Raw genomic sequence first — 253720 nt, forward strand, 5'->3', positions numbered from 1 at the left:
CAGCCACTATCAGCACTCTCCAACCCCACAAACTGAACCCTCCACACTCCATCCTCTAGCATGTTTTTTTGGCTATATTCAGCTTGAGAGTGCCCCCGTTCAGCACTGAACGCTCTAACATTGCTCTGTGGCAGCGGTCAAAACCAGATGTGCAACTGAGCAAAGAGGACATGGTGCAGGCAGGTGGTCCTTGTAGAGAGAAGAAGATGAGGGCTGATTCATGATCTGGAAGGGAGTGGAGTTGAGCAGGGAGAGAAATCTGGATGTAGAAAATGGTAATGAAAAGGTGATGTGGAACAGTGCTCTGTCCTCCCACACAGGCAGCCCAGTTCGCCATCTCCCAGTTGGCGTTACATGCAGAGGCAGCAAACCAAACCAGAAGTAGCTAATGAATGGGTCTGAGTAGGTTGCACTTGCTAATTCTGGTATAATTCAGATCATGAGGAATATGGCTATGCATATTTATTTTAAAAGGTACTACATGACCTATATCCCAGATATCATGTGCATATGAAACTATGTGTTAGTCTGGCTTGCAGTTCATGAGATCTGTTTTTTTTTAGCTGGAGTGACAAAAGCTAGAGTCCACAAGGACCACATTTTAGAATAAGAAATGTTTTTGTTGCTGTTCTCATAACAGCTAATATAAATCTCCTGAGCAGTGCTATAGTTAAATCTCTTATCTTTTAAAAATACATCATCCTATATCTAGAAGTCAGTGCTAAACACACCACCAGGGATGGCTTTTCTGATAGATCTACTTCTTGTGTATCCATATCCAGCTAAACCAAGAGCAAAGTTACTGTCCACAAAAACTAACTTTGTTCAGAGACCTTTCCAAGGTCACTGTTAAACATAATAATTGCAGAGTTGTTCTGCCCTATAGTGAACTGCTTTTATGCCAGCAGTTAATTTGTTGTGTGTGGGAGTTGTGAATTAAAGCTTGAGTACAGTGAAATTTGATTGCTGAGAAGGCTTTCCAGAAACATCTGAATCCACAGCTGAAATCAGTATCTTATATTATTTTACTCAGTATGTGTAGTAATAGAAACATACATAATATGTGTAAATTTGTTGATGACAAGCACACATATTATCTGTGTATGAAAGGCAGAAGAGCAAAGACACTGCCAGCAATTTCCTTGTATGATACTGATGCACTTGGGTGTTTTCCAAGTGTTGCTCCTCATAGACTGGGAATATACTGCATAGAAACCTGCAAATCTTCCTGGCCCGTGCTGTGAGACATACAGCCTGCAGATGCTCTTTGTAGTGAGCTGCCAGGAAACTTGAAATGTAAGGACCTGTAAGTTACCTGTAGTATGTTTTATGTTTTGTTTATGAGCTGGGATGAGTTAAAGAGCAGCCAGGAGTTAAATTCCTGATGGTATGCAAAACAGGAGAATATTCCACCATCATGAAAGCACTGTTTTCAAAAAGCAGATCTCAGTCTCTGTAATATTTACCTCTGAATCTCTTCTGTTGAATATCCCTGAGGAAAACAGAGGTAGGATACAGAAACACAATGGTGGAAATGGAAGTAAATAGAGCACCCCGGGCACACAAGTGAAAGGGCACCAGAGATACACATGCTGAAAACATCATCCAGCAGAAGACAAATGGAAAAACATATCAAAGACTTAGATTGGAAAGAAACTAGTATTTATTGAGTTGAACACTTTTCTTGTTACAGTTACATTATCACCATTGAGATGAAACAGCACTCAGTTCTGGAAAGGCTGTTTTAACTCTGCCTTCAGGTCACAGCTCCTAAAAGAAGCAGGGCAAGATTTGGATCCAGTTAGACCTTGTGTGAACAAGTTTGTCAATAGTGATGGATGATTACAGCACTTAATTCTGAAATAAGGGCAAGTGTGATTCTTGTCTTGGGAGGAAAAGAACAGAAAACCACGAAGTGACATAGATGGAGACAAAATCAAGGAATGCTACTCCTCCTAACTGCTGATTCAACCCTCTGTTGTGGCTGACATAAAACATTCACTAAAGAAAGGTTTAATAGTTACTAAAGAACAGGAGTTGGAGTAAGGATTTCTGGGATCTATTCTCATTTGGCTGATACCAGATATATAACTCTATATGATTCTTTACTTCCTTCTTTGGCAAGCTCTTTCCTTCCTTTTATAGACCACTAGGAGCCAAGTAACTGTTGTTGCACAGAGCTGAAGAAGCCTCATTGACTACCTAAGTAAGTAGTGATTTTTTGGTCTTAAAGATTCTCTCAGTGCATTGGACAGGAGTCTTCCATTCATCATTAGTTTCAAAATAAAGTTTCTCAAATTATTTTACCGCATGGAAATCAACAGGAGAAGCCCTGAACTGGCCTTCTGGCAGCATGAAGCCTGCCATCATGAGGAAATCTCAGGGAGCCTGGCAGTATATGTGGATGATGGAGGTGGAACAAGAGATGGTGACTTTTTATGGCAGACTCCATGATTGCTTGCTTAGGTTTGTCTATCTGTGGCTTCTCTAGACCCTGACAACTCAATGCGCTCTGATTTACCTCTCCTCCATACCCCTTGTAGATTGACATTTCCAAAGAGATCCTGCTAGCAACCATGTATCCATTTTGAAACACTTCCCTTCTGCAGGTCCCAACCTTGTTTGTTCAGACAGTTGTGCCTGCCATCAGGAGTGAGGAGTGGAACTTCACATGGAAGGACATCTGCCATGGGTACCGATTTGCCTTTTATTTTTACCTAAGTGACTGTCAATGAGGCCTCAGCATGTGAACTTGCACCTGGTATGTTTTACAGCACAGGACCACCTATCATTTTACTCATATTTATAGTGTTAATGCGAGAGGCACACCAGGGCTGGGATCCCCGTTCTACTAGGTTCTGTACAATAAAGGAGAAAGGAAAAATCTGCCACAAGAGTTTACAGCACAGGTAAGAAAACAGAGGAGCACATAAACAGAGTAACTAGAATGCGCTTCTGTAATCACGTTTAAGTGGAAGAGATTCTTGAGAAGGGCAGATTAAATAGTAAAAAAAATAAAAGGAGAAAGGAGATAGAGGAGTAATAGAAGGTAAGAGGAAAAAGAATAAGGACATGAATACTAAATGGGGTAAGCATTTAAAAAATCTTTTCTGAATGTGGGCCTTATCTGCCTTTTCCTCTTCCATTTTCCTTGGGATTTTGGCATGGGAAGATACACCTCTGTTTGTTTCAGGGATCTGTAATTATGATACAGCATTGTGCCTTGAGCCAGCAGCGCACCCACTGCATTCCCATGCTGCACTTCAGAAGTGGAGTCACTGTTCACAGGAATGCTACAAATATATCATTGCTGTTAAGCAGATTCTTGATTTCTAAGGGTAAAATATTTTGCCAAAAAAGAAAATAATCCACACAGAGTATCTAGAAAATCTGTATGAACAAGTAGTGTCATTTTGTGCATTCTGTGAGTAGATTTCTACCAAAATAAAAACTGCAACACTAAATTAAGCAAAAACCAAATTCTGCAGGAATCTGTGCTTAATCTATAAGCATTTATGCCAGGGTCTGGCTGAAAGCATTTCAGTGGTTCCGTGGGCTTGCAGAAATCTTTTACCTGTTGCAATGGCAAAGCAAATTTACATTAAAAAAAATCACACATCTTATATGTAATAACTCATGAAGTCTCTGCAATCCCTTCAGTGTTCTCACCTTTCTTTTGACTTTGCACGGTTTCAGTGTTTGTATTAGAACAGCATGGTCTTTATTAATAAAAATGCTTCATAGCTGTGAAATGCAGGAATGGTAATAATGGCTTTGTGTAACTACAGAAGTGTTCTCTTGTGTATTTATTTTTTCTGAGTCTCAGATTTGGAGACAGTGAACCAGCTGACTTACACTGGAATGCAGGCATCAGAATATCCTCAAGACAAAACAAAAGTCACAGAGCAGTTGCACTACTTCAGGTGAGACACGAACAAGGTTTTCATTCCATTGATTCAAGAAGCAGTGGAAAATGTTTAATGTGCTTTGGGAGGAGATACCCACTTGTAGAAGTCATCATGACAGCTAGCCCCAACCAAAGACATTATTTTATGGTGTAAGGGAAAGTTTATGGTTTCATAAGGGAATTCCTATGGAAGATTTTTCAAGGGGGAGAATTCTGTGGCTATAGTTCAATAAATCTTCAAAAAAAGGGTTTAAATATTTATTCTGTTGCTTCATTTTTGGAGGGATGAGTATGAAACTGAGTGAAGTCACTACTTAGGAATGGAAATCCAAATTAAAAGTAGCTGCCAGAGCAGTGGGTATTTTTACTGCTTGTGAGGAACCACTAGAGTTCTAGTTTCCCTAGCAATGGTGAAAGTTGACCTCATAACCTTTTCATAAGCAAAAAAAAAAAAAATACATTGTAATATTGTCCCCAGCAATTTTAGCAGGGAATCCATCTGATAATTCACTTGCTCTGTCCTTGGAAAGGCATCACTAGAATTAAGATGATTATGGCCAGCTGCCCCATGACTGGGAAATCTGGGAACCAATTACAGACTTCATAAGTGTGAGTGCTGTTAACAGCATGGCTGTGGCTGTGGGACAGACAGGGGTCCTACATCCCTGGGACCTACCTTCCTTTTGTGAAACACAGAGGCTGCAATGGAAGGCAGATAGCGCAGCGTCCATTTTTGGGAAAGCCACTGCTCCGGGCACCTCTCCCTCCTCCTGCGGTGCTCCAGGAAGTGATTGTGGATGTGCTTGAGTAGGAGTGCCCACTGTTTTGTAAAGGAGAAGTGGATACATCAACTTATTTCTTATGTGTCTTAACTGCGCTACTGGAAGCTGAATTGCATCGAATCATGGTAGAATCTGATCCCTACGAAGCTTAATTCACTCTAGAGGCTGTTCCCTACAAGTTTTCCTCTAAAGAATAGCTATTTTTCCACTTGTTTCACAGCAAACCCTTGACACATACCTGCTGCATCAGGAGGCACCCGCAGCAGGCTGGAAGATTTCTGCACGAACCAGCAACCACGCTGCACAGCGCAACGCAACGCCGGAACAGGCAGGCGGCCCCCGCCCGCGGCAGAGCTGCCTCCGCCACCGAGGCTCTCCGTCCCTCCCTCGGTGCCTGGCGGGGCGGGTGGCTCCGCTGCCGCAGCTCCCGACCCCGCGGCGGGCGTGGCGAGGCGGCCGCCCGCCCCTCGCGCCGTGCCCCGAGCCTGGCTGACGGCGGGTGGTGTTGTGTCTCATCGGCGGCAGCCATGAAGTCGCTGTGTCTTGTCACCGTGGGAGTCTTAGCTCTGACGCTGCTCATCGCCAGCGTCTCCTTGTTGGTGGCGCATGTCTTCCAGACGGTGGTGGACCTGCAGGTGAAGCAGGTGAGAGCTCGGCCGCAATCCTTCCCTATGGGTTTGTTTCTTCTCGAAATAACCCTGGAAGCAGAGGGAGGGAGGACGGGGATGGCGGAGTTGCCCCGTGCAGTCCCTTCGTGCACCAGCGCGATCGGGTAAGGGCCATGCACCCCACGGCGAGGAAACGCCTGGCCCTGCACGGCCGGGGCGGGGCTCGGGCTGGGCTGCAAGAAAATCAGACGATATGAATTAAATTCAGCGCTCTGAGACAACCTTACAGGCTGTGAGGCATCTGCTGTGATTTGGGGAAGGGTGGTGGGCTGCTGAAAGACAGCGACACAGGACGGGGCAGCAGGGAACACCTGAAGTATCCCTTCTTCCTCCTCCTTTGCTATCTGGACATCATACGCTTCTGGCAGCTTTCACTCTGCTGTTTCATTTATTGTAGCCTCTGGAGCGCTAGGGCTGCATGCTGCTGTCTGGAGACCCCTGTCCTGGTGTCCTCACGAGTGCAGAGCCCTCGTTCATGGTCCTCCTCAGCTTTTGTTCCTGCCTTATTGTCATGTTGGTTGTAAATCCAAATGCTAGCCGTTTGGATTTCTGTCATGGTTAACTGCATTAGTATTAGAAACTCCCCTACTTAACATGAGAAGCACTACTCAGTAGCTATTTCCCTTAAAGAATCTGTGAAGCATGTAAATTAACTAATCTTACTAGTCTGAAGAATGTAATGGCCTGTGTTAACTCAGAGAAACCAAGAGCGCCACAACATGATGTAACCAGTGCTATTGTCTGGTTGGTGACAGAAGTCTTCTGTCCTAACCCACGTGCTGTGCTTTTCCTCAAGGCACCAACAATGGATATTTTCTCACTGAGAAGCTATAATGTCTGAAATTAGTTTGATTTAATGAGTGCAGTTTTAAGTTGGTAGGCAGCTTAAAACAAGTTATGATACTTCCAGGTGTGTCTGTAAAGTCTGGGGGATAGCCAACAGAAGGCCACCATTAGTGTTGTGGGCTGTCAGCGTGTCAGCTGCTCTTCAGGAGCTTCTTCTGCAGCATTTGCTGGCAGTTAAGTGGAGCGTAGCATGGGTTGTCCTGAAGTCATTCCACTGTCAGCTCACAGAAATCTGAAAGGCAGAAGTGAACAGATGTGAATGTTGATGTATGCAAAGTTGTGTGCCAACCAAGCCACACATTACAGTTCTGTGAATGTTTACAGTCCCATCTCCCAAATTGCAGGTGTTGGAAGGAGCCTGTCATCCTCTGCATCACAGCAGAAGTTGTAGTTTCAAATATTTCATGTACTTACCACAAGAGCAGAGAAGTGGAAAAAAAACAAACAAAAAACAAACAACAAACATTCGGTGGGATAGCGTAGGACTGTCAGGAATTAGGTGTGATCCTCCTTATGCGTATTATCTCTTAGCTATACACTCCTTACCCTTAATGGTTGATTATATAAGAGTAAGTTGGTAGTCACTCACCAGAGCTTTGGGTATTGCAGGAAACACTTCCTAGAGCTCATTCTTTTCCTGCTTAGTGCCCTGCAGCTCATGCCAGTGCATCTGGGTTGCACAGGATCAAGCATCCTGCTCCTTGCACAAGCCAGACACCCTCCTGGCCTTCTGCAGGAGCCACACACACAAACTGTGGAAGAACAGCTTTCAGCTCCAAAGCAGTGTGCTCCTGGTCGCTCTCCTTATTCTGCTGCTTTCCACATGTTTTTTTATCCCACGTTTTTGTCGTATGTGTGTGGCCTAGCAAGTTGCTGTCTCTTGTGTAACCATGCCTACAGCTTAGAAAATCTTGTATAAATACACAGATCTCATTTTGCCTTTGAAACATGGCAAGACAAGAGCTTTCTGAGTTCTCTTATTGCTCTGAAGTCCAGGGCAGCAAACGTGTAATTCATCTCAGTGCTCATGTGTTTCATGTTGGCCCCTCTTACCCTCCACACCCACCTACCTTTGGAAGACTCACAGAAGGAGAAGGAGGTTGTCTTTCCCACAGGTTGTCCATGCTCCATTCAGGGCTTTCCAGCAGTCCTGCAACAGCACTGACTCGCAGTGAAGTGAGCCTGAATGAAAGACTGCCTTTTGGATCATCTGAAGTACCTGTGCATAGAAACCCACAATCTCTGAAGCACTGATAATAGGTTGGCTTGCAGTAGGGAATTTGTGTGGCACATCCTTTCCAGCCAAAGACAGTTACGCAAAGTCTGCTCCTGGAGACAGTAGGGATACAGGAAAGACAAGGGAAGCAGTGGGACATCAGACTTCATATTCCCTGGAAAGTCAGCAGGCAGTTGTTTACTGATGAGGACAGTGGGAACATCTTTCTCAGAAAGCATTCAAATTTATTCTCTCACTTATCAGCCTTAGTGGTTTTTCATGAACTAGAGTGCTGTGCCAGATCAGATGTCCATCTTGTCTAGTACTTGTGAGTTGTTGGGGTAGCACCTGAAACTCGTCAAATAATGGGAAAAAAACCTGTAATGAAAGAGAATAAAATAGCTTCCCACAAGGAGAAAGACCTGCTTAGCTGCAGTGTTTGCCTTATGCTATATATTTGTTGCACGATTACGGATTTTACTGCCTTAACTGTGCAGTTTATGAACGTAACAGCCCTTGAGCTAGGCACCTAATGCAAAACTTGGGCGATCAGTCCTTGTGTCTTTACCTGAAGTGTTCTGTTTACGCCACATATCTTATGTTGATACTTTTAGAAAATGCTTAGTCTTATAACCTCTTGAAATTTCAATGGGCTTTTGTTTCCACTTGTCTCTAGAGCTGGATTATTAGAGTGTCTAAGGCCTGGGGGTTCAGGGAAGATATTTTATCCCCTGACATATATTATGTATTGATTACTTTAAGCTTTTGTTTAATGTGAAATACTGTCAGCACTGCTTAGTATGGAATTGAGTTGCTCCTTTTGAACAGGCAGTTCTAAAAACTCAGGGTCAGAGAAATCTGCTTGTTTTGATCTGAATATTTATCCTACTTCTTCTCTTTAAAAGTTGTGATTAAATTTGGTCACAGATGGATATATTGTCCTGGAATTAGAACATTTTGCAGTTCCAGGAAAAAAAAATCGAATTTTCTGTATAAGTTTGGAAAAGCTTGTCACTGTTTCCTATCCCAACTATCACCAACAGTAAAAATTACATTTGGGAAGAGAAGCTCATTTTGTATTTCCTCTGTAATATGTGACCAAGACAAAGAAACACCAGCAAATGGACTGTCATGTAAATGGGTAAAGCCAGTGTGATAGTTGTTTTTGTGGTTTGAAATGAACGTGGACTGCACTGGGAAACAAGAAGCTGTGCTGCATGGCTAAGTGAGGATGCAAGATCATATTGTACACTGGTTTTAGGTGGTGGTCTTGCAGAAGGTGCACCTTATGTCTCTGTGAGACAGCATCTCTGAGTCTCAGGCCTCCCTGGGCTACTGCCTGCAGGACGTGTCTGACCTGAGTGTTCTGAATGCTTTGTACCTCTTCTTGCATGTATCAAGTGGGAAAAACTGAGTCTCTGGCAGTACGGCAACAATAACTAAGGTGAGGCTGTATCTTTTACATGTCTTTAGGTTAAAGAGCAGTCCTGTAATCCAGTAGTTCACAGCCTGCCTATCCTAGTAGTGACCACAACCTCTGTCAGAAAAACAACCCCACGCATGTAACATCAGAACCTACTCTGCTGTGAATCAGTCAGCAGAACTAAACTCAGCTGGGGGGCATGGACATATATTTTGATCAAATAATACGTATTTATAATTTTTCTCTTAGATCTAGGCTATGTAATGTCGTGTGGCAAATCAAAGTATTCCTGGTAACATTTGGTGAAAAACAGAAGAGCACGATGTATTTTATTATTTGTGAATTTCATGGGTGCATATCTAAGCCCTGCTCAGAAGTTTGTGTGTCTGGATTTGCACTGCTGCTGTCACTGTGCAGAGCTAAAATTAGTTCAATTTCTGTGGGAGATCCAAGCAGTGTTACGCAGATCCAACAAATAAATTGTGGTCTGACAGTGTTTCACTGCCCTTTTGCTCTGTAGTCCATCTCTCAGGGGATCACTTAAGATTCAAAATCTCAGGAACATGAAACTGGAATTAATATGATTGGATTGTGCTTTTCAAAAAGTTGAATGTTTAGACTGAGTAATCTCTCGTTTTAGTTGCCTCATGTGAGACCAATTTGAGTGGTAAATAGGTGCTCTGATAATGCTTACTAGTTCTTGGGGAATAGTATAGATTCGCAGAGTTAAGGTCAAGACAGGCAAGAGCTAGTCTGATACAAATATCAGTGCCACGCTAATGCTCAGTTGTATTTCATGTACATGGGAAATGTGAGCTGCTTATGACATAGAAAGGGGGCCGACATCAGTAGGGTACTACACCGCTGCCTCTCCAATAACTGACTGTGCATATGAGAAAAGCTATAGCGATCGTCTCTAGATTCCTTAAATACGATGCTGTGTCATTCCCAGCCCTTTCTGGCAATGTCATGGAAACAGTTTGCCTGATTTAATGAGATTTTCTATTCCTGATCCTACAAACCAACTTCAGGAGGGCTCTGACTGAATACAGGCTTAAGCCACGTTGGCATAGATTGCAAAACAACAGGATCAAAAGCATTGGATTGTATAGGTAACAGTGTGTATGAGGTGCTGATAGTTCTGAAGAAATGCACTAAGCACCTGAAACACAACTCACATTTTTTGTGATGTTCGCAGAACAGGTGGTTTGAAAGTCTCAGAGAAAAGCAGTCTGCATCTGCAGAATGCTACCAGCTGCATGGGCTTTCTTTGCTGTTCAGGAATACTGTTGCCATTCCAAGCTCTCACCAATATGTGGGGTTTTTTTAAACAGTCTTCTCTTTATCTAATCATACAGAATTAAAAGCCAAGAAAACAGCTCTTTTAGTGGGAAAACCAAGAATGAATCCTGAGGCAACTGTGGCTGATAAAAGTTAAGACCCCATAGATGGTAGCCATGAAATGGCAGCTGTCCAGTCTGCCCTGCTTTTGAGTTTGCACTTAACAATATTTGACTTGTTTTCTCAGAAGAATAAAAAGAGCAAGTGTTGATGACTTCCATTTAATTGCAAATTATTTCCCTTCCTTCTTTTGCCTACTGGTGATAAGCTTTTCAAATCTAAGAGTTTTGTTTGTACGTTTTCCTGAAATTTTCTCTCAACAAGAGGTGTTTTTCTTTACTGCAACTTTGGCAGGAGCAATGACACACTTTTTAACACACTGGAAAATCCCCTGTGTTTTTGTGGTGGTGTTGGTAATGATTTTATAGTTGTGGCGAATTTTATGTAAAATGGAATAGTAATAAAACAAAGGGTTGAGATCTATGTTATATATTCTTAATGCAACTGCATACAGCTACAACTGTGCCATTCCTTATGACATGTGAGGTATAGGATTTACTGATTCGTTATTTAAGGGCTCTGTAATAAAATAATTATTTGCAGCTCTTATTTTGTAGGCCCATGTTTTGCTGAATGCAAAATACACTAGTAGTCTGGAGGTGCATGTGTTCTCATTGCTGTAACTAAAGGCAGAGGGTAAAGAGCCTTTGCCCTGTTCAGTGATCTCAGAAAGCCGTGTTTCTCAGTCTGCTTAAATTAAAGACATTTCTGTCATTTGCAGCTTTTTCTCCCTTGCCACTGAGAAACAAAGTCCAATTGCTTTGGAGACAGAACCTCAGCTGTACTGGAATCTAACATTCTTAGGCAAAGAAATCATAAACACAAGGAAGCTGAGCTTTTCTGGCCTTTTTCCTCCAGAGATATCTCTTTTATGACTTATTAGCCTCACACTATTGAGTTCCACTTCTTTTATCTGTAACGCTTGTTTTGTGGTGTTTTGCACCAAGTTAGGTTTTTGTTCATGCGGGGAGTGCAAGAGATCATTGTGTAGTAGCTGATAAGTCTTCATTCTGAAAAAAGTCAAGCAGAACTGTCTGTAAGAAGAAGCAAATCAATAATTCCAACCAAGTATGCCCCTAGACTGCAAGTATAGTAGTATATGTCTGATTTGGTGATATGCTTCAAAGTAGAGCACAGTATATTTGTAGATTTGGAATCTCCAATCATATCGTCTGTCTTCTTTTTCTGAGGGCATAGAGTTCCTCTCTTTTCCACGACTCGTTCAGCATCTACCACTAATGGTTTATTTGTCTTTCTCTTGTTTCAGGGAACAGTATTAAAAAATGGCACAGAAACCTTTGAAGCTTGGGAAGATCCTCCTCCACCAGTCTACATGCAGTTTTACTTTTTTAATGTGACAAATCCGCTAGAAGTGCTTCAAGGTGCTACTCCTCTTGTAGAGGAAAAAGGCCCATATACCTACCGGTAGGAACATTCCTCTGTGTTTGTATTTCGCTAAACCTGTTGTGTGTAAGGAGGCAAAAAAGTGAGATCCAGAATGTTTGGGATCCCATTCTAGGAAGAAACCTATCTGTTAATGCGTACTTGAAAATCTTCCCTACAGAGAATAGATTCATTAATCACTGCCTAGTAGTGTTGGTACACGTAGGCTGACAAGTCAACAACCTGCAAGCAGTTTCAGATTCAGCCAGTGTCTTCTCAGATTTTGTGCAAGGTTTTGCCTTTGTGCTGCTGTTCCTCAGCTGCTGAATGCAGAGGAAGCTCTCTGCATCATGGCCTACTGTACTGTGAGAGAAAGACACTAATTGGTTGAGATGTATGCCAAGAGGAGAGTTGCGTAAAGATGTGATTCATGTGTTCATCCAGAACTTAGTTTCTAGCAGGAATTGCATAATTCTTATCAGTAAAAATGTGGGCAAAAAACCAATTACAGAGTGGAACTACAGGGTTTTCCCTCATCCAGCCCTCACCTACTTAGATTCAAACACCTCTACAATTTTTACAGACAGCAGGATTCAGTAAGGCCATTCAGTGTTGGAGCTTATCCATCTCCTTCTGTGTGGTATGGCTCCACACTGAGCAATCTGACTCTTCTGGCCGTGGAGAAATTTCAGTCTGCTTTACAATTTTCCCTTAGAGCTTCATATCGCTCCTGTGCACACAGCAGTGTAAACCAGGAGCAGTCCTGTGTCAGACATTATGGCCTTTGAACTTAGGGAGGTATGAGAACCAAGGCAAAAATGTAGATTTTATGTCATCAATCTCATTGTCACACGTTCATCCAGGCATTTTTCTCTCAGACTGCCTAATTCTCTGCAGTATGTCTTCCCCTTCTATTTATCTCCTCCCACAATTCAGCTTTGCTTTACTTCCTCCCTTTTCCCATCTCCTCCTTTTCATTACTGTGTTTGTTTAGTGTTGGCAAAGTAGTTGTGCTACTTTGGCGCATTACTTCTGTTGGATAAACTGGTAGAGCTGGAGAAAAAAACTAGAGAGCTACTGGCTTGTGGTTTGTTGGGAGAGCTTTCCCATGCCAGCACACAGCACAGGCTGGCTGCGTGGAAGCAGGTCGGGGCAGGTGATCCCTGCCTCGTTCATTGCTGTGCAAGAGAGGGAGGCTGCACATTACAGCTTCTTGTTTCTTTGGTTTGGCCAGTTTTGACATGTCTAAATAGAATTCAACTGCACTGTGCTCCATCTGATGGAAGCACAAAAGGAAACGGGAACATTAAAAACTGGAGTGCTCTTTCTCAGCAGATTCTTTCTTTAATCTTTGCTAAACTCCTGCTGTTAACTGAACCAGACTGTTGCCAGTGGGTGGGGAAGGAAGAGGCATGTGGGAGGAGAAGTAGGGAGGGATGTTGCAGACATACTGCATGCTAAAGCCAGAGAGAAAATGCTAGGTTTATTGCACAGGCCCAGCGTAGCAGAGTAATCAAAAGCCGTTTAGGTTTAGCATGTGGCAGAACATCTAAAATGCTTTAAAATGAAATGCATGGCTGCGTTTTATAAAATTGGGTAGTAGGGAGAAAGGCTGGAAGTGAACCACCCCCAGCAGGCAGGGTCATATGAGTGGCAGAGAGGAAGTGAAATGACTAAATGGTCTCATCCTGCATAGTTAAGTTTGAAGTAATTCATGGTTTTGACACACACAGGCTGTAAATGCAGTTAGTGCAGAAATAGATTCTCCTAACAAAAATGTAGTCATGCTTGTCTTTTTACATCCTGTAAGCTGGATTTGCAACAAATAAGGGAATTCATTATAAGTGGAAGCTGCTTATCTGCCCAAGCTTGCCAAGTCCCAAAAATCAGCTGGATATTTTCTGCTCATGCGCACATTAACAGATTGTTGTCTTTTAACATCTGTGGTCCTCCTACCTGTGTCTCTAGTCAGGGAGTATTATTTTCCTCTGTGTACCTTTTAGAGCTGAAGAGGCTTCTCAGGTTAACTCTGGCCTGGTTTCGGTGAGACATTTCTCAGCTGTCCATTCTTACCCCTTCAGTTCAAGCCTTAGGCTATAGAGTAGGTTAATGTAGAAGAGGCTCTTGCCGAGTCAAACTGGAAGTGTACTCAGACCAAAATGTTCATAGGTGGTTGGGATGCTGAAAATTCATAGAGGACAATGTTTTTGTAAGAATGGTGGGAGATGGTTGACTTTTGTAGGTGTTTCCACTTTGATTTAAATTAGAAAGACTAATAAAAGAAGCCTGTCACTAAGCTGCATTAAAGATCTAGTGCAGCCAGGAGCAGAGTTAGGATCTGCAATGAATGAAAAACATAATAACCAAGTCTTGCAGAAAAATTCACCTTTGCATCTTTGGACTTAAAAATCTGCAAACTCTTATGTGAATGTATATTCATGAAGTACAATCCATTTCAACTCAGACATATGCCAGAAGGATAATGCCATGAGTAGACAACCTGCCATTTCTGCTTTCTGATTTTCTGAAGGTAGATATGTATCTGATTTTGAACCTAAGCCAGCCAGTTCTATAGAATTGTGTTTCTTGTTTGCAAAATGCTATTGTTCATGGACTAAATTATGGTTATGACATGTACTCCCAGGTAATTAAGACCTGACTTCCTTACTAGATTATCAGGTAGCATTTGATGTTTCTTCCAATTAGACTTGTTTGTCAGCCATCTTAAGTTTTACGTTGCTTTTCTGAGTGATTAGACAGCACCAGAAGCACCTCAGTGACTATGAGGAGTTCAGAGCAAAAATTCAGTTTGAATTTCTGTTACATCCAGGATGGCTACCTCAGAATTAAAGGAAAAGAGCTAAAATGAGTGCAGAGTACATGGATCCTAGCAGAAGGATTCTGGTAGGTTCTTAGATCAATGAGATGAAGCCTGTAAGTTGTTCTGCCTAACAGTTAATTTTGTCTTCAGCATAAAGGAAAAAGTCTCAATTCCAATCTGTGTCAAAGGCAGTCCTATATGTAGTGCCTCTGATTCCTGTGCCATTCAAAAATATTCCTTTTCATTGAAGTTTTTTCAAGACAAAAATAACACAATTAGTGTGTGGGGTGGCATTTTTGGAAGCCCTGTATGTGGATTAATTCAGCTCCTGTTGTCGCAGAAGGGAGTTGTGCTGCTGACAGCAGTAGCAAAAACAAAGCAAATCCTAATGAACTGAGAATCCTAGAATCACTAAGGTTGGAAAAGACCACTGAGATCATCCCGTCCACCCTTCATATGCCTACAGCAGTACAATAGCCACAAGTTGAATGCAGTTAATATTATTTGTACATATTTAACTTGCTTACAGTGCAAACTCTTGTTTTTCAGAGAATACAGGCCAAGAGTGCATGTTCAGTTTTTGGACAATGGCACCAAAGTGTCTGCTCTGAATCCAAAGACATATGTATTTGAACCTCAGAAGTCAGTTGGAGACCCTGAAGTGGATCTGATTAGAACAATTAATGTTCCTGCAGTGGTGAGTTCTCCATTTTTGCGTGGAAGTCAGTGTAACCTGTGTTATTCGTAGCTGCTTGTTGCTCCATACTGGCTCACCCTTTGTGGTAGGTAAAGGTGACTGAAGAACTACAGAAGCAGCTTATTCAAGACAGATACTGCATTTGTTTTAGGTTTGGACTGTTGTGGTTTTTTTTATTGTATTTCTTCCTCACCAAATACCTCTGTAGCATCAATTTTTCACTCCTTGTCTGAGAGTTGATACTTCGGAGATGAGTATAAATCAGACTTGTCAGGTTTTCATGACTAAAACAAAATTAGGGAGTTAGTGAATTCAAATACATAGAATTCCTCTGACATTTGAATGTTTTTTTTTTGTTTGTTTGTTTGTTTGTTTGTTTAATCAAAATTTCAAAAATTGCCTCACAAACTGGAAAAAAAATTATACAAGAGGGATTTTGGACGCCAGTGAATGAAAAGGTACTACCAGGTACAATTAAGACAGGCACTCACACTCTGTATTAGGTGAGACTACAGAGGCAGACTGCTGTTTGGGTCTCACACAGGGACAGACAGCTCAAGAACAAGCAGATACATACAACCAGTTATACCTTGCAAGGAAAAGTAGGCAGTACAGAAATACTTGTTGGTTGTGTAACTAAGCCTTATGCTAGTTTGTACCCTGTAATTGAAGTCAGTTATTCACTCATTTTTTTCTAGCATTTCTAAAGATGTCTGGCTTGATTTTATGGATGAATACATAAATGTACTGCATGTAGTATTCGATAGAATGCAGCTTACTGAAAGTTGCCAACAGTACAGTCTGTATTTACAGTTCTTCACAGGCATTTGAATGTTAATTAGTATTCTCTTGTTCAAAATTTTGACATAGATATACTGTAACAAGTAGTTCTAGAACTACAGTTTGGTTCAGCCAAGGAGTATACTTTCCTTTTCGTTGTTGTTTTTTTTGTTGAGATACACATTGTTAAATCTCTTTTCAGCTTCAAAAGACGGAAATATTGGTGTCTCTGTTTTGGAGATTGTCTAGCTTTTCCGCCTTTGTTTTTCAAAATGTAAACCATAACCAGGCTGAAATCCAAAGCACATCTCCAGTGGTAATAAGGCTGTGAAATTCAGTCTGTTTAGAAAGTGGTTTTGCCAGTTCCACTTAACATCCATTCTGAACACAACAGAAGGGGATGGCACAGAACCGGACTGGGTGTGTGCCTGTGTCTGACTGAAGCTTAATCTGCAGGAGCACTTCCCTGTCAAGAATAGCTGAAGAACCTGTTAGCCTGCACATTACTTGCCACAGGTGGAAATAATGAAACTGAAAATACAATCGAAACGTGTGCAATGCTGAAATGTGTTTGTTTGCAGCTGTTATTATTTATCCAACAATAAATCTGACCATTTATCCCCAATTCTAATCCCCTGGTAGACTGCAATGGAGTGGACCAGGGCAACCTCTCTTCAGTTTGCCACGGAGATGCTATTGCTCATATACCAAGAATCTCTGTTTACAGTTCGCACAGTGCATGAATTACTGTGGGGCTACAAAGACAAACTCCTGTCAACCATTCATGTTTTGCATCCTGAAGTCGATCCAGTGTTTGGCTTCTTTAATAAGGTAATTACTGTACAAGATTTCACAATGCTTTAAATTGGGAGTGATGTCTTTGCTACAGTGTTGGGACTGTTTTTGTCAGCCAGGTTGTTCCTGAAGTGAGGCCAGAGAGACAGAGGCTGCAGAGGCAGATGATTCCTCTTCAGTTTGCATGTATCTAGGCTCTGAGCTGTGGCCCAGCTTCAAGTGTTTTATCTCTTCCCTTTGTCAAGTATGCATAAGTTTTCCAAGAGTGGATATAAACAACTCCACTGTTGTCTGTGCTCGCTTTACTAACATGGTCTTATTGGCACTAGCTGTGAAAGAAAGAAAATTTCCTGAAAAATTTCCTTAGTAGTAGTTACTTGAGACTGTGTTATTTCTGAGCTATAGCCATTACTGGCTTCCTTGGTGTCTCTGACTGCATGTCAGCTTGGGCTTGTTTCTCAGAGATTATCTGCAGTTCTCAGGTTATTTTCTATGAGTTTATTTTGCTAAGGGCTGCATTTTCAGTGGCAGAGGGAAGGAAGAGCTAACGTAATGTTAGATCCTCTTCATCTAGAAGGAGTGACAATTTAGCAAGTCACTGCCATTTCATTTTATATACAAGGTGAAGTTTGATGATTTGTACTCACTTCAAGAGGGTCTTACCACTCTCAGGGTTGATTTGAAGTGATGGCAGCTCAGACTCCTGTCACTCTGTAGTTACTGACCAAGTGTTAACAAGGTGAGTAGAATAATAAAAACTCACCTGTGTGTTTGCAGATGAATGGAACTGATGATGGAGAATATGTTTTCCTGAGTGGAGAAATGAACTACCTTAACTTCTCAAGAATTGTGGAATGGAAAGGAAAGGAGTAAGTTTTTCAGTGTGATCAGGCCTCTGTTAATATTTGCCACTTTTCATACTTCTGATGAACAAAAATGTTTATGTTCTTTACGAAAAAAAGGGTTATTTTATTCTGATGATGATGGTACTTCTTAGCAGCTCTAGCTTCAGATCGTGCCTCTAGTATTTTAGTATAAGTTATTTAACTATGAAAAGACAGCCCTGCCCTTAGGAAGCAGACTGCTGTGAGCTCTTACCTCTAAAACCCTTCACGCACTGTAGCAGAGGTGGCCCACTCTCCACACCCTCTTCTGTGACAGCCCTGCATGGGGGGCTCAAGTACCAAGACAACAGGCTGTGCCACGGACTTCCTGCATCTCCATTGCCTCTGTTTCTAGACAGCACCCTTCCTTACTGTTCTGTGCACAGAGCCATAGCTGGGACAGCTGATGCCTGAGTATCTGATACTTATTCAGAGGACAGCAAATATTACAGAGAAGCCAATGAACTACCTAAAGCACCCCTCTCCCATTAATTGCCAACAGTTACATTTATGGGAGAAACTCTTGCAGATAAATTCTTAATTGTTTGGCACCAGTTTAAGATAAGATAAATGCAATTTAAACTCATTTTAATCCTCTTTTTGTTAGAGGAAATAGCACTATGTGGGTCCGATTCTCCTTTGCTCAGAGCATAAACTGGTCTGACCACCAATCAGAGGTCTTTTAACCCTTATTCTCTTTGCTTCATTTTCTTCAGGTCATTGAACTGGTGGACAACAAAGACTTGTAACATGATCAATGGAACAGATGGGACGTCTTTTCATCCACTGATTAGCAAAGATGAGAAAATTTATATATTTTCTTCTGATTTCTGTAGGTAAGAAGAGGGAAATTTCATCACTCAGACCTTGCAGCAGAGCATTTGTGTCCATTCCTGTTGAGGTTTCATATTAAGCTGATGTTTTTCCTTCCATCATTTTATTTAGCGGTATTAGCGTTCAGTATTTGTTTGTGCTATGAAAGGCAAGAGAATTAAACCACAAACACTCCAATATGCATCAAGTTAAAGATGTGTTATTTCTAAAGAAAGATGAAGTGAAAATTAAAAAGATGTTTGGAAAGTGGTTGGAATGCCTGGCAGGACCTGTAATGAGAGGAACGTGATGAACCGTGAGGAACCCTATGAGGGTTTAAATAAATATTGCCTGAAGCTTCTTTCCTTAGAAAATCTTGCTATGTCTCTGCTTTTTAGAGAACACAGGTTGCCTTCTTCAGAGATGCATGGCTTGAAACAGTGCTACTTAAAATGCAAAAATATGCAGGAAAGCATGGTGTTTCCTTCCTGACATTCCACCTGCAGGTCTCTTCCCTTCCAAGTTTTCCTGCCTGTGGAGAACAAAAATGATTGGAAATTCTCTGTCTAAATCGATAAAGATGAGTGCTATGATAAATTCAGGACTTCTCAAATTTGTGCCTGCCTTCTGTCCTTGCCCATCTGTGTTCCCCCTCAATAACATATACTAGCACTTCTTTGCACAACATACAATAGCAACATAGGGACCTGAATAAACCCCCAAAATGCTGAAGGCAAGCATTTGTGTCCATGGAACATCACAGTTTGATTGTCCATTTTGTGCAGCAGCAGAGCAGATCACAGACCTATTACGTTTAATGCTGAAGATTGTTGGAATGGGCTTAGGCTAAACTTCTGGCTTACTGTAAACTTAAATGGAAGCACAGGCATCAACAGAGACATTGGCAGCATGTGCTCAAGACTAACAAATCTTGATCTGGCTTTTCTTCCTTGCAGGTCTCTTTACCTGGTGTATGACAGCTCAGGAAGCGTGGCAGGTGTTCCAACCTACCGCTTTGTGCCCTCCCCCATGGTGTTTGCCAACACCACCGTTAACCCAGACAACGCTGGATTCTGTCTACCACCAGGAAACTGCCCTGGCGCCGGTGTCCTCAATGTCAGCATCTGCAAGCAAGGTATATTTCCAGGCAGTGGGAATAGATTGGAGGGACATTCGTGGGAGTGTATTTCTCCTTTCTGTCTGAAATATATGAGGACAGTTTGGTGAGGCCTGTAGAAATATACACTCAGCGAAGTGGTTGTTCGGTTGATGTTAAACTATTCACTGTAGTGAAGATGTGATCTGAGCGGATGTTCCTGTGAGGTATCATAAGTTCCAGCAATGATTTAAATCAGAGGAATAAAAAATGCCAGTATCCACACTGAACAGCATGGGCATTTATAGTCTTCTCTTATGCAGGTAGCTGTCATTTCTGCCTATGTGAATGTAAAAAATGCAGGATACAAGCATACAGCCTGGAGAAATGAAGCTGTGCTGAAGCTGAACAAGGAAAATTTGGATTGTTCAGAGGACAGTGAGTCAGAGTGTTAACTCTGTAGCCCCACAGTGGACTTATCTTTTACTGTGAATGCACAGTGCAAAGAGTTTTGAAGTCCTTAAAGGGTTCTCCAAATCTTTTATTTTTTAAATTGTGATTTTCTGTGTTTTTATGTTCCAGGTGCTCCCATATTTCTGTCGGCTCCACATTTTTACCAAGCAGAACAAAAGTTTATAAGTGACATAGAGGGCATGCACCCAAAAAAGGAATATCACGAGACATTTGTGGATATCAATCCTGTAAGTACAGCCTTTGTTAGTGTGTTATGCGGGTTATGAAGGTAGATAAGAGAGAGAGCAAAAGCATGACCTGCCTAGTCTACAGACAGAGAGTAGCATGACTCATCAAGCTGTTATGTTTAGCATGAGCAGGAAGAAATTGTAGTTTCTTTCCAAGTCTCAAGGTCTAGGGCATGTGTTTCTTGGCATCTGGTTTGCTGCCAGGATCTTCCCGTTAGCCAGCTCCTACTTTCCCCTTTTGAAGTGTGACTGTAAAATGAGCTGTGTGCCTCCTCCTTCCCACCCACCACCACAGACTAAATTTGGTTGCTTGAACAGGGAAAATACTTCTGCGCCTCCAATTGAAACATACGTTTATGGTGTCAATACTGTAAGAAATGTTTTGTACTCATCATCTCTGGGGTTGTACATTCCTATTCACTGAAGTCTTCCAAAGGAAAGCTTTCTCTTGTGGCTGAGGTTCTATCCACAGTTTTCAGAGACTAGAACAAGCAGCATTAGTTGTAGGCTTTTTCCAAAACTACATCTAGATCTGAAAGACGAGGGATTCCTCTGTAGCTTAAGTGTGGTTTTGCACAGCATGATGGTACACTGATTTCTGTTGTGTCTTCTTGACATCTGTGTAATTCAGAGTCAGTCTGAAATCTGGGCATATAAATTCAAGAGTGTCTTCCTTTGGTGAATGGAAATAAATAATTACTCCAAGGGAGTCTTGTACTACCCTAGCAAAGACATACCAGTGTCACTATTAGATTGTGTTCTCCTAATTCCTGTTAGTTCACATTTTATCATTATTATTATTGTTGTTGTTATTATTAAGAATAATTCTTAATTTTATTCCTCAGCTGACAGGGCTTGTCCTGCAAGCAGCCAAGCGGATGCAGATAAATGTTCATGTCAGAAAATTACCTGAATTCTTGTAAGTGTTCTCTGCTGCTGGGTGGATATCTCAGATCTGATTTGATACTTGAATTTGTCTGCAGTATCCAGATGGAATATTGGTTGGAGACAGAATGTTTCAGAGAGAAATCCAGTCAAATCTTATTGCAAATGGCAGTATCCTCCTCACTCAGCCCAGGAGCCTATTGGAGTTCTTTCTGCAGAGTAAAGACACTACTCAAGAAAAGCAAGTTGCTGGAGACAGGTTACACACAGTCCTTATGGTGAAGTCAGTCATGTCACGCTGACCCTCCCAAGTGAGGGTATGCCCCAGCAAAGTGAGGCTAAAACTTGCAGCTTCGCAGTGAGTAGTGCCGTCTTACTCTTCACTGCTTTTATGAGGCAAAAATACTGCAATTGCTGTCATTTCTCAGTAGTGGGAAGACATGAAAAGACATGAGAAGACATGACCCCTTCAAAACAGAAGATCAAGTGGTGATCTCAAAACACCACTCATAAGGGAGGGCTTGTTTGATCAGGTAAAGACCTTGCCCGTGACTACATTGGTATGATAAAGGATAGAAATCTGTATTGACATAGGCAGTTAGTACAATGTAAGTATACATGTGAGTATACATGTGAGCCGGGTAGCTTGTCTTCTTTGTTCCATCTGGATCCTGCAGGGTTTTCTGGTTGTCTTAGTTTGAGGGTGTTGTCCACAAACTGCAGCTAAAGTTATGTAAAAATACCAGTCCTTTCACCTTGCGTCTTTCTGATATGTTGATTTTATTGTTGCTTATGTGATACGGTAGCTATTCTTGCTCTTCAGCTTCTGAGCTGATGTTTATTGGCATGTTTTTGCTATGTATTATAATGAAAAGAGAAGTGTTTTAATCAGCCCAGTCCTCTTAGGATGCTTGATGTTTTTTCAGACTGACACTATCTTATTTTCTGGTGCCCAGGAGCTGTTAACATTAACACATTTTAGAAGTAAGCTGTTACTTCATGCGTGCCAGACTTTTTTTGTTCTTTGTGAATGTTGTGTGACAGACAGTAGTTTCTGTGTTCTACAGATATGAGTAACCTTCAACCTCAGTTTAACTTACTGTTCCTGCTGACTGAGCATATCTGTCATTCAGTTAGTTATCAACAGGCCTCCTACAGATCCCTTGTTTTCTCTCCTCACCGTATCCCAAAATGGAAATTATTTAGCATCTTGGAGATTAACATTGTTCAGGTCCAGTAGGAAAGTGAGAACCAACATTAGAAAGGAACAGCCCAGTCTTTCTTCAGGGATGGTCTCCTCATTCATTGCTTTGTCATAATCTGTCTCCAGAACCCTCAAGTTGCAAAAACAAAAGCATGATTTCTTACCGGTTTTGTTTTTGTTTTTTTAACACAGTGAAACTGGCAACATCCGAACACTAATTTTCCCAGTGATGTATATAAATGAGGTAAATAATTTCATTAGTTCTTTGCTGTACTGTGGTATATTTATGCTTGCAAAACTGCTGTCTTCAACCTAACCATGAAAAAATATATCTTTTTTCCTGTTTTATGTAGTGATGAGTAGGAAGTTGTGTTTCCTATTAACATCATTCTGGTGTTTGTTGACCACTGCATTAAGTTTAGTTCTGGAAAGTCTTTGTTGGGTAGTCTTTTTAATTGTGAAGATATTGGCCATAAGAAAGAGGGCTTCTCAGGTGAAGAGGTGGAATGTTTGCAGAATCACATCTTTGTTTCTGAGGACTTTGGCAAATGCAGTAGTAGTACAAACTGATGTAGCTGGATCATTGAATTCACTGGATTCAGGGAACACTGGAAAGGAGTACTTTTGATGATAAATGTCATTACTCCAGGCCTAAACAGAGCATTCAAAGTCACTACTTTCTTTAGAAATGCAGACCAGATTTTCCTCTGGCCACAGAATAAAAGCTGGGGGTTCTCAGAGGGAGGGTACATTAAGCAAGGAAGCAGAGGTTCAGAGGTGTTGGGTGTGTTGTTACCCCTCACAAAAATAAAATGGCCTAATATGATAAAGAACAGAAATAATTTTTTTTTCTCTCTTCATTTCTGTCTACTCCAGAGTGTTCTGATTGATGAAGCATCTGCCAACAAACTCAAGCACGTCCTGCTGGAAGCCAGTGTTGTAACTGGAATCCCTTTTGTAATCATGGCAATAGGAATTGTTTTTGGGATTATTTTTATTGTGCTTGTGTGCAGGTCCCGGGGAGTAAGTGAAGAGGTAAGTAACACTTGAATTTGACCTCGTTTACTGTATTTTTGTCTGTGTTTGGTTTTCTTCCAAGTTGATTTTACTTCTTCGTTGTCTTTCTGTACACAAACATTTTAACATGCTGTTTTTGTTTAAAATAACCTTTCTAGGGAAGGGATGTTTTAATAGACTCAGAGTAAATGCATCAAAACAAAGGAATGCAGCTAATATAAGAGACAATTGTGGTAAGACAGGTAGTATTTTCTGTGCCTAATTTCCTTGCTGACAGTAGTATAAAAAATAAAATCAGCCTGTCTAGAGGACCCTGAGGGGTAAGATGCAAAAAGCCCACCATATTTGATGAACAGATTTAGTCACAGGCAGTCTGACAGTGTTCTCAGTAGAAACAATTGCCTTATGCCTGTTTATCATTTTTCAGAATCATAGTGCAAATTTATAACTAAAGAATGGATGAATTTTACGAACAACAGCATGCAAATAGTTCTGTGTGGATAATGCTAGTTTGTACACCTATTTACGAAAAGTTCTGTTACAAAATGTCATGCCAGTATTGAGGCTGTTAGCAATGCTGAAAGCCAATATTTCACCCTAGGGCAAGGCAGAAGGATCCAGGTGAGAGAAACTAGGGATTCTTTGGTTAAAGGAGCAGACTGGGTTCTCTAGTAGGCTGCTTTCTCCCTGTAGCTGCTGTGATCTTAGCGTGGTCTTGCTTGTATGATGCTGCCTAAGCACCTCCTTGAAGCCGTGTAGGAAAGCACCCAGAACCCCCAGAGCACACAGCCACGCTGTGTGTACACTTGTAGCCCGTGGGACCCAGTGCTGGCTGGGGATGTGGTGGTGGTGGCAGCAGCTTGGTGGAGAGGTCTGCAGCCTCCCATCGTCAAGCAGTGGCTTCCAGGAGCTGATCTCTGGTTCTTCTGCTTCAGTCTCGTGTGTCTCTGGGTACCCAGGAAGCATTGCAAAAGCAGGTGCTCTCAGGACCATTGTCAGGTTCTTTTTCGTGAGAGCCTGGGCCTTTTTCATTTGGGCTTTTGAGCCTGCTGTATCACAGGCACACTCAGGTAGAAAATCAAAACCATCCCATTGCCTGAGCCCCCCTGTCCCAAGCACTCCTGTCCTCCCTACACGTATGGCTTCATACCATCCCTCTTGGCTGTTCCTGAACATCACCGCACAGTGAATAAAACAACAGAGGGACACCTACTTTTCATATTTTCTTTGTGTTGCTTTTGTTGCTTTTCCTGCAAGCATAAACATGATTCTGCCAATTGGAGCTGTCTTTGTGATGCAGGGTGACTACGGTCTCCCATCACACGGAAGGTACTGCAGGGAGCCTGAGCAACCTCAGCTCTCCAGGCTGAATGCTCGCGTCACCTGGAGAAGGCAGCACCCTGTGAGGAGTGCTTCCTGGCCCTTTTCCTCCTCCACTGACCCCAGTCCTCTTCTGCCTCTGCACAGGCACAGAGTAGGGGAATCTGGGACATCTCTTTGCATCGTCCCAGTGCCAGTAGCTGCCAAAGCTGCCATCCACCCTCCAGCACCTCCTCTGCACAGTGCGTGTTCCTTTACGCAAATCTGCACTTAGAAGTAGGAGCCAAGAGCTTTTTCCTTTCCTCTTTGGAGATTGAAGAAATCCAGCCTCCCCACCATGGGAGCTCTCTAATGTGCCTCATTTAATTTTCCTGTGTTGCAATTTTTTCTTTCAGAGCACTGAAGAAGAAAGGTCCCCGCTCATCAGGACATAGTAGTAGATCTTCTTAAACACATGAGCTTGGAGAATTAATTTTTAGAGCTTACCTAATACCAACTACCACTACCCAGTGTTGTCCACTGTGGAGAAACAATCGTGTCAAGTGTAATGTTGAAAGATGGAAGAGAATCCGCACTGTCATCAAGGGAGGAGACTTTTCTTACCAGCTAAGTTACAACTACAAAACTACATTTTAAAACTGCTCGAGATCCTGCTGTTTTCAGCCCCACACTCTTGTACCTGCACTGACACTCGGAGACGATCACAACCACGTTATCAGTGAAAATAAAACGGCCTGATTCATTACAGAAACGACGGGCAACATTTGCAAATGGCCTTAGGAGCGTGGGCTGCAAAGAACCTTGGTAGAGATGCAGCAGGTTCCTGTGTCACTCAGAAACACCTGTCAGTTTCATGTCGCCTCAGTATTGTCTTTTCTGTAAAGTATTGCGCGCTGCTTACTCCCAGTTTGCACTGACTGTTTGTTATTAAAGTCATTGGTCCTTTCACAGAACTGATCTGTGCAACTAATCCTGATCCTGAGTGAAATTGGTTCAGTGTGTGTGTTAGCAGGCAGAAGGAAGCCAATGATCGGAAGAGCTTTTCCATTCAGATCTTGGAACTGTTCTGTCTGCATGGGATTCCACTGCCTGTAGGGGATATCCTTAACGTTCGTGTTTTTTTTCCCTTCAGCTTAAAAGAGAAAACCACAACAATGCATCCTGATGGTGGGATGAGGGGGGAGGTTCTTTTTTTTGGGGGGGGGGTTGGTTGTTTGCTTTCGGGTTTTTTTGCTTGTTTGTTTGCCTTGCCGGTGCCTTGTTCAAGTTTTGTTCCAGCTGGGATGGCTGACGATGCTTGCCAGTACTTATGCACATTACTAAGCGCACTCACTGCCGGCGGAGGCCGCACACGGTGGAAGCCTTCGGTGACGCTCCAAGCCCGTCCCCCCCCCCCGAGCACTCCCCCCCCGAGCTTTCCGCTCGGTAACCAAGCGAGATGGCGAACCGCTCCGAGCGGGGCAGCCGCCGCTGCCCGTCTCACGGCAGCCCGCAGTAGCAGGCCCGGGCCGCCTGGCGGCGCGGGCGGCCGGCACCACCCGGAAGCACTCTGGAGGGGAAGGCGGAAGCACCGCCCGTTTGTTCCCGGCGGTAAGGTCTGCGGGCACGCCTGCCGCCGCTGCGGCCCCCTCATGGCCTTCAACTTCGGGGCGGCGGCGGGCGCCGGGGCCTCCAACCCCAGCGGTGAGTGCGGGGACTCCGGGTGGGAATGGAGGGGTCCAGCGGCCGCTGAGGGAGAGGCGGCGGAGGAGAAGACGCGAAGGGCCGCCGGAGCCGCGGCTGGAGCGAGCCCCGCGGGCGTGCTGCTGGGCGTCCCTAGGCTTCCTGTGCTCTGCAGCTCCGGAACGCCATCCCAGTAGTAACGTGGGGAGAAGGGGATTAAAGCTTGCTTTTAGTTGCTTACTAATTCGTGCTTGGTGCCGGTTAATGCCCTACTCTTGTTAACTATGTCTTCCTCGTCTCTGGTGCCGGAACAGTATGTCAGCTGTTACTTCTGAACCTACCTTTCTCCCAGAACTAACGCTGCCTTGCTCTCTTTCTGCTTCATGCTTGTCAGGATTTGGTGGGCTTGAAACCACAAACTCCACCGCCAGTGGGTTTAATTTTGGGGGTTTCGGATTAGCTGCTAATCCCGCAGTGAATTTTAATATTGGGAATTTCGGTGTTTCTACTACCTCAACTCCACCATTCAATTTTGGTAACAGTCTGGCAAGTGCAGGTAGATATTGCATAAATACTTGTTCTGAAATAAATGTTAATAGCAGGAGTCCAAGAATTGCATTCCTGGCTCGGAATCTGTGCTGAACTTCTTTCATATCCAGTGAAGACTAGAGGCAAAAGCTCTGGAAGGTGGGACAAGTTGGATTAGCAATTGTAAGGTGGTTTTTTTTTTTGCCTGTTAAATTCTCCAGAAATAGCTGTTAAGGAAAAATGACCGCATGCCTGATTAGATGCTGAACTGGAGATGAATTGTGGTACCCTGCTAGTCTTACTCAGTCTAAAATTGAGCCTTGATCACACAGCAAAACAAAAACATTGGTTCTGCCTTTAGCTCTGGGGCATCAGAACTATTGCAGAGCTGGTCCCTAATGCCTCTTTTCCTCACATGAGATTCTTGGACTGCTGCAGTCATGGTTTTCATCCTCCCCATGTCTCCTCATCGGCCTTCTGTTGGTTACCATGAACGTGCTGCACTTCAGTTGTTTCTGTGGAGAAACAAGTTTTATACGATCAGCATAAAAAATGAACAGCTCTCACTGTTAGCTCTGTTCCAAAAACTGTTCTGCCTCTTAATATGGTGCAAGTCCCAACAAAGTGATTCTCTGGAAGGGTTTTATCCAGCACAATGCGTGCAGACTGCTTGTTGAGAAAACCCTTTCTGGCTCCATGTGGGCTCATCAATTCTGAGTGACTAGCTGATAAATTTCAGTTAAGTCTTTTTCATTTCATAAAATAAATTTCTCAACCATATGGATTTCTCATGCTTTTTCCCATATAGATTTATCCCTTGGTTCTCATTGCCGCTGCTCGTATAGGAGTTATCCACAGCATTGTTGCTCTCTGTGTTAAAACACTCTTGTTTTGTGAGCTCGAGGAGTCAGGTTTGGTTTTTAATTTGGTATGAGTGCTACTGGACTGTATTTCTTGAGCTGAATTATAGCTAACGCGAGAGAACTTGGATACATTATTTTGCACTTTCAGATCCTTCTTTAAGAAAGGTAAATGGTAAATAGCTGTGCATATGAATCTGTGTAAAAATTGTGTCATCTGACAGTGTTTCTGCTAGGGTTACTCGCTCGCTGATAGGACTGAAGGCTGAAAGTTTCAGGGAGCAGCTCTTATATTCAGTTGTGCTTGCTGAATTAAAATAAAATGTGGCTGCACTCAGCTTTTGATTTAAGCTCCTTATTTTGTATGCATATACAAGATGGTGAGTGCAGTAGGTCTAAACGTTTTTTTTTTTTTCTATTGATGTGAATGAGCACTGGCAGCATTGCTTTACTTTGATGTGTTGTATGTACTATCTATCTAGACTGTCTATCTCCATTTGAATGTATGGAAAATTTGCCAGAAGCATGGAAGATGTGTTACCCTAGGGCTATTCAGATGTCTACATGGTACACATTGAGTCAGCTGGTGCATTAGCACCACTGCAGCATCTGCAAAGAGATGGTATGGTCAGAAGGACAAATGCAAAGATTTTGGGAGGCATGGTAGAGGTTGGGCCTGTGCTTGGGTTTCCCCCTGCTAGCCAGCAGCTGGTTTTCCTGAAAACACCTGGGGAGCTGATAACTTTAGCATTTTCTTCTCTGGATAAGAGTTGAATCTCAAAGTGAGGGTTGCTGGAGAGGTTTTCAGGTGATGGGGAAAGTAGCCATGGGGAAAAAAGACTTTGGAGAATTTTACTTGTGTGTAGAAGGAAGTCATTGCTCTGACAGCATTCTTGTGCATGGTGATTGTATGCATCCTGGCCTCAGACTTGACTTGGTTCTCTTCTTGCTCTTAAGACTTTATAAATGTCAAAACAGCTCATAAAACATGATTGCTTATTAAATGCTTAGCAACAATACTAATTTTTAGGAATACTTCCAACCAATCTAAGAAATACTATTGCAAGTTGTGTCTGCCACAAGTAACAGGGCATTTGTTACTGCTGCTTTTCTGTTTGCATTCTTGACTCACCATGGATGTATTGGCTTTCTGGTTTGTGTTTTCTCCCGTTTCCTTGGACAGTGAACTCGGTCCCTATGCTCAGTGTCAATCACATGCTTGTAAAGTAACACATAACACATCCGTCCACATCTCATAACACCCATCGAAGCACGCGGTTACTTGTCATGTTGTGCACACCTGCCACTCCCAGCACACAGCCTGCCTTACCTGCATACTTTGTTCATTAGGTGCATTTGGAGGATTTGGGACAACCACTACCACTGCAGCGCCAGCATTTAGTTTTTCTGCTCCCACCAATACAGGCACCAGCGGTAAGAGCACAAATTTGAAAGCATTTACTTTACAGTGGAGTGTTGCATTAGTGCTTCATAGTCAGTGTTTTGCAGCTCACGTGTACTTCCAGCCTGTTCTCAGTAATTCTTTGTTTGTTTTCCCAGGACTCTTTGGTGCTACCCAGAACAAAGGCTTTGGATTTGGTACTAGTTTTGGGACAGGAACTGGTACTGGCTTGGGTACTGGGTTGGGAACTGGTTTAGGCTTTGGAGGCTTTGGTACCCAGCAGCAGCAGACCTGTAAGTATGGCCTTCTCTGCATTTATGCTTTGGTTACCAAGGAAAGGTTAAGAGAGCAACTGGAGCTTGAGTGGTGAGACTGAGGTGTATCATGAAAGGAGCCTGTTATGCTTGAGCTTAGGCTGCATGAAGGCTTCTCAGCAATTTGTCTTTTGAAATACCTATGTTTGCAGCCCTTGCCCTTTTCTTAAATGAGCTCAGGCAAGTTTCTGGTGACAGTATTTGCAACATAGAGTTAGTGGTGGTTAGAGTGTGTTCAGAAACAATATCAGCAGTCATTGCCTTATTAGAAGGGGGAAAGAAACTGTTCAATTTAAAGAAATCTAAGTTGGATAATGAATGATTGTAGGCTCTGAACACACTGAATTTATAACAGTGAATCTTCCTTCTGCATTAAGATATTCAAGGTACCAGATCATGTGGTGATTGAGTGTGTGTCTGATTTAAATATGAAGGAGTAGGTGTCTTAACTCAATCCACAGGAACTTCTCATACTGATGAAGATTGGATGTAAAAAGACCCATTCATAAAGCATTGACACTGATTTACTTTTTTTGTGTTTATTTTGATTCTCAAAATGTGAAAAGAACTGATGCCAGTGATACACAGACAGTATGTGTTAGCAAGCAAGCCCATCTTTGTTGGTAAAGGTGTTCATTTGTTTCTCGGTCCAATGCAGCATTAGGAGGTGGTTTGTTCAGCCAGCCTGCTCAGACACCCGCCCAGTCAAACCAGCTTATCAATACTGCCAGTGCTCTCTCAGCTCCAACACTCTTGGGAGATGAGAGAGATGCCATCTTGGCAAAATGGAACCAGCTGCAGGCCTTCTGGGGAACGGGAAAGGGCTACTTCAGCAATAACATCGCTCCAGTGGAGTTCACGCAGGAAAACCCGTTTTGCAGATTTAAGGTATGAATTATTCACCTGCCTACAAACGGTTCTGAAGTGGTTCTTCTATTTGCTGAGTCTGTGTCTAAATATCTCACGAGTATTAAATTAATTTTAATTCTACAGAGAATAATATGATAGAGCATTTTTCCAGATAACTTTTGCATTTCTGATGTGCTTATTAATATAAAGAAGTCTGAAGGTGTACAGATGCTAAAAGTCCAGATATCACTGAGATTCTAGATAGGAAGTGCATGTGTGGCTCGTGAAACATTCAGTGGTTATGAAACTTACCTCTTCTATGATAGCATTTAGATCAGTGTGTGTGGATCAGATCTCCAGAAATTAATTTTAGCATGCATTTCTTTAGGTTGCAGTATTACAGAAAGTACTTAAGACAATCGTTGTACCCAAAGGAAACTTTCAGTATCTGGAGCAGGAACTTCAGGGTCTTTTTTTGTTTTGTTTTGTTTTTTTGTTTGCCTTCTTCATTAAAACCAGCTAAGAGCCTGTTCTGTGCGCACTTAAATGTATCAGCTTTGTATATCAGCCTTAAATATATCAGCCTGTAGATCTTGATCCTCTACAAATCTTGTGCCTGCTGACTTTCTTGCTAAGCTTTGAACTTGTGGATTTGGGTCAGGCCAGGCATGGTGGTACTCTGTTTTCCCAAGCTGAATCCCTTGAAGTACAAACTTTCTAACCTGAATGCAGCTTAATGTTTAAGATCAGTTTTGGTATTCATACTATCACATCTTAATAAAATCTTTGTGTCAACTCAGTGTATGCATAACAACCATTTGGTTTCTCATGTGTTACCTTTTTAGCTGTTATCTTGAGCATTTTGATGGTGCATGTGAAAGCCTGCTTTCTTGGAAGTTGTCAACTGAAGCAGCTTTAAAGCTTTATGGATTTTCAAAGAACAGCGAAGTATAAATTATGTGATACAAAACTGGTAATCTTGGAGTTCTGTTTTCTAAAATTAAGTTCTCGTTTCAGATTAGACATGGGGTGCCACATTTACTCCTGTTCTTGTGATGTGAGAATTGGCAATGCCGTAGTGAACTCCAGTGCCTTATGCAAAATGCTGAGAAATCAGCTGTCTGCTGGCCATAACAGATGCCTACAGAAATGTAGTTAAGTTGTTAGCATAGGCATTGGAGCAAAGTATCATAAGCTCCTTTGGCTTATCACCTCTGTAAGTATCAGGCATCTAACAGGAATGAAGTGTTGCCAGAAGGGTTCTGTAGGTGCTGAGGAATCAATCTGTGCACAACTCCTGTTTTAGAACAAATGAGAACCATATAGGACCTAACCATGAAAAGTGTGCTTTCAAAGTATGAAATAAAGATCATCATTTGATCAACCGTGACAAAGTAAAACGCAAACAAAAAAGAAAAACAAAAAAAACCTGTGCCAGCCTGAAAATATTTAATTTTGTTGAGAAATCATGAAAGGGGATCTTCATTTTTTTTTAAATGAACTATTGAAGGAGTCATGTGTATGTGGTAGTAGTACTAGTTTGCATAGTAAAACTTGGTACTACTGAATACTTGACCTTGGCATATAATGGGCTTTATTCTTCATTGTGTTGTTGAGTCTTTTCCCACAGTGTGGGCTTCATTCAGAACTATGGAAACAAAGGAGATGCTTTTTATTATTATTACATGATAGTTTTGTTTGAGTATGTTCTCCTGAGGTAGCAGAAGGAATAGATGGCTTACATCAGGAACAAATATAGCTCCAGTAATGTGGAGGTCTCTTAAACAAGACATTTTGTCCCTATTGTTCTGAATCATTCCTTAGCTGTCGCTGTTGTGCTCCCTGACACAATGGCCCAGTTAAAGGTGTCTGGTTCTGCAAGGCTCACCCATGTGGGAAATAACCCTCTGCTGACAGAAACCAGGCTTTGGCATGCATCCCCCACTTGTTTCTCTCTTCAGCTGGACTTGCACAAGGGGAAAGACACAAGTCTTAGCACACGCAGTGATGAAGCTGTAAAAAGCACCCTTTGTCCAGCGTGTCACCACCAATAGGTTGACGCAATGGTTTTAAGGCGAGATGAGATTATAATGTCTACTCTGTTTTCATTTATAATGAGTTATCAGCTAGGTATTCTGTACAAATGATGAGGAGTTAATTTTGGAGCCAGCAGGGTTTGTTTTTTTTAATGTGGAAACTGTGACACTGCTTAGCACAGATAGGAGAAAGGATTTTTGTATTGGACTGTGATGTTGGATTAAAACATCTAACCTTACTACAGCTTTATCACAGCAAGGATAAAGATAGCATTAAATTTTATTAGCAAGTGAGCAAACCCCTGACAATTAATAACATGAAGAAAAGTGGCTATCCTAAATTCTTGCCTGATAACCTTACATGATGCATGCATTATCTAATAGGAGTATATCATGCTTACGTTCTGACTTACAGTGCCTGGAAAAATGGGTCAACAAGATCAGAAATGTTAAGAAATCCATGAAGATTTGTGGTTGGCTTATCTTTCAGTTAGGTTATGTCAGTAACTATTTTTTATTTAGACAGCTGGAAATGTAATGTAAAGCTTTTCTGGAATCCTCTAGTGAATTTTCTGTGAAGTTGTCATCTCCCAGTCCATAGTTCTGGCTTACTGAAGGTGAGGAATGGATGCTTAGAAACTTTTTTCTTGAAAATTATGGTTTTTGTTTTTTTCTTTTTTGAAAGATACTCTACTGGTGGCCTTGCGAGGATACTTACATAAGGAGATTGACATTATGTTTTTGCACCTCTAAATATGTTGTGACTTGCACATGGAACCAGTTGAGGGGTTTATCTCGGTTTAGTCCCTCCCCTTCATGCCACATCGATGTGTTTTCCTGAGTAATGTATCCCTGTTTTTTCTTTTGCTCAATTGCAGGCTGTGGGTTACAGTTTAATGCCCAACAACAAAGATGAAGATGGCCTGGTGGTTTTGGTCTTCAACAGAAAAGAAGTAGATATTCGAAGCCAGCAGCAGCAGCTCGTAGAATCACTACACAAAATTCTGGGAGGAAACCAGACACTTACGGTCAACGTAGAAGGTGTTAAAACGATGCCAGATGACCAGTATGTGAACTTTGCAGAGTTCGGCTTTTTCTTCTGGGTTGCACATTGAAAAAAAAGGGTGGCACCTAATCTGCTTACCAAGTGGTCTTTCACTCTTGCTTACCGAGAGTGTCTTCCTCTCTGACTGATTTTTAGATCTGTTTAACTCTGTCTCATTTCTCCTTGTGTTCCTTAAGGCATTAAGACCATTTATCTTTCCTGTGTATGCTGCTTGTTTTTACTGGAGTGCACAGCTGAGAACCCTCAGCTCAGTTCAGGAAATAGGTTTTTTCAGATGATGCTGACATTTCTGCTTGTTACTTTGCTACCGTTTCTTGTTTTTTAAAAGACCAGAGCTTTTGCATTGTTCTGAATGCAGTACTAGTATCACTGTGCAGTATGGCTGTTAAAACTGGGGGTACCATTACTTTTGTAGGCTATTTACAGTGCATGTACTTTCTGCTGTGCTGTTTTAAACCCTAGATTTACTGGTACTAAAGGAAGTTAACCATCAGGTGGGAAAAGCAGTAACTTCAGTTCAAGTGTGTTCTCTGTTGAGTTAGCCTCTGTATGCTGTTTCTTTGTCTCACGGTATGTGTTTGTCTTGCTCAGGACAGAAGTGATCATTTATGTCGTTGAGCGTTCACCCAATGGTACTTCACGGAGAGTTCCAGCAACCACCCTCTACGCCCACTTCGAACAAGCCAACATGAAGTCATCCTTGCAGCAGCTGGGGGTCAGCTTCTCCATGGCCCGAACAGAGCTCTCCCCAGCCCAAGTCAAACAGCTCCTTCAGAACCCCCCTGCTGGTACGTAGTCTGTGTTTGCAGAAACAATAAGGAATTTTTCTTATTGAAGGATGGACTCTCTGCTTAGATCAACTGTTGATTGTTCCTTCCCTGCCCTTTAAGGCCAGCAGGAGTGTGCCTTTTGACACATAACCTAAGACCAAGATTGTAAGAGCTACCCTTGTTTAATTAACCTTAGTTTGCACAGCCGTCATTAAGCATACTTCACAGGGTTTGTGTATTTCCTGGTATTTTTTCCTGCTTAACAGCTGTAAGATACATTATCTGTTCAGATCTGTCCCTAATATCTTTTTTTTTTTTGTTTGTTTATTTTAAGGTGTTGATCCTATTATATGGGAACAAGCCAAAGTTGATAATCCTGATCCTGACAAGTAAGTCTAATAGTCTATCTGACTGCTGCATGGTACCTGGAAAGAGAGAAAAGCAGAATATTGTGTAGTAGTCTTATCAGGTAACTGATAAGAAATTCTTTGAAGGACAACTTTGTCCAGCGCTGATATAATTTGAAGAAATGAAGTTAACTAGAAATGCCTGCACTAATCCCTTTACCCATTTAGTGCTTAAGAGGAATCAGGATGAAGATTGATTGATTGCTTGTTTTTATTATTTTTTTAATCTTAATTTGTCAAAAGCCAAGATCACTTGTAATTATTAAATCTTTCTCACAACACATTTTTATATTAAATATATATATAAATATTCTTGTAGGCTTATTCCTGTGCCCATGGTGGGTTTCAAAGAACTGTTGAGAAGATTGAAGGTCCAAGATCAGATGACCAAACAGCATCAGACGCGCTTAGATGTAAGTTTTCTCACATCTACCATGATTACTTGCTACTGCTGAAGGACGTTATAAAATGAGCATCCCTCAGGTATGCTAAAAACCAAAGGTAGAACCACATGCATTGGACTGTGATGACTTTTTTTTTTTCCCCCTCATTATTCCATAATATATTACTTAATTATATCTTTTGGCCAAAAGCACATTTGAGGTTTTGGTTTTTCAGGCTTAAGTTTACAGTGTTGTTTTAGGCTAAATCAAACTTGGATTTTTCAAAATGGTTGAATTAAGTTGCACTGACTCAGACTCTTAATTTGGATGCCCATATTTTTCATGCTTTCTGGAAATCCCACTTGTATATGAAAACAAACAGCAACCAAAATGGTAACAGCCCAACAAAAAGATTATTGAAAGCATCTTTTGCAGGGACCATCTGTGGCTGGACTAAGCACTATTTTCAACCGCCTGGTTTCAAGTTAGGATTAATGTGCTCTGCTATCAGAAATTCTTACAATTTCAAAATAACATACTTATGTCATCTGCAGATAATATCAGAAGATATCAGTGAGCTGCAGAAAAACCAGACTACAACTATGGCAAAAATTGCACAGTACAAAAGGAAACTGATGGCTCTTTCTCACAGAACGTTACAGGTAATGTGGGTATTAAGTAACTGGTTGTCAGGATGAGTCAGGTGCCAGAAAGCAAACCAAGAGGGGATGGGACTGCACAGCCAATATTGAAAAGGAAATTCCGACCCTGTAAATTGAATTAACATGCAGAGTTGTTGGGGAAAACTTACTCAAAAGCTGTGGGACTGCTGTGAAGTTGTAAAGCAGCAGAAGGGATGACAGAATAAATCTGACGAGCAAGTTGCCAGAGGAAGAACAGAAAGAGACAAGGTTGGGCTGGTAGGGAAAGAGATAAGCAAAGTCTTCTCTAATGAATCTCAAAGGCTTCTTTTGCAGGTGTTAATAAAACAAGAGATTCAGAGGAAAAGTGGCTATGCCATTCAAGCAGATGAAGAACAGCTTCGTGTACAGTTAGATATAATTCAGTGTGAACTTAACGCGCCTACACAGTTCAGGGTGAGTAGTTGAAAAATTTTTCCCCAGAACTTTACCACTAACCCTGTTCTTTTCCTCCAAAAATGAAGTTTTCCAAACTGTGCACGTGCATTTACTGTGGAAAGCTTATAGAAGAGAGGTCCAGCAGTATTATTGAAACATTGTGTTTTCTGCTGCATGACTGATAGGTATTTAAGTACTTTTTAATTATTTAATAATATTGTTGCTTCCTCTTTGCATGCCTTCCACACACACACACACAAAAAAAAAGAAAAATGAGTTACAACTGGAATAAGCAGTAACAGTTCTTGCCCTGGTGCCTCACAGTGATGCATGCTGGAGCTCTGACAGATATAAGGGACCTTTAAAGATCCCTTCCACCTCTTAAGGATTTTGTGATTCTATGTAAATGAGTAGTCTTTAAGTCTGTCTCTTTTCACAGGGAAGACTGAATGAGCTCATGTCCCAAATCAGGATGCAAAACCACTTTGGAGCAGTGAGGGCTGAAGAGCGTTACTACATAGATGCAGACCTCTTAAGGGAAATAAAGCAAGTATGTATTACCCAGTTGACTGCTGAGATGCTATGAATTTTATAATTTAAGCTGGCTGGGCACTAATCCAAGAGATATATTTAGAATCATGGCTTTTGTTTGTTGATAAAGTCCTTTTTTACTGTTTTCAATGACAGTGCCTCAAGGTTGTATAAAGCTAAAATTAAGCTGTTATTCCTGAAAGTGTTTTTTTCTTTACAAAATAATTGTGCTGCATTTTTCAGTGTGCCAATGTGCTAGATTTGACTGCTTTGAGAAATCTGACTTAAAATTAAACAATACTCACACTGGTTTTTAAACTACCTGCAGCATCTGAAGCAGCAGCAAGAAGGCCTGAGTCACCTAATTAGCATTATAAAGGATGACTTGGAGGACATCAAACTGATAGAACATGAGTTGAATGAGAGCATCCCTATGAGAGGAGGTTTCTTCAGTTGATGTGTGGGATGCTGCTGGGCTCACATGGAATGTTATTCGAGTTTATGGTTCACCTTCCAAGGCCAAAACTGGCAAGGTAAAATAAAATGTGTGTCTTTCAGGAGCGATGGTGTATTGGCTGTTTTTTTTTTTTTTTTTTTAGAATTTGCAAAGCCTCTTCTAAGCTTTTGAATTTGACCTTTGGAAGGTTTATATTTTGTAAAGCTGTATATGCTTTAAAAAAAAAGAAGGAAAACTGAATCTGTTCAGATACTGTTTTACTATAAAACGATATGTACTATTGTACTTTTTTTTTTTCTTTAATTGCAGTAGAATTGTCTAAGAAATGCAGTGCTGAGGGAATTGTTCTATTTGTGACCTGGTTTGTGGAAGCTTAGCTGATTCCACATTATTGTCTAAACAGTTGAATAACATTACATAAGGAGCTAATCTAAGTCTTTACAGAAATGTCTGAACTTTGTTGGTCTCTGTAATACTTGTAGTTTTCTGGAGGCATTTCCAGACTCTGCCCTCCTTCGGACTGTTTACATATGTGAATTTTACAGTACTTTCTGCCCCTCAGCTAAGAACAAAGTGTCTAGATGTTGTCTTTTTTTTTAATTTTGAATTTCTGAAGAATAATAAATTCAGTCTGACTTTGTAATAACTGTGCATGATGTTGGCTCCTTTCCAGCTACGTCAGTAATGCTGTGAAGCTTTCCAGCAAGTCCAAGTGAATGCAGTGCCTAGAAGTGAAATGCATGTAACAAGCTATTCAGTTTGATGCCACAGCACTCTTTAGCAGCTTCAGTCTCCAGACTAAAATAGAGTCACACCCCTTAGATCCTACCTCATACCAAGTACTGCAGAGTGGTACTAGAGGCACTGGAGTAAACTTTTCCATCCTCAAGTTGCCTCAAGTCACAGAAAATAACTGAAACAAAAATATATAATTCCCTGAAGGAAGAGGTTGTACAGCATAAAGCGCTTACATATTTAGAACTCACCTTAGAGACAGAATTTTGTTCATTAGCCCAAGAAGTAGATTACAAAAACCATAGCACTCCTACTAGAATGATTCTGCTGCAAGTATGAGAGAAAGTCTTTGTGTTTTCTTTGTCCCTTATTTAAAAATTTAAATGTTTTTAAAGCACAATGCAACTGCAGCTTAAAAAGCAGTGGGGGAACAAGTGACCTCAAAGCATACAACAGCATTGTTTTAGCTGGGCAGTAGTTAGTATCAGAAGAGTACCCTCAGCAGATTTAAGAGCCGTAAGGGAGAGACTGTTTTGCACGTGAGGTGATGGTAGCTTATTTTTTCTAATTGTTGCTCCACTGCATGTTTTTAGTAGCTATATCTTACTGAAGTGAAGGAACAATGGAAGAAATAGATGTTGTCACGGAAATAGCACTGCTGCTAGCAGAACTGAAAAACTACAGAAGGCAAGATGAACAGCCCAGAACAACACAACACATCTGGAAAAATGTTTATTATTAAGGAAGATGTGCTCTAGCAATTGCTACTTAGTAAAACTGTGCCTCCAAGAAATACCCTTACTTTAATTTGACTCAACTTGAATAGACTTGTAAAATTTCATGACATGCACTAATGACAGAAGTTAACTTGCATTTCCCTTTGAGCAGGGTCTTTTTATTTATAATGCAGCTCCTTTCAAGATGTAGTAGTAATGGAAGTGCAGCTTATCTATTTTACCATTACCTTCCCAAAATGGATCACAGCTGCTGGCTGCACAGGCCCTGTCTTCAAAGAAGAGCACCAGGGACTGCTTTCCCTCTCCCTGTTTTGTGGCTGCGGGCGTGCTCTGCAGTTAGGTAGGACGCAGTCCTTCTGGCTTGGCAGACAAGGCATTGGATGTGATGATCCACCGCGGGTTGTCACTACTGGGACTGTTTGACGAGGCGGAAGGCTTCCAGGAACTCGTTGAAGTCAATGTTTCCATCCTTATTGAAATCAATGCTGCGAACTAAGTCATTGATGCCATCGTCTGTGAGTTCAATGTTCATGTGGGAGCTGAACAGCTTCCAGGTTTGGTGGAACTCCTCAAATGAGATGAGACCTGTGAGGCAAGAAGGCAAAGCTACCTCAGCACAAGGCTGCCAGCACCTGCTCAGATTCACTGCCTGCTACCCTAGAGGAAGGAAGTGACTTTCAGATGCTGCAACTAAAGTTCCTAGCATGGATAACAATGGATAAAGTACAAAATAAAAGTGGCAGAGACATAAAACAGTGCATGTGAACAAGAGGAAGATTTATCTGTTCTCCTTTCTTAAGTGATATGGTAGAGACAACTGCTCGTGAGCAAATGATAACTCAGAATCCAAAGACTCTGCATTACTATCATTGCTCTCATAACTCTTTTTTTCTGTTGAACTCCTTCAGAAAAAAAAAATCTTAATTCCCTGCCTCAGCTGCACTATTCCTTTGAAATGCCTCGTTTGTAGAAACATGCACCAACATTACAGAAGCTATTGAGGCAGCAACCCTGATGTAGGAAGGAAGAAGATATGTGCCCTACACCATTAAATTAAAATGCCTTAGTAGATACTAAAGGAAGACCAAAGGTAGAATGGAATGGAGTGCAGTACACCTCACCTGAATGATCTCTGTCTATGATCCTGAATATGGTCTCCAGGTTGGATCTGTTTCGATAGATAACTTCCAGCAAGCTCGACTGGATGTGCTGAAAGACAACATGTTGTCATGCTCCTTCTACCATTTTCAACAGCTCTGTACTTCTGCTCTGAGCACTTCCTGCAAATCTTCCCATAATTAAAAATGTTTATGGCTCTTGGGAGTTAGTTAGCTAGAAATGCAGTTTGTATTGTGGATACATTACGGAATGAGTTTGCGATGCCTCAGCCCCCTGTGCAAGTCTGAATTAAAGCACACCAGCAACCTGTCACTTCCAAATGGACTGCTTTCCCAGGCCAGCAGAGTCGAAAGGAACTCAAGCTACAACCATTGCAGTTATTTTTGCTGGGTGCAATCAGGAAAGCTGTGAATCACCGAATGGAATATAGTTTTCCCATTCAGAAGCCTGTATCCAAAACTAGCTCTAGGCTTTTATCTCATTTGTATCACCCATTTCTGCAGTGGAACAAGCACCTCTAGAATACTTCATGCAAGCGCTTTGTTGATTTCATTATGCTTTTGGATTATGCAGGAACCACCTACTCTCCTCCTAGCCTTTCCTGCCATACTTGGCCCCACGCACTGAGATCCTGTGAGCTGCTCTGCTTTGACAGAAGAGGGGGAGCTCTTACCTCTTGGCTCCGCTGCTCCACGGCCAAATCATCAAGCCAAGACCTGTACTCCAGCATGCCATCTGCTGTGCTGCGCACCAGCTGTGGTCTCAGCATCCGCCACGGCAATCCCAGGCGCAACACTGACTCCACCGCTGTCGCCCAGTTGCTCAGCGTGATCCTTCCTGTAAGGAAAAGGGAAAGTCATAGAGACTGCTGAGACCAGTGGCTGAAAACACATGAAGAGTATCACCCCCAGGTGCTATAGGGCCAGGCTAGAAGCCATCCCCATAAGATCCGTTATGCCAAGCTGCAGAACAGTTGACATCAAAGAAAACTCTCAAGGTGCCCTGCTAGCTAGTAGGTTGATAAAGCAGTAACACAGCAAAAGCATTTAATGCTCTCCCTGCCACCAAAGCAAAAAACTTACAACAGCATGCATACCCAGCCTACTGTGCTGCTGACAGCAACAGCTCCATTTCTCCATGGCACCTGTGAGCTCTTCAGTACACATACAGGCCTTACACAGCTGTACAGACATCTGCCTACAGCAGCCACTGCACAGTAGAAGTGTTTTCTGCTCCCTCTAGCCTCAGCTAGTTTTTGACTACTGCAACAAATAAGGGCTGTTAAGCTGCAAACCTCTGAACACTGTGAAATGTGAATACTTCATTACAAATCTGTGGCCTGCATCCAGTGCTTCCTGCAGCTGCTGGCCTGCACAACTACATGAGTAGTTACTCAGTGATCCAGAAACACAGAAAAGCTCCCGGTTTAGTAGCTGCTCTAACAGTTAAACTGGACTTCCATGAACAGTTTCACAGTCAGGGAAGGAAGACTGTTCTGCTGACTGCTGTGTCCCTTTCCCCCAAGGCACATAAAGACAGATCCCCCTCAGCTCCGCTGACTCCTGGCTGGTGCAAAAGCAGCCTGAAGATTATGAACTCACAGGTCTATTTCTAAGACTCTAACAGACATAGCTGGCACAGAAGACATCCCTTAATTTCTTCTTCCCAGAGATTTTAGACTCCAGGATTGTAGAGACTCTAGAGACCACTCATACAAGTGACACATGACAGATTTGTTCCAGGTCATTTTTTCCAATGCTTTCTCAGTACTCCTGTTCCAAAGTGTTCTCCTTGTACCAAGTTTGGAACTGCTACACATAAGGCTCATCACCTCTTGCTTCTCTTCCAGCACCTCCTCATTATAAGGCATTAAAACAGAAGAGAGACTGAATAACAGCACACAGGACCAACACTGGCAAAGTCTTGCAAAGCCTTCTACCTATGACAGTTGCTGACAGCTGTTAAGTGAGGAGTCTCCCAACCAGACATGCACTCAACTTATCCTCTTCCACTCCATCCCACCAGAGAATTAACTCAGTGTCTTGTGGCTCAGGTTTACCTGTATTATCTTTATCATACACCTTGAACGCACTGATGAGGGCAGAGGTGTGAGCAAACAGCTTTTCCCGCAGGGCTCGAAAGGCTGACTCCTCTACTCTGCTGATTCTGAAGGATGCAGAAAAGAAAAGCATCTTAAGGAGGTGCTGTGAAGTGCAAGGGAAGCTGCACATCCCAGTCCTCTGGCCTATCCATGGACTGCCTACACCCTCACACAATGGCACTCCACAGCTACTGCTTCTCTGCAGTGCCCATGACAAGGCACTGAATACCTAGAGCAATATTTCCCACAGCTGAGGCTGTGAATCCCTGCCAAAGCAAAGAAACCATTGCCCTTGCCTATATAAACTGTCAGCAGCTAGTTCAGGTCTAGGGAAAAACAACCTATCCTAGCAACCTTTCCACAGTTGGTGTTCACCTGTTTTTGTTTACATATTTTTGTTTCAGTTGTTCTACCCTGACAGTTACATATGCTTTTAACAGATGTGCAACTTTGTAAAGTAACAAAGGGGAAAGGAACTTCAGGAAGGGTCAAAAGTTAAAACGTGACATTGAGAAGAAAAGCTGGAAAATCAGCAGCCAATAACAAAAAGAGCTGTTTTGACCTTGTAATGCTCCCTCGATTGCTTTCTCCTTGTCCATTGTGAACTTCCCTCAGTAATTTCAGTGCAAAGCCCTCCCTCAGAGCTATGATGAGCACGAAGCTATGAAAGTTCAGCTTTGGAGCCAAACTTTCTCAAAGCTCCCAAAGTTTTCCCTTTGGGAATTTTGAGTTGGTGAATTCTTATCAGCAAAAGCCTTGCCTTTGGGTCATGGTGAGGGTGTGGGCCGTCTTGTTCGCTTGGTACTGAACAAAATGGGGGACCAGGTCTGGCCCCAGCTTCACATAGGCTCCCCTGTTGCTGCCAATCTCATAATAGTTTGAGGCTGAAAATATGGTCAGTACCTAAAGAAAGGTATTTACAGTCAGAACGTACATGCAATATTAAACATATGTAAGTATGAAAACAATGCAGTGATCCCACCTGAAGTCAGCAGATGATGAAAGAAACATATTTCACGTGGAAAGGAAAGAGCGAGGCAAGAGTTCTTCAGGGGTGGTACCAGCCTTGCATCAACCTGACCACATGCTGGGCTTCTGTGGTTTCTCTGCACTCTGCCAGCAAATTTCCACCTTACAGTGCAGTGTGCAGAGCGCCTCAGCTGAGGCCACTGAAGTCACCCGAGATTTCTGAGAGCAAAACTTTGGGGCAGCAGCTTATTAACACCTCTTGCATATTTAATCTTCAGAAACAGTTGCTTTAAGTGCAGGCAATTGCACAAATGAATTCAAGTCATTTCTCACAACACAGGAATGTGCTTTTCCTTTGTAACAGTTCCCCCCACAGAGAAGCTGTCTCAGACTGCCCCAACCTCAGTACTCAGCTGAGAGCATATTTCAGTAACACCTGATATGGCTGCTCAATAATTTCATATATACTTAAAAAAAAAAACAACAGACACTGGAAGAAATAGAGAACAGAGACAAGCCTCCTCAAACACTACAGCAGGAGGATTGCTCCACCACATCCTCACCAACCTTCCTGTTGTGACAGAACTCATAGCCCTCTTGCTTGCACTCATGGGAGCGGATGAGGAACTGCAGGTTGTACTTCTCAAGGATCTTCCTCGTCACATCAGGCCCAAAGTAGCAGCCACCACCTCGCACTGTATTTTCTCTGCAGCCCTCCTGAGGCATGGGGTCACTCCAGAGAATGTCTAAAATCTGAAACAGAATAGTTCACTGAATGATGTGTACCCATTGAGATTTACTTAGCAAATAAAGCACCATCTCTGCACCCCTGCTGGGACCACTGCTGCTACCGTAGCGCAGAGATGTTTCCTGAATCACAGCTGAACTTCCATATTGCTCTGCGGGACTGTCACAGCCCTGACCCACCAGAGAAGTAACACTGCTGTTAGCCCAGAACTACAACTACACCCAAAGCACCTGAGGAAGAGTGGTGTCCATGAATCAGGCCTGATACAAGCTTTTTCCCTTTGCTTATGCTGGATTTTAGAGACTCTTTTCTGTCTTCCTGCATCCCAGAACATGTCCCAGGGCAAGTACACCCAGCAGATCCCTGGACCAAGAGAGGGCTTAGTACTAAACTCCTTTGCACACCAGTCTGGATGTTCAGCAGCCTCCACTACTGTAAGTGCTGACTCAGTAGCCACTATGCGGATTAAAGTTTAATCTCTTTAACCCTGACCTCAATATACAGCTTTACGCTGATAAGGTGTGTGATGCCAGGATATCATATGCAATGTGTGGTGAGGAAGATGGTTTCACAGCACATAGAAGAGTCTCCCAAACAGACTGGTCCAACAGGAAGAGGAAATCAAGTTCCCAGGCACTGAGAGCAACCTCCTCACAGTACAGCTCGGATAAAACCAGACGATCAGTCTGCTCTTAGTACACAAGATCACAACTCCCTTGTCACAGCAAACAACACACTCACTCAGTAGCTACAGCGCTGACCTCAAATATCCTGTGCGCACATTGCAAATGACATAAACACTGGGCTCTACAGCCAGTCTTGCTTATTATTTATCTCCTCTGCAGTGAATCACAAAATCCTGTCACCCCACTCTATGCTCGAACAGTTTTACACAACAAGGGAGTGCTGTGCTGAGGACAAATGCTGGAACAGGCACAGAGCCTGGAGTGCAGAAAGCCAAAAACACAGTGAAGAGCCTGATGTGCAAGGCTAGGAGAAAGGCAATGGCAAAACAGCAGGTAGCACCACTCACAGCCTGCATTCTTCTACAGGAGTCACGTACAGCTCTTCACTTGCTAGTGATTCACGCCAAAGGACGGGCTGGACATAGCACACCATGTCCCCAGGGAGCAGACAACAGAGCAGTTGGTCAAAAAACAGCAGAAAATCGATTAGCTCCTCTGATGGCACTTCAGCACTGACTTGCTCCTTAGCTCCACTTTGCAGATCAGCAAAAATCTTTTTGCAGAGAGATCTGAGCTCTGACCCACACATTTTCTAGCAATATTCCTCAAAGGAACAGTGAACAAAGCTGTGGAAGGCACCAAAAGCAGAGCCCTGCTTATACCGCTTACCTGCTTCCACTCCTCTTGGCGAGTCCAGCACGGCCCATTCAGGTCTGTTAAGGAGACCAAACTGGAGCAAGTGAGCTCCTCTTCCTCTGAATCACTGATGTCCACCAACTTGCGGCACCACTCGATTTGCTCTTGTACTGTTTGCCGGACCCACCTGGAGAACTCCAGCCTGTTGGCCATGCTGGGAGCCTGGGCTGGTCGAGGCTGTGAGGGTAAGCCAGGTATTGTCTCACTCCCTGCTGGATCAGGCTCTGCTTGGCTCTCTCCATTTATCTCCTTTATTTCCACATTTCTGTTTGACTCTTTTCTCTTCTTCCCTCTCAATACAGAAATGAACTGAAAGAGGCAGGAGAGAAAGCATAGAGTCAAATGGCTTGGAAAGCTGGATCTCTAGCTCTAACATCTTCTACTGTCAATCTGTTGAGTGACCCAGGCCACTAAGCCTCAGGTGACTTTACTGCTGTGAAATGGTGATTCATTGTAGGTTACTAGTGCCACTTGTACAGCTGGGGCCACGAACACAACCTGAATACAGATTCATCTCTTCTTCACTGAATTCATGCTGCTCAGACGTTTTACAAAAGATAGATTGCATAGAGTTAATCTGCACTTGGAACAAAGCCGCAGAATTAGGGGAAGACTAATGACTAATGCAAGTGCTTGTCATATTTAGAGAAGGGAAGTAGTATTTTCTCAACTAGCATGTTTGGCACAGATAAATGACTTCTCACAATCCCTCTAGAAATACAGTGTTCAGAAAAAGGAAACAAAAAAGGCTAAAACTATGGAATGACAAGATCCTGTCACTGCTGTTATTACTGTCAACATCAGCACATCCATGTAACTATGTAATTGTCTGTTCACCTGACTACAATACTCTCAGCTTCCACAAGTCAATAACATTTCTTCCCTTTACGTCTTCTGCACACACTGTATTAAACAAAATCAGTGCCTTCTGAGACTGTATCCAAACACACTTTTTGACTACAAAAACTGTCCTTTACATTTCTCTTGTCAGCAGCCAAGCTGGTATGCAGGTGTAAGCTCTCCAACCACAAATCAGCAACACAGATTTCTCTTGCAACATCCAGGAAATAAAACCTACTTTGTTCCTTTGAATTTTCTCAAGCATGTCCAGATCAGTAGTATCAGAGACACCCCCGTGTATAACAAGGACTTTCTGATCAATCAGAGTGGCCAGAGGTAGCCAGCAGAATACATTCTGAATCATCTTTAAGATTTTCTTCCCATGTGTCTAGGAGGACAGGACAGAAAGAAAAAGATGAAGCATCAGGCCTTCAAAGTCCACATCTCACATGCTGCAGACAACATTACCACATGCCTACCTTGTATTTCTGCATTACTTCCTTGGTGAAACCATACCTAGGAACAGGAGAACAGAAGCTGAGTAAGATTTTGCAGTGACAATTTGAAGTTTCAGCCCACAAGGAACCCATCAGCCTACAAGGAACCCATACCGTAAGTTGACCATGTGGTCTTCATGGTTCCCACGATTGAGATGAACCTCTTTTGGATATATCAAGAGAAAGGTGAAAAGGATGATGAGGATCTCAAGGGACTGTTTGCCCCTATCTACAAAGTCCCCATTGAACACATAGGACTTGGAAGGAGAAGGAAGGCCATTCTGTAAAAGTAAGGAGAGGTACTATGTTACAAGAGAGGTTTCTCCATGACCTTCATATGTCTTCCCACCAGCTGCACACCCTCTCACTCCTATCCCAAGTTACCATAAAGAATAGATCCTAACTTATTTTTTATCTTCTAGTCTCCCAGTGGCAAATGCACTGAAAAGTGAAAACAGAGAGTCAGAAGGCAGTGCCATTGGTATTAGGACTTTAAAAAATAAATATAATAATAATAAAATACCTTCACTGGCCCTTCCCAAATGTATGCGTATATCCCAATAGTTCCTAGAGATTTAAAATCAGTGAAGAAATAAGCTTTCGCTTTGTAAAGCCATTTAAACTGACCTGGAGAACTACACTGTAAGGGCCCAATTTGCAAATGTTTCTCTGCATGACCCATGTGATATCTCTCAACATGTCTGGCCGGTCTCTTCCTCACCAAAGGTGCTTACCTTATAAAATATGAGGAACAAGTCATCCAGCTGGCCATGCAAGTCCCCTAACAGGCACAAAAAGACAAGTCACAGTGTGTTTAATTTATAGGGAGTTATTGGTATATTTTTCAGTTAAAGTATTTCCTCTATAAATTAATGGCCAGTAAAATACTCTAGGAAGTTCAAGGTTTGGCATGAGGTTCAAGGTTACTGTTGCAATCCAAGCTGAAACCAAGCCATAGCAGAGGCTTGCTGCTTAAAAGGTTCATGCAAGTCTAGGCTGCAGATCAAATACAGCATGGTAGGGTAAACCCAGATAGGTCAGAGAAAGCTCCAGCTGCCCCTCAACACAGTACACATTTTACATGCAGACTGCATTTATGTTCTATCGTCATATAGTACCAATTCATATGTTTTCCATCCCTTCCACCTAAGCATTCTCCCCCAAAGACTGTGCAGTGCTTTCCCACTCAGACGTACCACACACGGTGACCTCCTCACTATAGCAGGTGGAGACGTGACTGATGTTTGGCAACTGCTTGAGGTGCTTCCTGGTCTCATGTAGAAGGTTTAAGACATAGCGAGCGTGGAGCTGCTACTAGGAGAAAGCGAAGGAATTAAAGCAGGAAATCAGAGACTTCCAAGCAGCAATGCAGCTGTCTGCAAAGGCCCAGAGGGCCCTCTGCAATAGCCTGGATGGGAGACTCACACAACCTCCACTGTGATGACAGTCACAGCTTGCAAACAAGACAACACAAGTACCAGGCAAAAGCAGCTCCACCTTGGCCTCAGGAAAGGTGGCAACAACACCCAAAAGCCCTCACACCCTGTCATCAATGCTAGGCAGCACCATCCCCTGCAGCAGCAGAAATTCCAGACCAGTATCACAGGTAAGAAGCTACTATCTTCTACATTTTTCTTTGCTTTCATTACGTCAAGCCAGTTTTTGAACTGCCATGTGATCTGCACAAGTATGTTTGCTCGAGGCCACTGAAAAAGCAGTTAACAGGCTCTAGAGACTTTGTGTTAGAAGTCCTGCTATGTTTGGGTAAGGGATGCTTTGAAACATTTTGCTGTTCAGCACGTTGTCTGATGGATGGAAGCAGAGCACTGCAATAATACAAGGATTTATGTAGTTCAGATTGATGAATTGATACTGGACTTTTTTTTTCTCCATTTCAAGTATATTTTTTCCCATGAATCAAATATGCACAGCAAAATCAATTTTTATAAATTCTTTCCACCTGGGCCATCCTATACATTTTTACAAATAAAAGCACTGCAACCAAAAGAATGAGAAAATGTTCCAATGTGGACTACTGTGGGGTTTCTTAAAAATGAAGCTGAAGTTTAATACTGGCACATACCTACAAAGATTTTGCAGTTTGTTAGAACTACGTTTTCTGACAGGAAAAAAAGTTGCTCTGTAAAATACCTACCAGATCATTTCTACCCCTTGGCTTAACCACCTGCCAGCTGCTCATGTTCAAATGAGTCTAGCTGCTGGGAAGTCCAGACACAAATCAGCTGTCCACACCTCTGTATGTAAAAGGGGAAGTGTGGTTCCTTTCTGCATCCTTACTTGTTTTTGTTGGAAAGCTTCCAGCAAGGCAGTTGCATGGTCAGGAAGGAGTGGAAAAGAGAGGTGGGGTCCAGTGTAGGAGTCTGGCACCTGCAGGGATTCGTAGTCGCAGTACTTCTCCAGTTCTGCCTCTTTGAAGCTTTCTCCACTTATGAACATGCGACTGATAAAATCCCCTGGATGGCAGATTGGTTGGTTTGATTGTTTATTTAAAAAGATAGAGAAGAGAAAAAGTTAATTTGGCTCAATCCACCGTCCTTGTATTTCGATAAAGACAAGCTGTTGCTCAGGCTAGAGCAGCAGCAGGAGCTAGCTCCTGGTCTGACACAACTACAGATTTTGTGGTGAGAAAGAGGCTACAGGGTCGAGATTCAGTCAGTGTGCTGTGCATCAAACCATGCTGGCAGCTACACCAGTTTCTACAAAAACGTGGGTACTGGTTGCCATGGTTCAGTGAAGTGTTATTTTCAATGACAAGCACAACAGTATAACGCGGAACTGTTTCATATGTGACACTGCTTTTCTAAGCCTACACCCACTCACATGCTCAGTATTGTCCCAAATTTATATAAATATATATTCTTTTTCATTGCCATAAGATGTCACATCCCGTATCAAGCACCAGGGCATTATTGTGCTATTTTGCAAAGACACTGAAAAAATACGCTCCTTCCTTGACAGGGCTTTGCTTTTAAATATATTGTGTGGCTATTAGAAAACAGGGTGCCAACGTGAAAGGAAGGAATGAGCTCTTTGGCAGGTTATGGTCAGCAATGTAAATAGCTAATTCTGACATGTCACCATTAGATTTCAGACCTAAGTTCATTAGCAAGTTCCTAGCACTAGGAAATAATATGTAATGCTCGCTGCAGATTCAGAAATAGACTGTATTGGTTGCAGCACCACTTCTTTCCCCAGACAATAAGTGAGAGACTGAATGTAAGTAATGTAGATACTCTGGAGCACAGTTCCCTAGATACAGATTCTCTGTACCTTCAGAAATGGATTCTGCAAAGTGCTGGCAACCAGGGACCACTTATAAAAGGCAGATTTCTAATACTGTTCTTAGAAAACGTACTGAGGTTTTATTCCCCCTTCCAGCTCTTAATGAGTAGGAATTGCTCTACATCCCTTGCACAGCTCTGACAGCCTCCATGTAATTCACTCTATGCAGTTTCCTGATGCCTTGCCCTCCCCTCGCTACTCTGAAGGGCCAGCACTGGACAACAAATACAGGGTGCAACCCTCTGAGCTGCTGGTTCCCCATCTCCAAAAGGCACATACAAGCTTACTTTCTTTACTGCTGCTTGGTGTGAAGTTGTCCATGAGGTAACTGAAGAAGTTGTGAAGCTGCAAGAAGAAAGAAAGCCCATCATCATTCACTCTGGAATATCCCCAGCACTCACTGGAAATTCTGCAGAGTGGCAAGTTAACATTATCTCCTTTCTACAAATATCATCCTTGCCCTTCTCATGTTGTCTGGCACGTACGACAAATCAAGCTATACCTATTCTGTATTGTTTTTCTTGTAATGAAGTGGAAGTAGTGAAGGGTGAAGGGAACGGCTGAAGGGAAAGCTACATGGAAGAACACCCCTAAGCCCTCTCTCTGCTTGGCAGAAAGGCCAAGAATATTAAGCAAAGTTAAACCAAAGCAATGCAATGAAGATTGCCTTTCGCATTCAGGCTCAGAAAATGGCTTATGATTTTAAATTCTCTTTAGGTCTTTGATTCAAACCCCATTTCTTAGGGTTATATCACGTAACCAGACAGGAAGTCTTTAGGTAAAAAAGAGGCAGAAAGCTCAGCCCTGAAGCACTTGCAGGGCTACCAGCCAGCAGCCAGAAACAAGAGGCACAGCCAGCATCTTCTTCGCTGAGAATTCAGAGAGGGGGCCCTGCCTACTGTAATGTCTAATAACAGCAGGTCAGGAATGTTCTCTAAGAGGGAAGAGAGAATAAGCTCCATAGGAGACAGAGTTCACTAAATAAAAACAAAAAACAAACAAATAAAACTCCATACCCGTAAATAACAACCCCCTCTAAATTTAATACAAAGTTGTGAAATGCTCGACACGTGGATATTACTCTGCTTCCCTAATACATGAAGTTCTTTCCTCCCTAGACTGCTCCATTCACCTCTAGCTGCTTTTACAGCAGCAGTCCCTGCAGATCCTCAGAAAAATGTTTTTCTCTCTCCATCCATGGGTTACGATATCCTACATGTTGCATACTTACACAGGAAGAAGCTGCTTGTTTCTGCCTTAAAATAGTTGGCCATTGGCTCATTCTCATGGCGAGAGGACTTTCCCCACGTACTCCTTTCCTTAGCACCTTACCTTAATCTGATCCTGCTCACAGGCGTACTCAATGGATTGAAAGATTCTCCAAGTGCACCGTCGGCGCATTTCCAGGCGAGCGACGTAGCGCCGGTACCATCTTTGGATCAGAACAGCTGCCTTGAAAGCTACAGAACAAAGTCAGAACCAACCCGCTGAGCTTCAGTGGCTGGACCAGCTGAGATAACCCTGCTATGCTCCTTTCCTGATCCTCACAACTGAAGAGGGACCTGTCTTTTCCAGGAGCAAGTTTTCAGAAAAGGCGTTCTGATGCCTAAACATTAAGCACAACAGAATACCCACATCTTTTCACTCTGTTTCAAAAGGTGATCTCACCTCACCCAACCAGATACCTCTGAAGTGCTCCTAACTATTGCTGTCAGCTCTTCACCACCGATGTTAACAATCTATTGTTGCCAGCACATCTAAATACATTCTTCAGTGTTAATAGATAGATGAATAGACAATCCCTTTCCAGAAACTTAAAACTACAGGTTTTATCTTCCTTCAAGACAAATAAATACCTCAGCTTCTGCAGTTCTGGTCAAACTTCAAAATGATCTGTGTTCATGTATTGTTATCTTGGAGTAAAATAAAGAGAAAGGAGAAAACCAGCTCTTCATCTGCTTAATGACACAGAAGGAACGAAAGGTCAGGGGTTTCCAAGTGGTTTCATGGTTCAGTCCACAGCCAGCAGTGGCACCAGGCTCTTCCCTCCAAATGATGGCTTCAACTTGGTGTTTAAAACATAATTTCTCTGCATTTCTCCAATTCCAGCAGTTTTCTTTAAGAGATCATTTCAGATGGGGTGTGTGTTTTAAAGCAAAGCACATTAGTACAATTTCCCATTCACTTCTCCAAGTTCTGCAGTATTACATTACGTATCTGTAGGAACACTTATATCCACCTTAGCTGGTCTTGTCTCTATTTGGACTGCCTAGTTACTTTACATCACTACTTGACATCTCTTTTTATCAGGCTCTGTGTCCCTTTTTGTTCACATCTAGGACCCTGCATTTAAAGTATTTCCTGTTAGGAAAAGAGCTTCTTTGTATCAGCTTCAGCTAGGGACAACTGCTCTGCCTAGAGGCTGGCCCCAGAATCAAATGAGGTCTACAGTTAGCACTGTTGCAGAAGCTTGTATTCTCTTGGCATGTGGTCTGTGAACACTGCTGTGTTCACCAGAACAGGAAGAGCAATGGGGTGCACTGAGTGGAAAACCTTGATTGAAACCGCTCAGCCTTGCCCCAAAGGCTGCTAAGTTCTGGCAAGAGACAGAGGCAATACAGTCAGTTAATTATCTTGTATTAATTGTGCAAACCTTCTGTGTACTTCAGTATGAAACACTGCTTGACCTTTACCTGACGGCTTGTATGTCAAATACAAGAATCCTTCTAATTTATGCTACTGTAAAACCACAAGGAGATGCAAAGAGAAGAGCTGTTTCTGTTGAGCAGATGAGGAACCGAGTCACTGTGTAGGCATGGACAAGGAAGTAAGATTTGGTTAGCCTAAATTCAAAAATAACTCATGTCAGTCTTTACCTGGGCTGAAAAAGTGCCTTCAGATCTGCAGGGCTCTGAGCAAATGAAAAAAAAAAGGCTTTTTTTTTTTCCCCTGCAGCTTGCTCCAATGCTACCTTTTCAAGCTTCCATTAGAATGGCCTCCACGCTAGCCTTACTCTCTCTACAGCAATTTGGCTAGCATGCAGCCAGAACCATAGTCACAATCACTCTAAAATAACTAACTTCTAAATATGTTGCATTCCTCTAACATGGGATACAACATCCAAGTACTGCAGCAACAGTCAGACGTACTTCATGTGAATCCCAAGCAGAAAATGGTAGTTATCATTCCACACGTATAACAGAAAACGAGATCCTTTGAAATGTTAAAACCTATTTTATGAGGATCCAAGCAGTAAACTGAATCATATTTCATCTTTAAGCTGAAAAGCATGCCAAAGAGGCAGCACTCGAACTCAACTATGCCTGTTCAAGCTAGCACTATAGTTCACAAATCAGCTGTCAACAAATGCTGTCTTCTTTCTCTGAAACCATACAGAACCAAAGCAATTGTGTCCCAGAATCATCTTGCCAAGTCTCCTGCATGGCAAGTGCCAGTAGAGTATGATTTCTTTAGGAGACACTGCAGAAATACAGGCAGATAGTTAGAGCTAATATTTCTGCTTTATCTGTCCTGCACCCCTAACATCTTTAAACAGAAGATCTGCCAGAAGCAGAAGCAGCAGCATGCTGTCATCTATCACCCTGACAGCTCATGAGGTTACAACACACGCACATTAGCCAGAAACTCTTAAGTTTGTTTGATGTCAGTTCCAGCAGAACTGCTTTTTGCTGCTTCCCTTTCAGTCAGATTTGGGTTCACTATCCAAACAGCTGGTATTTTCTCAAACCTAGTGTGGGTCTTTGCACAAAATTCCTCATCATAGGACACATCTGAAAGACAGAAACTCCCCTCAGAACTACTAAGAAAAATGAGTAATCTGGAAAAGAAGCACATCCACCACAACCTCCCAGCAGCATGTGCAAGAGCAGAGAGGAAAAGGTTACATTTCAAAGAATCACTCACCATTTTCAGACTTCTGTAGAGAGTACTTGTAGTTGGCATTTACAGAACTACCGGATCCCATGCTTTCCAACCGGTACTCTTAGAATGCCACAGACTGGCTCAGTATCACCAAAGCCACACAAGAGGTGCAGGAAAGCATCTGATCAGAATCCAAACTGCTGCAGCATGTCCCACAGTGCTGAGTCTATAATTAAATATATTAACACTTATTAAGATCCACAAGCCGATGTCCTGTCTTGAGCCCACGTACCTTTTCTGCTAACAGGTGTTTCCAGCTACTCTGTTGTCTTTTAGACCATCTGACATGAGGATTCCTGTCTTAAATTTCAATCCTGTTTCAAATTTCAATTCAGCTGTATGAATAGGAGTAATTCCAGGACCTTTCATATACTACGTATCTAGTTACTGTAATTGTTCAGTAGATACATAAATCAAGCATTTGCGGATTCATACAATACTCCACATGTTTAATTTTAGGCTCCTGAACTCTTAGCAACGTGGCTATCTTTGACGTGAACCTCCATTTCAGATGCTACCAAAAAATAAGCAAGATTGAGCTCTGAGAACAGACATCAGCTCCAGATCCTAATGCTACCTCTTCCCTCTCTCACACACAGCTACAGCACCTGGATAAGGCAAAGAGTGCTAAAATCCTCCATGGTTGCATACTGGAGGCATTCGTACAGTGCATGGAAAAGAAGTTAGGCTTTTTGATACTGATCTGGAAGCATCAAGGTAATTAAGTTGATTTGGCAACACTTCAGTATCTGCAAATATTCATGTGTAAATCTGTCTGTGAAGGATAACTCTCATTATGAGGGATGAACACACATGGTATTTAAATCTATTTGCAGTTCCACAGCATGAGGGGAGATAAGTCTGAAATAACAATTAGCTATCATAAGGAAATAATCAGCTTTGTTAAATAAACACTGCTTTTCTTCACCTCATGGATCTGCCTGAGTGTGGGGGTGCATGCTGCCATCAACTGCTCAGATCCTGGCCAGCATCAAAGAACAGAATCACCTTAATCAATGCTAGGTCTGGTGCTAACAGGAGACCACATCTCAAAGGCTTCTGAAAGAAAGGTCAGAGCAGTACGACTGCAGAGGCCCTTCTTCTCAATAGAGGAGAGAAAATCCTTCCTCCTTTTCTCATTCCCGCAGCCCTTTTGCCTACGTCATTCTCTTTTTATCTAGCCCACATCTTTCCTCTCAAAATAGCTACAGATCGGCAGAAACACTAATTGAAGGAACATATCCGGTGTTGTGTAAGGTACATGGTGCACTCTGCTCAGGGAGATGATCCATACCGAACTAGATGTCAGCACACAAAGTTTCTAGATGGATAAAATGCTGAAGTTCTCTGTCCTGCCCAGAATGCTGAACTGCACAATGGCATCTTCATGCTGTACAGATGATGCAACAGGAGAATACTTTACAGTGTTCCTCACAAAATACCACTCACTCTGCTTTTACTCTAACACCGTTACTTATTATCAGTGCCACAAATGGCCTGAAATCACTGCAAATTATGCCCAAAACCAGATTTTCAAGCTCAGAATTTCTATGTGTAGACTTAGAATTCCAATATGGGAATTCAAACAAAAATGTCTTCCCAAAGAGACACGTGAAAATTTCAACAATTATGAGCTATCCAGAGAAGCAACAATGTGAATGATTCATTCTAGAAACAGGTATCTCCAACATCTCCACTCACTGCATTCTGGTATATGTGACAGAGCAGTCTGAAACAGCACAGCACGGCTCCCTTTCAGATGAAATGACACCAGAGGACACACTCTGGCTGCTAAATGGGAGCAATTAGTTCACAGGAACCGATTCAGGCCAGTTCCAAGTAAAAGCCCTGAAACACAGATAGTGTGGCCAACTGTTCTTCTGCAGTGCATGTCAACACAACCCGTGTGTCCAGCTGCATCTCAGGAACCTGACACTACCAGCCTCAAAGGAAGAATGGATGCTTTAAAGATAACTTTAAAAATACCAGCATGAGAAAAATTGCTTTTTCAGCATCTAGAACACTGATTGTGAGATCAATTTTTAAAGAAAAGAACATGCTTTAAATAAGTATTCAAGTACAGCAATAGGCACCTACAGTGTGTTTAGGGGTACTGCCTATCTGTTTTGATCAAATATGACCTTGGATTTGAGATCACTTTTGGAGATGCAAAATAAAATTCTTCCTCATTTTCCCCCTTCCCAGCAAAAGAAGATGACCAACTCAACCATTTTCTATTTGCACAGCCCGACTTTAAGAATGAGTTCCCAACAGAGGGATGATAAAGAATTAGAAGGACCTACAGAGTTCTCCTACCTACTTCTCTTATTTATTTAAAAGGTCTCTCTCAAGCAATTCCTGGAGCCAACAACTTTTTTACTTCATTGCTTCCGATTCTTCTGAGTGCCCCAACCTGAGCAAAGGGGCAATAAATCAGAGAACCTAAAGTTTCAAGGGTGGGAGGAGCGAGGAAGAAATGGAGCCACCCCAAATGCTCAGCACCTCTGATCCTTTCTCATCCACCCCACGGTGAAATACATGCCTCTCCTAACTAAAAACCCATTTCAAAGAAAAGGCAGCCTGTAAAATGCAGTCTGAAAAACCCAGTGACGGTAGCATTGCTTCAAATATAAACTCAATGTAAATCTGAGATAAAACGATGCATGTTTGAAACAACTGGCTCTCTTCTCCTCTTGTCTCATTCTTCCCATTGTTCCCCTCCTGCAGAGATACTGAGATTTTCTCTGTTGCACTCAGAAGTTCTGAAACAAGCTTTCTGCATTTCTTTTGAGAAGCTGCAATACATTCTGATGCTTTCAGCTTGTGATTCTCCCCAGGGATGCAGTGCTGCATTGAGCATCCTCTAGCAAATGTATGCTAAGTAAAGCAGGTGACGAACCCTCATGTATGCACTTATTCCAGGACACTACTAAAATGCCACCAAAAAAAAGCATGGACTGAAGGAGCTGCACGTTGACATAGACAACTAATGGAACAGCAAAGCTCAGTGCCTCAGCAGAAGATCAGATGTGAAGAGGTGAGGCACATTCCCTGTTCACCAGAGTTAACACTGGAAAGGCAAAAGAAAAATCTAGCAGCCATACTCCACATCCATTTCCCAAGCCATGAGATATTATATTTGATTTTGCAACACAGGCTGCTGACTTGCTTAATACTACCCTATGATACAATAACACATAAAAGCTAATGAAGGAAAACTTGCATAAGTCCATACATCTCATTTAAAGAAAGAAACTACAAAAACAAAGAACCCCACAAACAAACAAAACATGCAAACAAATTATGGTCCAAAACAGCAGCAACAAAAGCCTAAATAAATTTCTGGATTTATTGCAAATATTAATTTAATCACCTCAAAGCCAAAGTGAGCAGTGTCATTTTGAATCAAATTCTATGTACTGTAACATCACTGGGTTTGTCCAGATCACAAATGCATGCAGAATTTGGGTCTCCACCCTCATGAATCAAAAGCTTCCTGGTAAGGAGCAACAGGCTGCTCCAGCACGTGGAACTAATGTCAAAGCAGCACACTTACTAAGATAACACATTTTCCATATCACATGTACAACTGAGTCCCTGCTAGTACATTTTACAGACATTTGGACAACTGAGGGAAGAGATTAACAGAATCTGGAAGGCAATGAGAAGATAAAGTGCACTCACTGAGAGTTTATTAGGAAGAAAACAGTGAAAGAGAGATGTGAGAGTGGAACAAAATTTAAGTTCCACTAGCAGAAAAACAACAACATGACACTTAAAGTCACCAACAAAGTAAATAAAGTCAAATGATTTTCACAAGAATAAAAACATTCACTAGCATGAGAGAAAGTGATGATCCCTCCTTTCTCTCCTAGATTAAATACTCACGTCCCACGTGTACATCTTGGAACTGCTCGTAGCTGGAAACAAAATGGTGAAACTTGGTTTATTTTATACATGCACTGAACTCTGCACCTGCACAGTTACAGCAGTGACAAAAAAGGAGAACTGAGAAAAGTCCCAACTATAGATTTATGCACCTTGACATTTCAGAAAAGGACATTTCACCTCAAACTACGGGTGCCAAGTGACTACTTCTGAACACAGAACACTGTTACAGAGTAAAGAAAAATACAACTTACCTTGCCACCAATTGCTAGCTTAAGGACTTAGTAAAATACACACAAAAGAAGCTTGCTCTCCAGTTTTTTTTCCTTCTGCTTATATAATCACCATTCAATAACAAAGTGATCAATAATCTCTGACTTTCTCAACTGCAGACTCAGAAACTCCTCGGAGATCTAAATAATGAAGTAAGATGTGCCCTTACGTATGCAGCAGAAACTGTCATTGCCTTCAAGAGCTGCAGAATAAAACACATGTGCTGTACTGCAGGGAGTGCAGATCCTTCGATTTATTTACTGCACAGTAGTTCTGAGCAGCCTTAAGAACCTTCTCCCATGTGATGCTTAAGAAAGGTTACAGGTCTGAAACGGATTAGGATTAACTGGGGAGGATTAGGAATGAGAAAGACGGTAGGTTGGCTTCTCTCATCTTAAAGAATGAGCACTTACACACTTTCAAGATGCCTTTTGTTCAATGCAAATTTCTCAAAGAAAAAGAAATAAACATTTCACCTGTTCTCCACACTGAGATGAAAAGACTTTGGGGCTTTATAACCAAGGAGTCTGGGCTGCAGAAACAAAAAAACAGAGGAAGCAAGGGTACTGTAACCTCTTAGTTTTCATTAATTAAATATCAATTCTGTCACAAAGCTGGGCTTGAGAAAGCAGAAAAGCTTTTACTTCCCATTCTCTAAAAACAGCACACAAAGCAGATGAAACGTCAGACAAGGATGAGCAGTGAGCATTTCAATAACTATAAATGATACTTTTTTTTCTTAAATAACAAACCAATCAGATCTCACAAAGAATCCAAACCCTCCAGAAATAACCAGTGCTACATTTAATGCTTTCTTACATAGCCACCAGCTTAAAACAAACAAACAAACAACAAACTATTAAATAAAAACCTGTCTCTGCATTTTTCAGATTTCACTTCTTACAAAGAGGATCCACAAACATTTCATAGGTTAAATCATCTGGTTTGTAAACTTAATGTTTCTCTTTTCACCATATAATTAAACTAGTTATATATATCTTTCTGATTGGAGGATATCAATAAATAGTATCAGTAAAACTTCATTTCATTGGCAATCAGGATGCCTGGACACCTACGAAGTGATAAAATACAATGCAAAGCTTCCAGAAAATATTTTAAACAAACAAAGGGAACATAAATAGAGCTGCATTTCTTCAAATCTAGCCTCCTGCTTAACACTCAACTTCTTTTTTCCAGTAATGTTCAGGCTCACCCACAGAGCGTAACCTGAACAACCAATAGACACGAACAGGAGTGGACAACTTTTGCTGAAAATTCATGGATCCCAAATATTTATATACTGTTGTATACTGTTGTATATACTTATGATCTGTTTGTACACATTTAAACAAATGCATCAGTTTCGTTTTATAAATCACTGAGAATCCCAGCACACCATTACCAGAAGATAATCAGCCTAACACCGCTGAGGTCAAGAAGACTATGCAAAATTATACCTGTGAGGATCATTTCGTCTTTGCTTGTGGGTGGCAGTTACATAACAAAAACCTGCCAGAAAAAGGAGTCAGGGACTGCTCTGTAAATTGAAGCACTGTCATCCCGGTATCTCAGAGGTATTCTGACCTCCGCTGTCTCCTGAAGGAAGATGTAAATATCTGCTTTTCAGCTTTTATCAGTTCTGGTATACAACTGCTAATATCACTGCACTAACTGGGTCAAGGCAAAGCTGGCATGCATTTATCCAGGCAGAAGTAGAGGATGCAGGTAAGTAGGTTATGACACTCTGCCAGACTCAGCACAAGGAGATAAAGGGACCACATCTTCAGTATGCTCTCTCAAGAACAGTTTGCATAACTGGAGCACAATCACTGCAAATGATAGTGCACATATACAGGAGTGAATCTGACCTAATACTATGACTGATCAGAATGTCTTCTAGGTAAAATTCTTGCAGGCAGCCACCAGAATTTTGTCCAGTACCTCAAAGCCTTATGCAGGTATCCACTGCTCTCAACTCCCTAAATCCTTCTGTATTTCCAGGATGTTTGCAGGAACTGCCTGAATACAGAGTATGGAGTCACAGCACCAGACTGAAATAACCTGTCTGCACCAGAAGAAGTGTGTCAAAGTTGCTATTGAAGACCCCTTCTCTTAAACTCACTTTATATTCCATCACAAGCTTCTCTCATCTATTAGGGGGCAAAAGTCTTTATCAGCACATTTCTGTAAACACCCCAGAATTCTGATGAGTAAATGCACAGCAACCTATGGCTATGCATACGGCTACTCCTTCTAACCCCATTTCCTTACCTTACAGCAAGAAATGTGCTTCTTATACAGACTGAATGTCTCTGACTACAGTCCAACACCTAATCTACTACTAGGGCACAAGTACTCTTCAAATCACTCAGGAGCCTCCAAATGAATACACACCTCTCACACACCTTTCATAGGCCCAGGAAAAACAGCTGAAAAGAAAAGATCGTGCCTGCAGTGGTATTCATACTGTGGACAGTCACATTCCTTTGCACTGAATGCAGTAATCTGTGTGCTGAGCAAGGTCTACAGGGCACATTAGGACAGGATGGCCGAAGTGAGGTATCTGAACAAAGGGTGAGACAGTCTCAGGACCTGCAGCAACCCTGTTCGTCTGCCAGCTTCCCCAGCACTCACGCCAGCTCACTGTGGACACAGCACTTGATGCTGCAGGGCTAATGACCACAGGCCCCATACAAGTCAGATACAGATGACAACATCAACAGTAATACCACAGGTTTTCACAAATCAAGCAATCAGCTGCATATTTTTATTTCACTACATTCAGACCTACATCCCAAATGAAAAATATCTTTTTAGTGCATGAGTACATTCAATTGTGCAACTCTTTCCAAAAAGAAAAATAGCAAATAATAGCTATCAATATCAAAATAAAATCTATATTCCATTATCGTTAATAAACTGTTAACATCTGCAACACAGAACTAACAAGTCTTTACTGTGTCAATGGTTCATCCAATTAGTAATCCAAAACAAGTGTACTGCTTTTGGGAGTGTTTTTAAAAGCATGTGCCAGTCTTGGAAAGCTTCAACTTTTCTCCCATTTAGTCTGTTGAAATAGAAAGATAAGTATAAGAGCACAGGTTTGTATACATTTAAGCAAGAAACAAACTCTTCAGAATCCCCTAAAGAAAGGAACTAGTCTTGCTAAAATCTAACATCCAATATAACAGCTATGAATATAACACCAATGAAAAACAATTTGAGTTGGAATGCAGCACACTACGGTCCTGCCAAGTCCACACAACCAGAGTTTCTTGGAAGAAATAAATGCAATTTATTATCTTCCTATGAACACAGGAAAGCTACCACATGAGGCACTGTGCAAGTTGAAGCACTTTTTCTGCAGGCTAACAGGACAAAAATCTCGATGGATGCTGATGTTCACTTAGTTATGAGAGGCTGCCACAAATTAAGCTTGAACTTTGCTTGTGCTAAGTGCTGAACATCCCCTGCTCAGGTTCAGCTCACCACCTGCAGGGCTTCCTGTCAGTTAGCCACCTGAAGATACACCAAACTTATCACATAGTGGAATCGTAAAAATAATACCTGAAGCATTAATTTAGCAAACAGGTATCAGTAGGTCACAACAGCAGCCACCCCTTCCTCTCTACTTTGTTAAAAATACTTTTCCTATAACAATCTCAAAGTGTTTTGTGAAGAAAGTCAACACTTAACTCTTATCTCTAAATCAACTAGGGAAGGTATTTAACCAAGGTCAGTAAGCAAACCAAGGAAATCAGGAATTCAGACCAGGTCACTCGAGTGCCATTGCAGTGCACTGTCCCTGAACAACTCTTCAGCTGGAATTTTTATTTAAGTACATGTAGCTAGACATACCAGCATGTTATTTACTCCTCTTCACTTCATGGTTCTGATCCATGTCTGGTACTTCTCCGGAAATGCAGCACTCATTACTGTAGTATACACTGTGTTACTGGTAGGCAAAGAAAAAAAAGAAAGAGTCAAAATCATTCTACAGACAAGAAGATTCATTATAAAACTATCAAAGCAGAAGAACAAATTTTAGTGGAAACAAACATTGTGCGTATGTACACAGAAGCACTAGGAAAGGTGAGAAAGACTTTGAAGAAGACATTGCCAAGCTCTAATGCAAGTGATGGATCTAGAGGAAATATTGAGCTCCATGTAGAAGTAAAAGGATAACCTGCAAAGGTGCCATCTGTGGAACAATGCAGAACCATAATTTTAAATGGGATCAAATCTATTTTTAAAGAAGTACATAAAAGCTATGTTGGCATTTACTAAAGTTTTTTACACCTCAAGCAGAGCTACACCAGAATGCCAAAGAGAGACATTTTGAGTGTTACCACAAATCTCAACTTCCCAACAGTCAAAGGCATGAATGACTTGGCCAGAACTGTAGAAAGTAATGCTGATCAATGATCTAAACAGTCATATTTTTCTCTGCTACAAAACAACTTTCAGTTACTAGACTAAGCCAAACAAAGTGCCATTTCATAGCCAGAGAGGGAGAGACCAAAGAGGAAGAGTTCTGTGGAAGCAAAGACACAGTGCCACATGCACAAGCAGAAATCTAAGCCACAAGACACTCAAACAGTGGTGCATGAAAATTCCAAGGAAGTTTTTGGCCTGATGCATGGCAGAAGGTACTGACTGATATCTCTGAATCTAATACTTACTTATTTAAGACTGGCTTCACTGATAGTACCTGTACAGAAAGTTGGAAGTGTTGTCATTTTGGTAAATTAAAAGACTGCTTAGAAACAGCAAAGGATGAAGTTGTGAAACCATACAACAGAAAGTCAAGAATTATTCTTACTGTTCAGCTCTGTCTTCAGACCATTGTACTTTTTTTTTTTATGTTTTGTATTTCAGAGTTTTTAAGTTCTCAAAACTAAAGTGTTAATGCTCTAGTGTAACACTTTAGCCTCCCTCCTGCCCTCTGTAATGTTTATAATTGTGCTTGAACAACAAAATTGCAGATATGATGGTGATGGGATTCATCTCTGACCCTTTCAACTCACAGTGGCAGACAATTATGAAATGACTACTCGTGGAGTTCAGAAATATTTTAACATAAAACCTACCAGCCTTGAATTCTCCAAAGATGGCTGAGCAGCACATCGTTTTCAACCACCCCTTCCTTGAATGGCTTTTAAATTAGTGACAACAAAGTAACTGCACTTCTGCTTTGAAAGAATTCCAAGTGAAAGTCTACATGCCATAGAGAATTTAAAAGAAATACCTGAAAGAGTGTATCAAAATTGATGTTCTGCTGTCCAGTAGCATTGAGAGCTTTCATGGCTGGAGTTCTGTGGGATAAATAGTGCAATATGATTAAATACAATGTATTGTTTCAAAGAACTATAGAGAACTGGATAGAGAAGAATTTCCTCCCTGAATGCCTTAAATTTAAAATGTCTATTTCGGCCTAAAATAATCCAGAATTCTGTGTGACTGAAGGCAGTCTCATATTGCTGAAGTCACTATGTTACTACAAAATGTTTACAGATCAGGGAATCTGCCAGCAGCTTTTAGTATATGACACATCCTAAGGACTGTATCGTGTTGATAAGTCTCTTAATAGCGCTATCAAATCCTCTAATTATTACTAATCTTTGCTTTATACAGAGATTTTTGATACACAGTACAGCCTTGAGACTTCTCACCTTGTAGCTATTCGGTGCTACATGGACTTTCCTCTAGCATACATCATTATCACTTTAGCTTACCTGTCCTCGTTTGAGTGGCATTACAGAAACAGAACTAACTGCCTGCTCAGCAAGCTCACAGTTGCTCAGAGAAGAAAACACTTAAGTTTCTGAGCTTTTTAAAAATGAAAGTGATATCTCACTACAGAGATCCAAATTAATTTTACCTTCGGTCATCACAAGGAGGGGGGGTAGTCCAATGGTCATAGTTTGTCTCCACACGAAACCATCTGTTATATAACACACAAATACAAAAGTAAACAAAAGATGCATCAGCAGGTAATTAATAAAAGCCAAGGATCAATATTTCCGTATGTCCAAAGGGAAAAAAAAAAACAGACACCTTTTCCCTGTGTCTCTTGCAAATTCAAGTATACATAGCAGCCTTTACCATCAACTAATGAACACACACACACACACACACACACACAAAGAGTGGTCAGTGAACTGATAGTGGAAAAACCACTACTGACAAGAACAAAAGTAGATCTTTAAATGTATAATTAGAAAAAAGATTACAGACACGCAGCCTGAAGCATTCATTTTGGAATATACTAAGCCAACAGGCCATTTGGCTGTACCAAAGTCAATATTTATTATCTGATAGCAGTCATTAAGTGCCATTTTTTCACAGCAGATCAACTATTACAGATCTTCCCATATTAAGCTGTTGATTTCACAAAACTCTCACAGAAACAACTATCTTTGAGCCTTCAACCCTTCTATCACACTGATGAAAACTAACTTGGAAGTGCTGAACTTTAGCACACAATACTTTTCAGACAGACATCCAGGACAAGCCCTCAGATCTTGTCTCCTTTAGAATCCACAAAGAAGCTTTTGCCAAGTTTGATGCCATGACTGTCCCAACCTGACATTGCGTTGTCATTCCTTCTCAAGAAGGGATTACACTTGTTTTCAGGGGCTCCCAAACTTTCCCTGCTCAGCTGCGAGCGCTAATAAGAGATGAACCCGAATCCACAGCATTATTCTCATCTCTCACTTAAGGGGGGGTATGAAAAAGTAAAAAACAAAACATTTCTTCTACTTACGCTCCATCTAAAGGATCAAGAGGCCAGAGGTCTGCTGGCCCTCTTCTATTTCTTGTTATGACCATGCCTTCTTTGGATGATACACCTCCTACAATATAGTAAACTTCAGCAATGATGGGAATGTCAGCTAGTCTGAGAACAGCTGACTGAAAGTCCTCTGCTCTGCTCAGGGTCTGATGCAAAAAGGAGATCACAATGAAACAAAAGTCACAAAAAGTCAAGCACAAAAGCAAGTACTGGGACATCTTAAAAAGTGCAACAGTCCCAGCCCTTTTGCTAAATGTAATGGACTATAAAGTGCTATTTGAAAATATTTCTTTGAAAAGAGCTTTCCAAACTGACATACAAAAATGAAAAGAGTACAATTCACAACTGACATCATTCTTTCCATCTTTGCAAATACACAAAGGAAAAAGTAAATATACATACATAAATACATGTACACATATGTAAAGTGATGAAAAGTGAAAAAAAGTTCAAAACCAAAACTGCTCTCTGTCATTCTCAGCCATTAATTATTTCTGACAGCAATACTGCAGTCTCAAGTCATAGTCTCAACTTGCATCTTAAACTCAAATATGAAAAATAAGATCTGCAACAGACACCCCAGTTGTGCACGGAGTACACTTACAAAACATGACTCATATTTGCTATAATACATATAGCAATATATATTATGCTATAACAATTCCCTATAAATCTCAGAAGCAGCAGATCTGTTTTACTGTATCAGTAAGCTAACACAATATTCATAAAACATGCTTTATATAATACCAGAGTAATTCCTCCCCCTCAACAGTGAGCTCTAATCTGGGGTAATATCTATTTGTTCTTTTGAAATATATTTACTTAGCATTTATAGTATTATCCATGAAAACAGAAGACAAAAAAATCAAGTTTACTTGGAGTTTTAAAGTTGAGACAACATCACAGTGAAAACTGAGACTAAACCATAGCTGCACTTACATCTCGGATAAGCCAGCTGACAGGGTAATTTCGATTCAGAAATGCAGCTATTGCATTTTCCCACCAGCTACCACCCTCTGAGGAAAATAAAGAGAGAAGAAGAAAGGAAAAATAAGGAAAAAGGAAAAAAATGATTACACGTGCATGCTAGTTATGCTCAGTAAAATGTATCCTCCTGTCCTCCTTTCTGTTTATGCCCCACCCCTAGCTCTACAATCTTTTCCTCTTCTACATTTGAAACCCTTTTAAGCTATAGAGCAATGGAACTCCTCTCACCACAACTGAAAGTTTTCCATCAGTATTCCCAATTCCAGGCAGAAAACTACAGTGATTTGGGGATTGGTGTCAGCAATTTCAGATACAAGAATCTGGCAAAGGGCTACAGACAGCAAGCTGCTGAAGAAAGCCACAGTAAACAGCATGCGGACCTTCTGCTCTGTGCTTAACTTAAAAGCTCAAGCAAATTGCTGTAGGAAACATTGTAATTGAGAACCAGAGGACCTAACACCTGCCTTAAATGGAAGTGAAAAATTGTGCAGAAAAAAATACACACAAAAATGTGAGGGTTTTTTTTAAAAAAAAAAAAAAAAAACAACAGAAATTGCACAATATTGCTAAGAACTTGTCACTTTCAATCAAAAAGTTCTCCATTTTTCATAAGTTTTTTTTTTTTTCTCCTTGCTGAATGCCAAGCAAGGAAAAGTAAAACATTACTGTAACAGGGAGCAGCACTTTGTAGTACATGTGGCCGAAGAGACTGCAGGTCTGTTCCTATGATTTGACAGTCTGTATCTGTCAGCTCAAATATTTGCAAAAATCATCTCATTTTCGTCTTACTGAACCCTTACAATAATAAGAATTACACAGAAATCTTGAAAGAGCTACTACATATTGATCACATGCTGCTTGAGAAAGTTCAGAGAATGGGAAAAAAAAAATAGGTCAACTTAAAAAACCAGAAGAAACCAGCAGAAATAATGCACGTCACTTGAGAGACCTTCACCCTTTTCAGCCATAGATCACAAATTCATTTCCCTAAATTTTATTTCAGTTGCATGGTGACAGAAAAGCAAGATGCCACATGCAGGGGTTCAGCACAAGTTGAGTGAATTACAGTTGTCTGTAGTTAAAAAGCAACATACACACAGGCATGTGTGACAGACAGACATCAGCACATCTGATCCTGACAGACAAGATGGGTCCATCTCACACAAAAGGTTGCCGTACTCCATTCCTGTATCATTAGCAGAAGAACTTTATAGTTTTGGCCATTGTCTAAACCATCTCACTGTGGTAGCAGGTGATCCTTACACTGAAAGCTAAAGCACACTGCTAAGATAAAGCAGGGAGAATAGGACTGCACTGATTTTGTCCCCAGGTTCCTCCCATCTTTGGTATGCAAATCTTTCTAAATCAACCCTTTTGCAAAGACTTAAATTTAAGAGTATATTTCCAAGGTGACTTCGGTAGAAATTAAGAGCAGTTCGCATCTCTCAATATCAGCCCAGGATATTTCAGTTTTTTAAAAAATTAAATAACTATATTAGCATCAGAAGCAGGCTCTTAAAAATAGGAACGTAAGCTATTAAGTAATCTAGAGTACACAACAAGGCAACATTAACAAAGAAAACAGAAATCAAAAGGTGCATGTGTTCCCTATCAGAATCCCTACCCATAGTGACAACCAATATTTACATAGGGCTTTCAGCTTCATACTCCTCTTCCCAGCCCTTTCTTTCAAGCTGCCTTAAGGGGACAGAAAAAAATGGAAAACACAGGAAGGAACAAAGAATTAGGAAAGCAGCAGTTTATTTACTATACATGGCTATCTTTTTCTCTTAACATCTACTCTGCTGCCTCAAACTGTGTTTCACTGTCTTTTCCAAGGTTCTCTGTCTCCTTTGATGCTTTTCATGCTCACTGTGCTGATAAACAACTGCCTCTCTCCCTTCACAGCTGTCAAAAACCAGCAGCATGTGTGCATTTACCCCCTAAGAGACAGAAGTCATTCAGTTTTATTTCCCTCTTGAAAACCCTCATAGAGCTCTTACTTCTGGAAAAATGCATAAGAAAAGCTGGAGAAGGCGACAATCAACTGAAATAGCATACCTGAAGTCAAGTGTGGAAGACAGACTTTATTGTTTTTTTCTTACCTCGTTCATCACCCGAGATTGTGAACTTGTGAGGACTTTGCCCAGTCCATAAACCTACGTAGCCAAGAAACGTAGTGCCTCGATATGCTATCTGGAACCAGAAGATACAGAGTATTTTAGCGTTCTGAAACAGAGCACTTTTTGAAATATAAGCAACATTCTGAAATAGTACAGTGTACTTTTTTCTGTGCCTTTCATGTATCATTTTGAAAAGCTCTTTAAAAACCTTTGCCCTGTAGGAAACGTTGCAAAGGAAGCTATAAAAAGACTCCAAGGATCAAAATATACTGCATTTAATTTGTTAATGACCACCGACTGCTACAAAAGTACCACTCAAGTTGGCCAAGTAAGAAAGAATTCTGTTTCCAAAAAGTATGAATGAATATAAGAAAATCAGACTATCAAGGACTGCATATCAAGGACTATCAAGGATACTGATGCACATGCATCAGTCAAGAAAATAAAGAAGGCCTTCAATAACGACCTTAGAATCTCTCCCTGCCAAAACTGATCTATTCCCTATCTTCTCTAGGATAGATTTTCTTTTTCAGGATCTTGGCATTTTCCTCTTCCTACATCTCCTTCCAAATAATCATCTTAAAACACAAGATTATGCTGTTTTATTCGTCCCAACTTGTCATCTCTAATTAGATGTCCAGAAAGACAAAGCAAACAAACAAACTAGCACTCATCCCACATTCCTAGAGAGGGACTGTGGTGTTCTGTGTTAACTCAGTGAACTTGGGTCTGGAACCTTATTAGTAAATACCACAGTCTGTGCAGCTGCACAACAGCACACTGCTGCTTCACAAAATACCACACGGTCACATCAACCACAGCTCGTACCTTCCCGCCTTTTATAAATTGCACATCAATTGTAATCTTGCTTAGAATGTCCACAAAATCATAGTCTAGGTTCCGTCCGTGATAAATGTTTCCTTTATCATCCTGAGCGATAATGCTTGTGCAAAACCTTAAAGAAAAGAAGGATTTTAAAAAAGGTATGACAACAATTTCAACACTCTGGTCTAGCTGAACTCACTCAGACTTTCAGGAGTGAGTTATGGTAGCTGAGTGTGGTATCCACAAAGTAAAGACCTCTCCCAAAAAGTCTAACGTAGAGAATGGTACAACATTTAGCTTATGACTCAGAAAGCCAAAATCCCTACTTGTTCAGGTCAGGCATTATGTCACCAGGCAGCCTGATCTGGCAGGGAGCAAGCAGCCCACTGGACGGGCACCGATGTCCCCTCCAACCAAAGCTGTGCCATGGTTCTGTGATCCTCGTGGATCCCTCTGAGCTCAGGAGTTTCCACGATTCTATGACTGAATTAACAGGGAATTCAAAACTCCTTTTCTCAGCAGTTTGATCCCGGTCTACGCTTATTCTTGAGTGCTGTCAGAGGTGAGAAATATAAGACCTCGTGGGCCTCATCAGCACTCAGAACGATGCCCATCCGCTGAAGCACTGAGAGCTAACGCTGAAGAGGCAGCCTGACCGGGTGTGCGGCTCAGCAAGCATCCCGCAGGAAACGGCACCACGACGCAGTGCGATTGATCCGCGCCGGCCCCGTCTGCCCTCCCACACGTGCTCCTACACCGAACCAAAGCGAACCCGCGCAGCCCCTGCGGGCCCTATCAGTATCCGCCGCTTACGCCGTGGATTCGTAGGCGAAGTTGAGCAGCAGTCCGTCGCCCAGACTGATCCCCAGCGCCTCGCACAGCCCTCGAATCTCCCCCGCGTAGGGCTGCGGCATGAAGGACCCCAGCTCCGCCGCTATGGGACGAACGACTTCGTGGAACCATTTCGGTACAGCTTCACTGCAAAACACGCTTCGAGGCGTTAGCGAGCCGAGAGCGAGACAAGGTCTGCCCGCACCGAAATGTCACGGGCGGTGTGTCCGCCATTCGCCCGGCACTCACTCGATAATCCGGGCGACCGCAGCGCGCAGGAAGGCGGGCTCGAAGTGCCACAGCACCGGCAGCCACCGCTCCTCGGCCGGGCTGTCCAGGCTCACGTTACACTGCAGCGGGGCCGCCGCGGGCCGGGCCGCCTCCCCGCACAGCGCCGCCGCCAGCAGCACCCACAACAGCGGGAACCCCCGCGCCGCTGCCCGCCACATCGCTCTCGTCGCGGCTGCCGGAGGGCACGGCTGCCCGGGCCGGGACGCGAGCGACAGCGGCCGCCTCACGCCCCTGAGGGGCGGCTCTGGGGGAAGGGCCAGGAGATGGCGCAGCGGTTACCTCCCACAGGGGAAAGGCCCTCACAGCCCCTTCGTGCTTGCTGCCATCCCTGCGGGCACGTCAGGGCAGCGTATAAAGAGCTGGCAGAGGGAGCGTGAGGAGATGGCATCCCTGAGGCACTCTTGAGTTTAACTGGGGGAAAGGAGGCTCTTGAGAAACCAGACAGCTCCTAGAGGCTGAGGGCTCCAGATTAACTGAAATAAAACACCTGCTGGGAAGAAAGAGATGCTTCTTCCTGCCTCAAAACCAAAATACTTCTAAATCAACACCCACAGATCGAGCTCAGTTATTCAGCAAACAGATAGAAGAGGTTTTCCCACAACTATATTTCATCCAGTGTTCTACCCCCAGCCGCAAGCCCCTGCCACCAGATGCAAGAAGTTCCTTCCTCCTTATGTCTCTACCAGCAGCCTGAAGCTGCCATTAGTTTCTACACTCTGGTAAGCAATGTAGGACAATGAAAACAGGGAAATAAACCACCAACACAACCCAGAAAAATTTCAACTTATAAACTGGGTATTTAATGTAAACACCTATGCCAAGGGAATTCTGGTATGGGATACGAACAATTTGGCTTCCTAAAAGGAGAAAAAAAAACCCAACCAGCTGCTTCTCCAATGCTGTGCACGACACTCATTTCTCTTCCCTAAGTGGTAGCAGAGCTCCACAAAAGGTAAAGTAATTCAGTCATTATGGAAATGGGTGGGTGATAGAACAGCCAGTAGCACTCCCAACCAAAGTTAAGGCTGAAGTAGGAGTTCAACCTTTATGTCAAGTTATTCTCATACACACTTCAAAAAAAAAACCAAACAAACAGGAGCAACTCCCACCTTATAGAGGAAAAAAAAAGATACCTTACCTCGCTTCCATGGGATATTTTTGTTTATATGTAAAAGCCTTCTCCTTCTATATAAACTCCATTCTTTCTTTTCCTCCTACATATAGTAAAGTTGTCAGTTCTTCCCCTCCAATTGGTTTTATTATAAGCAAATGGTTAAAAAAATTGGAAATGGCTTACTAAGTCTACGAAATCACTCCCATAGGTCAGGCATACACATTACACACACACACTTCAAGAGGTGAGCTGGAATATTCATTTTCCTTCCAATTACCTCTTCATTTATTTATCAAGTAAAATATTTTTTATAACAAGTCATGTTTGAATTCATACTTACACAAAACAGATGTAAATAAACCACATTCAATAAAAAGGTAAAGCATTCTAGGAAAGTTGATTAAAAATGAAAATCCTATGAGGATTAAGGTCTCTTCAGTCTCCCATAAATGCTGCCAAGTTGGATATTGCATCCAGTTTCTAATTCAGAATAGAGCAGAGAGGAATCAAAATAAATCTGTAAGGCAATTCAGTTCCTTTTTGTTTTTTCCTACTTCTTTGAGAGAGGAGAAAACAAGCATTTCTAGAGCTGTTTCTTCAAGGACAGTAACTATTCCTCTTCTTTACTGTCTTATTTCAGCAGCTGTCTCTTCTTCCTCAGAAGTGCATCTCTAAGAGCCAGCTGGAATATGAAACAAGAGAGGAATATTCAGGTACTTCAAACTCTCACATGTAACTATTAAGTAAGGAGACAACAGTAGTATTACCATGACAATCCTCTTCAGTACACCCACCACATGTATCCCATTGATACAGACATTTGTAGATAAGAAGTAAAAATTACAGAACAGTTAAAACTGTGCGTAGAGTATTTGTTAAATGAACCAGATTTTCTAAGAAAAAGGTACAGCTAACAGCCTGCATCATCTGTGCTGTAATACACATCTAAAGTGGCTTCTTATATTACAGGTGAGGTGGAACAGCAAGATGAAATATGAACCTGAATTAGCTGACTCAGGTGCAGTAACACCATAACTGTAACAGCATTGAGGAAGCAGCGGATCACAGACAAGCAAGTTAGTCACACTCAGCTCTTTCTTACTGCAGTTTCATGACTATTGATACCCAAACTCAAAAGCCACTGTTTTGTCTCTGAAGGTAGACAACATGAATTTGGTGCAAGGAGCTTGAAAGTAGTAAGATACCAGAATGCAAATGATTTTTTTTCATAGATACCTACATAAAACTACATAAAATAGGAGTACAACAATATTTTTAGCTGTAAAGTTAAGAACATCAGGTTGCACTTAGAATTAAGCATATCTTTCTGCATAAGTTTCACTAAGCTACTTTTAATAAGGGAGCAAATTATTAAGGAAAAATCATTTACTGGTGTTTTTCTGAGGTTGAACAATTTCTCAGTTAAAACTGGGATCATTAAGTGTCAAGCTAACACAGTGGCAGAAATGCTGTGGTTGCTTAATTAAACTTCATATTTCAGGAGTGAGTTGAGTTAAAAAAAATCCATCAACGCATGTCATTTAACATCCTATGTAATTAGGAAAAGGACAGTAACAAATTTGTTCCACTGATTAATTCAGTACGAAGAGACCAGAAGAAACTTCAGTCCAGCTGAAAGGTAAGTAGTATTAACAGACATTTTTTGAAAGATTATTTATGAAGCAGCTTTTCAAGGGTAGGAAGGAAGAGTGCCATGAGCAACAAAATCTCTGAAGTGATACATTAGGTATGTTTTAGTTGGTAAGGAGATTTGGAATGTTCTTTCAGTTCAGAGCTATTTCATTCTACCACTACGCAGGGCAGCAGAATACAAATCTTAAAACTACATCACTCCAACCCTCTTTTAACTGGAACTTACAAATCACAGCCAACTAGTGACATAGTTTAACTTCAAAGTAAGTATGAAAGAACCCTCCTTTCACTGTTCAGCTGTTGCAATGAAACTCAAAACATTAAATCAGGAACAAAGACTGAAACCATTCAAGATGGCTTTTTAGGAACAGTGAGCCAAGTTTTAAAGTCACTGTAATCTCAAAAAAGTTATTAAAGGCACTACACTACAATGGAGATTGTTGTAAACACATGGATTCCCACTTTTTATGTACATATTTAATATTACCTGCTTCTCCCTGAAAGAACGCTTATTTTTGGTCCGGACATTGTGGCTATATCTCATCATCATGAAGTTCTTCTGCTTTTTCTTTTCCTTATTGGTAGAGCTGGCAAATGGATTCAATCTTTTTTTCTTCTTCACAAATTCTTTTCTATCAGTTTTTCCAGCCTAGAATGGACAATGCAATATAGCAATGCTCATTTGTTTTTCCCTACAGTTAACATCAGCTGCTAGGTTTTAGGGCACCAATTACAAATCTGAATTCAATGTGACTGTGTACCTTATGTGTTCCTCCATACTGGAGGCAGTAAATAAGTGATAATCAGAGGTATCACCATTTTCATCTCCACCTGACACCAGCAAGAGACTCCCTCTCTTACAGCCAAGGTGCAAAAAAATAATTAATCAGAACACAGATGGCAGCTGGCACCTGTACTCCACTTCCTTATTTCAGAAGAGATAAAACCCACAACCCTTTAAGAAGTTTAAAAAGAGGATATGAAATCGCCATGTTCCTCACCATTGCGGTTGCCAGTCTCGTCTCCTTGTCCGACTTCGGCTTCTTGTGGAGATGTTCAATATCTCTGAGTGAAAGCAACTCTCCTCTACAGACACAAAAATCCAACAAAACATTATTATACACAAAGCATCTTCTGACCAGAAAAACCAAATGCTCTCCTAAACTTTGGTTTCTCGCTCACCTCTTACATTACTGTCCTTGTATAGTCATTCACAAAAGCACTTCTCTCAGGCTAAACCTCATCGCTGAGTCAACCCCTACAAAATGCTTTCACTACTGCATTTCAAGACCAGCCTGAACCACAAGATTTAAGAAACTGGAAATATAAAATTGTGTTACGGTTTTATGATTTTTGTTATATTATTGATATTCCACATCATAACATCATGTAGTGTATTGGGAGTTAAAGAGTTAATGCTCTAGCAGCATGGATAGTCAATAGTTCTGGGTGTACCTGTCTCAGAAGAAGAACTACATTCCCCAGAGGACTGTGCAATGCTTTGTATTTTTATGTGTTTCTGCTCAGAGGGAAAGATAAAAACTGTCTGCAGTCACAAGACACTCTCTTTCCTTTGGGATGGACTCAGCAGTGGGTGCTCGCTGCCGTCCACCTTCAGCGTTAGTGTAAGGCCTTCGGTTTATCGGACACTCTCTCTTGCTCATTTTATTTATTAGCTTCAATTCCAATTATAGCGTATTATATTGTGTTATTTTGCTTTTTGATATCTATTTAGTAAATTAGCTTTCCTCCTCAGATCATTGCTGCTGTTTTGTTTCTAGGCCCATCTCCCTTTTCCCTTTCCCTGGGTGTGGGTCTGCAGGTCCCCTGCACCACTTGTCACGGAACCAGGCCGAACCTGCCCATAAACTGTTGACATTTTTGGCGCCTGTACAGGGACAAGACCAGCTACCTTAGCCAAGCAGAGACAAAACAGATTTGCTCTCAGAGTATATGTTAGCAAGCTTATCTGTTTTGCAGGGGCTGTACTGCAAAACATACCCTGAAGTCTAGGCATACTGCTAATTGTTCTAGGATATTTATAAACTTTTTTGGGTGCTGCCAGCTCAGTTTTAGTTAATAAATAAATAAATAAATAAATAAAGATAAAAAATAAAAGCTTTCTCTTTCTAAACTGCTCTTAAAGGGACTGCATTTCATCGTTTTTTCCCTTGTAATGCTCAGAAAGTACTGGGACTTAATTACATTTGCCAGCCTGATCCATGGAGCTTGGTCTCTATATGATAAACTAAAAACACTGACGGAAATACCTTCCTGGCTTTTGTATACGATGTGGCATTCAGTTCCAAAGGGAGCAACTCCAGATGGAGTTGCTAACTCTATGGAACTTGTGATTTTTAAACAGACTCCTGGCCTCTCCTTTGAATTCATTATGCATTTTTTGAATGCTCATCCAGTGCTCATAATGACTGTGGTGTCAGTCTCCCTGAACGTACTCTTCATCATTTTACTCAGTATCTGTATTTATTATATTTTGAGAAAGCCTTCCCCAGAGCCAGAGAATACTGACTGGCAGGGAGTTTGGAGGGACTTAGAGACTTTAGAGAAATGGGCATCACCGGTGTCACGGAACTTTTCTCCTGAACACCTGCAAGATCCTGTGAACTTAAGCAGATATTTGAGTCAGGGATGTTGCGGCTCAAACAGATCTGAGGAGGCCCAAATTATTTGGGGTCTGGCTTATGCTTACCAGGCCTTATTCAATACTATCCCAGAGAGGCATAGAGTTTCTGAAATAGAGCGAGAGAGTCTCTGAGCCGAAAGGGACAGTCTCCTGATCCAGAAAGAGAGTCTTTTAGCTGACAAAAAGAGTCTCCAGTCCAACATGGATGCTCTCCAGTCTGAACGATATGCCCTCCAATCCAAACTCAATAGCCCTCAGTCTCAACAAGATGCCCTCCAGTCTGAGCGAGGCTCCCTCAACACTGACCAAGATGCCTATCAATTTACATTACTCCATTTCCAAAATGAACTAATCCATGTTCAGGCTCAACAAGTCAGGCTCCAAAGTGAACTAAATTTCATCATAGCTGAGCGAGATGGACCTCGAGCTGAGCTAGAGAGAATGATCATTAAAACCAACCAATCTGATCAATCGTTGTTTCTCTCTATATATATTTATAAAGCACCAATTGTCACAGAACCGGGCCGAACCTGCCTGTAAAACATTGATAAGTTGCAATTTCTGCTAGAAAAATGACATGCCCATTGGTCTGAACAAGCAAACTAGTCCCACAGCTTCTATTGACCCTTCTGGCTTTTTCTCTCACAGAGATAATTAAAGGGATCCTGGACTGTAGGCTTTGAGGCTGCGTGGCTGTTTGCCTCCTGTCACCAACTATGAATGATCATGTTCTGTATCTGCAGGCAATTAGAAGTTACATCACTAGACTGTGAGTTAAAGAAAGTACTTGTCAGCATTTCATATCCCACCTGCTCTCTTCTTCATCATCATCTATTTCAATATTTTTCCTCTTTGCAGCTTTGCCTGGTGCAGAATTGATTTCTCTGGAGAGCTGGGCAAGACGTATTTTGTGGAAATCTTCTTGAGTTAGCAGCCTGCTTGTACTGACTGCTGCAGCCTTAGCTTTTCGTTCCTCTATGGGCATGCTTTTGATCTTCTCTGCCTTTTAAAATAAGAACAGAAGTATCATCATTCTGACCTTTGCAAGCACATGCTATGCTATAATCTATGACTCCTGCCTCCCAAATATCTATTTAAGAATAACCTTGCTTGAAAGTGGTCCAAACAGTTGTTAAGACTCTTAGAAGTTTTGTATACTATGTGTGGTGTTAAAAGAAAGGAGAATCCTGAATTTCTTAATATTTCAAAGCAAATAGAAGCACCCACCATATAAACATCATAGCCTTGCAATGGAACAGAATTCTCCAACATTACCCCCGCATCCTGACAAACACTTCAGCACAGGTGCAAAAGCATACTTCACCTCACTTTCTGGTCAAATTACTCTGCATAGTTAGTTAAAAGCAGTCACATGAAGGTATAGAGCAAGAGAACCTGGACTGCTATTAAGAAGTCCAATTTCTATTTAGTGTAGAAGGCACTTGGAACTCACTACTTCTTGCTGCTCCTCATCCGAAGAGTGGTGCACATCAATCCATTCTCCATCTTCACTGTCATCCTCCCCACTCATACTAGCACTTTCCCATCCATCTGCTCAAGAGAAGAAATGCACCAAGCTGCTAGTATACACGAAGTTCAACTGTTTGAGTTTCAGACAACTTAAGAGTGCAGTCCCAACCTCTCACTGCCCTTCCCTACCTATCTGCTAACTACGTGCTTGGGGATGCTGACCAAGCAGGTGAACTGCAGGATCTCAGCATCCCAGCATCACAACCACACGTCATGAAGACTGAAGATGCTTCATATATCTGGTCATTTTAAAATAAATCCACAGTCAAACAGACCAGTAGCTCCAATGCTTTCCCACTGACAAGTTCAGCAGCCAAATTACACCTGGCTTGCAGTATTAAAGCCTCATATTGCACAACTTTGGCAGTGAGTTATTCAAAGCTGAGATGTCTTCCTACAGCTCTGATCTCCTAGTGCACCTACAGCTATGGACTCTTAATTTTATAGCAATAACCACATATGACAGTGTAAGATCTCTGAACACATACACACCCCAAGAACTAACTTTGTAAAGCACCTGTTCTATCTTGTATTAAGGAGACTGCAGCTCACAACATGGTATGTTCATAACAACAAAATATAAAACATGCAACAGTGGTAATCTCATTCATTCAGAAAAGCTGACTACAGAAGATATCTAGGGAGTTTGCAAGAAGTTAGCATTGCAGCAAATTGTACTGCAACCCTATGCTTTGTAAAGGGTAACTCTCATTATGAGAAAGGCTCTCAAAACACAAAAACTAAAACTGTACTTTGGAAAGTCTCTGAAGAAGTGCCCTAGTTTGCGAATGTTAGTCATATTGCACCGCCCGCTCTTCTGTCTCTTAGTGTACATCATATGAAGAAATGCAGTGACCATCAGATCTTTCTGGATAAAGAGTATTTAACTCACAGGCAGTATGGTTGCGTCTTAATAGACAGATATGCAAGTCACTGAGCACAGGACAGCAGTATATTAAATGCACAAACAACAAATTGTAAGTCCAAATAAAACCTTAGTGATGAAGATGCACAAAGTGGAAATAATAATGAAAAAAGCTTACCTTCTTGGTTTCCTCCTTTCTCCTCTTGATTCTCAACCTCCAGAACTTCTGCTCCTGGAATATAGTCCTTGGCATCCAGTTCTCCATATTCATGAATTCTGGCTTCCACCGAGGCCTCAGTAGGTTTACCCTATAAGAAAAAAAACAAAACATGCTAAGCAGGCTGCTATTTTAATTTCCAGAAATCCATTAAGAATAGGTAGGGTGGTTATAGAAAAAATTCTGCATAATGAAACAAGAAGTATCTTCAACTACTACAGAATTGAACTAACTCTAGGAAGACAGGTTTCTTTATCACTTCTGTCCATGAGTTTGGTAAATTTGTACTAAGGCAGCCTTGAAACAAGAGAAAGCTATGTCAAAATGCAGCAAAGGAACAGGCATGGAGAGAAAATACACAGTCCCATCATGTTCTCAAGAGGCTATGAGGCTAATTACCATCATCATTTTTGAGCTTATGTGTACAGTGAATGTACTATACAGAAAACAACCATTACCCGGTATTTCTTCTGCAGCATCTCTGGATTCAGGGAACGGAAAAGGTGTATCAAAGTTCTTGCAGACATCATCACATCTACCCAGAAAAAAAGGATCAGGATTAAGTACAAAATAACAGCATTCAGAGCAAACTAAATGCTCACACTCATGATTATTATTTGCAGTCTGCTCATGCAATTTCTTCAGGTACAGCTCCATAATGATTTCTCCAATTCTCTTAAAGACAAGTGTTCACTAGAGCTTCTCTACTTTTGTTAATTATTTCCTATGCCATAACTACCCGTGACTGTTTTTGTCTATGTATACGTGCAGAATTGCAATAGAGATATTGAAAACAATACTTTTCAGTCCACATTAAAAAAATAACTTACAGCACTGTTATGAAAACTTGAACTGAGGACCAGACAATACAGCAAAAGAGAAAGATTAAGGATACAGATGTCCTAATCCATTTAATACACTCACTTTTATTTTTATGAGTCTTGTAGTGAGAAAGGTCATGGAGCAGATCTTCAGTCATGGCTAATGGACATCTTGCAGTGATTTCTTTTATCGCATTGATCCTAAAAATTCAAAGTGAAATATTTTCCTGAATAACACAGTTGGGAGAAACTTCCACTGGCCCAGAAATTGTCTGAAGTATCTCAAACTTGACACATCTTACACAACATGAACTATAACAGAGAGGAACATCACAGGATGCACTCTACCATAGCTCTCCAAAACCTTCCATATGCACTCTGCTTTTTCTGCTTAGTCTGATCACAGACCTCAGGATTCTGCAAGTAAAGTCTGGATCCAAGCACATTCACAAAAAGCTGTCAGTCACCAGGGAGTTTATGTGAAAATGAAAAAACAGTTCTGCTATCAACCACAGACAAAGGACAGTGATAAAGAGAGCCTGTATTCTAATACAAGTTTCCTTTTAAATTACATTCATGTATACACTAAATTCACTGCCGGACTAAAACCACAGTGAGATGAAAAAATAGTTCGAATAATATTCTAAACATGCCTGTATGCAGTAGCCTTGACACAAAGTTGAGCTTTCTTCTATATTTACTCATTCTACCAGGCCTTCTACAAAAGTTTATTATTAGATACAGTCTTAACTTGTTTTTATTCAAGTATGAAGTTGGTTTTTAAAAGCAGAGATGAATGACAGCAATAGGTTGCAGATTGTGTACTTTTTTCCTCATCCACATGCATATAGATGTTTACAGTTGCAATGAGGTTCTGTACTCACCCTACAGTCATGACCTCCCCAGAATTCTTGTCAGTGACAAAGTTGTTGGCAATGGTCATCAAAACTGACTGGATGATCTAAAAATTAAAAAAAGAAAGTAAATATATTTCCTACTCATTTAGTGTAATTGTGAAAATCATTACATTGTACTAACAGACAACAGAGCCCTTTTCACAGAAAGGTAGAACTCAGGACTCGTCACTACAGCTTGCAACTAACTTTTGGACAAATTCTGCAGAAATGAAGAATTCAAGCATGGGGATTGTTACCTTTTGTGCAAACCAATGCCTTAGAACTTGCAGAAATACTCAGGGAGCAAAAAAATTCCTGTATGCTTTTCACAAAAAATAATCTGACTGGATTCCTTGTTCCCCATCCCCAGCAAGCAGACTCAGCAGTTAGTATTGCCATGCTGGCCCCACGCTCATTTTCAGCATCACCAGTAGTAGGTGGAGTACTGACCTCGGGGGGTACTAGCTGGTGTGAAGCATGTGCAGCAAACAGAAGAATCTTTGTCACTTCTGTGAGAAAAGAGAAAAAAAAATGTCTAAGTGTATCAACATAACTTACTCCTGTCAGTGAATCTGGTCATTGACACCACTACCTCCATGAGATCCTTGAGCACTCAAAGTCATTTCAGGCTGAAGTTATTTGGAACATCTTGTAGGAGTATTTTCTCTGTCCCAGCTAGTATTAGGAAAACATACTGCTCTTAATCCCAGCAGCAGTACAGACCTTAAGAGCCAGGTACACTAAGTTACGTGTTGCTATTGTAGATCAAAATGACAGGAAAACAAAGCAGCAAGAAGTGCATACAGCTTTGCCGAGGATCTGAAAGAAATTAGGAACTCTGTGGATTCACTTGATCCCATTGCTAGAAATCCTCAAACACTCAAGCCAGAAAAAAATCAAGGCCATTTCTTGTTTGGAATAATCAGAGCCTTCTGTCTCCTTCCTCCATCTCCAGACTACCCTTATTTCCTTACTCCTACTAAGTTACTACTACCTACTCACAGCACTGCTTTTAAGAACCGTGTGACATGATGGGCCAGGATCACTATCTACTAGTAGCTGCTTACCTCTCTGATGGGGTTGCAGAAATCTCTGAATGAAGGGGTAGAAATTAAAAAGAAAAAGCTGCAAGGAAGATAAAATTTTAACAAGTTAGTTGTTTTTGTTTTAGCTTAAGCTCATTTTATAACCTGGTACGCTGTAAAATCAACAATTCTAAATGACTGTCCTTCAAATGCCTCAGATTCTAATTGCATGATACATTCTTTAGTCTCATGTGTGAAACGTGGAGGTGAGGAAGGGATTTCAGTTAAGGTAGATTGCTGCATGTTCCCTCCCCCAAGCTTCAGGAACACAATCTTTTATCCCAAAGCAGGCTGTCCCTAAATGCAATTTAATTTAGCATCTGAGTCAATTCATTAAGACTTCCAGCAAGCCTGATACTGGAGCAGACAAACACCAGGACACACACCCCCAGGTGATAAGAATTTCATACACCTATTGCACCCAGACTTAAGTTCTTCTGCTTAAGCTTTATGCAGTGAAGATATAAGCTCAGGCTTGACACCACTACAATGCTTAGGTCTATGTGTCATGCAAACCTTCACATTCCAGATGTTCTGGTCACTGGGAAAGTTGATTCGTGCAGACTAAAGCACAATGAAGTAGCTGTATATGCCTATCTATGATCCCAATTACGATGTCAAAAAACCAGACAACTTCTTCATGCTTCCTATATTCAAGATCACTCATACACACAGCCACAATGAGCATTTTTGCCTGTTAACCTTAAGGATACTTGCAAGAACTAGTGTGTTTCCCTCACCTCCCAGAGCCCACATAAGGAACAGATTTGTGAGGAAACTTGATCCCAATTAGTCTATACTTCAGAGTGCTGTTTATGAGCAGTCACTAGACTCAATTTTAGAAGAACTCTATGTTGAAGAACCTCCCAGGAACATACGTAAGTCTTTAAATAGACATTTTCCCATCTATTAAGGACAGCTCAGCTATTACAGACCATCAGTCTTCTTAAGCAGAGCTCACCTAGTTCCTTACAAGTCCACGTCACTGTGTTAAAATACCATAAAGCCCTTTGGCAACTAGATGGCCATCCTGACCTTCATTTTCCAACAGACAGCAAAATCAAAACTCTCTCTAGTATCACAAGGCCACAGCACATTACCACCCAAATGAGGTTAGATACCATCAGGCCATTACAAAATGAGTAGATTGTGTACCTCATGTATTCCAACTAGTCTAGATATTAGGTCCATGAGCATCATCTTCACTTCAAATCGTTCCTTACAGTTCTCCAGCTGCTTCAGTAGTTTCTCTGCAAAATCTAGAAGCAGTTACAGATTTCAATAGTAGACTGCGACTAACTCAGCTGAGATTGGATTAAGAGAGGCAATCAGGGTTTTGTTGTTTTGTTTCAGGTTCTAGTGTCCTCACACAGAAGAAATTACAGGTACTGAGTGTACTGCTCCCAACCCATTATTTTTCTCCTTAGAAAACCTAAAGTTGTATGCAGGTCCAACAGAAAAGAAAACTAGCAGCAGTTCTGCAAAACCGTAAAAACAGTACATATTTAAAGTAAGGGTTTTTGTTTTTTTAAAACCATGTCCCAATCTGCAGCAACTTGAAGCAGACAATATTATATTGCTCCTTTCTTGTCTGACCTAGAAGTGTTCTACTCTGACAATTGTGGTAAGATTATCTCACATTTTTAAAGTGCTACGAAATTCTAAGATAAAGGATGCTAGAAGTATCATGCTGTCACTATGGACTCCTTGTCATTTTGTCCAAACTTCCATGTCAGGGATTAACACAAAGTTAGAAAAAACAAAATAAGTTAGAAGATACAGAATGTGTATTTTCAATATTTCACAATACTATTTATACAATATTCACAATTATTTTTATAATAATATTTTCATATTTTACAATATGTGCTTACCCTGGGGATCATGAATCAAGTGAATAGCAGAAAAGTTGAATACCTCTGGCTTGCTTTTCTTCTTGTGTTTCTGCATGGCAAAAAGAGCAAATGATATTTCTTCTTTTCACAAAAAAGCTACAGATGCTTCTATACCAGGCTGCCATTTCTCATTATTCCATTCTAAAAGAGGTGTCTTGATTTATTTTTTTTAATATAAGCTACTGTTCTTTACAATTGCATAGGGCTTTCAGCTACCTGAATAAGAAGCAACAGGAGGTCCATTAAAAGATTTGCTTCTCAAGCCAGTGTGTTCCAAGTAGGGGACCACACAAGGGGTACTCTGGAGCACAAGTGCACAACTTAAACAAGTGCATTTCAAAAGAGCTGTCTTCAGACAATAATGGCAAATGCCTCACCAAATGATGCTAGAATTCTTAAGGAGCTGTGCTTAAAACAGACAACAAAAGATACTAATATGACAGAAAACAGCATTTCCACACATGAAAGATTAAGTTAAACGCCAGTAAGTCAGACACCACTCTCCTCACCTTGAGAACCTTCATTGCCTTCTCCAGTTTCTTCTTGCGCTTGCTGGTTTTCTTGTTAGTTGCATACCGCACCATCAGGTCTCTGGCTGTGGGGCCATCATCCTTCATAAGGAAGAGAAGACTCAAGTAAAGTCAGACTTCAAACAGGAAGCAGAGATAGAAAAAGTATCAATGTTTTGGAGATCATTGCCTCCTCCCACCTAAATTTCATTATACAGAGACAGTAGCCTTTAAAAATCACAATTTTAAAGTGTGCAAAGGCATGCTGCTAATGATTCTGGCCAACTGGCAACAAATTAAACATTTTTGTGAGGTGAACGAACAACCAGAGGAGCAAGACAGAAGTGTCAGCAGAACAAAAGCAGATATAGTCAACGTCAGCAGGATGATAGCTCTTACACAGTCTGAAGAACTGAGAAAATTTAATCACAACACCAACCTCAGAATCTGAGTCACTCTCTTGATTCTCATCTTCATCTTTCCCAAGGAAGAACTTCAAACCAGCAACTAATATCTGAAAAATGAAATAAGACAACGTATAGCACAAAAAATAGACAAGAGTATTTACATCCATCAGAGGTTATGCTAAAAAGTCCACAATAATTCATAGGCATGGATACAAACAAAGCAAACCGGATCAAGTGTCTTGATCAAAGTCAATTCTTGTTGCCAATCCTCAACAACCAGGGGCACACAAAGGACAAAAAGGCAGCTGGGCTTCTACAGTGACAGAACAAACCCAAAGATGTACATTTCCTTCTTGTAGTTTGAAACTGCTCTATGTCAAAGTTATTGGTAACTCCTAAACAACAGATACCAGATCAACTGTGCTCAATACTGTGGAAGAATGCATCTTGAACCACTGCATGTGTTTTCAGAGCATTCACCAGTGCAGAACCTACACAGATGACAGGTATCTTCAGACCCACTCAAACCCCAGGCAGGTAGCAGTTCTCATCACATTTAACAAATAAAAGCCTTAACGGTGTTGATGATGAAAGAGCTATACCCTGACAGTGTCTTCTGAGTAGCTGTGGAAAGTACACCTACCCTTCCCATGCCAACATGCATTTGTAATAAAATGACGTTCTCATTCTGTACTCTGCATCTAAGAATGAAGTGAATCCTACTCCCAGGATACAGATGGAATTTTGAAAGTAAAGACAAATAATCAGTGAAACTCCTTAGCGGTGAGAATGAATTTAAAAGTTGCATGCACACAAAAAACGTAGCTTAGATGACCATCCAGTTTCAATTAATTTCTGTTCATACCTTTGTCACTTTGGAGAAGCAGGCAGTTGTGATGACATTTACTGTCTTGGCATCATTCCTTGAATAAAACAGAACATTATCTTTCACTTCAAGACTGACAATTTTCAAGTTATTCTCGGAAAATTAAATTGCATGAAACTTGACTTCTAAAAAATGGTCTGAATTTCTATCAAGTTTCACATACTTGAAAACCAGAAGCTCAAACAAGAATGCTAAACAAAGCTCCTGTTTCACTTGCAATACACACAATTTTCATTATTTCCAACTAAATGTTGAGGATCCAACTTTAGTAACTCTGAGACTTTAAAACAGAGCAGTACTTCTTCCCAACTAGATTATGCTCCACAAAATTCAGCCCCACTGGAACACAAAGAGAAATGCATTAAATCTGAGGCTCTCCACATTACATCTTGCACTGCATGCCGTGAATGACATCAGGATGGATGCCCCACAGTAAATGGGGAAACAATATGAGTCTGCCAAACCTACCAAATATTCCTTCTGTAAAGTTCAATCATCACATCCAGAGAGATCTTGGCAGCAGTTGGATTGCTGTCTCTCAACATAGTGTACATGAAGTTCTGAAGTGTCTAAGAAAACAGTTTGGAAGAATATTACAAGTCTTTCATAATACATAGTAAATTGCATCAGAAAGATAAAATACTTACTGTATTTATTTTATTGTTCTTGTGTTTAGCATTTACATTCTTGATGTCTGTCACAATGTGAGTATACAGAGTCTGTAAAAGAGAAAGCAAAGAAATAACTTCCACAAGTCACACAGGGAACACAGCGGATGCATCACAATTTTCCCCACAGCCTCCAAGTACCAAAATGAGACCGACTCATCACTGATAAAACTATTTCCCATTTTCAATTGGAGATGGAAAAACAGCAAGTTACTTCGAGTCTTCGTGCATGCCTGATTTTCATGTATTTGAAAAAAAAGTGCACTTAAATTAGGTCTTAAATTAGAGTGCAAACAGTGAGATGGGAAAAGAAATAACATGAAGCTTAACTTAAAAAAACACAACACCAATCCTGTTTCATTCATGCAAGTACAGGCACCTTGTGATAGCAAATTTAATAACCCTGATTGTGAAAAGCAACTAATTCCATGCTTATGGCAGAAAATCTGGAACAAAGCTTTAACAAACATTTTTTTCTGTTTTTAAGTCAGAAGTTTTAACAATTCCTGCTCTGAGAGAAACGTGCTTACGGTTCTCACTTATAGACACACACCAGTTGCATGCAACAGGTTGGAGGGGTGTCCTGCATGAAAAAGGTTTACAGCAGTACGCTTCACTACTAATAAGATTCAAACAGCTCTGCTCTTTCAGAAACTGGAAGTGCCAAAGGGAAGACTTGGTCTGTATATCTTACTTGTTTCACTAACAAGAAACACAGAACACCTGCCCACCAGGGCTGCATTACTCTGTTAAGCTAGACAAAATCCAATGGAAGTCAAGACCAGTTTTGTAGCCATAGCTTACTTTTCGTAGAAGCTTATCATGACATCTCAGCAGCTGAAAGAAGAGTTCCAGCAAACTCGTTGGATTTATCAGATTCTTGTTTCTTAACAGCATCAAAGCCTTACAGAAGGTCTGGATGAGAAACGGAGATCAGAATCAACATTTTACAACACCTTTCAGGTGCCATCTTTATTAAAAAACTCAATAGCAAGCTCAAGACACTTATCCCTCATGGGCCACAGTCTGCTCCAGATGTCTTTGCACATGCCTTACCATTCGAAGGTCAGCATCCAGCACTGTGTGGTGGTACGAGAGCAGCTCCTTCAGCTGCTGGGGGAAGTTGGCCATACGTTCCGGGTAGCAGTGGGCAACCTGGGCAAAGACAGGCTTGGGTCAGCTCTCTATTGAAAACCCTCAGTTAACAGAACACTGTGGGAAGGTGAGAGATGTTAGAAGTAACTTGTAAAACCATTCTTACAATAACAATTTGGCTGTATACATGGATACATAAGTTGTCAATGTTTGATGTGAAACCTGTGGTGAGGTTTATCAGATCGTTTTAGAAACTGATTCAGAGGCCCAAAAGAATTCATTTCTGGAGAGAATCAATACCACATAAGTTCTGGTAAATACAGTTTTACAGTTTTTTTAGGCTGGCCAAGGGCTGTGCCAACAGAGCTCCCTGAAACGTGAACACAGCACTCAGGGGTGCAGCTCACGTGCTCTCCCTCAGTAGGGCCCAGCCTACCTGCGCCAGGAACATCACCAGCTCCGCCAGCTCCTTGCTGGGCTTATCCGGCTGGAAGGTGAAGATCTCCACGTGGGACTGATAGTGGTGATACTGCTGGAGGAACTGGAAACAGAGAGCGGCGGTCCTTAATTGAGACAGAAAAACACCCACCACGGCGCCGCACGGCCGCCGCCCGCCCTCTCACCTCCTCGGTATAGGACGTGGGGTCGCGCTTGATGAGGTTCTGCAGCTGAGGCAGGTTGCTGGGCAGCTTGTTCCCCTGGCGGCCCGACATAGCGCCAACTCCCAGGGCATGCAGCCACACGCATAAGCTACCGACTGAATGCCACCATCTTAACCCCACCCCACGACGGGTGCCACCGAGAGTCAAATTTATCCGATTGCGGTGCTCCCTCGCTGCGCCTCCTGCTCGTGCTCGCCGCTTGGCGGGGGCGCTCACAGGCGGAGCGTGCTGTTACGTATGTGACTTGTAAAGAATGGTGCAATCTTTACGAGATGACCACTAAGATCATCCAGTTCAACCGTCAACCCTTCACTGTCTGTCCCTGAGTGAGGCCCGCTTAGAGGCGAGACACCTGCAGTGTCCTGGCAGCAGAACCTACCTGCAATTAAAACTAAAGCAGTCTTTTTGTTCCTGTAAATAATTACCACCCGGTAGAACGCGGTGAACTTCATAGAAAAGGGGAGCAGCAGAGCTTCCTTCCGCTGCCATAATCATGTTCAAAGTGGATAATAAGCAGAAACACACATTTTAGGTTTGAGTAATATTGCCTCTACAAAATCCTTGATAAGAAGTTCTGGATCAGTTCCACACTGATAGGGCAATCAAGACTATTTTGAAAACACTGCTGGAACAACGATGGTTCATCTGCTGTGCAGCTATCATTATACATGAAGTATTTTCTGATGCTTTTTCATGTCTTTTTCAGGTTAGCTACAATTTCAACTAGTGCCTTAAGCAAAAATGCCAGTTACTGACTTATTATTATATATCCCAAAAGACAAATTACTTGGGAAAGTAGCTTGTAATAGGGAGCCAAAGGCAGCTTATGAATTGCCTGATTGTCAAGCAGTATAAATTAGTTTCAGTATAGCAAATAATGGACGGGACCAAGGAAATAAAAATGGTAATTCTTTTCCAGGAAGCAGTGATTAAGTTGGTGCTTATTCATTAGCCAACTGGTGATAAGCTTTCATGTTGAGGGACTGAACTTTTCCTCAGAGAGATAAACAGAGGAAAATGGTTTAGGATTAAGGAAAGAAATTCATGATGAGACACACAAGAAATCTGTGTGTTTAGAGAAGAGATGTATGCTGGTTTTGTGCTCTTAAAGGCATATTTCTCAGGAAGTGTGGGAATCTGGCCTCCAGATGTGGTTTCTCATTGAGGCAAAGGCTAGGAAAGATGCTTTCTCCAAAATTCACAGGAACTTTCTATGAGATTAAAAGTCACTTATTGAAGTGACTGCAGCACTGACCCATTCTTTGCACAGCAGTTGCATTTCACTTGCCAATGGCTATCTTGTAAGCAAGTTTCCTTCGTTACCCTGCTCACCCTCAGCATAGAAGTTCCTGAGTGTCTTTGGCTGCTTGGGTTTGTGCAAGCACAGCTCTTTGGTCAGCTCTAGCTGGCAGATTGAAGATAAGCCATGCAGGTGTAGAAACAGCAGTAAGTCCTGTCATATCACTCAAAACCAGAGCAGCATGGAGCTTGTTTGTAGGTCTGGATGCATCAGTAACACCACTATTTAGGGTAAAGGTGCAGAGAATTTTCAGGTATCTCACCTGCACTACTGACTGTTATCATTTCTACAACAGTATGGTTTCTGTTGAATATCACAAGATGCTCACAGAGGTGTGGTTTACAAGAAGCAGCAATATTTCTGCACAACCATAAAACTCTTGGGATTTTACAAGCTGGATCAGTAGTCTGAGCTAAGATTATTTGATACCATAGATCTGCCTTCCCTTGAGTAGCTCAAAGCATGACTTCTGGGAAACAGCTTTCAGATTGTTAGCACTGATCAAAAAGACAGCAAATTGTTATTTACTACTTAAATCATATCCCTTTGACTCAATAATATTGGCCTGAACCAATTAGCAATTAGTCTAACAATGCTGTTTCCGAGATTATAATGTAATGTCAGGATGGGAGGGGGAGAAATCAAAACTAGGAATACAGTAACATGCTGTCCCTTATGGCTTTAATTTGCATCAAGAGATATTCAGTTTGGATATAAGGAAAAAATTGTTCTCAAGAGTGTTAGTGAACTGTCACAGGCTGCCCAGAAATGTGGCACTGAGGGATACAGTCAGCAGGCACAGATTGGGGTTTGAACTGAATGATCTGAGAGGTCTTTTCCAATCTTAGTAATTCTATACTTCTATGATAATAACTGCAGTATAGGTTGCATACATCCTGCTGGCATTTGTACTTGACTTGCTCACATGAATGATCCCATGCAACAACCATCAGTACCTAATGAGTAAAAGCTTTGCTGACATAGGAGGTTAACATGTTTCAGGTCTTCTGGATAACCAGAGGAAGCATTAATTTTAATACCTACTTTAAAGATTTATATGGAAATGATATTGAATTTCCTGTCTCAATACTTTATTTCACATAGAATTACAGAAAACACAGGGAAGTCCTAGCTTCCAGAGCCACATGGCTAAATACTCAGAGATCAGAGGACAAATGGTTTAAGTCTGATTAAAAAGTGGATTTAAATCTCATAATATAAAATGAGTCATCACTGTGTTTTGAGGTTCATTTTATTATTTTGAGACGCTGTGTGTTTGCAGTACTGGTGAGTCAAATATCATTCTCCTCTCCACTTCTAGTCCTTAAAATACTAAAAGGCAACAAAAAGCATCACAACAAAAGCAGGGTATCAACAACTTCCTGACCTTGTTTCCTGATGTGCACATATGTATATACTCTTACATGTTTGTGTGTGTGCATGCATTAGAGGATCAGGACACTCCTTTCCTTTCAAAACCTGCCACAAATGTTTCTTTCTGTGTTACATCTGAGCCAGTAAATACGTCTTGTTCAACAAAGTGGAATTTTTTATGAATGTTAGAGTAACAGTATTAGATTATAGTCCAAAATACTTATAGACTGTAGCCGAAGTGCTAAGTCACAGCTTGAAGCAGTGATGGAGCACCTGGTGGAAAGGCAGGGCCAACCCAGGGGAGCTCAGGTGCATGCAGTGTACCTGAGTGACAGGCAGGGGTGGAGCCAGGATCCAACTCTTCCCAGACCTCATTTAAGAGTTGGCCATGGAGATGAGGGTATTTTGCTGGAAGTCCCTGTGTATTTGAGGTATTCTGAAGGTAAGTAGCCTCTTTCCTTTTCTTTTGTGCCTATGCTGTTGCTTTTGAGTAGCCTAAGATCTTGCTACTCTGCTGTCACTACTATGCTTTCTATTGCAGTGTGCAGAGATTTTCTGCTGCCTTGTACAGTGTCAAGGACTAGCAAAGTATTTCATTCTACTGAGTGCAGCTGTGCTTGCACTTTAGTGTTATTTAAAGATATGGAGTGCATCTTACCTTAAAGCAGACTGTCTTGAAATCATTTTTTTTTCTCCAGAGTCTGGATACTGTACAACTGCATGACCTATGCAACTGAAAAAGTAACACTGTAATGCTGTCCTGAGCTGACTTGAAGTACTGCTTTTCTTAATTTTATTTCTGCTTTTGTATTGTCCACAGTAGTACTGGAGACCATAATACTGGTAGGGCTTGCATGGGGTGGTAGGCAAATGTATTTTGAAGTCAGCAAGAATATCAACCTAGTGCCTTCAGATATTGGGATGTTTACATGATCTGTTTGAGTTTCCAGTGTGCACACATGTTTAGAGCACACAGTGAGAGCATGTTCAGAAATTAACAAAGTGTATTCTATAGGCTGCTAAGGAAAGTTACTGTGGTGTATTCACCTATTAGTTTGTCTTTACTCAAATACACCTGAGCTATGATTGCACCACAGTTAGCCCATCTCTACTTCTTATGTTTGACCTGGAGAGCAATGTTAATGAATACTTAGTAAAGCACACTGAACAGTATATCATACAGTGCCACGTTGGCAGCAAGTGAACAGGAAGAAGTTTTCATTCTCTGAGGGCCCAAGAAAGGAGTTCACTGAATTTGGCTTTATGTCATAAGCAATATTTGCAACTATGGTCAAGAAGCCAATGCACGCATTGTTCCTTTTACACTGTTTTTGCCTTTTTCTTCAATTGTTCTGACATCTGTTACTTGAGTCTGTTAATCATGTTTAATATTTTCTTTCAGTTCCTTCTGAAAATACTGGCTGAGAGAAGTGATAATGGAGCTCAAGAGAAGACATTCAAAGCTTTTAAAGAAGTGACATCCAAAGAGATAAGATGAAAAAACTCCCTACTGTTAATACAGATTTCTGAGTTTTCAGAAGCTAGTAGCTGAGCTGTTCATAAGACATTCTTACATTAGTGTAAATTTAAAGGTAGAGTTGTTATTCTGAAGTGGACAGATAAATTAGTCTCAATTTATATGCCTTCAAACTATAATTTGGTAGTCCATTTTGGTCTTAGCAGTTCTTAGGCTAGCTGAAAGGCTCTCAAGATAGCTTGTGTGCTGTGGCATGCTCGTTTAATCAAATTCTGGACTACAGTCAACTTACTGCTTTTTAATCATCCCCGTTGTACTTACTGCTTTCATCTATATTACTGACATCCCTTTGAGAATGTATTCTACGTTTAGCCCTGTTTTAGAGATGAACAAAGTTCTATACAAGAGAAGGTGTTGGAATCTGTTCGCTTTACTAGGGACCTCAGATGAAGTGATTTTGCAGCATTGGGTGTACACACTGAGTCACTTGCTGGATGGATACCAGTGAGAGAGGTTTCTGTTGCATGTATGGCAATGTTCCAGTTCAGCTGAAGCTTAAGGGCTCGTAGCTCTAGCAACTGAGGCTTCAGCTGGTTCCTGTTTATCTATCAACTATGGTAGCAGTTAAATAGGAGTCCCAGTTCACTCACTGAACTGACTGCTGCTGTATCTGAGCACAAGCTGTACCCAACAAAGTTGCCTGTGGGCAGTCAGCAGCAAGGCTTAGAGCTGAACTTGGCCTCCCAAAACCTGAAGTGCCGTCTCCTGCTCTAGTGACCATCTGCCCCTCTCAGCTCAGTTGGGATTTTGGATGAGTACCAAATCTGAATGATTTCAAAGTCATTTACCTCCACCTTACTTGGAATTGGAGATCTCACATTTAGACAAATAATTCTGGGATGGTGGCAGTGTCACAGAGTCTTTGTGACTGTTGGCTTTGTGTAGCTATAACTGTAAGGGCTGTGTAGGTGGATGAAATGGAGTCTAATTGTACCTATTACATGATGGAGAACAGTGCTTCAGAACTTCCAAGATCAAAATTTTCATGAGAGAAATTTCAATGAGCTGAGTACCTAATCAATATATTATTCTGGATAGCCACGTCAGTACACTGCAGAAGTGTTTTTCTATTTGTGTTTCTCACTTCTTTGAATTAGCTGTCTTTTTAGCAAGAAGGAGGGAGGAGGCTGATATTTTTAAGTTATTTAACTCTGGTGTAGTTTTAATTTAATTTCTACCTCTGCCTGATTTCCTCTTTTGACTTCCAAACCCAGGCTTCTGTGAGATTGCTTTCTCTTTAGGAAAGCTATCTTCTGTACAAATTGCTGGGCTCCCAGCGTACTTGAAAGGCATGTATTTCCACAGTGTTGTAAAATTCTTATCTGCAGGCTGTAATGTTGAGAGGGATTTAGGTGTTACTTGGATTCTTAAATTCCAGTCTTGCACAGAGCCACAGTATCTTGAAGCTGCACTATTATGCAGAGCTGTTTCTAAAATAATCAGTCCGACTTCTGTCTGTCAGAGGTTCTGCAAATGCATCATATTTCATTCTCAGGAGTCTTTACCTGAAAGTAAAGCATTTGCTGATGGAGAGCTTCTTGTGAAGTTGGCAAGAATATAATTATAGACTTGGCTTTTTCTTATTAACACCACAGAAACATAACAGAGTGATGCAGGAAGAAATTTATTTAACGTTGAATTAACAAAGCTAAAGCTATGGGAAGAAGTTTTGCTGTTTTGTTGTTATTGCAATAATGTGTAAAGTCACATAAGGCCTTTTCAGAACAGCTTACATCTTTGCAGTCAATTTCTTACAACACTGAGAAATCTATTAGCCATCCCAAGTACAACACTGGACACCTTATGCACTCACATGTTTTCTATGGACATTACCAGGTGTAGTACATTTAAATGTAGTTGGCAGTACAGAATCAGTTCCTTTATTTGGTAGAGGTTTCTTATATGAACAAAAAAGTTGTGGAAATAGGAATGAATCTTAACTAGGGCCTATGCTTTTGCAATTGAGGTGGCTTCATAGGATTTCTTTTGCAGCTCTAGAAGGAACAACAAATTCAAGCCAGCTTGGTTGTGTTCAACCTCAATTGAACTGAGAATGCATCATTATCAGTGAGTAACTGTGGAAAATTAAAAAAAATTAACTATTGCTTGAAGAGCTGGAATCTTGGCACCCTGACACCTACTTTCTATATCTAAGTGAAGACTATAAGCTTAAAGTAGCCATAGCACTAGGAGGATATAGAATGCTCAATTTCAAAAAGGAGAAATTGAAATTTGAATTCAGCCTCATACCTCTTTTTTTCTCTTGAACATGATTATACAATGATTTTAATAACAATGTAAATTACTCTAAATTAAACTATCATGTAATAGTTGCACAGAGGTTGCATTTGCATTAGATTGCTCAGGAAGCAATCTGAACACGTGAATGTTTCTGCTGATGTCCATGGCAGTCTTACTCAGACTGATAGAAGATGGTCAAAGAAGTTTCTCCATTGTTGTGAACTAGTGTTGTTCCCTTGATTTCAGGGGAGCTGGTCATTTATAGCTGCTTGAGGATCTGGTCTGTCTATCTGACAGTAAAGTCTAAGACATATAATGGTGTTGCAGTATCTGCACGTATCAGGACAAGGATAAAAGAAGAGAATCTGACCACCAGCATGTACTATTAGGGATGATACTCTTGATGTTAAAAAACCACATGAAGCAAGCTTGCATTATTCTGGGAGATGGTATTTTGTACACTGTTGTCCAGGTCCTACAGTGCTATACATGGATAGGTGACAGGAAGGCAAGTGTTAGGATAGCAGTGGATTGAGCTAATCGGCATAGCAGGAAGTTGGTGTCAGAGCTGCTTGAATTTGCTTTGTTTCCCCATGGTAAATGAATGGGAAGGTTGAAGTGTAGCACTTATCCCTGTCATAGGTGTAGCAGGTTTCTGGCTCGTTGCAGGAGGTGCTCTGCTGGGCCTGGTATGTCTCACCCCCCAGCTCAATTTCTATGGGATCACATTTTCTGCAGCTGGAAGAGATAAGGAATACAAGTATTACTCAGAGCTGTGATTAAGACACCTCTTACAAAATCGTAGTCCTTCTCTCTGATCTGACAGCTGTGACTAGCTGGCTACTGTGGCCTTTCTAAGACATGCATTTTACATAGCAACTCCCAGCCAGGTGCTCTCAGTGTGTTAAACTGCAATTCACCAAACTGGCCCCTGAAAGGGAGGGCTAAAGAAAAGTGTAATTTCTTGATATTTAAGATATTCAAGAAGAAAATGGGTTAGCATGAAACTCTGCCTGCAAGTGCATCATTTTTAATGTAGCTTATCATAGATGTAACAATTTACTGGCTTGCAACCAAATACACAAACAAGGCTCTAAAAGGCAGACTTTCCTCTGTGATGCTCCTTCTCTTTATCAGCTATCCTTCAAGATGCTTGTGAGCCACCATGTGCAGTGCTGCAGGATAGGGTAAGTTCCAGGAAATAAATTTAGTAAAGAAAAATACTTACAGTTCAGACATGCGGTAGACAAAAGTGGTTCTGAGTGGGGACGTGGGATCAGAAATATTCTCTCGGCTCTTGAGTGGGACACTGGAATGGAGGAAAAAATTACTCCTGTGAAATCTACTTGTTATGGAGAGGACTACTCTGCTTTGACTTCTCAACTCTTATCTTGTTTGGGTTATTTCCTTTCTGACTCTTCTCCAGAAATGAGTCTTAGCCTTTCTCCATCACTGAATGCAAGAGGATGTGCTTTAACTGGTTTCCAGGCTGCTTTGCACAGGCTGTTATGCTCTCCCTAAGAGTAATGCAGCAGTTTCTGGAAAGTGCTTCCTTTCACTAATGATGCTTCCAAGGCAGCAGTGCTGATTTTATTTTATTTAAGTCTGAGCTGGTGGAATCCTGTGAGACTTGCAAGACCTTGACGGAGGTGTTTAATTATTATTTCTCCTGTTGTGAGTTCTGCCAGAACTCCTCCAGGTCTGAGTCTGAATTGTCTATGTTCTCAAGAGAGATACCTCTGTCAGGTTTATGTGAATGAAGAGAACAAAGTCTTGCTCCAGATCTGAGATCTGTTTCATAGACTGACCTTTTCTGATAGTAGCTTTGTCATTGACTAGTTTTTCCAGGCTATAAAGTTACAGGCTTGTTAACACAGATAAAATCTGAAAATGAAATTTTGGTGTCACTGGCCCAGTTTTGTTACAGATTAGATGAACTGTATAAACATTACATGCACAGATTATTTTGTAAAGCTGCTATTGGACCCCTTAAAACATTGGGATCCTTATTGCAGCTATGTGGTATTTGTCCCTTCAGGTACATGTGAGACTGGAAAACCTGATTAGGCCCCCAGATGGAAGTGAAAGGATGCTTCAGGATAGCATAGTTAAGTGGCCCATGGGAAAAACAACAGGACACCTGGAAAAAAATGCTAACAAGGAAACTCCTGCAGTACATAGTCTCCTGCTTGCCATCTCCATGTAAGACTTGTCTGCCACTTACAGGATACGTATGTTTCTCTCCAGAACTTTTTCCTCAGGGTTGTCTTTGGAGGGGACGAACTTTGAGGTCACAGTTACACACTTGCACTTGTTATTAACCAGCACACGCTCCTCACCATCATCATCCCATTGATAACCTGCAAGCACAGGATCACAGAATCACAGGATTTGAGGGGTTGGAAGGGGCCTCCAGAGATCCCTTTGTCCAATCTCCCTGCAAAGCAGGCTCCCAAGAACAGGATATGAAATCTTAGGTCAGAATAGGAAGACTTTGCAACTCTGGCAGGAAGCAAAGTGATGAGGACCTCAGAGGCAGCCCACTATAGACTTTTACTGTGTAAAGTCAAGGTCACAACAAAAAAAAACTATTAAGAGGCGAAGTCATCTCCATCCTCTGTCCAGCCTACAGTCTGCTTCTTTATATAGAAGGGATGGGAGTGCTGGGAAGGAAATGGGAAAGCTGACCACTGCTTTTCTGATGTAAGACACAAAGTAATAGGGATTTCTCATGAAATGCAAGCTCCCAGCTGTAGGAAGCCAAGGTCCTATTTTCACAGTTGGATCTGCTGGGAGGTTATCTAATTTCAGTATCTCGCAGCAGGTTTGTTTTAGCTGTCCAAACCCTAGTTGGGATGTGGATTCTCTAAACCTCTATTACTGTGCCATCACAGAAGGTGTCAGTTTTTCTTCAGTGTTGTCCTCCAGGTCCTTTTGGGAGCCAATGCCAAAAAACACTAGAGGATGCAGCGGGAAGGCAGCCTGATGAAGTGGCCTTGGAAGGCAAGTGGTCCTCATAGTACAGTGGTTTACACAGAAAACTCCAGGCCTGACTTTCTGATCTTCAGTTTCTAATGAGGCTGCACTTGGCAGCTGCAGAGCTGACTCAGATAGAAAGGAGCCAGCTTGGGTATGTTTGTTTCCCGTACTTTTAGCATTTTATTCAATGTGAAACTTCCCATCTGTCACCCAGAGGCTTTGACTGTTCCTGTTGGCATGCAATATCTTCTTACTCAACAAGCAAGCAAAAGGATTTGAAGTAACTCTTCTCCTAGCTAGTTTTCCAAAGTAGCCTGTTATCTTCAGTTATTAAAAAAAAAATTTTATGCGCATGTAGTCACACCCTTCTTAAATGGTCATTTTCACATTCCTTTGTATTTGCTACTGCTCCCGGGGTATTTTTGTCTCTGTACAGTGTGTCTGTTTAGTCCTTTTACAGCAAGGGATGGCTTTTAGCATTTCTATTGCACCTAACACAACTGGCAGTCTCTACAAATGCCAATTGCAAAGCATGCAGAACATAAGTGCAAGCTCAACTCTGACTGCACTGTGCCACCACTAAGGGAGAAATCTGTAATATGTGACACATGATAATTATTCACAATTTAATGGTGGTTATCTGTCTCTATACACCCTCCATTCTCTATTGCTTTGTATGTTTCCTCTCTGACAATTCATCATTCAACTGAAACACTTCCCTCTGAAGTGGGAGCTTACTAGCCTTTTTACTGCATGATTCATTATGTCTTGGTCTTTTTCTTATAGAAAGTCTCTAGCTTCTTGTTCTTCATAGATCTTCAGCTGTCTTGACACTATGCAACACAGTGTACAATTCTAAGATCTTAATCCAAACCCAGTATTTGTCAGATCCCATTGGCTTTGGGAATTGTCCCAAACCCTTCGCGAACATGCTTTAATTTATCTTATACATTTCTTAATAGCATTTTATGATTTTTTTATAATTATACAAAGGGTTACACTGAATTTATTTGCTTCTGTGTTAACACTAGCTTCAGTAATCATAAAAGTTAAAGGTGCTGCATATTTTTAAAGTAAAATTATAAAAATGGAAATGAGATTCCTTTAGGTTTATCAGCAATGAATTCACGAATTGCCCAGTGAAATTCATCTGGAGAGAAGACAGTAAAAAGCAAAATTCCTAATGCCATTCTAAAAGTTTGCGGGTTGGATCTTCTAGTGCATGGCTCACTGCAGTCTGATGTTCCCTTCCTCACAAATGCTCATGCAGAGATTTTGGTTAAAAAAATCTTATCTTTCGAAATCCATTGTGTTCTGAAAAAGCAAATTAATTCTGAAAATCTGTTCAAACTGCTGCATATGAAGGAGACTGCTTCATTAAAGCACAAAGAGGCTCAGTTAAACAAAACAGATCTAAGTAGAACAGTTTCCTCTGCTGTAGCTGCGTATTATTAACATTTAACTTGCATGCTCTTATAGTATATGTCATAGGAAGCAGGGCTTTTAAAGGACCTGCTTAGATCTGCTGTAAGGTAGCCTTTTCCAAAGGCTGGGGGGAATGCAGGCATGCTGTTATCCATGTTGCTGGAGTAGTTTTCCTTGACCAGATCAACTGCATAAACAAAGATGACTTGAATCAGAAATGGGTTGGCCACAGCCATGGGATGGGATCACTAATTGGATTTTAGAAGCTATACAACCTTGCAAGTATGTCTTGCAAGCTTCCTAGCGTTGCATAGAAACAAGCATGCATTTTTGTGGTTTGTTGCTTAGAAACATGATTAAGAATGGCTAATTGTAAAAGTTTTAATTTGTAGCTAGTCAGCACTCTTAGACTCAAGACAGAAATTAGAATCACACTGCTCTATAGTGCAGGAAGATGTTAATAAGTACAAGCATCACTGAAGCAGAACTTATTGAGCAGGCTTTGAAGTTTTTTTTACTGTCTAAATTATTAAAAACAATTTATACAGTATGCATCCCAGATCCCTTCCGCTCAGTTTTCCGTGGTTTTTGTTTCTCACCTACCTGCCACGAGGACGATCCCCAGGGCTGTTGTCAAAGTCACCCACAGCAAACAGCTCTTCATCTTGCCTTCACTTCTTTTGAAAAATGTGAGTGGAGAGCATGTGTCTGCCTATAAGGGTGTGTGCAAATGATACAGCTATTTGTTTCCTAAAATAAACAGCACAGCTGCCTAGCTCTGACACTGAAAAACGTGGTTAGGAGATGTATGAAACCAGGCATGCTTCATATGGAGAGACCTCTTTCCCCCAAAGATGAATGGGGGCAGGGGCTGGCACTGTTACTGTGCACTTTTATTCTGTTAGTCACCAACATGCAGTGATTTTTGAGAGTGAAAAAATCACCATGGTCTTTAGGGGCCAATTTACTACCAGGATCACTGGCACTCTTCCACCTGAAGTTGAGGAGTATGAGTCAAGAAAGTGCACAGATACCCAAGGAGTGGCAGTTCTTGCTCTCTGGTTGTGAGAAATCAGACTTAGGTCTTTGTAGGGATAGTTTGGCATGCTAGGCTTCAAGATCAGAATCCTGTTTCCAACAGATGCTATGCAATGTATTTTAAGATTCTTATCTGTCCCCAAGGAGCTTTCAGTCAAAGCAGACTAGATGAGAGGTGGGAGGGGTGGAAAGTCAAACAACAGCATAGTGGGGGCAAAGCTAGGCTCTTCCTCCTGTGCTCTGCCTACTGCTTTAAGGACGTTCTTTCATAGCAAATGGAGAAGGAGCTCCATGGGATGTGTGGTATACAGAAGACTTTGCATAAGGTCCCAGGCAACTGTCCCCCAGTGAGTGGGGACATTCTCAATTCCCTGAAGCGTATGTTAAGCAGACCTTTCTTAATGTAGTTGGCTCACATCCTCTGGAATACAAAAGAATAGCAGAGTTTTTCCTTTTTAATTGCTTTAGGTTTGGGATCACTTATGTAAATCTGGAGAAAAAAAACCAAACCACTGATGTAGCTTGCCACAACTGGGGCTGTTTCTTTAGTATACACATGCATATAGATTGTGCAGAAAAAGGCTACTTTGATGGGGAAGCTCAATCTTTAGTAGCACCTATTACAAGGGACCTTCCATGGAATGAAATCTTGCTCATAATTTTATTTAAGGCAGAAGGGTAGCAGAGCAAGGTATGATGCTAAAAGGCAACAACCTGTCCTTTGCCAGGTTTATAGCATTAGTGTTTTGTGAATTTCTACTAGCTGCAAGGCTAGTTTGTTCATGATTAACGGCAGCACACAGCAAATCCTGTACTGCTCCAGCTTCTTATTGACAGAGTATGTTGATATGAGGCTTTTCACATTGCGCGTGCTACTCTTGGCTCCCCAGGGCTCTCAAGAAGCTCATATCCCAAGATAACATTGCTTTGGACCTTGCTAGTCAGCTTCCTAAGCACTGAACTGTTCATAGAGCCTGGCATTTGCATTCTGAGCTTTTTCTCCTAGTGCAAGTATCTAGTAAGGTGGTTGCATGATGCAAAGAGCTGTTGTGTTACATCAGCATTGCTGAAACTCAAGACATCCCTGGGGAGAGACAGCAGGGGATGATGGGTGCAAGGGCTCAATCTGTATGGCAGCAAAACCTGCTTTTCTTTCATCTCCCCCCCTCTCAGAAAGTAATGCAAACAGAGTGGTGTGGAGTTTCTTACTCAAGCAGGAAGATGTCCATCTTGTGCAGAAGGTTGAAGATAAGCCTGGCTAACCGTAGTGAGGAGGGCTGGGGGGAAATGTCAATTTAAACACTATTTAAGTAATATATATATTTTTAAACGAAGGAAAGTGGGTTTTTTTTTTGTTTATTTGTTTTTTGTTTTGTTTTGTTTTTTAATGAGAATGGAGAATGGCAACAGCATAATGAAGAATATTCAAAAGAGGCCTTTTCTGGCCTATTTTGCATATCTGCATTGATAAAGACTATGACACTGATGAAGTCCAAGTAGATACATCTACGAGTATTTTAAAACTTGAATGAAGAGACTGCAGAAAAACATTGTGTGATTTTGATTATTTCAGTGTTCTCCCCTGACTGTTGGTATGCAGTGTATCTGAATTTCAGTTGCTAAATCTGTGAATCTGATGTCTGCGTATGTAGTCCCATTGGTCTTTATTTGGTGGTGTGGGAACTGTTTTTAGTCACATTCAGCCACCTGCATCTCTCTGAGGATTTCTGTCTAGAATGTAAGCTCTTTAGAAGAGGATTTATTTCACTCTTACATTTAGAGACTATCCTGTTTTTATTGTACAATGCATTAAACACCCTGAAAATGATCTGGACAGGCAAGCATTAAAGAACTGTGATAGCTGGGGAAAAGCCCAGCAAGCCATCACTCAGGCTTGAATCCTGGGCTGAGTGGGGAGCTAGACTCCTGATCTCACCTTGCAACCTTGGAGGTTATCTCCAGTTTCAGCAGAAGTGGATAATGGTTTCAGCGAGTCCTGAAAGAGATTTTAATCTCTCTGTTTGTATTCATTTAAAAGAACAAATTGAAAAACAAAAAACAAAAAAACTTCAATTGAGAGACCATGTGTCGATTCCATGTAAATCAGTGAGAATCTAAATTGAAGCTGGTCTGCTGTTGAGGCTTTGAAATTTGGAAGCGCTGACTAACAAACTGAGGGCATTACATTGCAATTGGATGGAAATATTCAGTGTTTGGGGCACAGTGAAGGACTGGATTTCTGTAAGTCACACTTGCAAAAGTTACCTAGACATTTACCATGCAGCAATCGGATGGGATTCACAAAAGTTGTGGAATGAAGCTGGGAGACTACAAAAGCCTGATTGGCAGAGATGGCTGTATTTTAGAGGCCAGCTAACACAAAGTAAAAAATTCTACCTAGGTTTTCCTAACAAGTTTAATGAATGTTATGTCTCACCAAAACCAAGTTATTCTTACTGGTTTTTACGCAGCCTTGTTAACCAGAGGAGGTGATACCTGACAATTGGCTCTGACAGATTTGGAAAAGCTGTATTTGTATGAGGCAAAACACATCTTTGGTTTGTAAGGAAGTATGGAAAATGTTGACTCAGATGTGACTGTGTTAAAGCATCAGGAGGAAGAGACTAAGACTGCTCCACAATCAGATCTGCCAGAATCCAAATGAAGCACCAAAAAGGGAGCTTCTCTGTTTCAGTTAACTTTAATGCTTGTCCAGCATGACTTTTTCCATAAGAAGGTGGATGTGGGTATATATAAATAACCCAGCACCTGTTCTGTGGTTAGAGAAAAGCACCTGTGCTTGTTTTGCACAGCACTTCTCTTGTGTGGCTGCCAAATTTATCAGACTTGGGGGTTTCTCAGACCATACTGAACTCTCAACTGTGCCTCCCTCTTATAGCATGTCTGTCTGCACTTCTTTCAAGCAGACTGCTTGCATGTGGCTCAGCGTTAATGTGATTTCCCAGTGGCAAGATGGGAGGTTAAGCTATGTGCTGTGTGCCTGAGGACAGAAACAAGCAGCCGAATGGAATGTGAATGTAAACATCAGGGAATATAGACAGCCTCAACCACCTTCCTGATGAAGCCTGGACACGCGTCTGTGGCATAAAAGGGCTGATCCAAGGAGCGCGGGGGAAGTGACAGCCTCACAGCTGCAGGCTGGTCCCCAGCAATGGCTCCTGCCAGGACAGGCCTCTGCTGCAGGAGGGCAGAGGAGCTGGAGTGTCAACACGCATCCCTCAGGTGGTCCAGGGAGGTGTTTTCACTTCCCCTCTCTGAAACTTTGGCCCGGGTACAGGGAACCGACTAACCAGGGGTTTCGGAAGCAAGCACAGATGTCAGGTGTGCTACTTGGCTGTTTTTTTTTATTGTCACAGTGTGAATACACGGAGTCCGTGCATTGCGATGTGGCTGTGCTTTCAGATGAAGGGAAACCTCCGGAGGGGCACACGGGCCCTCTTCTCGCTCCACGCGGCACGGCTCACAGCTGGCGCCTGCCAGGACTGCGATGCGGCCGCTACCGCGCCCCGCGACATCACAACCGGAAGCGGAAGAGCGGAAGTAGCTCAACAGCGGCGCCGGAAGCGGCGTCTGGAGCCGTTTCCGACTTCCGGCGTAGCCATGAGGACGCGGCGCGGTACCGTCCTGAGGCCGCGGCCGGACCCCGCCGATCGCCACGATGATGTGGAGGACGACGAGGAGGAAGTGCCCGGCGGAGAGGTGGGCCCTGAGGGACTGGGAGACGAGGTGGAGGATTTTCACGAGGCGCAGTTTCGGGAGGTGATGGCGGCTCTGGAGAGCGGGGAGGAGGACGAGGACAGCGAGGAAGAGGAGGAGGAGGAAGTACTGGGGTTGCAGCTGCCAGAAGATGAAGATGACGATGAGGAGGAGGAGGAAGAAGAAGGTGAACCTGGTGAGGAAGTTGGGTTTTATGAGGACCGCAGTGCAGAGGAGGATGAAGGAGATGTGGAGGAGGAGGAGGAGGAGAATGAAGATGAGGACCTGTCCATGGAGAGTGATTTGGAAGAGCACGGTAAGGACACTGATCTCCCCCATGAGCTGTCCTGGGGACGACGCAAACAGCTCTATTATGACACAGACTATGGGAGCGATGCGCAGGCTAAGGGCAAACGCAGCCAGCAAGATGTTGATGCTGAGGAGGAGGAAGAGGAGCAGGAGGCAAAAGTGATCCAGAGGAGGCTGGTGGAGGACTTGGGGGAGGATGATTATGGGCTGGATGTGATCCAGAGCTACGTGGTGGAGCAACAGAAAACCCACGATAGCAAGGGGCAGAAGATTGCCAAGGATTTGCAGGCCCTTTCTAAGAAGGAGCAGCTGAAGCTATTGAAGCAGGAGTCTCCTGAGCTCCTGCAACTGATTGAGGACTTTGAAGTCAAACTGATGGAGCTTAAAGATGAGCTGCACCCACTGCTGCAAATGGTCAAAAATGGCACTATCCCACAGGGGAAAGGCAGTCGCTATTTGCAGACCAAGTACCAGCTCTACTTGAATTACTGTGCTAATATCAGTTTCTATTTAGTTTTAAAGTCAAAGAGGATGCCAATTCATAGTCACCCCATCATTGAACGTTTGGTTGCTTACAGAAATATCATTAATGACCTAGCTGTGATAGACCAAAAGTTATCCTCACAGGTTCGCCTGCTTCTGAAAAACTATTATGATAAGAAGGAGGAAAAACTCCGAGAGCGAAAGAAATTTCCAGTGCTTCTCCAACCAACTGCTAAGAAAACCAAAAGAAAACGTGAACCCACTCTTGCCAATGGCTGGCTTGCTGCTGAGGAACCGGCAGATGAGTCTGACCAGGATGGAGAGGCTGCACTAAAATACTACAAGATGATGGAAGAGAAGTTGAAGCTCAAGAGGAAGAGAACTGAAGAACAGGAAACGCTCGAAGAACCAGCGACAGAAGAGGATCCAAACCAAAAGAGAGGTGTGACTTATCAGATGATCAAGAACAAAGGCCTCACCCCCAGGAGGAAGAAGATTGATCGCAATCCCAGGGTCAAGCATCGGGAGAAGTTCAGGCGAGCCAAGATTCGCCGGAAGGGCCAGGTCCGTGAAGTTCGCAGGGAAATACACAGATATAGTGGGGAGCTCTCTGGCATTCGTGCTGGAGTTAAGAAGAGCAGAAAGCTTCAGTGATACTTATTTTTCTCTGTTTCGGAGAGCTGCAACTGAACGCAATAAAATTTTTGTAAAAGATAATCTGGGTTTTTTTTTGATTTTGTCTTTTTTCTATCCTCGAGTGGGAGTTTTCCTTTGAGAGTTTTTTTGTGCGCTTGTTTGTTTCTTTTTTAGGAGGATGCTTTTCAGAAGGTGCCATCTCTAAAATTAGTACAGGGCACTTTTCTCACCTTGCCTGCTTGTTAATTTGTTTTCCTCTATTGGAATGTCCTTCTATGCTGTGAATACAGCTTTGAGAGGCTGCAAGGGTTGTGTCAAGCAAAGGGACGGACATGGACCAAACAGGACTTGAGGGCAGCAGGTGAGAGATGGGAGGTCCTCTGGAGGGTGCGCTGAGAAAGGGATTCCCTGTCACTGCCACCTCCTCCTTACTGTGTTGTCCTGGCCCATAGAGCTGAGGTCTAGAGCTGTGGGGTTTGATATAAATGGTTATGGTATTTCGCCTTAATTTATGCTCTGATTAATTCATTCTTGTTCTCATACATTTAAGAATTAACTATTACGCTCTCCTAAATATTTATTTAGTAACTAAGCAGAGGCTGTTGCCTTAAATTGCATGCGACCTGAGAAACCATTTCCCCTTCTTGAGAATTCAGTGAGAAGCAAAGCGTGGACTCTGTAATTAATTATTCATCCACCATAACCACATTAGCTTAATCTATGATAAATGTGCTAACTGTTGCTTGCTGTTACAGATCTAACACAACATTGATGCAGGACCAGCAGGTAGGATGTAACATTATTTTCACCTTGTAGTTAGTGTGATGTCACCAGAAAAGACAGAAGACGTGTGTAAACCTGTGACGGGCAAGGTGCTGTTTTGAAAACATGCAAACAGTGCTTGCTTTCTGCATACAAAATGCATTTCTGTAGGGTTTGATGCAAACCATTCTATCTTAGGCCTTTTCCTGCCCAGGAAAATGCTTTCTTGCTGACTGTGGCATGTTTTGTTATTTTTTATAGCTGTTTTTTAGAGGTGAAAAAACATCAAACCAGAACCAGTATGGAAATAGAGATAAGGAGACTTCTATAGCCTTTGTATATCCCAAATCCATGGGGTAGGTGTTATGCGTGGCAGTTTCAGAGAGGATTTCAGCAGGCAAATGCACGTAGCTCAAGACTGAGCAAGTCCTGAGAAAGGACCAGTTCTGCTGGCTTCATTGGTCCTGTATTTGTTTGCCCCCTGCTGTTCGTGCAGCGGACAGCAGTTTAATACTGCATAGTGGCCAAAACAGAACTGCTCCGTAGAAACAGGCTCATACTACAGTCCATTGTGAATTGATTCCCTTTCCCGTGAAATTGCCCTGGAGGTCTTTGCCTGCCTGCATAGCTGTGGCATGTTGTACCACAAGAGGTCGTGGAAACTACTGAGGAGTGTTGATGGCAGTGAAGTAAACCCTGGCATTTCTGATCAGCACCGAGTCTTGTCTGTGCTGTTAGCAGGCCTGTGTGTGGGGAGAAGAAAGATTGAAGGTATGTGCAGGACAAAGGATTCATTTCTCACATCCTGAAGTCACAGCAGTGTGTGTTTTAAGATGAAAATTGCCATCGGAAACCCTACAGGTTCTCCAGGGAAGCTTAGCCCCTCAGGTTGGGGTACTTGCTGAAGCCTTGTTCAATGAGTGTCACCAATGCAAATGTGAGGCTTTCTTGAAGAGGTCACTGAAAATACTTTTTCATTTCAGTGATGCTGACCCTATAGTTTTGGGTAAGATGTGTAACCTGTTTCTCTCATGCTTACTCTCACGTACTGCGAGCAGCAATCAACTGTGTTGGCTGATTGCTGTTCCCAGAGAAAATGCATGGCTTTGAGTGGGTAGTCATGTTAAATGTGCAAGTCTGCTACAACATGAGAAACAAGTCTAAGCCTTACCATGGAGAGAAACAAGTGCATTTCCCCAAACTACATCTTTCTATCGACTCTGCACTGGGATGATAATGGAGGCTGCCACTGGCAACGCTGAGGCTTTGGGAAGAGGTCAGTGAAAGGTAATACGCTGGGGAAAAAGCAGGTTTGGTGTTAATGGATGTTACAGGGGATGTGAAAAATGTTCCGCAGAGACACTAACTGATCTCATTGCTGCAGCATCTGCTCACGCACGTTTCACGCTTTGTGTGAAAAGGAGAGGCTGATGCACCTCCCTAAATCAGCAGGTAAGCTGCAAGTATCCTACATGGCTTTATATTCCCTTGAAAAGCTTTAGGCAGCTGGGAAGCAAAATTCCAGCAACTTCCATCTGAGCAGTAAATAAGGGATATACACTGAGGTATTATTGCAGGCTCACTTTTCCAGAAACTTTGGGATTAAGGCTCAAGGCGAGAGCAGGCACTGTGTGTTAGCATGCCCACTGCAGGCAGATGGCACAGTGCATCTCCCAGGACCACTTCACCAACCTGTCTAAATGAAGATTAAACGTGGCATTTTGTTCAGTTGGTTAGCTCAGAGATTGGTCAAAGCCATAAATGCTCCTTTCCAGTATGGCTGTGTGTATGAGTAATCACAACTGTGATTATTAATGCCATGGAGGGGAGAATACCACAATGTTGCTCTGATAAATGCTTTTTAGAAGTATGTTTTGTGCTGGTGTGCAATCCCTGATGATGAACAGGTTTTCAAGACCCCTGTGAAAACAAAAGCATGTGAAACATGGGAAGAACCACAGGCAATGGTCGGGAAATGAGAAGTGGGGTGAGTTTGTAGTTAACACTGTGTTTTTATTCTTTCATCTAGAGTAAGTCTTTGGAAGTTGGAGCTGAAAACTACCGCGGCTGAGAGATGGACTGTGCTTTCTGCATTGCAGCGTGAATTTTCTGTTCACGAAGGGTAAGGAAACTGTGTTTAAGGGCTCAAAAGTTAATAGAGTTGCTACTGCCTGCATTTTGTTAAGGCTTTTATAGCTGTCTTCCGTTGTGTGCCATCAGCAGCGGTTTGGATGTGATTCTTCTCGCGCTCACACCAGCAAGTACGCATCTCCAGTCCCAGTGCGAGGATTCCACAGCGGACCGAAGCATCTGTTAAGGTAGCGGTCACATGGGGCAGCGCTGGAAGGAAGCGCCCAGCAGGCAGATGTCTTTAGGGCACGGGGAGATTAAAAGAAAAGCGAGTGTGTCATCTTCACCTCGGCGTCCGGAGTGCGGGGTGCTCAGTGAGAGCTGCCGGTCGCCGGAACGACAGCTCTTCGGCGCTGCCCTTAGGACGGCGCTCCTGCCGGTGGTTCCCTATGGCCCGTGGCCGTATTAGCGGCAGAGGCGATATCTGGACTCGGCGTTGTCACCTCTCGGCAGAGGATCGGAAAACGCTTTTCCCGGTGCCGCCTCGCCCTCCGGCGGCGACGGCCCCGCTCCCGCTGCGCGGACGAGTGCAGGCGTGTGCGAGCCCGCCCTCCCGAGCTTCGTTCACACGGTAAGCCCCGCCTCCCCCCGCGAGGGCTCGGTCCGGCGGCCGCAACGCCGCTCCTCCGGGGCTGCCGCGCCTCCGCCCTTCGCACGCGGACGGCGGGCGGGGCCGCGCGCCGCTTCCCCTCCCGGCGCGGGGCTCGCGGCTGAGGAAGCCCGCGGCGGGGCCGGCTCTGGAGCTCCTTCCCGCACGGGGCGGGGCCGGCGGTCTTGGGCGGCGATGGCGGAGGCGGAGCGGGCGCCGCCGGCGGCGGAAAGTTCCCGGGACGGGGCCGGGGTGAGAGCCGAGCCGCCCCCCGAGCCCGGCCCGGAGGAGGCGGCGGTGACAGAGGAGGAGGACGAGGACGAGGCGCGCCCCGCCTCGCCGCCCTTCTTCCTCCTCTACCCCGGCCATGGAGGCGCGGCCGCGCCGCACGACGTGTGGAGACCCCCGGCGCCCCGCGGCGGAGCCGCGCTGCCCGTGCTGCTGCTGAGCTACCCGGGGCCCGACGGCGCCGCAGCCCGTGAGTAGCACCGGGGCCGCGCGGGGAGGTGCCGCCCAGGGCCCTTTGTGAGGCTGCGGCGGGGACCCGCGCTCGGCGGGAGCGTAGGAGCGGTCCCTGGGCTCCTCCGAGCGCGTCCCGCCCCGAACTCGTCCGGCCCCCGGGGCTGCGGTCGTGGCCCCGCCGCTCCGTCGCGGTGACGCCGGTCCTCGAGCTCAGCGCTGCGGGAGCCGCGGGTTTCTGCACGGCTCCTCGGGAGCGTCGTGCGGCCCTCGGACACCTCGCAGCCCGTTCGTTTCGGAGCGGGCGTCTTTGGCCGCGTTGTTCTCTTCTGGAAGCGAATGCACTTTATTTAGCTATTACTCAGCAAAGCTGTGGCCGCCGAGACCAGAAGTCAGTTTCTGTAGCAGGGAGCGGCTGAGATGAGTTCCCTTTGTTTTTAGCTGCCTGCCCACCCCGCTCGGCTGTCATTCAGGCCGCTAACTTCCTGTCAGAATCTCCCTTCTACGAACTGCTGCTCCCTCATCGGGATGCCCTTCCTCACTGTAGTTGTGTGGGGTGGGTGTGAGGAGGGACAGAGCTGTTTGAGGTCAAGAGGTTCTTTCATGCTCTTAAGAAATGTAGTCTTTGTTAAGGTGCCTTTGTGCCGCTGAATTCTTCCAGTTCTTTGCTGGAGGGTCTGTACAGGTGTGCAGAGCTGAGGCATTGAGGTGAGCTTGTTTGCTCAGGATCTCAAGGTGTTAGTGTACAAACTCATCCCTGAGTAGTGCCCTGTTCCTTGTGTGGGTGTTACCACACTGGCTGTCTGCGAAAGCTTTGTAGGAAAGGTGTGGAGAAACTCCCTTGCGTTTTTCTGTCTCAGAGGTAATAGCTGCCTGTGCAATATCAGATGTTGAAGCCCACTCAGTGATGGCTGTGTCTGAAGGGAACAGGAGTCATGATTTACTTGCATAGCGTCATGGACTGTGCTCTGTTTCTTCTGGAGCACGTTCTGTCTACAAATCAACTTTCTCATAGTGCCAGTTGCTATGATTGGTTTTGGTTCTCGTGTCTGTGGAAAAGCAGCTTTTACTTGCTCACTGCTGAGCAGCAGGAGCAGTGGGCTCTGCTGCAGAGCTCTGCTTGTCCACTTGCTGCTTCAGGACTGGCGTTAAAGCAGTGGTGGAACTTAGTCTGGAGGAGAAAGGACTTTGTTTTAGTGCTGACCTTCCTCTTGGCTACCTGTAGAGCACGAGAGCAGGTGTAGAGCAGGTGGTGTCATTTGCTGCACCTCCTCTCAATGGTAGTTCCTCTGTGTGGCTCTGAGGTGTTGTGCCATTAACAATAATGTTATAATAAGGATTATCCTGCCTGTATTTCTGGGAAGGCCACCGGGTCTCCTCCTGTGAGGGCACGTTGCCATAGTATGTTACTCCTGATGTTGACTTCTCTTGGTCTTTGTTCTGCAGCAGCCCCCAGAGGGATCGTTCGCATCTGCGTCCCTTGATTTTCAGTGCTGTGGTTATATTTGGAGTTAAGATAAGCTGAGGAGTGTGAAGAAGGCTATTTTTGCATCTTGTGCCTGGATTAAAGATGTGACGTACTCCGTGAAGACTAATCCCTCTCTACTTAGATGTGAACTGAAAGATTTAAGTGAAAAGTGTTTCTTGATAGATCATCAGTTCTCCTCAGTGTCATTTTCAGAAGTTGTAATAAAAATAATTATATTGATATTTGCCTGTTAAAGTGGGATAGCGGCCAACACAGTGGAGGGTCAATATTACAGAATATTTGGAAGTGTATTTGAAGTGGTCTTTTATTTTCTGTTGTGATGCAATCGTTTAACTGTTCTCTTGAGAGAGGTATTTCTCCTGGGTAGGAGGTCACAATTCCCAATGTCAGGTCAGCGTGAGAGCTTTGCTAAAGGAAGGAGGTTGCAGGAGCTTTGGATGCCAGCAGCACCTGCTTTCTTGATGAGAGATCATTCTGGTCAGAGAGAGAACAAGCAACTTGATTATTGTGCCTTCCTTGCTCCCACTCAAAGCCTCCCAGAGGTATTCGATTCCTTAAATCTCTGTACTTCACAGTAATAAGAGAACAAAGTTTGTCATTTGTTCAGGAAGTTGAGAAATTCTGATGGCAGTTTCCAGCGATCTCATCTGGCACAGCCACTGAAAGGAAGACGGGGCAGCTGGATGGTGTGCTGAAGGCAAAGGGAAGGCGAGGGAGGTTGCATGAGAGCAGAAGTTGTGTTCTTTCTTGGATCTGCCACTAAGAGTTTTGCATATCAGGAAAGAAAATAGAAAAACCAGAATTGTTTCACATGAAAGTGTGGGAGCTGCCGTACTGGACTGGAATGACAGGCCGTCTGATCTTATTCATCAGCCACAAACAGGCTACCTGCATTACAAAAACTTGCACAAACTTGCTTATGATTCATGCTTATCTTACGCTGTGGTATAAAAACTTGCGTTTCTTCATAACTTTTTTATCACGTCTGCATGGTATTATCTGCTCCTGTACCCTCTCAAGCCAGTGAGCAGCTGTTCCAGAGCTCTGTGATGCATCTGAGCTGTTACCATCAGATAGTTTCGTTTTGACAGTGGTTCCAATTTGTATAGTGTCGATAGCTTTTTTTTATGGTTCAGTGCTCTCCTGCGATGTTAAATATCCATGAGGGAAGGTCTCTGCTGAGGAGTGAAGGTCGGGGGTGGTGGCAGGCTGGGTGTGCTGGCACTGGAAGCAGGACTCAGAGGTGCCCTCTGGAGTCCGTAAGGTGGATGGGGATTTGTTTAACTGTCTAGATCATTTTCATTTTAAAAGACAAATAAATTGGAAACACTTTCCAGTGCAACTGAGATTTGAAATGCTGCTGGATGGTGGGATGGTTTGTTTTCAGACTTTGGAGTGCTAAAATTCAAATGTCTGCAACTGCTGTGTTTTGTAATCTAGCCAAAGCCTGTGTCCTGTTTTGCCAAAGTGGGGTTAATACTTGACTTTTCTTAGGGCTGTTCAAAACCATCTGACTTGTTTGAGGTTCAGAAAGCGATCCTTTGTCAAGTGACCTCCTCTCCCTGTATAGCTGCACTTGGCCACTCATTGAACCCAAGCCCTCCTAGAGCTCCAGCACACAGCATTAAGTTGTGAGGAATTCTGTTTCAAAGGCTTTATGAAAAATACAAGTACATGACCCTGTTGTTTTATAAGATTCTTTGTTGCTTTATAACTTTGAGGCATGAGGTCCAGAGTGGGGGGAGAGGTTTTGTGTCCTGTTTTCCAGATGGGACCAAAAGGCTCTCAGCTCAATAGATCACAGGATAGTTCCTGTGTTTTGGTGGTGTTTTTGGTGAGGCTTTATTGTTGTTTTGTTTTTTTGTTGATATGTCTGTTTGGGAGGTTTGAGCAGCTTTATTTAGTTTGGATTGTTTGGGTTGCTTTCTTTTTCTTGCTTATTATTTTCTCCTTTTCTGAGTGTAGTCTTTGTTTTCCAACGGTGCCATAGCTCTCATACAGGCATTATCCATTTTTGTTACAGTCTCACTGCTGGTCTTAGCATATCCCAAAAACTAGTTTTGAAAGGTAAGTTCTGTTCTCGTTATATATGAAGGAAAGGTTGGAAAAAACCTCTAAGATGATCCAGTCCAACCCCAGCCCAGCCCCACAGTGCCCACTGACCACATCCCTCAGCACCACATCTCCATGGTTCCTGAACACCCCCAGGGATGGTGACTGCACCATGTCCCTGTGCAGCTTGTGACAATGCATTGCTTTAGTTTTCCTTCATTAAACATCCCTATGCAGTATCTAGAGCAGGAATGTTGCATAGGGGAGGTCTGAAAAGGGCAGAGTGGCTGCTTTTATTTCTTCATGCTCAGAAGCAAATGGCATACAGGGAAACCAGTAGAATAATTCCTAAAGAAACTTGCACTGTGATGGAGCTGCATGGATCATTTGTCAGCACTGAATCCAGTGGAAGACCGTTGTTCTGAAGCAGGAGCTGCAGGGTTACACCCCTGTTGCTTGTAGTTATAACTGACAATTAGATACATCAGTTAATGGCTTACAGAATAGCTTGTGGTACTTCGTTGATTCTCAGTAGTTGACTCTGATGATTTGCTGTTTGGACTGCTTTGGAAAGCAAGAGTGAAGAGCATTCTGTAGCCATGTTTGACAGCTTTCACGGGTTTTGGGGTAGTGAAATGTGAGTGCTGAAACTGGAGCTCATTGAAAGGATGTACAAAAGCAATATGAGCTGATGTGTCAGCGCGTGTTATCAAACCCATTCTTAGAGAGAAGGAACAATAGTAACTGTTGTCATCTGTCACATAATTCTTTGCATCACTGTGATAACATGCTGCATGGCTCTTCGTTTTAGTCTAATGGGGAGAAAGAGGTGCTGAGTGAGAATGCTGCGCACCAAGCAGCAAGTTTTCACTGAAAGCAGCTGCTTCCTCTTGCTTGGTGGAAATAACTGTGAACTTTGTTGGTTTTTTTTTCCATTTTTATTATGAATTTTGACATAATGAGTGCTTTCTGAGGAAAAGCTACATGAACTGGCGTTCTGATTTCCATATCAAGTGATCAATTTTTGTTTCATCTTTATAAGAAGTAGACACACATTGTTTCAATTTTTTGTTTAGGAGAAAAATGAACGGTCAGTAATTGGGGTCCTGTGAGTTAATTGTTGCTGTGTTCCCATTGGTGGCTTCCTCTGACTTCCCTGGGTGGCGGTGGGGACAAACCTCCATTTCAGATGGACACTGCCCACCTACTCTCTGCCACATACCAGAGCTATGCAAGAATAAAATGAGCCCGTAGTTCACGGGGTGTGGTGATCCTGTGTCGTGTCCCTGGCTGAATAGTGACTGAGGATTAGAAGGGTCTGGGTGCGCTGTGATGGGGCAGTGCTGGCTCCTGTGCCCTGGAGTTGGAGTGTGTGGGCTGGGATACGGTTCAGCTGGCTGCAGGGGGCTGTCGTTTGTCTCTCGAGGCATTGAAAGCCCATTTCTCTGCCTGCTGAGAGGCAGTGCTTCTTCCTGAGCCTCACCTGAGCAATACCTGTTTTCAGTTGATGCTTTTAAAGCCTATGACTATTGCATACGTCTGTATGTCTGTGTTCTCCTCCATTGTTCTTCAGTGTGCGTATGCCCTTCTAAAACAGCTTAATCCTATGTTACTGCAGTGCTTAGCTCTAGAGCTCTTCTCGTTGTTTCCCCGGGTGGATAAATCCATCCTAAATTTATTCTACGCGTGGGAAATCTTAGTTCAAAGGTACTACGTGAGGGGGTTGCAGAGCAAAAATAAAATGGAACAGCAACTTGCACACCTATGAAAACAAAGGTACTTACTTTACTCGTGCAGCAGCACCCAGCGCATGAAAGGAATACAGATGTCTCTTTGTATTCCTCGCGCTGCTATTCTTTGGAGTACGGGGGTGGCTGATGAGAAATGCGCGCTCTGCTGCTCGGAAATTGCCCGGCATAGCCCAATGAGGAGCTGCTGGGGATGATGAGACCTAATTGCCATCCCTGCATCAGCAGCGCCTATGAAGCATCCTGGGAATTGCTCGCCCCACGCTCAGAGCAGCTGGTCACATGAGCCTGAATTTTCAGTTCAGTTCATTAGTCAGCCATTTTGGTCAACACCCTGCTTACTGCGCACAACCAATCCTATCAGCACTCGCTGCCCTGGCTGAGCTGGCAAGAAAGGCACCAGCAGCTCAATTTCAGCAAACCTGGATATCTTTTTCTACATTCTTCCTTTGTTTTTGCTTGGGTAATCATCAGAGGAAGCCCTTCGTTTTCTTCCTCCTGCATTTTTTTTCTTTTAATGTAGTTTTTATTTTTATATTTTTTCCATCTTTGATGCAGAAGCCAGGTTTCCCGTGGTTGCTTAGGATCAATAGCCTTTAGCATATCTGAAGACAACGGCAGCTGACGGAGAGGAGGGAGGAACAGGCGAGCGTGAAGGAGCAGCATTTTTACCTTGCTTTATATATGAAAAGGCCAAAGCAGTCTGTGTGCTCCTGAGCATATCTGATCTATAATAGCAAGGTATTTCTTGTTTTCTTCTTCCAAAAGCTTTTCTTCTTAGTTCTTTTTTCCCTGTTGTTGTCGTACCAGCTGAGTCATCATGTCTGCTCTGACGCCTCAAAGCGACATGCCAACCCCCACCACCGACAAGATCACTCAGGCTGCCATGGAGACCATCTATCTTTGCAAATTCCGAGTGTCGATGGATGGAGAATGGCTCTGCTTGCGGGAGCTGGACGACATCTCGCTGACCCCCGACCCAGAGCCTACCCATGAAGGTACGGTCCAGTGTGCTGCCTCGGGATCCCTGCGGCCATCACATTGTTACTGCTGCTGCAAGAGTTGGGAGGGGGTGTCTCCGGGTTGAGATGCTCTTGTCCTCCCTGCAGTACCTGGACACCGCGTGACATACCAGAAAGTCAACCCAGTGCTTCAGGCTGCCGTTGTCTTTTGTAATCCACCCTTAGCAGGGACAGATTTGTGCTTTATTTTTTTTTAATGTATCGGGAAAGATCATGTTTGTGTCTCAGGAAGGAGGATATCGTGATATGCATTCAGTAGAGCATACTGGCAGCATGCTGACTTCTGCCTGCTTATGGTCAGTGGGCACTTTTTGGAAAGCCCCAAGTGATTACACAGTTGTGCCTATTGTCAAGTGATAATGCTACCACAAGTCTTGCCCCTTACTTCTGTTGAGCATGCTACTGTTTATTATGGCTGAGGAGCCCAAAATGTGGATCTTGCTTCTTGTTGAAAGTGGGTTTGTAATCAGGGCTGATGGTGAAAACAATTTATCACCAGGTCACGTGAAGCGAGAACTGAAAGCTTTGTGGGTTCTGACAAAAATGGAGAGGACAGCCACACATTGCATCTCCTCATTGCCCTTGGTAGGGCAGAATTCCTGCTGAAATTGATTGTAAGGCAGCCTCGTGCTTCCAGGGTTATTTACCACCAGTACTGCTGAGCTCTGAGCTCTGCTAGAGGAAGCTGAGCGTCTTGCAGTCCCGCAGTGAGGCAGCTTCATCTTTACAGTCCAGGCTATTTTCTGTTAATTAGTAAAGTGTGACTCCAAGTAGTCTTGCCTGGCCCATTTGATGAGTTTTGTCAAATCATTAATGTCTGTTGTTGTCTTGTTGATGTCTTGGGCTTTAAACTTAACTGAGTGGCAGCAGCTTTTTGGTTTGGATTTGCTTACCAAGTGGGAGCCTACAGAGGGATTTCAAAAGCAGAGGCTAACATTTGCTCTGAAGCACGTTCCAGCATTTCAGAGAGGTGCTGTCGGCTCAGGAAAATGGAGCCTGAGTGGTTAAGTGGAGGGTGAGCCCAGAGTGCAGCAATTCAGCTGACTTCCAGTTTCCATGTTCTTGTGTGTGGCATGGAATTAAACAGTCTAGTGTGGTCTTAGAGTTCATTTTGTTATGTTTTAACAGCGTCTTCTAGCATTGATAGATTGATCTTTGTTCCCTCTCTCTGCCTTCTTCTCTATCCATCTGTGATAAATACTGACTCCCCTTATGGTTTGTCACGTTAGGCTTGGGCAGTCTAGGGCTTTCTTCTTGTTATGTCCTGGAAAACTGTCATGCTGCGAGTCTGTTAGTTAGGTCCTTGTTCTCATATGTGTCTTTTTCTCTCTATATTTGCCTTTTCATTCAGGTCAAACTCATGGCAAGATAGACATAGGTGATTCCAGTGCGTGGGCTAAAGGTTTTCTGTATTACCTTTCCCAAGTACACTGAAAATGTGTCAGTATAGTGTACAAATTGCACTTTTGTAGGCAGTGAAAGCACTAACGCTGGACTAACACTTCCCCAAACCACAAAAATAATTGTTTTAAATGCTCTTATTCTAGTCAGTCTCTTGAAGGTACCAAAAGGAGTTGGTTGGAAAACAATATTTGCTTATTTCACTGCAATATTGATTCTTAAGTCAAAAATGAGTGAAAAGAGATCTGTATTAGAACGACCTTTATGGAGATATTTATACATTTATAACTTAAGGTTGCTTGTTGGAAGGGGGAAAGGCTTGATCCAAATTGTGTTATTAACAAAGACAGTAAGCTCAGGAGGAAGCATTTGTAACAGGAAAGCTGACACAGCTTTATCCCTAGCATTGGAGCTGCTGTTACTGCATCAGCACTGCTCCTGCGTCCTCTGTGTGAGTGGGGATGAGAGGACAGGAAGACAGCTTGCAGACACTGGGTGAGACCCTGAGAGGGGAAGCAAGGGAGCTGGGGCTTGTTCTGTAGCTTCCCTGTAATTCTGATGTAGGAAGGGAGAAACTGAAGGAAAAAAAAGCCCAGTTCTGCCAAATGCATAACATGAAGTTGGACTTTTTTATTCTTAAAAATGAAGACTTAAAGAAAGGATGTGGTGCACTTCACTCTGAAAGAAGGATCTGAAGCTCCCTGTTGCTGTCCTTCAGCTCTTGCTGCTTCCCAGAAGGTTTTGCCTTTGGGCTCTCTCCACTGATCTGCTTTGCCCCCTTGCCACCCTGCTTTCCTCCTCCTTGCTGTCTGTACCTCTGCTGGGCTGCTCTCGTGTGACACGCTGTGATGACCTCAGTCAGTGATTGAGGTGGAAGAGCAGTGGTCTTTGGCTTCTCCTTCTGGGTTCCCAGTTTTTTCAGCTGTATGACTTGCAGGCCTGACAGCTTCCTGCTTTGCTTCACGTGGTCGGCTGTAGTGTGACACTGCTTCTGTATTTTTAAAGATGCTTTTTTGTTGTTGTGGTTCTACCATAGTTAGTGCAAAACGAGTAAAGTAACTGACAAGACTGGATTGCTGCTAAACAAGAAGCTGCAGTAATTTATTTTTTTTTCTGGTGAAAGCAGATTGTAAATATGGAATCTGTTTTATTTCTGTTGGTTGTTTTTTTTTCCTTATTGATGCCTTGAGCAGATTACTTAGGAAATACGGTTTAAACCTAAAGGATGAAGTTAAGGGAAGTGATTCTTGCTTGTCCTGGTTTTATATCCCTCATCAAAATCCTATGATTTAGTTCCATTGGGAGAGAGAGACTTCAGAGGATGTCTCAGCAGTGCTGGAGGCAAGTGCTGTACCCTCTGGTTGTGCTCCAAGGGCTTCCCAAGCAGAGGCAACTGGTGCTTACCCTTCTCAGGGCTGACCTTGCTGCTTTTAAGCAGCGTTTCTGAATTAGGAGCTCAGAAGTTTACTATGCTATGCAGGCATCACAAAGTGGCAGTATGCGGCACAATTGGCTGTTACGTTCTTGCTTGTTTGTAATAGATACAGTGATTGTTGAGGCATCCTTTGAGACTGGGGTGAGAAAATGTTTTAGTGTGTGCGTAGATGAGACTGAATACTGACATGAACTTTTAGAGAAGGTGCAAAATTGTCTTGTGCAGTTCTTCCTGCGTGGTAAATTCCTGCTTTGAATAAGCATTCTTTCTAAGGAGCTTCATGCTAGAGCAATGAAGTTTTAATCCTCAACGAGATCAGCTTCTAGTTGGAAGCAGAAGGAATGCATGTGATAGCTATGTGGTCTGAAGCAGCGTGATCTTATTAGTTGTGCTTTTGTTTTGCAAATAAGTAGCTTCTCCTGATGCTGCAGGCTGAGAGAATCACCTTATTTTGGGCTGGGGAGCTGCAGAACTCTTTGGTTTGGTCCAAATTACGTGGACAAGAGGACTCTTACCAGGCTGGGCTGTACAAGTGTGGGGACTGTGGTCCTGCTATAAAGCTATAGCAAACAAAATGCACCTATGAGGAAACCCTGACAATTATTACTTTGTTGTAGTTTTTTTTTTTTTTTTCTAGCGGTGTGAAATAGAAGCAAACTGCTGGGAGAGGTGAGATTGCTTTGGGAATTGTATCTTTCACATTGCCAAACAAATTTGGTGAAAGCACCCTGCTGAGAGTAGAGAGTAGCAGTGTGCATGTTTGCTGAAACAGCATGACATTTATTTTTTTGTACGAAAAGTACTTCTCCTGACATCTGTATGGTGGAAGAAGCCCCTAAGCAGGGCGGAGGTTTGAAGGGGCTTAAAGTGCATGGACTGCCAGATACTCCTAGGTCACATAGCCTCCTTATAGACATGAGCTAGAGACTGGATTTAATAGAGCAAATGTGAGGTTAGTTATATGTAAGTTGTGTGAATTATGATCTGTTAACAATTACAGTCTTTTGAATTGTAGTTAGGCCACATAATCCAGACAGCACATACTGACAAGCAGCAAGATTGTCCTCCTCCTTGAGAGGAGGAAGGAGATGTCCTCCTTGCTATATTTGTGCTGATTCCCATCACAAGCCAGGAGGAAAGCCAGGAAGGAAAGGGAGGGCGGAGAAAATTGGACTCTGAACCAAAGGAAGATTAAGTTTTAAATCAGTAATAATCAGTACTGTATGCCAGTCCTCAAATGAGCTGAAAAAGTGCCTTGTGAGGATGTAAAGATGAGACTGACATCAGCCCTAATTTTGTTTTGTTTTAAAGTTTAAACTTTGTGTAATTCTTTTCAGTGTTATCATTGGCAAATAGCAATCAAGAATTGTTTGCTCTTCTAAGCTTGCTTAGAGTAAATGAATTCCATTGAGCTTGGAAAATATGGAGAAAGCTTATTTCCCTGAGAAATACTGTGTCAGAAGCTGCAGAGAAACATTTTGGATGCCAGCCAAGATGGAAAATGAAAGATTGGAGGAAAAAAAAGTGGGTTTTATTTTTTAGCATGCATTTGCCAAAATAATCAGGCAATTTCCCATTGCAGTTATTCATGCATTTCTGCTTGTAAAAAGACTGGCTGTGGAGAAACAGTCCATGATCTCAGTTATCTGCACAGTTGCATCATACATACCTGGTTTGTTGCAGGGCTGTGGCTTTGTTCTTTGTGTTAGAGTAGTGCAAGCTTTCATGCATGTTAAAATGTTCTTGACATGGGACTAGTGGTTTTAGAGGTTTTAGGCTGTGACTCTGATGCTTCCAAACAAGGAGCAGCATGCTGTAAAGTCAGTGATGGCAGAAGCCTTTAAAAGGAACTCATAACAGTGCAAGTTTTTTCATGAAAAATATTGAGTCCTCGTGATCAACTGCTTTGAAGTCGGCACAGCCGGAGCTGCAGTGGCTGATTGAGGTACAGGGCGGGTGTTCGGGAGGTTCCAGTCTCTCGGGAACCGAGTGAGAGCAGAGCAGCTAGTCCCGGCAGACCCCGGCAGCTCTCTCTCGCGAGAGGCTGACGTGGCGTAGGCGTTGCCAGGGCAACGGCGGGGGATTTAAAACGATCAGAACCCGGAAGTACCACTCAGTCCCCGTGATCAACTCCTTTGAAGTCGGCACAGCCGGGGCTGCAGTGGCTGATTGAGGTACAGGGCGGGTGTTCGGGAGGTTCCAGTCTCTCGGGAACCGAGTGAGAGCGGCCAGTCCTGTAGGCTGTTCTCCGAGAGGTTAACGAAGCGTTAACGAGGCATAGGCGTTAACGAGGCATAGGCGTTGCCAGGGTTTCAGCGCCCTTGTCCACACCCCTCAGCTGAATAGGGCTGAAGGGGTATATCCCTGAAGGGCTCAGGGAGGGCAGCGAAGTATCACATTACAATTCATATCTATATATATATTATTATAAACTATTATTTATTTATTTACTTTCAATTTTTCATTTCTTTGTTTTTATTTTTTTTTTTTGTGCCACGGTCTCTACTAGACAGAGGACTTGCCTTAAGAAGGCTGTGGCGACCCAGACAGAAGGTCTGCCTAGAAGCGTGGCTACACAGGTCTCTGGTTGCAAGGAGTGCCAGAGCCTGCTACTGCTGGATGAGGGTGCTAAGCAGTTCTCCTGTGCAAGGTGTGAGCAGGTGGAAGATCTGCTTAACATGGTGGTTGAATTGAGAGAGGAGGTTGAGAGACTGAGGGCCATCAGGGACTGTGAGCGGGAGATTGACTGGTGGAGTAACTCCCTAGAGTGCCAGAGAGAAAGGCACCGGGGAGATCCCCCGCAGTTGGTGGTGGACTCCCTGACCTGTCCCCGTAGGGCAGAAGGGGGATATCTGAGGGATAGGGAGGGCTGGCAGAGAGTCCCTGCTCGGTACCGTGGGCAATCTCCCCCTCTGCCTCCCCAGTGTCCCCAGATACCCCTAAGCAATAGATTTGCAGCATTGGAAGTTGAAGAGGTGATAAGGGGTGAAGTGCAGGAAGATTCCCCCAGGAGGTCACCAATGGCAAGGCAGTCACCTCCGTGCATTGAGACTGCTGCTACTAAGAAAGAAAGGAAGGTGATCGTAGTGGGTGGCTCCCTTCTAAAGGGAACTGAGGGCCCCATTTGCAGACCAGACCCAAACCGCAGGGAAGTGTGCTGTCTCCCTGGGGCCAGGATCAGGGACATTACTAGAAGACTCTCGGACTTGATACGCCCCACCGACTACTACCCGTTACTCGTAGTTCAGGCAGACTGCAATGAAATATCTCAGAGAAGTCTGCGAACTATGAAAAGAGATTTCAGGGGATTAGGGCGATTAGTTCAAGGGGTGGGAGCACAAGTGGTGTTTGCTTCCATACCTTCTGGGGCGGTGAAGGACACAGAATGGGCTAGGAAAACACAGGTGATGAATAATTGGCTGAGAGGTTGGTGTAGAGATAGACACTTTGGGTTTTTTGACCACAGGGCAGTTTACTCGGCTCCTGGCCTGTTATCTGTTGATGGGACGCACCTATCCCAAAGGGGGAAACGAATCCTAGCACAGGAGCTAGCTGGACTCATTGAGAGAGCTTTAAACTAGCTGTGATGGGGGAAGGGGATAAAGCAGGGCTCACCAGTAAAGAGCCTAAGGAGGCTGTGCTGGAGAAAGGGGTGAGGCAGATATCTCAGCTGAAGTGCATCTATACCAATGCACGCAGCATGGGCAATAAACAAGAAGAGCTTGAAGCCATTGTGAGGCAGGCTAACTATGACCTTGTGGCTATTACTGAAACATGGTGGGACCTCTCCCATGACTGGAATACTGCGATTGATGGCTACAAGCTCTTCAGAAGGGATAGACAGGGAAGAAAGGGTGGTGGCATAGCTCTCTATATCAAAGAGTGTTTTGATGTTGAAGAGCTAGTGGTTGGAAATGACAAAGTAGAGTGTCTATGGATAAGGATCAGGGGGATTTAGTCTTTAGGAGTGACATCGTGGTGGGGGTCTGTTATAGACCACCTAGTCAGGATGAAGAAATAGATGAGATGTTCTATAAACAACTCGTAGATGTTGCACGATGGCCAGCACTCGTTCTCATGGGGGACTTCAACTTCCCTGATATATGCTGGAAATGTAATACTGCACAGAGGAAGCAGTCCTTGAGATTTCTAGAATGTGTGGATGATTGCTTCCTGACACAGCTGGTGCAAGAGCCTACCAGGGGAGATGCCTTGCTAGACCTACTTTTCACTAACAGGGAAGGACTAGTAGGGGATGTGAAGGTTGGAGATTGTCTTGGCCAGAGTGACCATGAAATGGTGGAGTTTGCTATTCTGGGTGACGTCAAGAGGGTGACTAGCAAAACTATTACCTTGGACTTCCGGAGGGCAGACTTTGACCTGTTCAGGACACTTGTTGCAAGGGTCCCTTGGGACTTGCTCCTGAGGGGTAAAGGAGTCAAGGAAGCCTGGATGCTCCTCAAGATGGAAATCTTAAAGGCACAGTGTGTCAAACTGCCTGAGGGTAGGGAGGCCCTACAGAGGGATTTGGATAGGCTGAACATCTGGGCTGAGCTCAATGGGATGAGGTTCAATAAGACCAAGTGCCGGGTCCTGCACTTTAGCCACAATAACCCCATGCAATGCTATAGGCTTGGGGCAGAATGGCTTGAAGAATGTAGAGAGGAAAAGGACCTGGGGGTGTTGGTTGATGCTCGGCTCAACATGAGCCGGCAGTGTGCCCAGGTGGCCAAGAAGGCCAACAGCATCCTGGCCTGTATTAGAAATAGTGTAGCCAGCAGGAGCAGGGAGGTGATCATCCCCCTGTACTCAGCTCTGGTACGGCCGCACCTCAAGTACTGTGTTCAGTTTTGGGCCCCTCACTACAAGAAGGACATTGAGGCCCTGGAGCGTGTTCAGAGAAGGGCAACAAAACTGGTGAGGGGTCTGGAGCACAAGTCTTATGAGGAGCGGCTGAGGGAGCTGGGATTGTTCAGTCTGGAGAAGAGGAGGCTCAGAGGAGACCTTATTGCACTCTACCACTTCCTGAATGGGGGTTGTGGTGAGGAGGGGGTGGGCCTCTTCTCCCTGATAAATAATGACAGGACGAGGGGGAATGGCCAGAAGTTGTGCCGGGGAAGATTTAGATTAGACCTGAGGAAACATTTTTTTTCTGAGAGTAGTCAGGCCCTGGAATGGCCTGCCTAGGGAGGTGGTTGAGGCACCATCCCTAGTGCTGTTCAAGAAGCGTTTAGATGAGGTGCTAAGGGATTGGATTTAGTAGTTGGGTAGGGATGGTGATAGGAGGATGGTTGGACTAGATGATCTTATAGGTCCTTTCCAACCTTATGAACTTATGAAGTTGAATGTTGCAGTTGGTGATGAAAGCACAAGGTGTTGATGAGGTAAAGAAAGCAGTTCACAGAATCACTGAGGTTGGAAAAGACCACTATGATTGTCCAGTGCAGCTGTCAGCCTGTGCCCACTAACCATGTCCCTCAGCTCTGGACAGTCAGGTGCTGAGTAAGATACAGTGACTGAGAGAACAGTAACAGTTGGAACAGTGTGACAGCGCAGGGATTGAGTCAATGAGTGATGTGTGGCTAGAGGAAGTAGATGAAAACAACTGTTATCTGCAGAGAGCAGACTTGCACCAGGGTCAGCAGCATCAGCAAAGGGCAAGCCCTTGCTCAGTGTTCTCTCTTCTGGTCTCCTGCCCTGTAAGGATTGCTGTGACTCACAGGTGGGCACGTGGCAGTGCAGCAGGACAGGGGGAATGTGTTTGGTAAGCAGTTTTGGTAGTCATTTTTCAACCTTCCAGTTTCAGATATAGCTTGTCCAGGCAGAAACTGCAGGCTGAAATGAAGTGACTTCTTGTTTCTAGTGTATGCAGGCTCTCTGTTTTGATTTTTATGTAGTAGGTTTTAAAAACTTTTATTATTTTATTCTGATCTGTGGACTCTGGCCACTTCCTGAGGTTTTAGATCACGCATTATTTCAAGGTAATGTTGAACCCACTCTTTGGGTTGTCCCTTGTTTTGTTGGCACTTCGTGAGCTACCTGATTTGCAAATCCAATGTAAAGTATTACTCTTAACATCTTGACCAGTTTAGTTATTTCTGATTAAATGTATTGTTAGCTCATTCCTGAGCTAATGAATAAGGAACTAATGTAAATAAACATAAACTCAAAGTAAACATAATAGTATGATTATAGCTTTCGTTTTAGTGGTAAAAACTTTTGTTGTCCATACAATGAAAGAGAGTGTTAGCCTTGAAGATGGAGTAAAAAATACATGAATACGATTTGTCCTATTTCTGAGAAAGCTCTTCCTTCTTTCCCTTGTGGGATGCTTTGTCCCAGAAAAGGCATACTAGCATTTAAAGCAGCAGTCTGCATGTTAAAATCAGAGAAATAATCCTATAATTAACCTTCTAATGAGTCAGCATTTCTTCCACTAGCGTCCCTTTGCGGAACATGGATGTTGCTTCTTCCCTTTGGGGCACAATTAGGCATAACTGACAGTGAAACTATCTGCAACTTCTGGTTACATTTAGGGTTGCTGTAGAATTCCACTTGCTGCTCGGAGTGCCTTCGGGTGAATCTGAGAAGTGCTGTGGTTTGTTGGCGAGGCGTAGAGGAGAGTTCTTTCCTTCCAGAGGAGGAAGAAAGACCTCAGAGTGCTTTGGTTATTGGCACTTAATACACAAACACACTTCTTTCATTTGAGGTGAAGAAGAAGATCAAGAGAGCTCCCCTTATTGCTTGGTGTTTTTCTTTGCAGTTTGGTTAGGTTCAGTTCGTTGTTGTCTTGATTCTTGAGTATGTTGCATGGCCATAACAGACTCATCAGCTCTTCTGTAGGTCATATTTCCCATGCATCAGTTGTTCATGCTTCTTTGCTCAGAGCTTTTGTCAGCTGTGGCAGATAACCAGGCAGGAGCAGAGGGATTTGATAGAAGTGCACATGGACAGCATGAATGTTGTATGGCTGTCTTTCCTGGTCTTGGCCTTCAGCTGTCATCTTCCCTATATATCACAACAGCCACTGTGGGAAACCTTAAAAATAACCCCTTTCTTTCTTGGTAAGCAGAACACAGGGACCCCAAGCTAACCCCATCTCTGTTTGTAAATCTTCAGCATAGTTAATGCTTTGTGTAAGCATCTGTACAAAAACTAGCAGATTCAGGTCAGGTTTCTCACAGCAGCCAAAATACTTCCTGTATTAGGCTCTGTTTTCACTTCTCAACAGTAACATCAGTGTCTTTTTTTTTTTTTTTGTTACTTTACTGACCTGTTAGCTTCTCTGTACAAATTGATTAATGAATGTACATCCGTACGCAGCTCTAGTGAGGCCACACCTCGAGTACTGTGTTCAGTGTTGAGCTCCTCAATACAAGAAAGAAATCAAGACCCTGGAGTGTGTCTGGAGAAGGTCAGCAGAGCTGTGAGGGCTCTGAGGCACAAGTCTTATAGGATGTGGTCAGTGGGCATGGTGGGGGAGGGCTGGGAGCAGACTGGATGATCTTAGTGATCTTTTCCAGCCTTAATGATTCTGTGACTTCTTATAAAAATGTACATCTTGACCTATGTAGTTTTTCTTTGAAGGGTCTTGATTTTCATGTCACACTTGGAAACGAAGAAAAATGCGTGAGCTACACTCAAGATATTTACTAATAAAAATACAGAGGATGTGAACAGAACAGGTGGACTGGGATAGGCCAGGAAGCAGCATGCTGGGGAATTCCCAGTTCTTCTGTTAGGTTAACTGCAAATCCTGGGAGTTTGTTTGTAGGTGGTATCCCTATATAGTCTTAAGATGCTGCACTAAAGCTGGCAGTGCTCGTTGTATGTTATTTCTTAATCAGCACATTCTCTATAGACAGTTTGAAGGAAGTGGCTGGGTTTCTGTGTAGCTTGGGTCTATGGATAGTGGTCTGTGTGTAGCTGAGCATTTACTCAGGGCACACATTCAGCGTTTGTTTACTTGTTTAGATTTATTTAAAATACCACAGAGATGCTTCTGCTGTGAATTTGAGAACTCAAGCAGTTTCCTTCTTGTGAGACACCTGTTCAAAAGCACTGTAAAATGAATCTGGTGCTCTTTTTTTGTCCCTGTTCTACCCACAGCATCAGAAGCCACAGCCTTGACTTCCTCTTCATGTTGTCAGCTTTTGCATGTAATGTGTTTTTGTGACACTGCATAGTAGTGTGTCAGCTTGTTGCTGAAAGGTGTTGCCTTTGGAATTAAACTTTTTCATAACAGTTCTGGGGGCTGCTGAAAGGTGTGGGAGCATTGTATTGTGGTGCCCAGCTGGCTGGGCTTCAGAGAGGTATGGTGTTAATTGGCTTCTACTCCCAACCCTGCACTGGACTTGTAATTTCAATCTTAATAATAATCAAGAGCTCTTTCTGTTTAATAGCAGTAAAAAATCAGGGCTTCCTTGCCCTAGTGTGAAGCTGGACGTATCAGCCCCAAGCACAGCCCTTGCTGCTGCTGGACTGGCACTTGTGTTCCAACTGGTTGACATCTCTGTTTTGCTGACATTGCAGCAGTTAGGAAAATAAGTTTAAAATACGTTATTCTTAAAATAACGAATGGGATTTTCATATTAATATATCAGTCATGAAAGTGCCTCAGTTTCTTCAATGCCTATGTATTTGTTGCACTGTTCTTCCTGTGAATCTGGTTGGAGAGGGAATTCTTCTGTGAAAACTGCATCTGGGTCTAAACTTGGTATCCATGTTATCACTGGTATGTTTTCTCTAACATATCAAAAGTATTAAATTGAGCTTAAATGTACTGTGAGGAGGAGCATGCAAGTCATCAAAGGATCATCATTGCAGTTTATTATTTTTTTGTATTAAGAAGGCTTTTCTTTGTTGTTGGTCAAAAGTCTAGACTGGTGGAGAAAGCTGTACATTGTGAAAGAAGAGATGAAAGAAATGTATGCAAAACCTGTTAGATACACGAGGAAATAAAATCAGATATGCAAGGAGATGCTAATTCAGTCTGTTCCTTTTCCTCTAAATCTGTGCAGCTACCATAGTTCCTCAGTGCCAGTGTAGATTGATGAATTTCTCACAAGAAAGAGGATAGGATTATTGCCTGTTTAAAAAAAATAGTCTCCAGTGGATATTTCAGATAACCATAGAATGGTTTGAGTTGTAAGTGTCCCTTAAAGCTCATCTAGTCTGTCTCCCCTGCAGTGAATTGGGCACCTATAGCTGTATCAGGTTGCTCAGATCTGTGTGTTTGTAAGCTTTACAAGAATTGTTGGCTAAGAGTTTTGGTTTTGTTGTTGAGTGAAAAGTGGAAGCAGTGGTCTTCTAGTGTGAGTTCATCTATAGCCAGTGGTCATTTGAGGTATCTTGCCCCTTTCTGTGAAACATTCAGCTCAGATGTGATGTGTGTGGGTGGGGAGGATTGCACTGCTTGGAATTTGCTGACCTTAGTTTGTGTATTTATGTTGATTAAAAGTAGTTCTCAGTGATGGGGAATAAAAACCTGTTCCATGTGTGCACGTCATTCTCTGTCACAGTTGTCATTGTAGGTGGAAGTCTTGGGTGGCTGCTGGACGTGGAGTTGAGCAGAGGCATAGAGGAGCAGAGATGTTAAATGCTTGGCTTAGGTGTGTCTGATGTGGTGGCGCATCTAGGAGAGGGGTTTGGAGCTGCAAAATCAGCAGTGAGAAAGATGTGAAAGATCTACTGATACCTGGCAGTTTGCTCTTTACACATTGCCAGTTGTTATAAATGGATAGGTGCATAAGTTGAGAGATTTTCTTCTCTGTTTGTACTTGAGATTAAGGGAGAAAGCCCTCGATATTTGATAAGAGACCATTCACCGGTGACATTTGGCCTTGATCTCAGTATTCAGGTAGGGATAATAGGATGATTGGAATCTGGTTTTCATCTTCTCATCTGGTGGAAAGTGCTAGTAAAGAAACAATTGCATGTGCATCTTGATTTGGACCTGATTTAATTCGAGAAATATTAGAAGTATAGATAAAAAAAATATTAGCTTTATGAACTTGTTTATATGTGTGTTATGCAAGGTTCACGCAGATAAGGAATTCGCGAATCACACGAGTATTTGCAAAGGCAGAGGGCTAAAAGTAAAAAAGTAAGGGCCATGTAATCCAGTGTGTGTCATTCCAAAGGAGTTCAGTTGGAGAAGCGCAACAGAAATGTCCACCCACTACTTCACTGAGCTACAGAAGGCTTCCTGAGACTGCAGGAGGATTTAACACCTGTAATAAGAGAGCACAAGTGAAGCTAGTGGCAGGGGGAGCATCACTGGTGTTTTGCTAATGCAACAGCAGAGTTTCTCATGCAGAACTCCTGGCTATGTTTTGGAAGCAGGGGTCAGGAGATCTGATTGCACTCATCCTCCCCCTCTTCATCCCTAACGAAGAGAAGGAGAAATCTCTGCTGAAGCAAAAACAGTTGATAAGTTTCACATGGGTAAATGAATAAGGCACAATGAAGGGTTGTTTGCTGCTGCTCTCTTTATTACAGTAATGCTTAGCCATAGGGGCAGAAGGGAATTTCTGGGCTATGAAGGAAACTGGTTTCTAAAAATCATCTCTTTGAATAAAACGGTTTCTGAGGATAAGATGGTGGTTGGTCAGTAGCACTGCAGCATAAGAAGCTTTTGGGGATCAGCTGAATTATTACTTGTGGTGGTATTTAGGTGTTTTTCTTTAACTGTAGAGACTGAATGTGCTGCTTGTTTGCCAGCACGGAGTCCCGTGGCAGGAGGCGGCATAGTGATAGGTTTTCTGTGGGAGGGAGGAGGTCCTAGCAGGATGTGTACTTTGCTCAGGACTTAGGCACAGTTGGCGTGTGAAGGGGAATAGAGTGTTTCCTGTGGTTTGGACGTTCACCGGTTTGCACTTAAGTGCTGGGGAGAGCAGGCATGTAAGTAGGGAGCTGAAAATAATCAGGGTTCAGATGTCCAGGGCTTTGTCTAGTTTTGTTTGTGGGTTCAAAACTAGGGAATTAGTGGGTGTGCTGAAACAAGTTCTCCCTGTCCTGCTTGATCCTCTCCTGGGACACCCACCTCCTCGCCGTGCCTGCCAACCACCCGTGGGCTCCCAGCAGTGAAAAAAGGGTTGTTGTCTAATCAAGACTGTAGTGAACTGAAGTTGAAATGAAAACATGAAACCAGTGACCTGAGTCTGGGTTATGCTGGATCGATGCTCTTTGTACCATTTTTCATTTGAACAGATGGTTGTAGCAGAGTTAAGAGTTCCACAGAAGTCAATTTAAAAACTTCTCGGTGTGTCTTTTTCCTGAAATGTGCAGAGCTTGCCGTGCTTGCTTTTTCTGTGTAGTTGTAATTCTCTCTTATCTTGGGGGGTCTTTTGGGGGCTGGGTAGGAAGAAACTGAAGCAAATGCTGATGTTGTATAAATACCAAAATTTGAGTGCTTTAATCTTCTAAAAAATAATTTATTTCTTTGCTTTTCCTTTTAGGTTGTATTGTATTACAGTATTGTCTGTCTTAATGTGAAGAACTAGCAAAGTTTCTCAAGTTCTATTGAAAGCTGCCTTAATTTGTCTCTTGAGCTGAAAAAAACAAAAAGCTTCCCTGTATTGCTTTGTGCGGACTAACAAACCCTTTTGACTTGCAAATTTCCTGCTAATATGAACTGAGTTTTGTATGATGTGAATCTCCCTTTCAGTTATCCTTCCCTTATGCCTTGATTTTGAATCTTTCCTTTAGATCATGGCTTGCATGACATTTTCTTTCTTTTCCTTTCTTTTTGCTGTTTGCAAAGACTCTTGGGAGGATTTGACAGATGTGGTGGAGCAATTGCGTGATGATACTGAAGGTGCGTGCCACACCAACATCTTTCAGCTATTATTTCCACTTACCATTGGCTTTTGATTTATGATTTTGATCCTGGGTGCAAAATGCAGTTTTCCTTTGCTGTGCTTATAGCTGTGGCTTTCTGAACATGCTTGTCTGGTTGCACCAGGTTCACAGCCAGAACATGCTATGTGTGCTAGATGTTGGGTTTCTATTGTTAGTGTGCTAAAGAAAATGTCTTTGGTCGCTGGTGTTTATGTGTTACTCTTTCAATTGTATTAATTCACATTTAAAATGGTTGTTGTGAATGATTTTCCACTGAATTTTACCAGTTCCTTCATTATTAAAATAAAATAACACAACCAATCAACCAGAAACTTGCTACCAATTTTGGACCATCAGGTGAAGGTAGAGAAAGTTAATTGGCTTTCTCATATGAAGTGGATTCTGGGACAGTTATTTTCCTGATCCTGATATAAATGCAATAAGGTGAAGCAGTATTTAGAAGCTAAATTTTAATCTAAGATTTCAGAAAACGCCCCAGAGTTTCTGAAATACTTTGGAAATATCAAAGCGAGACCTTGCAGAAGGGACAAAGCGTGTCTGTGCACGGTTGGGCTGGAGGTGTCTGCAGCAAATGCTTTTTGGAGTTGAAGAAGTTTTCTACTTGTGCCTGAGAAGTTTCAGTGTTCATCAATAGGAATAATACAGATTTCAGAGTACGAGTGAATTGGGGCATATATCTGTATAGGCCAAATTCCTTAAAAGCAGCCATCTTAAAGTAGAAGGTAAGGCTGGGGCTGCTGACAGCCACAAGCCGTGAGAGCACACGTCTTGTTATTTCCATACTGATAACCCCAAAGGAACAATGTCAGCAGATGCATTTCGGTTCTTTTTGCGACTTGAATAGCACAGTGGCTGTTTTCTTACCAGTGCTTTGTTTAGCTTTGGTCTAATCATCACTGTTAGAATCTTTAAAGCAAACAAAGCAAAAAAACAACCAACAATAGAACACCCACATTTGTTTATTTATAGTACAGTTTATACGTTGTATAAATTCTTGGTAAAGCCAAACAGTACAGTTAAATGGAGCACATCTGTGTAAGACTTGGGGTTCTAGATAGAGCCTTTGGGTTCTGTAGGTTCTGATAGAGCCTGTGGGTGCTGCCTTTCTGAACTGCTGTGCTCAGTTACATGCTTGCCCATTGTGCTGGTATGCTCAGCTGGCTTTTCTCAGCTGTGAGAGATGTGCTCTGTCCTGACACAACAGTTCATTCTGCCCAGCACCTCCAGCTTTCTTCCTTTGTGTTTAAGGAAGAAAGGGATTTGGGTTTTTTTTGTTTGTTTGTTTTTTCCCCTGTGAAACACTGTACAGGTTTTTTGCACCTGTGGAGTGAGGTGGTGGTGAAATGTATTTCAAAGATACATTCAAAGTGTCTGTCTTTTGTTCGTCTTCCCTTATGCCTGCTTGCCACGATCATCACTCTGTTCTGCTTTTCTGTAAGCCTTAGATGCCCACTGTGTGCCCTCCCTGGTAATGGAATGTGCTTTCCCCCCCAAACAAGCACAAAGAGTCATAGAATCATTAAGATTGGAAAAGACCACTAAGATCACCTAGTCCAACCATCACCTGAAAGCCTAGCAGAGGATGGCTTCAATCCATCAGTGTCTGAATTATGAAGAGCATAATAGCAAGAACAAACAATGCACCATGTAATCTCAATAAGTGATGTTTCTCTCAGGAAATGAGATGTCATTTTAGTAGTTTGGTGTTAGTACAGCTGCTTTCCAGTTTATTCTGTCCCTCAGAGTAGACAGGTTGAATTCTGAATGCAGAAGAAAAGCAACTAGTAGAATATAACATTTTTGTTTAGAAATATATATACCTCTGTTTTTTCCGTTGTGAACATTCATTTTTAATTGCTGTTTACCTCTAAGGGGCTTGGTTTATGGGAAACAGAAGGTGTATCACCTCTTCCTCACAATGGTAGTCTGATGTGCGTTGTTTCTCGGCTCCTCATCAGTAACTTGTGGAGAGACAGCTTCAGCTTTTCCCAGGGAATTTTCTCACCCTCTGTGTTGTAAAGTGTGGCAGAACAGAGGCTGGGAACAAGACAGTTCAAGCCCTTAATTTATCTAGAGATTTGCTTTATGCGTTTATTTGAAATTATACACATGTTCATGATTTCAGAGCCTGAACAAGTAGAACTAATGTCTTCCCTAATGCGAATTTGCTGAACTGAAACTCAGTGCGCTGAGGGTAGCTGTCTGGTTTGCATAGAAAGCCAGTGCTTCGTCACTGATATGTCTCAGTTAATCTCAGTATCATTTCTCTGCCATACAAAGCAGTAGTTTTTCTAAATTTCAGATTTCGATTCTTGATTTAAAATGGATTTGCTGTATGGAGAATCTTGATGAAATACTATTCAATAGGCATTACTTGGAGCAGATTTTAAGGTTTTTTTCTTGACTTTTTAGGTTCCTAAGTACATGAAAAAGGGTAGGTGTCGCACTGAGTGACATGGTTTAGTGGTATGGCGATGCATTGGCAGTTGGACTAGATCAAGCATGTCCAACCTGTGGGCCACACAGGCTCAGCACTGTTGGCAGTACAACTGCCTCCTGTCATTATGGTGCTGACTTCACCTCAACAGCACGCACTCATCACTCAGCAACACCCAGAATTGTCCATGTACTACAAACAACGCTGTATCAGCCAAAACACAGGCATGGGGAGGGCAGTGGTGGCACATAACTATGCATTTTGATACACAGGGCTCTGAACGGCAAAGTACATGCAGCTGTGCTTTCTGGTTTGATAAAGGAGTTTGAGAATGGATTTCAAGATTGACAAAAGAAGTCATCAATTTATGTTTGTGACCCCATTTTCAGTTGATATAAATGCATTGCCTGCAAATGTTCAAATGGAATATATAGAGTTGCAATCAGATATTCAATTAAAAAATCTGATTGTGTCTCTACTAGCCTTTCATAATCCCTGTTTTAGCAGAGAGGAAGATCCCTTGCTTCACAGCCACGCCTTATTTATGTAATTTCTTCTTGTCAGTGCATACATTTGTGAACAGTTGTGAAGGATGAAGCACATGAAGAGTCAAATTTCATTAACAATCTCTGATGAACACCTTGATGGCTCACGGGGAACTTCAGCCACTGTCATCGAACAGCCTGGTGTGTTAGTTTCACAAAAACAAGGGCAAATGCCATGATTGCTATGCTTTTTTTTTTCTTTTGAAGTATTTTTCTTAAAACATTAATAATTGAAATAGGTTTTTTTACTTAAAATACACAATACTGTTAATATATATGAGGGCTGCTTTGAAAGTAGTGCCTCCTATTTTATTATGTGGGCCCATGATGTCAGAGGTTGGTGGTGTGGCAGCAGAGGTTGAACCTTCCCACCAGTATTCCCTTACATGTTGTTGCTGTGTGACAGATGGTAGCAGAGGGGCGATCTGACAGAATGGCATCTGATGTGAAAGTGTGTATGGAGCAAAGGAGTGGCATTGAATTCCTGGAAACAGTGATGTTAATTGATGCTTGCTGAACATTGATGGTATGTTTCAGCAGTGGCAACAGTGACAGTGGGTCACTTCTACTGGTTCTGATTTGGCTGTTGCTCATCACTGATGAAAATGCATGGCCAATTTTGGTGACTTTGTGGAAAAGTAGTTTTTTGTTGCAGAAAATTTGCCCTATCCAGTAGTGTTATTGTGTTCTTTGTAGCTGTTGTAGTTGGCAGGGAAATAAATAGGAGGCATTACTTTGAGAACAACTTACGTGCATGTCACCTAAGACAATTCCTCTTCACTCCATGCACTTGCCAGCCAAGCCAGAAGGTTGGATGCCCATGAATGAGATGATCTTTGTGGTCTTTCCAACCATAATGATTCTATGATTTGCCAGGGTTCTTGAGTTTCTTGGATGTTTTGAAAGGTTGTTCATGAAAGATTCTCAGGAACATTTGCTTTTCATGCTGTTTGCATGTGAATGATTGTGGCACAGTTTTACATCTGCAGAAACCTGCAAATTTGGTATTTTAGGGAAACTGTAGGATCAGCTCATTATTTAACACCTGCCATTTTATTGGAATGCAAGCCCTGTGCTACCAGGACCACTGTGCATGTGGTCACGTTCAAGGTTGCTGCTTAGCAAAAATGGCCATCATCTTGAAGCTGTGATTTTTAAATAGCAATATTGTCTTGAATTTAAGATTACTTGAATTGAAATCCAAGGCACATTGAAAGACAGAGCGTAAGAGCCAAGGTTTTAGTATTCATGTTTTCAGTGTGGTATTTGTGGTAAAACGTGGGCTGTGTTTCTTCAGTTCAAGGTAGAAAGTTGGAGGATGTCAGTCACATTTGATGTCTGTCAAAGCAGAAGGTGGGTGGGTTATCCTGGACAGTCTTACTGTGAAAAAGTTATTGCTTGCTTAGTCTGCTCTTTCAGACTCAATTTTGAAATTGTACGTCATAGTGAATATTACAAGGATATACATCATTTAGGATTTTATATTTTGAGAAAGTCTTTGATCTGTTATCACAGTTAATCATAGAGAAGTTGGGGTTGGAAGGGGCCTTTAAAGATCACCTCTTTCCAACTAAGTGCTGTGGGCAGGGTTGCAGTTTCATACACGGGGCACCATCATTCACAACATACTGATGAAGAAGCAATCTTTAATTTGTTAATGTTATTAAAGCATTTTTCAGTGAAATGATATTTTAATTCTTCAGGCCATGATTTTAAATGAACTTATAGCCCTGCTTTCCCTTCTTTAATTAAGCACGTTCATCTGCTTGTTAGCTCTTGTCCTTTAAGAGTGTTGAAAGAATCTGATTGTCTTGAACGTATACACATCCATTTGTGTTTTTTTTTTTAACATCAGTGTTGCAGTGGACCCAGTTGATATGTATGGCTATCTGCAAGTCAAAAGTCTGTGACTGCCACATGTTGCCTTGAAATGCATAGGCTATCCTTTAACCTTAGTGTAAGTCTGCAGGAGGCAGCAGCTTTCAGTACTGGAGGAAATGTGTATAGTTTCCTGTGAGTGTATATAGGGGAGCAGTACCCTAATGCTGAGCAGTGTTCTTAGAATCTATCCATATAGCATAACTACACAGCAAACATTACTTAGGCAGTGGTTATAGCCTATCTTGTACAGTTCCTTTAATTTTGCACTTATGATTGATTTGCCACTTAAGCAGATTCTCTTTGAATACCTGCCTTGCTACCAGTGAGATCAACAGATTGCTCACACAGCTCTATACCATGTACAGGGCTGTTACTTACAGGGGAAAAGCTTGATAAGAAAAGATAAAGGTCTCTCCATCTTCCTGTATCTCGCTGTTCCATTATAGGGAATAAAAAATTAGAAGCTGTGATTATCAGTGTGATTTAAGTCTAGTTGTAGTTAATGATCAGCAATGTTAAGGAGACATAGATGCAGTTGTTCTGTTGTTGTTGTTTGTTTTTGGTTTTTTTTTGAAAGGCTCTAATCTCATTATTGAGAGTGGTATGCACAGCTTCCCCTGGTACAGGAGCTGTTCTTCAGAACCTGGCAAGGCAAATAATCTCATTCACCCTAGATTTCATAATGTATTTCAATAATAAACCTCGTTTTCTTTTACCACAGCACCATATTCATTTGTGGGCACATGTGATAACTACTTCAGAGAACAGATTTTTTACTGGTTTATCTGCCTTGGTTGGAAGCATAGGCATGCTGTAGATGGAGTAAAACTGCCAGAAGTACTGAAGGAGGGAGCTGGCTGTTTTTTAGTAGCTGAGCTTGTTCTAAATGAATTTTGAATCGTGGTACCAACACAAAGCATAATTTTGTGTCAGGATCAAATACTGGAGTGATGCTTGTGCTTTTAGAAGGCAACCTTTACAGGTGCACACAGGAACATCTGAACTTGTCTGATGCTTCTCTAAACAGGTGGGCATTCTTCCACGGCAGCAGGCATGGCCTGAAGTTAGATTAGAGTTGTGGGTGTTGATCAGTGGCCATTCCAGTTGGCATTGCCCAGCACTGTCTGTACGTCTCCCTTTCTTCATGCCTTCCTTCCTTGAGCTCCTCTGTGCAGGACCTACCAGGATCCTACCACTCTAGAGTTGCTAGAGTGATAGCACAGAGTGTTTCTTTGAACCATCAGCATCCTGGATAAGAACAACCTATCCACTGGCAGACAAACCATCAAAAACAAAGCAGCAATAATGAGCCATCACCACCTTGGGTGCCAGCTAGCTTTAGACCTGTGGGCACTGGAACATGGAATGCTTCTGAGGTAGATTTGGCTTGTTCCTGGGTTTCCCCAGTGCTGTTGTTTGACCTCCTTTTATAGTTTTTCAGGAGGTGATTGTGTCCCCACTTGAGTAGTTGGTTTTCCTCTGCTAACGCTGAAGTGCCTTTCATCATCTCCTTTTTCTGACACAGGAAGTCTCTATCAGGCAGTAGCAGCTATTCTTCTTATTGCTTGTTTTGGATACAGTTACAGGTCACTAAAATTAAGTACTGCTTATATCAACTTTGGGTTACTGGGCCTGTAGTGCTTTGCAACCATCAGGACGTGATGGAAATGTAGGTCAGTGTGATCAGTGGTTCTGTGAGGATTTCCTCCTTGCGTTTTCTTTGGCAGGTGTGTGCTGACCAGATGCCTCACTGCAGTGGTAGTACACCAAGCTGAGCAGGGCAGTTGAAAAAACTGGAGGGAGGGGAAGCCATCCCCATGAACCTGGACAGGCTGGAGAAGTAGAGCCATGTGAACCTAATGAGGTTCAACAGGGCCAGCGCAAGGTGTTGCACTTGGGCCAGGGCAATCCCTGGTATTCATACAGACTGAGGGAAGAACTCCTGGGGAGCAGCCCTGTGGAGAAAGACTTGGGGGTCCTGGTAGAAGAAAAGCCGGATATGAGTCAGCAGTGCACACTTGCAGCCTGGAGGGCCAACTGTATCCTGGGCTGCATTTAAAAAGGGGCGGCCAGCAGGGAGACGGAGGTGATTGTCCCCTTCCACTCAGCTCTTGTGAGGTCTGGTTTTACTCTGGTTATGAGATCAGTGATCTTGTTAGTGATACTGTTTCTTCAGGTGTTGTAAGTGAATTGATGATGCCTGTGAAGAGGCACACTCATACTGGGTTGTGGGCATCAGTGCATCATGCTGTACCAGAGACAGATCAGGGAGCAGGAGGCCTGCAGGTAGGGTGTACTTCAGGAAATGAATGTCTACTTGTTTCTTGCAGAGAAACAGCTAGCAAGTATAAATGTCTGGGTTTTTATAAAATGTAAGAGGGAGAATATAGGCTTGAGGAAGGTCTGTGTGTGGTGGACTTGAAAGCAAGTTGTCAAAGGAGCCATGCTCCCTATTTTGCTGATAAAATGTATAAGTGCTTACGATAAAATGAAGACAGATGGGAATTGGCACTGTTATATGAAAAGTCATGAAAGATGCAACACTGGGAGAAGAAGGATCATTGATGGATTAAGTGTGAGAGGATTCATGCTTGTCTTTAGATTGAAGACCAAGTCACAGCTGCAGAATTCTTAAGGGTTATCATTGCTGGGTATAGCCAGGACTTTGAGCTGGAGGACATGACAGCTGTAGCAGTCAGGAATACATTGTCAAGGTGTAAAGTGCAATATTAATGTCTGCTTCCAAGCTGTTCTTTCTTGAAAAATTAAGGATTTTTTAGTTAATATAAGATTTCTCAATTCTTAAACTATCACCTAGTCCTATGTCAGTATGGCTTTCATTGTAAATTGCTAGTTCATTTTGATTTTTCTTGAGAAAAGTCTGAAAAGAGCTCCTCTCTTTAAACTATCACTGCCACTAAAAACATCTTCGGTGCTGAAAGATAAGAGAGATGGGATGTATTACTGTAATAAACCTTTGTTACTCAACTGTATTTTTCTTCTATTTTCAATAGATCCTAATTATCTCATGGCTAATGAACGCATGAACCTGATGAACATGGCAAAACTGAGTATCAAGGGGTTGATCGAATCAGCACTTAACCTGGGCAGGACGCTGGACTCTGACTATGCACCTCTTCAGCAGTTCTTCGTTGTGATGGAACATTGCCTTAAACACGGCTTGAAAGGTAACCTTACTTGAGAGGAGTCCTCCTGGCCTCTTTGTCACAGCGTAGGAGCAGGAGAAAAATACTGTTTTAAAAGTCTGGCTTGATATTCAGCAGAGGTTGAGCAGGGCATCTGTGATCACAGGTGACTTGACAGGGTGCAGAAAAAGAAGAAAGTCTGCTGAAGGTGTAGTGCTGCAGGTGAAAAGCTCCATTGTTGCAACTGCTTATCACTTTTAAAACAGCTTTTCTGATGTTACTCAAGTATAACCAAGTCTTCAGGGCTAAAGCAGCCTCTGCAGCAAACTCATGACTCCATTTTTTCTGCACTTCCTCAGAGGGGCTGTGCTTCTTTTGCTGGAAGAAGATCTGCAACTCTTGAGTTGTTCTATTAAAACGAGGATTTTTATTTATTGCAGCTAATGTCTTGTAAGCTGCTTTTTTAAATTGCAAACATAGCATATATTTAACTATGGAACATGAAGTTACAACTACAACTGCGAAGGACTATGCTAGTTTTCTTGTTTGCTGCCCCTGCCTTGAGATGAAAAGTGGATGATATTAAACTTCCTCTCAGGAGCTGTACGTACTTCCTGTGGTGCTTTCTGAAAAAGCTTCATTCAGCATTACGCATGGGCGGAGTGATTCCTGCGCTGGTTAACATAGTTTGGCAAGGGAGAGGTATCCATACTCGTCAGCTTTTGTTGTTTCTATCCATTTGCTGATGACAGTATATAGGAGTCGCTAGAAACCTTCTCTATGCATCCTCTCCTCCTTCAGAAAAGCCCCTGGGAACTACAGAGGAGTAGATTCAAAATGATGTGGTTCTTTTCCTTGTAATGCGATAGCGAAGGAAAATTTCTGTGCACATGTTGGTTGTAACTCAGGGTCAGTGACAACATCCTAGGAGAAACGTTTGCCTCTAGCAGCGAGTCTGGGTTTCTGGCTATTTCTGGGTGTTGCCTTGCATTATTTGAGTTGTATGAAACTATTTTTGGCATCTATGTTAAGCTCCTACTACTTTATTTGAATGGAGTCAGTAATTGCCACTTTTGGGCATGAGAAATAATCTTTTGTATGTGCTCACTAGTAGTCCCAGTAGACTCTTTCTGTCAACAGTTCATTCACTTCTGATCATGTTTGAGTACGTAAATAATCAACGTAGGCTTAATGGGCTAATTTTATGTATTTTCCTTTTTTAGCCAAAAAGACCTTTCTTGGGCAAAATAAGTCATTCTGGGGACCTTTAGAACTAGTAGAAAAACTTGTTCCTGAAGCTGCAGAGATTACAGCAAGTGTTAAGGATCTCCCAGGTCTGAAGTAAGTACAGTCTTTTACTGCACAAGTCCTTAATATGTTATTTTTTGTTGTGAGAATGGTCCTGAAGAAGAGAAGGAAGAACAGTTGTGATCTTCAGGAATCCACCTGCCACTCATTGCTTACGCAAATAGCTCGTAACCCATAGTTAAGAAACTGCAGAAGGAAAGGGAGAGTATACTCTTCTTGTATTAAAGGGTCTTATGGACAGTAGTACATATATTGCTAGCACTGAATGAATGACAGTAGATTTTAGGAATGGAGTGAGCCTTTACCAACCCACTTCCTGAAGCTAGGCTGAAGGGAAAGGGAATTGGAAGGAAGGTGATGACGGGTTAGGTGCTTTCAAGCCTGATGGAGGTCATTTTTCTTTTGAGATATATTAGATAAACCTTTAAAGCTTGTGTGAAAGGAAGGCTCACAGAGCTGGAGAAGACACTAGCTTTTGCTGAAGCGGAGAGGAAAGAAAGCTCTGTGAGGATATGTTGCTTCTGGAAAAAATGCACAGTCGTTTCAGACATCACATTCAGATTTGCTTAGTCCATTGCTAAAAAGGAAGTGTTAGTGTGAAGGCTTTCAGCCTAGCAAATAGAAAAAAGATTTGAGGAAGCTTTTGTATGAATGAGAGGACTAAAGATCAAATGTTCTTTGCTCAAAAAAAAGTTAAATACATTCAGTAACAGCTCATTTCAGTTTAGTGTTTAGCTATGTACCTATGGAAGAGTGCTTTTACTGGAGAGCTGTGCAGGAGTCTGCGTGGAACAGCTCACAGGACCAGCATGGGGTGCTGGGAGAGTCATGTCACAGTTCCTGGTATCTCTTCTTGTAAGAGAATACTGGAATACTGTAGCGTGCTATAGAATAAAAGACAGATTTTGAATAATTCTCTAAAAGATAGACTTAAATATACACTAACCCTTTGGAAATGAAATGTCATGTGTTAGTTGAGGTCGAGAAAGACGACGAAAGGGAATAATGAAGATGATGATAAACCATGTGCAATTGCTACTTATGCTAGTTAAGGCTAGAAAATAAGTTGTTTTCCTTGCTGTTTGCTGTAAGACTACTGGAGATGGAAAAGAAATTTCCTTCTATTTGGAGCACTGTTCAACACAGGGGGTTTATACCTTCCTTTGGAGCATCTGGTACTGGCTCCCAGCCACTGTATCAGGGTAGATGAGCCAGAACTGTGGTGCATCATATCAGTTCTCCATATTTTTAAAGCTTTGTGCCTCAGATGATCCGGAGAAGCAGAGGAGGGAAGACTGAGGCCGTACCCTTGGATCCTGTGACTGTGTAAATGAGCAAAATACTTGAGCAGCAGTGAATTTATGCTTTCACTTGTCTTTATGGATTCTTAGCAGGCTTATCACACCTGAAGGAGTGTTGCTTGTCCATCAGCACTGAGCTGAATTATACACGTATTCTACTGACTTGTAAAAACTGAATTTGGGTTAAAAGGTGGTTTATTGAAGCAGCTGATTTCTGTGTGATAGTATCCAGCTAGGCTAAAGTCAGGAAAATATTGCTACTGTGATAACAAATACATTATGAGAGAAGGAGCAGTTGCATAGGTAATTGCTAAATGTTCTCTGAAGGTCTGTTCAAAACTAAACCATTCTAAGATTGTATGAGAATCCTGTCTGTAACTACTTGTACTTATATACCTGGTATATCCCTCTTTTCTTCAGTGTCGGCTGTATCTTAAGATGTAGAAACTTGAGACTGAATAGGATTATTAATGCTGTTTGTGAGTGTGCTTTACAGTACATGTGTAATTGTATTGGTCTTGGCCTTTGTAGGACACCAGTGGGTAGAGGAAGAGCCTGGCTTCGCCTTGCTCTAATGCAGAAGAAACTTTCAGAGTACATGAAAGCCCTGATTAACAGAAAGGATCTTCTCAGGTGAGCCTTGAACTCTCTCTCAGATTTGGTTAGGTTCACTTCTGCCCTCTGTTAGGTCTTTTTAGCATGTTTTATGTCCACATGGTAAGGGTATGTGTACTTCTCTTGAGAAGCGGTAATGTTTGTGAAACATAGAGATTTTATCCCGGGGAGTAAAAATGCTTGATTTTCTTTCTTTATTCAAGAATGGCAATGTTTTCACCCTTACTGTCTCAAATATCTATTAGAATAAAGAAATCTTGTGTCCAAAGAGGCAGTTCAGTTGAATAACTCTTACAGACAGCTACAGCATTCTCTGTTCACAAGACCTTGGCCCTAGTTTTATTTCTGACCTTGTCACTTTATCACCATCTTACTTGTAGAAAGTCATTTTACTCTGTATCTTTACCATTCATAAGAACAGCAACAACTATGTAAATTAGTTTTAAGTCCACAGTTTTGATCTACTATGTTTGTGTGAAGTAGTAGAACTTAATACATTTGTTGGTGCTTCTTTACTCAGATTTTCATTGAGTGTTTGTGCTTGATATAACTGATATTGCATTTTACTTTCCTCTGGAAAATGTGGCAGCTTGTGTTTGGGAAGTATTTAGTGGAGTAGTAGAGGTATGCTATTAATAAAACTCTAATGTTAAGCCCATTCTTCAGTTTTCACTGTGCTGTTCTTCTACTTAGCATTCATGCTTACTTTGTGTCACTGCTTAACAGTTGAGAGTCCAGATCTCCTACTTAATGGGCCATTGTCACCTGAAGATGTACAGTACTGAGAGATGTTTGATCAGGGCAGCAGCACACGTTTATATGAATTACATGAATTACTGTTGCTTGAGTTTTCATTAAGCCTGAACTTTGCATTGCATTATATGAAATACTAGGGAATGCATTCTAGTTGCCATTGTTTTAGTTGACTTCTAAAGGACACAAAGCTTGTTTTCTCTCATTGTCCAATCTGTAGTGAGTTTTATGAGCCTAATGCGCTGATGATGGAAGAAGAAGGTGCGATCATTGCTGGTCTGCTCGTAGGTTTGAATGTCATTGATGCCAACTTCTGCATGAAAGGGGAAGACCTGGATTCACAGGTAAGTGTTGCTCAGTTAATGTTTTTTTCTGTTCATTTAAATTGGAAAAATTCAACTTTTTGTTATCTCTTAAGACCTTTTTTTTTGCCAGCTCGCTTTCTCTCATAGCATACTGTTGCTTGAACTGGTTCATGTTTTCCTTCATTTTGGCTAGATTACTGTTATAATTAATCCTTGTGATAGAGTATGTATTGATGTTTTAACTGAATGACCTTCAACTTTCACAGCTATGAACAGTGTTTAGTCTTACAAAAAGTGGTTAACGTAAAATGCAATTTTTTTCTCCTAGGTTGGAGTTATTGATTTCTCAATGTATTTGAAAGATGGAAACAGCACAAAAGGCAGTGAGGGGTAAGCACATGAGCCACTGTCCAGCTTGTTTCTTGATGTTTTGTTTTCAAGTGTCTCAAGTTACCCTGTAAGCTATTAAGTTTGTCATTAAAATGCTACTTTAGGATTTGTTTGTTGCTTTTTTTCATAGAGAACAAATTGTTCATCTATGAAAATGCATAATGTATAAATAAGACGTTGGAAACAATGGGAGGTAGAAGGGCTGAGGAAAGTCTCCTGGCCATTTAAGGTGAAAATACTTCAAAAACGACCCTTTAAGTCTGCCATTCTTGAAAGCATTTTCAATAAGTAAGCAGATTAGTAACCCTTATTACAAGTTGTGTATCACAGGATAGGAGTTGTTTTTTAGCACCAATTATTTTGTCAAAAATGAATTCTGCAGTTGGGGATGACCATAACTGTAGTAATAGAGTACTTTTGTCAGCATACATAAATGTAGTTATGCAACATTCAGTGCAAGAGGGTGAAAAATCAAGTGTGGGTATGCTGATACATGGATCCAGGTATTGTGATTTTCTGAGGCTTTCAAGAGTATTTCTTCTTCTCAGGAGGTTCTGCCACTTCAAATTCAGGTATCTCTTGAATTATTATACCTCGAGATCAGATGTTTTGGTTGAAATAAATGCATTTATAGAGCTTTTCTTTAGTTAAGATTTCGTGCTGAAATAGTATGCAAAATGCACTTTTATTGGCAGCTTTCCTTGAATCAAATTTGGTGAAGTAGTCCTTGTTCAATATAAAAAGACTGGTTCTATACCACATTTCTTAGAAGTACTCTTGCAGTGACTGAAATATCTGGCTGAACTATTCTTTTAATGGGTCATGAGATGTCTGAACATAGTAATTGCAGCCTCTGTGAAGTTGGAGAACAGTAACTGATGGGAAGAGCATAGACTGCAACTCAGCTTCGCTGTTTTGCATGTAACATGCACATTCATCAGGACTTGGGACGTTTGGTGCCATGGTGGATACGTGGGCTTTATGGCCACGTTTCCTCTTAAATCTTTTATGGTGTCTCTTTACGTTTATGCATTCAGATACTGAGGTTTGAAATCGAAGAGAAGCTATACTATTTCTTCCTTTCCTTAGCCTTTAATGCTACATAAGTGTTCAGAGCAGAAGCTTGTCTCTGTTCTGCTGTGTAGTATGGAGCTGGGCCAGGAACCCATGCAGGACAATCAGGGTGGATGACGTAGAGGTACATCATCCACCTTCAGTGCCACACAGTCAGCTTTTTTAGGTATGAAAGGACTACACTCAGGCTGCACTGAGGGTATTTCTTTTTTTCCAGAGATGGTCAGATAACTGCTATTTTGGACCAGAAGAACTATGTAGAAGAACTCAATAGGCATTTAAGGTAGTACATGATTTATTTATTCTTTGTTATATGGGATAGTGCAATAGGAAGCACGTTTTTTAAAAAGAAGGAATTACTGACATGCTTTTTGTTTTGTTTTGATTTCCTCTTCATCAGTGCTACGGTAAACAACCTACAGGCCAAAGTGGATGCATTAGAAAAGTCCAACACTAAACTGACCGAGGAGGTAAGTGTAATAGGGAAGCATCTGACAGTCTGGCCTTTTGGAATTAGGAACTGAGAAGGTAAAGGGAGAATTTATTTTCAGAATTCTGGTGTATTTAGTGATATCGTTTTAAAGTTGAAACAGGAATAACTGAACTGTTGAGAATTTAGCTAACTGCCACTAACTACATGTGAGATAGAAAACTGCCAAATGTTTATGTTCAAAATCAAAAGTTGTTGAATCCGCTTTTTCCTTCTGAAGTCTTCTGAATGCTTTGTTTTTTGGAAAATGTCTTAGAATAAGTTATACAGTGGATGTGTTTTGAAATGCCATCCAGCTGAAGTAGGTTGAGATGCAGATGTTTCTAAACTGTTCCTTTTGACAGATGCAGAAGTTTTACTACCCTGTTAAGATATTATCTTGCATGCATCAATGACTTTTCCTCTAGTCTGTCAGAATTTGCAAGATGTAAACCAATAAAATATTATTTAAAAACATTGTTCACTCTGAGCATGGAAAGGCATGAGTTGTAGATGTAACCTATATCTTAAAATTTGTCTTGCAGTTTATCAGTAATGGCATAAACGTGATAAAATTATTTTTAGTTATATGATGTGCGATAACAGTAAGTCTCATCCTAAAGGTTTTACAGTGTCTCTGTCAGCACGTCACTTTGCTCAGCAGAATGATTTTGATTAGAATATCTCAGTGCTCTGGCAGTACAAACATGAAATAGAAATTTTTTTTTGCTTGTTCGCTGTCATCAGAGAGGTATGTGTGTCTGGTTCTGTAACACCTTCTCTAAAGGATGTGTTCCAAATGATGATTAAAAAAAATTGCTTTTTGCAATTTAAAAGGATTTTTAAAAGGTGTCCTCCAGTAGTGTTTCTCAGTGCTGATACAATAAATGGCTTTTCATTTAGTACCGACCATATTTGGATGCTTTGTCCATTAATCACAATACCCATGTTGACTGAAGTATTTATTGATTTATGTTTTTTTATTAGCTTCCTTGTCTCTTAGCGAAGTCTGCATGCAGTTCAAATTCAGAATTCAGGCAACACCGGGACATGCTGTGCCAACTGGAGCTGTTTGCAGGGCGTTGTTAATGAACTGTGTCACATTTCATATCCATTTGTGTATTTGGCATGAGCTGCACCAAAAACTCATACTTCTGTCAGGGTAGATTTTATTGAAATGAGGATTTGCACTGAGTTGTGTTAACCATGCATTATGTAGAGTCTAGGACATAGTGACCTAAAGAACTTAGTAATGTTACTAAAAGACATGAACAGAATTACTCTAGGGAGTCACTGTTGTAGTACCAATGTGATAGGTTTTCATTGTTGGCTGGTACTTTTTCAGATGGTCTCTCCCTGTGCTGGGGACTGAATTGTTTTTTTTCACTTGAATTTTTTTTCTTACTGAGAATGTTAGCAAAGAAATACAGGATAATCTGTCTAGAGAAGAAAAGAGCTGCTAAGTACATTTTTAATGTATTACTGTTACTCTCTTTTGCTCGCAGCTTGCTGTTGCAAACAACAGGATTATTACATTGCAAGAAGAGATGGAACGAGTTAAAGAAGAAAGTTCTTACATCTTGGAGTCCAATCGTAAGGTCAGTACATGTAGATGATGCTTGAACTCTTTAGGGAGAATTTTACATAGAATAGGTGTTTTGAAGATCCTTAATTTCCTTATTTATCTCACAAAAAACCTGTAACAAGTAACAGTGACTCCAGGTGGACTTGTGCAGAGAGTAACAGATGGACCCTGGGCATAGTAAATCCTGCCTGATGGCAGCTTGTTCACGTGCAGAGCTGAAAGCTAACACAGCATCTCCGTGGCTTGCCAGGTGCTGGGTGTCAGAAGGGACTGGAGGAAGGGTGATCTAACTGAGATGTGGCAAAAAAGCTCAGAAATATGAGTTTTGCTTTTTTGGCCTGAAATGCTACCCCGTTTGAAATAAAGGGACAGGATAATAGAATATGCTATAGTCTTTTCTCAGTTGATTTGTTGAGACGGAATCTGTTTTTAGTTTTAAATCCTGTAAGGCATTTTTCTGAGATTTTTTTAAATCATATTTAGTAATTATCTAAGGTCTGAAAATCCTGTCTGTCCTTTTTAATGGTAGGCATTGAATTGCACTGAGTGACAGGGATTTCTCATAAGCTGCATGCTGCATTATCTGAATAGAGATGCTGTGTTCTGATAATTGCAGAATTTGGTTCCAAAGTGGGAAAAACAGATCAGCAAATGTGAGAATTATTAATGTGTATCATTACATTGATTGAGTTTCTTCATTAAATTAGGTCACTAAAGACAGAACTGCAGATGGACAGGCACTGACTGAGGCACGAAAACAGTTAAAGGAGGAGACTCAGCTGCGGCTGGTAAGGACAGTGTGAGGTTGAAGCTCACTACAAGTGGCTTTCTCACATAATTACTACATACCAGATAATTACTTTTCAACACACTTGACCAGGGGCTTATTGCCATTTTTGTCAGTCTACTTCAGTTTGATCTAAGACAGTCATTGATAGTGATGTTAATTTTGTGGCTCAAAATGGGCAGTGCAGTTGCTTTTACAGGTCTGACACATCCCCCTTGCAGGTAAGGATGTTGCCAGTACCTGAAATGTTACTCAGTTATTCAAAACGCATACTTAATCACTCTTCAAGGTTGGACTGAAGTTGTGAATTTTTTGTCCTTAATTGTGTGTTGAATCTGTAACTGTGATGCTGTAACAGTGCAGCACACTTACGGGTGGTGACTTCGTTGCCAAGAGCACCAGTTTTAGGGTGGTTATATCACTGATAAGGAAGAAAGCTGACTGTGCTGTGTTTCAGGATGTGGAAAAGGAACTGGAGGCACAGATTGGGATGAGACAGGAGATGGAGTTAGCCATGAAGATGCTGGAGAAGGATGTTTGTGAGAAGCAAGATGCTCTGGTGGCACTCAGACAGCAACTGGATGACCTCAGGGCCCTAAAGCATGAACTGTCTTTCAAGCTGCAGGTAAGGAAAATAATTAAGTCAAATGGAATGAGTTCCAAATAAAAGTGAATAGCACTTGTTCTTTTTTTTTCATGTCTCTGTTTGAAGAGTACTAAGTGCATACTAAGTTGACTGGATATATACCATACATCTGTCTTGCTTCCTGTGCAAAATTATCCCTACCCACAATTTTTTCTTCATTTCTTTGTTTGATCATGTAGAGCGGGCATTCTTGACTGCAGGTTAAATTTGATTTGTGTAAGAATCTCTGGGGAAGATAAGAATTCTCTAGTGACATGTGCACTGATAGCTTTTTTGCCTTTTTCAAGTTTGTAAACCTACAGGGGAAAAAAAAAAAGGAACAATAAACCTTAAGTGAAAAGAATGTTTCCTTACAAAGGTTACCTTGATAGATGTCAAGATAACATTATCCATGGCAATAAAGCTAGGATTTTCTTTATTGTGAGAAAGTACATGTGATGTAGGTATGCTTTGGGAAGGGTATCTCAGTAGTGAGCTTTCTTTTCTACTCTTCATTTAGGAGCTTTTTCTCAGGTGCTTGCATAACCTGGTAGATGTTATTCAGTTCCGTGTTTGTTTCTTCATTTGCAGGATAGAAAAGCAATCTTTGTTTTGCCAGCCCTCTGGGATGATCTTGTTCTACTTCTTTGTTGGTGCAAATCTTCACTTTTAGAGCCACAGGCTTTTTGGTCCAGGATCAAGCAAAGCATCTAAACATCAGGAATCATAGGATTTGGTTCAGACTGCTTTCTAGGCTATGGATGTGCTCTGTAATCCTAGTTGGTTTTGTTAAAGTTGTGTAAAGAGGTTATGAGCTGCTGAGGGGCAAAACAGAAAGCTGTAGCATTTTAAGCATTTGTCCCTGGTGGGAGCTGAAAGAAGAATGCTGTTTGGTGTGCTGAAAGTCTGACGATAATTCAGAAATTTGTGCATTTCAGTGAGGAAAGCATCTTCTGCTTTTTAAGTTGTAAGCACTGAGCCATTACTGCCTTTGAAGTATTTGTTGTCATTACATACATTACTACACAATGACCAAAGCAGACTCTTTAGGACACAGAGTAGCATGCAGTGCACAGAAACAAATCATTAAAAAAATTATAGAACAGGAAAGCATTACTTCTGTGCTCTTTGAGCCAGTTGCTAGCAGGTACTGCATTACCACCACTTATAGGAAGCATAACTGATTATGGTATTGACGTTCTGTGAGTCCAAATGTAGCCTGCACCTGTAGGGCAGGATGTTTGGCCACATTGACCTGGCATTTGTTTTCTGAGCACCTTGTATCTTAATGGCTTCTGTCTATTTCCTTCCATTTGCCACATGATTTGTTCTTTCTTATTTTGGTTTTACTGAAACTTAAAAATCACGTTGCTACTTTTTGTAGAGTTCAGACATGGGAGTGAAACAGAAGAGCGAACTGAACAGCCGTTTGGAAGAGAAAACAAATCAGATGGCTGCTACCATCAAACAGCTTGAACAAAGGTAAAAAATGAAACTTGCAATTATGATGATTGTGTTTATACTAGTGATAGTGTCCGTAGACCCAGATGGGAGCCTGAGTGCACTGTTTAGCCATGACTAAAAAGAGCGACATGAAGGGAGCAGGATTCAGTCTGAACAATAATGTGACATGGTGTGAAGTGTTTTGCATGTTTAGGAGAGCTTCCATTAAAAAAGGAATATACTGCTAAAACAGTAATTCACATAGCAGCTTTGTTTATCTGTCAGCTGCATATTTGTATGTTATTCAGTCATTATAAGTCAATTGCTATCTCTGATAGTGCACACGCTGCCAAGCATCTAACGAAGTGCTTGACTGTTAATGACAGTATTGCCATGGGAGCAGGGAGGATAAAGGTGCAACAGAAGTCAGTCTTGGAGATGCATGGTTATTCCAGACCTTTCTGGTACTGTTTTGAAAAAAGTTCTCCAGATTACCTGTTTTAAGAGCAGACAAATGATTAGGTCCCTGTAGTTTCTGAGGAAGATAGTCTTGGCAGGGAAAAAAAACAACCCAACAAACTCAGATGAAAATAAGTCAAGGATCAGGGTGGTTGTCATTAGGAGCTGGTAAAAAGTATCCTGTAGTTGTAACATCCATTTGGTCCCAGACAAGTTCCATCCTAATGGCTCTGTTGATTGGTGTTACTGTATCACATAATTTGGATGGCCTCAGCACTGAATTGATTTGAGGTGCAGTGCTTTTTCCCCTTTTCCCCTTTTTCCTTGTTTGGCCAAAGACTTCAGTCTCTGTGAATTGCCTTAACTGTAGTGGTAGCTCCAAGCCAAACGAGGGGAAGGCTTAGGTCTCAGCAAGATGTTTCTGAAATTAATTTAGTGCGTTAAACTGTTCATTAAGTAAATGTTCTCATTTTAAAGGTTTATATTTTGAATGATTCTTAATGACGTAGGACAGTTTGTTTGTAGAAAATGTGTATTTTATAATGCCTTATATCTTCTCAGCTAATTGGTGTGCTCTTTTTCTCTTGCTGTTCTTATTTTTTCCATTTCCTCTTCATCCTCATTCTAATTTACAGTGAAAAGGGTTTGGTGAAACAGGCAAAAACCTTAAATAGTGCAGCAAACAAACTGATTCAGAAGCATCATTAGACACTTTTGTGTCTGGTCACCTCACAGCTGTGACATCAGAACTCACTTATGAGGGGAGAACTTTAGAATTGCTAAAATCAACTGTTAAAATGTTAATTGTCACCTAACATTAATTTGGATTTTGCTGAATTTTTAAAACCAGTGAGTTTTTCTTCAGAGATTTAGTTGGATATAAAAATTCCTAACTTTGCCATTTAAACTGTGTTTAAATACCAACGAGTTGGCCAATAAACACCAGAAAAGCATAAGGAATGTGGCTCTGTACATCCTGGTGATGCATGCCGAATACAGAAACACAAGTCTTCAACATGTATGGATACTAGGTGCGTTGGTCAAGCCAATGTTGTATTGGCCAGCTGTGGAAAGTCAACTAGTTTTCTGTGTTTCCCTTTTTGTGAATTAGAAGAGCAAATGCATCCCTGGAAGTTGTTGAAAGTAGTTGTGTGCATACCCCAAGCCGTTACCCATTCTATTCTGTTTTGTGGGCTCAGCTCCAAGTCTAAGACAGATGGGCACGGCTCAGTAGCTCATCACCACGAAGACCAGCCCTCTTGTAACCAAGACTGCTTGCAACAATTTTTGCCTTAGTGACTTGGTGGGAGGGTGGGGGACTTATCCTTATTCCTTTAAAATTCATGTGTCCAGAATTAGTAGTTAGGTGTTTTAGAGTAACATGATAGAGTGGTAAGTTCAGTGAAAACCTCCTTATCTTTGCATTGCCTTCTACCTCTGCCATGAATCCCTCTAGACATATGTTGCTGTTCTTCCTTACTGAAGGAAGCTGAGGAGGGGTGTTTTGGTAGGTCTCTCCTCTTCCTAGAATGGGAAGTTACATGTTTTACAACAACAAAAAAATTAAAAATAGAAATCTGATCTTTATACTCTAGTGTTTAAAAGAAAAAACAAACAAAAAAAAATGCAGTGATGGGAGTGGAAATAAGAATTTGGTACTTGACTGCTCCTTATCTGAGTAGTTAGTGATTTAAAAGGAAGAGCTGCCTTTTTCTATTACACTTCTTTCATTTGCTTCCACATTTCTGCTGCTCAATACAAACATGGAATTTGCTGATGAAAGAACAGCTGAAGCTTGGGAACATCTATGAATAAGAAAAGTAGTTATCATCCTAACATCCCAGTGCAAAACATTAAGCAATTGTAGTGTGGCCAGCTGTAAACTAATGTCATCTTTGCTGTGGCCACAGAAGCTCAAGGTGCTGGACTGTTACAGGCTTTACTTTGCAAATGCTCCTAGAGATTTTTTTCTTTCAAGAAAATAATGTTTGGGGTTTTTCTGAGTAAAATTGATATTTCTTTTTGCTCAGATGAGACACAGAAATTATTTGGTGCCAGTTCCCCGTTTATTCTGTTGGATAGCGCTCCTTGGGGGCAGCAGACGGCAGATGTGACTGAAATGCAACTGGGAAAAAATATCTACTGATCTCACTAGATAGATTTAAAAACCTCTGAGGCTCAGCCTAGTCCTACTACGCACAAGCACATACCACTGCTTAGCTTGTTTAATGGACTCCCGCACATAAGCAGACTTGGAGAACGGATTTAAATCTTCTAGCGATGCCCAAGTCTCATGCTTGAGAGTATAAACTTAACCTTCTGTAATCTTTCACTAGAAAAGCATTTTAACTATTTGGGGGTGGGGGGGGGAATGACAAAAGCTTTCATCAAGGTATCCAAATAGCTATTTAGAATGGTTAACACCCCTGCCTCTCTCCTCAGATTTCTTCTGTAGAAACTGGGGTTCGGGCTCATTTTGTTTGCTGTCACAGCAAAGCTAAAGTAAGACAGAATTAAGCATCTGACAGTTTGATGTCAGGCCCAAAGGAGAGAAGCTTTGGTGTCTTAATGCCCAGGCACTTGAGTCAGTGTGACAGTCACTGGAAAAGACCAGGAAGATGCACTAATTCTAAATATAGTAGCTAACCTATGTTGCAAGTTCCAGCTACATGTGTAAAGCTGAAATGTAACGTACATTAAAATCAAATTTGACTTAAAATTTTGTGTACTTGAGGTTTGCTTTGAATCTGGATAAAAGTGATGTTTTATGTTTTTCATCTAATGGCTGTAAACTGTAGTAATAGAATAAAAAAAAATTGAAAATCAGAGCTTCTGCCTGGTTCACCTACATGTTACTTTTCTTTAAAATATTTTCCTCCTTCCCATTGTTTTTACCATCCCTTTTTTTGGCTATACCTTTTCACTGGGTTTTTTTATTTGTTGGTTAAAGTCGGTCTTCCTCCCCACCATGGCTTTTGTTTTTTATCACAAGTTCATGTGGCTCAAATCCAGATTGCGGCAGGCGGAGAAAGACCGTCAGTTGGCACAGCAGGACAACCGCCTCTTCAAGCAGGAGTTTGGGGACAAAATCAACAGCCTCCAGCTAGAAGTGGAAGAGCTCTCCAGGCAGCGGTGAAGAGATCCTTTTCTCATTTATGTTCTGGGTTGTTCTTCCTATACCTGGAAGAAAACGAGGCGGGTCAATCCTAAAAGGAGGAAGGAAAAGGGGCTGGAAAGACATGAGTGGCATTTTAGGTGGCAGATGATGTTAACGCAAGGGAGGTAAAATGCTTTGTGAACTAGCAAGACTTTTGAAGTTGAAATGTGAAAAATCTAATGGGAAGGAAATGCAAAAGAACTGAGTGGTCAGCAAAAGCCACAAGCAAAAGTACAAATCTGTATGGGGGTGAGTTATCAGAAACAGACTGTGGAACATCTCATGGATGGAAATGAAATGTCAAGATGTTCCTTTCAAACGTGGAAATTTCTATGGATATTTTCTGTGCTTTGGGCATCTGCACGTAACCATTTCTTTGGGAACTGACAGTGCTGTAGATGCAGAAGGATGGAGATCACCAAGCTTCAAAACCTGTTTGGGAAGCTTGGTTGATTCTTCATGTGCCTGGAGGTACTGTTGCAAGTTAACTTGCTGTAGAGATCTCAAGTTATCTGAATATGTGCTCTGGAGTACAGTAAGGCCTCTGGCTGCCATGCAGACCTCTCTAAAATCTAGCATTGCACCAGACTTCTTACTGTAGTAGCATAACCTTGAACCTGAAACAGATAATTTGTTGGCTGCTTATCATCAAGGATGTAGTTCAAAAGAAGTCTTTGCTGAGAGCTAATGTGTAAGAGTTAAGGAGCAAGGGAAACAGTCCTGAGTGTCGGTATGATAAACTGTTGTAATTTTTGTAGTTGAAACTGATAGCAATTTTGCCAGTGATGACTAAAAAGGTGGAAGTCAAATGCAGGGATCTTAGCAAGAGCTGTCAGTCTTCCCCTGCAGTGTCATCACTTCACCAGTGTTGGGAAAACAGAGGAATCCTCTTATCTTAAAGTGGCAGAGCACCTCTCTATCTGCAGACATAACGTATCCTCTGTTCTGCAGCAAGGTTGCTGGTGTGAACAGTGTGGACCCATTACTGGATGTGTTACTTTTTTTGGTCTCACATCCTGGCACAGCTGCTTCTGTCTCCTATTTCCAAAAGCTACAGAGGCCACCCACAAAGCCAGCAAATGGCTTTTATCAGAAATCTGTTCCACATCCCAGGTGTGTGTGGGTGAGCTTAGTGATAGTGTTAGGTGTAGGTGGGGAATGCATTTTACTGCTCGTGCTTTTAGCACTAAGTCAGTTTTACTGAATTAGCGTAGCTGTCTGGGGAGGATGTTTTCAAACCAGTATGTTTATTGCATCGGTTCATTTTTTTTCTGATAACTGTCTTCCTTATGCTAATGAGTGGCAGCATGAAAATAATGGTGCCTCCTTTACCAGGGCCTGTTAGTGATGTGAGATGCTAATGCACTGAGTTGGCAGGGGTGCTGAGTAGTGCTGCTTGAATTGTGTTCCTTTAAGAAGAAATGAGGCTTTGTGTGTTTTGGGTTGTTTCTAATTGAATTATAAACTTATCCCCTGATTGTTTTTCTTTTTGAATGCCCACATGGAGGAGGACTCATTTCTGGATCTAAGTTTCCAGCAGCTTTACTCACTTCATTTAAGACTATGTAGTTAATGAGGCTGCAGTCAAATGAGTTATTTAAAAATCCATTGGAGCACTGTTGAGACTAATGAGGGTAATAATGGAGAGATACATTTGTACTTAATGGAAATGAGGATTTTGAATGTTTTATAGTGCGAGTCTTGACAGTACATTTACCAGTTCAATTGATTTTGGAGCAAGGGTTGTTCCTTACAGTAGTTATCACATTTCTGTTCACTTCACTGGTAAAGACTACAGAAAGTGGGATTTTTTTATTTGTCAGGCAGAGCAGCAGAGCTTTCTGGTGCCCCAGAGTAAAGGGTCTGCGACCAGCAGCTGGATTTTGTTGTCCTTTGCTTCAGGTTGCACTGGTGGCCTTAGCTGTGCTCATAGCTTGGTGTTTTGAGGGTTGCACAAACTTAGTCATCAGGTTTCTTTTCTCCTAAATGGTGCAAGAGTTAGATGAAAAAACATTCAGATTCTCCATCCTGGCGTTTTGTGGCTTTAATGCACATTAAACAACTTTCTATTGGGAAGCAGTTTTTAGCTCAAGAGTTAGGCTTTAGAGTAAAGAGAGGGTTAAATGATTTTTACACAGTAGAGGCTCTTGATGTTGAGTGTTATGAAGCACAATTCCACCTTGATATTACAGGAGCCACCTTGAACTGGAACTGAAGCGGGAAAGAGAGAGATGGTCACACAGTCACCAGAGCAGCCAAGGAAACAAAAAAGGGCCAAAGAATTGGTTAAAACCGGTAATGGGACTTTTTTTCTTCTTGGCTTATATTTCGGTTATGGTTTCACTTTGTTCCTTCTTTCTTCCTGAGCTTTACTAGATAGTAAATGCATATTGTTAATTTGTCAGAGCAAGATGAGTTTTGGAACATTTTTTGCACACACCAAATGGATTTCTAGTTGAGCTGCAAAAAAAAAAAAAAAAAGATTTTAAGCATTACATTTAACTGCAGATTTCCTCATCAAGGCTGGGTACCTGATCAAATCTTGACTGTGCTGAGGACTTCCTTCAGTAGTTTAATAAAGCTAAGCGTAACACAGCAAGGGAGATGATTAAGCATTACATCTAATGAAAAGCAAGGTTGCTCGCTTCTTATTTGTGCATCATAAAAAGGGAAATTATCCTGGAAAAACAGTACAACTTGAAAAAATTATCTTTGGAGGGCATCACATGTCACTTGCAGTGCTTTTAGTGCATTAGAAAATTAAGTCTGTTTCTTTCTTTCATTCTTTCATTCTTTTCTTTTTTAAAAAAAGGCAAAATGAAGTGGTAATCTTGAGTAAAACTGATAGTTCCCAAGTGAAACTCCCTTTTTAGAAGTAATTTGCCTTTGAAAGTGAAAATCTGCCCTCCAGCTTTTTCTGTAAAATGAAAGAGGCTCTTTTGCTGAGAACTAGCAGTTATTTAGGAGAACAAAGCTCATGAAGTTGAGAACTGTGAAATAATGGAGGTGGTTTCCAAAATTCTGACATATGTTGTAGCATTTGAGACTTGCCTTCACTGGACTCCCCTGGGCTGTTCCTTTCTGTGTTTTGTTGGTTGGTTTTGTTTTTGTTTTTTTTTTTGTTGCTTACACATCGTGATAAGGATCTGCTTTTCCCCGCTGCTTATGTGACAGTGTGTCAGTGGGTGTGGGAGTGGCTGGTGGCAAGGGGGAAACAGTGAGATCAGTATTCTCCAAATACAAAAGTAAAATCTCCCTCTGCAGGGTCAGTAGCATGGCAAAGGTGAACTCTTTGTGAACATGTTAATGTGGTTTGACTGACTGATAAGTTCTTTTTGGCAGGATGGGAAGCTCAAAACCCAAGAGGAAAATGCCAAACTGAAACAGCCCCCAAGAGAAGAAAACAGTGTCCTGCAACACAAGTATGGAAGAAAGTACATCTCATTTTTGCCTCTTTTTCTGATTCTTGCTCCCTCTTCTCTGATTTCTTTGCTGCTGATGGGAAGTCTGGGATAGCGTGATTTCCCTGGCTGAAAAAGCATTTCAGCTTCCTGCCCCATCGTTAAAGTCTGTCTACATTTGAAACTTAAGCTTAGGATTTATTTTTGAATGTGGAGATAAGTTTAAGAACAGATAGGGAGGTGCTCTGTAATGAGTGCATTGCTTAGAGACAGCAGCAGCCTATTTGAACTACTCAGTGTCAGTGGCAATAAGGAGTGCTCTGACATTGTGCTGAATGCCAATAGAAAGGTGACTAGAAAAGTTTCGTCTTAAATATAGCGTAAGCTCTGTTCAAAGCTTCTTATTTGGATATTAAAAACCTTCCAGTCTTGTGGTGCTTTTTTGCACCTATTTCACAGTGTGTAAGCTATGAGCATTGGTCTGCCCATTTGTCTGGAAGGCTTCATAACAGCAGAATGTAATCATTGCCTGTTCCCAGATCTAGGGGATCAAACATTTTTCAGTCCTAAGTTTAAAGCTAGTTCTAAACTGTGTGTGCTGTCTGAACTGCTTTTTCCACATTCATGCTCCTCTTTTTTTTCCTGCTCTTCTGAAGTCATTTTACAAGCATTTCCATTTAGCCAGGAGTGTGCTGCCTGGCTCAGCTAGCAATATTCATTCTACAGCACCTCTCCTGACTGCTCTCACAGTCTCTCCTGTGTGAGCAGGCTTGGCAGTGTGGTTTTGAAGAAATAAACCAGAAATCACTGCAGATAGGATTTTAAAAATGGGATGAAGAGTCCTCTGATAGTCCCTATGTTTTTCTCAAAAGTAGCAGTGTGATTTTGATGCACTGGCTCGAACTAATGATGTTTTTCTCTTGTAGGTTACAGAATAGCACCCAGGAGGAGCAGGTTGGTGATGCCTTTTTTTTTTTTTTTTTTTTTGCATTTAAATACTAGCAAGTGTGCTGAGGGAGCTCCTGAGTCACTGCATCGTCTTCCCTGCTGCAAATACCCTGAAGTTTGTTGTCAGGCTTTGCCTTCATAAAGATTTATCCCTGTAGAGTATGTAGCAGCAATGTGGATGGATCTCTAGTGGAAAAGTGCTGCTTATCTCAGTAGAAAGGCTTTTAGTTGTCAGCGCTGCATGTGAGTTGATTTTGTTTCCTCAGAAAAACTGTTATTTTTAAACTAATATTAAATTCTTTTGTAATTCCTTTGCCCCTTGCCTGTTCTGGGTTAGCGTCTGAAAAAAAGAACAAGGAAGGCATAATCTAGTGTTTGCAAAAATGGCAGTGTGTAACCTCCTTGGTTTGGGTTAAGGTTTTGCAAGTTCCTGTGTAGGCTGCAGTGAAGGTTATTTGTTTGTGTTTAGTTGGTTACTTCTGAGTATGTCAGATTGACCCAAGTGTGTTCTTTCTCCCATGGGTGCCTGACAAAGCATGGCTAGAACCACCAACTCTCAACAGGATGAACATGCTCATTTAGTCCTGTCCACCAGTAATTTCTTCTTCCATCACCAATTATTCCTGGTGAAAAAATATATTTTGTTTCTCCACTTGCTGCTGGGCCAGCAGTCTCTATGTAGGCCTGTAAACAAAGTCGCATGGTCCTTGGCTTGCAGAGCTGTACGCTGCTTCCCAATCTGCCCTTGGAACTCTGGTGAGCCCGCTGGGCTGAGTGTTGCTGCAGAGGAGAGGGTGATTTCTCAGGGCTCATGCCTCTTAGTTGATTTTGGTTACCTCTAAGTGAATTAATGAGGGACAGCAAAAGGTAACGCCACTTCTACAGGTACTCTTCAGATTTTAGCCAGTGCATCTTGTCCTGCAAATAAATACGCGTTAGTCCTGTGTGTCTGCCTGGTGTATTGTGAAAAAGAGGGCTTAAAAACACAACAGTGTGAAATCTTCATCCCTGTTGTAAAATAAGGATCAGCCACAGAGCTTTGCTACCAAAACCATGGAAAGCAGGGAGTAAAGCAGAATGCCTTGACTTTTGTCGTGGGTTTAGGAACAGCCATCAGGACCTGGAAATGCTCAGATCTGCCAGCTCTGCCAGGAAGAAAGCAGCCGAAGCAAGAAGAAGGTAACTCCAAGGACTTACATTGTCATCTCAGCCATGTGGTGAATGTGCATTTCCTCTTATTTACATTTTTCATGAGATGATCAAGGTGGTTTCCCAGGTTTTCCATCTCTGAGATGGATTAGAAGCAAGGATTGTTAACACTTGCTACTTCACTTTCCTTCACTGATGCTGAGGAGCAATTCCTAAGGAAACAGTCAGGGTGCTCTTAAAAAAACTGCCATCAGTGCAGTGAACATTCTGGTCTCAGTGTTGCTGCATACTTAAGAGATGAACAAGCTGGTGTCATTTGGTTGTATTTTCACCCAGTTTACCTAACCTCCCAAGACTTGAACCAGAGAGCTTCATTGGGAGGCTGGGGACAAACTGGTCCTTCAGGCAGTGCAGGTGAGGCCAGCTTCTGTCATGCAGGGCTCTGACCTCTGCTCTCAGTTAGAGATGAACCAGTACCATGTTTCCAAATAGCCCTTGGAAATATCTAGGGGAAAGCTGGGGAGCACAGTGAGGTCACCTGGACATGGAGCTTTCAGACTATGTTTAAATGGCTGTAAAATAAATCTACATCACTCGTGACAAAATACTCTAGCTGCAACTATACTGAAGCAATTAAAACTTGAATGCTTCATTTTTGGTAACTCTTACCCACTTAAGTCTTCACCTACTCTTCGACTTAATGAGCTCCAGAGTAGCCTGGTGCTGAGCACAAGGACAAGTTTCTGGCCTTCAGAGGGGGCATCTTTCTCTAGTCCAGTGGAGGATTTGAGTTAACTGAAGGTTATCAAGAAAACACTCAAGTTTGTTTTCATCACTTGTGTCGTTAGTATCCTGTAACTTTTTCTGTCCTCTTCCTGCAGAATATCTGCAAGAACTGTGGTGGTACCTTCTGTGAAACTTGTTCAGCAAATGAGCTGCCCCTCCCGTCCAGTATTAACCCAGAGCGCGTCTGCAATCCCTGTCACGAGCAACTCATCCAGCAGTATTCCACCAATCCCGTGTAGGAGGCAGGCTGCAGAGTGTGGTGAGACCATAAAAATTGCTGTAGCAGGTGATCGTCTCTGGAGTTGTTCGAGGAGAATTTGAAGACACTTACCTGTGTTCTTTGGAGGGGGGAAGCAGCTTTATGGTGTTTTGGTCAAAAGAGACTGTAAACAGAAGAGCCTGGGCCTTCCCTGTACAGAAATCTGCCAGCTCTCTGACCTGGGCTTGTGCTGGGGAGAGCTGCTTGAGGAATGTCACACCAAGTGGCCATAAGTGTGATCAGGCAGCCTTGTGGTGCTGCGAGAACAGTCCCCACCTGAGAGCCACGTGTCTGTGTGCAAGTCAGGAGCATGTCAAGCAGGGTCATGCTGCTGCTAAGCAATGGCTTACTGAAAGCAAAACAGCAGTTTTTTAATCCTCGCATCTGGCTGCATTTGAAATACCATTTCCCCCTTCCCTGCTGTCTCTGACAATCTGGCTCAACTGTGCTCCTTCAGTGCCAGGAGCCCAGTTAACAATAACCAGAAGGAAAAAAGCATTTTCTGACACTGTTTCTTTGACTCAGTCCTCCAGCAGTAGGCTTGCTATGCAAATCATTACCAAACAAAGATGTGAAATGATCCTGTATTTTTAGGGACTTTGGATGGGGTTAAGATTTTCTATTTTGGTGTGTGTGACATTGGAGAACTGACCTGCACTGATCTAGCACGGAAATGCTTTAAGGCATCTCTGAACTTCCTACTGGAGACCCTCACTGTGACTTTGTGACCACAAAATGGTGGTCAGTCCAAAGAGCTGCAACAGAACATCCCATCCTGATGTTCTGGGGAATTGGGGTCCCAAGGGTTTAGTTACAAATCACCATTACACAGAGGGTTTAAGACCACATCTTCACACCTCTCCCCCTCATGAGCACAAAATAGTAATACAGCTGTTTTTTCACTGGTTTTGCATTAGATCAAAATGAAAGTGAGATGAACTCAACAGTGCTTTTTGCCTTTAAGATATCCTGATGGAAAAACAGCTTAAAATCTTTCATAGTTTGTGCTACATCAGTCTTTGTTGCCGTGACCTCAGGGACACACGTTACTTCAAAAAGCAGTGGTGACTTCCTTGTAAAGCACACGCATCATGTCATAGTGTATTTGGTCTGCTTTGTACTGAAGCCTGCTTCAGACTTTAGGGCCAATGAATGTTTTGCAAACTCTAGAAAATGGATGTATCTGTGTGTGACAAAGGCATTTGACTTAAGTTTTATTAGGAGACAGTAGTTAATTCCTTGGAGGAATTCATTAGACTGGCTGAAACTGCACTAAAAAACATATCAGAGTTGAGGTTCTTCACATGATTGCTGCTAGAGTTTGTTTGTCCTATAATTTTTTCTCTTTCCTAGTTCCTTGTAGGCCTCAGTGTATTCAGTTGCCCAAGTGCGCCACCTCCTCTCAGTGCCCTTCAGAAACAGAGCACTGAAGAAGGGGAAGCAAGCTTCAGTTTTCCTTTTTCTGCCCTTCATGGTACCTTGCTGCTATTCTTGACAGTAGGCAAGAAATGAATAGTGTTGAAATTTAAGAAGCCTAGAATTCAGGTGTGAGCAAATACTGCCTTTGCAGGCTGAAATGCCATAGCTAAGGCACAAGATACCAGATTTATTGTTAGTTTTGTGTACATGTTGTACACACTTAAGAGATTGCAAATTCCTGCCTCCAAATCCAGTGACTTATCCTGCAGGAGAAAGTCTGACCCAGGCAGTTTCAGTGCTGGAGGATTAAATTGGAAACCAAGCACTTACTGTGAAGTAACTTTAATGCTGGTACCTTGAGCAGTTTCACACTCTGAAGTGACAGCTCATCTGTGACCTCTACATAGCTTTCTACTGTTCCAGCAGGAGTGGCTGCTGCTCTTCTTGCTTGAAGGCTGAGATGATCTTTACGTAGAAAGCAGGACAGTTCTTGAGCAGGTCCTTTACAGTTACAGTATGAGAACATCCCTTTACAGAGGCAGCTGAAAACCCATCAAAATAGGGCTCTGGGTGCTGTAATTAAAACTGGCATTTGGAAAGGTGTGAGAGCAAGATGATGTTAGCTGTCAGTTGTCTGTGCTGACACATGACTCCTTTATTTCTTTGACTCACTGGAGGGCTCTGCTTTTTAGTACTGGTTGTTGTGCTTTGTGATGCTGCAAATGTGTAAGGCACGTTTGCTCAGGTACTGGTGGTAATGCTGGATTTCTGAGTTTACACCAAGACAGTTGGACTGTGGGGAGCAGAAAGCAGTTTTTCTGATATTAATTTTGTTCTACATGCAATAATAAAAACTTTCTCATCTGGATCCTGTGTCCCGAGTGGTCTTTGTCTTCTGCTTTGGCTATGGCTATAGAAGCATTTCCAAACCAGTAGCAGATGCCAACAAAGAAATTAAAGACATGTGGCAAGAGGGACAAGGTTATAAGCTGTGCCTACTGCCTTCTGTCTACTGGGATCTTAGACCACTTGATTGCTGTTAATTGTCCACACTGGTGTTTTATTAATACTTTGCTACCACTGTGCAGCTTGAAACTAGAACTGTCTGTCCTGCAGCATTTGCCATTCCTCCATTATAGTTTTTCTACCACTGTGATAGACAATCTTTCTATGGCACATCAACACGCTTTATTACATGCTGTTACATAAATCCAAATGATATTTTATACAGCTTATCCTTGTAATTGAGCAGCGACTCTCATACTCAATCTTTGCTTCTACCCCAGGAATGCGTTCACTTCGACCTATGAGGAAAGGAGAGGGAAAAAGACAAACAGAAACCATCACTACTTCATTGCAGCTTATTATTCTCCAGTTCTGAAAGTGTATCACTGCATTTTATTTCAAAGTATTGCTGCCAACGCTGGAGTTGTAGAATTGAGCATTGTTCCAAAAAGCGTCACCAAAAAGAGTAAGACACAAACAGTCTGTAATGGAGAAGTGCCATGTGCAGCTGAAATGTCTTACATGGGGAGCCAGAAACAATTCTGGGTGCTGCTCCTCCACTTCTATGCCAGAGACTGCAGCCAAATCAGAACTTCTACCAGGTGGAAACTAGGACAGCTTCAAGGGGAGGAGGAAAATGCAAGTGGAAAAAGCACTCCGGCACATTCCAGCAGGCCTCAGCTGCACCAGGGTGAGTTTCAGGGAGGTGGTGTGGTAGCTGGGTAGTGCAGCAACCTTTCTCTGCCAGCTGTGGCTGTCACCTCAGAAATGCACTGTTGCCCCTCTGCCATAGATATGTGTTTCTATCTGAATGCACAGTCCTGTGTGCCTAGGCTTGATGCCTGACCTCAGATTAGCTGTGATGATCAGCTTCAGTCATTTGCTCTAAATGTTAGCCTGGATGCTATCTGAAATTCAAAATATCAAGTGTGCTAAAAACAAAAAGGGAACAATATAAAAGAAAGATGCACTCACCAAATCTGAGATCTCGACAATGGTCGCTAGTGGTGTCCTGCAGCCTTCGGCTGTTCCTTCAGGAATACTTCAACATCACCAAACTCTAGGGATAAATATGGGAAAGGTATTTTGCATTCAGTGACCTGCAGATGGAGTAATTTGGAAACCTAGTTTTCAGACAATCCTGTTGCACAGGGTGCTACCAGTAGCGAGACAAGGAGAGCCAGAGTACCCATGGATCCATGTCTTGGAGCTGTAGAACACCCTTCCTCTTTACTTACGCAGCTGTGCCCTCTCCTTAGCCATCGCAGCGACTGCGTCATCATAGCTCTCAAAATGCACGTCGGCTTCACCTGTGGCAACTCCATCGGAGTTGTATTCTATTAGGATCCTTTTGGGCCTCAGTGGAGCAAAAAACTGAAAAGAAGGAAAAACAGGAATCCAAAAGGTGAGTGCGGTAAGAAAGAATTAAGAGGAACACACCCCGTTACCAGAAAATGCCATGTTTTTGCTCATAAACCACATCCAACCACGGGGACTGAGCACTTGAGCAGCACAGGAGTCCCTTCCTCTCAGCGTGAAGCAGTTTCACAGCCAACAACTAAATCTGATGCATACTTTTACTGCTACTTACATCTATTATGTCTTGGGCGCTAACTTGGGTAGGAAAACCCCTCACATGGACAGTACGTAGTGATGATAAGATGCTCCCAGATTGTGAACAAGGCCCAGAGCTTTCTGCTGCTTCGCTAGCTGGTTCTGTAGAATGGAGGAGAAACATTAACACCTGCAATTACCAATTCCATACATGAAAGTTGTAGACACCGTGCTCCCAGCAGCAGACAGCAACAGTGAAACAAAGGAGCCTCAAAGAAGTCACGCAGCACAGGGCTAGACTCACCATTCTGTCTTTCGACACTGGAGCCTCTGGGGTAATCCAACTCTCTTTCTTCTGCAGTGGATCCCATCTCTCTTCTCAGTCTTATCATCTCCTTGCGAAGAGACAAATGCCTCTGCATTTCACGCTTTGTACTTATGTATACTTCTATGTATCTAGGATTACAAGGAAAAGGTTTTACTGCTATGAAATTGGTAGGATTCAGTGTAATAAGGCGTGTGTCAAATGTGAAAAAATTAATCCCAAATGAAGGGTAAGAAAGCATGTCAAGTCACTGAATTATTGGGTGCATCTACAGAACAGTGGTTTAACATGGGCAGGTGGACAAACAAAAAAACACTAAATCTGAGTATGAGATAGCAGGCAAAGCAGCTGATGTTAAGCTAAAAGGCAAGCTGTGAAGTCACACCACATGCTCTTATACCAAGTTCTTCTACCCTCTGTTAATCACAGCACAGCACCTACCTATTCTCTATGTACTCCTTATGCCTTAGTAGAGCTTTAGCTACCATTTCCGGTGCTGCAAACTGCACATAAGCTTCTCCTGATTTTCTTTCTCCCCGATAAACAAAAGTGATGTCAGTTATCCTCAAACCTATTAGGAGGGTGGGAGAAAAAGGCATTTACATTATTAGGAACTTGTGCTATGGCTCAAAGACATCTCTTCCCTAACTCTTCTTGTTTAAGCAAATGAATCCAGCAGCTCCTACTCCCCAGAATAACTGTTCACGGTGGACAAAATACATGCACACTTTAAACTTTTTTAAAAATTCAAAATTATAGGATTTACATTAGCTTTTACAGGAGCTTTAATTGCCAGTGATAGCCCTGCAACAGACTGATTTCAACTTTATTTAACTGTTGATGATAACCTACTGCCAGTGGCCTTCATGTCTGGTATGTTGGCTGTCACTGAGCCTTAGTGCTGGAAAACATGCCCACCTGCAGTGGGAGAAACACCAGGAGGAAGAAGTGGTTGCAGTTTACTCTACAACCTAATCTCCTAAGAAACATTGATTAACTCTGCAAACACTAGGAAAGCATCTTTCCTATTAAGTGCATGCAGCAACCATGTGGCTTGCTCCAGCCCTGAGGGCAAAGAACACACACCCTGCTCAGTAGTTGCTTGGCTGGGCAATTCTGCAACAACTAAGGTATAACTGGAAACAGGTTACCCAGAGAGGTGGTGGAAGCCCCGTTCCTGAAGACCTTCAAGGTCAGGCTGGACAGAGCTCTAAGCACCACTATGTAGCTGTAGGTGTGCCTGTTCCTTGCAGTGGGTTGAATATGATAGCCTTTAAAAGTCCCCTCCAACTCAAATGATTCTATGATTCTGACTATTCACATGAACAAGCCATTATTTAAAAATAAAAGAAACTGTAAGAACCCATTAAACTTAGCTGCTACAAGTGTTCATAGGTACATTAGTTTGGAAAGGACCTACAAGATCATCTAGTCCAACCATCCTCCCATCACCATCTGTTAATGTGTTAACGTTACCACACGTGACCTGTTATAGTAATACTGCAAAGTGCTACACTGCACTCACTTGTCCTCAAGAGACATGGGACCCTTCCATATGAAGAGAAGATGGGAGGAATTTAATCACTGTTTACAAATATCTAAAGCACAGGAGTCAAGTTGATGGGGGCAGGCTCCTTTTGGCAGTGAGCAGCAACAGAACAAAGGGCAATGGGCAGAAACTGGAAAATGGAGTTCCATCCTAACGCAAGGATGAACTTATTTACTGTGAAAAGGATGGAATACTGGAACAGGCTGCCCAGAGAGGTTGTGAGTCTCCTTCTCAGGAGCTGACTCGAGATCTGCCTGGATGCCTTCCTGTGTGACCTGCTGTAGGGAACTGCTTTAGTAGGAGCTGTGAGTCATTGATCTCTAGTATTTCCTTCCAACCCCTACAATTCTGTGATTCTGTCCTTTAACAGGCATACATCTTTCTTTTTGGCAATTTTTGTACCAGTAGCAATCCCAGTGCAGAAAAATAAATTTAGATTCCCCCCCATGTATTTTCCCCCTAAATGAGTGCCGCAAATACTGATGACAGAACTCCAGAAAGTTAAAAGCAGCCAATAATCTTCCAGCCAAAAGCTTGTTCAGAAAGCTTTAGTTGCCTCTGACAGCAGGGGAAGCTGCTGTTTAAGGTGTTCATGTTTGCATGTGCTCTTTCAGCTCTCATTTAGGGGAATGACTGCTAAGCTAAATGTGAACTTGAAGCACAAAACACCTCATAAACAGAGAGCAAAAATTAGCTTGATTTACCTGCAAAAAAATCTGCAATGTCATCCTCTGTGGAGTCAAACGGAAGGCCTCTGAGTAGTACAACTCCATCACTCATGACTTCCGACTCATAGCGCAGGCTCTGCAGTAATCCATCTACATCCTTATCGTGTATTTCATGAACTGCAAGGCACAAAACATGTTTTCCTTCATGGTACAGAGAAGGTAGCATTCTGCATGCACCTTCTAAGGTCCCTCACACATGCACAACTTCATCTTTCCCCACATTGCCCCCACATACTTGATGACCACCCACATCACAAGTGATTTTGCTTTTCAAATACAGTTCAAGTGGCTCTGACTTTGCAGTGCCTTGTTTGCCAGCTTTTGCTTCCTGCTGTCCCCCTGGCACCAGCCTGGTTTTGTACTCAAGCAGTTCTTACTATTGTGTTTTCTTCCCATTTAACTTCTGCTGCTCAAACCCACCTTTCACATAACGTGTGCCCATGTATCTCAAGTTCTTTTCCAATGCTTTCTGGACATCTGCTTTTGACTCGAGCTCAATCAAGGCATCTCCTCTGCGTCTCCCATCCCTGTTTAGGAGGAAGTGTATGCCATTCTCACCGTTCCGGATCTTACAGCCTGGAAATCAGGGAACACAGGACAGAGAAACACGTGCAGCCGTTGTCAAGCACAGAGGGGCTTTTGATCCCTGACCAAACCTGACAGTTCTGCACCAAGCTGTTCCCCTGTCCCGAAGGGCAGGCTGAGTAACTCACGTTTCTACCCTGAGCTCTAACACATAAGCTTACTATCAAAGAAAGCCATCATCTCCTTCTTGGTGCACGCGAACGGGAAGCCATGTGCCCTGATAAGAAACACCGAGTCCTCGCTCTCCTCCTTGGGGGGCTCCGGGTCCCGCTCGGCGAGCTGCCCCTCCTGCGTCGGCGAGTCGATAACCTGCCAACAGAGAGCCATCAGCAGGGAACGGGGGAGCGCGCGCCCGCCCGCCCCCAAAGGCCTCGAGCGCCCCTCAGCACGCCGCCATCTTGGGCCCACACCTGGCTGTAGCAGCGCGCGGCGGCGCGGAGCGGGAAGGCGGCCTGCGGCGCTCCAGGCCCCGGGCCGAGGAAGGCGGCGGCGTTGAGGAGGCGGCGGCGGGCGCAGGCAGGGCTCAAGCAGGGCGGCAGCGGCCACGGGCGGCGGCCCAGCAGCAACGCGGCCAGCCCGCGCCTAGCGACAACGGCGGCGGCCATGGTCGGCGAGCGGAGGGGGGACTGCGGCTCCGCCTCCCCTTCCCAGGGGAGCAACGGGCCGGGGCGGAGCTGTGGAGATCGCCGGGTAGTGCTGCCGTTCCGTTACATTCCGTCAGTTTTCTCTCTAAACCTTTTAAAGGAGCAGACTTCATAGGTGCAGAAAGGTAATTATAGTAATTTCTCTTCAATATCTAGCTTTTCCTAGCTGTCATAGAATCATTAAGCTTGATAAATGACCGCTGAGATCATCCAGTTCAACCCCCAGCCCACCCCCGCTGTGATCACCGTGTCCCTCAGTGCCACATCTCCACAGTCCTTGAACACCTCCAGGGATGGTGACACCACCACCTCCCTGGGCAGCCTGTGCCACTGATTCACCACTCTTTCCTATAGGAAATGTTTCCTAATACCCAGCCTGAACTGCTCTCCTGGCACAACTTAAGGCCATTACCTATCACTGATACCTGGGAGAAGAGGCTGACCTCACCACAACCTCATTTCAGATCATTTTAGAGGCTCCTGAGCCTCCTCTTTTCCAGACTGAACTGTAAGTTGTCACTGAAATAAACAGATCCCTGAATCCTATATGTCAAGGGAATGCTGCATGTGTTCCTCTTTCAGGCACATGATTTGTTCTTGAAGGTTTGGGGTCCAAGCGAGGTGCAAGGCAGATTCTTCTCAACAAACAGAAGTCCTCTGGCCACTTTGCCTCCAGCGCACCTTCATCCCAAGTTCAGTGACTACCAGACCACTGCCCGCCGCTGTCCCATAGCCTGTCAGTATTTGCCAGTCACCTTTAGAGGGCACCGTTCTGCCGGGCATCTGTCAACACTGAAGTTTCCTGGGCATCTCTGGGCTTTTTGGCTGGCATAAGGAAGGAGAGATTTTGAATTTGTCAGTAGGATCTGGAGGAAAAAAAAAATTGTCCTAGGACAATAGAACTTGCATTTATTCACTCTTCAGTGCTGATGTTGAATGAAGCCTACCTAGCAGAGTACATCAGTTGTGCTAAATGTAAAGAGAATGCAGAGATGCCCCTGGTGTGCAGTTGATGTATACTAGCTATTCTTTTGTTAGATCATAGGAAAAAAGAAAATGCTTCTAAGTGCACCCTAAACATACTTATTTTGTATTGGGATTTTGGGTTACTGGGTTATTTATCAATCTGTCATTGGGAAAATTTCTATTTATTGTGGTATATTCTGGAACTATAAGTTACTCCAGCAGTGTGCACCCTTTCACTTTCCATGGAAGATGGGCCTGTTACACAACTGTGCATGTACAATGCTCTCAGTGTTCAGCAGGAGATAAGCTGGGCCTGGGTGAGCTGGTGAAGCCTAAAGAACATATTTTGCACAGAAAACATGAAGTAACATGAAGGCCCTGCAGATGGTATCTGTGGCACAAATGCTGTTGGGATTTGTAGGGGTGGCCCTCCACATATCCCTGCTTTCTATGAAGGTTGCAGCAGGCCTAACATCTGAGTACTACTGTATCAGCACCAAAGGCAACAGAGTGCCATATTTATTCCTCTTTCTATGGTCCAGCAGCAGGAAAGATCCAGGATTAGGGTGACTCCATGGACCACTCCATGGACCTCACAGTTCCTGTTATTATTTCACGTGCTGCTTTTTATTTTATTTTTAGTTTTAGAAACAGTGCAGATCACAGGTTCAGTCTGATATTTCTAAAGTGCTTTGCTGCATTTCTATTGCTACCCTCTAGGGTTTGCTTGTACACAAGTTAAATCCCACACCTCAATGCAAAGACAAGTACCTGACCTGAGAGATTGACAGACCTATAGGTTTAATCGAGAATATGGAGAGAATGCTTGCAGAGCTCAGTATTTAGACACTGCAATCTCTATGTCAAACCGAAATTTTGTCCTTATTCAAACTTTTGTTCATCCTGAGTGTTCTGCGTTTACTGAGCTGTGCTATAATCTCTGCTACAAAAGCTGAGAGCTCAGGTTCAGGACCAAAGCACTTTCTCAGCTCGAGGGCCCTTTCAGAGCAATTCTTTCAGCCCGACAGTACAATGGGTAAACCAGAATGACAGCTGTCGGGGCTTGGGTACGTTCACTGCGCCTTAGCCGGAGCTGCTGAGCAGCTCAGCCCTTACGTAAGGCTGCAGCACGCTGCCAGTCCGTGCACTTCATGGCCCGTAGCCATCCTGAGCAGACCAGTGCTGATCTGAGACATCGAATGTACGCGTTATGTAACCGCTTCTCCTGACAGCCACCCAGGCAAAGTGTTTCCTATTGACTGGCAGTAAAAGGCATTTAATTTTAACTTGCCGCTAAAATAAAATGCTCTGTGGGTAGAAGGAAGTGTATGGGTGGGAACAGAGAACGCAGGTTATTCACGTCCCGCTGTGAACATGCCAGGAAAACCAGCACTATACATTTCAGTTGAATTTCCATGGCCAGCTTAGTGTGACAAACTGCGTTAGAAGTGCCCCGAGCCCTGTTTCGTGCCCGCTTTTACCAACGCGGCCAAAAGGAAAACGGCAAATGTTGTGAAATGTTTTTTGAGCCTTTGCTGCCTAGCAGAACACTTCATTTAAAAGGCGTCCAAAACCTCCAGTGTGATTTTCATTCACTTGGAAATGCGCTGACCTGGCATTTGGACTGGGTCAGGAGGATGGAGCCAGTATGTAGGAAATGCAATTTAAAAGCACCAGGGAAGCCGACAAGTCTTGTTGTTACCACCTGAGAGAAACCCCTGGTGTGCCGACAGAAACTTATCACTGTGTGGGGCTGCAGTGCGTTTGGGTGCACTGAATTCTCCCAGTAATGGATTCTGAAGTGGATTTTCCTCTGGCCTGTGAGCAGCTGTGTTACTTGCAGGGTGGTCTGCAGGTGCAGGGTCCTCCTGGGGCAGAACAGAACCTCGTGGTCTGTCTGTAACCTCTCTAGAATCCATCTGGCTTCTTGCTGACCTAAACAGAGGCAGATTTTCATGTGAAGTGACCCCCTGGTATTGTCACTTCTGCTGTCAGGAGGTGGCATGAGCCTGCAGTGGGCTTGTTGGGTTTGAGTGCCCTGAAAAGCCAGCCTGCTGCCATCACCTCATGTGACATAGATGTCTTCTGCAGCACGCTGTGCTCCTTCAGTTTGCCCTTCACAGGACAGTGCCAGCAAAGATGTAGTTGTGTTTATTCTGAAAACATGCTAGGCTGCAGGGGTGCCGAGTGCGCTGTGCTGAAACATCTACAGGTAGGAGGACGTGTGGTTTGCAGCCCATGCTCACGCAGGGCGAGGTGGTTCAGGGTGACGGTGGTGCTGAGGAGCTGCCAGGAGCTTGAAGGCAGGACTGGATTTTTGTTTTACTTCAGTAGTTTGCAGCTGCCCGTATCTCGCACTGTGAGGTGCGTCGCTCCCGAGCTGTGGGCCCCAGCTTAGTTAAAGATTGCTTGAAAATCAAACACCCGTGCTTCTGAAACGTTGGAGGCCATTTCGATAGGTTTGTTTAGTTACGGCTGTTGAGTGAAGAGGGCAGAGATGCAGAAGCAAAGGTGTCCCTGTTCTTTACATGAATGCAGAGCTATACCACACTGCGGTGGGGGGAGGATAATGCCACCGACTGACCTGCTGAGGAAACCGGGATGGCATTTAGAGTGCTATGGTGATGCTTCCCAAGCCCTCCCACGGGCTCGCCCCACGGGAAGCAACTTGGGGTGAAGGATGCGGGTGAAGTCATCGCTTGCGCCGTTTATAACGCATTGTCAGTAACCTCGGGCTCCCCCCCGTCGCCGCCCAGAAGCCGCCACCGCAGCCAGGAGCGCGTCTCCACCTAAAGCGGGGGCTACCTTGTAGGGGGCTCACGACGGTGACAGAGCCGTCACCGTTTCCAGAGCGTGTAGGTCCGACAGGCCGCGCAGAGAATGCCCGATTTCCGGCTCGGGACGGGCTGCGAAGCAGAAAGTGCTTCGCTGGCGGCAGCAGCCGAGGCCGTCACGGCACTTAGTCCGCGCAGCGCACTCCGCCGGCGGTCTCGCTGCCCCGCAGCTGGGGGCGCTGCCGCCGGGCGCCCCGCGGCACAGGGAGGGACAGCGCCGGGAGGGGCGGGCGGCGCTGGGCCGTGTCCCCGCCCCGCGGCGCTCTCCCCGCACACGCCCGCCCTGCGCCGCCGCCGCGAGCCGCGCCGAGCCCAGGCAGCAGCCGGCCCCGCTCCGCCGCCATCGCCATGAGCTTCTTGTTGTGAGTACCCGCGGCGGGGCGGGAAGGGAGGTTGCCCCCGCCGCCTTCCTCTGCCCCCTTCTCCCTCTTCTCCCCGTCCCGCCGGGTTTGGGCCGCCGCCCTGAAGGAGAGGGCCGGCCGCTCCCGAGCCGTTCCGCATCGCGGCGAAGCGGCGCGCCGCACGTCCTCTTTGTGAGCCGGCCCGCGGCGTGCTGCGGCCGCCGGGTCCGGGGAGACCCGGGGAAAGCGGCCGAGGGTTCGGGGCAGCGCTGCGGGAGGCCGATCCGGCGCGGGGCGGCGGTGCTGCGGGGCGGGCAGTCGTTGGCTGCGGTGTAAGGAGGCTCCTCGAGGAGTTAGTGGCGACCGAGGGCCGTGCGGGACCGTACGTTTTGTAATTTTGCTTCGTAGGCAACGGCGGAACGAACTTTGGTCCCTCCCCTTGGGAACAAAGACGAGGTACTGCCGGCAATTAACATAAACCGGTTCCGTGACCTATTAATTAACGTGAAGATGCGCTCTAGGGAAGGAGAGGAAAGGCGGGCGGCCGCCGAGGGCGGAGGGGGGGCCGTCGCGTTCCCGGCTGCTTGCGGGCGCCGCGGGACTGCCGCCGTGGGACTGACAGCTGCGAGCGGCTCCCGCTGATAACCGCCAGATGTCCGCGGCCTCCTTCAGGGGAGATGCGTTATCTGTGTTCTCGTGGAGACAAACCGGCCCGGCGCTAGTTGACATCCCCCAGAGCTCCGCGTCGCGTCCGGCTTCTAACCCCGCTAGCAGAGCCGCTCGCCTGGAACTGCGCTGCTGCCGCCTCGTCCCGGGAGACGCCGCTCAGCTGTGGGGTCGGGGCCCCTCGCTGGAGGTGGGCTCCACAAATGACCGTCGGTGGATCTGGGAGCAGTGCTCCTAATGAGAAGAAGCCCAGCTGTCCCCCTCCTTCACCATTCCCAGCTGCTGCAATGGAGGAGGAGAGGGTTTCTCGTACAAGTGTCCCAGGAGTCTGGTGTGCAAATGAGACGACCTCGCACTCCGTGGCATTTGGCTAACTGGCAGCGGAAAAGCATGAAACCCTCCACCCTCTGTTGCAGGCAGTAATGACATTTTTGTTTTATTCCAGACCCTTCTGAAACCCAGTAGAGCAAACCGTCCCTCCATCCCCCCCTCATTGTTTCACATATTCCCACTGTTGAAAAATAGAAGTGAAATATGAAGTTGTTGAATGGCAAAGCCAGAAATGCTGGCAGAGCTGTCTCAGCTGTTGCTGGCAGTGTGGTTGGTGGCACCTCTTTTGCTCAGCTGTAGTGTAGAAATGAACTTAGAAAAAATAATGTTACCACATTGCCTCAGGGAGGCATGGAAAGCTGCCTGTGAGCTACAGGCAAGTAGTCATTTTCTTTGAAGTTACTGTCCCCTTTTCTACGATTTTGATTGATTTCACGTGTCTGGATAGAGCTGTTCAGTGATAGTGGTTGGATATCTTCATATTTAGTAGTTCAGCCTTGTTTTGTGCTGCAAAACCCCCACGTTTCCCTCAGTGTTTTCCATGCCACTTTTTCAAGAGTTTCCTGGATACTTAGGTAACCAAGTTGTTCTTTGTCTGTGCTGTTTTCTCTGCCTCGCCAGTACTGCTGCCTGTTTCCAAACAGACTCCCAGTTTTGATGTCAGCAGCTTAAAGTTGTCGTTGTACACCCACCAGAAGAGTTCTTCACATCACGGTGAACCTGTTACACAGGTTTATCACCGGTAACTCAGCTGTAGTTTGTCAGTCTGACGCTCGAGTACTTAAAGCCCCATTCTGCTTGCACTTTGTGCCCTGGTCTTGATTGCGCCTGGATAGCGCAGGGTGCCGGGGGCCCCTCGCAGCCGTTCTGCTGTCTCTGTCTGCTGACGAAGCCAGTGCTATTCTTCTCTGTTGCTAGGACCAGTGCCACATAAAGCTACGTAGGGGAGCAAAATCAAGGGAAACCATTGTCTTCTCTTGTTATGGATAACGTTATAAGAATAGCGTCTTTTTGAGACAAGTCATTGGATTAATACAGCTTGGTTTTGACAGCAGTTTTTACTTTCATCCTCACCACCTTCTCTTCTGATTGTTTTTTTCCTTTCTGAAATGATATTTAATAGGTTATCTTCTATCTTAAAAAAATAAATAAACGAAGGGAACTGAACTAGAAAGTATTCTCAGTTCCAAAAAAACTGCAGTTGAGAAGTTTCCTCTACAAAGAAATTGCAGCTTGGTTGCAGGTACTGGAGCTCACATCTCTAAGGAAAAAAAATTAAAGATAGTTCTGGTAGGCGTGCCATATGGTAACATGCTTGCGTTATCCTACGCTGGCAAAAGTTACATAAAAAGCAGCTAGATATTTTATTTTTAAAAGGAAAATAGAAAATATTTTTATTATTGAAGTTGTGAAACAACTTTTTTTTTAATAAAAGTTATCTCCATGTTCTGTAAGTTCCTGTGTGTGGAGTTCCTTAATGTTAGGTGTTAGTGGGCCGACAGCTGATGGATGCAGCACGTATGAGCAGCAGTAGTTTGAGGACATAAGTGGGTGAGTCAAAGCGGAGTGACCTTGGAAACCAAGCTGGGAAAGATGTGCTCTCACTTTCCTGTCTTTCTTAGGACAGCAGAGTCCAGCAGTTTCTTTTGGTGATGTTTGTGGTTGTTTTTTGTATTTGCAGAAGATGCAATGGGACATTACTTTTTTCCTTCCACCTCTTGCAGAGTAATATCAAAATCAGAGCTTGTGTTTTTGTTTCTGGATTGCTGAATTACAGCCTCCCTGTCTGCCCCTGCTCTTGAAGATGCCGTGGCTGTTCATTTCCACTTCTTCACCTTTACTAAATGCAGTTCAAAGTTGAGACGTAATATCTATCTCCTTATCAAAGAGTCCCACAGAAGACTGTCATGAACTGGAATTTCAGCCACTGAAAATCAATGTGTGGGCAGTTACAGACTGTTAGAAGTGGGACATGTGCTTGTCCAACAGTCACATCTCTTTGTTCCCTTTAGTTTAAGTACAGTTTTTTCAGGACAGAGTAGGGTAAGTTCTTTGGTTTTAGGTTGACTAATGTAATGCTGCTGTGCAGACTGTGTTCCTAGAGATCAGGGGAAAGGTTCTTGAAATGTGTGTGTTGGCTCTCCACAGTCTGCTGTTTAACCTGTACCACGAGTGATGCAGTCACTTCTTTTCCCAGAAGAGCACTGGAAATTAAATTTGACTCAAGTTTGGTTTTGACTGAATCAGAGAGAGAAGTGCAAAACATTTTAACACTTTTTTTCCTGTAAGCTTTATTAACTAGTTCTGGGAAAAACAGAAGGATTCTTTAAAGGCAGGGTTGGTATGAGTTCAGCAGTGACCCAACGCTATGCAGGAAGCAGAGCTTTTCTTTCTTATCTGCTTGTAACTTTCACTGAATGCTAGGTTGTGGAAACAGACACTCTTACCTGAAGTTTGTGTTGAATGTTGTCGAAGCATGTCACTTCAGTTGTGCTGCTAACTGTGTTTGACTACCTTGTTGAAAGGCTTGCTGTTGAGGTGTGCCCCTTGGCTGGCACTCATCTGTCACTTCTACAGAAGGGAGCACCAACAACAGAAAGCTTCCAGAAACCATGGCAATGAATACAGCATTAAAGCTCCTTGGAAAGATGTGTCTGTGTTCCTCTCGTGCTACCTGTGGTACAATTCATATTCCAATTCTCATCCTATTGAAAAATGCTCCATAGAGTGCTTGCTGCTTTGCTTCCTTCCTTGTTCATCTTTGCTGAAGGTCCTAAAACATTTTATGAGGGTGCAGTTTGCTGATGTGCTTGTCATCCTTATGATCTGGCCGAGTGAAGCTATAGCAGCAGAAATCATTGATTCCTTTTTGGTAGAATTACTTTGTTACTCATTTAGGTGGGTGAAGGCAGCAGGAGTGTGTGGACATGACAGAAGGCAGGGAAGAGCCATCTCTGCATGCTGACAATCTGGTTACTTTATGTACCAATCAGCCCTGTCCTTCGAAGTTTGTTGGGCTTTGCATGCGTTGCTGCCTTCTTAGGTGTTGAGTTTTTGCTCCATGTAGCAGGATTAGTTAAAAGTGAAGAAACAAACATGTGAACAATGGTGTTGCTCAGTGTGAAAGTTGTGTATACTATGTGGAGGTGAATGTCCGGTCTTAATTGCTTCCTAATGGTTTGGATTTGTACTCCAATTGTTTTCCCTTTGTTGTTCTCTCTGTGTTTGCAGTGTAAGGGAGCCTATGAGATTAGCTATTTGCATTTGTTGGATGAGAGCGGTGGTGGAGTGAGGATCACTTTTAGGGGAGGATTTTGTCACTAGTGCTGTAGGATGGTTTTTGGTCTGGAAGAGATGTTTAATGCAGTATGCAATTTTCTGACCAGTCTTTGGATTTAGGATCTCTTTAATGCAACAGAGAACAATGGTTAAGGACAGCCCTGGCAGTCGCAGTTACCAACTTAGGCTGTATGTGTCCTGCAAGATGGTCTCCTTTTGTTTGAAAAAGGCTAAAATATTAGAAGCATTTATCCAGCAGAGTGGCTCAGAAGTTACAAGGGTGGGAATATACTTTTATATCCAAGGCTGGCAGAAGCTGCTTGTTTTGCTTACAGAGGTAGCCACATTTCATTGTGCTCCCTTAAATAGTATGGAGTAAGCAATAACAGATTTTGCTGCCAAAGCTGTCAATAACCCTTTGACCCACAAATCAACTCAAACCACAGAAAAGGCTTTGCAGTGCTTTCAGCATTTATAAACGGAGCCATTTCCTATTACAGACTATGGGGTTCTAAGAATCCAGTGCTTTGTCATATCTGTGTGTGTGCCTCTTTACCTGTGGCATTTCTTTCCTGTTCACTTCCCTAGCTGTTGTGGTTCTATCACACACGATAGAACTTGCAGATTTAAGGAGACTTCCTTCTGTCTGTCTGTCCAGCTCTTTGCATTCATCTTGAAATCCAACAGCAGCCTTTGCTTCTTGCTCTTCTGCTTTTTGTGTAAAGACACTTCTGTCTTGTTTACCCTTTCCTCTCCTTCCTCCTCCTCCACTTCCCAGCTGTTCCTTGGCAGGAATCCATTTCTTTTGTTATTCTTGCATGCCTCCTGTGATCCTGCCTCTATTTCAGCTTAGATTTATTTAAAGCTTGCTCACTTTCCACCTACTTGTTTTGCTTGCCTATCGTTGCATATTATCTTTAAGTTTGGTTGCTTATGTTCAGAGGTAATTACTTGTGTCCTAAGGTTATGAGCACAGCTGATGTATAAAATTTGACTCCCTTCCTTAGTGAAGAAAAATGTGTTGCACATTCCTACTTGGAACAACTGGATTTGCTGTCTGTATCAGAAGTCTTATTCCTTTCTTTATGACAAACAGAATAAATGGGTTTAACTAAGCTTTCATAAAAAGCTAGATTAAAATGATTTTTGATACATCTGATTTTTGATATATAATCAGTTTGAATCCAGATAACAATTAGGTGTGCTCCCGATGCTACCTTGAATAAAACAGCCTATTAATTTGGCTCTGCTGGCTCACATTTGAATTGTATTTTTACTAACTTCAGTGGTACAGTCTTGGTCTTACTGCTGGAATCCTAGAGCCAGGGTTCAAAGGGACATTGCAAGTCTTTCACTTCCCTAACCTTTAAGTCTAATTTGAAATTCAACTTAAAAAAATCAACAAAAAAACCTTCAAAAAATCTATTTAACTGAGTCTTATCACTATTTGCTGTGGTTGACATCTCTTAGAATTTTGTGTTGCAGTGAGTGGACAAGGGGATCACCTGCATACATTGTAAGTTTGTAGGAGAAGAGTTAAACCAACAGGGGACTCAGCTATCAAATGCTGAGGCTGAGCTAATGGCCAGAGAAGCACTATTCTGTGTAGGTAGCAGCTGTTGTTCCTTGCAAGGTACGAGCAAATTGTGCTGAAAATACTCAGAGAGACTTCATACAAGATTATATTAAATACAGGGGTTGTGTAAGAAATACTTGGTGATGAGATAATGCAGGGTATTTTTGGAAGGCTGCTACGTTATTCACTGGTGCCTCCTGTCCATTTCTTCCTGTTGTTCTCTGGGTTATTTCTTGGCTCTGATGATTGTTCTGTTACTTCCTGGATTCAGACCCCATTTTACCAATTAGTCCAAGTGGAAGTGCAACCTTAAGTATATGCTGTGGGATTTCTGCTGGGACATTGCCTGGTGTTTCTTGTCTTCTGTGTTTGCAATGTGTGTGACAACAGGTCATTCTGCACGGGGTTAGAAAAAACATACAGCCTCACAAAAAAGTGCTGAAGGGACCTCTCCTATTGAAGTCAGTTAGATTTCCTCCTTTTTTAATGCTACCTTTTCCCTAAACACAATTAACGTATTGTTCTTCTTACTGCGTTTAAAAGGACTGAAGACTGTCTTAAACTGTTTTGTTAGGTTTTATTTTATTTTTTTTAATGCTCTGCTGTGATTTCTTGGGTTGTCTGACTGGCTTTACTTTAGTCATTCGTGAAGCATTGGCTTTCAAAAGCACTGATCAGCATTTTGGGAAACCGTCCATATTCTGAGGCATGTTCTTGAAGCGCTATATTTGGTGTATAAGTAAGGATCTAATTTGATATTTGAGCCAAGTTTTTATTACTGTAATTCATCATCCTCAACAGCATGTAGATTGCATCCTGAAAAGCTGTGCTTGCCACCTTCTAAAACGTATTCAAAGGGTGGGACTGTTTCCAGCAGACAGGGTTTAGGATGCTGAGGGCATTAGTAATGTAAAGGCATAGGGAGAACGCAGCTGGACGTGAGAACGTTTTTGTAGCATGTGGGATAGCTTGCTGTGCGAGGTAGCTTATGCCTTTTGCATGGGATGCTTTTGTCCTTGTTTTATGAAATTGAAAGTGTCTTCTAGTGAAGAAATTGCAGGCAGACAGATGCTGTTAAGCACATGCTTTATTAGTGGCCCCTCAGCCCTCTTTTCTTGCCTCCTGCTCTGCAACCTGATTGCCGGTGTTTTTGGTTGCTGTTGGAAGATGCAGCTCCCTAATGCCTACTCGCATGGTGTAGTAAGCCTTCCTTCTTTGTGGATGTTTCCACTATCTCCACTATCTTTTCTTAAAGCACAGTTGGTGGTGCTATGAAATAACCCAGCCATGCAGAATTATGGGTATCTTTGTAGTCCTTCTGGAATTTCCTTAGTTGCATCTTCTCTAATGGTACCTTCTAGTCACTGTTTCTGATCACTTGTGGATGCACAAACCCTGTGGTTGGTTCGTTTCACCGTCCCATTGCTATTATTCACTCTGCCTGCCAGGCCAGGACTTAAATGTTACTGCTTCCTTCAGAAAAAAGAGTTCTGTTCCCTTGCGCTCTGCGTGATGTTGGAGTTCCTTGTTCTGCTCTTCATGTTTCCATGCATCTGTGTAATGCGTGCAGTGGTGCCTCTCTCCCACATCTGTTCACCAGCATCTTCCTGCTGTCTAACTGACTGACTTTAGAACACAGCATTTTCTTGGAAGCAGCTGAGTGATGGATCTTAAGAACTGCTCCAAAACAGGCAAGCACTTCTCCCATGTTTTGCTTTCTGGGCTTTGCCTTCATCGTGCATACAACAAATTAAAGAGAGTATTTCTCTGAGATGGCTCAGATCACAGACTTCAGAGTATAGTCTCTCTGCAGGTGTTGCTGGTAGGGAGCACAGGGTGTGCATGTTAGTGTAGTGTGTGATCTTCTGTTGCAGGCACCCAACATGGGATTTGCAGTGTGCTTGCCACCAGGCAGGCTGTGTCCTCAGTGGCTGCAGTTCTCAGGCAGTGCTCCTTGCTGCAGGGTATGTATGGCATCCCTTTCAGCAGCCTTGCAGCTGCCATTCACAGCTTTATCGAAGTCCTCTTTCTTCAAGGGAAAATGTGCCATACGTTTGTGTACAGTAGAAATAAGTGTTTGTCTTTGTAGTGCTGTTGTATGTATGGGAAAGAGTAGGTTTTACAAAAGTAGCACAGTTCTTCTGTCTACTGAATGGTTTATTGGGTATGTTCAATAAATAAGTGAGGTTTGGACCTCGGTGGAAACTCCAGCTCTGAAATGTAACTGGGTGAAGTTCTTGCTTCTGTTTGAATTCAAGTTTTGCCCTTCCTTTTAAACAAGCTCATGCTAATTGACAGGAACAAGGATTTCCTGGGAGAAGAGGGGAATGTAAGGGAGAGAAAAAAGTGCTGCTTAGTTTGCATAGAATTTAATTAGTGACTGAAGTGATGAAGATACTGAACTCCTTCTCAGTGGTCCTGAAAGGGAATTAAAAAATAAAAACAGAACAAAGCAGTTGAGGAGGAGGGAGCACTTTGTGTTTGCCTCTGTCAGAGTTCTGCTTGTAGTCTGTTCTTAAAAAAAAAAAGAAAAAGGGAAAAAGGACAACATGAATATTAGAATATGCAGAAATAAGTCTGTGTTTGCTTTTGCCTGTCAATTCCAAGATGTATTCCTATGTGTGTGTACATACACTGTTGATGAGCATGTTAAAGCAGTGAAGGAACCTGGGTCTTATTGAAAGAATTCAACAAAAGCAGCCCACTCCTCAGCTTGCTTTGAAACTTAACTTCATTTGCAAAACAAGAGCTCTGTCAGAGGCTGCAGTTCTTATGCCATGTACACATTTCCATTTCCCTGCTGTCTGCCTGTCAGCCCCTGCCTGTCTTTGCAAGTCAGCAGGGCACGCATGGCTGAGCATCATACTGCTTTCATTTCGTCCAAGTTCCTCTCCAGCAGATTTTTTTGTCGTTCTCCTTGCCATGTTTCTGTGCTGTTCCCTTCCTTGTGCTGTATGGCACTGCTGTTAGTCCTTCAGGCTGAGTCACTTCCATGACGGTTGGATGCTCTGGGAATTAGTTTGTGTTTGTGAGTAGTATACAGCTCTGATTCCCTTGTTTGTTTTGAGGGCTTTCCAGGAGATGAAAATGAACATGTTGTATGTGAAGTAAGGGAATTGGTCTGCGAGCATAGCAAACTGATGATGATTTCTTAGTTACAGGATGGTGTTCTGGAAGCTTGCCTCTTCCTTGTGCTAGGAATTGCAATAAGCCACATCTTGCTGGATGAACTGCTGGAACACCATTGCCACTGATGTGGGTGGGGTGGTGGTAGGCAGGAGCATTGTAGCGCAGTACCTCCCCCTTGTTCATAGGCATGTTTTGCTTCCTGATGGAAAAACATAGGAGGGGAGCAAAAACAGAGGCAGATGGGTGCAGGTGCCTGGTTCAATGTCTGTGGCCACAGAACACCTTTAGGACTCTGGTTCAAGGGTACCACTGCAGGGCAGGCATAGGGTGCAGAGGGCAGAGCTGGTCTGAAGGGCTGCCCCCAGGGCTGGTCCGCAGGTGCTATGATCAGCTGTCGCCTTCTCAGGGAGGATGGCAGGAGCTCCTTTTCAGCTGTGTTCTGGTGCATGTCACAGGAGCCAGCTTATGCTGGGCAACTGCTGAATTTACTCGATTTCACCAACTCTGCAGTGCATGTATCTAGAAAGAGAAAAGAGCAGTCCAAAACTGTGAAGTGTATGTGTTGTGACAGCTTGCAACACTGGGTGGTGATTGTTGGGACAAGAAAAAGCAGAACCATTGCTTAAGGCTGCCCTCAGTAACCTTACTGTATGTGAATCATCTGATTAACTTTTTTAACACGTAGAGACTTGCATATAGTGCTACCTGTAACTTTTTTTTGTTTTTGGTAAGGACTATCGATTAGATTATGATGTTTTGATCTACCTCCTCACATCCCATCCTGTGTGTGTGGGGGGAACAAAAACAGGTCACTATATGCCTCTTGAAAAGCATGTTCAGGTTGAAAAGCATGCAGAAAACATAGCTTATTCCACAGTAGCAAAGGAAAAGGAAGGATGGGTAGCAGTAGTTCACCAAGAAGAATAAAGTTGGCTGTGGGATTTTGTGTGGATTTGTATTTACCCCACTTCTAGACATTGAAAGAAGCACTCCTTTTAGGAACAGCCTGCACTGTTTTGCAGTTTTGTGAGTTCCACATGCTGAAAAATCAGGATATTGTTTTACATCCCTCCTGTCTGTGATATTTTATTTTTAGATGAGGAAACCTTTAGCTTTGTGTGCTTTTGTGTGTGCTTGTGGATTTTTAAGAAAACAGCAAACCAAAAAACAACAGTGCTAGAAACTGTGCTTTTTCCTTCCTTTTTTTCTTCTGAAAGGTTCCCCGCCTTTGTGTTTGGGAACTGTTAACCTTGGCTTTTTTATTGTTGTTATTGTTTTAAATCTGAATTTCTCTTTAGGCTTCTAGGCTCAAGGCCCTGGGGCTTTTAGAAGGAAAGACGTTCCCCAGAGCTTTTCTAAGCACTGTGCTGCAGAAGGAGTGTGCTGAAGCAGGAAGGCCTGGTGTGGTGCTCTCTCTGTGAATTATAGTGTGTGGCAATGGCGTTCTGTAGCCTGAGTAACTGCCTTTGTCACAGGTGGTGATGGGTGAGCTCCACACACAGACATTCCTTGCAAAGAGTGCAGCTCCCACGTGCAATGTTAGCTTTGGGAAAAGGTGCTTCTCAGGCACCCTCACCATGATGTTTCTAATTGCAGTCAGTGGTGGAGTAGACAATTACGTTATTCTTATATCTCCTGCTCACTAGACTGGGAAGCTCTGGCTGTGTGCAACTGATCATTTTCAGTTACTGTTTTGTTCAGCAGCATGTATAAATAATAACATGTATTCTGTACCTGTAGGAATAAGCATGTGGCTGTAGAAATTATTCAAATCAGTGCAACCGGTTCTTCCTTAAGCAAACAACCAACAGCAACAAAACTCTGGGCTTGAAATTGCCCTCTAACCACTGCCTTATGTTTTGAGAGAGCTGCTGTGTTTGTGTGAGGAGTTGGCAGCTCTTAACTCTTTTCTGAGATGGGCTGCTTTGTTTTCCTTAGTGATCTTGCCACTAAGAGTTTGTGTTGCCCTCCATGGGAAGATGATTCTGCTTTTAACAGCTTAACCTTTGTGAAAGTTATTTTTGAGAAGTGGGAGTGCACTCTGCTTTTGCTAGTGTTCTGAATAATGCAGTGATGATGTTTGAAGCATGTATGCAGAGGGAGGTCTTCCTGATGAGAGCTATCAGCTTGTGCAGTCTAGTCTCTACGTATACGTATGCTTGCTGACTTTTAACTCTTGGTCTGCATCGAATGGCCTCTTAATATTGAGTTGTAATGCAACATTGGAAAGTCTGGAAGCACTTGCAGTCTTCTAAACTGGAGTTGGCTGTTCTGGTAGCACCAGATCTCATTTGAAGACATTTGCGTGATCCTGTGGTCATAGAATCACAGAATGGCTTAGGCTGGGAGGGACCTTAAAGTCTACCCAGTTCCAACTAGCTGCCATGGCCTAATTACCAGCCACTAGATCAGGCTGCCCAGGGCCCTATCCAACCTGGCCTTGAATCCTCAATCCTTGGTCATCCTCATGGGAAGTAGTATCCAGAAATAAGACTAGCATTTGCAAAACTCTCTGTAGCTCCTGTGTAGCTGGGCTCAGAGGTTTCTCACCCTGCCCCAGAGCATGGCTGAAGCACTCATTTCGCTGTTCTGTTGCATGTGTTGCGTCTGATCACAAGATGGAAGCTTCCTTGCTGTCTTTCTCTGCCACGGGCTGGTGGTTCTTTGTCTTTATGCCTGCTGTGTGTTGGTATGTCAAAGGAATGTAAGTTGTAGAATACTTGTTTCGTGAAACCCGTAGGTTTTGGTGCCTCCAGATTGAAGTGAATTATGAGAGGTGCTCATTTTAATAGGAGGGAATCAGACTGGAAAATAATTGACTTTTTGGTATTAGAAGAGCTGAGGAAAGCAATGCCTGGCTTGCACACCTTCTGTCTGCAGAACAGAAACGTTGTGACTACTCTGTGGTATAAATAGAAATGCTCAAGTTAAATCTTGTCAGTGTGGATTTTGGACTCGTACGATTTGATTTTTACCTGCTGTCCTTCTGGTGCTGTGATTGTCATAAAGAATAAGCTTTTCCATACTGAAACAATTGATTTGTTTTCTAAAAAGTAGCTTGAGTTTTATTATTTTAATTTCTATCTTGGCATCTTGTCTACTGGAAATGTGATTGTACTCCATTGTGTCTATTCTTAGCAGGATGTTATAATTTGAAACTCATTGTTATTGTTTGAAAGACTGAGATGTTTGCTTTTCTGGAATTTAGTTCTTGTCTTAACAGTTTCTGTGTCTCGGAGTTAAAAAGAGGCATGTCAGGAGAAAGGAGGTGCTGAGTTAAAACTTGGACCTTCTCTGCTAAGTGTACTCATTGGCCTGCAGCAGTGAGTCTCTGCCTCAGTTTCCCTGCGTATAGCAAGACACTAATGATGCCTACTTCAAAGATACTTTGTAGGATTAATTAATGCTTAGGAAGGCCTTTGAAGATGAAGAAGCAGGATTCGAAATACTAAAAGTTTCCATGCCCCAGGTAGAAATGTTTTGTGTGCTGACTTGATTTTGGCCTTTTCCAAATCTCTTGAGCACCTCCAGATGCTTGGAGGGGTTATTTCAGGCAGACTTTGGTGGTGGATGCTTTTGCGAGACACTGAGTTGTATAGCAGTGCCTCCAGAAGTTAGTTACTCAGAGGGAAGAAAGAAAGATTATATCCCACAGCCTCAGCAGTATGTGCAGGTAGCAGGCTTATCCTGAAAAAGGGGCCACTGCAGCATTTTCCAGTTATTCTTCCCTAGGGCAGCCTTCCATCCTTTCCGATGTTTGATAAACCAGTCCATTGGTGAGCCCTGTATGAAATGATTTATGGTAATCTTAGCGCTGTGTTCTTAGCCTCTAACAGACTGGAGAAGAAATGCTGTCTTTTCTTTCCAGGGATGTTAAATAGTTGTGATATTTTAAAATAAGACCTTAATTTCTTGAAAGACGTGTCAGTTCTGCATATGATGTATGCATAGTTGTGCAGGGGAAAAAGAATTTTTAGGTTGTTGTATATCATCTTCAGGTTGGTATCTCTTTTCCATCCATTTCGCCAATTACGTAGTGACTGCGTGTTTCGTGGGCACTGTGCTAGTTTATGGTGCTCTGATGATTGTGAATTAAGAGAAAACTTGGTCCAGACTTATTCACACAAGAGAAATCTGGGGAAGATTTTGGATCACTGTCCACGTTGCAGTGGAATGAGTTTGAGGGTGTCTCTGTGCTAAGAACAAGCTGTGAAGTCTTAAATTTTACACGTAAGGGTGCTAACTTTTCTGTTTTGATTCAGGTTTCTGTGGAGATGCAGCAGGCTTTGTAGAAATAGGTAAAGTGCTGTGGTGAAAGATTCGAGTGCACAAATATTTTGAGCATGCAGAGGTTGAAGCCAGGCCAGCCAAAGTGCTTCTTGTAGGAACGTGAAGGTTTAAGTGGCTCCTTTCCCCCAGTTAAAAACACAACATAAAACATACCAGGAGGTTGAGTTGGACACTTAGCTGCCTGGATTTTAAAGGATTTGCCAGTGCTGTGTTTGAAACTGAAGTGGGCTGTGAGGCAGGCTGGTAAGTGTGGAGTAAGCAGAGCGCATGAACATTTTTGCTTTCTGGAAGCATCGCTCTGCAAACCTCAGGCTGACCAGGCTGCAGAATCTGCATCATTCAAAATGCTCCCTGTCAGCAGACGGCAAGATAAAATTACAGCTTTGGAGGAAATCTGGTTCTTGCTCATAAGCACGATGTGATGTCTTTGTGAGGCTGAGTGGCGTGTGGGCTCCTGACAGTGGGAGGTGCTCCGTGTGGCTTCCTAGCCAGGCTTCCAGAGTTGTCCTGGCACTGTGAGTAATTACTTTGAGCACATTCCCTGATTTAGTGCTAGGTTGAGCTGCATCTGGCAGCGCTGTAGCCATACTTACCTTTTAAAAATAGAAGGGCATAATTTGCTGGAAATGTTGGATGTGGGAGGAAAGAGGGCAAAACGTCCTTGGAATTGGAAGAGTTTTTGAGAAGCCGTTACTTTCTGGGTGATTGGGAATTGCTTGTGAGAAATAGTGGCTCTAATGCAACATTCTCCATTCCATGAGCCTTTATGTCCAAGGAAAATGGGATCTTCAGTGTGGCAGTTGTGAGAGTTTCCTGTCTCATTTTGCATCTGCATTAATATGCTCTTTTGTGGCTGAGGGAGAGTTCAATTCAGAGGCTTTCAGCAGGGAAAGGCAGGTGTGGACTTTGCATTCTAAGCTCTCAAAAGAAATGGTTCGCAGATGAGGTCATTTCTGTTATGATGTATATGTGTCGTACTTGATGGAGTCTTTGATACACACAGTAATACTTGACCACCAGACAGAACTGTCGAAAGTTAAGTTTTCCACTTTATGCCCAAGACGCAGGAAAAATAGATATGGAACAAGAAGACTTCCTAATTCTGTCATATGTAATGGAGTGGCATGAAAGGAAGAAAGGAAAAAAAACCAACTTTTTTTTTCCCCAAAAAACTTTCATCTCAGCGCTAGGAGTCGTCATGCCTGCATAATAAAATCATGCTCAGGATTTTGGGAGAAAGCAGTGTTGTCACTTGAAGGGTTGTTTGACTGATGGTGCTGAGGCAGACATCAATGGAGATGGCTTTGGTTAAAGAGCTAGGGAGCTACTGAACTGATGAGGTAGTTGAAACTGTGTCTGCAGCAGCATTTAGAAGAAGGCTGCTGAAGAGCAACCTTAGCTGATAAGAGGTTTGGCTTTGAGAAACTGTTGTGTTTCTGAACTTTGTATTAAGGAGAATATGACCATGTGGGCAGTTAACTGACTTCACATGTGAACTGCACAAATGCATGGAATTTTGATAATGCACAGCCAAAATTGTAGATATTTCCATAGTACAGGATTGCTGGCAGCCTGCATTTATCCTAATTGCTTTTCCTTTGGGATGCCTGTCTGCCTGCCTTTAGCATGAGACCATTTCCTGCTGTCTTAGGATGGCTGTGCTGGATTAGAGAAGTAGGGATCAGATAGGTAATGGAGGCAGATGAAGATATATATAAATAGGAGGTGGCTTATTTTGGGGAGTTGACACCAAACACTGTATCTCATCAGAGATTTCACTAGTGGAAAAGAAGGAGCAAGCCTGTATATGGGAATGGGGTAGCAGTGATTGATACTTGGTGATTTTCCAGTGTGCTGTGCATTCTCTGCTTCTTTGGCCATAGGAGATCTCTGCTGGGTGTTCCATTCACCTGTGATGACTTGGTTTGTTATCTTGCTAGCTCACAGTCTGAGGTGTGAACTCTTACCTAAAGTTTTCCCAAAATAGGCTGTTGCTATTTAGGGAGTTCCCTCCCTATGCTCTGCTCCTGCTTGGTTCTGAAAAGCTCACCCTTCCTGTCTAACCTCTGATAACATCCAATAACACTTCGGTGAGTTACGAAGTAACTTTTTACTGGCTACTGCTTTGTGTTTCTATAGCACCTCCTCTCCCTGAACAGAGATTTTCTGCTGATGCTCGATGCCATGCTTCATCATCAGAATCCTTTCAGTAAGCCCTCCTGCTGTCTGGACTGAGCTTTTCTCATCACACTTGGAGTGTTCCATCTACCTAGTAGTAGCCTCTAAGATAATGAGGCTGTAGATGTTGCCTTAGGCAATGACACCAGACCAGTTACAGCAGTTAAGTTCTTCAGTCATCATACCCATGTGAAGGGGACAGTATTATGGAAGAGATACTGCTGTTCATAAGGCTTTAGACTTAAATTTTAGGAATTAGGAAAGCTATGCAAGCTGATGGGAAAGGGAATTTTATTTTCCTTTCTGTTTTATGATGAATGAATGACCTGAACTTTAGGGTGGTGTTCCATTAGGACTTGGATTCCCTCAATGTCATATTACAATTCACAGAGCAGAGTCTTCTGACCAGGTCTGGAAGTGCTGTGCATGTCCTTATCTTGTGCTGCTTTTTTTCTGCTTACACAGACACAAGTGGGGAGATAGTGATATCAGTGTCTCTTGGTCCTCAGTTGCTGAGAATATTGTCTTGCATCAGCTCTGTCTGTGCAGGCGTACACCAAAGTGATTGCCAGATGTTTTAAACTGCACTGTTACTCCCAGTGTTGGCATGGTGGGTGTGTGTTTCTGGAGAGAAAAGCCTGCACCTCTAAGCAGGCAGTAAAGTGTTCTGATTTCTTTCTTTCTATCTATCATTTATTTATTTATTTATTCTTTATTTTTAACAGGTGCCTTTTCTTCTGAATAAGCTGGGAGCCTGATGTAGCAGCAACTGCATGTGGCTGCAGGAGTGGGAGGGGAAGGCAGCTCCCTGAGCCACAATAGCTTCTCCCTCCCACAGGGAGGCAATTATTTTATTTAAGATTTGAATCTGGTATCCTTGCTTAGGGTGTAATGCAAACAAGTGGGTGCGTGTTAGAAGTGTCCTATAGCAGAGTGTATGGGAGCCATACATTTCCTCTTCCTACTACTAGCTCTAAGATGCTTTTTGTAGCTGTCTTAGATGCCCTTCAGTATTGCTATAGTGTCTGTGTGAATTGTAGAGCCATAGAATCCTCAGAATTGGAAGGGACCTCTGAAGGCCATCGAGTCCAACTCCCCTGCAATGAACAGGGACACTGCAGCTAGATCAGGTTGCCCAGGGCCTTATCCAGCCTCTCCTTGAAAATGAACGTGGCCATTCAGCTCGACCATCCCACAGTCCCTTTTAGTCCAGCAAAGTGCTTCTTTGTGAGAGTTAGGAAACAGGATTACTGTGGACGCCTACAGGATGGGGAGTACTGCTGCATTGTATCAAGGGAGAATCGAAGTCTGAGTCTGTGTAAATCTCTAACCAGCCAGACCTGTGGGATCTGTTCCGTACTCAGAGATGTTCCTTTAAAGGTGGTATTTACCTTGCCCCTGCCAACAACTGGCAAACACATTTACCTCCCATTTCAGTATGTTTTCTTCCTCCAGTGCTCTTGTTCAGGGTTAAGCTTAGCTCTTACCAAACTGGAGGCATTTCTGTCATGTGTTTGGCATATGGTTTTTATTGATAACCTGTTGTGTTTTGGAAAGAATTTTTTTTGTTGTGTGCATTGTATCTCTGCCAGAGCTGTTGGCATGTACAATTGTAGAAACAAGTGATCTTTGTTAGTTTTCTGTTGATGGCTGTAGTGTTGTGTTGTGGGGAAAATGAAATGCAAAAGAGGTTGGATATTAGGAAAAGGTTGATGATGGGATGGAACAGGCTCCTTAGGGCAGTGGTCATGACCCCAAGCTTTTAAGCAATGCTGCAGACATAGGGTTTGATTCTTTGGTGGTCTTGTGTGGAGCTAGGAGATGGCCCTGATGGTCCTTGGGGATCTTTCAACTGGGGTTGTTTCTTGGAGTGCTTATATATGACCAGGTAGCTACACTAGGATTGCCTCAAAGATGAGCTACAATCCTTCGTGTTCAGACATCCAGTGAACCTGGATGACAAAAGTCTGTGTTCAGCCCTGTGGAGGGCTGGTAAAAAAAATGAGCAGGCTTGTATAAAGAATGGATGACTGGGCAATGTTTGTAATGAAAATTCAACCACCTGTGTTCAATCTCTTTCTGCTTCCTTCATTGGAATTGAGGGCTCAATTGGCCTTTCCTAACATCTTTCTCAGTTTGTACACTGAAGCATTCACAGACATAGTTCATTTTACACTTCCTTTCAGATGCTTATTTTCGCATGTCATGTTTCTGACACGTGAGGGAACAGTGACCTATCCAGGCTCACTGCCATCATTTAAGATTCGAGTATCAACTTTTTATCCCAAGTCAGCCCCTGCTGTTCAGACAAAACTGCTGGCACTAAAATGACCTCTGTGAAAGCTGTAAAAGTTGCCATCTATATATCTTGTCAGACTGGTGGACTGAAAGGTCTGTGTGCTGTGAAACCAAGGGAAAATGATGTAGAAAGTTTGTGGGAAGTGTGTATCCTTCAGATAAAGTGTGTGCTTTTGAGTAACTGTTCCCTAAAAGCTACATTCCTAAGCAATACCAGATAGTTGTAGAATGTATTTTATGTTGCCATTTTAAGCTGTCCCATCCCCCTTTTGACATTTATGCTTGGATCTAATGCACTGCTGGTGAACTGAGGTAGCTAAGATACTGTTCTGAATCAGCCAGGCCCGCAGAAAGTATTTGTTTCTAGATGACAGCAGCTTGTTTTCAAGAAATTCATACTACTTACTTAACACACAGTGCATGATGTAAAAAGGCAGTGATCTGAACAAGCTGGCTCTGCCATTTTAGAATACTTTTGCAGGTGGGATGTTCTTTCTATTGAAAATGGATGTTTCTGAATGCACGTATTTTTTCTTTTTTCCTGTTATTTGCTATCTTTTATTATCATGACAAGTTTAATGACTATTTAGAATACAGAAGATTTCTTCTTGGTTGGGCTGCTGTAGTCTTTAGATGTGGCTGTGCAGTCTGGAGAAGGAAGTATTTCTGGTCTCATCTTGCCTATGATCCATTGCACTGAGAAAGGGGGAAGGGAAGCTGAATGTTCCCAAATGTCCAGCTGGCTTAGGGTGAACAGATGAGAAGGCAAGGGAGCAGGGAATCGTTTAAATGGCTTAAACAAAATGAGTCAAAGCACCTGTTGCATTGCCACCCCAGTTCTTGTTAAATTTCCTTCCTGATCGGAAAATATGGGAGCTGGGAAAAGTATTTTAATGCTGATACTGTGCTTGCAAGCAGCTTGTCCACTGCTTGCTTTTTCCCCTTCCCTTTCTGCAGGTTGTCTAAATGTTTCCTCTCCCTTTTGCAGTGGCAGTCGCTCTTCCAAAACCTTCAAACCAAAGAAGAACATTCCAGAGGGATCTCACCAGTATGAGCTGCTTAAACATGCTGAGGCCACGCTTGGAAGTGGTAACCTCAGGATGGCTGTTATGCTTCCAGAAGGTGAAGACTTAAATGAATGGGTTGCAGTTAACAGTAAGTTGGCTAACATACATATATTTCTTTTTATTATTATTTTTTTAACGTGAGGAGTGTGCTGAATGTGGGATGACACTTGTGGGAAGACAACTGTGCACTTCTTTCTAGTGAGGTTTGTACCACTCTGCACTACATTGCAGTGGGGAGAGAAGAATGACGCATCGTTTAGAGCTGAGTGGCACACTGAGACAATACACCTTAATCTTCCTGTTCCAAAAACATGTTCCTGTCCTAAGAGAAAATAAAAATAAAAAATCTTAGTGGTTTAAGTGTGAGCACTTGATCACAAAGAAATGTTGAGGTAGGAATGCCACTGCTGTTTTTAGAAAAGAGCTTGTCTCTGCTGTCTTAATTTGTTTAAGCTAGTTCTTCAACCAAAGTTGTTACCTAACAGTATAGACAAGCCTCTACATGCTAAGTATAAAACCTTAATGTAGGTAAGTCATTACTAAGCCAAGAGGGCCAGGTCTGAAATGTTGATATTACAGTCACATGTATGGCTTGCCTTTCCTTCTGCCTGATGCAAACTTAAAGACAGATCTTTGCAGTATTCCTGAAATTATTCCTTTTGTTTCTACCAACTTGTGAGCCTTTGCTTTGGTAAATCTGACTTTAATTCTAAAGTGTTCTTTCCTAGCTCTCTTTATGCTAGATCAGGTCAAACAGTGGTGCCCAAGTTGGTGTATTCTGGTTTCTTCCTTTTTCTTCTCCCTGCAGCATGATTTTGCTGCTTTCCTATTACCCTTAGACAATGGATTAATTGAAATTGCACTGTGCTCTGTAGTTAGTGCAGGGTTTTGGTTGCCACAGACTCTGTGCCTTATCTGGGTATTTCCTTGCCTTTTGTGTCTGTGGCATGGCCTGTAAGTACAGTGTTAATTGTTCACTGCAGAATAAATTACATTTGAGCTAAATGTTTTCTAATTACTTACTTCACGTAGTTCTGTCTTTTTCTTACTGCTCCTTGACATGTTTGGGAAGTGACCTGTCATACTGACTTTGTAGGTGTTTTTAACTAGCCACACTGTGCTGTGGGATATAACCTGTCACTCCTTCCAGGGAATGCTGAAGCCAACACCATTCTTTATACAAATTTGTTCACACTCCATTGCGAAACTGCCTAGAAAAAGAGCCAGCCTGTTTCTATGAGTAATTACTAATGATGCCTGAGATATTACTTGCATCCTTCCGTTTTGGTGGTTCCTTCATTCTGTGGCTCCTCTTTCTTGTATGGCAGTGGTATTTTTATCTCTCAAACGATTTACCCATTAAATCAGCTGCCTGGCAAAAGGCAGTGAAGCATTTGGCAAGAGTGGGAGCTACCTTTAGGTAACAGCTGCTTTTTGTAATGAAACGGTCTTCTTTTGTGCCTTTTTGTTACCTAGTGGGATTATAACCTTTATTTTTTATTTTTTTTAGAAGTGAATAGCCCCTTAGATGCTCCTTTGATTTACAGCATGTCTACCACACCTAGTACCAGATAATGGTAGCTGTGAGCCTCTTCCATTGATCACAATACTTAATGAGGAAAGGAAGCGTACAGCTTCATGTAAGAGCACAGGAGGAATGTGCTCTGCTACTTCCTGCTCAACTCCTAGCCTTAGTGGTGCCTTATAGGAATGAGTTGATTATGTGGAGATTCTTAAACTATGTTAGTGTATTTAAAAGGAAAAAGAGAAGTGTGTGATCAGTTTATTTTCATTTGACATCTTGGTTTGAAACTATGAAGAAAGCACTTCAGAAGTACAGTTCACTCCTGTATTTGTAGTAGATTAAAATGTACACCAGACAGTGTGCACTTAGAGTAGAAAAGCATGCGGAAAAGGGTAACCTAAACCCTCAAAACTTAAGAACCATGAGTAAAAAGAGGAAATGAAAATGTGAAAAGGCACTGAACGGCTTTACAGATGCTGGAAAAGAGGATCTTGCCTTTTCCTTGTTTGTCAGACACTGCTGACTGTGGTGGATGGGTGCTGTGTCTCAAGGCATTGTGAGACTTGCAAACGTGGGATTCGCAATAATCAGTCATCTTGTCAAAGTCCTTGTGGGTTTTTTGAACATGCTTGCCCTGAAGCAAATGCTGGTCTGTGGTTTCTACTGGAGCAACGATTGGAAACTTAATTAACAGTTCTTGTGTACACATTAAAAAAAAACAAAAAAAACAATGACTGCATTTAACTGCTTCTTGCTGCCTCTGCAGTGTTGAATGTCACACAGCGCTGTGGGGAGTGTGTTCCCACTGCACACCCGAAGAAGCCTTTGCTGCCCTTCTTGCTATCTGTAACTTTATCGACCACTCTCAGTGTTGTCTTGCCATTTTCTGCTGTTGCTTTGCAAGGGGAAAACATTTTATTGCTGGAAGTGAACTGCAGCAGGTGCATACCATAGTGGTTTTTACATAGTTCCCTCTTTTGGTACCTGTGAAATTGTGTGGCACAGCTGTAGCTTATATCCTGCATCTGCTGAGCAGCAGCTGTGTGTCATTTGCTGCCTTTGTGTGCTTGTAATCTTCAGTATTTATGCTTCTGAATAATCAGTGCGGATAGATACTGTATTTAGCCCTCCCATTCCCTTGGCCATCAGTTACTTTAGTTATACACAATATCTTACTAGTGTCTACACTTAGGATATCAACTTGCATCTCATTACAGCGTAACTATTTTTCTATAAATGTAAGCAAAGGATGTGAATTTGGATTGACAGCAAAGTAATGCATGGCTTCTCTTAGGCATTGCCCCTCATTGAGAGGAGCGTATTGCTGGTGTCCTTTCCACAGGGTCCTGCACATTGCTTGCATCAGTGTTCACTGCCCACTTTTGGAACTAGTGACTCTTAAAAAGATTGGTTCTTAAGTTAAGACAAATGTGTCTGCTTAATTATTGCAAGACAACCATTGCCATTTGTTCAGGATGAAGAGATGAGCTTATCTGCAATTTGGATAACGTGCCTATTTAATGATATCAAGGGTTTTAGTCGTGAATTCCTGATATTTATCTCAGTAAAGAAACAGTTTGTCAAGGGCACCCTGAAATGCAGGCATTGCATAAGTAGCACTGATGTAAACCAAGACTGACGTCACGCTGAACTCAGACTGCATACTGCTTTCCCATTGTGAGGACCAGCCTAGCAGATAGGATTGCATAATTGTACCTGGAAAGGTCCCTTTTGCTAGAGGTGGCAGGCTTGGTGCTCAGAGCAGGCAGTAGAAGCAATATAGTGCAGTCTGAGCACCAGAACATTCAATCTATTTATATTTCATCTGTGGTTTCTTTCAGGGTGAGAGAATGTAAGTGGAATGGTTAAATTTGCAAAGCACTGTAGTTAAATAGAAAGAGTTGAGCTCTACCATGCTTATTTTTTGTTTTCATGTTATTGCTGAATTTCATCCCTGCATAAGATGAAAGCTTGAGATAGGTGAGTAATGATACTGAAGCTGCTCCCACAAGTCTTAAGTTCCTGTGTGCATGCATTGCTTGCGTTGTCTAGAAGTTGACAGCAGAACAAAGCAGGTGGGAGTATTTAATAAAATTGTTACATTGGAACTTTGCTCTTTGCATAAGAGTTCAACTTGAATTTCCTAGCATTTGATGTTGGTTTCTCTTCAGTTTTAACCCATGACACCCATTGTCTGAAAATTATTTTCAAGAGATAATTATTGATAATGTGCTGTGCTTTCCAACAGATGCATGGGGGACTGTTCTCTGAAGGGAGTTGACGTGGGCTTTTATAAACTGATCACACGGTTCCTAAAAACTTTATCTGCTGTTAGGTCACTGAACAAGAGCCTTGCTTTCAAAGAGCTCTAAGTGCTTGAGCATCTATTTACGGTAGTAAGAACAATGGGAATAGTTAAGATGTTCACTTCTACCCTTTTATTTCAATATTTGTCAGTAGGCTGTTTAAATGAAACTTAAGGAGTAACTCTTCAAAGGAATGAAAGTCACTTGATGTTGTGACTAGATGCCTTATGTACTCCCACACCTCACCACCGATTTATGGTTTGAACATAGCTTAAATATTCTTTGGAAAGATAGTTTGGAATAGAAAGCCTGAAGGACATTGGGGTGAACAAATGGGTAACAGTTTCTATACTTCAAAAATGTACACTATTTTTTTTATTAATGGTTAATGGACCTGCCAGTAGAATTTGGTGTGCTTAGTACAGTACACCAAACGTTTAAAAGAGTAACTGACAGCTTTACCCTTTTTTTTTTTCAAATTAAGATTCTGCTATAGTGAACGGTTAAAGAATTCTTGCAACCAAGAATTGTTTGGTTGCATTCTTCACCTCTTTATAATACACCATAGAAAGCAATAGTAATGAGATTCTATCATGAAAAATAATTCGGTCCCTTTTCAGCAGCACATGTTTTACAGTTTAGGCTGTAGGAAGGTTGTTTTGCAATTAAACTGCAGAGTGATAATGAATGGTTTAAATGCTTTGCAGCTGTCGACTTCTTCAACCAGATCAATATGCTTTATGGAACCATTACGGACTTCTGCACAGAGGAGAGTTGCCCCGTGATGTCTGCTGGCCCAAAGTAAGATCATTTTTACTCATTGTTCAGCCTGTGGATCTTGAGATGATTTTGCATTTGAAAGAGACTGGCTCAGCTGAGTGCCAGAGAAAGGATAAGCTCTGTGTGTAGAAAGGATGTCTTCTTTTGTTATGTGTGGGGGGGAAAAGCTTGACCCTTTGTAAGGCAGTAGGGAATTGAAAGGTTTTTATAGTAATTGTTTTATTTAGCCTGGAAGGTAGCCTGACCATCAGAACTGCTTTCTCTTTTTGTTCTGAAGTGTTAATGAGACCTTCTTAAACTAAGACTTGAAACTTTCATCTGCAGGCATTCAACTATGAATAAGCAAAATCTTTCTTCAAGGTGTTATACTTAGTACTATAGAGAGAAACTTGGCGTCAGGTTTGAGTTGTCTGAGTAAGAGTTCCCTGCCCTTTCACTCCGTGGAGTTTCACTTCCTTGACTCTTTCTTACACTTCTGTGCTGTCTTTGCTCGTCGGCTTCTTAGTGTTTTTCAGAGAGGAAAATACCTGAATTTATTAGCGAGTAGTGATGGGAAAGCACTGCTTCCTTTTTACAGTCAAATCTTAAATAAGCAACAAAGAAAAACAATCCTCTCCTCCACCTTTTCCTGTTTTCTGATGACGTATGTTGTTACTGTCTGAACGCAGAGACCCCAGCCAGCAAGGTGGGGAGCTGAGGGCAAGCAAAAGAGGGCTCCTGGGGGATTGCTGCTGAGACTGGGAGGGTATGAGCTCTGCAAGGTGAAAGCAGCCAGACCAAGGAAAGGTTTGGTGCTGTGTTCTTTAATGATGGCTGCTGCGAAATGCCAGAAACAGTGTGGGCAGGCAGATGCCCTGCTGCAAAGCAGGGAAGGGGGTGAAAATACAAAATAAAGAAGTTCACTGTTATACAAATGAACTTTGGAATGAGCTCGTGCAGTGACATAGCTCATTGTCTGCTCTGTGCTTTGGCATGCAGAACAGGCTCTTGGTTATTAAATGAGAACATGAAAATATTTGTTTGCTTTATTGTTTGCTTGATGAGACCCAGTTACTTGGGGATGGAGGTTAATTATTAATGGATTAGCTTTCTGACTGCCAGTCTAAACAGTTTATTTCTGTCCAAAGAGACCGATAACCATTGACAGAAATTTATAGTAATAGTAGTGCTCAAGCATGAGGCAGACTAGAAAGGAGACACTAGAGACTAGGAAATGCATTCTGCTAAGTTTTTAATCAGGTGGCCTTTATCCCTAGGATTTGCAGAGCATTCCCCAGTCTGCAGCCCCACCTGTGCTCAGGAATGGGTTTTGCAAAAGAGGGTTCAAAGTGTTCATGTGTTGGAGGGGCCTGGGCCAGGCAGGCGCAGGAGTGGAGATGGATGAGGCTGCAGTGATTGTCAGTGGAGCAAGCAGTATGCTTTTGGTTTAAATGAGCGTGACCATTCTTTATGTCAAAGGTGATCTGTAGAGTTCTTTTTTTTTATCGAGGCACTAGCAGTAAACGTGTTAGTATAACAGCACAGATATTTACAAGGTATTTTTTTCCTGTTTCTTATCTCTATTTCATGTTTTCTTCTGGCTCAAGACATGAGTCTTATGAGCTCTTTAATGCTTCTAGGTTGAAAGCTGCTAACTGCTTACAGCCATGGCTGAGCTGCCACCATTACTGCATACTCAACTATTTCATATAGAAGAATGTGTGTTAGCTGGAATAAACTCCGTAAGGTCGCTTGAAACAGGTTAGGGAGCAGTAGTGTGGGGAGGACTAAAAGCACCAAGTACCCTGTGGCTTTACAGTCTTAATTTCCTGTAATTTATTTATTTATTTTCGCTGCAAGTTAAGTCCTGTAAGTCACTTGCAAGCCAATATAATTGCATCCACACACGAACCTTTCTGTTTATTTTAATAACTCTCAGTTTGGAGTACACTGGTATTTTACAGACTGAAGGCTACGTATTCCCACTGGAAAACACTTCTGGTCCATATATTAAAATAAGGGCTGTAAGCTGCTAATGCTTACATAGTTGTTTGGAAACATTGTGGCTTAGTCACAATTGTTATAGCACAACTGACAAACGTCTGTCAGTCTATGGAAAAACTAAACCAGATGTGATAAGTAAATGCTTGGGGCTGCGTAGGTAGTGCTTGGTCCCACTCGTTCACCTTGGTAGTGATCTTGACCCAGGTAGTGCCTTGGCCCAGGCAGATCAATTTTGGGGACTCACCAAAAGCTTTTTGGTCCAAGTGGGAGGTGGGGAGCCGACCGCTGCCGTTAGGTTAGGAATGATAAAGTACACACTGAGAGCTGACTTGGCCTTTCTGCTGATGTGGAGCATTATTTGCTGTGGGGACCCTTAGATTTCTTTTGGACTTCTCTTTGTTGGATGCATTCCTGAATTAATCTTTAACAGAGTTAATAAAGGATTGGCATAACGATCAAAACCAGATCTCTTGTGCCTGCTGCACAAGTCATTGTCTAATTGTTTGAGAAGATTACCTGTTAGATTTGTTCCAAAATATATGGTTTCTCATGATAATGTTCCACTCTTCGTATCTGCAAAGACCCAATATTTTTAACCCAAATGAGCTCTACTTGGTTATCATTTCTTACTATCCTTGTATCACCAATCAATGCAACAGGCATGATAGATACATTAAGAACTTGCACAAAAGTAATGCGTATATTGAGCAGTTTGGTGCAAGGGCTATTTTCTTTATTTTCCTCCATGGCTGTAAGTTGTAATAGTGAGGAAGAAGGACATGATTGCTGCATTTTTCAAAGCTGGATCTTAATACAATCATAATTAAGGAACTCTGTCAGGAATGAGTCTAGTTAGGTTGTCAGTTAGATAAAACCTGTAAGCCAGATCTCAAGTGGAGAATTGAATGCAATTTCCTGATGTTTCATTTCAACAAGTTCTATTTTTTTTCCATTAAAAACAAACAAACAAACAAACAAATCCAAGCTGCTTTAAAGAAGTAGCTGTCACCTTTTTTAAGCAAAAGTGATGTGTGTACAGTTTGGAAGCTTTACTCCTACAGCACTTTTTGATGTACAGGGCCACTTTAACCCTAGGTTACCATGTATATTTTGGCAGGAGCGTTAGAACCAAGATTGAATGAGTTGTGCCTATGAAAAATGAAGCTTTTGGAAGCCTTCATAGGCTATAGAAGGGCAGCTTGCTGAAGGGTTGCACGTTGGGTCCAGAGCTGATGCAGATGGTACTGGCAGCTTTTGGACCTTAGTTTCAAGGACGGGCTGTGGGAGGGCATGGGTGTGTGTGGGGGGGGAGTGGTCCAGGAAGAGCAACCTTCCAGGCTGTGTTATGAATGATTCACCTGTATTAAGAAATGTCTTCTTGTTGTTGTCCCAACCCAGATACGAGTACCATTGGGCAGATGGGACAAACATAAAGAAACCAATTAAGTGCTCTGCGCCAAAGTACATTGATTACCTGATGACTTGGGTCCAGGATCAGCTGGATGATGAAACACTATTTCCTTCTAAAATAGGTAAACAAGTAATACTGAACATTATATTTGGATTATAGTGGGTGGTACAGAAATATTCAAGTCTTGTAGCATTTAAAGGTCTCCTACATGACTCTTCTCGAATAGGATGACTATAAAGGTAACGTTATGTTTGGAAAGGCACTTTTATCTGTTAAGATAAAATAAATGCGTACATGAACTCTACTCCATGTGTTAATATTTTTAATAAACTTTCTGGTGCAGAGAGTATTGTTTCTACTTAATAACTGTCCTTTCTGATTTTTTTTTTATTATTATAAAAGGTGGTTTGTTTCCTTAAAAATAAGTAGGAGGGTCTCTGTATCTTACAACCAGTAAACTGGTGTGAACTAGCAGATTTTCAATGAAGGAGGGATGCTTGGTCTTCATTGGGAACTCCTCTTAGGCCTTACCTCTAAAGAAGCTGAATTGAGTGTTTGATCCTAAATGTGTGAATTTATTTTCTTTTGAAATGGAGATATGAGTTGTTGTTTTCAGAAAAGGAGGAGGAAAATAATAAACGACCACTGTTTCTGAAATGGCAACAAGAAGAAAATCCTGTTGGAGACGGGTGAAGGACTATTTGTTCTAAGCTCCTAATTGGCAATTTTCCAGTACAGTACTACTCATAGGCTTATGATGCATTGTGGAGAAAGGGAGGGAGATCTCTTAATTGCTTGTATTTTGTGAATAGTTTCTGAGGCATTAAGACACATTTTCAGTAATCTTATTCAGAGAAATAGGGCCACCTGTCAGAATCAAGTGGTGTTTGTTTTTACTTACAGTGAACAGATATGCAAAGAAGGCTGGTTAGTTTGGGTAGAAGTGACAGAAATCTAAATCCTCCCTGTTCAGTAGATGTGAGCACAGTATCTTGTCTTCCTGTGGCAGTTGTTTTAGTGTTTCAGGGCAGAGTTCAGAGCTGGGGTGGAAATCTGCTACTAAAAAACACTTTGTTTTTAAAGTGGTGCTTAAAAAACTATGTTGGGATTTGATGTTTTTCTCCTGCATATATTACAGTGAAGAGTTTATTTTATTTATTTTTAGTAGGATGTATTTTTTAAATGCAACAATGTGAAAAGGGGCTTAAAGGCCACAGTGGATAAGCAATTAAAAATGAACTTCCTGTGTGATGCTGTAGCCAGTGTTGGAAATGCGTTGTGTATGTGCAAGCAGGACGAGCTTTAATAGAGCGTGGAAATTGTATTTTCAGTATTTGAAAGCATTATTGAGATCATGATTAACTACCAGTGTACAGCTTTGGCCTCTGGCCTTCACAGAGGACTTGACAAATTGGAAAGACTCCAAAAGAACTAAGCTGACTGGGAAATCTGCTACATGATGATAAGTTAGTCAGGCTTGATCTACTTAGATGGTTGCTAAATGTCTTTTTTTAGTCTGTGGATGCATTGGCTAAACAGATTATTGCTCCCAATGACTTGTACACTGATGAAGAGCTACTGTTGAAGCTGATTTTTATACGTCCTGTGTAATTTTCAGTGAAATGACTGAAAGGAGCACATGTCAGAGTTACTCATCAATAGGTAAGAAAGCAGTAGCCTCAGGCTAGGGGGTGGTGATGAGCAGGATGGAAATAAATTCCCTTTGTAAGGCACATAAAAGAACATTTTGTGAATGTTCCAATACCAGTTCAATATTAGTGCAGTTTCTCTTCAAGAAGCTATAAGAGAGCATTTTTTCTTACTTTATTCTAGCCAAGACAACTAGAAAACAAGGTTGCTAATTCTGAAAGGGAATTTCAGCTACCTGTGCAAAGTTATCTGGTGTCACTTAGGGGTATCCTTTATTCTCTGACACCTGCACAGAGCCTTCAGTAAGACTCAGGGCCTGCAGAAGACTTCCACTTATCTGTATTGGCAGTCAGAGGCCGGGCAGGTACTGAGAGGGCATATGTATGTGTATTAGGTGCCTAAAGTTTGATCATCTGAATCCACCAAATTCTCAAAGGAACTATCCTCATGTGTGACGAGACAGAGTAGCTGGAAGCCGTATGTAGGTGAGTTCAGTGTAGAAATGTAGTCCAGTTTGCTTTGGGATGAGTTCATAAGCCACTGGATTACACGAGAGAGAGAGAGAGAGAGAGAGAGAAACATCTCCCTGTGGTCTTCTAATAAGCTTGTCATTGTGTGTCAGTCAAAGTGCATCATGTGATTTACAGACAGAATTGCTGAGTGAAATGTAACAGCCCTGTTTGCAAAAGGTACAGTTGGAGCCAAGAGATAAGGTTGGGTTATAATGGCTTTCAGAATAAATGACTGTAGCATGGGCATTTAAAAATAAGCCATCTGTTTCCTTATTTCTAGGTGTACCGTTCCCAAAGAACTTCATGTCAGTGGCAAAGACCATTTTAAAGCGTCTCTTCCGAGTTTATGCTCACATTTATCACCAGCACTTTGATCCAGTGATTCAGCTGCAGGAGGAGGCACATCTTAACACGTCCTTCAAGCACTTTATATTTTTTGTTCAGGTAAGTGTGGTTATAATCTGGAAAATAGTTTATCAGAGTAACACCCGTTCTGTTTCTTAACAGCTGGTGTATTTGTAGTTGAGTATACCTGTAAGGCTCTCAGAGTGTGTCTCGTATGTATATTTACTGCTAGAAGTATTCAAGGGATTGAAAAGTTTTCAGTAAAGTGTTTGTTTGGTACTAAATTGAATACCATAAAGTATTCACTATCAAATATTGAATAGAACAGTAATTTCTTATAGAAGAAAGAGGGAGGACACCCTCTGAAACTATTGATTGAAGATTGAAAAGAGCATTCTTGCTACACAGTTGCATTTTCTCCCTTTGCAGCTCGAACAAGAACATCTTAGAGTGCTTCCTTCCTTTAAATGAGGAGGAGGAAAAAAAAAAGCTTCAGGCAGTTAAACTGTACTACTGAGATAATGACAGAGAGGCAGAAAATGCTGTAGTGGCAAGGTCTGGTCACGAAGAGCCTGTGAAATGAATTTTGTCTGGATCACACTTACTTGAGCTACACAGATAAAACTCCATATATTTGTCTTTCTCCTCATCCCTAATACAGGAATTCAACCTTATTGACAGAAGAGAGCTTGCACCACTTCAAGAACTGATTGAAAAGCTCACCTCTAAGGACAGATAAAAGGAAGAGGATTTTTTTTTAAGTCACTTGGTTCTTTAAGCAAGCGTGTGGTATTTGTTTTTTTGTTCATTTGTTTTTTAAAAACAAAAGAAAAACCTGTGCTGTTATTCCTAACGGCCAAGATCTACTCTCTGTGCTTTTATTAGGGGAAATCTTTTGTCTGTTAGTGACATGCAGTAAATAGCTTTTTTTTTTTTATATATAGTTGTTATTCATTGTGGAATTTTAGCAGGTGCTGAGTGTTTGTAACGAAAACATGCTTGGTTGGGGGTTTGACTCTGCTGGTGGATGGGTTCTGTATTGTGTCAATGGTAGCCCATTCTCATGAAGTCCCTGAAAGACTTCCTTACATTCTCTAAGTGCCTTGGCAGACTCACTTCTGAGGTGCAAAGCACATACAATACTGAACATTGCTGGAAACAGAAAATATGAACTAACACCCAGGATACTTACTGATACTTGTTTTAGGAAAAAGAAAAAAAAAAGAAAATATATATACATATATATAAATACAGTAAAAAAAAAAAAAGCCATAACTTAAATCGATGATCTCCAGCTTTTAATACAAATATTTGTCTTATTTTTTTAGAGAGATTAATATAGATTTTTTCAAAACTAGATATTTCTTATAACAAAAAGTGATACAAAGCTTTAGTCACCAAGTCAAAATGAAGAAGGTTGTGTCAAGATTACAGAGAACCTGTGGTTAGCAAATAGTTAATGTCTGTTGCACTGGTTTTTGCTTTTCATAGTTGCTCTTATTTTTTTTAACAGGTGAATAAAATACCACCTCAAGTCAGGCACTTCCTTTCAATTTCTGAGCATTTGCCAAATGAACTGTCAGTTTGCACAACTACAGATAGGGAAGACAGTTACTATCGAAAGTACACTGGAGTAATACTAAGAAAACTCTGCCTTGAAAAATAACTAATGAGATGATGTTCCTAAGTTAGAAATAAAAAGCCCAGCTCTGTGAAGGAATTCTGATGATTAGTGTTTTCCACGGTAGGGAATGTATCTTGAAGGGAATATAATTTTGTGGACCTTCTGGAATTGACGTTAGCGTAATGGTGTTCTTCCCCATTTAAAATTGTTACCCATCTCAAAAGAATTATAGAACTTTGGAAAAGCAATTGGAACATACTAGTGGTTTATAATTTGGCATGTGCATCTTTTGTTTCCGAGAATACATAACCAACATGTCTCCCTCCCTCACCTGTGTTAGTTTCTCTGCCTTTCTGTCCTTCTGTTGTCTCAAACCAGACACAGGAATGGCTTGTGACTAGTTAACTTCTGGGATTATCCACAGACAGTAGCTTGGAAATCTCTGCTGCAGCTACATCAGAGTCTGGTTTCCCATTGCCCGGATGACGTTTGTTCATTTATGGGCCTTGTCAAAGCTGTTGCATTTGGGATACAAAGAAATCTGCATTAGGTTCTGCAGTGTGCTATCCCTTGATACCACTAGTTGCCAAATACAGCGTACTAGGTGATTAACACTGCCAGGCTTTGCTGGATTGTGACTGTTACAACACCTTTTCTGGACCTTAATAATGTGAATGCATCAATTGAGCTGTGTGTACAACCAGAGTAACTCTTGAACCTCAGAAATTTACGGGTGACACCAAGGTTGTCTTATGGCAGAAGAGTTTTCTGTATGCTTTCGGGTACCTCTGCTTGACTGAAAACAGCAGCCTGCAAAATATACGTGGCCATTAATATAGCCAGCTAAGAAATATTTAAGCACAATAAAAAATATATGTTCATTTTAGTGACTAGAATAGTTAGTTTTAAGTTAAAATAATATATTTCAGAATCATCTATAACTTATTTTAAGAACAATGTTATTCTTCATTGGAGTTGAATTTCCTAGTCAGAATGAAAATCAGTTTAAAATTCTGTGTACTTCTGTCTCTTTTTTTATTTTTTTTTCTCACCAGGCTTAAGAACAATTAAGAAGACCGAGTTCTGAACTAGAAAAATGGCCTTGTGTGCTCATTTCATATCTTTTTGTTTAGAAATGGAAACGAGTTATCTTATTGAAGAGTGGTAAAGAATAGTCATGGAGTAGTGTTTGTAGGGAATTTAGGTTTGGTTACAGTATATGTTAGATACAGTAACTGTTTGCAGAAAAGCTGCAGTTTCGCCTGTGTAACTCAGATAGTCCTTGGCTTCATTAGAAGCTTCAATAAAGTTCAAAAAACCATGGAATATGTTTTGGCTTCTCTGCAGGACAAGATCATTGTCCTGTAGAAACAGCGTATAAGTTAAAGACGTGAGAAAAATTTATTTTTTCTGTTTTAGCTTCTTACGTCACGCAGAATGAAGACGTTTTCCTAATTGTGTGAGTATCAAAGGAAATTGTGTGATTTTTCTTAATGCTGAAAATTGGGATAGGATTGATCAGTGTCCACATTGAGAGAGAGAAGTGGGTGAGGCTGATGATGCAAAGACAGTTTTCACTCCAGTATTTTCACAAATTCCAATTTTGGAAAGAGTCAGTTCTTACCCCATCTCAGCCAGTAGCAATTTTGACTCTCCCACGTGTATGCATCTGGGAGATAAAATAGAGAGGTGCACATTGGGGGATAGAAAAAAAGTCTGGGGTACAAGACAAGTGAAGGCAAAAGCAAACAAGAGGTACAAGCAATTTCCTTTCAGTTGGGCAAGTCACTTACAGCTGCAGTATTCACCACAATGCTTTTGTCAGTTTTGCTGTTCGTAGGACATACCTGGTTGGGCAAACAGCCCTGTGAGATTTTGTTGGCTGGTGGAAGACTCAGTTGGTGGTCTAACAGCTAAATGCTGTTGTAAGGAGATGAGCAACATGCTAAGAAAGTAGCTCCCATGAGCAAGAATCTCCCACGTGTTGAAAAGTTGCAGGAAGAGTCCTTTGCTCGTGTATTACTTTTTATTTCTTGGTGCCGTGTGGCAGCTGGGAATGCAGTGCTTGTAGGGACGGTGTGCATCATCCGTGACATCTTTTCAGCTGCAGACTTAGTTTTTTACTGAGTGGGATCCTGACATGGTTGGGATGTCACTGGGATTGGGATGTGAGCCTGATTGGAGCTGTAGCTCCACCCCCTCCCAGGGGTGGAGGACTGTAGGGCTCTTTTAGCTCAGGATGGTATAACGCAACAGATGAGCATCACCGCAGCTATGGAGGTGGAGAGCATCTTCCTGATTATGCAAAAGCAGCTTAGCTCCTACATTTGAAGTGTGCTTTTTTAAATGGACTTCAGTCATGCAGGAAGCTGAATTTAGAACATCTTGCACATGCAGTCTTTTATGCATACTTGTATCTGAGAAGTGTTTAATGACTGAAACTTTCAAGCTTGAGAGGGAGATAGGCATCCAGCTATGGAGGCGTGAAGAGTGCTGCAGATGCAGTTTGGTATTAAAAGTTTGATAAAATTACCGGTGAAAACTGCTTTGCTGAGTTGATGCAGTGCTGCTCAGTAGGCTGTGTGTATACATTCTTTGTGCTGATAAAGCTTCCTGGAGCCTTTCAGCCAACGCCAGAGCCCTTGTTATCACGTTGCAACGAGACCAGAGAGCGGCACAAGTCTGCACCGAGGTACTAAGCAGGAGATAGTCTCCATCAGATTTAAAGCTGTCTTACCAGTTTTTGTCTCAAGAGAATATTTAGAAGTGAGGATTTGCTATGGTTGATGTCACTGCAGATGCTCACCTGATTTTCCACTCGAGTATTTTTTTTAACCATCTTTTTTATTAAAACATCCAATTGTATAGGGTTCTGAATAGGCTTCTGCTTCAGTTAATTGAATCATAATTTGAATGTATTATAAAAAGTATTAGTGTTGAAGGGATGGTGTATCTTTTTGTATTTAGTATCTGGCAGTAAAAGCAGTTTTACAGAACAGTTTCTAGGCATGTAATAAAAGCTTGGAGATCTTGATTTGTCTGACAGCAGTATCAACACATTGTTTAATTATACAACACTTGAACATAACATTAAAGCTATGCGTACAGTGTTTGGGATTCAGCATCCCTATGCTGTTTATACTTGCAGCTTTTTGGTTTTTTTGCTTCAAAAAGATGTGGGACCAGAAGTTCATGTGTGTTTACACTTTTGAAGTAAGGGCACATCAAAATGCTACTCAAAAGTCATGTTTTACAAGCCAAATCTGGATAGATTGAATGTGTTTATAAAACAGTGCATTGTCTGGGGGGGAGGATGCCTCTCACTCCCAAATAAAACCCAGAGAAATGAACCCTGAAGAAAACCTGCTGCTTTAGGCCCTGGACTAATGGATGGACTCTGTTATGTGTCACAAGCTCTTTGAAACAAAATCTTTCTGCTTGATTGTCACTGGGAGCCGAAGGTGTTGATGGGCTGCCAGTGCTTGCTGAGGCCTTCTAGTCAGTAACATCCTGAAACTGTGCAGTTTGGGGTGTTGGTCAGCTACTAGCATACTGAACACATCAGTGATTCAGGTGGTAACTTCAGGAGGTCATCTACCTCTAGATGGGATGGGGCAAGTTGTGTGAAGTTGATCACATTTGGTCACCGTTGCCAATGCTGACACCATTGATATGGTGTTGGGTATGTTGTGCTTGCAGTCTTTTACATTCAAGTCAGGGATACAAGGTAATTGCAATTAAAAAAATGTCACATGGTGCTGTTGCAGGTAGCTGAGAGGAGAAAACAGGTTTCAAAGGGCTGACAGCCCGTCTGCAAGTATTAGGTTTCTTTAACTGCTTACTATGCAATGTGGAGCTTTAGAACTTTAGCTTTTACTTCCAGATAGAGAGGAGCGCTGTCCTCGTTTGGTACTTAGGACTGAACTCTCTGTCTCCTTGATGCTCCTTTAACAGGTAAAGGATACCTATTTGCTGCTATGAACGTTATGTACCTTTCAGATTGTTCCTTTCTGTTCCTTGCCTCCCCCTTTAACAGTAAGACATAATTTTGTTCTGAACGCATCCATTTTGGGTAGCTGTTCTTTTCTTACCAGCCTCTCTCCCCTTCCTACCTGCCAGAGTGCCCTAGAGCTGTACATAAACCACCCCCTTTTAGTTGGACTATTAAAAAAGGTGCAGCGTGAATACAGACTCCTTGCTTTTCTTTCACTGAGTTGCTCTGCTCTGAATCTTGTTTCCTTCATTGCTATTTTATTTTATTTTATTCTTCTGTTTCCAAACGGTGCTGCTAAAGCCACCAGCAGTTTTACAGCTGCCTGCCCTCTTTTCCAGGACATCTTGTCTTGCAACAGGAGACTAACATTCGTCTTTGTATGCGCTGAACCTTTGTGCTGTGCTGCTTTCCTTTCCGCTTCCTTATACCGAGTTGATTGCAGTCTAGATGAACATCAGGGTGCTTTCGCTTCAGCAGTGCTTTCCCTGAGCAGTTCATAGAACAGTGTATTTTTAGGGGGAACTCTTAGAGCCACTCAACTCTGCTCATTGCTTTTGTAAGTTGGCAACTCGTGCCGCTGTGTGAGTGGTGCTGCAGCACTAGACCTTCCCCTGGCTGCAGCCTGGGGCTCAGTGGGGGGAGAGGAACACAGTGACAGCGAATGAGGTTTCAACAGAAGGCCTTTTCCAAAGGAGAAAAATAAGTCAGTGCAGAAGCAAGCACTGACGCTGCCTCCTGGTTTAGGATCTCCCGAGGTCCATGAGATAATGCACTGCAAAACGAGGAATGTGAGAGCACAGCCCTTCCTGTACTTCACCGTGCCAATGTCGTTTTGTTTCCAGTCACCAATTGCTATTTTGAGTTTCAAATGAGGACGGCATTTCGATTTACAAAAAAAATAAATAAATAATTGAATGTCTGAAAATCTGCAACGTGTTTGAGAGCTGTAAATAATGTATAAAGATTGTTGTACGTGACGGGGGCAAAATATTTAACTAATAGGTTGTTTTTTTTTTCCAACAAGAAGCCGAAGGCTGTTTATAAGAGGAAATAAATAGCTATGTTTGAGCACAACTGCCCTCGGCCTTTCCTTCCCTCGCGGCCCAAGCCTTTTACCCGCCCCCTCGGGCCGTGGTAACGCCGCGCCCGCCCATAACCGCCCGCTCCCCGTGGCCGCCGCGGTCGCTCGTAGGCGCCGCCGTGACGTCATGGACCGCAGTGGCAGGGGCGAGCGGGCGCGCGGCAAATTCGAACGCGAGCGCGGCGGCGGAAGGGGCGACGGTTATTTCCGCTGCGTCCGTTAGCGGCTGGCGCGAGCGCGGCGCGCGCGTCTTCCCTCGGCTCCATGGCGACTCCCCCCAAGCGCGGGCGGCTGGAGGGCAGGGTGAAGAAGATCGCCGTCGAGGGCAACATCGGTGAGGCGGAGGGGGGCTCTTCCCGCCGACACGGCGCTCCTGTTGGCGCGGCCGGCGTTTACCTGCGGGGGGGGCTGCGGGATGCGAGCCGCGGCCGAGGGGAGACACAACGCGGGGGGGGGGGGGAACACGCTCATTTATGCTGCCTGAAAACAGCTGTCTGGTTCTTAAAGGATCACATCAATTTTCCTGATGCTGTTCTTTCGGAATGCTTTCTTTCCTCAGCTGCTGGGAAATCAACGTTTGTGAATATTCTCAAACAAGCCGACGAGGGATGGGAAGTTGTTCCCGAGCCTGTAGCTAGGTGGTGCAACGTTCAGCAAAACTCCGAAGAAGATTGCGAGGTACGGTAAAAGAAAGTGAGGTGAAACTTTCCTAAGAGCCGGTGTAATGTTCTCATATCAGACATGGTGGTCTTCGGAAAGAGCGGGCGTTTTAGAAAGTATGTGTAGCAACTTCTTTTTCCCAGGTTATTATTGTATCATTTGGGTTCTCTTTGTAGTTCTTGATGCTGATTTAGGTGAGTTAGGGTTGTGATCTTAAGCTGTTCTTTTGTCAGACCTTCTACTTCACCTGGTATGTTATGGGATAAATGGTATTCAGCATTAGGTGATAAAAGCCTGTTATCTGTCCCTTGCAAAAGCAAGGGATATAAAAAAAAATGTAAGTTACTTTTAGCATCTGTGAATAAAACAGGTGAGAGTGAGTCTAAAGAGTATCCTCAGAATCATCTAGGAAATACTGTTTTCTTTTTTTATTTCTGTCAAGAAGTAGAATCTATTTTGATTTATTAAATGTAACCCTTTAATGGAGGCCTGTTATTTCACACTTCCCCACAGCTATGATCTTTCAAAGTTAAACATTTTCTTTTGTTATTGTTTGTGATGGTTAAGCAAATCCAGAAACAAAACTCATTTAAGAACTAAACCAGCATGCTAATTTAATGGATTTGATTCTCAAGTGTGTTAGATTTTCTTCATTGACTTTACCAGCTGAGAACCTGGACTGACTAGTTGCACAGTGTTTTAGGAGGGCAGAGGACTGAACAGAAGGAACCAAAGCAAGAGAACTCATGGGTCAAAATAAAGACATTCTTTCTAAAAGAAAGAACAAAAACAACAAGTGATATAAAGGCAATTGTTGAACTCTTCCCAGAAGCAAACCAGTGCTGAGCAACAGCAGCCTTGCCCTTCTCCTCCAGGGGTCTGAGGGAAATTGCTGCTTGTGATGCTTATGGTGTGGGATGGCCCTTTGGGTCAGCTGTCCTGCTGTGTCCCAGCCTACCTGCTGCAGTCAGGGTGGGAAACAAAAAGCCTTGATGTTGTGCAAGCACTGTTCAGTGATAGAGCACTAGTCTCCATCACATTACTATTATCACATTGCTTCCATCACAGCCAGGTCCACCATGCTTATGTAAAATTTCCAGCCCTTCCTTATAACCCCTGAAGCTGAACCTAAATATCAATCTTTTCTGCATTTGCTTTGGCTGGCTTAAAGAAACATCATATTATATGTATGACTCCTAAAATTAATCAGGAAATACTTCCAAAAAAAAAAAGAATTTCAAAGGTGGCGTGTTAAGCTGTTTGTGCATATGTCTGCAGATAGCTTTTGGTCCTGTGTGTCTCCAGTGGTTGGTAATGTTCTTCTTGCTGTCTAATTCACACAGTAGCAGCAGCTGCTGTAGAAGAGCACAGTGCTGAACACCAGTTATGCTCCTAATAAGATGAATATTGTGCGGTAGGGACAATAGGCTTTTTTTAGTGCTTTCTCGTGTTTGTTTATTTTTTCCTCCTTTTTCCTTCCCTTTTCTGAAAATAATCATCAGCATTTAGGTTCTTGGTTGTTGCTTTTTAAATACAGTTTCATACCGAAAAAATATATCTTCAACTCTCCATCCTTTAGTTGTACTTCCATTGTCCTCCCAAAAAAACCCAGCTGTCGAGTTCATCTTTGCAATGTTTTTGTAAGAAAGAGGTGTGTTATATTACTTTTGTCATTCTTAAGAAAGCTACGTTGTGACTCAAAATACAGGTGACTTAGTTCTGTGCTTTTAAAGATGTATTTTCCAAAAACATTGGAATCTTTTTCCAGAGCATAGGTCTTTAACTTCTTCCTAGTGAAATTGATACAGAAGGGCCTTGTGATGCAGTAGCTGCAGCTACTCTGGTTGTTTGAAGTGTGGGGGCATATCTTGGGTAGCAAAACCAGACCATTGTCCTGAGCAGACTTTAGCCTCGTAGGTCTTCCAAGCAGTCCTTGGGCAGTTCAGGTAGTAGAGCAGTGTGGGCACTGCGCTGCAGGGCACTGAATGTAGATCGCTCCTTTTGGAGGCTTAGAAAGTTTTAGTGCCGATTGTGTGTCACCTGATCTCAGTGTCAGTGTGATGCTGGGCACATGTAGCATAGCTACAGTCGCAGGAAATTAGAGAGGAGGATAAAGCCTGGAGTTCTTGAATTTACCTGCTCTTTCTTAAGATTCGACCTCTAACACCAAGTCCAAATTCTGAGATATTTTCAAACATCTGGAGACAATGTAACAAAGACAGTCAGAAGCAGTTGTCTTTGATCGGCTGTTTTTTAGTAACGCTGAAGTACACAGCGTTTGGTTTGGTTGACTCTGAGTGGCTGCTGTGTTCTGTGGGCTTTACCTTAGAGTCTGTTCTGAGCCTCCCAGGTAAGACAAGAACATCTTAAAATACTACATCAGCAGCTGTTATTGTAATTTTAGTTTTATTACTGAACTGTAATATGTGGGAAAACAAAACAGTGAAAGGAGTGTGGGTTTTTTCACAATGTCATTGATTTTCGTACTAGTATGTTGATATTTTTTAATTAAGTTTTTAAGTAGTGATTAAAGTGTTGATGAGTTTTTTGTTGTGAATGTTTTTCTTGTTCTTGAGCATGGTAACACTATGGCTTTCAGTGTTCAGTTGAATGCAGCAGGAGAGGTAACATTACTGCTATTTGTGCCTTGGATAGAAACAGGGTTGAAAGGTAAGTGGTGCAATTATAAACCTGAAATAAAGGCTGAATGGACGGAGTTAGGGGTGGGAGAACAGTTCTGTTTTTGCTTAATATTGTACCTTCTCAACTTTGACAGGATCAATATGTTTGTTTAATAACAGGAACTGACTACGTCACAGAAGAGTGGTGGAAATGTGCTTCAGATGATGTATGAGAAACCAGAGAGGTGGTCTTTCACTTTCCAAATGTACGCATGCCTCAGCAGGATTCGGGCTCAGCTCAAAGCCATTGATGGCAAACTCAGAGAGGCAGAGAATCCTGTGGTCTTCTTTGAGCGATCTGTCTACAGTGACAGGTACGTTGGAGTTCAAGTCCTTGAGAAGTGAAGAGCAAAATCCCCCTAAATCAAACATACAAGTAAAAAGTAGAACTTTTATCATTATAATTTTGATGCACGTGAATCACAGGAATATCAATAAGTGGCATGTTAGCATTCTCTCATTTGCTTTGTCAGGGAATTGATTTTACTAATATGAGGATTTGTAATGTTGTCGTATAACGTTGATTAACTGTTTCTTATTCTTTCTGGGTAGGTTTTTCATGGTTTCTTCATGCATGTTTTCTCTTAAAGAAAAAAGAGTAGGCATCAGGAAGAGCCAAGAGCAATTCCTTTGGTCTTTTGGTTGCTCTTGTTTTCTTTTGTGCTTCATGAAAGAGGTCTAGCTGTCTCATATTGCTATACCTCTCAGTTTCTTGTTTCAGAAGGCTAGATTTGATCGCTGAACATTATCACATAATCCTTAAGGGTTTACTGTTTTCTGATTTATTGTTAACAAATTACCAGTGTTTCAGTGGCTTGTAAATTATTCCTGAACATATACCCAAGCTGCAAATGTTACTGCTCTTTATGGACACTGCTGTTGGCAGCTACTAGGGACAGAGCTGCAGGATGAGGAAACCAGCTGTTTATTTCCAACCCAATTGCTCATAAAAGTGAGAAAGTTACAGTGTTCAGCTTAACTAATTACTGCCCTGTAAATCAGGCAAAGTGATATCACTATTCAAGCTTACCTCTGTTTACAGAAGTCTTTTCTCTTCACAGATATATCTTTGCAGCTAATTTATATGAGTCTGATTGTATGAATGAAACTGAGTGGACTATTTACCAAGACTGGCATGACTGGATGAATAAGCAGTTTGGTCAAAGCCTAGCACTGGATGGGATTATTTATCTCAGAGCCACTCCTGAGGTAAGACATAAAAACTGATGACCATGTAGAGAATGACAGTACACATTCTATTCCTTGCCAGAAAAAAAATGGCCTTTCTATATGCTCTCACACTATATATGTATATATTTATATGTATGTATATATTGTTTCTGAAAAGTGCAGGTTTTAAGTGATTCTAGGAATTTTTAAGCAACTGAAGAATAACGTGCTTGTAAGCAATTTTGGTACAGTCAGTTTTGTGTTACTGAATCTCACTGTATCTCTGTTTTAGGGATTGCTTTTGGTGTCTAAGATGAAGAAACAGTTGAGAAGTTCACCTTGACATTTTGTTTTTTCAACATCCTGAGCTACCCTTAAATTTCCCTGTAAGAATACTAACAAAGAGAGCTCAGGTCAAACTGTAGCAGTCTTCTGGAAACTATAATACTTAAGTTACTTCTAATACAGTCTGGGAGTACTTAAAATGTTCTCAGGAGTCTGTGTATTTGTAAATAAAACGTGATGGTAATGGTTTCATAATTATAAAAGTAGGATGTTTATTTGATGAACAAACCAGAAAGTACTGTTGCTAATAAGGAGAAAAGTACAAAATTAGCTCTAGGAACTTCACTATGATAGAATAATTAGTCTATGCCCAAGCAGATATGGGGTGAGTGTTTGTAGAGCCCTTTGAGCAGGAGTAACGGAGCTAAGCTAGATGAATGCATTTGCTTGACGTGCTGCTTAGTGAAATGCTTTGGTGTTTGGGTGTCTAATGGATTTTAAAATAAGGTAACATAATAAGTAGAGTTCTTGAGTATGAAACTTGCACAAGAGGAGGAAAAAAAAAGTTGAAAAGAGCTCTAATTGCAGTAACTAACTAACTTGTAAGCCACATCCATGCTTCTTTTCTCCCAGTTTTCAACTTTTGCTACTGCGGTAAACAGCTCTGTAATGTAATGTGCTGGAGTTTCTGCAAAGACTTTTTTTCCTAGCCCTTGCTGTTGAGGGTTTCGTTTCTCCCCTTTAGTTCAGTAATGTGTGTTTACATTTTGAAAGAGTTTTAAAGAATTTTGCTTGTCTTGTTATGGAGACTTTGTTTCAGTCCTGAACACATCCGAAGTATTGCACTCAAAAACTGAGTTCTTTAGAGACAGAAATAGTTAATGATACTTGGAAGTTCATGTGGAAGTTCATTATCATTCTGTAATGCCACTTTTTTTTCCTGTTCTTCCACACAATACACTGTTCTCCTTCCTTCTCTTTATAAAAGCTTATTTGAGATGTTCCTTGTAGTGGAGAAATAACACGAAACATCTCATGAACCATCAGAGTTGGGAAGGCCACTAAGATCATCTAATCCGACCAGTCTATCATCACCATACCACTAAATCACATAACTCAGTGCAACACCTACTCTTTTCTTGAAATCCTCTGGGGTCAGTCCTTCTCCTTGGTCCTCCTTTTGTTTTTAATGTAGTCAGTGGGCTGCCTCAATCTGCTGAACAAAAAACGTAGACTAGCAATCTAGACTTTCTCTGCATGTCTGCAAAAAACAACCAATCTTTTTCTTTTTAACTTTGACTTTAGAAATGCTTAAATAGGATTTACTTGCGTGGAAGAGATGAAGAGCAAGAAATTCCTATAGAATATCTGGAGAAGCTTCACTACAAACATGAAAGCTGGCTTCAGCATAAGACACTGCGGTAGGATTTGTTTAACAATTACTTTGGGATAGATAAGTTGTTTTAAGGATGCTCCATAGTGCTTTTTCTACCCATGGAACTTCAGCTTTTCCTAGATACATGAAGTTAGATACATGAAGTTAAACCCCAGGAGTATTTCTGTCTGTACTTCCTTAGTGGTATTGTTTTTATGACAAGTTGTTTATTGCTAGGGCGTGTTTTCAGTTCTTTTCACATAGAGCTCTAAATAGCTGATGATTCAGCTGAATTCATTCTCATATTTGATTTAATTGATCTAGAGGTGCTGGGGGAGCAGCTTGTTCAGAGATCAATAATGTATCCTAGGAACTGTGCTGTAAATTTATCTTATTAATATTCAGAATTGATAAGAATTCAAATGTGCAGTTCTTTTTCATGGGTTGTTAGCAGTAAGAACTGGTAGAGTTGTAAAATGCATACTTTTTTTTTTTTTTTTACAGTGAATAATGTTTTCTGTTTCTGTTCCAATACAGAACAGATTTTGAATACCTACAAGAAATACCTATTTTAACATTAGATGTTAATGAAGACTTCAAAGGCAAAAAGGACAGATATGACCACATGACTGAAAAGGTAATGTCTGCTGAAACGGAACATACTGATTATCTACATTAATTGCAAACTTATAAAAAATGAATTCTGGTTACTTATTGTGTCACAAGGTATGTTGGTGTTCTTTGAAGTCTTCAAAATTACATTGGAAATTATATGGAGAAACACAGGTTTTCCATTTGAAAATTAAAAAGGTAATAATCTAGGGTTATTTGATAAAACTTTATCAGATGTCTACTTTAGATAACCCCCAACTGTATAAAGAAACTTACTTGCTTATAACATCGTGCACGTACCCTTAGGTGGGCGAAGGTGAAGGAGGGTAGCTGCTGAGAGAAGGCCACAGGTCTCAGTCAGATGTTTAGGATAAAGTCTACTCTTGTTATGTCTGAAAATGTCTAACCTGGAGTGCTTGTCAGTGTAAGAATTTTGGTTCCAGGTAAGAGTGTGAGACTGCTGTACAAAGCTGTTAAAGCAGAAAATGGAAGGGTAAATTTGCTGAACCTGCAACTGTGTTTTGATGCCATGCAGTGAGTCATTGGAAACATATTTTAGACTTTGTAGATTTTTCTAGCTAAACAAAGCAAGTGTGGGACATCCTTTCTGTCTCCTGATCTTGTAATAAGGGGCTATACAGTTAATGCACAGACAGGGATCCTTTGTTCTAAAAATAATAGGAAGTCATCATTCTAAAATGTTTAAATCTCAGAGCTGTGTTTAATTGAGATAATGAACAACCTTGTATCTTACTGTATTACTGCTTAGTTCTGATCTCTTTTGAATTGGCAGTATTGTGGGAGTTTTTCCTTTCACCTGTATTTGTTAGTGGTATGCAAAATCCTCTCGAGAGCAGGGAGCAGTTTTCAAATATGACTTCTTAATTTATTTGGGGAGTAATACAGATTTTAAATCAGAATTACGTTTTAATTTTACATGAAGGCATGGGAAAAAATGCTGACACATGAAAGGAATTCAAATTGAGGTTTCTGTTTGCCTTAAGAAGTTCTAATCCTTAGCTCAGAAAGGTGTAATACAAAGTCCATTTAAAAATAAGGCCATGCAATCAAGTGGTCTCCACGTTTCAGCAGCTTGGGTGTCTGGTAGTTGAATCACTGTGAGATTCAGCTGAGGACAACTTGATGTATTTGAGCAGTTGCAGTGGCTTTACAGCCCTTAGCAATAGTCAGTGCATGTTTTTCCATTTTTTGGCCATAAACTGTTTACCTCACGAGGAAAGCAGCTTTGTCGTTTGGTCTTAGTTTATCTAGTGCGAAGTAGAACCATTCACCTGTTTAAAACCAGACCTCACTTACTCTTTTAGAACTTGCTAATTGGTGGAATAACTGATTGTGCCAACTGTGGAGTTGATATTCTTACCAACTGCACCAAAAACTGAGGCCAGGCTCAGGCATCTAAGTAGGGATTTCAGAGAAGTTTAGTTGCATTGTTCACTTTCAAAGACCAGTCCTGATGCGGAGCCTGCTTTGTGAACTATTTTGATAAGATTTGTCATGCAGTGATACTACTGCTACTTTCTAAAATAAGAGGATGGCTATCTCATGATAGCCTTCTAGTTTGTATATTGGAACAGTTACGTGTTCTGGATTTGACCTCTTTTTCTACCTCCTTGAGCCCTGAAGGAGAAGGAAAAATAGTTACAATGGTAGAATGTGATCCAAGATCTGTTTCCATTTCACGTCAGGAATTTGGGCAAAATATTAGGACAAAACATTTACAGATGTGCTCCAAGTAGGAACATTTCTGCCAAACGAATCATGCCATGTTCTCCAGTTAATTGTTGATTCCTTTCTATGCAGTAGAAGTTTGTTTGAGCAGATGGGGGGAAATGCTTTTAGTTCTGGCTGTATCACAGTGTAGCTGCTAGCATGTTTTGGAATCTCTTGAAAGATTTAAGTTTCCCTTGACGCTTAGTTTCTTGGGTCCTGTGATGCCCCAGTTATTACATCTTTTAAAAAGATAGTCTGGACCACGCTGCCACCTCTTACATCTATAAGGAGTGCTCTCAATATTTTGTCTTCCTGCAGCCTTTGGTAGCAATCTGTATTTAGGATGTTGTCTAAACTTAAGGCATGATGCTAGCCTGCTTGGCACTCTGCCTGCTTTGGATACAGTTCTCATGCAATTGTATGGATTATTTGAGGTGCTGTTGTGGATCTTGGTGTTCTTAGTAGAACCCATAAACCTTTGAGTCATGGTTGTGTATGATCTTGTAGGCCAGAGCTTCAGTATTAATTTTTAGGTAACTAGCCATTTGATCTGTTCTTCATACGCAGGACATTGAGTTTAACATTAGCAGGAATATTTATGGTATTGTGCTATAGCATCAGCTCTTTTTGGAGGACTGGTTTTGCCAGGTATTGTTTGATTATTTATTTGCCAACCTCAAATACTGAGGAATGTATTGACTGGATGCACTCGGCTCTTCATTAAGAACAGTGTTGTGATAGTGGGTGTGACTTGTTTTTGAAATGACAGAGTTTTTGAACTGGTCATTATCTTTGTGGTTAGATTAGACCAGCATTTAAGGTAATTCATTTGTGATGGAGGGTTATAGTTCAGGAGCACAGCAGGAATGAGTGTCATTCCAATGTGTCGCTCTCCATACCTGCTAAATTACAGACACAGTGGCCGAAAGAGTTTGTAATGGATAAGAAATGTCATGGACAACTCTTTTTCAGCTTCTGCTCCTGTGTCCTGTAGTATGGCATAAAGCAATGGAGAGGTAAATGTGGTTGTGTGTATTTGTGTTGATAAATTCTTTTGTGCTTGACAGTATGTTTCTTTTTGCAGGTGAAGGAATTTTTGAGCACATTATAATCCTCTTTGAAGCACAGAAGGGGCCAAACTGTTCCAAACATCTGTGTGATCAAAGTCTGAAGTACAACTTCTGCTTTTATAGAATGCCTCTGGAGAGGCAGGACTCAACTCTTTTGATTTAGTTGAGAGGAACAAGCAAACTTTGTGGATAGAGAAATTATTAAATAAATTGGTAGATCTATTCAGTATCATACAAAGTAGTACGGACAGATTGTGAAGCTATTAGAGTCCTGAGAATTCCTGAATATTCTGCCTGTTTATTAATGAGACCAATAAGTTCTTCTGGAATGTTTGACTTTTTTTTTTTTAAATTTATTTTGTGCCCAATAGTTATTTAATTTTCAATAATACAGTGTTTTTTTTGTTTTTTTTTTTGTATCTTGTGAAGTATTTTAGTGGAGTTGTTTCTGATGTCTTTTTCTGAGGAAGAAAGCATAACGAAAACATTGCTGGTGAGAGAATTTTAATATAACCTGGAGTTTTGTATTACAAGGTATATAAAAAGTAATCTGACAATTTTGGTAGGTGAAGTTGTTTGCAGAATACACTGAACTGAAACAAATCCAAATGTCTGGAATACTGTAGATATGAAACAGTTTTTAATCTGTTTTCTTTGTGTACTGCAAGATATATTAAGAGGCTTTCGATTCTCTAGCATGTGTTGTTGTTTTTGTTGGCTTTTTTTGTTTGTTTGTTTTAACTTCATAATGCAGAGCTGGTTTGGGTTATTGGCAAGTCCTTTTTTCCTGTAGAGGAGTGTGGCTCTCATACTGCAAATGGAAGAAGAAAATCTTGTGGATGATGATCACCTCTAAGTGAAGTGTTTCTAAATGCTTGCTTAACCAAGTTTTGAATGTCAGTGGCTTCCTGCTTCTGTTAGAGCTTCTGCATTTGTTTGCTGAGCTTTCTGGCTGTTTGTAGATAATACTGCAAGTTTTGGAGTAGGCTGCTCTTAACTATCATCTTGTAGTAAGAAGGGGCGAACTTTGTGGGGTAACTGTTTTTCAAGTGCATTTTGTTTCATTAACAGTCATTTTTGTTTCAGGTGCCAAAATGAACTTTATGGGGTGTGAATCTTTAGTTTCGTGTGTGCTGTTTTCTGCAGCTTTAAACACTTCTGAGTGATTGCACATTTGACTTTTGAATGCAAAGCTTTCATTGTATGTAAAGCATTTTATCGTCTATTGCAGTGCCTGTGTAACTTGCTCATTTGTGAGGAGATTTCTTCATTTGTCGTCGGAGTTGTGCTAGCATTCTCCAACTGTTGACTGAAAAATAAAAATGGTTGGAAAGACTTTTTGGATGCTTAGTATTGTTAGCTCCCATATCTCGTAAGACAAATGGAGTAGATTGTTGGTTTGCAATACTAGTACCATGAAATAATGCAAGATCATGTATGCTTGGGGTGTTTGGAGTAGAAGTTAACTAATATTTCTCTTGCACTGTGAATAGCTTCAGGTTTTTTCTTATATGGGAATTAATGCTTTTGAGATAGAGGTACAGGATTGTATAAAATGCGTTGTGTGTGTATTTCCTGATGGGTGGGAGTGTTTTGTGTGGTATGTTCTTGATAGCAACATGTAGCAATAGTATGGTAGAAATACTGTTTGGAGCTTGCAGATTGCCTGCTAAAGAAGAAAGGTTGTTGGGTTGAGGTGGATGAAGATTCAGTTCAGATTTACTCAGAACACAGCATTTTAAAGTGTTCCTGGCTGCAGTCTGAATAGTAACAACTTATTTTGACTAGCAGTGCAATTATTCCTACTGTTTCAGCTGTCAAAATCTTGGATTTAATTACAGGAATTGAAATGACAGTGCTCATTTAAGGGAGTAAACAAGTCTGAGTTCTTATGAAGGCTTCTTTTCAAACCCATCACAGAGTGCACACACACTCTGTGGCAGATTATCTGCATCTCGTTCCAGAAAACTTTATGTAATCTCTCACTGCCAAGTCTGAGTTAGAAGGAGCAAAGTCATGACCAATTACTAGAATGTTTTTAATTACTGTGAACAAAATTTAAAGAAACAAAAAGCAACTCAGTAGCACTGAAGTGGATCGAAGTGTGAGAGGCTGCAGTTATTTGTATGTAGGACAGATGCAGCATAAACAAAAGCAGCAGTGTGCTTACTCTGTTCTGTTTGTGCCTTGGCTTAAACCTCACAGCTCTGACGGTAACTCCGATTTTTGAATTAGTCAGGATTCCTTTCTTTCCTTAAATCTACTGTAAGCCAACCCCAAAGAGGATTGATGTGTTGGTTTTTTTGCCTGTTAGAGATAAGGAAGGTTACTGAACTGATACCTGCTGTTCGGCAATGGTGTTTTTTCAGTGTTTGAATGCTCTACCCCTTTCTCTTCCCCTGGGTAAGAGATACTTTGATGGAACTGGCTAGAAGTGCCTGCTTGTTTTAACCAAGTGTCCTCACGATTAGGAAACAAAATTGGTATGTAGGTTTTACGTTTTTTTTCCAGTTACAGATTCCAGATACAGATTCAAATATTGATGGGTGGTGTTACAATTGTTCTGCGAGTACTTGTGACTATTGGACATAGTATTGCCTCAGTGTATTTTCAGTCCTTGCAGTTGCTTTCTGTACGGTGGGGATTCTAACTTCTCTTAATATAAATGGTGCTTATAACAGCAGTCAGTTTCTTCTTTTAATATGAATACTGCTTGTAACAGCATTCACAGTTTTGTAGGTAGAACTTTAGTTAACTGGCATGTTATTGTCAATTATAAATCAACAGAAATAATTATTTCTACTGATTTTGGCTTACTTAAGCAGAACTCATCATAATAAAATTGTATATAAGTTATGATTAATGTAGACATGATTTTTTTCCCCTTCAATTAAAGACCAGAAATCTATTTGTGAAATGGAAATGACACAAAAGATCTTTACTATAAACTATTAAACGTAGACTGGGAAGAATGTGTGTGGAAGTTGTGTTACCATAGCTGGGATGGTGGAGTGGGGGGGAATACATTTGCTATTTCCAGGTTATTTTAGCAAAGATAGGTAAAGAGACTCCAAGGCTGTTTTCCCAGCTCCCTATTAGAGTCTCTGCATGACCTCGAGTAAATCACTCTACATCAGTCTTTTCATAATTAAAATATTGTTGTCTCCTTATCTCTTCAGAAGGCTGGGAGGATTAGTTAATATTGATGTGCTGCTTTGTAGGTCAGAAGTGCTCTATTAAATAATCAAGAGTAAACATCAGCCTATTTTTTAGACTTTTCAGTGGGTTGTTTTGATTCCCTCCTGAAAGGGGCCGGTGGCGCTGATTTATGCATGACCTGTAGGAATTGTTTTTAATAACTTTAGAAGCCATCAGTGCAATGTCTCTTGGGTTAAAGCTGGTTCACTAAAAAAAACATAGCCACTGAAAACTGGCACTGCTGGTGCAGAAACTTACTACCAATTTAATAATGAAACAAAAACAGCTGTCAAAGTCTTTGCTGTAGTCCGTGTAGCCAGTGGTAATGGTGATGCAATTGTGCAGTTATGCACAGAGTTTGCCACAGGAGGTCATTCTATCCTCAGATCTCTCTTGCTGAGCTGGTTGCAGGGAGGGCATTGGTGTTTTAACATTGAATGGCTTTGGAAAAGTTAGAGGAAAAGACCACTTTTTTTTTTTGCTTTGCCAGAGCAAAAGCATTAAACTGATTAATAAATACTCTACTGAATGAGATAAATCCTGATCTCTGTAGGGAGGGGAATAAAGCAAGCCTCTGCTGGATTAAGTAAAAGACTCTAAAAGGCTGAGCTAATGGGAAGGGTTTTGACATGAGAAGGTCTTCCGTGCAGCCACCAGCTGTTTCTGTTCTGCAAGTGAATATTAGAGCATGGATAACGCTAATCCTGGTGTGCCTGAGTGGTAACATCTTCTAGTGCTGAACTGTCAGGCCCAGATGCAGGTAGTGAGCAATGCAAGTGCTGTTAGTGTGCGGGGGAAAATAAAGCAACTGAGAATTCTTCTGAAGCCACACTCAGTACTTAATGTACCAAATATAAGCCTGAAGGTGTCTATTAATGCTCTGAAATTCTGATTGAAATTAATAAATATAATCAGTCCTTCTACTCTAGCTTTTACCATGTATGTCTGTTAATAGTACTGACAGACCGTGGAAAACGCACTTGGTTTCTGAGATTTACAAATACATTCCTACTGCAGTTAATTTGGAATATTTTCCTAGCTTTTTCTGCAGTTTTCCTTCCTGCATTTTACGCTTTTCTGTCTAGTTTAATTCTGAGTTGTTTTGCTTTGTCTTTTAATAGCTGTTAAATACATTATCTTGTAAAAGCTTTAACGGAGTTGTAAAATTTCACTAGTTTGCAGTCTATTTGTGGATGTTGCTTTACTGCTTTTCCTGTTCTCTGTCTCAAGGCGTCCCAGACCTTTCTCTGAGCATTTCTCCTGTTAGCACAGCTGGTTGCTGAGGCTCCTAGTACTTCATTGTGGCTTCAGCCCTGTCTATGGGTATGTGCTGATAGCGTGCCCTTTTTTTCCACGAATGTATTTAAATTTTACTCCACTAGTTTCCTCAAAACAATAGCTATTGCCCTCTATTATAAAGTTCTCACTGCACCTTTGGCTTTGTCCTCTCTGTGGGGCTAGCTGATGGCCTTTACCCTGACCCTCTAAGCTGAGTACAGTGGCCTCAGGTCATTGACTTGTTTTGTTGCAGCAGGCTGCTGATCTGCGTTGGCTGCCTGTGTCCTGTGTATGCTCCACCTCAGAAGGAGAAGATCTGCTGTAAAAGAGCAAACCTTACTTTTTAGGTATCTGCTCCTGATCCGTGCCAGTGCTTGTTTCATGAGGGTGCATTGCAATGGTCCAGGGTAGCTGGGTAGGTATTTCACGTGTCCTTGTCCATGTCAACAGCTGCTTTGCTGTCTCTGCTTTTTTTATTACCTGGAGGGAAGACATCAAGTCCACTGACTTCCAGTTTGTTCTACCTGGGGTTTCTGTTGGGGTGCACTGTGGCCACAGTCTAACGACAGCATTTTGGTATTCTGAATGTTAGAATTGTTGTCTAAAGGGGCATGGCTCTGTTCTGAGGAATTGAGCAGTTTTAGGTCTTTGGAGAGTTAACCAAAATTCCTTGAGGCTGGGAAATTTTTGCTTTTCTTGGGCAGTCTGTTTTCAGCATACCTCATACTATTGTGCTTACACTTACAATTGGTTTTCCATAGTTAATGAGCACCCCTGCTATGCTTACACACTCAGGTGTGAAGTACACATTGATCTCACTGTCTGAGCTCTTAACAGCTGTGATGCATTTATTCTCTGTCCTTCTTGATCTTAATCACAACTTAAGCACAAATCTTGCCTTTTGCCCAGAGAGGACACTTAAAATGCTGTGGCATGTTATGTCCTTTAAGTTATTTCTAATTCTATTTGCTAAGTCTTAAGGGTTTCTCACATACTTAGGCTTGTGTCATACACCTAGAATCTCGATGATTTTATGTAATTTTTTAGCTCATTTAAGTAATGGCTTATCCTGATATCTTTTAATGAGATAGCGTATGCATCCAATGGGGCTGAAAGAATTTGTCTGTGCCAGAGATGAGTCACTAACTCTCTGTCTGAAAGTTTCCTTTTTTTCCAGGGTTGATTGCCCGTGATAGACTCAAAGTAATAGTGCATCTTAGTTTTATGTTTTATTGATGGTCTGTGCTTACCCATTGCTCTCTGATGAGAACATCTCCAGCGTCTAGTTGTCCTTTTGGCTTCAAATACAGCTGTTAGCATTGCTTCTGGGACTGCCTTTACAATCCAACTGGAATCATATTGGCAGTAGGTCAGAAAGCATTGCTAAAAATGTAGTAATTCTCAGTCAGCTGTGAAGCACAGACTGAGGGCCTCCAGATATACTGAAGAACCTCTGCAAAACCTTCCTTTTTGTCACTTTCTGTGTAAGAGTGTTTTCCGTCTCTGCAAGTGTTGATCTGACTTTTGAGGTTTTTTGTTTGCTTGTTTTTCTGTTATGCTGATCTCTAGCACTGGATTACAACCTGATTCTCTTTCCTATGTATCACACTGCTGCCTATGGACTGAGTCCTTCGCATTTCATTTACCCAAAACAACATATACATTGGATGGTGATACTGCTTTTCTCTGTAACTTTACCTCCTGAGCTCCTACAGTTTGAGCCAGTATTTTTAGGGTCAGCTACTAGCTATTACCATTCTGGTTCTTGTCATGGATAGCTGTAGCTGCTTTAGATATTGCAAAGCATTTCTGTAGGGGATCAATCCTGTTCCTACAATGTTTCTTGCTGGCTGGAATAATATGTTCACTGAATGATCATTTTTTCATTAGGAAATACTTAAGGTTTTGAAATAGCATTCAGGTACTGGAATTCTCAGCCTCTTAATGTAAGTATAGATTTCCACTAGTGCTTCTTTATCTGTGCTTTCCTATTGTGTGCTTGTTGGTTTTTTAAAATTATTATTATTTATTTTTTACTGTTTATTGTTTTATGGGATTTTCCTAAGGTTTTACAGTCTGTCACTTAAGGGAGTACTGTGTCAATCAGAAACCCAGTGTAATTCATCTGGGTGATTCATGTACTTAATGCTTGCAAAGGTCTCTCTTTTTTATTTTTTTTCCCTCTACTTTTATTTGTGATGGAAGGCTTTGTTTCTTCAATATGATCTCCTGTGGCCAACTTGGTGTACAAGTTGGCATGTAATGTTCTTAACAGGGCTCTTTCTTAGTATCCCGTCTTTCTGATAGCGTTTTTAGAAGTTAGGTGCTATGAATCCCATAAATGTGATGAGATACCAGTGTATCTAATGTATCAAATGCTAAGTAACGTGAAAGGGCTCCTTAAAAATGCAATTGGCTTGCTTTATTTACTGAAGAGCCGTAACTGCAGTTTAGTTTCTTAGGGATGTGCACACAAATCAAAGTACCATGCTCTATAGATTCTCTGCATCAACCTTGCCAACAGTTTGGGACCTGGTGCAACCCACAATGTTTCTAATACAATGTCCATGCTTGATTTTCAGTGCTGTTATTTACCCATCATAACTGTGTGGGTATTTTAATGGAAACTGTGAGCTCTTTATAGAATTAACTTGAATCTGAAATAACACAAAATGTTAATATTCAGAAATTCTCATTTCTTGCTGTGGCTCTGTTATGGACAGTATGTGGTCTTGGATAGATCCCTTTTCAGAGAATGAGTCACTGGTAGCATCTGTACTGCTGATAGTGAAAAGGACTTTGTTTCACTCTGTGTTTTCAACTTTTTAATTGCTATATGAATGTTAGGGGAGAGTTGAAGGAGCTAGAGGGAAATTCTTCGTTGCTCTTTAAAACAGTGAGTTGAGACAGATGTTAAGGGGAAGAAGTTTTGTTATGAGCCTTGACGTAGTGAATGCACTGATACACCTGAAAAGCAGAGTAAGACGTAATCAGATGAGTAGAATGTAGCTTTTAATCTGGTAAGATGTGACGCTAGCAGGAGCCACAACATCATCTCTGTAAACAGTACTTAATGCTGCAAAAAATACATTTCTGGGAAATGTGAAAGATGGAAGTACTTTTATACTTGCATGAATGTTGTCAAACAAGATGGGAAATGAGGTCTGTACTTAAAAGTTCTGATATAGTTTCTGCAAACTTTCGTCTGTACAGACAGAAGAGAAATTTAAGAACTCTGGAAAAAAAAAAAACAGCTTCAAAAAGCAATGCCCTCATGGCAGGGGTTCAGGTAACGACAACCAGGTGCTCAGTGTCTGTAGTCAAGAAGAAGAGTGACTGGGAGATGTTTACTGCTGATAAGTGGTTTCATAATCTCTGCCCTTCAAGAAAAAGGGGAAGGTGAAATATGTATGAGTTGACAAGTAACTTCAGGTTTAAGAGTTTTAGTGCAGTGTGAACAGGGTGGGTAAGCATGTAAGAATGGATTGAGTAATGATGACTGCAGTCTTTTGTCTGCAGTATTGGCTATTGCTAAGGATAAATGAGAAAATTTGTCTGGCTCAGACTGAAGTTAATAAAGCTAACGTGAGAAACAAGCTGGATTTAGAGCATTTTGTGATTAATCCGATTTTGTCCCAGCTTGTGAGTCTAGAATATTTCCTTGGAGTTCAGCAAATCCCAGATGCTCTTTTGGTACAGGTCTAATTATGTTATGCAAGGTTTTACATGCATATATAGCATCTTTATAGAAAATATCTGCAAGCCTACAGAGAAGAAGTCTTTTACTGATGTCACAGAGTCTGTCCTCTCCGCAATAATTTGTCTCAATAATTGCTTCTGTTTGATCCTGCAGGTTGGAGAGGCAGACAGATGTTGTAAAGGAAGATAGTCATATGGTAGAACTGATTTACTTCTCATTGATATGGCTTTTGCAGTTTTCCTCATTTGGCAGCAAATGAGAGGTAAGAATGAGATGCCCTAGACTAAACCTTTGGATTATATTCAGCCTCTTTTTAAAATAGTTTCACAAAAATCAAATGAAGAATCAGAGACTACAAATAGAGGTGGGTCCTGGGGCGCACTAAAAATAGCGTGGCCAGCAGGTCAAGAGCGGTGGTCCTCCTCCTCTACTCTGCCCTGGTGAAGCCTCGTCTGGAGCATTGTGTCCAGTTCTGGACTCCCTGATACAAAAAAGACAGGGATCTCCTTGAAAGAATCCAGCAGGGGGTCACAAAGATGATAAAGGGCATGGAACATCTCTCTTATGAGAAAAGGCTGAGAGACCTGGGTCTGTTCAGCCTTGAAAAAAGAAGACTCAGAGGGGATGTGATCCACATCTATAAATATCTAAGGTGCATGAGGCAAAGGGATGAGGCTGGACCCTTCTCAGCAGTGTGTGGTGATAGGACAAGGGGAAATGGCCACAAACTGATACATAGGAAGTTCCACACAAATGTGCATGGGAACTTCTCCCCAGTGCAGTGACGGAGCAGTGGCACAGCTGCACAGAGAGGTGGTGGAGTCTCCTTCTCTGGAGACATTCCAGACCCGCCTGGACGCCTATCTGTGCAACCCGGGCTAGGGAGCTGCTTTGTCAGGGGGCTGGACACAGTGATCTCTAGAAGTCCTTCAGCAGCCAGAATCGGGGCTCATAATTTTTTTTGAGGCCCATGATGCTTGGTAGATTCTAAGTTTGCTGTCTAGCCATTCTTAGCAGTGGCTTGCACCACATAACTTACAGGTGTGAAAGCATGTTCTTACAGAACAAATGCGAGTGTCCTGACAGAAAGCCTTTTGCAGATCCATTAGAAATTCTCCCTTAGAAGTCTGCAGCCTATGAATTGGTGTTAGTGTAGATAACTATGACTAGTTCGGCTTTTTTGAAGGGAAGAGGTGAGCTGAGTAGGAAGTGATGGAATTAGCAGTAGTTTTTACTGTGCGTGTATAAAATTTTATCACCCTTAAACATGGTATGGAACAAGTGAATAGTTTAGGAGCATCTTATTTTAATGCCCTAAAGGAGTTCTGAAGACAAGTGAAATGCTGCAGCCTATGTAAGCTAAATATAGCATGTGTATGCTACCTATATATATATTATCAATTAAACTTGCATCATATGAGCCTGAAGATTTCATTTATTTGTAAAGAGATCATGGTATTTTATGATAGTAACGAAGCAGAGCTTGAAAACAGTTCTGAAACCTCTATCAAAGTCTTTCATTTTGTTTCTTTCTTTTAAACCTGAATCAAGGCATTGATTCTTACTGTAATTTGCTAACATCATCAAACATGGCCAAAAGAAGTGGTATTGGCCCCCATTTAGAGAACACTAAATAGAGGCATTGTGTAAATTATTCTCTTCTCTGTTGTCCAAGTCACATGGGAAATGAACAAAATCTGTTGTGGACTTGAGCGTTTGCTGTGGACGGTGCTGTGTCCCTCACTGAACCAAGCAAGGTGTGGGATGGTCAGTGACCTAAATAAAATAACAACACTTCAAGTAGCATGCTGAGTGGACGAGTCCAGCAGAGATTAGACCAAGCAGGCTGATAGACGTTAGAAGGAAATTGATTTGTGGAATTTTACTTCTGGGTCTGGAACTACAATGCTGGAAGGTCTGTTCAACTGTGATTTTTGTTGTTAATCAAAAAGAGGATAAAAATCAACCTGTTCTTCTGTAGAAGCCAACTGTTCAAATAAATGCAAAGTGCCTCTCTTAAGACCTGCTGCAGAGCTATTACATACAAGGTTATATCCTGTACCTTCTAGAAGGGAACGGTGACAGGTTGCAGGTATAGATAATCCCAGTACTGCTCAACTGGAGTGATCTTTGCTATTAACCTGTGTTACCTTCAGCAATTGCAAGAGCTTTGGCTTTCAGGAAGCAGGTGTGTGCTGATTTCCTACCTTGCCAGAGATACAGCATAAGCACTGTTCTGGATCCTGCATGCTAGACAATTGAGGGAGCAACAATGGGAGAAATAAAATTAAAGGGGATTGGAAACCCCTCAGAAATGTCAATAGCTGTGCTTTTCTTTCTCGCATACACACACAGACAACCTGTGCTACCTACAAAGGCAAATGTTCTGTATTTTGCAACTTGTAGGTGGTGGTTGATGGAGCTAAGGATACTTGCAGCAAGTTCGCTGTGCTGAGAAAGTTGGACTCATCTACCTTAGTTCTATATCTAGACGGTGGAGATAACAGGACAGTACTACCACAGTAGTAGGAAGATGCAGTTTTAAATTTGTTAGATGCTTCAGTGTCACGAGTAGGGTTGTCTACACTCTTGACAAAAGTAGTGATTAAGAGCTGCTTTTGAGGTGTTCTCTTATACTTTTGTTTTGCCAAATAAATGTAGGTAAAGCATGAAAAAGGCCTTTGCAATTCTGGCAAGCCTTTTTGTCTTACATTCTGCTGGCGTAATTCCTGAAGTGAAAAAAAAGTTATGTCAGTGCAGGTTTAGTCTGGGGAGGCATAAGTTCTAGCAAAAGTATTTTGTTTCTAGAAAGGCTATGCTCATCTTCTAAGCCCTTTGCTGGCATAAAGCGGGGTATAGCTGTACTGAGTTAGCTCATGGTGTAGATTTGGCCTCAGTGTAAAGGTCTGGGCAAAGCTCTTATTTGAACTAGGACTTGGTTAAAGAACATGTTGTAAGAGAATGAGAACTTCTCCCCCCTGGCCCTGGCAGGTAATGTATTGCTGAAGAACCCCTCACATCAGCATTCAATTGGAGATGCTGTTAAAAAAGAATAAACTAGGACTCAGAAAACGATCATTTTCAGTTCCAAACTTCACAGTGGTTTTCTTATCTAAGTTTTGCTTTTTAAGGGGGTGAAAGAGAAAGCAATCTCCAATCCAGCTAAACACACCTGATTCCAAACTTGGGTTTGTTTGCTTGATGTTCATGCTCTCTGTAAATATTTAATTAAAGTGGTTACAGCGGTGTTTTGCTCTGACACTCCTAGAATTTGAAGTACTTGTGCAAGCTTGAGAATAAGCATTCAGTTTTAAAAGTCAGTTATGTGAGATGGAGGGGTGAGATGTTTAATGCACAGCATTTAGAAGAGAGCATGCATCTAAGGTTTTGTTTTGTGAGAGAGTTGATACATTTATTTATTTGTTTTTAATCCACAGCAGCCTCTTTTCCATCAGGAAAGAGTGATTATGTGAGGGGTTGAGCAATGCTGACTTGCTGCTTTTAAAAATATTTTAGAAATCCCGAACCAGTATTTTGAAGATACAAAAATGAAAAATATACCACAAATACAAATAATGTGGAGACGGCCTTTGTTTTTGAAGCATGCTTTGCTGTAGTATTCAGATGTCTCATACTAGAGCTGAGTTTGCTTTTCTTCTGTCTGTAAGCAATTGGTTAAGCACAGTTAAACATTACTAAGAAAGGAAGAGGGTGTTATGATTTCTCTGTAATTAATGGATTTGTTTCTAATCTTCAAAGGACGGTGAATCTTTTCAGAGGTTAGTGAAAATCTACATGCTCAGCCCACCCCCATTTCGCATTTCTTCTCTTGTTGTAGACTAATGTTATAAATGACTTACCACACTAGTGTGCTCGCTGCCCCAGCACAATGTTGCACAACCTTCATCTCCAATGATTTACAGCAAATATTCTAATTAAATTGTTTAACAGTGCTCATCTATTTGTTTGTTCAAAGCTGAGTGCTGTATGAGTTAGATAAATGTCTTTCAAGTGGACGAAAGAACAAGTTCAGAGGCAGTAGGCAGCCACTAAAATCTTGTTACAAGACCTTAAAAGTAGCTCTGCTGAAGTGTGATTATTTTCTTTTTTAAAGTTATTTTTATTAGAAGAGACTCCACTGACAGTCATTAATAGTATTTTGACCTAATAAAGATTGGCTTAGGTGAACTCATACTTGTAGCAAAGATTTTCCTATTTGTACAGAACTGTATGTGTTAAGAGGCTCAAATTTTCCCAGCCTTTTTCATTATGAAGGCATCCTGCAGCCTTTGTAATCTGTCTGGAACTTCTCCCTCCTCAACCCTTTCACTTTTTCTTGGTTTTCCCTGACTTGTCTTCTTTTCTCAACGTCTTAATGGAATTTGGCCTTCTACAATTAAAATAGTTATGTCAAAATATTTGGTGGTCTCAAGTGAAGATTTTGCTGAGAGACTTCCTGAGCCCTTCCTCTCAAGAGCCTTTTCTTGTCACAGATGACTCAGATAATCCCCCAGTGACTATGCTAGGTGACAGAACCAGGTAGGGGTATAACAGCTTCCTTCTCACTGAGTTTTCTATGTCATTGAGGTCTGTTGGGAAGCTTGTGTTTTCATATGCCTTACTGTTGAGGGTTTTTTTTTTTTTTTTCATTATCTTTTTCCATAATCATTTGAGAAAGTTGGTTATTTTGTCCTCTCAATCCAGGAGCGATTGCTCTTCTTTTCCCATCAGTGCAGATGCTGATTTGAAATAGGCAAGCATCTCAGTTTTCAGGAGCCAACTGTATTTTCCTGCTGAGAGACCTCTGGAGCTCTTCTTAACTGTCTCAATAGAAACATACAGCCTGAGGTTACCGTTTCATTTCTGTCTCTGACTCCCCTTAACCTAGCACAGTCTAGGATCTTTCTTTACTCATTCTCAAAGAAGGTGTGTGATTGGGCTTAATCTTTTGTCATTTCATCATTGGGGAATGTCACCAGACCCACTTGACACCTCTCTGCATAAGCTGTCAGTCTGTTTTCTCAGCGATGCTCAGATCAGAGGAGCATAACTTCTGTGTGAGCACATCAGGTGAAATTCCCTGGGCTTTCAAAACTGCTTTCTGCCCAGCAGTGCCTGTTAAGCCCCTTGCAAATTCGGCAGGGGCTTTACAGGGAGCTGCTAGGTACTGAAGTGCTGTTTTAGAAAAACATGCCTGTGGCCTCTAGTTCATAGTTTGTCAGTGACTCCAAATGTGGATTATTGCTCTGTAACCACGTCGCTACTCAATTATGATGGCTAATTATGGTTTCAGTTTATCCTGTCTCATGATTGCCTTTCCTGTAATCTCTTAGTACGTGGAGTTTGGTTTTTGGTTTTCTTATGTAGAAAGAATCTCTGAAAATTTACTTCGTAAAAGGCTGGCTAATCTGTGTCCATCCCAAATGTCTGAGAATCAGAGAGTGTCATTGTGGTGCCTGCTCTCTGTATTGTGCTTCTCCTGCCAAGCTATCAAGCTGCCCTGACTTTTTAAAAATGCCTCCAGCACGTGCATGTGATAGGCAGATATGCCTCAGTTCTACTGGCATTCTGGTGGAATAAGCTGTTTTGTGGAGACCCTTCAATCAGGTAGAGTTGGGACTGAAGTAACTAAGTAACTAACTTTTTGCTTATGCAAATAATATATACCCAGACCTGCAGGTCATCTCAGGAGATGACTGGAGTAATTCCAAGGCAGTTCAGAGCTCTGGGGGTTGAGGTGTCTGAAAGTGAAAAGGAGAAATGGAAGGCAAGCAGAGCTGTTTATCCCAAGCCTCCTGAGTTAAAAGCCTCTAAAGTGCTCATTATTAGATTATTGTTCTTTGTGCAAACTGTGAAGAGCGATAGTTGTGCCCTGGGCCCTTTGCAGCTACCTTGCCCTGCTGTTTAGAATGCCGATCGCTCCTTTCACTTGCTATGCGAATAGATTGGCAAGCACTGGAGCTGAGCTGAACTACTTAAAGGTAGTGAGGCTGGATCTGCATGTTCCTGTTTGGTCAGTCCTAACTTAAAATATAAATCTTATAGTTATTTGAATGCCAGTGTGTTTGTTGCTGGTTTCTATGGTAGTGCTATTGTAAACTTTCATTTTTTAGTTTCTGGTGAGTTACAATGGCAAGCAGTATTTTTGGGCTTAGAAAGGGTACTCTGAAAGAGTGGTTATATGCTCACATCTCTTTTTTACCCCCGTATATATGCTATAAGACTTCAAGAATTGAGCAAGAAATAAGGGAGATGGTGAGGTAGGTATAGCATAGGCATATACTAGGCAGCCATCCTCAGGTGTTGTGCACTGCAGAACAATGTAGAGAAGCTCGTCTTTAGAAGAGACAGTTTGACTAAAAAGGTAAGATTGGGAAGCCTGGTGCTAACTCCAAGCCAGAAGATTGTGATTTTGGCTGGTGCTCGCTCCTTAAGGAAGTATTTGAGACACAATTCAAAATAATCCCTACAGACAAATCCTGTTTGTATGATGAGGTTCTAGAGGTGGGTGCCAGGATATTCTCTGTAGTCTTGGAGAGCTGGGCTATATGTGGAAAGGCTGTCATAGTGTGCTCTGGGTGGAAGGAGACTAATTCCTGAAAATAGTTTCCATACTGATCCTTCTGAAGATTCTGTGATGCTCAGCTTGAGAATTTTTCAGATCTGGCAGCTGGTTACATTTACAGTTTGGTAGTGGGTTTTATGTTTTTTTTTTCCTGTTCCCCTGTCTACTGCTTGGCTACTATGGCCCTAGGATTCTGGTGCTGACTTATATTTCTCCTTTTCTCCAGTGAGCATGACTTAAGAGCAGACTGATTAATCTGATTCGTTAATGACTACCATATATTTCCTTTCACTCCTGAAGTTATAGCAGCATAAGCTGTCTGATTTCATTCCTCTCCCTAAAAGTTCCTCAGTGCTTTCCTCCTGAACAAAGAGGGTACGCTTTCTGTAAAGGCATGGGTACATAGGAGAAGCCGAGTGCTTGTGACAGTGTAGCAATCTGACTGCTTTTGTTAAGTCCCACAGTTGCTTGTCTTGGCCACAGAGAGGAAAAAAGCTTCTTGTTGATCTATGTTAAACTTGTTTGGTGTCCTGATGGCAATCCACGTTTGGTAGAGTTCTGGGGCCTGCACAGCTGATTGAGACGAGTTTTAAGCTGGAATCTGGATCAGCCAGGCTGCTGACTGTTTCACCTGGCAACTGACAGTCCTGTTTTGCTGCAATTTGGCCCCAGTCCCTTTCAGAGGCCTCTGGGCAAAAGATAAATAATCTCTTTTATTTGTCCTAGGCACCCTACAGCTCCTGGTATGGCTGGCAATATCTAAGACTCTTGCAGTCCTCCAGTGTATGCTGCTGTAAAGCTGAAAAGTGACTTATTCCAATTGTACAAAGAAAGAACAAATGCATCAAAGGTAAAAGAAAACCACAGCCACAGCTGTGGTCATTGCTTTCTGACCAGTCTATAACCAGTGTATGCTTCAGCTATATGCATGACTTAATTTTTGGTTGGGCACTTCCAGCTTGTGGTTATGTGATGGAAAGAGGGGAAAAATATAAACTGGTTCTCTAGTATTAAGTTCAACAGTTCTCCAGTGTGTCTGGGACAGTGCATGTGAGCTAAGCAAGTGTGCCCTGGGGAAAATGTTTTTTGGGAAGTACTTCTAAAGATCTTAGACTCTGGAGAAAAGCAGGATTAGACTTTTGGGTAGTGCCATTCCTGTGTAATGCCACAGAAGAAAAGAAAAACTGGTCCCTACAGAGTTTAAAGTGTGGTGTTAACAATGGGACAATGTGCCCATGCTTATATTACAAAAGGCTTAGACACCCGTCAGCACTTAATTACAGTTGACTTTTAAAATAGTCTTTCGGTATGTAATAGAACATTTTATTATTAAATATGCACTTACCTTCACAGACTCGGGAATTTTGAGTGTTTGAATTGGTTGCAGAAGCAATTAAGCACCTAAATCCCCCTTTTGAGATGAGATCATGCCAGTTCTTTTCATAACAGGGGTGTACAGTGTTATTTCTGCTTTTCATGGAACTGCCGCTTACATTTTTCTTTTCCTTTCTTAAATTGTCCTTTGGCTCAGATAACTAAAGCTAATGTCTCTTGTTTTATTGCTACAGTACTGTGACTGTTGCCTTATAATTATAAGGCACCTGGGAGGAATTTTAGTTTAACAGTGATCTTTCTTCAACATGTTGTTACATCACCCATGAAAAGATCAGAGAGATAACCCTTTGCCCTAGGGGTATTATAGAAAATAGAGCAGCCTAAGCAAGCTAAGCTATTTTGCAAAAACAGTATGTGGAAAGAGGACTGGATGACCTCAAGGGAAGCTTAACTCCTGGAAAAAGGAGATGCACCACTGATCAAGTCCAGGTGTTGAAGCAGAAATGTCCCCAAAAAGTTATGCTTAAGTGTAGGTGACCTCCTGAGACCTGTGAAGTAGAACAGTCATATAGTCATAGTCTTATTATTTTAAACTTGAAAATCTGTAACAGTATAATTTCACTAAGATGGTAGTCCTTCTTCCTGAAACTTCTTTCTTTCGCATTTGTAATGACCCTGTGCATTGATATGCAGTCCCACTACTGATTGCAGGTTGCTCATGAACATTCAAGTACTCGTTATTGCTGGTATTTGTCACATCAAACACAGAACACCACCATCACTGTTTCATATGGAGTTCTAACTTCAAAACTCTTGTCTAGAGAATGCTGAGGAACTGTTCCTGCTCTTAGATATAGCTGCTTCTAGGTGGAATGACCTCTATTAAGTAATGGTTGGAATGCATAAACCACAGGAATATATACAAGAGGGGTATTTGTAGCAAGGAATTTTATCTGAAAACCAGGGACTCCAAAGGTTTCAAAATGGACATCAGTTGTGGCTATCTATCCTGTTACGGATTACTCTCTTTAAATAAAGTAGACTTGATTTCTGAGGAATTACCTGTGCAACTGGAACAGTGAATTTCAGTTCTGAGAAATCTCTCAACTTACGATTAATAGGGTCTTCAAAACGTTGACTGAAGAAAGGGCCGCTAGGTGGTGCTGTTGTCTTGTGGTTGGCCAGCTAAAAAACCCTGGCGCTTCAGGGAAATTACCTAAAACATTTAGGACTTCAACTAGAAAATCAACCTTTTCATAAGGTAGGGATCTGGGATTCAATCATGGTAGTGATGAGCATTTTATGAGCACTTCATGTCACATGGATGAGAAGGGAAAGGGAAAGTTAAAGTTAAAGCCTTGTTGAGAGCATCTTGGAGGCCAAGTTTATAATGATATGGAGAAGTGAACAGATGAAAAAAAACACCACCACTGCCAACCAGCGTGAAAGCCCAGACCTAAAAGGCAGTAGATAAGGAGTCAGTCTAAACAAATGTTTTTGTGTTTGATGAATTCTTTTTTTTTTTAGTAAGGCGCTCACCTGAAGATCCAAAACACATTGAAGAGTTAAAAAGGAATGTCAAAAGTTATTTTAGGAATGCTATTTATCACAGAGAACAAGAGTGAGCAAGTGTGTGTGTATACCATGTATGCATGTGTGTATGTCTACACACACTTTTCCAGAAGTAAGGAGTAATAAGTCTAAAACTAAGCTATATGCCTCTACACTTTATGTAGTTATTAAGGCGGAAGCGTTTTGGAGAAACATGGTACTGTGTACCATGAAGACTCACATGGTCTGATTTCATACCTATTTGTTGCCCTGGAGAAGAATTGCCAAATTTGAGCACTGGATTTGCTGAGCCAAATAGGGATTGCAAAGTGAGATCATGGAATCAAAGTGGACTCGGTGGTGGTTTGAAGTCTTGCCCTGGAGGAAAGCGTTTTTGAGCAAAAGGTTTCCAAAACTTAGTTTGCTCTCATTCTGTGGAAAAAATGTTGGCCAAAATGTTTTATTTCTGAATGTTTGGTACTGTTAGTATTGTTGCTTTCAGGTGCATTACCTCAATCATTTTTATTTCTTTTCTTTCTTGCTGGAAGTGATGAAGGGGAAGACACTCCTTTAAAATCTACTGTAGTTTAAAAAAAAGAAGTGTGTACGGGGATGGAAAGCACAAGTTAAGTCTGTCATTTGACTTGACTTTAGGGATTTCTTGAGTTTTAGCATCTGCTTCTTACCATTTGCTTAACCAGGCAGGTAACTAGCAAAGGACCTATTTTATGAGGTTAAAAGGAATAGACAGTGTTTATGACATACTGTTTGAGGGGGGAATTCCCTCAGAGGAAGAGATTAAGATTGCATTTTGGAAGCAGTCCAGTTTCAACAAACTATGTGTGATTTCAGAAGAGTAGTTTTTTTTTCACTTTGCTGCTTTTTCATTATTATAATTATTATTTTAAAGAGTATGCATCTTGTATGCATATGCACTCATACCAACACAATGATGTTTTGTCGTCTCTATCTGAAAAGTTTTAAGATACTGAGTGCTTTGACTTCTGGTTTATGAAAATCGGGTAACAGAACAAATGAGTGTATGGGCTGACTTGCCTCATTTTTGTATTTTTTTTCTTTTTTTACTTTTTTTTTTAACCCAGCAGTGTGGGCAAACTGTTTGCAAATGACTTGAATGCAAAGAGTGTTTGTGAAATCTGAGAACACAAAGGGTTAAATGTTGACTTAATTAATTCAGGGCTAGCTTATTCTCTGAGATAGAGTGCTTCAGATGTGATCAAGCTTCCAGTGCTTTGTTTTCTCAGCAAAAGCTGTGGAGGATGTCCTTTGTGGCTGTTTTCCCCTTGGAGTTCAAGAAAGGGCAAGCACTGCCTGTTCAGCTCACAGTCATGGCATTTCTGATGGAAAAATTTCTGTCTCAGATTACTCAAATTTACCTTGTTTGTGTCTTTGCAAAGGTTTAAGAAAGTTTTTAGGTGCTAGTGATAGCCAGAATGGTGACAATGAGTTTGAAATGAGGTGCTTAGTCTGAGCCTTAGATGGTACAAAGTACCACATTTTTCTGCTTGATGCAGTGTACTGCCAGCTACTTTCCCTTCTTGGTGCAGCTTGAACCAAACATGGCTTTATTCTACTTCCAGAGGAATGCTATTTGAACATGCAGCATTGTTAAGTATCCATGGGTTTGGTTTCTCAAGTGAGAAATTTTGACTACCTGTATTCTTATCACTAAGTCTTCTGTGATCTTGCAGGTGAAGTCAGCACATCTACCTACAAGAGAGTGCCTTGGAGTTGCTGTGTAAGCAAGCTTGAATATGGTGTTTTCAGAGTGGCATTGGGATAACAAAGACTGATTAGTCAAGTAGAAGTGCAGATTTAACATTAAGATGGGCTTAAATTTTAGTAGTGAGCTCACTGTAGCATCTATTGGCAGAATTTCAAATTGTTTCATGTTTAGTTACATTTGAACTTGATGCATGCAAAATGATACTGAGAAAATAAACCTGCTTTACTTGCCTTACTCCTTTTTCCATCTCAGTCATGATGCACGTTTCCCTGTGTCCTAGCAGCAGGGGCACATGTGCCATATAATAGGTTCTCAAAGCTACTTGGTTTGCTGGCTAGTGGGAGCCATGTGAAGTGCTACTGGTGGAGTAGGAATTGAAAGAGGATGCTTACTGTATTTCTATTGTGGGATTCCAATTGGCTTGCCAAACATGGTTGCCTATCTTTAGACAGTCATCCCAGCAGCAAAGCAGTCTGCCTGCCCCGAGACACTAGGTTGGGGAGAGTTGATCCGCAAACAAATTGTGTTGGTCCCAAATGGGCAAGAGGTGAGATGCCAGCCATGAAGGACCGGGATTGTTGCCAGACAGGTGTCCTCAGACTTGGTGGCTACCCAGAATTAGCATTCCTTTAATTTGCAAGTGCTGACCTTGCTCTCCTAAGTTAGTAAGTGCCTGAGCAAAACATGAATAGAAATGACATGGGTAGGAATGTAATTCTGCTAAGCTTGGGTTCATACAAATGTAAGTGGGGAAAGTTAATTCAGGTGCTTCTGGAATGTAAGCTGTGTACAGGAAAATTCTGCTGCTCAAAGCTGCTGCTTGCTTCTTGAGTTTTGGGTTCAAGAATAGCTAGTAATTAAAAGTTAAAAGGCTCTCCAGGGAACGCGTAGTAGGATGGGTTAGGAAGGACAAAGCAGTATGCTGGAGGCTGCATTTCAACAAAAAGTATCTTCTAACCTAAAATTACAGTGCAGTGTTTAGACAAATTACACAAAAGTATAGTTGCAACTCTGACTTGGAGTGGTGATGTTTTGCTTTCTGGTTTTCGTTTAGCTTAGAGTTAACTTCAAATGTGCTTGAGGATGTCATAACTGCACTGTGGTTCAGAATGAGTCTTGCATTTCAATACAAGCTTAAGACTTATTTATTTAAACATCACCCAGAGTATTCTCAATGTACTGTAAGACTTTCCTGGTAATTGTGTTGGTTAATTTATGGCCAACTATGTAGAAGAATGACCTTTTTCTGAAGTGGTGCTTAGTTAATTTAATTTCTATTGCTTTAGTAAATAAACTTTCAGACTTAGCCATATGAAAAGTGGCCTCCTTGCACAATCATCTAAAATCTCATTAAAAGTATATAAGAAGCCTATAACATAGTACAGTGTGTAACTAATGATAGGACTGGAGTGAATGGCTTCAAGTTATGCCAAGGGAAATTTCAACTGCATGTTAGGAAATACTACTTTTCCAAAAGAGAATGGTCAGGTACTGGAATGGGCTGTCCAGGGAGGTGGTGGAGTCACTGACTCTGGAAGTGCTCAGGAAATGTTTAGACGTTGTGTTGAGGGACATAGTTTAGAAAGATGTATTGGTGATAGGTGGATGGTTGGATATGCTTCAGATGGGAGCACAGATGAGACAGACCTCTGTCTTGAAGGCCTCTAGATTGATTGGCAGGAGTTAGGAAGCAGCTCCTACACAGCTTTCTGCGCTGGCCGTGGTGCTGAAGGGCAGAGGTAAGCACTGAGGGCAGCTGCCAGCAGCCCCCATGCACGGTTGGCTGGGTCACCCTCTCACTAGGAATGAATGGAGAAGAATGAAGGGAGATAGGCTTTCTGGTGATGGGGATCTGGGGCATGGCTGTCTTCTTTCCCCCTCTGGTGAAATGTTCTGAAGTCCCAGAATCATTATGGGACTGTCTGAGGAGAACACAGGACTATGAAGCCAAACCTTGAAATGTGTCTTAGTCTGCAGGAGAGATACTGGGACTCTTGAACAGATTATGGAAAACATGGTTTAATTGCTAAATGAGCAAGAATATACTACTTAGTAGATGAGGAGATTTTACCAGTAAAGTTGGAAAACCATGCAAGATCTGGATACTCTTCTTATTTTAGACACTTCACTATAGAAGGCCAAGGTTGACTGTTTTAAGACTTCTAAGCATGCTTGGTTATAAAATAAATAGGGATGCTAAACATTTCTTAAGTATCCTATCTTCCTTGATGCTTTGGTAAGAAATGTCTGAATTGTTCTATTTGTCAATAGAATGCAGCCTATTCTGAGATAGACTAATGCTCGGTCAGCAGCAATGAAAGCTGTAGCAGTTTGGGTCTTACGTGGAGGAACTTACACAGCTGCAGTGCAGTCCTGTACCAAACTGTAACTCCAGTATCGTGCCATTGTACACAAAACATGTTAAGACCATGGGAGCCATGCTGAGCACTATTTCATAACACAGCACCTTCAGCATCAAAAGAAGAGACTGTGTTTCACAGTAGTCAGTCAGTAGTCATCAAACTACTGTCAGGGAAATATAGCTATCTGAGGAGTGTAACAAGGCTGACTAAACTTTGACTTTACCTGATGACACCAGGAACGTTTGGAATGACTCAAAGAGCTATCACTTGGTAAAAGCTTGCTTCCTATTTTTGTTTAATGTTTTGAGAACTCCTTCCTCAACCTTAATTATTTTGTAAATAGTTGGATAGTTAGCACAAGGAAGAATAGGTTATGCAAAAGTATGACAGGAATGAAAGAGAACCCTTCCAAAGAGGTGTCCAGAATTATTTTCCATTTCAAGAAAGTCTGATTAGGTTTTGGTGTCTTTATAAACATATGGGACGAGATATCTCTAGTTCTTGAACCTGCAGGACCAGTAACCTCTAAATTGTTTGAAATCACTGTTGGGAGCATATAGGACTGTCTTAGTCCTCCCATTGTAGAAAAGTACATCATAATCAAGTGACTAAGAAGTGAGAGCCAACTCACCCTACTCCAGAAAAAGTAAGTTGTCTTTGATTGATATATATAAAAATAATATAGAGAACAGGAATGAATGGTTATATTTTCCTTATGGTCTTTGTTGGAGCTCGTTTTTCCTAGGGGTCATACAGATTCAAAGACACTTCAGAATCCATATCTAAAGATTTACAAACAGTTTAAAGAATGTGGTGAGCATGTTAGATTTCACTGCATGTAAGTTTTTTTTTTTTCTGACTGCTCAGAGTTGCAAGCAGTATTGGTTGAATGTCATAGGTGAAATTCTATGGGTTGTAATAGTTGTAACTTATTCTTGCTGCTTCCTGGTATTTAATAAAACTAGTGGACTTAAATAATGTTAAGCTGCTCTTATTTTAGCATAAAATTAAGATAACTTGTTGACTTAGCATTATTGTTCCAAAGAGTATGATGTTATCCAAGAAACCGGCACGACTCAGATGCATTCTGTTGGAGAAAGTTCACACAGTATTTGCCATAAATTGTTGTCTGTTGCTGTGATACAATCAGAGAAGATCAAATGTTGGATAAACACTGCACAAGTCATCAAAGAGGTCGAGTAATGTATATAGCTAAGGAATGGAAATAATTGTGGCTCTGGTAGAGACCAGGGGAGGGAGACTCTTGACTTGAAGAACAGTCTCAAAAATGCTGTATGTTTTAGAGAGCAAAATGGTGGTAGATAAAGAACCTTGATGGTGGAGGAGAAGAGAGGATGGCAACTTTAAAGCCGCTCAAGCAGGAAGGAAAAGGCATCCTAGTTAAAATACTGTCAGAAGTTCTTGTTAGAATCTCTACAATTTTTTTGTTGTTTGGTATTTTAGACAGATTCCTCCTTCTCATACAGTAGTCTAGACAGCATCTTCAAGATTCCTAAAAAATATTGAGTGAGTGATATTTTTAAAAACTTTGATTTTTTTTTGCTTTATTTATTATATCTTGTTGATTAGTTTGATGGCTCTTCATCTAAAAAGGTGACTACTGTCTTTGTGATGATTGCTTTTAATAACGTGAATTCTTCACTGCATCAGAGCAACCAGGTAACAACACAGTTGTCTTAATTTCTCTAATCACCCCAGGTTCCTGCCACTGGTTGTTTTTTTTCATGTATTTATGCAGATTTATTATGTCCATTCTTGTCTTCTCTTAGCACAAGAGATGAAACAGAAGATAAACCACTCATGCCTACAGCAGCGCTCCCTAGTTGCCTAACTGCCTATTCTTCTTCCAGACACACCTTACTCCATCTCACACTGGGGGAAGTGCTTTGGTGAATAGAATAGCTTTGTATCAATGCTCTCAAGGTCAACAAATGGAGCTTGGCATACTGACAGAACAGGAAGAATTTTCCAACCAGAGCTGAATCACCATTGAAATTGCCTTGCTAGTCCAAGTCAAATAAGGGAGAGTAATCTAAACTCTCTGGTTGATTGCTTGTTTTTGTTTTTAGTTATTACTATTATAAAATTGTTTCAGTAGCAAATAATTTCAAGCAATTTCAGGCAAAGTGGATTGCCCTACTGATTTCACTAGGTGCCAACTTGGACTTGGAGATCATACTTGCACAACTAAGTTAAATTTTTCTGCTTTTCATTGCCAGAAAGGAGTGGAAAGATACCTTAATAAGAATTGCAGAGACCATGTTAGAGCTCTTGTTTTTGGTGACCTTATAACAATACATAGCAGGTCTGAAAGTAGCTGTGGTTTAGTTCCCTGGCTTCAGAAAAATCAAACCTATTTTCAGAAGCTGGTCTCCTTCATCCAGTGAAGTTTGTGGCACACGACTCTTTATGGCATTTGAATGACAGTTCTACAAATGTAAAAATTAGGTGTCAGCTTTGAGAGGAAGTGGTCTTTCTTATGTCTTTACATCATATAAATTCCCTCATGTTGTGAGTTTTAGTGTCTTCAGATGATTACTCATATACTTAAGTGTGAGAAGAAATACTACATAGCTAATTGTAACCACTTTCAATTAGATCTTTCAATAACTTCTGCAGTAAGTTTTAAGAATGTGAATAGATATAACAACCAGGATGGAGATGTTATCTAATTGGAAGGGAAGAGAAAAGGAAGATGGAGAGAAGTAGTATTTGGGTGTTGAGTACCAGAGGAATTTGATATGAATGGTATGCTCAAAAGACAAGAGACCAGCTAATAATTTACAACCCAGAAAGTACAGTTTCTATCCACCCTTTCCTGCAGAGTCATATGTGTGCCCTGCTTAATAATGAAAAGCATAACAATGCAAGTCATCTACAATCTGTCCAGCTTGAATGTTTCCATCCATTCCCTGGAGATGAGGACTGAATGGGCAGAATCACTGACATTAGAGAGAGCAGGGAGGCCTGCAGCGTTCCTAATTGAATTCTTTTACATTGAGTTGAAAAGGAAAGTTATTTCTTGCAGATTATCTTCATGACTATGTTCCGCATCCCTTAATCTGCAATGCTAAGGCCCTCTGCAGTGGAATTGCCAGGTCACAGCCTGAACCAATGACTGAGCACCTGGTGAGATGGGCATGGCTAACCCAAGGAGCTCAGGTGCAAGCAATGCATTTAAATGATTGTAAGGGGTGAAGCCTCATTTAAGGATTAGCAGCTGAGAGGGTAGCATCTCACTGGACAGAGTTCACGCTCTTCTCAAGCTGTCACTGGTCATCGGAAGGTATGAACCACTTTTCCTTCCTTATTGCCTGCTATTGCTCTGTGGTGCCCGTATCCCATTTGAAGGCGCTGTTGTCACCTTCTTTTTGCCATACACCCTCTTGACCAAATACGTTGCTACTAGATTCCCTGGGTAATCCGAAAGGCTCTTTCTGCTCCAACCTTTGCAGTAATGCTGTAAGAACTAGAAAGAGAGTTTCAGGCCAAGAAGTGAGCAGGATTTAGGCTTTCTTTTTATCCCATTTCTGTGCCAGCAGTTGGGAGATAAGAACAAAATGTGGTTCAGGTATTGATTGCATTCTTTTGTGGTGGAAGGCAGATGGGAGAGGACAGGTGACACTAGTGGAAAGATACCGGTCTTGGTGTATGTCTTTTTTCCTTTTTTTTTCTTGTTTTTCATATTTAAAAGTAAAGGTCTACTAAACCAGGGAGATGGATTGATAGTTATTTAAATAACATTTGAGTGCACTGAGATTTTTCAAAGATTAAAATGTTTAGTCAATGTAGATTATTTCTCTGTCATTCAAGAACATTATGCATGTGATCTTTGACTCTGGGGCTGTTTTGTAACTGAAGTGAAAAATGTTGTATATCTTGGTAGTAGGAAGCATGTAGATACAGAGCTATGCACAGAAAAGTGTTGAAATGCATAAAACTGATACTTGGGATTTTTGGAAAAGCAGCTAACAACACAGGAATTTCTAACAAAATTCTCGGTTGCACAAGAGAGTGAACTATTTCAGATTGCTTTGCTATGTCCTGAATGTGAAATAGGTCCTAAAAAACTGTCATATAAAAAGGTCTCATAATGCTCTCTGCTTTAGAAGCATTTTTCTTAATGTGACACCTGTAGCATTAGCAACAGGAGTGAGTAGTATCCTATGAAATGCAGATCTTGGACATTTACAACTAACCATGTTGTGGTAGTAGTCTCCTATGTTTTTTATATCTCTGATTCTCATTATCACAAAGCAAATAATTAAAAAATTATCCTGTAAGTATGTTAGTGTACGATTTATCTCTGTTGTTGGTTACAGTGTATTGTAATCCATGGTTTGCTGAACGTCAAAAGAGGGATGAACGGAAGGTAAATAAAAATCTCAGGAAACTGAAATAAATTCCTTAGAGCTTTCAGGAGGTGAAATAACTTTCTGGAATACTTGGTGGTATGTGATCTGGTGGACACAAAGCTGACTGAAGTAAAATGAGGGGCTCTGATTTTTTTTGCAAGAGTCAAGCTCCTATATATGAGAAAGAGCATGTTATTTTATTCTTCCTTGACTTTGTTTCCTTTCCTGTCATTTCTCTGTTGATATCAGTTTTGTCTCTGACCTCCTCTACCATAAAACACACAGCAAGACTATAAGTTCAAATATGATAGTCCAATAATAGTCCAACAAATAACAATTATACATTTACAGCCTCCCTGGCAGCCAGAGCCTCGTGTCTGCAATGCTAAATTCTTTAAATCAGTGCCTTCCACCTCCTCTTGAAAAAGCAAGCTCAAAGGTTTTCAAAATCAAAGTTTTTAACTTGATGCGTTAGGTTTGTCAAACTGCATTTATTTGCTGGCCACTGTAGCTTGTTTAAAATCTGTAGAGGCAATAATGTGCTGACAAATATAATGCTTTTTGCTTTTGACTTAGAGGAGAAAAATAAAAGAGCATTACTTTTTAATATATGTTTCGCTACTTAGTGCCTCAGACTTTTTATATGTTTTAAAAAAATCAATAAAGGAGAGAAAAAATGTCAATAGGAAAAAATCTTTAAAGGGTTCATTAAGCAATCCTTCAGCTTGTAAATTTGTCAACAACTTCAAGCATTCCAGAAGATAAACCTGCACTTTTAAGGATATGCCCTGCTTTTTCTTTCAGAAGAGCTGAAATTTATGGCACAGAATACTCTCCCTTCACTTCAGGATCATTGTACTTTTTTGTTCATTTATTCACTCTCCTGAGAAGGCAGTTCTTGCTGTTTGTACAATGGAAATTAAGGCACTGCCAGCATTTTTGGGCAATTCAGCAATGTTTTCTGAAATTCAAGTCAGGTCCTTTGAGTGAAATCCTGGTCCCACTAACAAAACAACTGAAAGGGGCAAGCTTTCTGCACTTTTTTGTTAATGCAAAATAGTGAATTTCTTTCTTCTATGGTTCTCAAAAGGCCTTATAAAAGGAGTCATGGATCTATAACCTAGTTTAATGGACATGGACACTCAGTCTGCATGTAAAAACCAGGTATTGTTCAGGTCACTTTAGCAAAATGGTGGCATCCTCAGGAATAAAATGCACGCTCTTGGCATTCCAGCTAAGTGCCCTAGCCACTAGGTGCCTCTGCCATCCCCTGCTGCACAGCACTTGTATAGGCAGCTTGCCTTCTCTAGATGGTGTTTGAGAGGAATACGTGCAGTGCTGCTAGCATGCTAGCTGGGAAAGAGTCGCTTTCCTTGGCGCATTACGTTGCACTGCCTGCACGTAATCTGAGATAATGGAAGTAGAGGGAAGCAATGTTTGCAATATGATACAGGAGCCAGTGAGGTGGGGACAACGCTCTTCTATAAATACAAGCTGCTAGAGTGATCTAGGTAGTGCAACACCTATTGCAAATAGGGATTTTTTTTTTTTCTGAAAGGCTGGGACAAGTACCCTCTCCTAGCAAGCAGAAGCTATGGCTTACAGCTTCCTTGTCTGTTTCCTTGAGTACTATTTTCCATTCCTTTCCTCAGCAGCATTAATTTTGGGCCATTTTCATCCCTGCTTTCTCTCCTGCCCATTGTTCCCTTTGTCTTTTCTTCTCTGCTGCAGTGGCACTAAGTGAGGGCTTTAAGTAATCTCCACAGGTCTGAGTCTGAACCCTTCAAGGTCATTTAAGTTAACTGTTTCTGATCCAGCTGGAATGGTGACAGGCCCTTTACAAGTTTTTCAACAACTGTTCCTCTGATACTGAGAATCAGAGAAATACAATATGTTGAGGAAATGCATGGTATGAGTCTTTGTTCTAAGATGAAATATATGTAGAATCACAGAATTGTTCAAGTTGGAAGGGATCTTTAAAAGTCATCTAGTCTGACTCCCCTGCAATGATCAGCTAGATCAGTCTCCTCGGTGCCCTGTCCAGCCTGACCTGAAGTGTCCCCAGGGATGGGGCATTCACCACCTCTCTGGACAACCTGTTTCAGTGCTTCACTATGCCTATAGTAAAAACAATCAAACTTCTTTCTTATATCTGATCTAAATCTCCCCTCTTTTAGTTTGAAACCATTTCCCCTTGTCCTATCACAAGAGACCCTGCTGGAGAGCTGTCAGTTTATGGGCCAGTTTGGCCCAGTTCCATGACTAATGGGGGGGGCAAAGGACCCATGGATTCATGCTCTGGGAAAAGGGGAAAAAGGAGGGAGATGGGCCTAAAAACAAAACAACGGCAACAATCTGAGGAGAAAAGTTACTTTACTAAATAAGATATTGGATTGCAAGATAACACAATATAATACAATTGGATTTAAGGCTAATAAATAAAATGAGTGTCCTAAAACCAAAGGCCTTAGACTAATGCTGAAGACAAGGGGGCTAGCGTGCATATACAATACAGAGAAGAACGGAAAGGGGATGTCTCGTGACCTGCAAGCATTTTCATCTTTCCCTCTGAATGAAAAATGGGAAAGTCCTCTGGGGTATGTAGTTCTTCTGAGACAAGTATACCTAGAACTACTATGATCCATGGAAGTAGAGCATTAACTCTTTAATCTCCAGTGCACCACATGATGTTATGATGTGGAATGCCAATAACAAAAGTCATAAAACCATGACAAGAGTCTGTCTGTCCTCCCCTTTTAGATACTGAAAGGCCACTCTCAGGTCTTCCTAGAACCTTCTCTTCTTTAGGCTTAACAGCGCCAGCTCTCTCGCTGACATCAGCCCTATGTTAACGTGCCTGTGGGCAGTGTTCCTTCACTCAGATAATTTTTGTGGCCCTCCTCTGGACATGCTCTAGCAGATCTTTGTCTCTCCTGTACTAAGGACTTAGAGCTTTGCATCTGGATGCAGTACTCCAGGTGATGTCTCACCAGTAGAGTGGTAGGATCAACCTGCTTGCTGACCATGCTTTTCACGCAGCCCAGGATACAGCTGGCTTTCTGGGCTGCGAGAGCATATTGCTGGCTCATGGCTGGAGCCTTCCACCCACTAGTACTCCCAAGTCCTTTTCGGCTGTGCTCAATTCTTTAGTTTCCCAGCTTGTATTGATAGTGGGCAATGCTGTGGACCAGGTGCAAGATCTTGCACTTGGCTTTGTTGAACCTCACAGGGTACTCCTGTGCCCATTTCTCAAACCTGTCTAGGTCCATCTGTAGGCATGGAGTTCCTCAGGTGTTGACTATATAATGAAGCTTGGTGTCACTCAGACTTGTGGAGGGTGAACTCAGTCCTGCTGTCAACGTTATTAATGAAGACAGTGAAGGGCATCTGTCCTGGTACTGAGAAACACCACTTGTCACTGACCTCCATCTGGACACTGAGCCACTGACTGCTACCCTCTGGGTACCATGCTGCAACCAAATTCCTTGTCCATCAAACAGTCCACTCATCAAATCCAAACCTTTCCAATTTGAAGAGAAGGATGTACTGTGTGCAGTTTTGTGCACCACAGTACACAAAAGACATAAATCTATTAGAGAACTTCCAAGGGAAGGCTGCAAAGATGGTAAAAGGTCCAGAGGGGAAGACACATGAAGAGTGGCTGAAATCCCTTGTTTTGTTCAGTTCATAGAAGACTGAGGGGAGACCTCATCATGGCCTACAGTTTCTTTCTGGGGGGGGGTAGGAGGGGCAGATACTGATCTTCTCTCTCTGGTGACCAGTGATAAAAACCCAAGGAAACAGGGTGAAGCTGCGACAAGAGAAGTTCAGGATGGTTGTTAGGAGGAAGTTCTATATTGAGAAGGTGGTTGGATGCTGGAACAGGCTCTCTAGTGTAGTGGTAATAGCACTGAGCTTCCCAGAGTTCGAGAAGTGTCTGAACAATGCTCTTAGCAATATGATCTGATTTTTGGGGGGGATTTTATGTGAAGCCAGGAGCTGGACTCTGTGATCCTTGTGGGTACTTTCCAATCATATTCTATGTTATGGAGGCCATGTCAGAAGCCTTCCTGAAGTCCAGACAGATGACATCATTGGCTTTTCCCTTGTCCATTGATGCAGTTGTGCCATCACAGAAGGCCACTAGATCATTCAGTCAGGACTTGCCCTTGGTGATGCCTTGCTGGCTGTCTCAAATCACCTCTTAGCGTAGCTTCCAGGAGGATCTGCTCTATGATCTCTCCTGGCACAGAGGTGAAGCTAACGTGTTGATAGTTCCCTGAGTTGTCCTTTCTACCTTTTTTGAAGATGGGAGTGACATAGCCTTTTTTCTAGTCAACAGGGACTTCTCCTGACCACCCTGATTTTTCAAACATCACTGAGAGTGGCTTGGTGACTACATCAGACAATTCCTGAGGATGCTGGAATGCATGCAAACTAGTAGCTGTATAAGCTGCAGATATAATTGTGCTTTTTAAAGAGATTCATGCTATTACTTGGACTACAGGCAAAACAGGATCATTATTATTTTTAATGCCTCAGAACAAATATATTTGGGACTGAACTGTGGCTCTTCCAAGAGTGTACGATGCCTTTAGTAGAGTCAGAAGGCAGAAAGCCAAAGTTAGTAGAATGGGATAGCGCCAGCCTGAGCAATGATCTGACTGCAGCCTGCCATTCCTGTGAGGTCCCCAAGCCCTCCAGTAGGGAGCCCAGAAGTTTGGCAAGGAGGAGTGGTGCAAACAGCTTCCTTCTCTCTGCTCAAAGAGTAGCAGTCAGAAAAGAGGCAGAGCTGGGTATGGGGCACAGGTTAGTGCCCCTAATCCCTAGGGGATGAGTGGGAGCAATCTGCTCTCATCTTCAGTTTTCTGGCTTATCTGTAGAGTGGGAATGATGGAGCTTTGGTGTGGAAAGGAGCAGAAACAAGGTGATTTTCAAAAGGGAAATAACCAAGAGAGAGGTTGAGGAGTACTTTTCCTGGCATACACTGTGGCTTAACACAGGCAGCTGTGAAAGCTTACCTGTATATCCTGGAAAAGCAGTGCTTGGTACTTCTTCTCACTTGGAGGGGAGGAAGACAGACTGATAGCAACATCTTGAATTTACATAATTCAACTGCTATGCAAGCAGCTCTACCTTGATTTTTCTAGTGCATCTTTTCACGATCAGCTGCCTCATCCAGAGTACATTCCTGCCCCAACTTCACAGCTATTTCCTGACACAAAGAATTGGCTTTCACTTAACTGTATGTTGTTTTGTGATTTATCTTTAAAGATGCATCCCAAGTTCTCCCTGACACAATGTGCTGCAGTATGTACTATTACTTATCTGAAAATAGTTCTAGCTGTAGCAAACAGAAATGTACATTTTAATACGCAGTTAAAAAATAGCTTTGTTTGGCTTAAAGCACCCTCCCCTACCTGGTATTAATTTCCATGGAGCTGAAGCATTAGAAATTCTCTTGGTTTTTTTTCTTTTTTTTTTTTTTTTTTATGATGGCTGCAGACTGAATTTGGAATAGTACCTTTTCCAAACAGTTTTAATGACATCAACAGTAAGTTTCTTCCACTATACTAAAATTCTTTTAATGTTGTATCTTAAAAGAGGGATAAATAATGAATCCTCTTCAGTGTTCTTCTGTTTTTGTTCTTGTTTTTTTTCCCTACTATTCCTTTTTTATCTTTTTTTTTTGTTTTTTTTTTACATTTTAGTTGAATACAATTCAATTCTTTATTAGGTGTTCTTGGACTGTTAGTAGTATTACTTTGGCTTTCTTCCTAAAGTAAAAGTTAACGTCAGAGTGCCATTGCAGCTTTGCAACAGGGGAAAAAAACAACAATAGAATAACCTGGCAGGCTGTTATCAGGCTGATGTTATGTGTTCAGGTGTATTGGACTTGAATTTTGTCAGATAGTTTGGCAGTACCAACTTCTTTTGGACCAGGTATAAAAACATTTGTTTCTGTTTCATAAACTAACATACATCAGAGCACTTGGTAACTGAGCTGGCTGAGGGAGAATAGGTGATATCTAGTCAGCGTTGAGCTTTGTTCCATAAAATGCTGCAAGTCTGTACTGTACTGGTAGTGTGTGTTTGTGCAGTCAGGTGCGTCTTTTTCTTTTTTTTTTCTTCTTCATTCTTCCTTTTCTTCTTTTTCTTCCATGTAGTTGTGCAGTTGTTCTGCTGCAGTGCTCCCCAAAATCAGGCTTGCCAATTTCTGGCACTACAACTTCTATTCCTCATTTCTCTAGTGTTGATAAGTTGGGCAGGTTACTTTGAAGAGTTTCAGATGGGAAGATGTTGTGGGGAGGGTTTGGGAAACTTTGTTGAAGGCGTGGCATGTTAAGAGCTACATTGGAGTTGAGATCAGTATAAGGATCCTGGTAAAATTTGTTACGTGAGTAGGCTTTGGGACATTAGAAATTGTTCTGTGAGGCTACAGCTGTGCATCTAGGCTTGAAAGGGAGTTGGAATGGCTCAGAACACTTATGGCGGCCAGCTTAAGGAATTACCAAAGTGAGGTATTAGGACGGTGTCTGCATATGAGGGACTACAAAAGTACCACAGTAACAGAGACATAGCAGCCTGAAGGTGATAGTCTTGGGGATAGATAAAGTGATCCTGTGAGTATGAAAGAAAAGCTTTTCTGCATAAGGTACAATCTGAAAGGCACTTGAAATTAGCAAGCGCAAAAGCGATTTCCTTTTGTTTGATTCCACCACTGCTTCATGTAACAATATGCTGAGAGGCTTTGTAAATTCAAAAGCTGTGTTACAGTGTTCACACTTGCTGGATTTTTTTTGACCTGTGGAAATTATATGTTGATTAACTTCTGAGCCAAAACAAACAAACAAACAATGTTTTCTGCAATGTTATTTGTTGTTTACTATTCTTCAGATTACAGCTATTCCATTTTAAAAACGTTTCCCCTACTTCCCAGCTTTTCTAGCAAAATGGAAGCAAGAAAAACTAAGCGTTGTAAAGAGTTAAATATGGATGGAAAAAATCTCCAAACCTTAACTGGAAGCTAATAATGAGTTTCCATTGCCTCCAAGTGTGCTGTATGTACTATAGAGGAAACTGGGTGAGGCACTGGAGTCCAGCTAAAGCTGGTTTTGTTCCATCTACACTGCCGATGAATAAGTCAGTGCTTCTCTGTACCTCTGTCTGTAAATCTCTAAGGATAGCACCTCCTTTGCATGCCTGGTCCACTCAGATATCAAGCATTTTGGAGCAGAGACTGTCTCTAAGTCTTTGTACAGCACAGCAGGGTCTCAGAGCAGAATGCTGGCAGGCTCTGTACAGTAATACTCAAATGCTATAGACAAACCTGCTACTATAGCAACTTTTGTTTTTTAAAAAAAGTACTTCAGCCATAAGTTATCTGTGCTTATTCAGGCTGGAAATTAAACTATTTCCAGAAAACTGATGGTGTTCAATATGGAGGAGAGATTGGATTTCCTTGGGAACAGTTTTCCAGTTTTCTATCTTGTACACTTACCTTAAAAAGGAAAGCAAATGTGCACTGTTTGCCTGTCTCCTCAGAGAACTGTCTGCCTAGTATGTGGTGGATTTAGGTAGAATTGGAAATAAGGTGTACTTCATGTTCAGAGAAAGCTGTCTGCAAGGAATTAATATACTAACTCTTGTCTCTCTGAGTGTCTGTGATACAATTTTTGTGTGAGCACATCTTATGTTTTAAGACAAGTACTTAACTATTGCTTTTGTGTGCAGAACCAGAATGGAGGCAGGTATAGATGCTGTGCAGAGTAGGCAGAATAGTAAATCATTATACATCAAACAGGGAGGGGCACTGTGGAGTTGACTGCTGAACCCAGAAGATGCAGATGTGTTCATTGCTTATAGACATCAAGAAAATAGGGAGGTTCTGTTCTCTTTGCTGTTTAAATTTCTTGTGCTAAGAAGAGGAGGCAGTCTTCTGCCTCTGAGGAGGCAGTCTGGTGCCATACCTTATCAGGATGGTGGTTCCTGATGGCAGAATGGCCTCCAAGCCAATTCTTCCTCTCTCAGAAACAGGGTGATGAAGCTCCACTCTCTGGCTCTTCATCCCAGCAATATTGCTTTCTTTCTTTTCTTTTTTTCTCTTTATTTTGATTTCACGTGCTCTGGTCATCATTTGGACTCAACTTTTCACCCTCAGCATTAATTATCATTTCACCCTGCATTAATTATCATTTCTACTTCTTGGCAACCTGAAGCAGACTCTGATCTTGTCTGTGCCCATATACACATGTAGGCACGTATTGGTAAGGTAATGCGGTCCCAAGACAGGGCTGTGGATAGGGCTCAGATAGAAGCAAGTTTAGCTGGTTTGTATATGTTTCCAGGAGCAATACACGAGGGAAGGGATTAAGTGAAGTGAGTGAGGTGAAAGGGTCAGGTGGCTGTGGAAAGCTTCCCAGAGGCAAGAGAGAAGGCCGGACCATCTTCAGTCAGCCCCAAGATGGGAAGTTTGGACCACAGACAGATAGCTGACACATATTAGTTTCAATGTCACTAGGTGAAGGGCTCGGCTTACACATAAGGGAAATGCAAGATAAATTGTAGTGGTGGGATATTGGTATTTGTTCCAGACCCCATGCCCTCTTTCCTGGCAGCAGAAAGATTAGATTTTTGCAATGTTGCACCTACTTTTTGAGCTTACCTCAATGCTGGCTGGCATTGTTGCTCTTTCCCAGCTCTCAATGGCTTTAACAGAGACGCTCCCACAGTTGATTGGTCAAAAGAAGCAAAATGTCACAGGGGAAGACTATTTTGATCCCTTTCATTGGGGGGGCAGAGGGGAGGGAAGCAGGGGGGCAGAATAAATGCCGTAACAGACCTGAAGTTTAAAAAGTGTTGCTCGGAGTGTGGACAATGCTTCCTGGGCTCTGGCTCTCTTTGAGCTGGAGCGAATGTGGAAGGTGAACCACTGTGAACGACCCTTTCTTCTCCTGCTAAAGGAACCCAATGGAACAGCTGCAAGTGTGGATGGACTGGAGGTAGGTCTGTGCAGCCCTGTATGCTGAAAGGTAGAAGGATGGGAAGGATGCAGTGATTACTAGTCAGAACTCCCAATGCTTCCTTTCCCCCCTGTGTCTGACTTAGTATTTCACAGTCTCCCTTGCTGATACAAGATATGAGCAGCACAAGACTCTCTCAGGTGTAAGTTCTTTTGCTCTAGATTCTTATATTTTAATACAAGAAAGCTTTCTAGACAGTCTCAGGAGCTAAAGATCCTCCTCAAAAGAGCAAGCTCTTTTGTCTTCACAAGTGACTGCTAAATCTTGTGCCTTGTAACACGTTTTGAAGAGTACAAACATCCAGTGGAAACCTGTCCGTTTTGCTGTGTGTTACTGCTTGCTTAGTAGATGCTATGTTGATGATTACAGGGTGACTTCACGAACATTCATTTTTATCCTACGTATGATCTGTCTTGCCTGTGCTAGCATATTGCACTTACTTCTTGGATAACATCAGTGTTGTGGTTTGCTGTCAGTGGCAAATGCTCTTGCTGAGCCAACATTTTGATCTGCTTAAGTTATTAAGATAAGTGGCATAACATCTCCCTGGAATGTTTTGGTAGCAAGATAGCATGTTCAGTGTTAGGAAAGGAAGGGCTGAGTGTCTGTCTGTACCTCTCAGAAGCTGCTGAATGTTCTTAGGCCTTAGTCTGCAGCCGTATATACACAACTCTAGCCTGCAATTATTAATTGGGAGCAGAGCCACCAAACACTGCAGCGTTGGAATTGATATTCCAAGAATTGTGGAAAACAAAGCTGGGGAACAGAGCAGCAAAGAGAATTGGTTTGTCAAAACTATATATACAGTATACATATTTAATGGGCTCTGCGTTTCTCAGATTGAGAAACAGATTGAGACTGGCAATGTGCAGTGTCCCCCAGGAGTCTGTCTTGGGTTTGATACTCACAGTGATATAGATGATGGGATTGAAAGCACCCTCAAGTAAGTTTGCTGATGATACCAAGCTGAGCAGTGTGGTTGATACAGCAGAAGGAAGGGATGCCATCCAGTGGGACCTTGACAAAATTGAAAGGTGGGCCCTTGTGAATGTAATGAGTTTCAGTAAAGCAGATTGTAAGGTTTTGTGCTTGGGTCGAGTTGATCCCAGATACGTATAAAACTTGAGAATAACCCTGCTGAGAAGGATTAGGGGTTCTGGTTGATGAAAAAACAGAAGATGAGCAAGCAGTGTTTACTTGCAGCCCAGAAGGCCAATGCTATCCTAAATTTCATCAGAAGGGCAGCCAGCAGGGCAAGGGAGGTGATTGTCCCCCTCTGTTCTGCCCTTGTGAGGCCCCAGCAGGAGTGCTGGGGCTCCCAACACAGGAAAGATGTGGAGCTGTTGGAGAGGGTCAAAAGGAGGACCACGAAGCTGGTCCATGGGCTGTAGCTCCTTTCCTATGAAGATAGGCTGAAGGAACTGGGTTTGTTCAGCCTGGAAAAGAGAAGGCCACGGGGTCACCTCCCAGTATTTAAAGGGAGATTATAAACATGAGGGAAATCAACCTTTTACAGTCAGGTAATGTTGGGACAAGAGAATAGTTTTAAACTAAAGGAAGGGAGATTTAGATTAGATGTCAGGGGGAAGTTTCTTACTAAGAGTGGTGAGGTGCTGGAACAAGATGCCCGGAGAGGTTGGGGATGCTCTGTCCCTGAAAGTGTTCAAGGCCAGGTTGGATGGGGCCCTGGGCGACCTGTTCTAGTACTTGATCGTGTATTTCATCTAGTACTTGATCTAGTGGCTGGCAACCCTGCCTGTGGCAGAGGGGTTGGAATTTGATGATTCTTGAGGTCCCTTCCAACCCAAACCATTCTATGATAAATATATCTGAGTCATTCTCTTTTCCATATTTGAAAGCTTTCTAAACATGTTGTCACAAACCATCTACATGCTGAAGATGTGCAACTTGATAAGGTATGATAGATTGTGTCATAAGTGTGACAATAAGGGCATGTCTAAACACACAGCAAATATTTTCCTTCTCCTGTGGAAAATGTTTACACATGAAAGTCGAGTTTAGGTTTTGTCAGCCAAAGGAGGAGATGATGACACCAAAAGCAGATGCCTCTAGTAAATTTGATATTTGATAAGTGGATGAATCTATGCAAACTTTTGGAAGAGAAGAACAATGTAGTAAGCCTATTTCTATCCCTACGATAGCATGTAATGTGCCAGTACAAGAAGATGCCTTTTCAAAGTGCCAGGCACTGAGAAAGGAGGAATGTAGGAAGCAGTCGATGGTTAATTCTCAATCTGAGATGGTCCTTTTTGTACTTGCTGTTTGGGATCAGCGAGTGTTTTTCTGTGGAGTGGGGAAACCTAAGTACCCACAGTGTTTTTCCCACCACAGATAAGGAAAAGATGGGGATGGCAGGCTGGGGAAGAGCTCTGGAGATCTGAGACAGCTGCTCCTACTGGACACGCAGGGCAGCAAATGTGATTGCTGAGAAAACCAAACTACACCTCTGCAGAAACTGCTGCCCCACTCTCTGGGTCTTTTCTAGGTTGTCAGTTGCAAATTGTGCCTGCTGGCATTCTCCAGCACAGATGTGAGGGCAAGCAGTGGCTGGGATCTGGCCAGAAAACACTGTTAGGACAAAACATTCTCTTTCCTTATGCCTGTGCTGTGAAACAACTTGTGAAAGCTCTCAGGGCTGCTCTCAGCTGTAGTGCAGGTGAGAGAATGTAAGAAGCAAAAAGCTGGCTGACATCCAGTAGTATCCTTGTCATTCTTCCTCCTTGTATTTTCTTTCTCCACCTTGAAGCATGGGAATGTAGTAATTGAATTTTAACACAGTTTCCAAATTCACTGTAGCATAACCACAGGGGAAAAAAAAGTCTTAAGGATGAAAAACAGCCGTTAGCTAGTACAACTGGGGCAAGAATGCTTGAACACCGTTGGAAGTACATGCTATCAGGCTTGTAAAACAACTGTTATCCTGCACGTTTTTATGAGGGGAAAAAAAAAAGAAGAGTTTTTGCATTTATGTTTTTTGATATTTGATCTGTGATACACAAACCTTATAAGTCTGAGTTCAGGTTAACCTCAGATGAAGTTCTCTAAGCACAGATGCTTGTGTAAAGTGCCTGGATTTTCAAAACTTGGCTGGAGATTTCGTGGCAGCCTTTCTTGTGGTTATTTCTGGCACCTCTGGCTGCCAGTTGGAGCATGGGTTTCTAGATATGTGTGGAAGTGGAAAGGCATGGGTGTGAGCACTTGTGTGGAGTAGGAGCCTTTTAATAGAAGCAGCCTTGATTTAGGATGAGTATTTTTAAATAAGCACAGGTTTGGGGAACAGATGTAAGTATGAAATCCAAACCAATTTCCTCATTCCAGCTATTAATACAAGAGGGGAAAAAAAAAAGAAAAGATCCTTTGAAGTGATTTCAAACAACAATTAATATCCCTTGGAATCTCCCCATCAGCTCTAAGTCTTGGTAGAAGGAAGTCAGAGCTTAACCTCATGAAGTGAGATAGGCAGGGAAGCAGAAAAAAAGTCAAAAGACATCATTCTGAGTGCTGGGAATACCATTTTCCCAAACTTTTGCTGCAGTGCTGTCTTGCTCCCTCTGATGCTGACCTGGGTCAGTAGTCTGCCTTGGCCTGACCCAAGTGACAATGCCTTTTCCTTTTGGATAGAAATTTGCAAAATACTCAGAAAGGGACAACAGGAGGCAGCTGTGCACTGGTAGAAGTTAACCATAAATTCCCTTGTGATGTTTCTCTGTGAACCCCTTTGTGCAAGCTGTGATTGCATTCCTTGTTGAACCCGGTGATGGGCTCACAACCTCATGTTGTTTTGGCTCTCAGCTCTGTGTTTTACCCTGACTTTGGTTGCGACACCTGTGACCTGTTGGGGTGGCCTGTCTTGTCCATTTTTCCCCACCAAAACCAAGTC

General features: G+C 42.0%; 11 protein-coding genes across 21 annotated transcripts; 6 read left to right on the top strand and 5 right to left on the bottom strand.

Annotated features, from left to right (window-relative positions):
* The first annotated feature begins 5182 nt into the window (after positions 1-5182).
* SCARB2 (scavenger receptor class B member 2) lies at positions 5183-25607 on the top strand. Its single transcript, XM_065736733.1, has 12 exons — positions 5183-5333; positions 11511-11668; positions 14997-15144; positions 16567-16755; positions 17497-17588; positions 18320-18439; positions 19373-19551; positions 20095-20213; positions 21059-21132; positions 22495-22546; positions 23179-23337; positions 25035-25607. The coding sequence occupies exons 1-12, from the start codon at positions 5217-5219 to the stop codon at positions 25071-25073; spliced, it is 1446 nt and encodes a 481-aa protein (XP_065592805.1). The 5' UTR covers positions 5183-5216; the 3' UTR covers positions 25074-25607.
* A 615-nt stretch (positions 25608-26222) lies between these two features.
* Positions 26223-37086, top strand: NUP54 (nucleoporin 54). Of its 2 annotated transcripts, XM_065736731.1 has the most exons (13): positions 26223-26322; positions 26696-26857; positions 29040-29123; positions 29250-29384; positions 30064-30293; positions 33169-33356; positions 33948-34144; positions 34461-34515; positions 34853-34946; positions 35471-35578; positions 35894-36013; positions 36435-36545; positions 36855-37086. In XM_065736731.1, exons 1-13 carry the CDS (start codon positions 26271-26273, stop codon positions 36981-36983), a joined length of 1665 nt encoding a protein of 554 aa, XP_065592803.1. In that variant the 5' UTR covers positions 26223-26270; the 3' UTR covers positions 36984-37086. The 2 variants fall into 2 exon arrangements, with proteins under 2 accessions (XP_065592803.1, XP_065592802.1); XM_065736730.1 differs by lacking the exon at positions 26696-26857.
* A 1531-nt stretch (positions 37087-38617) lies between these two features.
* Positions 38618-57257, bottom strand: PPEF2 (protein phosphatase with EF-hand domain 2). The gene is made up of 17 exons (XM_065736734.1): positions 57192-57257; positions 53339-53522; positions 50747-50874; positions 49702-49759; positions 48410-48585; positions 47308-47422; positions 46846-46892; positions 46226-46392; positions 46094-46130; positions 45853-46002; positions 44748-45083; positions 43212-43397; positions 42436-42578; positions 41634-41740; positions 40248-40411; positions 39577-39664; positions 38618-39040 (listed from the first exon to the last, which is right to left on the bottom strand). Exons 2-17 carry the CDS (start codon positions 53397-53399, stop codon positions 38862-38864), a joined length of 2142 nt encoding a protein of 713 aa, XP_065592806.1. The 5' UTR covers positions 53400-53522; positions 57192-57257; the 3' UTR covers positions 38618-38861.
* A 3201-nt stretch (positions 57258-60458) lies between these two features.
* Positions 60459-69547, bottom strand: NAAA (N-acylethanolamine acid amidase). Its single transcript, XM_065736729.1, has 11 exons — positions 69326-69547; positions 69059-69223; positions 68249-68375; positions 67403-67493; positions 65250-65326; positions 64284-64456; positions 63399-63461; positions 62766-62832; positions 62200-62228; positions 61376-61472; positions 60459-60584 (listed from the first exon to the last, which is right to left on the bottom strand). The coding sequence occupies exons 1-10, from the start codon at positions 69523-69525 to the stop codon at positions 61397-61399; spliced, it is 1068 nt and encodes a 355-aa protein (XP_065592801.1). The 5' UTR covers positions 69526-69547; the 3' UTR covers positions 60459-60584; positions 61376-61396.
* A 1447-nt stretch (positions 69548-70994) lies between these two features.
* Positions 70995-86370, bottom strand: SDAD1 (SDA1 domain containing 1). The gene is made up of 22 exons (XM_065736735.1): positions 86276-86370; positions 86089-86193; positions 85614-85712; positions 85362-85472; positions 84537-84608; positions 84358-84458; positions 83869-83926; positions 83036-83110; positions 82597-82698; positions 82067-82136; positions 81348-81451; positions 80175-80232; positions 79558-79616; positions 79096-79172; positions 78315-78412; positions 77849-77925; positions 77352-77481; positions 76232-76332; positions 75588-75781; positions 73136-73220; positions 72622-72783; positions 70995-71163 (listed from the first exon to the last, which is right to left on the bottom strand). The coding sequence occupies exons 1-22, from the start codon at positions 86363-86365 to the stop codon at positions 71113-71115; spliced, it is 2079 nt and encodes a 692-aa protein (XP_065592807.1). The 5' UTR covers positions 86366-86370; the 3' UTR covers positions 70995-71112.
* A 6886-nt stretch (positions 86371-93256) lies between these two features.
* On the bottom strand, positions 93257-97882 carry JCHAIN (joining chain of multimeric IgA and IgM). The gene is made up of 4 exons (XM_065736737.1): positions 97774-97882; positions 94991-95126; positions 93995-94075; positions 93257-93504 (listed from the first exon to the last, which is right to left on the bottom strand). The coding sequence occupies exons 1-4, from the start codon at positions 97832-97834 to the stop codon at positions 93303-93305; spliced, it is 480 nt and encodes a 159-aa protein (XP_065592809.1). The 5' UTR covers positions 97835-97882; the 3' UTR covers positions 93257-93302.
* Positions 97883-101724: 3842 nt separating this feature from the next.
* On the top strand, positions 101725-103440 carry UTP3 (UTP3 small subunit processome component). Its single transcript, XM_065736736.1, has one exon. It carries the CDS (start codon positions 101830-101832, stop codon positions 103369-103371), a length of 1542 nt encoding a protein of 513 aa, XP_065592808.1. The 5' UTR covers positions 101725-101829; the 3' UTR covers positions 103372-103440.
* A 3473-nt stretch (positions 103441-106913) lies between these two features.
* RUFY3 (RUN and FYVE domain containing 3) lies at positions 106914-158895 on the top strand. Of its 10 annotated transcripts, none has more exons than XM_065736739.1 (19): positions 106915-107312; positions 136180-136353; positions 137535-137652; positions 139452-139553; positions 140509-140632; positions 140922-140983; positions 142275-142340; positions 142458-142527; positions 144032-144124; positions 144819-144899; positions 145356-145523; positions 146908-147005; positions 150438-150557; positions 152775-152877; positions 153925-154004; positions 154910-154937; positions 156036-156110; positions 156962-157125; positions 158479-158895. In XM_065736739.1, the coding sequence occupies exons 1-18, from the start codon at positions 107030-107032 to the stop codon at positions 157103-157105; spliced, it is 1989 nt and encodes a 662-aa protein (XP_065592811.1). In that variant the 5' UTR covers positions 106915-107029; the 3' UTR covers positions 157106-157125; positions 158479-158895. The 10 variants fall into 10 exon arrangements, with proteins under 10 accessions (XP_065592817.1, XP_065592818.1, XP_065592811.1 ...); XM_065736741.1 differs by lacking the exon at positions 158479-158895 and adding an exon at positions 113393-113580 and having other exon boundaries at positions 107237-107312; positions 156962-158060; XM_065736743.1 differs by lacking the exons at positions 106915-107312; positions 158479-158895 and adding exons at positions 127050-127342; positions 128205-128258 and having other exon boundaries at positions 156962-158060.
* An 814-nt stretch (positions 158896-159709) lies between these two features.
* Positions 159710-164913, bottom strand: GRSF1 (G-rich RNA sequence binding factor 1). Its single transcript, XM_065736749.1, has 10 exons — positions 164701-164913; positions 164452-164599; positions 164126-164281; positions 163682-163822; positions 161870-161999; positions 161408-161559; positions 161141-161265; positions 160788-160923; positions 160525-160609; positions 159710-159848 (listed from the first exon to the last, which is right to left on the bottom strand). Exons 1-9 carry the CDS (start codon positions 164893-164895, stop codon positions 160551-160553), a joined length of 1242 nt encoding a protein of 413 aa, XP_065592821.1. The 5' UTR covers positions 164896-164913; the 3' UTR covers positions 159710-159848; positions 160525-160550.
* Positions 164914-169021: 4108 nt separating this feature from the next.
* On the top strand, positions 169022-199764 carry MOB1B (MOB kinase activator 1B). Its single transcript, XM_065736750.1, has 6 exons — positions 169022-169096; positions 187810-187976; positions 192427-192520; positions 195881-196014; positions 198336-198499; positions 199062-199764. The coding sequence occupies exons 1-6, from the start codon at positions 169083-169085 to the stop codon at positions 199137-199139; spliced, it is 651 nt and encodes a 216-aa protein (XP_065592822.1). The 5' UTR covers positions 169022-169082; the 3' UTR covers positions 199140-199764.
* A 5557-nt stretch (positions 199765-205321) lies between these two features.
* On the top strand, positions 205322-217368 carry DCK (deoxycytidine kinase). Its single transcript, XM_065736751.1, has 7 exons — positions 205322-205433; positions 205659-205777; positions 208561-208754; positions 209502-209649; positions 211201-211316; positions 211808-211907; positions 214698-217368. Exons 1-7 carry the CDS (start codon positions 205364-205366, stop codon positions 214722-214724), a joined length of 774 nt encoding a protein of 257 aa, XP_065592823.1. The 5' UTR covers positions 205322-205363; the 3' UTR covers positions 214725-217368.
* Positions 217369-253720: the final 36352 nt, after the last annotated feature.

Source organism: Cyrtonyx montezumae, unplaced genomic scaffold, assembly GCF_038088225.1.
Source record: "Cyrtonyx montezumae isolate F1298 unplaced genomic scaffold, pur_monq_1.0 scaffold_2, whole genome shotgun sequence".
Classification (NCBI taxonomy): Eukaryota; Metazoa; Chordata; class Aves; order Galliformes; family Odontophoridae; genus Cyrtonyx; species Cyrtonyx montezumae.

Bases quoted from the DNA above. Each gene is read 5' to 3' on its own strand.
- SCARB2 (XM_065736733.1), top strand. From the start codon at position 5,217: ATGAAGTCGCTGTGTCTTGTCACCGTGGGAGTCTTAGCTCTGACGCTG. The intron at 17,589-18,319 runs GTAAGTTTTTCA...CATTTTCTTCAG, and splicing joins GTGGAATGGAAAGGAAAGGA to GTCATTGAACTGGTGGACAA. The intron at 23,338-25,034 runs GTAAGTAACACT...TTTTTCTTTCAG, and splicing joins CCCGGGGAGTAAGTGAAGAG to AGCACTGAAGAAGAAAGGTC.
- NUP54 (XM_065736731.1), top strand. From the start codon at position 26,271: ATGGCCTTCAACTTCGGGGCGGCGGCGGGCGCCGGGGCCTCCAACCCC. The intron at 26,323-26,695 runs GTGAGTGCGGGG...CATGCTTGTCAG, and splicing joins CGGGGCCTCCAACCCCAGCG to GATTTGGTGGGCTTGAAACC. The intron at 26,858-29,039 runs GTAGATATTGCA...TTTGTTCATTAG, and splicing joins TAACAGTCTGGCAAGTGCAG to GTGCATTTGGAGGATTTGGG.
- PPEF2 (XM_065736734.1), bottom strand. From the start codon at position 53,399: ATGGGATCCGGTAGTTCTGTAAATGCCAACTACAAGTACTCTCTACAG. The intron at 46,393-46,845 runs GTAAGCACCTTT...TTACTTTTACAG, and splicing joins TGTTCCTCATATTTTATAAG to AATGGCCTTCCTTCTCCTTC. The intron at 43,398-44,747 runs GTAAGCGGTATA...ATTCTGTTTCAG, and splicing joins GCCAAGAGGAGTGGAAGCAG to ATTTTAGACATTCTCTGGAG.
- NAAA (XM_065736729.1), bottom strand. From the start codon at position 69,525: ATGTGGCGGGCAGCGGCGCGGGGGTTCCCGCTGTTGTGGGTGCTGCTG. The intron at 67,494-68,248 runs GTACGAGCTGTG...TTCTGGTTCCAG, and splicing joins AATTTATAAAAGGCGGGAAG to ATAGCATATCGAGGCACTAC. The intron at 62,229-62,765 runs GTATTTCTTTTA...CTTTCTGTACAG, and splicing joins ATTTTGATACACTCTTTCAG to GTACTATCAGTGAAGCCAGT.
- SDAD1 (XM_065736735.1), bottom strand. From the start codon at position 86,365: ATGTCGGGCCGCCAGGGGAACAAGCTGCCCAGCAACCTGCCTCAGCTG. The intron at 79,173-79,557 runs GTCAGTACTCCA...TTTAATTTTTAG, and splicing joins ACCAGCTAGTACCCCCCGAG to ATCATCCAGTCAGTTTTGAT. The intron at 76,333-77,351 runs GTAAGCTTTTTT...TCTTCTCTTGAG, and splicing joins GAAAGGAGGAAACCAAGAAG to CAGATGGATGGGAAAGTGCT.
- JCHAIN (XM_065736737.1), bottom strand. From the start codon at position 97,834: ATGAAGAGCTGTTTGCTGTGGGTGACTTTGACAACAGCCCTGGGGATC. The intron at 94,076-94,990 runs GTAAGTGGCAGA...CCTCCATTCCAG, and splicing joins GAGAGAAACATACGTATCCT to TGTCCCACTCAAGAGCCGAG. The intron at 93,505-93,994 runs GTAAGTATTTTT...TATCTCTTCCAG, and splicing joins GTCTACCGCATGTCTGAACT to CTGCAGAAAATGTGATCCCA.
- UTP3 (XM_065736736.1), top strand. From the start codon at position 101,830: ATGAGGACGCGGCGCGGTACCGTCCTGAGGCCGCGGCCGGACCCCGCC.
- RUFY3 (XM_065736739.1), top strand. From the start codon at position 107,030: ATGGCGGAGGCGGAGCGGGCGCCGCCGGCGGCGGAAAGTTCCCGGGAC. The intron at 137,653-139,451 runs GTAAGTACAGTC...TGGCCTTTGTAG, and splicing joins AAGGATCTCCCAGGTCTGAA to GACACCAGTGGGTAGAGGAA. The intron at 140,984-142,274 runs GTAAGCACATGA...CTTTTTTTCCAG, and splicing joins AGCACAAAAGGCAGTGAGGG to AGATGGTCAGATAACTGCTA.
- GRSF1 (XM_065736749.1), bottom strand. From the start codon at position 164,895: ATGGCCGCCGCCGTTGTCGCTAGGCGCGGGCTGGCCGCGTTGCTGCTG. The intron at 161,560-161,869 runs GTAGGTGCTGTG...TTGTAATCCTAG, and splicing joins AAGGAGTACATAGAGAATAG to ATACATAGAAGTATACATAA. The intron at 160,924-161,140 runs GTAAGTAGCAGT...CCTTCTTTTCAG, and splicing joins GCGCCCAAGACATAATAGAT to TTTTTTGCTCCACTGAGGCC.
- MOB1B (XM_065736750.1), top strand. The intron at 187,977-192,426 runs GTAAGTTGGCTA...AATGCTTTGCAG, and splicing joins TGAATGGGTTGCAGTTAACA to CTGTCGACTTCTTCAACCAG. The intron at 192,521-195,880 runs GTAAGATCATTT...GTCCCAACCCAG, and splicing joins GTGATGTCTGCTGGCCCAAA to ATACGAGTACCATTGGGCAG.
- DCK (XM_065736751.1), top strand. From the start codon at position 205,364: ATGGCGACTCCCCCCAAGCGCGGGCGGCTGGAGGGCAGGGTGAAGAAG. The intron at 205,434-205,658 runs GTGAGGCGGAGG...TTCTTTCCTCAG, and splicing joins CGCCGTCGAGGGCAACATCG to CTGCTGGGAAATCAACGTTT. The intron at 211,317-211,807 runs GTAGGATTTGTT...GTTCCAATACAG, and splicing joins CTTCAGCATAAGACACTGCG to AACAGATTTTGAATACCTAC.